The sequence below is a fragment of the Alligator mississippiensis genome, chromosome 2, assembly GCF_030867095.1.
Source record: "Alligator mississippiensis isolate rAllMis1 chromosome 2, rAllMis1, whole genome shotgun sequence".
NCBI lineage: Eukaryota > Metazoa > Chordata > Crocodylia > Alligatoridae > Alligator > Alligator mississippiensis.
The window spans coordinates 83,478,227-83,752,612 of NC_081825.1; the positions used below are offsets into that span (position 1 = coordinate 83,478,227).

The 274,386-nt window shown below is 41.2% G+C and overlaps 1 protein-coding gene and 1 long non-coding RNA gene across 6 annotated transcripts; one reads left to right on the forward strand and one right to left on the reverse strand.

Moving 5' to 3' along the window:
* Positions 1-24,905: 24,905 nt before the first annotated feature.
* PALLD (palladin, cytoskeletal associated protein) lies at positions 24,906-223,141 on the reverse strand. Of its 2 annotated transcripts, none has more exons than XM_019481413.2 (19): positions 223,058-223,141; positions 218,296-218,362; positions 216,533-216,638; positions 215,274-215,348; positions 212,743-212,884; positions 212,369-212,395; positions 202,049-202,168; positions 199,048-199,393; positions 79,378-80,076; positions 68,368-68,503; positions 65,006-65,107; positions 61,990-62,211; positions 48,464-48,613; positions 41,404-41,498; positions 32,965-33,097; positions 30,502-30,709; positions 29,147-29,312; positions 28,296-28,429; positions 24,906-27,136 (listed from the first exon to the last, which is right to left on the reverse strand). In XM_019481413.2, exons 2-19 carry the CDS (start codon positions 218,301-218,303, stop codon positions 26,964-26,966), a joined length of 3,042 nt encoding a protein of 1,013 aa, XP_019336958.1. In that variant the 5' UTR covers positions 218,304-218,362; positions 223,058-223,141; the 3' UTR covers positions 24,906-26,963. The 2 variants fall into 2 exon arrangements, with proteins under 2 accessions (XP_019336958.1, XP_014449556.1); XM_014594070.3 differs by lacking the exon at positions 223,058-223,141 and adding an exon at positions 222,739-222,825.
* LOC109281631 (uncharacterized) lies at positions 123,259-238,759 on the forward strand. 4 transcript variants are annotated; one of them, XR_002088336.2, is made up of 8 exons: positions 123,259-123,465; positions 170,941-171,019; positions 171,598-171,641; positions 210,197-210,257; positions 222,635-222,796; positions 223,076-223,338; positions 226,255-226,324; positions 235,788-238,759. It is a non-coding gene; the product is annotated as an uncharacterized LOC109281631 (long non-coding RNA). The 4 variants fall into 4 exon arrangements; XR_009459799.1 differs by lacking the exon at positions 235,788-238,759 and adding an exon at positions 232,307-233,383 and having other exon boundaries at positions 223,076-223,430; XR_009459800.1 differs by lacking the exon at positions 235,788-238,759 and adding an exon at positions 232,307-233,383 and having other exon boundaries at positions 123,259-123,374; positions 223,076-223,430.
* Positions 238,760-274,386: the final 35,627 nt, after the last annotated feature.

Sequence of the window (274,386 nt, forward strand, 5' to 3'; positions counted from 1 at the left end):
TGCCTATATACTAATGCTAGGAGCATGGGGAACAAGCAGGATGAACTAGCGCTCCTGCTTGCACTAAACACCTATGACTTAGTGGGGCTAACAGAGACCTGGTGGGATTCATCCCATGACTGGGCGGTACATATTGAGGGCTATAGATTGTACAGAAAGGACAGGTCGGGGAAGAAAGGGGGGGGGTTGCACTTTATGTCAGTGAGCAATATACATCAACCCTCATCAAGACAGAATCTGAGGCTGAGGAAGTAGAAGGATTGTGGGTTAGGTTACATGGGGGGCAAGGAGAAAGGGATTTGGTGGTAGGGGTCTGTTACAGACCCCCACACCAAGGGGAAGAAATAGATGCGGGCTTCCTGAGGCAACTCTCGGAGACCATAAAAGCTAAAGAGGCGGTAGTCATGGGGGACCTAAACTACCCAGACATCTGCTGGGAGACGCAGACAGCAAGGTCCCATCGCTCACGCAGGTTTCTAACTTGTGTACAGGACCTCCACCTGACACAGGAGGTGTATGGTCCCACTAGGGGGAATGCCATACTGGATCTGGTATTGGCAACGGGAGATGACATGATAGGGGACCTCCAGATCGGTAGCTATCTGGGAGACAGTGATCACCTTATGATAGAATTCAACATAAGGCGGCGAGTGGGTAAGGTAACTAGTAGGGTGAAAGTGCTAGACTTTAGAAAAGCTGATCTCATTGCACTCAGGCGATTAGTCAAGGAAGCACTGCAGAGTAGGAGTCTTGATGAGATGGGTGCCCAAGAAGGGTGGCTGTGCCTAAAGGAAACGATCCTTTGGGCACAAAGCAAGACGATCCCCGAGCGAGGCAAAAGAGGGAAAGGGGCCAGGAGGCTTCCATGGCTGACCAGAGAAATCCAGGGCAGCCTAAGGGCCAAAAGGGGAGCACATAAAAAATGGAAACAGGGTGAGATCACTAAAGATGAATATACCTCCTCTGCTCGTGCTTGTAGGGAGACAGTTAGGCGGGCCAAAGCTACCATGGAGCTGAGGATGGCATCCCAAGTAAAAGACAACAAGAAATTGTTTTTTAGATACATAGGGAGTAAAAGGAAGGCCCAGGGAGGAATAGGACCCCTGCTAAATGGGCAGAAGCAATTGGTGACAGATAGAGGGGACAAGGCTGAACTCCTCAACGAGTTCTTTGCCTCAGTGTTCCTAAGCGAGGGGCATGACAAATCTCTCACTGGGGTTGTAGAGAGGCAGCAGCAAGGCGCCAGACTTCCATGCGTAGATCCTGAGGTGGTGCAGAGTCACTTGGAAGAACTGGATGCCTTTAAGTCGGCAGGCCCGGATGGGCTCCATCCGAGGGTGCTGAAGGCACTGGCCGACGTCATTGCAGAGCCACTGGTGGGAATATTTGAATGCTCGTGGCGCACGGGCCAAGTCCCGGAGGACTGGAAAAGGGCTAACGTGGTCCCCATTTTCAAAAAGGGGAGGAAGGAGGACCCAGGCAACTATAGGCCGGTCAGTCTCACCTCCATCCTTGGTAAAGTATTTGAAAAAATTATCAAGGCTCACATTTGTGAGAGCCCGGCAGGACAAATTATGCTGAGGGGAAACCAGCATGGGTTTGTGGCGGGCAGATCGTGCCTGACCAACCTAGTCTCTTTCTATGACCAGGTTACGAAACGCCTGGACACAGGAAGAGGGGTGGATGTCGTATACCTGGACTTCAGGAAGGCCTTCGATACGGTATCCCATCCCATACTGGTGAACAAATTAAGAGGCTGTGATGTGGATGACTGCACAGTCCGGTGGGTGGCGAATTGGCTAGAGGGTCGCACCCAAAGAATCGTGGTAGATGGGTCGGTCTCGACCTGGAAGGGTGTGGGCAGTGGGGTCCCGCAGGGTTCGGTCCTTGGACCGATACTCTTTAATGTCTTCATCAGCGACTTGGATGTGGGAGTGAAATGTACTCTGTCCAAGTTTGCAGATGACACAAAGCTATGGGGAGAAGTGGACACGCCGGAGGGCAGGGAACAGCTGCAGGCAGACCTGGATAGGCTGGACAAGTGGGCAGAAAACAACAGGATGCAGTTCAACAAGGAGAAATGCAAAGTGCTGCACCTAGGGAGGAAAAATGTCCAGCACACCTACAGCCTAGGGAATGACCTGCTGGGTGGCACAGAGGTGGAAAGGGATCTTGGAGTCCTAGTGGACTCCAAGTTGAACATGAGCCGGCAGTGTGACGAAGCCATCAGAAAAGCCAATGGCACTTTATCGTGCATCAGCAGATGCATGACAAATAGGTCCAGGGAGGTGATACTTCCCCTCTATAGGGCGCTGGTCAGACCGCAGTTGGAGTACTGCGTGCAATTCTGGGCGCCACACTTCAAGAAGGATGCGGATAACCTGGAGAGGGTACAGCAAAGGACAACTCGTATGGTCAAGGGCCTGCAGACCAAGCCCTACGAGGAGAGACTAGAGAAACTGGACCTTTTCAGTCTCCGCAAGAGAAGGTTGAGAGGCGACCTTGTGGCTGCCTATAAGTTCATCACGGGGGCACAGAAGGGAATTGGTGAGGATTTATTCACCAAGGCGCCCCCGGGGGTTACAAGAAACAATGGCCACAAGCTAGCAGAGAGCAGATTTAGACTGGACATTAGGAAGAACTTCTTCACAGTTCGAGTGGCCAAGGTCTGGAACGGGCTCCCAAGGGAGGTGGTGCTCTCCCCTACCCTGGGGGTCTTCAAGAGGAGGTTGGACGGGTATCTGGCTGGGGTCATTTAGACCCAGCACTCTTTCCTGCTTATGCGGGGGATCGGACTTGATGATCTGTTGAGGTCCCTTCCGACCCTAACATCTATGAATCTAACATCTATGAATCTATGAATCTAGATTGGTCAGGCACGATCTGCCTGCCACGAACCCGTGCTGGTTTCCCCTCCACATAATTTGTCCTGCCGGGCTCTCACAAATGTGAGCCTTGATAATTTTTTCAAAGACTTTGCCAAGGATGGAGGCGAGACTGACTGGCCTGTAGTTGCCCGGGTCCTCCTTCCTCCCCTTTTTGAAAATGGGGACCACGTTAGCCCTTTTCCAGTCCTCCGGGACTTGGCCCGTGCGCCACGAGCGTTCGAATATTCCCGCCAGTGGCTCTTCAGTGATGTCAGCCAGTGCCTTCAGCACCCTCGGATGGAGCTCATCCGGGCCTGCCGACTTAAAGGCATCCAGTTGTTCCAAGTGACTCTGCACCATTTCAGGGTCTACGCATGGAAGTCTGGTGCCTTGCTGCTGCCTCTCTACAACCCCAGTGAGAGACTTGTCGTGCCCCTTGCTTAGGAACACTGAGGCAAAGAACTCGTTGAGGAGTTCAGCCTTGTCCCCCCTGTCCATCACCAATTGTTTCTGCCCATTTAGCAGGGGTCCTATTCCTCCCTGGGCCTTCCTTTTACTCCCTATATGTCTAAAAAACAATTTCTTGTTGTCTTTTACTTGGGTTGCCATCCTCAGCTCCATGGTAGCTTTGGCCCGTCTAACTGCCTCCCTACAAGCACGAGCAGAGGAGGTATATTCATCTTTGGTGATCTCTCCCTGTTTCCACTTTTTATGTGCTCCCCTTTTGGCCCTTAGGCTGCCCTGGATTTCTCTGGTCAGCCAGGGAAGCCTCCTGGCCCCTTTCCCTCTTTTGCTTCGCTCGGGGATCGTCTTGCTTTGTGCCTGAAGGATCGTTTCCTTAAGGCACAGCCACCCTTCCTGGGCTCCCATCCCTTCAAAACTCCTACTCTGCAGTGCGTCCTTGACTAATCGCCTGAGTTCATTGAGATTAGCTTTCCTAAAGTCTAGCACTTTCACCCCACTAGTTACCTTACCCACTCGACGTCTTATGGTGAATTCTATTATTAGGTGATCACTTTCCCCCAGATGGCTACTGATCTGGAGGTCCCCTACCATGTCATGCCCCGTTGCCAATACCAGATCCAGTATGACATTCCCCATAGTGGGACCGTGTACCTCCTGTGTCAGGTGGAGGTCCTGTACACAGGTTAGAAACCTGCGTGAGCGGTGGGACTTTGCTGTCTGTGACTCCCAGCAGATGTCCGGGTAGTTTAGGTCCTCCATGACTACCACCTCTTTAGGTTTTATGGTCTCCGAGAGTTGCCTCAGTTGTTGACCCTAACCTGGAGCAATTTGCTCCTTGTCAGCCCAGGCTGCAGGGGCCCACTGCTTCCTGGCTAAGCCCCGATATCCGCAGAGCAGGGGAGAGCTGTCTTGGCTGCAGGACATCAATCTTCCAGCTGCGTGGTAATGGGGGCTGGCCCTGATCCCTGTGCCACTGGGAGGGAGTTGTCCTGCTGCTGCAACAGTACTCCCCCCCACCATGGAGATTGGGGGTGGTGCTGATTGCTGCCGACTAGGAGGGAGCTGCCCTACAACCCGGACAGTTTTCCTTGCCCCATGGGGATTGGGGTCAACCCCGATTGTTGCATCTCTGGTAGGCAGCTGTCCCCAGAGCCAGAACAGCTCTCCCTGCTCTGTGGAGATCAGGACTGTTCCTGATCTCTATGCGACTGGGAGGCAGCTGCCCTCGGAGCCAGGACTGCTTCTTCAATCACGCAGATAAGGACTGTCCCCTGTGCCTCCTGCCACCTTGGGACTGACACCCAGGGGAGCCTGGAGTCCTCCTCTGGCTGCTGTAGGGGGGCAGAGCTGGAGGAGCAGCCCTGGACTGAACTGATCCTGTTAGGAGCAAATTTGCTCTGTATGGGTGCACATTCAGATAAGTGCTTGGGTGTAGTTTAATGTGCTTGAATTTTTTGCAGACAATTTTTGTGCATAGAAGTGTCCAGTATTGAAAGCTGTGTTAAGTGCCATCCCTTGTCCTCCCATCAAGAAATCTAAACAGCATTAGTTTCTCCATACTGGGATGAATGGGTCAAAGGCAAGTGGCTTCACAATTGAATTTTCTGTCATAAATCAGTGAGGCTGAGTGAAGGTTGCGGATTGTCATAGAATCATAGAAGTAGGGTCGGAAGGGACCTTGTAGATCTTCAAGTCCAACCTCCTGCCTGGGCAGGAGAGAAACTGGGCTCAAGTGAGCCCAGTCAGGTAGTCATCAAGCCACTTCTTAAAGACCCCCAGGGTAGGAGCCAGCACCACTTCCCGTGGAAGTTGGTTCCAGATCCTAGCCGCCCTAACTGTGAAGTAGTTCCTACGGATGTCTAATTTGAACCTACTCTCCAACAACTTGTGGCCGTTATTTCTTGTTATTCCGGGGGGTGCTGGGGGGAAACAAGGTCTCCTCCAAACCCTTCTGGTCCCCCCTAGTGAGTTTATAGACGGTCACAAGGTCCCCCCTCAGCCTTCTCTTGTGAAAGCTGAACAGGTTCAGGTCCCGTAGCCTCTCATTGTAGGGTCTGCCCTGCTGTCCCAAGATCATGAGGGTGGCCCTCCTCTGGACCCTCTCAATGTTTTCCACATCCCTCTTGAAGTGGGGCGCCCAGAACTGGACACAGTATTCCAGCTGTGGCCTGACCAGTGTTGCGTAGAGGGGGAGGATCACCTCCTTGGCCCTACTTGAGATGCACCTGTGGATGCATGATAGGGTCCGGTTAGCCCTGCCGACCGTGACCTCGCATTGTCGGCCCATGTTCATCTTGGAGTCAATGATGACTCCAAGATCCCTTTCTGCCTCCGTGCTCTCAAGAAGGCAGTTTCCCAACTTATAAATGTGTTGCCGGTTACTACTGCCCAAGTGCAGCACCCTGCACTTGTCCGTATTGAAACGCATCCTGTTTTTGTTAGCCCACCCTTGCAACCTATCCAGGTCTTTCTGCAGTCTTTCCCTCCCTACTAGCATGCCCACCTCACCCCAGATTTTGGTATCATCAGCGAATTTGAACAGGTTGCTTTTCACCCCATCGTCCAAATGGCTGATAAAGAAATTGAACAGTGCGGGCCCAAGGACCGAGCCCTGGGGGACTCCGCTGCCCACTTCCCCCCAGGTCGAATGTGACGCGTCCACCACCACCCTCTGAGTATGACCCTTCAGCCAATTAGCAATCCGTCTGACCATGTAGGCATCGATGCCACAGTTACCTAGTTTTTTAACGAGGATGGGGTGAGAGACAGTATCGAAGGCCTTGCTGAAATCCAGAAAGACTACATCCACGGCGACACCTGCATCCAGTGCTTTTGTGACCTGATCGTAAAAGGCAATCAGGTTAGTCTGACATGACCTGCCCCCAATGAAACCGTGCTGGTTGCCCCTCAGCATCACCCCTGATGCCGGCCCATCACAGATGTGCTCCTTGATGATCTTCTCAAAGAGTTTCCCCAGGATTGAGGTAAGACTGACGGGCCTATAGTTGCCCGGGTCCTCCCTCCTCCCTTTCTTAAAGATGGGGACCACATTGGCTATCTTCCAGTCATCTGGTACCTGGCCCGAGCACCACGAGCGCTCGTAAAGCCGTGCCAAGGGCCCTGCAATAACCCCTGCTAGCTCCCTCAACACCCTGGGGTGGAGAGCATCCGGACCTGCTGACTTGAACACGTCCAGCCCCTCCAGAAGCACTCTAACCCGGTCCTCCTCAACCTTAGGTCTTGGGGCGTTCTCCTTGAGTCCATCTTGAATCACGGTGGGGGAGTCCCAGTCCCTGCACAAGAAAACAGAGGTGAAGAATTTGTTAAAGATGTCTGCCTTCTCTTCTGGTGCGACCACCAGATTGCCCGGTGTAATTTGCAGGGGCCCCACATTTCCCGGCACCTTCTTCATCCTCCCTATATATTTGAAAAAGGACTTTTTATTATCCTTGATCTTGGACGCTAGTCCTAGCTCTATGTCCGCCTTAGCTTTCCTAACAGCCCCCCTACAGGCCCGAGCAGTGGAGGTATACTCTTCTTTGGAGATAGTTTCCCCCCCCTCCCACCGGGTGTACGCCGCCTTTTTGGCAACCAGGCATTCCCGGACTTCCTTAGTGAGCCAGGGAGGCTTTTGGGCACTCTTGTCCCCCTTGCTTCTTGTTGGGATTGTCACCCCTTGGGCCCTGAGTATCGTCTCCTTAAGGAACAACCACTCATCTTAGGCACTGAGTTCCCTTGCCCTCGAGAACCCCAGCGCCTCTCCCACCAATCTCAACTCGTTGAAGTTGGCCCTCTTGAAGTCTCGGGCTACCGCCTTGCTGTAGGCCCTTGGCACCCTGCGCTGGATGATGAATTCCAGCAAGCGATGATCGCTATCACCCAGGTGGTCCAGGACCTGGAGCCCCCTTACCAGATCATCGCCTGTGGCCAGGACCAGGTCCAACAGGGCATTTCCTCTGGTGGGACTGTGTACCTCCTGGGTTAAATGGAGGTCCTGTATCTCAGCCAGGAACCTCCTAGAACGGTCCGACCTGGCTGACTGCTTCTCCCAGCAGATGTCCGGGTAATTTAGATGACCCATGACAACTACATCCCTTGCCTTAAGTGCCTCTGCAAGCTGACCCGACAATTCCCGGTCCATTGTCGTTTTTAGTAGTGAAGGATGATGTATAAATTTAGCTTAACTCTACCTGTACTAAGAATCTCACATTCAAATTAGGTTGTGTGATGCATTCCAGTTCCCTTTTTCTTCTGGTGACTAAAATATTCAATGTATGTGAGCTATGGACCTAATTATTAGCCATTATTTCACAAAACATGGGAGCTTTTTCCTGTTGATTAATTTAGTTTATTAGCATTAGAAGCAGTAGTTTATTTTACAGCTTTTGCTAAAATTATAAAATGGAATTAATAATAAAATCAGATATTATATAATAACAAAATTACATGATTTGTGGTTATTGGTAAAAAGCATACAATAAAATTACATATTCTAATAATTTAAACAAAAATACAAACAATATATGATGATACAAAACCAAAATTAACCAATAAAAATAGTAGAATAAAAAATTAAGAACAGAGAATTCTATTTGATTTTGGCCCTTATTATTTATACAAATAGTGCAAATATACCTATGGAGTATAGGATAGACTGTAAGCTGTTAGAAAGGAGACATTTTTACCCCTAATTAGCCAATTTTTCATATATTCATAGGTGCTAGGGTCGGAAGGGACCACAGCAGATCATCGAGTCGACCCCCTGCCTGGGCAGGGAAGTGCTGAGGTCAGATGACTCCAGCCAGATGCCTATTCAGCCTTCACTTAAAGACCTCCAAGGTAGGGGAGAGCACCACCTCCCTCGGAAGCCCATTCCAAATTTCGGCCACCCTTACCGTGAGGAAGTTTTTCCTGATATCTAGCCTAAATCTACTCTCTATCAGTTTGTGACCATTGTTCCTTGTTACTCCAAGAGGTGTCCTGGGATTTCAAATAGGAATCCATAGCGTTAAAAACATTCTGACCTGTTTTGGTCTGAGTTCTTTGTAAAAGATGAACTGCTCTTGTTATTTTTCTGTAGTCAAGAATCAAGTGAAAACTAAAAGCTGACGTTTTCCAGGGGGTGTCTTGAGTCAAAAAAAGGTTGAGAACCACTGCTTTACAAAGACACTTTCTTCTGTGAGAAAGTTTTCTAGTTGTTGAACAACAGTTTCATATTGGACAATTGCTTTTTGAGCTTCTTTTTCTTTAAGAATGCAACGTGAGTGGCCTGAGATAGTATCTTTGAACAGAACAACACATTTCTCTCTAAACTTATCATTCTCTTATTGATTCCTTCTAAACCAAAAGATCAGTCCCACCTAGAGGTAAAGTGATTTGCTTTTCCTTAGGACCTAGTTAATCTCTTGAGTCCACAGATACATGAGTAAAATGGTCACTAGTAGGAGCTGAAATCCTCAGCTGTCTAATACTCTGCCTTTGCAAAGTAAGGAATATCTTTAATTTCTGTCTTAAGAGGGCAGTTGGGCTGTCTCCATTTCTATTGGATGCCTCTTTCATGGAGGAATATCTAGCTGATTCTCCTAAGCACTGTAGCTGCATATATAAATAATATTGCTTTCCAGTAGTTGAAGGGAAGTGGTAAATCTTTTAGCTAAAAAACATGCAAGTATCTTTCAGACTAAAAATTCCCTTTTTGTGTGGATAAAATTTGAAAAATAAAATAGTTTGCTTTCTTAATCTGTCTTGTTCCTATCTCTAATGGAACTATGGTTTAAAATAGAGGAAGAAGTTTTTTGGTTGGTCAGCAACTGACTGCCAGTTCATCAATTGTAATAAAGTCCTCACTATTCAGAATTTTGTATTTATTAGACCTATTCTTTCACATGTCTTTGCTTATCAATTTTCTTTTGGTTACATTTAATAAATTATTGTGAAATTTTAGGTGAGATTGTACATCACAGATTAATTGATTAATTTCTTGACTGCTGTTCATTCATTTAGAAGTAAAATACTTCTTTCTTCATTTCCTTCAATCAGCAACAATTGAGGACATGAGAGGTACTTTGGGACTTCAATATACTTTGGGGATTTGATAATCTGAGGCACCCTTACTGCCTTCATTTTCCTATTGTAGGGCTGTTTCATGTATCCAGGACTTGTCTGTGGGAAAGAGACAGCAGGCAGCAAATTTACATTCCAGTTAAATTCATGGGTGAGGGATAATTGTGGATTTGATAAATCTATGTTAACATTTTCTTTTTCCCACAGTCCCTATTGTTGGTGATGTGGTAGAAAGTAAGTTTTCTTTTCTATTGATCTTTTCTCCCGATGTCTCAAATTGTCTAAATTGTACCACTAGTCTTATTAGGTTCTTTTTAGGCCTTTCTTAACAATAAATGTAATTTTCTACAGTGTAGAGAGACTTCTATTTACTGGCAGCAAAGGCTTAGAAACAAGGGGTGCTCTCATTATGAGTGGATTAGTGATCACTGATCATATTTACAATGGTCAGGGTTCCCAGTTGTAAACTTATTACCCAGACCAAGGGATTCATTTCCTAAGTGCACTGAATTCTAATAAGTACTGTTGAAAAGACCAGCTACTGCCCAATAAAATAATACTGTAACTGGAGTTTACCTAAATCAAGCAACATATAAAGACAGACCATATCAAACAGAATTAAAATAGTTCAGGCTTACAAAGTGGCCAGTACCTTTTGGATGCCACCTAGGGCAGAGGCAGTTCATATAGCAGGGAGCTTGTAGCTCACTCATGTGGAGGTGATTCCACTAACGATCTCTGCTGGGCTCCTGCCTCCAGCTCCACAGTCTTTATGCTGGGACTTGTTAGTATTTTCTGCTAACAAGTCCCAGTTCTTTTATGTGAACAAAGGTTTAATGGTCCCATTTTGGTTAATGATGGACTTTGTTGCATTTTTATAGTCAACTCTTCTGTCTGATTGCTCACTGTCTTCTATTTCATTCATGTAGCTGCTAGATACTCTGTAGAACGTGATGAATTTAGCAAGGGCAAGTGCAAAGTCCTGCACTTGGGATGGAATAACTGCACGCACAAATACAGACTAGGCAATGGCTAGGCTGCCATACTGCAGAGAAGGACCTATTGGTTACAGTGGACCAGAAGCTGAACATGAGCTAGCAGTGAGCTCTCGTTGCAAAAAATGACAACAGCATATTGGATGGTATGAACAGGAGTGTCTCTTGCAAATCAAGGTAAATGATTCTTCTGCTCTATTTAGCACTGGTGAAGCCTCACCTGAAATACTGTGCTGGAGTACTATGTCCAGATTTGGGCCCTACGCTTCAAGAAAAATGTGGACAGATTCGAGTTCAGAGGAGAGGAATAAAATTATTAGAGGCCTGAGAAGCATGATTTATCAGGAAAAGCTTGAATATTTAGCTTTATTTAGTCTGGAGAAGAGAAGACCTGAAGCAGGGGGATTTGATAACAATCTTCTTATACCAGAAAGGCTATTACAAAGACTATGGAGATACACTTTTCTCTGTGGCTGTTGGGGACAGGGCTAGGAGCAATGGCTTCAAATTGCAACAAAGGAAATTTTAACTTTATTAGAAAGAAATTTCTGACTAAGAGTTAAGCTGTGTGTTGGGTGGTTGCAAATCAGCTACCTAGACAAGTTGTCAAATCTCTATCCCTGGAAATGCTCAAGAACAGGTTAAAAATCACTAAAGCTCAGGTTAAAGCTCATCTTGCCTTGGGCAGGAGGTTGGACTAAATGATCTTCTGAGGGCTCTTTCAGCCCTGTTTTTCTATGATCCTTGTTTAACCCTCATCCATTCTCATAAAATCGTAACTGTTGTTTTCATGGGGTAACTTGTTTTCGAACCCAAATATTATTTAACTAGGACTATGAACAAAATTTAAACTTTTTTTAGAGTTTCAAAGCGTGAATGATCAATTACTAAGTCTGCAGTTAACAGTTTTCAAACTAACAATCACTTCCAAAAGCATTTCCTAACTGTTTTAACTAAATATTGCATTTCTCACAAAGCATTAGTGATGTACTGCGGTGTACACAAGCACATCGCTTACAACCTTCTCATTGTTTCCAGGTTTTGCGGTCGTCTGTCCTTGGACAAAAAGCACAATGTCCATTCATGCTTGCAGAAGGTTCTACTAGGGTGTGTTGTGGCAATTTGTAGTTTAGGGCAGTCATACCAGACTTGATGGACTTAGATTACATGTATCCATCATTCTTTATTTTATTTGTCCATTGCTCAACTGTTCTCCAAGCTCCTGCAAAAAAAAAAAAGCACCGTCGTCTTAAATGTGATCTTTGTTTCCAGTTTCCATTGTGACCTATCCAAATGAGGAGGCTGGCAATGGCAGCCACATCCAGCATATTGAAAAGTAGTGTCATTGACCACTTCTTGATTTTCTGTCTGCAGGTGGTCTAACAGATTAAGTGGTCAAGGTTATCCACCTCACCCTTGTTTTTATTGTGGTCATGGATGATATCCAGTTTTCTTTGTTCTCTACCCACTGACAGGTCATGGTGCGTGCTTGACAGCAACAGCACAACTTGGGACTTTTTTGGAACATAGGAAACTAGGGCGAGTTTCCCATCAAAAGCAAAAATGGATGAAAAAGTTTCTCTTCTTCAATTTGCTTGCATTTTGTTTGGGATATTGGCCTTGTTTTTCCAAATTATACCCACATAGGTCAAGTCATGCTGTAGCAGTCTTTCTGCCAGGTCAGTGCTTGTGAAGAAATTGTCACCCACAATATTCCTTCCCGTCTTGTACCAGGGATGATCCAGTCTTCAACGACCTGGGTACCAAGGTTACCTTGGCATGGAGCTTCTGGTTGCTTGCCCAGGTAGATGTCTCCAGACAGGGGGAATGATGTTGCTGCATCACAGCACCACCGAATTTTCAAGCCATATTTGGCAGGCTTGCTGGGCATATACTGTCTGAAGGGACAGTGACCCCTGAACTCAGTGAGCTGCTCATCAACCGTCTGGTTTATTCCTGGAATATACCATTTCCTGAGCTCTCCACAAATTGTGTCCAAATATCTCTGAAGGCAGCAAGCTTGTCCACAGCTTTCCTTTCCTCATGTGTCAGTTTGTTGTCAAATCTCAGGTAGCTGGTGATTTAACAGATTTGTTTTAAACTCATGGTGGCATGGAAGCAAGGATGCCCAGTGTGTTGCTCCCACAACTCCAGTGCCTCGTGACCACCGTGGTGTAGAACACTGAGCAGTAGGAGGCCAGCGTAGGCTTTCAGCTCTGTTTCATCCAGCTTTTTCCACTCCTTTCTATTTTCAGGACGGCTATCATTCCACTCCATGAATCTTCTTTCTGCCTCTCTGTTTCTCTTATGATAACAGTCAGGATATCTTGAGAGAAACAAGTGAAATGTTTCCACCACTGTGTCTTTATTACTTTATCTTGTTGGCCCAGTACTTTCATGGACCGTGTCCTTGGCTGTTTTCCATTGATGCATTAGCTGTGTATTTTTTTCCCATGCTCTGCCATTCCTTCCTTTAAAGGTGTCATCATCTGCAATGTTTTCAGGGGGTGGTGTCAGTGGTTCTGCTCCACATTCTACTGTAGCTCTCCTCGGTCTTCCACGGCGGCCCCACGCTGGTCCTCTTCCCTTTCCCACTGGAAGTGTTGGCATTGCTTCTGCTTGTGGCACCAACTCTTCCTCATCTGAGCTGGATGAAGCGTCCATAGACACATGGTCTTCTTGCTCTGAACAATCTCCCATGTCAGGAACAAAGTCAGCATCCTCACTACCTTGGGATAAGATTTCATCAGTGGATGTGTCACTGTCATCCCTGGTTACCTGTGCAAGATGCTTCAGCACTGAATATGCTCTGTCTTCTCATCCTGAACTGCAGAAAAATAAAAAATTGATTACCGCTGAATGCATATAAATAACAATCAAAGACAAGCCTGTCCACCTATGCTGTCATAGAAGCAATTCTGCCTTACCCTATGGTAGCACAGGTAGCACCCTCTCGTCCTGGGCACAGAAGCCGGAGACCAGCATCCACCCTTTGCAGGCAAGCCAAATGTGGGTGTATGCTGTTTGGAAACCACACATGCAGGGGCTTATTGAGAGAAGGTAAAAGGTGCAAGGGGGTGTCAAGCCCTTATCGTTGAAGGGAACTCCATAGTGTACGCTGTATTGCAGTATGATGTTCTATTTCTTCTCTGTTGTCCCTTTGCTCCTTGTCCTCACTTCCAATAAAGGCAGGGCAAACAATGTTGTATGTAATGAAAGGGGCAGATGAGGCAGAGTTTTGCTGTCAGAAAAGAGAGCAGAGGTGGATTTGGGTGTGACAGGCTTGTTTTTGTGTTTTTTGGCAAAGGGCAGGGTGTTTTGATGACCTTGCAGCCTGCAAAAAAGTGGTTAGCAACAGGGATTACCACATCTGCAAAAGCAGAGTGGAGGATTGCCATTCATTAGTTACTAGGGATACCTGAAATGGACATGAATGAGGTATGAATGAATGCTGACCTTGCAGATGCATCCACCCAAAGTGGCCAAACAGGCCTTTCATTTATACAGAAATTGCATTGGGGTAACAAGTTACTCCAATATGTTAACATGGGCTTGGGGTAAGATTTTACCCCATATAGAAAAACATGTTACCTTGAGCAGTTTTTCATCCACAGAGAGCAAACCATTCATGTAAGCTGGCTATTGTTTGGGGATGTTGTGCACTCCAGTGCCAGTGACAATGTCCTATAAAGAACATTTTTTTAGAATTAATTAACTTTAAGATACTGCATGAAATATGCATCTGGGGTAGGAAATTACCCCATAGGAACATATGAAGGTTAAGAATACTTTTATTTTTTAATGACAATTTAGAACCTTAAAACATGATTTAAAAAAAAATAATTTATCTCCCAGTTTTAGAACTTAGGCTTGTTTTTTGCATTGTGGTATTTACCAACTTATAAAGGGCCGTTGGCCTGTGAGGGACCTCTAAGCTACCTAGTCCAATCCCTAGCAGTTGCAGGTACCTGTGTTAATAGATGTCAAGTCCAAAGTGGTTCACAAGAACATCTTTTTTGTTTCATTCTTTCTTTTCCTTAGTACAACACAAGCTACAAAACACTCTTAAACATTTTATAATACATTTGCTGTAACACCAATGACCAACCCCCCCTGCCCAAAGTGCAGTGCACTGCAGGAAGGGAATAGGAGAGATCAATAGTGCTACCAATGCCCAAGGTTCTGCAATGGCAGGAAATTCAGGTGAAATACGTTCATCCTAAGAAGTGAGCCACTCTCCTAATTTGCAGGGGAAGGAGGGAGGAATGCCTTCCTGATACTGTACCTGATGAGCATTTCAAACCTGCATTTGTGCAAGATCTACCAGCCAGGCACTGGAGAGGTTTCCTGGTATTACTGGCAGCAATATCCTGCCTGTTGCTGTGGCCAGTTTCTGCTGTGCAGAAGGCAAGCACCATCCGGCAGTCACGGTATGCAGTAAGGGGAAAAATTCCTCCCTGACCTCTACTGGTGATCACTAGAAGCCTAGAAGTTTGGGATTAATTAATTACAATATAAATATGGTGCAACAAGTATATTGAGAGGTCAAGGGGAAAGGAATGAACAGGGAGGGAACTTAATCCATAAAGGGCTATCACAGATACTGGGCCTGACCTTCCTTAACTTGTACATACGCGCTGCAGAATTGTTTATTGTTTAGACTAAAGCATTTTCTCAAAAGTATTATCAGACCCCTGAAAACCGCTCCTGTGGCAAAATGCTCCAATACACAACCTCCTCCTGTTACCATGGGACAGATCTTGCTGAAGTAGTTTTTCTGTCTTCAGTCTTGTGCGGGATCATGTCACACTCCCCAGAGCCTTTCTCTACCTCCATTTGGTTCTTAAACTATGTGGGCCAATTTAGGCTCAGAGCGTATGTATTCCTCAATCTGGCCATCTTTTCTTTTTTTCAAATAACCATGTAGTAGTTCTACAATAAATATTGGTTGCTTTTGGCAGCATAGCACAATTCATATTCCTTTACTAGGTGCTTCAATTAGAAATATATATTGTACTTTTTGGTGTTGCAACTGCAGGGATGGCAGCAGGGACGTAATTCTTGAAAGTTCACTTCACAGTGTGGAAAACATATTCTCGGGTTAAATATGGGTGAAGATGCAGCTGAGTGCACAATAAGTGGTCTCCTATGAAGCAATGCTTTTTTTGCCTCTTGAGGGCAGTATAACCCAAGGTATAACTGAGGGGCTTGATTTGTGACATTTAAGATTTTGTATGACTCCAGGAAGGGGATGCCTGTTGTCTAAAAAGTTGATTATGCGTGTACCTGCCACATTTTCTTTTAAACATGCTTGGTGATTTACATTTTTGGTTTCATGCTAGAATTTTGGAAGAGGCTGAAGTGAGTTAGATGTTGACGTCTTATTGATTTTTAATAGTAATTGGGTACCTCGCTCTGTTAGGCACTAGAAAATGCCTGATCTCTAGTCTCGAGGAGAATCCTATGAGGACAAACAAGAATCTCTCTTCACTATAGAATCCTGTGGCTTTGTGCATTTACATGGCTCCTGGCAGACTTCTCTCCTGTTTTGTCCAAGACGGTCTGAGTTCTGTTGACCACTCTACCAATCATCAGATAAGCACTTGACTAATAATATCTTTTCCTCATATGGATGACTGCAGATCCAGATGGCCTGCAAAAGAATGCCGCTTTACACTCAACCTCCCACAGTGACATTGATTAAACATGGCTCCATTTGCAAGTTTCGGGGAGTGCACTTAGGCTGTCTATAAGTTCAAGGCATGAAGTACTAGAAAATTCTTTTCCCCATATTAATGTACTGCAACTCCTGCAATCAGATTGGCTCCTGAAGTCTTTTTACTACTGCTGACCAGGAGCTCAGATAGGCAACATTATTACAGGCCATTTTGGCTCAGAGCCCTGGTGCAGCTGCCCACATAGCCAGTGTGTTCTTTTCTTTACTCTGCCAGAATTCAGAAACAATCACTTTGCCCAGGCTTCACACATTTTCAACAGTTTGTAAATTGGTTTGCTAAATGGAGTTCTAATGGAACTTGTGAACGCGCCCTTCCCTTCCTCCCCTTTTCTAAGGACTCTCCACCATTGCATCCTTAAAATAGTCATCTTTGTAGCTATCAATTTGGTCAGGAGTGACATCTATACAGGAACAGCACACTCCGTTCTTTCTGCTGTCTGTGGATTAAGATTTTGCTGAGACCTCACTCAGAGTTCCTCACTATGTCCTTAGTTGATTTTTCACTTCACCAATGGTGACGTTTAGGGGGTGCACGTGCATCCTCTGACTAGCCACACTTACTGCTAAGGCGATGGGTTGGTAGGGAGGCGGGAGCGCTGGTGCCCACCCTGCAAATGCCGGCCAATCACTGCAGCCACTTCCAGCCTTCATGGGATTGTCTGTGGTCCCCCCCGGTTGGTGGGACTGGTCGTAGGGGGGGGGGCACATGTTCCCCCTGACTAAGGCAGCACCAGTTGCCCATGCACTTCACCTATCAACCTGCTCATTTTCATATCTGAGGGAACCCTATCGTATACTTTATATGATTTCTTTATTCTTAAAAAGCTATTTAGGAAATCACCCTGCTTATTTGTTGTGGTAGTAGTGAAGGTTGTAGAAGTTAAGCCCACCTTCTCAAAGACATTATCCAAGTGAACCTTTGCAACTGCATTACAATTTGTTCCCAGCCAGCTCATGTGCCCCTTCTCTTAGGTACTGGGGCTTACTAATCATGCTCAGCATGCCTAGGAAATATTTCTGTATCATAGGGACCCACCTAATTTGCGGCAGCTGTCTCCAGGTTTTGTGGTTCCAGCATGGCACAGTCCCATTTTGTGGCAGTGTGGCAGGTTCCTTCACACTTCTGATTGATTAGCTGAGGGGCCCTGGAAGTCCCACCCTTCCTCAGAGATTGACAGATGGCCATGTGTCAATCTCTGGGGAGGGGTGGGACTTCTGGGGCTCCTCAGCCAAAAGCATGGGAAGCCCACTGTTCTCTACCATGAAAATCTTTCCCCCTCCCCTCTCTCTCTCCCTCTTTCCACCCACTTTTTCGTGGGATCAGGACTTTTTCACAGGCAGCCTACCAAATTTGCAGTTTCCATGAAGATTGTGAAATAGTGAATTTGGTGGATCCTTAATCATAGATCCAGAGGGCAGCCACATAAAGATCAGGTCATAATTTTACCAAACATTATATGCTTTTACTAACTATATCATATGCCAAATTTAGAAGAGTGGTTCTGTAATCCTTATTTAGCTAACTGTAGTTTGAGCTTCTAAAATCTGGAAACTTATCTTTAGCCATCATAAATGGAATCCACATGGAAAAAGAGAGGTTTTCCTTATAGTAACTGTTTTGCCAAGATGCTTTTTTTCATGTGGCTCCCACAACCTATCCTCTACTTTTCATTTTTTTGAAGTCCATCTTTACTTGGATTCTGAATGAGTGAGGAACTGAGAGGCAGTTGGGGCAACTCTGCTGTTTATGTCCTTGAGGAGGTAGACAGGACACAATGACATGTAAAGTTCAGTCATGTTTCCACTGGATATTGCCAGTCAAAAGTTTCTGATTTCATATGTATGTGGACAAAATGTTTTGAAGATCATAGTTACTTAAAAATAATTTCTCTTCCTTGGGGACAAGTCCTCCTCGAACATCTGAGATACAGGGGCTTTGTAGACGATGTTGCATAATGAAGTGAATGTGGACTAAACATTGACGATTTGTCACGCTTATTTCACATGCAAGAAACGATGTTTGCTGTTAGTAATCAGAAAAAAGCATGTGAATGTATTATGATTCATTGTGGACTCTCTATCACTGTAGGTGTTCAAGAGGAAGTTGGACAGCCACTGGTGATGGATGTAGCTATGCCTGTGCTCTGCTGTGGACATTTCTCATGCTTCTGGGCTTTGCTGGCTGCTGCATGGGGCTGGGAAGGAACTCCCCCTCTTCCCCACCTCTGCTTCTTGCATGCCTACTATATCGGGGTTTTTTTTAAGCCCTCCTCAGAGGCATCGGGTGTTGGCTGCAGCCAAGACTGGGGATTGGGACTGAGGTGTGCAGTGCTCCTGCTGGGATATAAACCTGGAGGTTCCCGGCTAGACAGTCTTGCCCCTCTGTTCAGGGTCAGAGCAATTGCCATATTTGGGGTCAGGAAGGAATTTTACCCCATGGTCAGATTGGTATTGACTGTTGGGCTTTTTGTCTTCCTCTGTAGTGAGGAGTGTGGCCCTCTTCCTGGGATTTCTTGAGCGTACATTGACAACCTTTATAGCTGTAGAACATTGGCTGCCATAGCCCCCCGCTTTACTTGTGGCAGATGAGGGTGTTAATGGCATGTGGGCATATGGCATATGTTGTGTCAGGGTTGACTCATTTTGCTAAGAGGTTAGGCAGTAGATTTGTATAGGATGGTTTTGATAGGGTGAGCCTGCCTTAGGCAGGGGGTTGGTCCTTTTGAGGTCCATTTGAGGTCCTTTCCAGCCCTACCTCGCTCTGATTCTGTGATTCCACTCCTACTAAGCTTGTCCGTAAGCAGGTTTGTTGCCCTTGAACTTATTAAACTGAGAAGTTGTTTTGTTTGAGTATGCCAGTCCAGTTCCCTTGGTATATCCCTTGATATTCATTAAAATAGCTTCATGGTCTGTCAGACTTGTCTTAGCTATATTATATGCTCTGCATAATTACATTTGAGGGAAACAGTTGACAGAATAGAATAGTAATATTACATATACCCATTTTGTATTTACTTAGAAATCTACCTTCTGTACCTGCCTTCATTACCAGTTCTTTTAGATGAAATTTTGCGAACAGTTTTTCATACTCCAGTTCGTCAGGGAATTGCCCTTGCTATATACACGAATATGACAAATATCTGTATGCTGCATAGAATTTAATAGCTGTTGTTAAATGCCTTTTATTATTGGAGATATTACTGTTATGTAATTTCATTCAAGGTTCTACTTAATAAAAGAAATTACATGTTTCTGGTCGTACTGGAATATGTAAACTAGTACCTGACCAGAGACTGAGTAGCAGACAGAAATATAGAATTTATAGAAGTTATGACATTTCCTATAATCAGTTTAAAAAGTTTCTCAAATTAATTTGAGGAGCTCTATAATGAAATGTTCGATTATCACGTGTGGCAGGTATTTATTAATGGTATACGAAAGGGACCATAGTTAAGAATCTGTGGATTTCAACTATGGCTCCCCTATAATAGTAATCTAGAAGAAAATCCCTGAATCATCTGGAAAAGAGTAAGTGACTATATTGTCTGTCAAGAGTAGAGATACCTTTTTAGGATACAAATGCTACATGCAGCTCCCTTGTAAACACTGCAGATAGTGTTTAGAGCAGTTGAATAATGGAAATGAGGTCATACCAGTCCCCCTTGTAGCTTTACTTTGAGGCATTCTTTGCTAATTCTAGGCCAACAGTTGACCGAAGTGCTTTTAACAGAATGGTTAGTGATGCTATCTTTTTCTTTTTTCTTTTTGTAATATGTGCTGGCAATAATCTAACCTATTCAGTGTGATGAGATTTTTTTTATGGCTTCTGCTGTAAATGATCTAATCAGTCTGAGTAGTGGCCATGTTCTATTTTTTCCTATCTCTCTCTCACTCTGCAGCTGTTTCTGGCTTAGTTATGCTACTGCAGAACTAGAAAGTGAGGTCAGTAAGTAAGGTCTGGCCATTCCCCAGTGTTATAAAATGACTGCAGTGCCATATATAACACAATCTTCTATTTATTTCCTGGAGTCATTGGATCCAAGTTAGTTCTTACTCTTCTTTATGGCATCTGAGATCATTGCCCTGCAGGTACTGCTGCCTTTTGGTCTGGATTATCTCTTTGCGTAGGGGTTGACAGATTTTGTATTTTAGAATAAGGCTTTTATTGAGAAAAATAATGCAAGGCAAGATAATTTAATCAACTTTGCTTGTTTGTTTCTGGAGCTAGTCCTAGCTAGATTCCAAAAGCTGAGAAAAACCGACTGTGTTCCATGGAGGATATGTGAATTTAGCCATATCACTTTTGCTGCTGTGAATGGGGGTCCCCATCCCCATCAGTCTCTTTTAGATTTTATTTCAAAATGTGGTTGTATCTAGTTTTGAATTGCTTTGTAAATATGCTTTAATTGATAAGGTTTCCCAATCATTTTAAAGATCAGTGAATACTTAGCTACAGACACTTTACAGGACGGCAGAGAAGTCTGTGCCATCAGTTACACCAGAATCGTGTTATATAAATCTTGGTTGAATGTAGTTTGTCAAGAAATTTCTTTTCCCTTCATAAAGTAATCTCTCTATAAAGTAATCTTGATGATCCAATGAGCTTCTAATTCATTTCTAAATTTTTGGACAGCACAAATGTATCTTTATGTTTGTGCCACACAAATTTCTATCTCTGTATATGTAAGCCCACAACAACATCCTCAGTAGCTAAGTAACAGCACAGTGGATTGTTGTTTATAGTTACAGAAAATAACAGCCTCGAGTCTTAGTTAAAGTTTCATATATGATTTACTATTTTTGTATGTCTATGTACATATGTAAAGTGAAAGTAAAGTAGGGAGATTTCTTCTACCAAATGGCCACGTCTACACATGCACTTTACTGTGGAGTAGACTAATTAGCTGTGGAGTAAAGCGTCACTGTCAACATGTGCAATGGTGTTGACTGGGTATCAATTGCACCTGGTCAGCCCAGCCAGCTACCTGCTGTCGAGACTCCTACCTGCTGTCTAGTCACACAACTTTATTTTCAGCACCCCCCTGCCCCACTCGGCCCCTCTACTATGACCTGGAGCCTGGGACTGACCCTCTCACACCCCATGTCCCCCGACAGGCTGGATCTGCTCCACCCTGGTTCAAATTGCTGCTGTCCCAGGTGCACGTGTAGACACTGGAACCGGGGCGTAGTTTATGCAGGCTCAGACTGCTCCGAAGTTTATTTCTTCACATTAATGGCATGTGTAGATGCACCCACTAAGGAGCTAAATGTATAGATGATTAGTTAGAAGGATCTATTTGTCTATTGCTTTTTGTGTATATTATATCAGAGACACAAGCTACTGAATAAATCACGCATTCCAGATGCCTTTATTTTATCTGGCTCTCAAAACCTGTCATCGATTTATACTTACTATGCCAAATTCAGATCTAGTGTAAACAGGTGCAGCTCCACTGGCATTGCTGGCAGTGCAACCATTTATTCTAGGACTGAATTTGGCTTATTCTCTTTTATAGGGTGAGTTGTGATTTGATTAATACTTTTCTGATTAGTGGTAACTTGCATCTCTTTATGGATGGCATAGGGTTCATAGATTCATAGATGTTAGGGTTGGAAGGGACCTCAAAAGATCATCGAGTCCGACCCCTTGCATAAGCAGGAAAGAGTGCTGGGTCTAGATGACCCCAGCTAGATGCCTATCTAACCTCCTCTTGAAGACCCCCAGGGTAGGGGAGAGCACCACCTCCCTTGGGAGCCCGTTCCAGACCTTGGCCACTCGAACTGTGAAGAAGTTCTTCCTAATGTCCAATCTAAATCTGCTCTCTGCTAGCTTGTGGCCATTATTTCTTGTAACCCCCGGGGGCGCCTTGGTGAATAAATACTCACCTATTCCCTTCTGTGCCCCTGTCATGAACTTATAGGCAGCCACAAGGTCGCCTCTCAACCTTCTCTTGCGGAGGCTGAAAAGGTCCAGTTTCTCTAGTCTCTCCTCGTAGGGCTTGGTCTGCAGGCCCTTGACCATACGAGTTGCCCTTCGCTGTACCCTCTCCAGGTTATCCGCATCCTTCTTGAAGTGTGGCGCCCAGAATTGCACGCAGTACTCCAACTGTGGTCTGACCAACGCCCTATAGAGGGGAAGTATCACCTCCCTGGACCTATTTGTCATGCATCTGCTGATGCACGATAAAGTGCCATTGGCTTTTCTGATGGCTTCGTCACACTGCTGACTCATGTTCATCTTGGAGTCCACTAGGACTCCAAGATCCCTTTCCACTTCCGTGCCACCCAGCAGGTCATTTCCTAGGCTGTAGGTGTGCTGGATATTTTTCCTCCCTAGGTGCAGCACTTTGCATTTCTCCTTGTTGAACTGCATTCTGTTGTTTTCTGTCCACTTGTCCAACCTGTCCAGGTCTGCCTGCAGCTGTTCCCTGCCCTCCGGCGTGTCCACTTCTCCCCATAGCTTTGTGTCATCTGCAAACTTGGACAGAGTACATTTCACTCCCTCGTCCAAGTCACTGATGAAGACATTAAAGAGTATCGGTCCAAGGACCGAGCTCTGCGGGACCCCACTGCCCACACCCTTCCAGGTCGAAATCAACCCATCTACCACAACTCTCTGGGTGTGACCCTCCAGCCAATTCACCACCCACCGGACTATGTAGTCATCCAAGTCACAGCCTCTTAACTTGTTCACCAGTATGGGGTGGGATACTGTATCGAAGGCCTTCCTGAAGTCTAAGTATACGACATCCACCCCTCCTCCTGTGTCCAGGCGTTTCGTAACCTGGTCATAAAAAGAGACTAGATTGGTCAGGCACGATCTGCCTGCCACGAACCCGTGCTGGTTTCCCCCTCCGCATAATTTGTCCTGCCGGGCTCTCACAAATGTGAGCCTTGATAATTTTTTCAAAGACTTTGCCAAGGATGGAGGCGAGACTGACTGGCCTATAGTTGCCCGGGTCCTCCTTCCTCCCCTTCTTGAAAATGGGGACCGCATTGGCCCTTTTCCAGTCATCTGGGACTTGGCCCGTGTGCCACAAGCGTTCAAATATTCCCGCCAGTGGCTCTGCAATGATGTCGGCCAGTGCCTTCAGCACCCTCGGATGGAGCTCATCCGGGCCTGCCGACTTAAAAGCATCCAGTTCTTCCAAATGACTCTGCACCATCTCAGGAGCTACGTATGGAAGTCTGGCACTTTGCTGCTGCCTCTCTACAACCCCAGTGAGAGACTTGTCGTGCCCCTCGCTTAGGAACACTGAGGCAAAGAACTCGTTGAGGAGTTCAGCCTTGTCCCCCCTGTTCGTCACCAATTGTTTCTGCCCATTTAGCAGGGGTCCTATTCCTCCCTGGGCCGTCCTTTTACTCCCTATATATCTGAAAAACAATTTCTTGTTGTCTTTTACTTGGGTTGCCATCCTCAGCTCCATGGTAGCTTTGGCCCGTCTAACTGCCTCCCTACAAGCACGAACAGAGGAGGTGTATTCGTCTTTGGTGATCTCTCCGTTTCCACTTTTTATGTGCTCCCCTTTTGGCCCTTAGGCTGCCCTGGATTTCTCTGGTCAGCCAGGGAAGCCTCCTGGCCCCTTTCCCTCTTTTACCTCGCACGGGGATCGTCTTGCTTTGTGCCCGAAGGATCGTTTCCTTAAGGCACAGCCACCCTTCTTGGGCTCCCATCACTTCAAAACGCCTACTCTGCAGTGCGTCTTTGACTAATCGCCTGAGTTCATTGAGATCAGCTTTCCTAAAGTCTAGCACTTTCACCCCACTAGTTACCTTACCCACTCGACGTCTTATGGTGAATTCTATTATTAGGTGATCACTGTCCCCCAGATGGCTACCGATCTGAAGGTCCCCTACCATGTCATGCCCCGTTGCCAATACCAGATCCAGTATGGCATTCCCCCTAGTGGGACTGTGTGCCTCCTGTGTCAGGTGGAGGTCCTGTACACAGGTTAGAAACCTGCGTGAGCGGTGGGACTTTGCTGTCTGTGACTCCCAACAGATGTCCGGGTAGTTTAGGTCCCCCATGACTACCGCCTCTTTAGCTTTTATGGTCTCTGAGAGTTGCCTCAGGAGCCCTGAATCTTTCTTCCCCTTGATGTGGGTGTCTGTAGCAGACCCCTACCACCAAATCCCTTTCTCCTTGCCCCCCATGTAGCCTGACCCACAGTCCTTCTACTTCCTCATCCTTGGATTCCGTCTTGATGAGGGTTGATGTATATTGCTCATTGATGTAGAGCGCAACCCCTCCCCCTTTTTTCCCCGACCTGTCCTTTCTGTACAATCTATAGCCCTCAATATGTACTGCCCAGTCTTGGGATGAATCCCACCAGGTTTCTGTTAGCCCCACTAAGTCATAGTGGAAGGGTTCAGAATTTAACTTTAAGAACCCTGAGTTCAATACTGTCATGATTTATTTTGTAAGAACAAAAATAATCAAAACAACCTATTCAAGTACCAGTCAATCATGGCATGGCTTCCATGAAAACATTCAGACTTCGTCTCTGTTAGGTAGTGGGGGTCTGGATATTGAAGACGGTCTAGGTTGCTGCAACAGTACATGCGAATGAATCACAAAATATAAAAAATTGAATACAATTCTACAGTTTTACAATGGTGGCTCTTGAGTGTTATTCCTTGGACCAGATAAAATTCTGCAAACCAGCTGTCTTTAGAAACTTTAAAGAACCTGTCCTTATTCACAGCTCAAAGCTCTAACCTTTTATGTGAATCCTCATATAGAAACAGATGTGAACATCTTACCTCAGAAAATGACAATTTTCTATTGGTGTAATATTTATTGATATTAAACCCACATGTCAGCACATCAATCCAAAATAATATGAATAGTACATTTTTTATAAATACAAATAAAGGTGGCAAAATAATGCTAGTGAAGCTAAACAAATGGTAAATTAGCATGTCACAGTCAAAACATCTGGCAAATGATACAACATAATTTTCCTAAATATAGGTAGATTTTTTCCATATGACAGACTGTGTATGACATTAATTTAGATTAGCAATGCCTATGGGTGTGGCCATAGTCGGCACCAATCTGCATAGAATAGAACTATCGTATGTGCTTAAGTTTATTAACCGCTAAAAACTTGGTTTGTGTACTTACACAGAAGTACAAAGCAATACATGTATAGCAGTAATGCATATATATGGTGTGGTACACAATTACAAAATAAAAAATAAAAAAACTAAGTACTGGACTTGAATAACTGAACTGAGATAAAAGATTTCAACACTTTTATTATAAATAATGAAAGATACCATATATGTGCTTCATATAAGGAATACAGTGTTTTCCTTTCATAGCAAAGTACGCTCGTACCATCAAAACCTCATTCTCCCCCATCAGGCCTAATCAAATTCTTACACCCCAACCCACCCCTTCAATTAAAATTAATTGGTTGTGAATCAAAACTGCCTAATATAGTTTGACTAGGTAGAGTCTAGTTTGGTGTAGAATTGCTTTACATTCTGAAAGTAGCCCTTCTAACATTTTTGCCTACTGTACACACACCCTAGCCTTGGTAGGGTTATTGTGTTATCCTACAGTAGGAAAGAGAACAAATAATACCATCCACCACATACACATGCTTTGTTAAAAATATTATGGCACAAAATGTGTTGGGTTTTTTGTCCATCTTCATTCTTTGCTTCCCTCAGATCTACTAATCTATCCCCTATTGTGTATACTTGTCATTTCAACCCATATAGCAAACTCAACCCATATTCCACTTGCTATACACTTCTAGAATCCTCAGACTTACTACACAAGCTCTAAACAATCAGAAATGTCCAGTACTTACACTCTCCTGTGTTCAATTGAACTTAGGATTTCAGATATGTGAATGGCAGTGCTCTTATGATTGCAGACTGTTTTCAAAGAACCCATAAAAAAGGTCCAGTCTTTTTGCCCTATTTGCCCCTGTTTGCTAACCTAATGAAGTAAAACTAAACTGTTGGCATTTTTCTTTCTCCCACACATGCCTCTCACCTAGGTGATGGGATTTATAGTCTGTAGTGGAGCATTATTACACCTCAGCTTTTATTCTTCGAGATGAACAGGTTAAATTATTTATGCTTAAATTAGCCTTGCAGTATGTAAATAAGCCTCCTGCTAGGTGGCACAAAAAAAAAATGGATATAAAAAAATCCAGAACTAAGGTGTTGACTTTGCTATATAGAATTGCCAATGCTAATTAATAACATTTTAGGCACGTAGTTGTTTTTCACCGTAGAACAGAAATCAGCTTGCAGAAATAAGGCATTTACTTAAATTTCTCTTCCTTCTCCCTTCCTGTTTTATTTTTACAATATTGCACTTATTCACTGTAGCTATCAGAATACATTGCCATTTGAGAATTGCAAAAAGATAACCATACATTCTGTTTTTTTGTTTGCGGTCTAATGGCCTCAAATGAAATGCCTTGCACCACTGATGATCGTGTAGCAAATATATCTTGCTTATGAAAGCACTTGGTGACAAACAGTGTGCTTACTTCTAAAAACTCTGGTTTGCTTTAGTATTTTGGCTTTATGAAAATGGTTATTCACAGGAGTTGAAGCAACCTAGATAGGAGTTGATGGTGATCGTGATTTTTTTTTTCTGTGCAATGTATACATTTCTATTAATAATCAGCTACTTATTTTCCTAATTTGGTATAATGAATAAGAAATATATGGTTAAGGTGTTCTTTATGTCTTGTACTTGAAGGTGTTTGCCTCTTACATAAAGTGACATAGAAGTATCATTGATCAAGGCAACAGTTTTCAGTGTTTCTGCGTTGAAAGAAAAAAGATGGGTACGGCAGCTCAGGTTTACAGGTCATCGCTCTCTACCAAGCCAGACTGTAATGTCAGATGAACTGGGTTTGCTTCAGGCTGGAACGCTGCCCTGATGTCTAGTCCTTGGTCAGAAAGTGCTGCATATCGACTGGCTGAGGGACGTACCTTCTTTGGCTTGGTGGTCTGAGGGTGTTGTTGCCACTGAGCTACAGATTTAAGAACAGGAAGAAATTCAGCTGGTTTTGTTCATGTAACAGGAATACTGCACTTATGTAAGGTCCTATAGATGAATGAGTGATCTGCTCTTGAAAAGCAGAGAAATATTATCTCAAAGCCTTTTTTTTTACTTTCTTGTTTTTGTGCTTATTTACATAACAGCTGTATTTTGTTGTTACTGCTGCTGTGGTAAGAACATAGCACAGGTTAAGACTGGAAATTGTCATCCAGCTTGTTATTCTGCCTTTAGCCACCACTTCTCTCCCTCAAGCATCCCCCTTCCTCTATCTCCTTGAATTCTTCTTAGGGCTGTATGTTGTCATGACTTCCTTACTGGCCAAGTACAGTTGGACTTGACGGCCTCCAGTTTTCCAGATGGATCACTGCAATCACACCCCCCTTCCCCTCAGTGAATAAAGATACCAGGCTAGATTCGAACACCACCCCCCACCCATATAATTCTATTCCTCTTCATTGGGGTTGTCCCTGACTGATATCAGTGGGAGCCAGCTGGTCATCATCATTGCCCTGTGCAACCTGGAGAAGGACAAACCTATGTAGAGTTTAATTTGGATTTTCTACCTTGCAACAAATTACAGCATTGCAACCAAATCATAACATGAATAACTATTTCACTCAGTTATGGTGTTGGTCAGAAATCTAATCAGTTATTTAATTTAGATTTAAGATCAATTCACAACAGAGGAGCTATATTTAACTATATTAGCTAATTAAGCAGCAAGCCACAAGACCAGAATTTCTTGCCTGCTGGTATTTGTTTTGGGTGCATTTTAGACAAGTTTGGAAAATCATACAAAAGGTTAAAAACTAGTGCTAGCACAGCATTGTAATAAGAACCCAAAGAATTAATGCAGTCATGCCATTTACTGTTACTGCTAAGGATGCTGGGGTGAATAAGCCAGATGCAACTAGAATCGCACATGCTCATTTTGCTTTAAGTATTTGAAAGGTGATAAAATGTACTTCAACAGAGTATTTGCTGTCTTGATATGGCTCGCTATTACTGTGGAGAAACTATAAATAAAAGAGAGACCAACATAAACCTTCTGTATACAAGTTCATTAGAACTGCTGTTTTGGGAGAGGTAGGTTTTATTTGACTGCATTTTTAAGAATAGGAATCACTTACTATACACATCCAGCCTGGCAGTGCAGGACACTATTCCAGCCTCATTCTTAGCTGACACAGTATACCAACCGGCATCATCTTTTGTAGCTCCCTGAATAAGCAGGCAGATGTAGCCATGATTATCCTGGTGCATACTGAAAAGAGAAAGAGGTGATTAAAACTCCATACGGAATGGTGGCTGCAGGACAAAGAATGTTGTTTAGGAACATAACCTTACAGGGAGAATTTTAAAAAGCAAGTTTATAAATAATGTGATGTTCCCATCTAAATAAGCACATAATACCCACCAAAGTGAGAGAGAGATGTACATACCAAGTGAAAAATGAATATCAGCTATTTAAACAAAATTAATATGTAAAGATAAGAGGAGAAGCAGACTTTTAGGTGCTGAGTGAGCTTCAGTGGTGAAAATGCAGGGGGCCTCTGTGGCATCTGCTGAGTAGGGACTCTGGGAATCTAAATGGTATACTTGGTTTCTAGCCTTTTTGTGTTTTTTTTTTTTCTTTAAAAAAGACAATACACTTTTGTTTGCTTAAACTGTGGAGGCAAACGTAGTTGTCTGAACACAGGATTCGGAAGCAACTAATATGTTTTAATCCTGGCTGAGTCATTGGCTCGGCTCTGAACTTAAAAAGCACGTTTCCTATGTGATTCTTGTTCTCCAGCTGTAAAATGGAGACAATAATACTTACATACCTCATAGGGTTCCTGTGAGTAATAATTCTTATTAGATGCTGTAAATGCTAAGTATTCTTCCAACTTCATATTCCTTTGATTGTATTAGGCTATTTCAGTTGTGGTTTGTTTTGGTTTTTAATCAGATTAATTGTAGAATATTAAACTGGCCTGACCTCACTCTGTCAGTGTTATAGGTGAGCGACTCATTCTCTTTCTTCCAAAATATCTGAGGAGGTGGCACTCCATAGACGCGGCACTCCAGTCGCACTGGGTATCCCTCAGCCACTCCCGTGTTCTGTAGCTTCTCTATAAACACTGGTGGCTTGTGTACTTCCTTAGCTGTAAAAAACAGAGATGTCAGTAATGTTTACAGTGCTGATATTGTTTAACTGTTGTCCCTGGAAGTACACAGCTAAATAGAAGATTTTAGACCATTCCTTCTGTGATGGTTAGTACAGCACTACCTGATGCTGGATCAGCGGAAGTAAATTATGTCCTGATTCTGACCCGAATAGCAGACAGGTGGCTTGGAATAGAGCCAAATGAAATGTTTTCTCTGTTCAACTAGATTTGCCACACTCAAAACTCACACTGCAATTGCTTCAGTGTGCCCTATAAAAGCTTTCCTAAACCTGGTGGCCTATCCATCTCCTGACAGGATGAGCCTTTAGTTCTTATGGTCTCTACTATTTTAGGATTCAACCAGGATGAAGTGACTTCATACTGGGATGTGTGTAATGTGTCATTCATTTCCATATACATTGCTAATCTAACAGGATCAGGTGCAGACAAATTGCCTTAACAAGAGAAATTTAATTCTGGCATATAGAAATCAGCATTGCCTTGAATATGCTATAAGATTAAGTAACAGCCTCCTTTATACCATTTAGCTGACTGGGAACACAGGATGAGTTGGGGAGCATATTTCTCCCTGGCCCTGAGTTAATGACCAGCTTGTTTTGAAGCTGGCATTCATCAACTATGCATTTCTCAAGAAAAAAATATTTAGCCCTGCCTCTCTTTTTTTAGGGTCTTCCTGGGGAATAATTAACATAGAGTAGTGCTCCATTTTGTTCCCCTCTCCCAGGCAGATCAATGAAAGGCATTATCTGTGTCTTATGGGCATGGCAGAGTAATGTCAGAGATAGTTCTTGAAACATATGGACTTTGATTCCGCACTACTGTACCATGTGTGTCTAGCTACTAATTCCTCTTAAAACTATTTAATATTGTTGAGAAACAGGTTAATTTAAACCTAAAGCGAAGTAGAACTAACCCATCCTAATACTAATGATTAAGAGTTGATCTCATCCAGGTGTGTGGCAGGTATGCCATTTTGCAGCCATGGTGGTGAAAAGGAACTGATTGTCAGTTAAGACTGCTCCAGCCCTTAATGCTCATAGCTCACTAGAGTGAAAGGGTGCAAGCACAGGCACAAGAGATGCTGTTGTTCAAAAACATTACATTTCAGATTTTTACGTACAACTTGAACAACCTCCAATGGAGAGTCTCAGCACAAGGATGTTACCTGCAACAATGAGCTCCAGGCTGAATGTATTCTGACCAGCTTTGTTGCTGGCAATGCATGTGTAGATTCCAGCATCTCTAGCTGTGACTGGCTCTATGATCAGGGAGTGCACACCATTCTCACGCACCAGCATTTTGTGAGAACTGTCAGGACGAATTGGTCTTCCATTGAGTTGCCAGCTTAGATCCGGAGTTGGTAACCCACTGACCTTAAATATGAAAACAATGGGAAGGAGCTTTAGTGTTTCTCTGTTTTGTATTGCTTATTTTTTACTTCAAGAGGAAAGAAGGAATTTGTTTGTGTAGGAGAGTTTAGGGATAGCACACAGTACAATGGACAAGCTACATCCTAATGTATACAGAATTGTACTGTCATGCCTTATGCAGCTCATTTGATTGCTGTGCTGCTTCATGGGTGTAACTGGCTAGATCAGTTTAAACCTATTCTGAGTCTAATAAAAAAAATTACATTGTGAAACAAAGTTTGGGTGACACCTGTCTGGCTTTTTTCAGTTTGCCTTTGTTTCTGAATGAAACCTGTAGACAAACCATGTCAGCTAAACAGATATGAGCTCCAGATTCCATTCTAGTTATGCATCATTCATTATCGTCAGTGCTGCCTACAGTACCTGTGTATCCAAATAATTTGAAGCAATCTCAGACTGTTGTAAGAGATGTATCATCATTGGAAAGGTACTTCCTGGGAAAGAAGGTTTATGCTATTATGAGAAAGTAGTTATATTCTATAGTAAACATGGCAAATCTGAATTTTAATTGTCTTCTACAAAGTCACTAATGCCTCTACCAGGAAACATGTTGGTCTCACCTTTGTAATGTTTCAGATGGATCAAATAGATTAAAAGGATTAGAGATGAGAAGCAATCATTTTGCTTTCCATCTCACCTATTTTCACATGGACATACCTGTCCAGTTCATACTGCTGAGTTTTAAAAATCAATCTCTCTTAAATAGAAAGCTTATTCTTCCCCATTCACAATCTGCAGCCATTTTTGGAGCAAAAATATTTTTCTTTTATTGATACAGACATCTGCATCAGTGTAGAAATGAACTGTCTCTTAATATTGTAAACAAATTACATCAGAGGGCCAAAAATTGCTTCAAAACAGTAGGCAGAAAGAAAATGTTGAGATGGGTGGGTTAAAAGGGTAATTTTGCAGTGCTTTACTGGTAGGTAAAATTACCTGCCTTAATATGAAGTCTGCCTTAGAATGAGCCTATTCACTTAAACCTGTCCAACTGGACAAGAAATGTTTTTAAGGAAAGAATGATGGAAATAATCCTGAGTTACAGTGGTCCAAATATTGTAAAGCCTAAGATCTTCAGGATGACCAGCACTACAGAAAGAATGAATTACAAAATAAAAACCAAACCAAAAAAAAAATGGGCTGCCTAGCAGCAGTTCCATCTCCTAGCTGTTCTATTAAGTGAACTTGGAACCATATTTTTAATAGTTCAGTTGACCTCTACAGGCACGCTCACTCTCTTTCTACTCGCATAGAACTGTAGGATGTTCTCATATGTTTGACACTTCCAGTTAAAAGAGTAAGTAATTTAGGGAAGTATTTGACATACAAAATATATCATGTGGTGGATAATATCTCCTGAATAGTATGCTTTCACTAGTTCACCAGTTTCTCTCTGACTCAGATATTATCATAATTTCTGGTGGTGGGTTCAACCATACTACCCATCTCCTGGTGACTGAACAGCTCAGCAGGTTTCTCAAACTTGCTGCTCCCCAAGTCTGTATCTCTAGCAGGGCCTAACCCAATAACATGCCTAACTCAGAACATGCCTAACTATTTGGGCCAACACAGAAGAGAACAAAGGATGAGCAGATTGGGATCTGGCTGGTTGATATATATGGTCCAGCTTTACTCACCTGTCAGATTACTCTGGGAGAAATCTCTCTGAGACACCTCACCAGAGGTCTTAATTGTTGCTGATCATAAGGCTAGGTTCACTTGTTCATTGGGTAAGAGGCAGCTTATGCCCTGAGCATAGGGCTGTTGAACAGCTATGAACTAAATAGGTCTCATGCAATAAACCAATATTTAGTCATGGTTTTTGTGGACTCTAAGGCCAAGTCTTAGCTGCTACAGGCTCTAAATCTCTTTCATCTTTAAGGCAAATCAAATGCAAACTTTTAAATGCTGAGTTTAGCAGGAAGTCCCATCATGATTATTCTAAGGGGCTAGAAAATTAATATTTTATTGACAAGGAAAGAAATATATTCTTCTTTTTCTAGTCCCCTGAAGAATGGGTCATCAGTCACAAGCTTATTGGTATCAAAGGCCAAGTCTCACTGTTGGGTTTAATTCTTTATGTATCTAGAATTCCCACTTACGAGGCAGTTTTAGATGGATAAATATTCTAAGATCCAACCAAATTTGAACCAAGGAGCCTGCTGCTCAACACAAATTAAAACAGACTTGATACTTGCCTTGCAGTCCATTCTGCAGAGTTTTCCTTCTTGAACAGTCAGGTCTCCAGGAGCCTGCAGGAAGTGAGGTCTGAAGAATCGTTCCTGAATTGGTTCGTTTTCATCACCGCTGTCCCTTGATCGAGATCGGGGTCTTAAAAATCACATGTATAATAAAGTTGCTTGAAAAGAACTTAAGACCAAAATTCAGATGTCAAACTGGCATAAATCTGGATTCATTTCTGTGACCCCTTCCCTGCCCCCCACTCCCTTCCCAAGTGCAATAGCTCTGAATTTGTGCTAGCATAACAGAGCAGAATTTGGCAAAGCATCGATTAAATAGGACATTTTGCATTTACGTTACTTTAATCTAGATTGTGGCAAATACGCGATGTAGAAAGTGATCTCATTCGGCACGAGTCACTTACCTATAAAGGCAATTTGTTTATACATTTATAGTGTTTTTAGTTTACTTTTATCCTGTTGCTTAATCAATGGTAGAGATTTTTATATAGCTGATCACCTTTTTATTACTTGATTATGCCAGAAAATAACAGTAAAATAACAGTAACAGCAATAAATGTGTTTATTTAAAAAAAACAAAACAGCACCAACTAAAAATTGGCTACCACCTCAGTTGAGGGCATACAGTTTCCACAAAATATTCTTTTTTCACTTGTTCTTTGATACTAACGGTCATATATGAATAGAGGATGATTATGGTTTAAATTTAGTTAATCTGATCTTGAAGTTTACTTTTCACTCTTTCCATTTTCAGTTTGTGATATTTATCATCATTCCCAAACCCACTCAGTTGTGGTGTCCCAAGAATGAGAACTTAGCACAGAGGCAACAGAAACAAAAGAGCCAGAGCTCTTGTTTAAAAAAAAACACACTCATGGAAAATAAAATGCAAAAATATGACTATTCTGCAGTTCCCTCCACCCCAAACAGCATCAGCAGTTCTTGCCCATTAATTTAATTTATTGAAAACTTTTTTCTGGTTCCTTTTCAATTCAAACTGACATTTTTTTCCATGGTGTATATAATTTATTTAGCACTAAAATGTTCTTTTTGCCATCTCTGTAAATTCTTAGTTTATTTAGCAAATTAAAAAAATATGTAATTGAGAAAAGAAATTGGCCCTCAAATCTTATTTCACTTAACCCCAAAGAATGCCAGTGAATTCAATTCTAGGGCCAAACTCTGCCCACAGTAACACTCTGTTGCAATGCAGGGTTGCACAGATGTAATTGAAGACAGATTCAGCCCGCAACATTTGCCTGGCTTTTTCTGAGAGCGCGCGCGATGGTGATGCCTGTTACTGGCCATAGGAGGTGCCTATGCTACTTCTTTCTCTTTCCTCTGCATTTATCTCCTGGCTCTCTACTTGCCTGGTTTCTGAGGCTCCCTCTCTCTGGGTTTTATAGATGTGCCCTGGGAGTGGGGTATGAGGGCATTACGCCTGGAGTGTTAGTGTATCAGCGTCTGTGTGCTGAAAAATGGCAGCAGGGGTGCTTTAACTAAAGCTCACTAAAACAAGCTTTAGTTAAAGCTCCCCCACCACCATTTTTCAGTGTGGGGATGCTGATGCACATGATGTTGCAGTCTGGTAATTGCCATGCCCCAGCAGACTCGACTGACTGAGTCTGTTCTAACATGTTGTAATTACAGCATGTCAGAGCAGCCTTGCTGCATGTGTATATGCGTCCAGTTCCACCCAGGCATTGCTTGGGCAACATGGGTTTTCTAAATCAAAACTGAGGATTCCACTGATACCTAGGGTTAGGGACAGAAGTTACACATAAACTAATTGAAGTGAGCAGAAACTGGTTTAAACCTGTAACAGAACAGAAGCTCAGTGCACATAAACCGTTTTCAAAATGACTAAAACTGATTTAAGACAACCCTGGCTGAATGTAGCATCAGACTTGACTGATTTGGGTCAAACTGGTTTATGGAACTTCTGTCCCAGACTTCTTCCTGGTTCAAGTCAACTCACAGTCCTCCAGCATCCCAGCATGCATTCCAGCCCTGGGCTGTGCTGTGCTGTGCTGTCTGCTCCAGCAGAGAAGGGTTGTGTGTGGGGTTGGGGGGAGGCAGGGAAAGACCCACTCCCAGGAAACCCTGGCTGGGATCTGGGGCCAGGGCACTAGGGGGAGGGGTTTAAATGTCTTTTCCCCCAAGTACAGAGCTGCCCTGCAATGCCAAAAACTTACTGCTGGGTGCGACTGTGGACTACAAATGCCAGAGGCACTTGGAATCAGGAGGAGGAAGTGATGAGCAACCCTGCAGAATCCTGCTCCTGCTTCTGCGATTTGCGATTTGTGGACTTCAAATCCCAGAGGCCTCAGGGGCAGCAGGAGGAGGAAGCAAACATACAGCCCATGCTGGCTACATGCCAGAGAGCTGTGCTGTAGCACCCCCCCAGCTTCTGGCCTGAGCCATTGCAGGCATGTGGCTGCATTTCCTGAATCAGAAGTGAATGTGTCCAGTTGTTTTGCAGTTTAATCTCTGCAGCGTAGATGCCTTGGGCTTTTTGACTGCCTGTATTTAGCCCAGGTGTGAGATGCTGCTGTGCAAAGTGCCTCTGAAACTCTAGCGCAGGGGTAGGCAACCCTTGGCCCAGGTGCCAGAGTATGGCACTTGAAGGCATTTTGCTTCGCATGTGTGCTCTGGGTGGATGGTGGGGAAGGGGCTGGGGCTACATGGCAACAACAATCATGGCTCCCTTGTCATCTGCTCCTGGCACACTAACATCTTACAAGTTGAAGCTGCGGGTGTTTTTGGCACTCGGCCCAAAAATGTTGCTGACCCCTGCTCTAGCTCAACTGTTTTCTATGAAGTAACTATGAAGTATGAATTTTAGGAAATTGCTTTAAAGAGAAAGATATACTTAGTCATGTTAGTCTGAAGTCAGGCAGAAAGCAGATTCACCCATTGCATCTGACAAAGTAGGCTGTTGCTTAAAAATAAATCATGTCTTTCTGAATGAATTTAGTCTCTAAGGTGCCCTTCCCCACTTTCATTTTAAGAAAGAAATGGCAGAACAAGCTAACAGTCTCTTAAAAGTGTAAAAAAAATTATTAAAAACGAAAGCCAGGCATGCTTTACATTAAGCTGGAGTGGACTAGTAAAGATAACAAAAACAAAAAAACTGTTTCTTTGCCAAGATCACACTAAGAGAAATTTAAAATACGTTAAAATGTCTAACAGCAATGAAACAAAGTATGAAGTGCACTAGGCTAATAAAATATGAAGTGCACTGATGTTTCTGTTGCCTTGAGCAAGTCCCCCTTCCCCCGCAACTTCTCCAAACCTAAGTACATGAGAAAATGCCTTAGTGGGAGAGAAAAACCATCAATTAGCAAAATTCATAAAGCAAACTCCCAGTAAGCAGGAAGAGCTGCATGTTAGTAAGGTGATAAGGAACCTGTCTCTTAAGAGGGTGTTGCACGTTCTGAGATCTCATCAAGTTCAGCGGGAGATGTGGAAGTACAGACACTTATAGGATTTGCCTAGCTCTCAGCAGGATTGAGCTTTTAATGGGAAACCACAGCAGAGGGGAGGTGGAGTCATAACTCAAGATTTTGCACACCCAGGGTAACCTGCTCCTGCAGGGATTAATACCACAGGAATGTAGTGGTATTAATGCAGAGTGGTGCTTGAAAAGTCAAAACTCAGTAGTGAAAAAGGATAAAAAACGGTTATCTTGGGCACACTGGCATTCCCCCCCGCCCCCACACAGCAGCAGCTTTCCCTGGAAGTGAGGTTTTTGTCAGTCTAACCCAATGGCTGCTCCTCTGCCCTGGCTGCTGGAGCGGTGGCAGGGAAGGTAAAGAGTGCAGGGCCAGGAGGGAGGGGGTAGTCACCCCCCTTGCCTTCATTCTGGCACCACCTATTAGGCAGGGCCTGGGCTCATGCCCTGCTGGCCCACTCATAGCTATGCTACTGGGGTGAGGACTTCAAAACAAGTGATTATAAAGGGAAGAAGAGGACTAAGGAAAATACTCATTTCAATTAAAATGCTAATGTAATTGTAAGTCTCCTCTATGTTGTACTATTACTCTATCATGTGCACATTCAGTACTTTATGTGATTGCTATAGTGCTGACAGCAGCTAGAAAATAGATAAGGTGTCAGCTGTTAGCACAACTTTCATTTCAATTTGAACAGGCTCAAAAAGCAAATAAACAGGATTCTCTTGAGCAGCAGAGCTAGATAGACCACTGTGTACCTTAGCAAACTACAGAATGCCCACCCTCTACTTTGCAGGGAGATGCAGAACTATTAGTTGTCTAGTTATTTTTTGTTGAATCTTTTTTCTATTTTATTTCCCTCTTATCTTTGTTTTCCCCTCTTCCTTCTCTCCTTCAAACTTGTTAAAGTCCCTCCCCTAAAGGCTCTTAAATTGTCTTGTTTAACAACTAGTAACTTTGCAGAACTACACCAGGATTCCCAAAGGCAGCTCTTGCTGTCACAAATCAACAAGAGTTTTATAGTTGCAAAACTGCCAGTCCCATTAAAATGGGGGTATTGAATGCTGACTTCCTGAAGAATTGGTGAATGTGGAAGGTATAGTTCCTTCACTTCACAAAATATGCTCAGTGGCTGTACCATAGCAATGTTGCAACAGAATGCTGCATGAAGGGTTTACATTTAGACAAGTTTGGCTCCTGCCATTGTTCCATAACCTGGAATATTATGGAAATGATTTGTGTAGTCCTAACTGAGGCTGGTGTTTTTTAACGCTTGCATGATCCTGTTTGATCAACTCAGTAGCTGGTGAGATTCATAAAATGCACCTAATTCTTCCCTGCAGTAATTTTATTATACGTACTTGGGTTGCTAACTGTTCTTGGGAACATCTGAATCCATTTATTTCACCTGACTGTAGTTATTATTAGATCTGTCATTACATGTGTTGCAGTTGCCAGCTGCTGCCCAGATCCTACAATGCATGTAATTAATAAGCAGAACATCAAAAGAGCAGAAATATGAACTGAAACGTTTATGATCCACAGACAGAAGCTCTATTTGGTTAACCCAACCACACTGCCTTTTTGTTGGTTGAATATGTAGGAGCTGTGCTATGTAGGTCTTGGCTCTGTCTAATAACTAGCTACTCTAATAACTAGAAAGGGAAAGAATAAAATGGGCCAAAGTCTAGAGATAAACATAAACCAAAACCCCACATCTGAATACTTACAAACTTCAGAAAAATGCAGAGCTAGATGTTATACTTTATTTCTGGTTCCTCCCTCCACGAATGCCTAAATTAAAACAATCAGCATCCCCAAACTTTCAAACACTTCAGACCTGGATCCAAACCTTGTGGTCTGGAGCCATCTCTATGACATTTTTGTCTTACTACTTATTTAGCATTGCAGTAGCATCTACAAGTCCCATCCAGATTTGAATCCCAATTAGGCTGGTGCTTTAAGGAAGCATCAGTAGTAAGCATCAGGTCTACAAAGGCCTTGTAGTGGAAAGTAAAACAAGATGAAACGAGAGAATGTGGAAGTGCGGAAAAGACTGAGAATGTGGAAGAAGCTAAACTACTCAGTTCCTTTTTTATCTCAAATCTCCATAGGTGAGGTCAGCTCCCAGACTAGTGGCCCAGCAGCACGGTTTGGGGAGGAAATGAGCAGCCAACAGTGATGAAAGAACAGGTTAGGAACTACTTAGAAAAGCTGGACATGTACAGGTCCATGGAGCTGGAGGTGACACACCTGAGGTGCTGAGGGAGTTGGCTGATGTGATTGCAGAGCTGCTGGTCATTTTCTGTGAAAACTCATGGTGGCTGGAGAAGTCCCTGATGATTGGAAAAGGGCAAATATAGTGCCCATCTTTAATAAAAGGAAGATCCAGGAAACTACAGACTGGGCAGCCTCACCTCAGTTCCTGGAAAAATCATGGAGCAGGTCCTCAAGGAATACATTTTTAAACACTTGGATGTGAAGAAGGTAATAAGGAACAGTTAACATGGCAAGTCAGGCCTGACCAACCTGATTGCCTTCTACAATAAGATGACTGGCTCTGTGGATGCAGAGAGATCAATGGATGTGACATACCTTCACTTTAGCAAGATTTATGATATAGTTTCCCACAACATTCTTGCAAGCAAACTAAGGAAGTATGGGTTGGATGAATGGACTATAAAGTAGATAGAAAACTGGCTGGATTATTGGGCTCAGAGAGTAGTAATCAATATCTAGTTGGCAGCTGGTGTTAAGTGGAGTGCCCCAGGAGTCGGTCCTGGGTCCGGCTTTATTCAATATCTTCATCAGTGACCTGGAAGATGGGATGGAGTGATCCCTCAGCAAGTCTGCAGATGACACCAAGCTGAGGGGGAGTAGTAAATACACTGGAGGGTAGGACTAAAATTCAGAGAGACCTAGATGAATTAGAGGACTGGACAAAAGAAATTTCACAAAGTTCAAAAAGGACAAGTGCAAAGTCCTGCACTTTGGATGGAACAGTCCCATGTACCAGTACAGGCTGGGAACTGACTGGCTGGCCAGCAGCTTTGCAGAAAAGGAAATGGGGGTTATACTGGACAGTAAGCTGAGCATGAGCCCACAGTGTGCACTTACTGGTAAGAATAATGACATCCTGGGCTGCACTGGTAGGTGTGTTGCCAGCAGATTGAGGGAAGCCATTATTCCCCTCTATTCAGTACTGGTGAGATCACATCTGGAGTACTGTGTCCAGTTTTGGGCCCCCCACTACAGACTAATTGGAGAGAGCTGGGGCATGTGACTCATGAGGAGAAGCTGAGGGAACTGGGCTTACTTAGTTTGGAGAAGAGAAGACAGAGGGGATTTCATAACAGCCTTTAACTACCTAAAGGGTGGTTACAGAGAGGATGGAGCCAGACTGTTCTTAGTGGTGGCAGATGACAGAACAAGGAGCAATGGTCTCAAGTTGCAGCAAGGGAAGTTTAGTTTAGATATTAGGAAAATCATCCTCACTAGGAGGGTAGTAAAACACTGGAACAGGTTACCCAGAGAGGTTGTGGACGCTCAATCCTTGGAGGTTTTTAAGACCCAGCTAAACAGAACCTTGGCTGGGATGATCTAGCTGGGGATTCTCCTGCTTTGAGCAGGGGGTTGGACTAGATGACCTCCTCTTACAACCTTAATTTTCCATGATTCTATGATTCTAATGTGATAAACAAGGAGAAAAGGGAGGATAAGGGTTATAAAACAAAGGCTATGAACAGATATCTATTGCAGAGCTGAAAATTTCTGGGAAATCTGCAGAACTAGGAAAACATGGTGAGAAAGGGGGTATATAGGCATTCCAGCCCTTGGCTGAAGACCTACAAAGTCAGCTCAAAGTTGAGGTCTCTAGCTAGCTAGCAGTAGCTGCTCCTTGGGTCCCTCCCCCCCCAACTCCACCTCCCTCAGGGGAGCCTGACAATTGACAGCCTGCCCCCTCCCTTTGACAAGCAGGTTGTATCTGCTGAAAAGCAGCACCTGACAAGGATAGCCCCCTGGCCTGCAGGGATGGCAGGAGCAAGGAGAACTGTCCCCTTGACCTCCACAACCCAGCAGTACTAGTGCTGGAGGCTCACCTCTTGGCAGGGCTCCTGCATTTGCAATGGGAATTCCCTCACCCTTACTCTAACACTATTCCTGTAGTGAGAGAAGTTATAATTTTAAGTTCCTTTAACTAAGGAAACTGAGCTGATAATTGGGAGATGGTCCCTCAGATCAGTAGCTAGCCAGACAGTGTTGTTCTCATTCACTGTATACCTGTGTTTATGGAACCCAGTGATCACAACAACCCTCTCAACCCTGTGCCTGCCTGCTCCACCAGTTCTGCTGCTAGATGGAGCAGGGAGATGGGAAGGGGGGGTGAAGATTAGGGTGAGAAAATTCCCAGAGAAAGCAGAGGCTGTTTAAGGAGCCCATGACAGCAGGGTCCATGCAGGGCCCTGTGACTGCTCACAATTGGGATGGCTATCAGAGACCCAGCCATTCTCTCTGCCTCCTTTCCTCTCTCTCCCCTGCCACCCTTTGGCAGGGGGAAAGGAGGGATGAGGACTGCAAGATGCTGAGGAACCTTGGGATTCGCATTGCTGTGTGAGACTGAACAGATGTTACATGTGGTGCTACAAAACATTGCTCTCTGGCAAAGTTGCTGCTGAAAAGAGCTAACAGATTGTAGCAGAATCAATATTTATTTTTCTGCCACAACCTCAGTTTTTGTGCTGGGAAAAGGGTGTATTTCTCTACACAAAGGTAAGGCTCATTCATGGCCAAAGGCAGTGCAGTTGAGTAGTTTGTCTTTTGTTCATCTGATGGTCCAATGATCATAGAGAGTTTCTGACACAAGAGAAGATGGGGCTTCTTTCTGCTTTAGGACTTACGCTTTCCTCCCAATCTTTTTAACCCTGCCAGCCCCCTTATACCAAATATGTACAGCAGCTGCAGTAATACACTTATATAGTACCTTCTGACATGAGGCTGGCCAGGAGGTGTCCGAGGACTGCGGCCTCTTTGATTGACAGCTTGGACCATCAGCCTTCCAGTACAGCTTATTCTGCCCTGTTACAAACATTGGGAGACAATAATAAAGATATTATATGATTAAAATTAACAGTTCTAATGGAATTGATTTTTCCAAAACACTAAACAAACATTAATTTAATGTCCGGAGCTTGAAATTCCCTTGCTCTTGCCAATCTTTTTCATTCTCCATCTCATGCAATCTTTTCTTCCACAAAAAGTCAATTCCCAGTAACATTAGTCAAGGTATTGCCTGCCAACAATGTTTTCCTTATATTTTAAGTTTCCAATCCAATTCTAAACATAGTGAAGCAACTTTGGTTACGACCAGGTCTCCATGAAAACATTACAAGGTCCTGTTTGCAAAATACTAGTAATTCTAAAACTAGTAATTCTAGTTTGCTAGTAACAAGTTACTTTGTAAGTTTGAGTAATTCTAAAACTTTTAACTCATTTGAATAATGATGTGGAAAAGATAGAGAGGGTCAAGATGTAGGTGGCAAAAATGATAAAGGTCTTGGAAGACAAGTCTTACAAGGAGAAGTTGAAATAAATTGGCATGTTCAGTTTTCAGAAAAGGCACTTAAGAGGGGACATGACAGCAGTCTTCAGATACTTGAAGGGCTATCATAAAGAAGTGGGAAAACACCTTTTCTCTTGCTGCAGAGTGGAGACAGGGAGGATGTAGACCAATGGCTTGAAGTTATAGTGAAGCAGGTTTAGACTGGATATCAGGAAAAAACTTCTTCACTGTTAGAACAGTGAGGCAGTAGAATAGACTGCTAAGGGAAATTGTCAAGGGACTCTCCATCACTGGAGGTGTTCAAAAAGAGATTGGACAGCCACTGATCAGGGATGATCTATGTGTAGTTATGCCTAATTTCTACTATAGGTATTTCTCACACTTCTGGTCTTTGCTGGTTGCCACATGAGGCTGGGAGGGGATTTCCCTGCCCTGACCTGCTACATGTGTCAGGGTTTTTTTTATAAGCCTTCTGCAGAGGCATTGGGTATTGACTGCAGCCAAGGCTAGGGACTCTGCCTGGGATGTGCCAATCCTCCTGCTGGGAGTCAAACCCATAGGTTTCTAGCTAGAGCATCTTGCCTCTCTGTTCAGGGTCAGGCTGATGCCAATATTTGGGTCCAGAAGAAATGTTACCCTATGGTCAGACTGGTACGGACTGTGGTGATTTTTGCCTTCCTCTGTAGTGGGGGGCCATTGTCCTCTTCCTGGGATTTATTGAGGATATTTTAACAACTCTTTCAGCAGTAGGATGTTGACTACCATGGTCCCCCTGCTTTACCTATGGCAGATTAGGGCATTATACTTGTGCTGTGTCAGGGTTGACTGTGGAATTTGCTAAGAGGTTAGACAATGGATTTGTATAGGATGGTTTGGCTAGGGATGATCCTGCCTCAAGCAGGGGGTCAGACTAAGTAGGGGGTTCTCTATGACTCCAAGTCTCAAAGGCTTGTTTTGTTTTCTTAAGTGCCTGAACTACTCAGCAAAACCTACTTTCAATAGAAATCGGTTTAATCTAAACAAGAAGCAAGTTCCTATCTTTAGAGCTGCAGTGAGGTATAGTCAGAGCAAGGCCGTAGAGAGGTATAGTCAGAAGTCAGCAGGTATACAACTTGAAGCTGCAAAACAAATCTATTTTGGAGAAGTAAATTGCTTAGATGGATCTGAACCACAAAGTATGGATCAGAGATTGCTAGATTACAAACCTCTCCTCAGTGAATCAAAATTATGTAGATTATCCTAGTGGCCCTTTGAGCTTTGTATCTCCAAAAATTTGGCTATGTTTATGAATAGGATCTGGTTTCTGCCCCTGGTACAAATGCAAAACATTGTTGGTGCTGTTAAATTGTATTGAGATCATCTGTCTTCATGCACAGTGAAGGATATACTATTTCTTAAAGTCATCTTCCCTGTTTTAATTCTGAAATATTTACACTTTTGGGTCTAACCTAAGTGTCCCTAAAAACCTGGTATTTTCCATGAACAAAATGGAACATTTTTGCCTAGTTATTTTTTCCCATGGATTTTTTCAAACAAAACAAGTCAAGAGTTTTCAATTCCAGTAAGAGTTCAGTTCCTCTCCCTTCTATTCCTCTTTTTTCCTTACTATTTTCAAACGGGAAAATGGTGAAAAAGGAGAAAAGCAGAACTAAAATAAATCAGCCAAGCAGTAGATTCAAATCAAAACAAATTGAAAATGTTTGTTCAATTTAACTAAATATTTTTTTAAAAAATGAAGGAAACATTTCTGGTGAAAATAACTATTTCCTTCAACAAGCCATTACTTAGAGGGAAAGGAGTTTATACTGCAATTTGAAGTGTTCTTTTTAAAGTTTTATACATTTTGAAATGTGTTATACATTAGGTAATTGTGAAACATCCATGCTACTTTGGATGATCCTAATGTAGGAAGCCGGGTTGAAGATGATGCACATGTTAATGTAGGTTGAACAACCCTAGAGACTGACGTTATCTTTATCTATTTAAAAACTACCATGTGAGCAGCAGTAGTGCCATCATCTAGTATACCTCAGTCCTAAACTTTGGTATTCACAATCATGTCTCTTCTAATATAGGCATCAGAGTTACTAAATATGATGTAATGTGGGCAGCCATTCATTAGGAACTAGCCTGAGTTCACTAACAAAATTTCATACCGGTTACAAATAACTTTCAAAGGGCAATGAACTTCTAGTTACTGCATATTTTGGCAATAATCATAATTGGAGATGTAGAGGTGAAAGTCTCTGTATCCTGTTACCAATCCCCTGACCCATTTAGGTCACAAGACAAATACTAGTGTTAAAATAAGTTACTGCCCATGGCCTGCACACTATTTCTTATGTGAAAACCTTTTGAGTTATAGATCATTAAGAACATCTGGAACCTGTAAACCCCTATTTTAGGCACCTTTATACATTAACCATTAGCTGGAAGGTGATGCATTAACTTGTTTCAAACTAAGTTTACTGACTTTAGATGCAAGAATGCATCCAGAAAGGGCAATGTGAAGGACTAGAAAGGATCTAGAATGAAAGGCACCAGTAGTAAGAAAAAGAAACTGGACAACTGATGAAACTAGGAGAGGAAGAAAGAGTAAGGCATGATCTTGTGAAGAAAGACCAAGCTGAACTAAGAACTGACAGGGAGTAGTAGAAGGCGGCCTGGGCAGAGGGCGTTACAAAGACATGAAAGCGAGAGAAAAGATAAAGGAGGAAAGCAAAAAACTAGAAGGGAGAAGATAAGGATACATACCTGTGTATACTCAGACTTGCTGGTATTAGTAGGAGGTTAGTCGCCAATGTTTGTAAAGCAGAATTGAAAAGGATAAAACATGCACCGTCAAATTTTTAAAGAGTTCACCAAAGGCTGCTTCTGGGTTAAGATGTTATATGCTAGGTTTTACTGTGAACCCAAATTTCTATACAATCCAAATACCTAGGGTCTATATTATGAATGCTGACACAATAGTAACTACTGTCTCTAATGTGTAAAGACTGAATACTTCCCTTCTTTCCTCCAAAGACCAGCTGGGAAGTCCCTTTCCATGTGTAAATTTCGCAGTATTGGTTCTCATCCTGAGCTGGTAAAAAACTGGCAAAGCTCCTTTACTTCAGTGAACAAAATCCATTTATTTCAGCTGGGGATTTGCTTCATTGTTTTTATTTTTCAATGAATTTGATGCTCATGAAAGAAGCTGCTAAGAGCACTGGCAACATTGTTTTACCTGTACTAGTACAATTTTGCCCATCTACCAGAATTCTGACTTAAGATTCTCATTTTAAAGCATCAGTTGTTATTACCTCAGGTAATATTCTATTCCAATTGAGGAGCTGGCGATTTTGCCTAAGTTAGTGGTAGCTTCAAGATATGGACAGACGTCCATTAGCATTTAGGAGAACAAGCCAAACTCATTTCCACTTGATGACTTAACAGGATTGGAATCCAGGTTTTTTGGTGTGAAAAGGCTAGCACATTAATTCACTGCTGTTCTTTGCCTCCGCTGTGCTGTTAAATGCATAGTAGAAATAAGCTAATCATTATGTTTACTTGGGAATTATACTGGAAAAGAGGAATATAAAGGGCAGGGTGAACTGTTCAAATGCTTTTCTGTGTTGTGTAATAAAATATATTTTTTCCAAGTTTGCATCCAGGAGATCCAGAGGAGGATGCTTCTGGTTCTTGTCCAAAAGAAAGAAAGTACAAGCATAGCATTTTCTCATCAGTTCACATAGCCATTTTCTCAACTCCCAGAAGAGGTAATAAAGCAGAAACTATTCACTTTATTAAAAAATTAGCACTAGTAAATGTAATTTGATTGCCATGGAGATAGAACAGATCATTTATCTATTATCAAATGGTCTCTTGCTAATAGCAAAATAGATAGATGTTAAAAAAGTCAGTAATATATCAATTTATAAATCTAATCTAGGGATTGATTCCAAACAAACAAACAAACAAACAAAAAAAGCCATGTGAGCCTCAGTCAATGGGAATTTTTCCATTTAGTTCAATGGGTTTTAGATCAAGTCGCAAACACTAAAGCCAAGACATATCAAGACCAACCTTCTATATATGGCAATAGTGTGTTTTCTATTCCAAACAAACATGTTATGGATTGGCACTATTTATTATTGAAACAGTTCCATATTCATTCAAATCGAAGACAACCCTGAATTTAAGAAACTATCTCCCCAAAATTAGATTCTATATATGGAAAAATGATCAATTTATTATAATTTTGCAGGTATAGAAGCTAATTATCAGAGGTTTGTCTTGAATTCATTCCCTTCCCACTGCTACAGCAGGGAAAACAGGGGCTGGGAGAAGGTCCTGGTGCAAATTACTGTTGGCACCTACAAGCTTAGCTCATCCAGAATTGATGCATGTTACCTTTTTTTTGGAGAAGTAAACTTTGGAAAGTTTCAGCAGAGATACTCCATAAACACACTTTTAAGCAGCACATTTGTACCTACTTATACACAGTACATACTGTTCATGATATTAGTGCAAAACCAAAAGGCTAATGATTTATCACACATGCTAGGCCCCAGCATAGTCAACATTGTTTTAAGGCATGGTGACCCGAAAGCCCAGCGCTGCTCAGTATGTGTGTGTACTCCAGATACCCACCACAAAGGATCAATGCATTAATTAACCCCCTACTTGTGACTGGCACTGGGTGTTCTTGTCATGAGCCTTGGGACCCTTCAAAAATATATATGTAGATGAGGCATGGGGCTGTCTGGTCCTGCCCTCTTATGGAGGGCAAGGCCACACTAATCACATGTGATGGGCAGAGAGAAGGGGTGACAGAGCTTCTCATCTACATAGACATTTGATGTTGTTTGCCAGGTAGTTAAGACTGATGAAGAAACAGGAATCATTGAAAATGGGAAAGAATGGCACTGCTCAACTGTGACAGTAAAAGAGGAAGTAAAAATGTATTTGATGTAGTGGTTCACCATGAAGAGTGGGTGCTGAGGGGAACTGAGTGCAATGGGCACCATAGCTTATTCAGGTGGGCTTCACTAACCTAACCTTGTGGTAAAATCTCAACAGTATGTTTCCCCAATATGGGCCATGTATTTTACAGGCATTCTCAGTGTAGGCTCCATTCAATCAGCTTGATAGTTGGTTTCTATTACTGAGCACATATGACTTTTGGCAGCAGTTTAATGACAGACAATGTATTAATGAGGAGGTTTTCCTGTATGCAAATATAAGATGAGATGCTTTCCCCATATGCTGAGTGTGGAAAAAATTCCATCTTATAGATGGGTAAATATGGTAGTTATAGTACAATGCTTATTCTATGAAAGATGTTTCCAACTTACAAAGATTATTCAAGGCCTTGAATTATTTGGATAATGTACTATTTATAAAAGGTGAAAATAACATTTATATTTTCTAGTTTTATCCAATATGATTTGAAGTATCAAGATCGAGTTTAGAACTGCCATTTGTATATATATTGCAACATGAGGAGGTATGACAGCTAAAGAGCAATGCAAAAATGGAAGAGTTATGCTAAGTAGCCTAGCAACGTGCATAACAGAGCACAACACTCCTGTTTGGATTAAGTTATGTCTTAATGATAGAATTTGTTATTTTGTAGCACAAGCCTATTTGTGATTCTGGTCTTGGCAAGGTTTTTGTGCTACAGAACATAATAATCCATTATTTCACTAAGTTATTTCTTCATGGGATGTCATGAACAGAATTATACAAGCATTTCCTTTAGTTTTCAGTAGGAAAAGTGGATTGACTTCCAGTGTGCATAGTTTGTTACTTTGTAAGCAGAATGTCCACTGTGTTACTGCAATAGGTTTCTATTATATACCATACCTCCTGCCTATTAGCTACTGCATATATAAAGAACAAACCTTCCCACAAGCCAATAATATGTTATCTGTTTCAGAAAAACATACAGTGAATACCACAAGATCTTTTTCTACACATCATGCTTCCCAGTTATTGACCTGCAATATAATGGTTTGTTTTTATGAAATGATGTTTTCGCTTTAATGTTGTTTTTAGCCCTGATTAAAAAACTGTTACTTATGTTGAACAGTACTGCAGGCTTTCATAGTCCCATTACTATCAGTCAGACTACTTGTCTCAAGAAGTGGTATCAGCGGAAGTATCACCAAGAGCTCAGATGTACTGGGTTATTTATGTTGGGAACCAGGCCTATCTTGCCCTGTACAATATCAACACAATGCACCCTTAGTGAACACATGGAGATGGTGCCAGCTAAAAGCAAAGAAATGACAAATGAAAAATAAACACAGATACTGTATCCATTTAACAGCATTTTTTCCTAAGTTTGGAGATAGAGTGGTCCCACCCTACTGAAGTTTCAGTTTTTCATCCTTTAAGATGAGTTCATCTTTAATTATGTTGCATAACTGACAGATGAGCTGGTTTTTAAAAAAACTGTGTGCAAAGGCAAGCTTGTTTTACAGCTGAAACCATTTACCTGTGGGTTGGCAGCCATGACAGTGTAATTCCCATCATCATCCAGGGTGGAGGCAACAGTGTGGAGAGAGCAGGTCCCATCAGGTTCTCTTTGAATTCTGTAGTGATCACTTCTCTTAGAGATTTGCTTCCCATCTTTGAACCAGTAAATCTGTAACAGAAAACAAAGTGCAGGTGATAAAAGTTGAGTGGTTATAATCAGAATTTCTCAAGTAACAGAGCCACTAGCACGACTGTTTGAGCACTTGTGGTGCTCAGGTGAGGTCCCAGAGGACTGGAAAAGGGCCAGTGTGGTCCCTATTTTCAAGAAGGGGAGGAAGGAGGATCTGGGTAACTATATACCAATTAGTCTCACCTCTATCCTTGAGAAAACCCTTGAAAAAATTATCAAGGATCACATTTGTAGGAGTCTAGCGGGTAATATAATGCTGAAGGGCAACCAGCATGGGTTCATAGCACGTAGATCTTTCCTGACTAACCTTGTTTCTTTCTATGACCAGGTCACTAAATGCTTAGATGCAGCGGTCAAGGTAGATGTCATCTACTTGGACTTTAAGAAGGCCTTTGACACGGTATCCCACCCTATTCTCATAAACAAATTGAACGGCTGTGCCATAGACAATTACAAAGTCATGTGGGTGGCAAATTGGCTTAAGGGTCATATCCAGAGAGTGGTGGTGGATGGGTCAGTATCAACCTGGACAGATCTGAGCAGTGGGGTCCCCCAAGGCTCAGTCCTTGGGCCGGTGCTGTTCAATGTCTTCATCGGCAACCTGGATGAAGGCGTGGAAAGCACTCCGTTCAAGTTTGCAGATGACACCAAACTATGGGGTGAAGTAAACACACTGATGGGAAGAAACTGAATCCAGGCAGACCTGGACAGGTTAGAGAAGTGAGCAGAGAACAATAGTATGCCGTTGGACAAGGACAAGTACAAGATGCTGCACCTAGGGAGAGGGAATCACCAGCACACCTATAGGCTGGAGGATGACCTTCTCAGCAGCACAGTGGCGGAAAGAGATCTCAGACCCATTGTTGACTCGAAGATGAATATGAGTCGTCAATGTGATGAAATAATTAGCAGAGCTAACTGCACTTTGTCATGTATTAGAAGGTGCATCACAAACAGGTCCAGGGAGGTGATGCTTCCCCTCTATGTGGTACTGGTCAGGCCACAGCTGGAGTACTGCATCCAGTTCTGGGCACCGCAATTCAAGAGGGATGTTGACAACCTTAAGAGGGTCCAAAGGAGGGCCACTCGTATGGTTAGAGGCCTGCAGGGAAGGCCCTACGAGGAAAGGCTGAGGGACCTGGACCTTTTCAGCCTCCGCAAGAGAATACTGAAGGGGAATCTTGTGGCAGTATACAAATTCACTTTGGGGGGTGGAGGGGGAGCAGGGAATAGGAGACGCTCTGTTTACCAGTGTACCCCTTGGAATAACCAGGTACAATGACCACAAGCTGATAAGAGAGTAGATTTAGGTTGGACATCAGAAAGAACTTCTTCAGGGTAATGGTTTCCAGAATCTAGAACGGGCTTCCAAGAAAGGTGGTGCTCTCCCCTAGCTTGGGGGTCTTCAAGAAGAGACTGGACAAGCCCCTGGCTGGGGTCACATGACACCAGCACTTTTTCCTGCCATGAGCAGGTGGTCGGATTCAATGATACCTTGTGGTCCCTTCTAACCCTAGCATCTATGAATCTATGAATCTAACAAGTCTCAACTGTTGAAAACCTTGTTGGTACGTATTAAAATAAAACCACTTTTGTTTCACCGCTAAAAAGAGTGCTGAATCTTGTAACAAAAGAAATGCTGCAGTGTTGCAGCCTGTCTAAGAGAAAGGCCAGAAGACAACATTTACAGAAGAAATTGAATATAAGAATTATATTAACTTTCCAAATGCAAGTGAGAACTGAACAATCAAAGAAATCAACAACAAATTTATCCATAAAGAAAAGTTCCAGATCAAATGAGGTTTTTAATTTACTTAAATCTGAAGAAGTTAAGAATTTTTAATAGATTAATTTTTTATTCTAGAAAACAAAAACCCAAAACAATAATTATAAGATAATTAATAATAAGTTGGATAATATGTTTTCCTAGATGTCCACTATGCAATAGGACCAAATAACTAGAAAGAGCCACTATACTTACGCATTCATATTCACTAGTTCAAGATGTAAAATGACTTTCCCTTAATTTTTACTTGTTGAAGAACATGTTGAATCATATTAAAGGGATACAAATTAGCATAAGTAATATGTAGTTACTAACAGGCATTATTAAAATGACATAGGCTTCCACAAAAATATTTTAAAAACTACAGAATGTGAAAGAAAATACCACAATTTCAACTCAATGTATAGAAGTTTAAATAGTTATATAGAAAGTTTCCCAGAATGGTTAACTTGTCTGACTAGTAGGGGTCCCTTCTGCTGCCTCACCTGAATTAAAAAAACAGATGGAACCAGAACAAAAAAACCCTTACAGTAATGCATATTCTTTTATATATTTTATAAAACCAGTTTACAGTAGGCTCCAGCACAAGAGGGAGAAATGGAGATTTAAGCTAAGTCTTTATTTTTATTTATTTTGAACTGGTATAACATTTTCTGAATTGCCTAAGATGCAGTGAGAGTAACGGGACACAGGTGCTTAAGTCATCTACGTGCTCTTAAAAATTTCAGTGTAGATGGCTACATTTGGGCATATATTTAAGAACCCAAGTACATGACATACAGTTCACAATGAAGTCAGTGAATGCTCTGCAATTTTGAAACAAAGATCTTTGTTTAGCAGCTTAAATATGAGCTTAATAGCACAACTTCAAGGCATGCTTTTTCAATAAATGTTCTAGTAACTCTTACAAAATGATATACAACTGCATTTCTAAATGAAATCAGGCTTCCCATCCTCATGAGCAATGTATGATGTTACATTTAGTAGACATGTCATTCATGACGTGTGCAGTGGATTCCAAAGAGAAGCTCATTCCACAATCCATCCTTTATGACCTCAGCTGAACTAACAGCAACCAATTAGAGATTTGTGTTAGTGCTGCATTTGCATTAGCATTACAATTATAATGTAAAATGTACACATGCACCCACACACTTTATAGCAATTTTATGCTATAGCAATCACTGATTTTTACTAGAGTAAATTCTTTCCTTTGGAACCAGCTGGAGCACAAATCTTCATTTACAGTAAAGACAAAGGACACGAGTGGAAGTCTATTTATGCCTTTAAGTGCTCTTGATGCCCCACTCATTAAGAAAAACTGGACACTCCAGAAACTAACTCTTCTTACTTCAAGTTCCCCTGAATAGTGAGTTGCAACATCATCTGCCAGCCAGGAAAGGAGTGAAGCCTGGTAATGGAGGGGAATTTCTCCCTCTAATCTCTATTTAACTTATCAGTCATTCTCCATTTTCTTTCTGTGACCAACAGGCTTTTGGTATCACCTGGATGATGCCTCAAAATCCTGCCATAGCTTGCCCAATAGTATCCCTTGAATTAAGTTCCATCAAGCCAGAAAAAGGCATTGAGTGAAACACTATTAGCTGGGATAGCTGAAATCATTTATGTGCATACCTTACATAGGAGTGAATCAGGAAGGCTATGTGGACCAAAAACTGGTGTAGGGAGCTCTGGAGAAAGGAGCTACACTGTATGATCTATGCTATCGAATTTACTGGTTGTAAAAGTACACAAATGAAATGTAGCCCCACGTTTGTGAAGATGGTGTCAATTTGGATTTAGTCAGAACTTTGTGATAAAACCTACCTATAAAAGATGATTTATGTTCAGAGCCAAACCTCAGATGAACTCCCCACTTTATTGTTCCTTTCCCAGTCTTGGCAAACAGGTCTTATTTCCATTTAAATAATGTTTGCAATTTGATATTAGAAAAAAAGTAGATCTCTGACTAAAAATCCCTTAACAGTGTTATCATTGCCTAAGAGATGAAAAGAAAAGGCTACATTTACTTTCTACCATGGCTGTCCGAAGCTTTAGTCACTGATTCGATTCAGTGGACATTTGGCCCAATTCAGTGGCCAAATCTCCAAATCAAATCAGGAGACCCTTTAATTTCCCTGAATCAAATTGGAAACCTCCTAATCGATTTGGAGAGATTCAGAAAGATTTGACGATTTGGACTTAGACACAGCTTTAAATGTTTTTTCTACATACCTCAAGGTACCAGGCAGCTCATGAATTCTGAGATGGTGAGACAGATGGCGCATCCCACAGGAGCACGGGGTGGTCCCCAGCATGCTCAGCAGTGGATCTGGAAGTGGACCAGAAGCACTTCCGATCCACTTCCAGGTCTGCCAGGGAGCACGCAGGGGCCCCCCTGCATCTCTCTGACTCAGGAACTGGTGCCTCCTGGGTTGGGGGGGCACCCAGGGTCCCCCTGCGGCCGGCTGCCAAGTTGGGGGGGGCAAGGGGGCCCCCTGCGTGCTTGGCGGAGAACCTGGAAGTGGACCGGAGCTACTTCCGGTCCACTTCCAGGTTCTCCGCTGAGCACACAGTGCAGGCCCGGCGCTCCTGTGGGATGCTCCATCTGCCCCACCACTGCAGCATTCATGAGCTGTGTCTGGTACCTCAAGGTATGTAGGAAAAACATTTAAAGCTATGTCTATGGCTGAATTGCTGATTCTCTGAATCAGCATCGAATCTTCAGATTAGGATTTGGTCGAATTGAATTGGGGACAGTGATCTGAATCAACGAATCGAGTAACTGTCCCTGATTCAGTCTGAATTCAAATCGAATATGGCCCATTTCGCACACCCCTACTTACTACATGTGGAGTGAAAATATTAAAACAATAAATTAAGAAGGATATACTTCTGGAAGTACAACACAAGGTGAAACTGTGTTTTCTCTAGTCACATAGCCAATGGGATTATTAGCATAAGTAAAGCAAAGAGTATTTTCCAGAATTTAATTTCTAAAATGAAAATGTAAGTCATTTACTAAAGAATATGTGTCAGGAAGATTTCCAACAAAAGTTCAGTGACAAAGCAGAACAAAGTTCCAGTTAGATTACATTCTTCCAGGTTCTCTATAAATGCCAACATTTCAAAGCTCTGAATTCATTCATTTGAAGAGTGAATTAAGGACATAGTTTTAAAATTTCATTGAAATATGGTGGGTTGTGAGAAAGTTTTGCAGGGACTGAATGGAAATTTCCTTTAAAAATTGTTACCATGTATGGTACTTATACAGACGGGCATTACATGTCACTTTAATGATTTCATTTCCTCTATAGCTTGTTATACTTGTTTTCCATTTTGTCTGTCAGCAGACAAAGAAAATTTATGGTGTTAACAAAAGATTCGGTAATGTCTTTTCATTTGCTGACAGTGCTTTTAGTGGAAACACAAAAAGATATTTGATCATTTATAAACATATGCTAATGATTTTTAGCAAGGGCCTAGTTAAAAAAATGTGTTTCAACTTGTGTGCTTTACGTGTTCATAATATTATTTGACAGCTGTTGCATTAAGTGGTAATTATGTTAGAACCCACATCTCTTTTTAGAGAATCAGGAGCCTTGCCAGGGGTTATTACATAGAAATATAGACAAATATTAACCATACCTGGTATCTATCTGAATGTGACAAATCAGTTGCTTACTACTCATTTCCACCAAGTAGAAAAATATTCCCTTCTGTACATTGACGTTTATCTATTGGTACTATCGATGTTTCCATAGGAAAGACTGACCACTGTTGTGGTAAGGAAATCTTTTAATCATCCTATATTATATTTGGACCTTGTAAATTTTCTAATAGATTTTCAGAAAATAATATGAGATGATAATTAAATTGAACACATGATAGAAGTAGAGACATTTGGGTCTAGTATCACAGATTCAGTCATTTAATCATTGTAAGTGAGATTTACTCCTATTGGTCTCACTTAACCTGAGGTGACTTTTTATTGGTACAGAATCATTGTAACTGTACACAAATATCCTGTAAAAAGCATTCAACCACACTTCTGCTAATACACATAACTTCCCACTTCAAGCAGGAAACAATCTTGACATGATACGATGTATGATGAAAGCAGGTTTAGATTTTAAAAGTTATATCTATAACAACATTTGCACATCAGTGTGCAATTTGTATGGTGTGTTCCAAAAAACCCCCAAAAAGAATCAAACCAATAGCCTTTCTTAGAAAGATCCCTTGTAACGAATACCAGATTTTAGGTATAGTCCAGTCCTTCCCAAATCCGTTCTTTGGCACAGTTACTCAGGGTATTTGGGAAGGAGAAGCCTCATGTTTAATGAAGAATTCCCAGTCTTTCATTTGTCAAAGAATTTAATTTATTCAGGGGCAGCATTTCCAGGATCAGAAAATGACAGCGTAAGGTTTCCTCTCAACCATAAGGTATTTCAAAATTGCCACCCTGGCGTGCCCAGGCAGACCAGGGAAGAAAATCTTTTCATTATTCCAATGATTCAAACACAGTGGAAGTTTTTCCACTCCAGGCAATTGGGCACATCATAAACAACACATCTCCAAGTAAATGTAATAAAAGGTCATAGCCTCTGAGAACAGATTAATTTCTAATTGACATATTTTAACATAGTGGAGAAATAGGGCAATCAGAGCACATTCACAGCAAATAAAACTAATGCACAACATCATGTTTTCAGGAAACAACTAATGAAAAGCTCTCAAAACAGAGAAATGATCAGAGTTGACCAGACTTCACTGTGGCACATTTACAGTGGGTCACCTAACATCCGACTCAAGCCTTGAGCAAGAAACACACCACTCCATCACACTACCCTAATAACAGGACACTAACTTGGTTGGAAAAATCTTCTATCATGACTTGGGATATTTTCTTCCTTATGCAGGACTCATCACAGTCAACAGGAATTGGATCAGGGCCTAACAGCCAAATCCTATTTCACTTTTACCTGCTTAAGGGATGCTTATGTAGCTGTGCAACTGTGATTTTTGGCACACATGCACAGCCTGGATTTGATTTCTTTGTATGGTAGAATCAGATTTCGCCATGTGCATACCTGTCAGAATTTAAATGAAAGAGGACCGTTTTAGCCTGATAGTCTAATGGTTAAGGCACCTGCCTAGGGAGTGGGAAACGCAAGTTGTAGGCCCACTCACCCTGTTTTTAGCAAAGTATGCTAGTTACCAGACCACAGGCTATGCATTGCCCAGAGCAGTTGCCAGCCCGCTCTTGTAGGTAGTCCTCTGCACCCTATAGTCAATATTTATTGGACAAAATGGATATGCAGCAGTGAGAAAGTTTCTGTGCTGTCAAGAGCAGCACCTCAGGGACCCTTCTTTCCAGACATCATCTTCTAAATGGCATTCCTGACCTACCTTTCTGATGGTTAGAAAATGATATTTAGAGATTTGATTTTAGGAATTAACTTGTAGGTAGAATAAATATTGCATTAGAAAAATGGTCCGGGGAACAGCAAGGGTTAATTGGTTTCTAAATGTCTGTTTGTGACAAAGTTTCATGTGTTCAGCCTTTGAGATGGACAGTGTCTGGAGCTAACAGACAAGCAAGCACATACATCATAGGAAATTGAAAACATGAGCGCAATAGATAAGAAAGATAAGGGACCCTGCAGGATTGGCATTAGGTGACAGTGACCAGCTGCAAAGGCCCTGGGATTTCTGGTTCTGGTTTCATAGTTTCATAGTAGCTAGGGTCAGGAGGGACCTGAACAGATCATCTAGCTTGACCCCCTGCCACAGGCAGGAATGAATGCTGGGTTCACAAGACCCCAGACAAGTGATCATCCAACCTCCTCTTGAATTTGCCCAAGGTAGGGGCGAGGACCACTTCCCTGGGAAGTTGGTTCCAGATTTTGGCCACCCTAACTGTAAAATATTGCCTTCTGATCTCCAACCTAAACCTATTCTCCATCAACTTATTACCATTGTTCCTTGTCACCCAGGTGGTGCTGGGGAGAAAAGGGCTCTGCCTATTTGCTGTTGATCTCCCCTGATGAGCTTGTAGGAAGCCACCAGGTGCCCCCTCAGCCTCCTCTTGCTGAGGCTGAACAGGTTCAGGTCCCTCAGTCTCTCCTTGTAGGGCCTGTCCTGCTGTCCTCTCACCAAGCGGGTGGCCCTCCTCTGAACCCTCTCCAGGCTGGCCACATCCCTTTTGAAGTGTGGTGCCCAGTACTGGACGCAGTACTCAAACTGCGGTCTGACCAAAGTCGCATAGAGGGAGAGTATCACCTCTCTGGACCGGCTTGAGATGCACCTTTGGATGCATGACAAGGTATGGCTGGCCTTGCTGGCTGCAGTCTGGCATTGGCAGCTCATGTTCATCTTGGAGTCAATAATGACTCTGAGATCCCTTTCCACCTCTGTGCTTTCAAGAAGGAACTCCCCAGCCTATATGTATGCTGTGGATTCCTTCTCCCAAGGTGCAGCACCCTGCATTTGTCTATGTTGAACCCCATCCTATTCTCGTCTGCCCACTTTTGTAGTCTGTCTAAATCTATTTGCAGCCTCTCTCTCCCTTCAAGTGTGTCCACCTCGCCCCACATCTTAGTGTCATCAGCAAACTTGGACAGCGTGCTTTCTACCCCCTCGTCCAAGTCGCTGATGAAGATGTTAAAGAGTGCGGGCCTTAGGACCAAGCCCTGGGGTACCCCACTGCTCACATCTCACCAGTTTGAATACAACCCGTCCACCACTACTCTCTGGGTGTGCCCCACCAGCCAATTTTTTACCCATCCAACTGTGTAGGCATCAATGCCGCAGTCACTTAATTTATTGATGAGGATGGGGTGAGAGACAGTGTCAAAGGCCTTCTTAAAGTCTAGAAAGACTATGTCCACAGCGACACCATCATCCAAGGATTTAGTTACTTGGTCATAAAAGGCAATCAGGTTGGTCGGGCAGGATGAACCCATGCTGATTGCCCCTGAGTATGATCTCCCCTGCTGGCCCCCCACAGATATGCTCCTTGATGATTCTCTCCAAGATCTCCCCGAGCACCGAAGTGAGGCTTACGGGCCTATAGTTACTTGGGTCCTCCTTCCTCCCTTTCTTGAAAATTGGGACCGCATTAGCCAGTTTCCAATCCCCCGGCACCTGGCCAGATGACCACGAATGCTCATACAGCGAGGCCAAGGGCTCTGTGATGACCCCTGCCAGCTCCCTCAACACCCTTGGGTGGAGAACATCTGGACCTGCAGATTTAAAAATGTCTAGGCCTTCCAGAAGATCCCTAACTACATCTGCACTGACTGAAGGCCTGACAGAGCTATCCCCAAGATTGTCCCTACCTCTGGTAGGTGGGATATCCCAGTCCCTGTTCAAGAAAATGGATGGATGGATCAAATTAGGATGCTGGGGATGCCCACGTTAAGACACCAGTAAATGACCAAATTAAGATGTATGCATGTGATATGTTTGAGAAACAGAGGGATATACTGACAGAACAGAACATGGACAATATGACGACCACAGAGAGACCAATCAATGGTACCCAGAAAGGAATAGTCTTCAGGAGGAATAGAATACAAAGGGAGAGATTTTTAGAGCAGCAAGGGAGGATCCCAAGGCCACCATGGGCAAAGGGTACACCACTGAGTCATCTTGACCACCCCACTGGGAGGGGAAGGCATCGGCCCTCAACCTCCAGGATGTCTGATGTTCAAGCAAAGAAGGACAGGGTGGTGCTTGTGTACTGCCCAGACATACCATCCCTCTTTGAGAACCCTGGAACTGGTTGATAAATAGGACTGGGGGTGTTATTTTGTTTGCTTGCCTGCTCTTATCTGCTATCACTGTGTATCAATAACATTTGCATATTATAGAATGGAAGAAGTCATGGTCAGTCTGAGGGTTTGGGTCTGCCCAGAACAAGGTATCAGGACTGGGTCATAAATCTAGTGCCAACACCTTCCTCTAGTTTGCTCTTCTCCTTGTCCCATATAGGTTCCCCTCCTAGATGTCCAGTAGATCATCTTCAAGAGGAAAACTAAGGTGTGCTATGGGCTAGGTCTGGCCTGCGATTACAGCACTCTGCTGGAAAGTGGGAGATGCAGGTTCAAACCCCCCTGTATGAGGGGAGCCTACAAGATGGGTCTCCCACTTCGTGGCTTGGTAGATTATTGGATTAAAAGATAGGAGAACTCTCCTCCAAGACCGCTGATCATGCCTTTTTCCATGACTAAAACTTTGCGACTCGCCCAGTTTTGTGTGTGCCTGCTCAGATGCCTATGAAGTCAGAGTGAACCCTGCAGGTTATGCTCAGAAGGCAAGCACAGGTTAAGTGTAGCACCACAGAATCTAAAATTTTGTAGTTACTGCAACAGTGCAGTTACATGGCTAAGGAAATGTCAGGCATGTAAAAATGAAATAGGAGCCCTTAGGTTATTTGATACTTCAAATTCAATTCTTAGCTCCTTAAATTTTGGCTCCTTGAAGGTCCATTCCATCAACACACAGATTTTTGCAAATTTGAGTTGGCAAACAGTAAGATTTTCTCAATATGACCTGCGGTTCATTAGAATTCATCTCTGATACCTTCCACAGAGTAACCACATACTTGTTCTCCTGCTTCCTGTGTTTCCTTTGCTCCTTATTCTATACAAAAAAGCACACACCAGCCTGGATACACTCTTCCATAACCATAAGCAGCATCAATGAAAAATTAAGTTGGGGGACACTAATTCTAAACACTACTTACAGTCTAAATAAATCCATAGATTAGACAAAAGTGAAATGATAGGGTATTATTTTCGTTAACACAAAACAACAATCCTAAAACATCAGTTTTCTTGATTCAGCAGTCCTAAAGTCCATCTGCTAATAAAAAGTATACCAGATTGTATAGGTACTGTAGGGGCAGGGGAGAATGAAAGACTGATTTTTAAAATGGAGGGTATCCTTTTAAAAATGCCTATTGTGTGTATCTCATGCCCTGGTGGGCCGGTTCTTGAGATGCATTGATATAGTTTCCTCAGAATTTACATTTTTTTTCCTTAAGTGCTCAGATTGGCTTTCATGTCAAAGGAAATACCATTGGCAACATGGTTTTGAACTGCTCTCTAACAGCCAACTTGTATTCCACATATTAAGCCTCTAAGTGGACTTAGGCACCTAAGTGCAATTCCATTCTATTCAAGTCCTCAAAATCTGTTCATCTACTTTTGTAATACACCACCATCTGCCCCTTAAGACTGAGTCCAAAAAAAACAGGAAGGAAGAGGAGGATCCCTCACCATTTTCATTAACTTTTTCAGGGACTCAAGTAGGACGCAATAGGATTGCACTAATGTGCCCAATAAATGGAATAGAATCTGGCTCTAAAGTTTTAGCTGTGGTAGCTATAAAGGAAACCATTGTACTTTGTCATTCTTAACTTACAGTCTGAGAGCCTGGATCAGAAGCTCAGAGCTACCACCACATTTTCAGTGGGTATTGACTCCAAAGACTAATGATGTCAGCTGTTATCCCTAACGCAGCAATCCAATGTGGGTTGCATTTAATCATTGCAACAGTTTCCTCAGTTAGATACATATCAGAGATGGAAACAATTTTAGGTTTGCTGTAACCATTGGTTGCTATAACTAATCTCTGTAGCAGTTTACTAGTTAGAACTGGTAATCTAACAGATAGGAAAAACATGGATGTAAGGCAAGCAGAAGTTTTTCAGGAGCAGGCCAGGAAAACTTTTGTAAAGCAACATAAAGAGGTCTGCTTTTTGTATGAGTCTCCCTGAAGAATTTATGTTTTAGCAGATCTTTTCTCTATTTGATCTCTGGAAGAATGAAAATCCCCACAGAATTGCCTGGCAGATTTAAACTGTTTCCAGAATGTTTGTAGCCATCTCAGCAATAAGGTAGGACATCAAAAAGTTGGTTTCAGGGAAGCTGTGCCAGTTTTCCCAGTGATACTCCATCCTCTGTAGTGTGCAAACTGTATTTGGCCTTTTTATAATTTCTGTATAGCTCCATATGCTCAAAGAACTCTATAAACACATTTTAAAGCCCCGTGTATTTATGAGTGACTAAAACTCAAGCACATACATTATATACATTATTTTAATAAATAATACATTAAGTAAAGCTCTTGGGTGCCTGGCAATTTGCCAGTATAGCCCTTGCTGCTTTGAAGGTTGGGCCTTAGGTGAATAATCTATTTCAAGTGAAAAACAGTATGTGGCCACAAGAGGCCACTGTAGCGGCCTGCTCTACATAAGTGTTTTTCTACCATCTTCCCATTTCAGGACAATCATGAAGAAGCTGCTTTATAGATAAAGCTTATGATGTTTTTCTGGCTTTCAGGTTACCTAATGGCTTAATGGATTAGTACTTAATCATTAAAATTATCCAATGAGGCTAGGATATCCTCCTGAGATTAATTACACAATGTCAACTGAGGTTTTACAGTTTCTCAGAGGAAACACATCCCAAGCCTGGTGCCCACTCCTTCCATATCTCTCTGCATCACACCTGGAGATCCCACACTGTTACTTTCTGAGCTTTAAAATCCTAAAACTCAAAGTCTAAATATGTCTAGTAGATATGCTGGTAAGTACCACCCTTAAAGAAATCCTTGGCTTTTTCAAGCCAATTTCTTTTAACAAATCTCTACTAAAAAAAGCATGGTGTCTAGGGACAGCTTGAGACAAACTTGTGTCTTAAAAACATGAGAATCATAGCAGCAAGAGGAGTGTCATAATGACATATACCAGGGGTGTCAAATATAAGGCCTGTGGGCCAGATCAGCCCACAGAACCATTTCTTCTGGTCCAAAAGTAGTCCAGTGGACTACTGGGAGTTGCAGGGCATGGACTGCTGTATAATTTGGAGTTCCTGGATCCCAAAGGACATGGCCATCAATGGTATACCCAAGCTCTGTGTTGCCACCTAAATGCAGCCTGCCACCTCCACTCGCCTCGAGACCCACACTGCTGCCAAGACACAGACTTATGCTGCCACACATCTCCTGCCCCCCCATTGCAGCATGCCCCCAGCTCCATGTGGCAACCTGGTCAGAGCCCCATACTACTGCCTGAACGTGGTCCACTGCCTGCACCAGATCTGCACTGACACCCAAACACATCCCCACTAAGTCACTGCTAGCTTTGCGGATCTGGCTTGGGAGGAGTTCCTGTAGACTGGATTTGGTGCGGGGCCTAGGATGAGTTTGACACCCTTGATGTAGAAGAAACCTATAGTCAAATTTCCCAGTCTCATTTCCAAAAGTGCCTTAATCCCAATTACTTCCCTAAAACCCACGTTTACAAATGTTATTCCTAGACTTAATGGTTGAACTGATTGGATTGGAGAACTGTGCACTCGTAGAGGTGAGCTTCAAGAAGCAGTTCCTTGGCTGGTGTGACCTGTAATAGCTCCATTGGCTTCAAACAAGATGCCAGCTGAGAAACTTCCCCCAAAAGAGAAATACAGTTCTTGTAATACACAGGGTACTTGTTATTACAGAGATAACAAATGCATGACCTAGTTCAACAGTAAAAGAAATGTACTCTCTTTCTTACCTTTGGATTTGGGTTCCCAGCCACTTTGCATGTAAATGTCACTGGCATTCCTTCAAAGATCTTGTAATGTTTCAGCTTCATCTCAAAGTAGGGGGCTGCACCATTCTCAACAGGATCATCTCCATGTTGTACCTCATCATCTGATTCTTCCACAGGAGATCTTTCCAGCCGGTACTCAATCTCACTGATCAGTCTTTGCTCAAAGCTGGAGACCTTGTACTCCTAACAAGCAAGGGATAATCATGTTAGCATTTGTTTTCATGTACTGCATAGCATGATGTCTTTCTAATGAATTTTATTCTACAACTCTTCGCCAATCCATTAGGATTTCACATATAGAAGGAAATTGTACTATACAGAAGAAAAGCATAACAATCTGTGCCCCAAATGAATTCCTTATAAAACAAAGAAAACATCTGGCACTAGGCATACATTGTATTTCAAATTGTCCAAGGGTATAAATTTATAAGAAAAAAAAGTCACTGGTTGCTTTTCTTCCATGTTTAGAATAGCATATAGTAATAATAGTATTCTTAAGCAGTTCATAAAAACTGAAAAAAACAATCATTTTTTTTCCTTGAGGGTACAGACAGATTTAGGGTAGGTTTTTCTCTTCAAATGGCCAGGAGACCACATGGCTCACATCTGGAATTTGTGCAAAACCCTTACTGCAAGCTGCAATAGAAAGCTACATTGTGTTGTTTGTGATTATATTTTCCTAGAACAGTGAGAAAGTGGCAACATTAGCAAGTCATGATAAAGGCTCCCCAACCCAGCAGCAATAACCACCCCAAATTGCTCTTTCTTTAAAAGAGAATTTGGGAAAAATATAGCAAAACATTAAAAAGTCAGGGAAATATAATTTACAGAATCAGAAAAATAGTGCTGGAGGGGACTTTGAGAAGTCAGCTAGTCCAGTTTCTGGCTCAAGCTGGATCATCTTTGTTTACATCATCCCAGGCAAATGTTTATTTAACCTGCACTTAAAAATGATGGAGATGCCACAGTCTCTCTAGCTTCACCACCCTTATAGATAGAAACTTTTTCCTAATATCCAACCTAAATCCCCCTTGTTGCAATTTAAGCCCATCGCTACTTGTCCTCATCCTTATGGTTGCAGAGAACAATTGATCACCATTCTTTTTATAATACCCTTTAAAAATTGTATTTGAACACTCTTACCAGATCTCCCTCAGGCTTCTTTTCTCTAGTCAAAACAAACTCTCCCCTCACATGTCCTCTGAGTTGTTTCCATTTTTTTCACCTACTTCTGGAAGCAGCACTCAAGGTGAGGCAACAACCAGCATTGAACAGAGTCAAAGAATTACTTCCTGCACCTTGGATATGATGCCCTATTAATATATCCCAGTGTGCCTCTAGCTTTTTTACAACAATATTACATTGTTGACTCATATTCAGTTTGTGATTCTTCATAACTCCCGGGTCCTTTTCTGCAATACCACAGCCTAGACAAGGGGTTGACAACATTTTTGGGCAGTGTCAAAAACACCTACAAACCTTGACCACAGCCTCAGCCCCTTCCCTGCCGTTTGCCCTGAGGCATGTGTTCCAAGTAAAATGCCTTCACGTTGTCATGCTCTGGCACCCATGTCTGGGGTTGCCTACCCTTGGCTTTCACAGTCATTTACCATTTTTGTTTGTGCAGTTTATTGCCCGTTTCAACTGAGGGAATAATTGGTATAAAATACAAGTATTTGTCCAAATTAAATTATAATGTAGAGAAATATTATTCTGGCACCTGCAGTAGTTTCTACCTTCAACTACTCCATTTATACATTCATACACAAATGAATATTCAGAAATACATTTATCTATTAATATGTTCTCATAAGAAGGTGATTTACATCTTAGAGATAGCTCCCTCATTGCAGGCAAATTTGATCAGAGGATAAGATTTAGCATCTTCTCTCTACCCTTAATTTGGTTCTGAAAATAACATGACCAGTATGTGCAGGAACAAATGAGTGGCAAGGTAGGTATTTTTTAATTACAAACACTTTCCCTATTTTTTAGCATATTTCACCATGACATTTTATCTGATTAGTCATCTAAGAAACATAGATTATTACTTAACAAGAGAAGCTGATACAGGGTGCAAAGCACTTTGTCAGGAGGTGTTAGAATTACTGGGGAAAGAGGTGGATACCCCTACCACAGCAGTATTGTTGGAGTAAAATAGTCTGCATTTATTTACTATAGTGCAAATTTAACACAAGGAGAGTAAGTGCACCCCCCCCCCCGGGCACTTACTACAATGTCTGGCCAATGTGTTGCTTCTTGTTGAGAAAAGAGAAGGTGAAAGGTACAGAAAACAACAAAAAGTCAATGCACATAAAAAAAAAAATGAGAAAGAAAGAAAGAAAGCTGAAAACTTTAACCTTTTGAATATCCACAGGACTCATTACAGAAGCATCAAGAGAGCGAGCTCCCTGTAAGGGCAGAAAAAAAGATGAAGACTGGCAGTAAAAGGATCAAGAAGAATCCACTACAGTTTTGGGGAGTTCTTTCAGTAGAACTGACTGCACATGTTGACATAAGCAACTGAATGTCTATGGTATATTCAACAGCAATGTTGACTGCTGAACAAGCACCAGGGAATGGTTTTACTAGGCCTACTTAAAAGGTTTTGCTGCACTTCTGGTTTGGCTTTATCCAAAAACTACAAATTACATGAATAAATGACAAAATGGTCTCAAAAGGGCAGAGGATGCATTTTTGCCTTGAGAGACAGAAAGGTCAGGATAGGACAGAACAAACAGAGAAGCTTAAAGTGGAAAGCAGACATTCAAGAGCTCTTTCACCTTATTCAGTGTGGAAAAACTGAGCTATAACTATATTTTCCACTTTATTGTGTTTATGCATACCACAAGAATTTTTAGTCAACCCCCTCCTTTTTCTTTTATGTACCAGTCCTCCCGCATGCAGACTTCTTGGAGAATATTGCCTAAAAGTAACAATGGTAAGAAAAAGGTTACTTTTCTCTGAGCAATGGCACCTGTGTAGTGGGTTCTTCCTCTGGTTCTTGTAAATTAAAGACAGTGGCAGCACTATCTGCACCCAGTAGCCGACGAGCCATCTTTTCCTCATATGTTAACCTCTGCACCAAAACAAAACAAAACAAAAACAAAAATAAGCAAACAAACCCCCCCCAAAAAGCATGAGGTGAGAACAGGAAGGCAAAGCAAAATTCTTATTTCCTATTTAAAAGCATAGGTCATGTTGGGAGTAATTAATGTCTGCATCAGGAACTACAAGCAGTTTATGAATAAATGAGCTGTGTCACACTTTCAGTATTGCTCAGAGTACCTGGACATAGGATCTTTAATTCTTAACAATTCATCTTGTGTTAGCGCTTTACCCCATTTCCTGAAATCAATAATCTATTTGTAGCATCAAAATAATTTCCACAATACATAAGCAGATTATGATTTCAGAGGAGAAATGAGAAGGAAAGCAGATAAAATTATTAAGCAACGAAGAACCAATTTCATGCCAATGTTCTTATTAAGTAAGAACAATACAAAAGATAGTCTGAAAAGATATGGCATAATCCAACCACACAAGAATACTCTATAAGGAATAGGAAGTAGCTTCATTTTAGGCCTTCTTTGAAAGAGGTAAAGAAGTTTTAACTTGGCTTTAAATAAAGTTAACAAAACAATGTCAAGATAATCAAAATAGAAAACTTTAGCTACCCTGTGGGTGCATCTAGATGAGACATTTACTGCAGAGTTGACTAATCAGCTCCACAATAAACATCTTGGCATCTACTCGTGCAGAGCAATTAAGTTGGAGTAAACGGATTAACTCCTTGGCAGGATAGTACTTGTAAAAATACAAGTACTATCCTGCTGCGGAGTTAATCCGTTTACTTCAACCTAATTGCTCTGCACAAATAGATGCCAAGATGTTTATTGTGGAGCTAATTAGTCAACTAGTAAACTCCGCAGCAGGATAGTACTTGTATTTTTACAAGTACTATCCTGCCATGGAGTTAATTAGTTTACTCCGCAGTGCTGCATGTGTAGATGCTGGCATGGCTGGCCTGGGGCATGAGGGTGCTTTGGTGTGGGGGCTGACTGCCAGCTGGCCACACACTGGAGCACCCTTGTGCCCCCGCCAACTCCTCTGCAGCATGCTGAGCCAGGGGGAGCAACCCTGGGTTGGCAGGCTGACCCTCAGGGCCCCCTGCCAGCCAGGGCTGCTCTTATCCAGCTCAACGTGCTGCAGTCCCAGGCGCACATTCAAACAGCATGCCTGGGAGTAATAAATTCCAGAACAATAAACTCCACAATTTATTGCTTTGCATTAATTGCATATATAGATGCACCCTGTTGATACTAGAAATCCTCACTTCTACTGGCACTGTGATTGACTTCTTAGACTTTCCTCTGCTGCCTATAGTTTCTACATTAGAACCACAAGTGACAGGATCTTCAGCCGAGGATACCAAGAAGAGATTGTTCTATATTTTCAAAGAAAGTGAAGACAAATTTGTATAAAATATCTTTCTGTAGAGTTTGGATTTTCTGTTTCTCTTTACACTTCTTTATAATAAGGAGACAACTCAGAAGATACTGTCAGCTAGCTGAGATGAAGACACTGATTTGTTACATATATATTCATTAATCAGTAGAGATTTGCTTTATTTTTCCTTCTAATATGAATATAAATTATTGCTTCACATTTAAACATTTTCTTGCAAGCCAAATATTGCAGAATAATATTTGCACATTAAAGTGATACTAATTGTAAACAAAACCCCCCAAAACTTCTCATTTAAGGAAAAAGTTAGCTCTGTTTCATTCTTTCAGCTTTGGGAAGCTAAACCAAACATGTAGGGCCAAAGCCCCACCTAAGGTCATTTGGGATTCACAAACTGGGTGTCCCCATGCTAGTGGATGTGATTATGTACAACAGCTTAGCGCTTTGATCACTCAACCAGGTGGATGAAGATCTGGATTGTAGACCTGTAGGGGACTGAGATCATCTCTTATGAGAATGCTCTACTAGTCTATACAATAGACTAATAGTAGAATAAGCAGGAGTGAATAAGAGAGGCACTAACCCTGGACACCAAGTTAGGAGGGGCGCTGGAATCGCCCCTCAACCCCACAGAGTTTGAGCCCAGGCAGCAAGAGCAGCCTCATGGCTTACTCTGCTGGGAACTCCAAAACAGTCCCTGGCTGCTGCTGCTGATTTAAGAGTAGTTTGTCCATATTATGTTTAAAGAAATCCTGGAAACTGCCCCCAGTGCTGCTGGAGGCAGAGGCAGAAGGGTAGGGGTGGGGGCACAGCCCAGCACAGAGGTGGAGGGGCATGATACACCAGGTAGGCAGGCAGGTAGGCACTGCTGAAGCAGGCCCCACCCCACCCACACGTGCCTGGCTTGGCTCCTCCTGAGCAGTGGTTGGAAGTAGGGGTGTGGGGAGTGCAGGGGGCTGGGCTAGGCACTGCTTCAGTTTGCCTAGTTTACTCCCACACAGAAGCAGCAGTGCCTGCCTGCCCGGACTGCCTGCCCAATTGCGTGGCACACTATGCCACTTTGCTTCCCCACCGGACACCACCCTGCGCCCCTCAATTCCAGGACTTTTGATTCAATTTTCACCAACTGGCTGGGAGGCTGGGACAGCCTACGAAACCTGGGACTGTCTCGGCCAAACTAGGATGTATGGTTACTCTATTTTAGAGCAACAGCTGACATGGGCAGAGTACCTAATGGTGGCAGCAGCAACAGCTCAGTCAAGGACTTTTAGGAGTTCCTGGCATGGATAAGATTGCAGCATCTCCCCACTCCCAGTCTGAGAACTACATGCCCTACCCCCTGCCTTGGAACCTGTGCGCTCTCTCCCCTTGGTTTTGATCCTTGATATTTAGCTTGTTTCTGTTTTTAATCAAAGACTATTGAATGTCAAATAAATAAATACTTATTAACTATATATACAGTGTGTGTGTGTGTATAATAACATATATGACTCCAATAATAATAAAACAACATGGGCGCGTCTACATGTCACCCTACATCATCATAGTGATGCACTATCACCATACGGCACGCTACAGCCACATAGTGATCACGTAAGTCTACATGTGATTAGCCGCTACTTTGCTATAGTTGCGTGCCCCCCATTTTAGTGCACTGCTACAGCGAAGTAGTAGTGAAATCTAACCGTGCACAATGCGCATGGAGCAGTACAGGCAGTTACTGTGCTGTGCTTTAGTACTTCTAAAAGGAAGTACTAAAGCATGGTGCCATAGCAACATCACTGTACAGTGACATGTAGACCCAATAAACATGAACATGAATTATGAGAGAAACAAAGTGTAATGCCCCCATTGTATTTTATATTTAAATACCGGTTGGCCATTGTTCAGAAGATCTTCTTTGAAGCGAAGTTTTCTTTCTAGGTCTTGTATGACAGCATCTTTTGTCCCTTGAATCTCCTCATCAGATGCTATCCTAGAAGTTCTGCCTGTTTTCTTTGGAAATCCCCTGCAAAACAATACAAGAAAGGACCATGCTTTTTATGAACAATTAACATTTGAGAACTGCTGAATGAAATCCTACTGTTAATGAAATCAGTGGGTGTTTTGCCAATAACCCTACCAGGACCAAGATCTCACCTTTCCTGCCCAAACCCATGAAATTCAAGCTGAGAACCTGTATTGTTATATTTTATTTTTCTTATAATGTAATAGAGTTGTATGTTATTAATATATGAACACACATGCGCACACACACAATTTTTTTCCATCTCCAAGTCTGCACCTACTAAATTATCAGTAAGTATGCAGAAGTCTAGCTGAAGTCATTCAGTCCTGTTAACTCATTTTACTGAGATCTGTAGGTCAGTTTAGGGGCAATAATTCATTTTTTTAACTTAAGCATTACTTACAGTAGATTGAGGTACTGCTGTAGTGGCTCAATAGTGAAACTGGGGATAGCACTGGCAATGCATCCAATGGGGATGCAGTGATCCCCAAAGGAGAAGGCATGACTTGTGGAGCAAGCCAGGGGAAGCTGAAAATGTACTGTGAACACAGTAGCAGATGGGGAACTACATCCTAGTTATTAGTAAATTATTTAATAAAATTGACTCATGCTGCAGTTTTTGAATAGCATAAAATGTCAGAGCAACTTAAATTCACTCTTTATATCTTCAAATTTGGAAGCACGTAAACGGTAATAAGACAATAAATTATAGCCAATGTAGATTTGTCAAGAACATATTATGTCCAGCTAATCCAATTTCCTTCTTTGACAAGGTAACTGCCTTAGGAATGGAGAAAGAAGTAGATGTGATATACCTTGGCTGTAAGGCTTTGGACATAATTCCATTCCATGCTTATAAGAAAACTAGGGAACATTAGTCTAGATGGATGCACAACTTGTTGAAAGGAATACTAATGAATAGTTTGCTGTCAATTTAAGAGAATATGCTGAGTTCCATACCATTATAATTTTAATTAGCAAAGAGTACTCTTATAACATTTGTGGATTACACCAAACCTGGAGGAGTTCCAAGCAGTTTTGAAGACAGGATTAGAATTCAAAATGGTCTTAGAAAATGGAAAATGGTCTGATGTTAACAAGATGAAATTCAATAAAAGGCAAGCACGAGTCACTACATTTATGAAAGAAAAGTGAAAAGGAGAAATAATTTATTATGGCAGCAGTACCATAGAAAAGGACCTAGGGATTATCATGGACCACAACTGAATATGAGTATACAATGTGATGCAGCTGCAAAAAGGGCTCCTCTCATTCCTGGATAGATTAACAGGAGTCTCATACACATATCTGTAGATAAAATTATGGTCTATTCAGTTCTGGCTATATCCCAGTTGAAATCCTGTGTCCAGTTTTGGGAAACATACTTTAGAAAAGGTGTAGACAAACTGGAGACTGTATGATGGAGGGCAAACAATAAAGTTTAGGAATCTTGACTTACAAAAAAAGGCTGAAGTAACTGGGTTTGTTTAGTCTAGAACAGTGGTTCTCAACCCTTTTCCTACAGGGACCCATTGCCAAGATCAATGGCTTGTCCTGACCCACACCCCTCTGGCCCTGCCAGTGTGCAACCCACAGTCCCTGCCCTGCCACAATCCCTGCCCTGCCACAATCTCAGAACCTGGCCACCTTCCCCCTACCTTCATCTGCTGCTGGGGCTGCTCCCACAACCCTGCCTGGCTGCATCCTGGCCATGCCCCCAGCAGCCACTTGCAGGCTGGAACACTGCAAAAGCCCACGTTTGCCTTTGCAGGCTGGAACGCTTCTAGCCTGTAAAGGGAAACCTGCGCTTTCGTACATTTTTCTTGGACAGGCTTGCAACCCTTAGAAATATTCTTGCAACCCACTTTTGGGTTGTGACCCACAGGTTGAGAAATGCTAGAAAATGAAGACTGATGGGTGACAATGATAACAGTCCTCAAATATGTATGGGTTTATTTTATATGTTCAGCTGTTCTTCATGTCCCACAAAAGTAAGACCAGAAGTAATTATCTTAATTTTCATCATGAAAGATTCAGGTTAGCTATTAGGAAAAACAATTTAGACTATAGCTAAACACTGGATCAGATTACTTAGGGAGGCTGTGATATCCCTGTCATGGGAGATTTTTGTGAATAAGTTAGGCAGATAAGTGTCAGGAATGGTCTAGGTATCTTTGGTACCACTTCAGAACAGAGGGATAGACTAGATCAGTGGCATGCAATGTTTTGGCCCCTTGGGCCACATGAGTGGTGTAGGGTGGGGGGGAGGGGAAGCAGCTGGAGCACAAAGCCGGCAGCACGCAGTAACCCCACAGAGTGGTGGCGCCCTTGGGGCATGTACAGCACTGTCTGTGGGGCCCGGGGCAGTTGCCCCAATTGAGCTCCCCCCTCTGCCCCAAAGGGATGACCCCGGGTACAATCACCCAAGCCCATATACTGTGTGAAGCTAAAAGGGCTGAAAAGGACTACAAGGGTCATCTAGTCCAGGGATGCTTAACCCCTAGCTCACAGGCCAGATCCAGCTCTGGTGCCATGTTATCTGGAACATGCGGCTTCTCATGGGTCCACTGGGAGCCCTACAGGCTATGGCCCTACACACTAGATTGGGTGCACACGGCAGCATGGGGCCTAGTACTGGCACGTGGGGCAGGGTTGGGGTGGCACAGGGCCTAATCATAGCAAACATGGCTTGTGAGGCCAAGTGGTGATGGTGTGGAGCCCTGAGGCCCCATCCTGGCACATGGGGCTGGAAAGAGCCAGTACGGGGTCCAATGCACATACAGGCTTGATCCTGACGCACAGGGTCTCATCCAACCCCCAGTCCAGCCCTACACCACTCATCTGGCCCAAGGGGCCAAAACGTTGCAGGGTCTGTGAGGTGAGGGGGGCGGGGGGGCTGTGAGGTGTTCATTTTTCTTGGGAGTAAGAACTGACAATATGTGCTTCCAACTTATTCATGTAAATAATGTCCATTTTTGTCTAATTGATTTTCTGGGTCCAATGGGAAGGCCAAGACTTGTGTGACACAAGGAACAATTGAAATATAGATGCACTTAAACCTGCACATGAAACTGTATCCCCAAAATTCCCATTAACTTTAAAACCAGTTGCTGAAATGATGTTATAGCCATGATGGTCCAGGAAATATGGAAAAGACAAGAGTTTTTGTGGGTGATATCATTTACTGGATCAAATGCTTGGTTGGGATAGACAGAGAGAAACTTTCTGATATCCTTCCTTGAGTCTCTGGGAGAGAAGCAGACACAGCAGTGCTAAACACAGCAGATGGAACAAAGGCTTTTGTAAAACTCCATACATAAATACAAACAGGATACAAAATAAATTGTCAGGTAGCCAACAGAGAAGAGAAAGGTAGTAAAAGCCTGATAAGTGGGAGCAGGATTCTTCAGGAAGGTTGTTATCACCTGTGAAGTTCAGAGATTAGCAAGAGTCTGCAGAGTATAATGGATTGACTACCTCTGAAAATGAGATCATTTACTTAAATGCTTGGACATGAATTTGGATGCCTAACTTCAAAAGCTTGTCCACTGGATTTCTTTTTGCCAGGAAGGGCACAGGGAAGCTGGCTATATGCACTCCACATATTTTAGTGTAATTCACATACAGCAATTTTTTACAGCAAAGAATTTTGGAACTTTCACTTGACTCTAGGCAGGATTGAATACTTGGCATAAGATGTATTTACAATGCATGCCAATTCAGCAACACTTTTCATGCTTTAATTACAAAGAGCGTGCCTTGGATAAGATTCTTTGCACTCTTCCTTCCCACAGTGTAAACAAGGGCAATAGGCTGGTTGCTGTTATACTTCCAAGAATATATTATTTTCTGCCATCAGTATGGCTCAGTTTCACAGAAATCAAAATCAGTTCTCTGGTACTAAGGTAATGAACAGTAATTTGATTCTCCTTTTATAACTAAAGCCTTAAAAAAAGTCTGCCCAGGCTTCCGGCATACAGCAAATTCCCATCCATTTAATGTATTTTCAATTACTTTAAGCTCAAAATTACTGTAAGCTTTGAAGCTGCAGCTGCACATTGAGAACAAATGTTTTTAGTTTGATCTTGTCATACATAGTATGAGGTCTTAAGACACTAGAATTCAACTCTGCTCCATAGTGCTAATTAAATGCACTTGATTTAATGGAGAACTGCCTGGGGCAGTCTTGATTAAGGGATGTTTCCAACAATTTGAAACAAAAAGTGATAAAGTTCACCTATTAACCCCAACAAAGTACCTCAGCAAGAAAAAAGCAAGAGACTAAGTGAAAATAAAACACGTTTTGCCTAGGCTTTGGCTGTGATCAAAGCTATCATATGTAATACATATTTCCCCAACATGCTTGATTGTTTTTGAGAGGTTGGAAAACAGCCATTTACCTAAAGCTGAAGAATCATCACTCTCCAGCCATATAAATGCATTTTTATCTAATGAAAAGCACAGTCAGTCTTTTTATTTCCCTGTCCAACTCATTGCACTTGGGAATATTTCTGCTATAAATTAGCATAATGGTACTGATTACTATAATTAGCTAAATATCTTCTGGCTGTCAGACTGGAGATAGTGTCATATCCATTGTAAGCTGTTTTTCAAGGACATGCACGTGTGTTTGATTTCAGTTTTAAAACTCCAGTCCATTCGGAAGCTCTGGTTATCCAGGTGAGACAAATCTTATCCTTTACTATGATTATTTTATATGTAGTGGAACTGAAAGTCATGAAGAAGATGAATTATTAAAGCACTGGCTGGAGTCAGCTGCCCAGAGAGAGTGGATGAATTGCAAGCTTCTCTACACAGCACAGCTCAAGGATCCTAGTCCTGGTCTGAAACATCTAATCTGTTGTATTCCTGTGTCTGCCTTGACAGGGAGATTGACAATCGTGCCAAAAGCGTGTGACTACATAAGATTCAATAGGGACTGAGCAGAGTTCAAGCTCAATTTTATTTGTGATTTACCTGGAAGACTAACCTGTCCCTGGTTGCTGAAGAGCTAGTGTATGAGGACACTCCAGCCAACAATCCTTCTTTTATTTACTTATTTTTTACATGAAAAATCAATAAACATCTGAGTAAAAAGAGGAACTCTAAGTATGAATTATAGATATACCTTCATAAATTATCCGTGTACATTTAAAAAAAAATCTGTGCTAGGGCCCAGAACGACAACATGCCTAGGACACCAGCCAGGCTGGTAGGCCAAAAAGCAACAAAAAATGGCTCAGGCCTTACTGCATAACTTTCAGTAAATAAATCAGTACACAAACACTCTCTCTCTCCAACAGAGTGCACGTGCATCACTGGCTTGTTCTGCAAATGCTGACAGTAAGTCACTTGCCATTTTAAAACCTTTTTCGTACATCTGCAGCAATCATTTGGAAAAAGAAATAGATAAAAAACATCTGGAAAATAAAGCCTTCCAGATGCAACCACTGTCAAGACACAGTAGGTCAGGTTTTTGGCTATCGCTCTAACCCTGAGTGTCCTTCCCATTTGTGTACTTCCTCTTGAGTGACTTGCAACAACATTTGGTTTATAAGTGTGACTTGGGGGCATGACTTGGAATTCAGAGGTCAGATGCTGAGATACATGGGGGCTATGTTTATTCATCCTATTTTAAGAAGAATAAAAAGGATGCATATTTTGTGATAACTTGTTAAGAGTACACGTTTCTTAAAATTTAAAAGTTCTGTGTGAACTACAACCTGAATGCTTCATACCACAGCTGAGGAAAATCTCTTCATACCCTTGATAACCATACTGGTCCTGGCCTCCTTTATCTTGGGTGCATCTGGTGCCCAAGATGAAGCACACATGGAAAACAGCAAAGCAGTAAACTTTAAGCTAGGGGCAGCACTATCGTGTAATGCAGGGGTTTTCAACCTTTTTTAGTCTAAGTGCCCCCAGTGACTGGACACTGAGCGGGGGTGGGAAGGTTGTGCATGGCGGGATGCCAAGAGGGGACTGGCATGTGGCTGTATGCCACGAAGGGGGGTGGCACGTGGCTGAATGCTGAGCAGAGAGGCGGGGATGGCGTGCAGAGGGGCGTTGCTGCCCTCACCCTGGCTCGGCCTTGCTCCTGGGAGGTGACAGTGCTCTGTCCCCGCCCACCTGCATGTACCCCCTACGACCAGTTCAAGTACCCGCAGGGGTACATGTACCCCCGGTTGACAACCTCTGGTGTAATGAAAAGACAAGAGACTAAAGCATTAAACCTATTTCTGCCAGTGAGTTCCTCTGTGTGATTTCATACCTGGTTTTTAATCTCTACATGACTATTTTCCCTCCCCCACTTTGCCCAGTCCAGTGGTGTTCAATCTTTTGGCCCTGCATGTGAGATGAGTGGGGTGGGCTTGGTCTGTGGGCCAGACTGGGCCCCGTGAGCTAGGATTGGGTCCTGTGCCACCCTGCATGAAATTTGGCAGCAATGGAGCAGCAATTAATGCTGCCACCACTTCCCAGTCACCAATTTTTCAGATTACACTGCTCTAAGGACTGGAGCGGGCCCGTGGGCTGCAAGTTGAGCACCCCTGGCATAGTATATTTAGACTGCAAGAATTTCAAGTGATTGTCTCTCTCAGTGTGTCTGCCCACTATACACAATAGGGACGCAACTTTAGTTTGGCCCTTCTACCCTTGCTGTAATGCCAAAATAACAACAAGGGGATTCCTTTTTTTATCTTTTCCTTACCCTCTGACAATTCCCAAGACTAGAATCTGGAAGTATCCATTGCTTGTGGGGAGAGAATGGGGCTGGATAATAAAAAACAACCCTTACTGTTAGCTGGAATCCAGCTTCTCTTCAGATACATTTTCATGATCCAAAGGGATAAGTTTGGTATGGTGATCTCTTTCAGAGGAAGAGAAGCCATCTTAACCTTTTCCCTCAATTCTGTGATGGAATTTTTTAAAAGGAGCTCCCAGAAGTCCAAATAGACATATAGATCTTTTAGCATAAAGCATATCACCTACAACTTCAGTTTCTGCAACTGTGACAAGAATGATTAATAATAACAGGGAAATAAAAGCCAGATTTATATAGGACAGTAATAAATTGTGCCCTAAAGTAAATGATGGCCTTTGCAATAAGAGGCCACTGAGAGTTATATTCTGACAATATGGAGATGCCTGGCTTTCCCTCGTGATGCTAACAACCATTGCTGACAGGCTGAAGGAATCTGAAGGCTAGTAAAACATTTGGCATCACAATGCCAAATGATGCTGAGTTTAATATGGAGAACAAGTCTAAAAGAGCAGACCAGCTGTTTTGGCTCAAGCAAAGGCAAAAACCACTGTACTGCTCCTTGTCCCTCCCTGCCATAATTCCCACAGATCTCTGAGATTTGATTTAAGTTTTTGAAGACCATGGAAACAGTAATTAAATTTAGTATCAGCAATGATGGAAAAAAAAAACAGATTATGTTAATTATACAAGAGAGTGTAAACAGGATCCATTCCAAAGTAATCTTTTCTTTTCTGTTTAAAAGGCTTGGTTAACTTAGTGCTTGCTGTTTCTATTCCTGTCTACAGTCTTGGCCTTTCAACAGCTTGCCACATTTTGATATTTTCTGTTAGTGACCAAGGCAACGGTACTGAAGAACAGGACTACTCAAAGGAAAGAGCTGCTAACACAAGTTCCTTTCAAAAGCCATACCCAAAGCTAAAAATGCATGTTTATTCTACATTAAAAGGGATTCCATTTCTTCCTGTGGATGACTAACATGCCTTCTTTTTAATGGTTTTACATGCTACATTTAAAGACTCTCTCTCTCTCTCTGGTGATCTGCTTTACACCCATACCAACTTGATGATATATATAAGTTTGTGTCGCTGCAAAAGAAAGAATTTATATCTTTAATTTTTTGCCATAATAACTGATAGAAGCTTGGGCTTGCTTCCATAGATTTAGGTTAGTAAGCAAAATGGGCTGGCTTTGGTTACATGGGCATAACTTTTCCTAACTTTTAAATTAGTAAGGGGTTACTCTACTACACATGGGTAGATCCAGAATTTTGTAAAGGGGGTTCAGGACCAGCAGCTGGCACTGCAGGGCTGACTGAACCTTGCTTTCAGTTTCCCCCACCCACCAGGACAGGCAGACCACACTGCAGGAACAGCAGCCAAGGAGTATATTAAATCCTTGAATTCGGTAATAATCTCTCCCACTTTTTCTTGGCTTCCTCTCCCTTTCACTCCTGCTCAACAGTACCTCCTTCCCTCTCCCTCCCCTTACCCTTTATACTTATTCCTCTGGGCTCATAAAGGGAAGACTCACCTGTCATCACCACTACTATTGTCCCTGGCTGAGCCTGGCTCCGGCTGGAGTGGGACAGGAGCAGTTCTGGAGCTCCCCCTGCCCCTGAGTCAGCCAGGGGTAGCAGCTGATAGGGAAAGTGGGGAATGGGAGGGGAAGTGCTGCTGAGCATGGAGCAGAAAGGAGAGGGTGCTGAGACAGGGATTTCTTACCTGCTTTGGGGACCTTAAAAAATGTCCCTGGCTGCTACTGTCATAGTGTGGTCCAAAAGGGAGGATGTGACTGAGCCACTGCATCCCCTCTGGATCCACCTCTAACTAGTGCCATACCTAGACTCCTGGTGGCCCCAGGCGAACTTTTAGTATTGGGCCCCCCTTCGCCAGAGATAATGATAATAATAAACTGGACAACAGAAAAAAAATTACCATTTTTGGGTCCAGGCCCCAGGCGGCTGCCCGGTTCACCCATGCCTATGTCTAGCCCTGCGTCTACCCATGCTTGGAGCTGAACTCAGAAAATCTACTCATCTCTATACTGTTCTTTAGATTAGATGAAGAATAAAAGGGGTCCACCATCAGTTTCCTGGACAAATTCTACCGAAATAAACAAGCAATATTTATAACCACTCAAAAAGTTTGAATTGGCTACAGAGCTCTTTTTGAGCATGGAGAGATAAATGCAGATACCCAACTTATATCATTTTTGTACACTGATGCTAATTACACTGGGATCAAGAACAGAGAAATAATAGGGTTATACTGTAGTAGCTCATATGGAAGTCTACTGTACTTCATGGCTAGACAGTGGGGACTGTGTAGTAGTAGCCTTTCTGCCTCTAGCTAACAGCCATCCTCCACGATGGACTCAAACCGATGGAATTTAAACCATGTGGATTGATGTAGCTTATGTTGGCAGAATGTTATGCCTGATTCTTTCAGGGGAAGAAACAGAGTGAGAAGAGTGTTCAACATTAAAGAAAAACAAAACAAAGGGGGAAGCAGACACTCCAAGAAACAAACAAAGGAACGGTATAACTTATGTAATAAGAAAAAGATGGGGGAAAAGAAGAAAAGATGATATATCAGGGAGGGAGAAGGATTTTTTTTTAATTATGCCATATATCTTTTAACATCTTTGAATGTAATAACTAACATTACAAATGCTTTTCTTACTCTACAAATACAGTCAATAACATCCCCGAGTGGGTGACAGGAGTGCTGTAAGAAGCACCTTTGCAAACAGAGGGCCACACAGAGTGCTAGTAAACAAAGGATAGCTTCAGACATTTGTGGGAGGCCATATCTGCCAAACTATTTTGAATGAATACTCAAAATAGTAAGGTAATGTGCTGCTAGAACTAGATATCACTAAAGGAACTGAGCCAGTGGAAAGAAGGAGACAGGAAGGCAGGAAACCACTACTAAAGTGACTACAAGAGTGAATGATACTATTCATTTTCTCCTCAATTCTGTTTACTTTGTAGCCCAAGTTTATAATGAGCTAGAGGACAGAAGTCTAGATAAATGCTATTTTTAAAGCCTATGCCTGATTTACTACTCTGATAGCTGGTCTTCTGTCACATACCTTGGATTGAAATAACAGAAGTTCCTACTGCAACAAATCTGCACCTGAGCAAGTCACCTAGATACTATAGATATGGTTAGAAAACCTTTTAGACAAAGTTATAAATAAGTCTACTATTCATCTATTCTCATTTTTGTTCTTTAGCATTTCACTTTGTTCTCCGATGGAATGAGAGACTAGTGCCAGTGGAAAGACAAACTGAACTATGCTGGGCTTTTGGCATGCTTCAAACAATATTTTAGCTTGGAGGAAAGACAAAAGGGGGGAGTAAATATATGAAGCTGATGTTATTTTCTTTTTTTCTCTACACACTGTTCATCCGTACCCCCAGCACCAAGCCCTTTTTTTCTACAGATCCTTAGAAAGGTGCTAACCAGAACCTGACAACTTTGTTTTCTACTTTTAAGCCTTAAAAATCAAGAAAGATTTGCAAGTGGAACATAGTTTCAGGATTTCTGACCAATGGTTATTACACTGACTCTTCTCCATGCACAGAAGTAACAGGAGTTGGAGACTATTATTTTATGAAAGTGATTATAATTCTGGCTAAAAGGATATTTCTTTGCAATTCTTTGCACTGATTATATAAGCACACAGAACCAGAAGGGACTTTCTGGATCGTAAGGTTCTGTCCTCCGATATCACATGCAGTCCTATCATATAATTCTTTTCATAAACTTATCAAACTCCATGTTAAAGCAAGTTAAGTTTCTTGCCCTTATTCTTATTAGAAGAGATGTTCCAGAGCCTACTTCCTGTGATGGTTAAAAACCTTCATCTCCTATCTAGTCAAGAGTCATTCATGTTTATACACATTTGTTCCTGTGCCAACATTCTTTTAGCTTAAATAGCTCATTTCCCTGCCCTGTGTTTACAGTTTTATGAATTAGTCTATTCCCTCAAACAGTAGATAACAAGAGGACACGGGACCTGCGAGGGTCTAAAAATGAAAGAGAAGCAACATACTTCATTAACAATAAAATAAAATGTAAGGAGGTCATCGGCTGTGTATACTTACGGAGGTGTGACACCTTTTGGAAGTCCTAGTGCGTTGACAGGGACAGGTGGTGGCTGGGATGGTAGCATGGAGCTGAGGAAGGCTGCTGGAGACTGGTTGGAGTTAGAGAATCTAGCTGTTGGAGAGAGGCTGTGGGAAGGTGAGGAAACCAAACAAGGGAGAGGAGGGGGTGGAGGAGGAGGAAGCGGAAAGGAATCAGAAACTGCAAATGTTGCAGTTGGACTAAAGACTGGTGGAGGTGGTGGCGGGGGAGAGGGAGATGAAGGAGACCAGGGGTACTCCCCTTCTGGGGCAAACTGCTGGGAGAAAGGGGGAACAGGTGCTCGGCCAAATTGTTTCTGAGAGGTGGTTGGAGAAATTGGAGATGGAAGACTGGATGTGGATGATCCAGATGAAGGGGTCACATAACCTGAGGCAGGACTGATGTTCTGAGCAGCAATGAATTGTTTAGGCCGGGCATAGTTGAAGGAGCTGGATGACTGCATGTTGGGAGAAGTGTGGGAGTTGAGAACGCTCATTTGCACAGGGGAAGTGACAGACTGACTGGACTCAAGCTCCTGGAATGACGGGGGAGGAGGAAAAGAAGGAGAAGAGGGAGGATTTGGATGGGCACCAAGTTGCTGTTGATGATGATACCGCTGGCCACCTTCTTGTTCCAGACGAATTTGGTTCTGTAGTTGCTTTAGCTTTAGGGGGTCTCTGTATAAGAAGAAAGAATAATTATTGATCAGAGATTTGGTGCTGCAGGGGGAAAAGATAAAAACAAAAAGACAGTCTCAGATACTGAATATTTTATAGGTATTTTAGAAACCAAAGTTGAAATTTGGGAGGACCTGCATGTCTGATTCTGAAGCCCATCTCATTGCTGGTAAAGTCTCTAATAGAACACACATTTGATATCAAGCTGACACAACCCTTGGCTAGAACTGAAAGACCATTTGTAAACTGTATCTTTAATTATGCCATGAATCATTGCTAATGAGAATGGAAAATCTAAATGAAGTTAGGCGATTTAATTGGATGCTCATTTAAAGCTTTTCACAATGGATCCAAACCTTTTGGCTAAGTACAGCCAGTCAAAAAGCCTGAGGCTGAATCAATTAAGTCTTTGAAGGTTAGTTTAAGCTGCAGAGTTTAAACTGAAAAGCAAATGAACTTTTGATTCAGGAGATGCAGCCACATGCCTGCAGTGGCTCAGGCAGGTGCTAGAGCACATCTCCCAGCTTGCTAGCCACTGCCAAAAGGAAGGGAAGAGAGAAGCCCTTCAAGACTTTTCCCCCGTCTGTGCTTGAGCAGAGGGGGCATGGCTAGGCCCCAGCCCGGGGCCAGCACAGCTGAGGCCAGGGGGAGGGGCGCTTTAAACCTCCCACCACGGCCCGCATGAGACTCCAGCCTGGGTACCAAAGCATCAGCTGTCCAGGTACTAGTCCGCTCCCCAATCCACCACCTCTGTTCTTCCCCCTTCACCTGCAAGCAAATGACTGCTGCTAGCCACTGCAGTGCTAAATCCTGCACCCAAACTCTCGCGACCTTTCGGCTGAAGAGGGAAGTGTAAAGAAGGTCATTTTTGGTTTACTCCTGGGTGTGCCAAGCCAGCCAGGCTCAGCCTCTGTCCCATCAGCGCTGCTTTATCAGTCTGGTAGCTGTGGGCATGAAGGGCTCATCCTGTGTGGCCACTCTGGCCGCTAAGGTGCCTGCTCACAGCTGCATTGCTTCTGTGCCGCTGCCCAGCCAGCCACCGCCCGTGCATGCCAGGGCTCCCAGGACCCTCAGGGCACATGCCTTGCTTGGCCTCTTCAGCCTTGCTGCGGAGCTGCTTCACGCATAGGCTGCCCCATGCTGCCTCCCTGGCCAGTTGCAGGTTCCTCATGCTGTTGGCCGGGCATGGGGCTTGCTCCCGCTCTTAGGTCGCCACTGCTACCCCTGCCCCCAGCCAGGCACACACATAATCCCCCTCCTCCCACCCGCCTGGATGAGCAGACGGACCCAGCTCTAGAAATACTGCTGACTGACAAAGCACTTTATGTACCTTCTCAGAAAGATGAGAGGAGGAAAAAATTTAATTGAAACCAGAGTAGAAATTGGAACCTCAAAAAGATTGGAATTTTTGGTGCATTTTAGGACAATTCCTAATTTGAACTATGCTTAATAGGTTAATGGTGAAAATCCTTAATATTATAGCCCATTCTGTTAAAAGGACCATATCTCTGTTTTCCTTTATCATGGTATTCGGATATCTACCAAACTGTAACCACAATGATACTGTCAGATACATGGATGTCATAATTTGTGTCTGCTATTAGTTATATATGCTAAGGAGCCATAACTACTTAGTGCCATGCCCCTTAGGTCAGTGTTTCTCAACCTTTTAAGCAGCAAGTATCCCCTAACTTCTGAAAATTTGAATAAGTATCCCAACACTCAATTTTCCAGGGGAAGCTGGAACTGTTAAGTAAACAGAACCCCAGAAGTCAACCTGAACCTTTTACACTAGATGCTGATGAAATTCATGTCCTGTATATATTTTTTGCTTACTGAACTGTTGCTTGAATGATAATCAATGTTGTTGCTTTCCTCTTAATTGTTCCTTTGATATTCATGTGTACAAAAATACTGAGAGTGAGGAGCTAAGGTAGTTTGTCAATCTGCAATATAACAGCCATTCATTCTGCTGTTAAAGCACTACAAGTCCATACAGAATGTCATCTGTTATATATTTTAAGTCAGTATTTAGAGAGAGATTTTAGTGCAAAGTCTACCAAATGTAGGACATCTGAATGTGTGTTTCTGACACAGTAATGAACTAATGGGTACTTAACTTTTGCTTGGTATTAACATAATTTAAATAGAAATGTTGTAGGTATATTTCTAACTTACCATGAGCTACAATTTAAATTTTGTTGCTCTGACTCCCCACAGGTACTACAGTTGTGTTAATGTTGTGGTGTGAGCAGACTAACAAGCCCAGCACTCTCTACTTGAATATTAATGAATACTGACTGTAATTAGTTAAACACAATAAGACAAAGAGACTATGACATAAAAAAAAATACACATAGAAATTCTTTAGGCCAGGTAGATATACAATGACTAGAGATTAACCTAAAACTACCATAACACAGACTAACACTAGGGAGAAGCAGGAAACAGAAGTGGGAGTCAGAAGATCTCGGTTCAATTCCCAGCTCTACTAATGCCTACTGATAAATAAATGTTATATAAGAGCTAGATGTTATTACTGCATTATATTAGTGAATGGTGCACAGTGCTCTATCTGCAACAGCGCCAGGAATTTTACTTTGCCCTCATGCCCAGGAAAAGAATATTTGCTGATCCTACTATAACTGTGTTCCTTTGTCTGATGCAGTGTGGACCTGCTGGAAGGTACACGTGTGTGCCAAACTTGTGACTTTTAACAGTCATGTCTGTCAGGGCTGAATATGCATTTTGTGCTTCTGTGTGACACATATATACGAGAGTGGCTGTGACCTTCCTTCAGCTGCTCCCCCAATTAAAAATCTTCTGAAGATGGAAGACAGGTTGTTGAATCTACACTGATTACAATATACTGAGAAACTACGATTGCTACAAAGTACTGATATTTCTTCTTCCAGCACACGTCACCATAGATTCCCTCAGAAGGCTGGGGCAAGGTGTTCCAGTTGCATCCGTCAAAGAGGAATTTAGGACTGTATTCCCAGGTTTGGCATCTACCTTAGTAGCTAATATTTAAGCTACTCCATCTGACTGCCTTACGGAATGTTAGACGCTGGCTCATTCCTGAAGTAAGTGGAGGATATGGATTAAGCCCTGATGTTAAGAAGTGGAAGAACTCCAGTCAGATGGTAAAACTAAGTGATATACTATGTTATCCACTTTGGTATTCTTTCTCATTAAATTGTGTGACCTTTATGAAGGCCAGATATAACCAGAAATAAATAGGGAGTCTATCTGAATGCCTTGGTCCTGCCGCTGTAATAAAGCAAAGCTCTGGAAATGCCCAGAATATGTAGCCTCTACTTTACTATTACAGAATGGGAATTGGGGAAAGGACCCATAGGGTGAACAACTGATTTGGATGAAATTCTGAGACCATCTTAGGAAAGCACTTCAGGCAAGGTTTCAGCAGTGCCTTATCATTAAGGAATGTTGTGTAGGATATTTCAGCAACAAGTGCCTGGAGCTCACTGATTCTGCTGGCTTAAGTGATAACATCTAAGAGGACAATCCTTAGAATGAGACCATGTTAGGAGCATTCAAGAGAGGATCAATCAGAGGTTCCTTAGGCCTAAAATTGACTATATTTAGATTCCACATAGGAATAGGGTCTTTGACTTGTGGGCAAGTTGGTAAATGGCCCTTTAATAGCTGCAAAATATAACTGCATGAGAAAAGATTGAGCATGACTGCACAGAGAGATTACAGCAGCCTTCTGTAAAGAGGACCTTGGTAGAACTGAACAAAAGACTTGCCTGTGTAATAAGCAGTCAAGTATATTAAGTACTGAGGTCGGCTAGTACTTTATATACTCTTGGACTTTTGGTGAGTATATTTTCGTGATTAATATCCTGCCTGTTCTGTACCAGGCTACTTTGATCTTGACTAGTGCAGGATGCTGCGATCTGCGCTAATCAACTCTGATATGTAAACCAGGATGCTGTGAAAACAGAGACATGTAGTTTGGGAGCGAGAAAGGTAGTTGATTGGATGAAAACTGGCTTAACCTGAGTAGAACTGAGCAATTAGGTGGAAGATGAGGATTTCGTAAAGTTTTCTTTCTCTGGGTACTCAGGCTGTCAACCCCAGAGTCATGCTGTTGGAGAGGGTTGGGGAGACTGGGTCCTCTCTTAAAGTTGGTACTTGTATGATTCTCTATAGAGAGCTGGTCTACAAACAATCCTTTGATTCTTTAAAGGAATGGAGCCCTTCATCAGGTGTTTGGTCTTAGAGCTGTTGCCTGAAGAGTTCCATCTCCCCAGAAGGTCTGATTCTCTTTGGGGAGCTTGAACCTCTGACCAGATATGCAATTGTATGTGACCTGAAGGTATAAACTTGAGCTGGGCACCTCTGGATTTACTGTTTCTGAGGGAGAATAGCTCACACATGCAATATCTATCTGGGAAGTAAATCTCTCTAGGACAGAAAAGTCATTGATTATGCTTTACTTCCTTGGTAGGATTTGAACCTGAACAATATGGTATCTGCTATCTGGGTCAGTTATTGCAAAGTGCCTTTGATAATTTTCTTATTTTTGGAGAGGAAATTAGCTATTTGGAGAAAAGAGAGTGTAAAGTTGCATATTTTTCATAGAAGTTAATTGTAAAACAAAACTGAAGTTCTAAGGACGGTACATGGTTGGATATTTATGGGTTTCCATTTTCCTGTCATTAATGGCACTAGGGAAATGAGGGAATATTGTGGCCATTCTACCCCTTATGCTTTTGAGGAAGAGAACAAAGAGACCTGCAGTGAACACTGATGAACACTGTTATTCAGAGGACTATACCAATAATTTAACCCACTCTATTATGGTATTCATCGTGACAGAGATTTGAGAAAGTGACTAAATATATGGAAATATACTAAGCATCAGTTTACCCTTTGCTCAACATATTCTATGTAAGAATAGCTGAAAAATTTACAGAACATTTTAAAATATGAGGTATGTCAAAGTCAACCTCTACAGATACAAGCCTTGCCTGTATATAAATTTATTTTTGCTGTACCTTACATTTGTAATTTAGTTTCCCTAGTTTTGTCCCCCTTAACACCCTCTGCTCATTGGTCTTCAAGCCCTGAACATATTGTTTTGAACACTATGATACATGCCATACAGGACTAAATCGATAACTTACCTTAATTAAGTTCAGGAACTTATTTTAAATAGATTCCCAAACAACTGGAAAAAACACCTGAAATAGGCCTATGTTAGCTGTCTTAAATACAGATTTGAGATTGAAATGTCAGAACAGATTTAAAAAAATTCTAAAATACACCACTAATTAGAGTCAGTAGTAAGAATCAGTCAGTTTTCTAGATTGATAACTAATCAATGCTAGAAGAAATGGATTTGTATTTCAGGGTAATATCTGCTCATTTATGCAGGCAGTCTGATAGGTCTTCACTTAAAAGAGACTTTGTGCTATGTTGATCACCATTAGTTACAGATATCACTGGCATTCACCTTAGCAACTATCCCATGTTTATATCTGGTCATAAATTCTTATGAAATATTTTTCAGCAGTATTTTCCAAATAATTTCAATAAAATTATTTCAATAAAAAAGAACTTTTGCGATTGTATTTTGATTTGGATAAAATGCAGATGGAGTCATTTTGTTGTCAGCTTTGTCACCTGGTTCTTGTGCAACTGCATGCTTCCAGGCTGACAGGTTCCTTGCAGCTCACCTGGTTTCATAGATTCATAGATGTTAGGGTTGGAAAGGACCTCAATAGATCATCGAGTCTGACCCCCTGCACAGGCAGGAAAGAGTGCTGGGTCTAGATGACCCCAGCTAGTTGCATATCCAAACTCCTCTTGATGACCCCAGCTAGATGCATATCCAACCTCCTCTTGAAGACCTCCTCTTGAAGACCCCCCGGTTGGCTGATGAGGAACTGAAAGTCCCGGAAATCCTGTGGATTTCTTGCCAGCTCAGATTCCCAATATTCCTAAGCATGAGGCTCTTTATCAGTCCACTTGCAAACTTTTAGGAGCATTGTTTCTTGGCAGCCCAGGCTACCAGGGTCTGGTGTGCCATTGAGCAGGGACTCCAGGGTTTCCAGTGTCCACAGCTCTAGGGCAGTCTGCTAAGCAGACTGCCTCAGAGCCAGGCAAGATTTTGTCATTTTAATTTTGGCTCCAAAAAAGAAGGAAACAAAATTTTGAAATATGTGCATCACTTGCAAATTGTATTTCCTTTCTCTGCCCAGGTGCCTGTACACTGGGTGCCTGTAGATATGCAGGACACCTGCTCTGATGCGCTCGGATTACAGCATGTTATAAGATGGGAAACTCCCTTCTTGAGGGCACGGAGGCAGAAAGGGATCTTGGAGTCATTATTGACTCCAAGATGAACATGGGCCGACAATGTGAGGTCATGGTCGGCAGGGCCAACTGGACCCTATTGTGCATCCACAGGTGCATCTCAAGAAGGGCCAAGGAGGTGATCCTCTCCCTCTACGCGACACTGGAAAAGTGAAAAACTCTAGGAAAAGTGAAGTTTAGAGAGACAGCTTAGAATAAGCTTTGTTTGACCATTTTTGCATTACTAATAAAGAAAAGGGGATAGGTTTGTTACATATGGTGGGTATATATTGTGTTCAAATAACTTTGCCTTCTTTTACTGATAAGGCAGCTTGTATTTTGTTGGTTAAGTGGCACTATTGAGAACAGTTTGCCTAACAATTAAAATGTAAGGATTCTGCACACAGTTGAGAATTCAGGCTAAACCGTAGTGAGGCTAGACATGGCTAACAGTGTTCTGTAACAGAGTTAATATTTGCAAAGATATGCAAATAAAATCTTAAGATTTTCACCAGTTTTATCAATGACATCATAATTCTTCTTTTCAACTGGAATAACCACTGCTTTTCATTGAGGATGAGCAAACAGCAGTCCTTAGTATAATGCCAAGACTGCACGCAATTCCCCTTCACAAAGTTGATAAGTATTTTCACGTTTTTCAAAAAAGATGTGTAGATATATAAAGAGTTTACATATATGGTAAAGAAGCTTAAGGGAAAGAAAGGGGGAAGATTTAAAACAGTGGGGGCCAACCTTTTGACAGGATTGCCACAAATTAGCTCTGCACCTTCTCTGAGTGCTACGCCAATCCTTTCCCCTGCCTGCTTTATTTCTCTGCTTTCTTCTCCCAGCCCTATCTGCCACCGTGCTGCCTGTCTCCTCTCTGACCTACTGTGTGCCCTATATGGAGGCTGCCCACGCCACTTGTGGTTTGGCCACCTCTGGTTTAAAACATTAGTAAAATAATATGTGATATGTGACAGTTCCCAAACTGTGACATGTCAATGCAGACAGAGTCCTCAGGTTATATTAGTGTAAATTGTTTTTACAGTGAAGCATCGAGACCCTAGATGCTGAATTTTACACTGAATTCCAAGAAACAACCATAGCTTATTTAAATTTCCTTGGAAGTTTTTTTATTCATGTAAATTTTGTATTATGCGTAAAAGATCAGAAACAATTAACATGCTAAGAAGAGAATATCCAAGGCTAAATCCAAGGCTAATATCTGTTCCTATGTACAGATATTGGAAAGGATATAGGGGCATAATCAAGTGTAAAATTTGATCCTCATGCTGGATAACTAGGAACTATCTCCATAAGTATAGCTTTCTAATGTTTTCATCACCCTAGTCTCTTCAACATATAACATTTGTTGGTAAAATTTTCAATTGTAGATTGGCTGCAAAAATATTCTCCAAAACGTTTTATTAATTTTAATAACAACTAATTCAATCAAAAGATACATATAGGGGAAGGAGGCTTAGGTAGGCAATCTACTCAAAAGAAGCTAAAAGTCCATTAAAGCTAACACAATGTATTGCACACTGAGAATACTATGAAAGTAAGTTGATTTTTCACTGGAAAAGCCTCATCAGTAAGGCAAAGAATATGAAATATCTCATTGTAGTTGCATTGTTTGTAACCTCTCTCATAAGGAAATCCTGCTGTAATTTGGCTGTTAGGAACCTTCCTGTCTATCCTAAAGAATGGCAGTTGTATCCATGCCCATTTTCCACTTTTGTTTGGTTATCTGTCAAAAGGCATCGAGGTAATTTCTGTCCTAAGGAAACCAGCAACGGTGATATTGCCAATATTTGGTGAATACAAAAATGGCTCCACACGTTTTTTTCACAGACAGGAAAAATTATTCATATCTCTATAACACTGTGAGGACATTTTTCAAAACATGCACTGGTGAGATAACAAATGCAGCCTGGGTACAGAAAGAGAGGAAATTGTGCTCTTGTGTGTATTCATTGTTTAAAAAGTCATATAGACACAATACAACTTTAGTAATAAGGCTACCCTTAACGCCTGCACTGGGGTTGGAGCAGGTTTCAGTTTGTTACCCTGCACTGCTAGTTGGATTACAATCTCTAGTGTGTCATCTAAGCATTGATATCTACCATGAACATGTAATGATGGACATATAGGGAGAAAAATTGAGCAAGAGACACTAGGTTCTACTATCAAGTTATACTGAGGTAGGTTAGTATCACGGCGTTGTTATCAATTACATTTGTAGCTAGACTGAAAAAAGGGAATCTTGTACCAACAGAAAAAATAATTAATAGGTTTTCATAATATTGATGTGGTGCTGTTGCCACGATAGTCCAGGAAATATGCAAGAGGCAAGGATTTATGTGAATTTATGTGTACAGTTAATCCAATAAAAGATAAAATTTATCTTTTATTGGATTAACTGTATGATTAGGATAGACATGGGCAAGCTTTTGGGCATTAGAGCACCCTTCCTCAGGCCTAGTAGTGCAAGTTACGCAGCCTATACTGGGGAGTCCAGCAGAGCATTGATCTCTTGTTCCTCATGGTATTGCCCCTTCCTTTTGTTTAGTTGGTCTTCAGCATTGCACTTTAAAGGCTTGTGCTACTAGGCCTGAGGAAGGGTACTGTGATACCCAAAAGCTTGCCTATGTCTATTGTAACCATGGAGTTGGTCCAAAAGATATCACCCATAAAGATTCTTGCCTCTCTAACAGGTCATCTGCATTGTTAAAGGCTGTACCTTTTAGAACATATGTTGAACTGCATTTTCATGAATACTAAGTAGGGCCAGATGTGAAACTGCTTTCTTCAATGTTTAAATGCATAAATTACTTTTTAATTAAAAATAAGGCTTTTAAATATTGTAAGTTCATAAAAATAATATTATATATAAAAAGAGAAGAAAGATAGAGGCCAAGCATGGCTGCTACTTTTCCTAAATCATACAGGGTCAAATTCAATTCCGCCTATTAGACACACAAGTGAATTTGGGCGCCTAAGTATGATTCTACTCTGTCCTACATGAGACCTTAAAAAAGTTACTAAAGGTGTGTGGGGTCTTTTGTGACTCAGTCTTAAGGACAGGAGGTTGGTGTTTTACAAAAATAGTGGCATTCATGGATTTTCAGGATTTGAACAGGGAGGAGCAGAAATGCACGTAGGTGCCTAAATCTAAAACAGGTGTTTTGCAATGTTCCATATAGGTATGTGCTAATTAAAGAAGTTGGTTGTTTTTTCATTTTCTTCCCTTTAGCTCAGCAGCAGTGATGGATCTGAATTAGACTTTTCCTCTCATTCTGTTTTAATTTTTGAATTTTGCTTGGCTATGCTATGCTTACAGCACCTAGGGTTCCAGGGTGGTCCATCTCAAAGTATTAGTCAGGCCCGTGACTGGTTACGTTCCAAGATCAATCATGATTCAGACCAGCATGGCCACAAGATGATTGGTGATTATTAGGGGTGTGCAAAACTTTGGTCACTGATTTGATTTGGAGAAGATTTGGCCCGATTCGGAGAACGAATCACTGAATCCAAATTGAATTGGGAGACAAAAAATCCCCTCCGAATCGATTTGGAAAAGATTGAGAAATTTGGCAATTTGGAAGGCAGTCTTGCAGGGAAACAGAAACTAAGAAGAGGGAGGTGGAGTGGGGGGGGCGGGGGAGGGGAAAGACTGACATCTGTAGCTGGCCAGGGACTGTGATCTTTCCCAAAGTCCCCTTCCAATCACAGTGCTCTGGGGGAGGGACATAGAAATAGCACATAAGCCTCTGTCTGCAGCCTTTCTGTCCCTTTTGTGTGTTGTTTCTGCCTGAGCACTGGGAAGGCCCCCTGTTACAGGCTACCATCCCTGCTGTTTTCATCCCGCTGTGCCTTAACATACGCAAAATCACACATCACAAGTTTTGCTTTGAACAGTTTTAGGTGCAGTTTCCCAGAAACCCCTGCACCTGGCTCCTTGAAACTTGGCAGGCTTCATGCCCTCAGAAGGAGCTACCATCCCTGCTCTTTTCATCCAAATCTGCCTTAACACATACACATGACAAGAGGTTTGCTTTCAGCAGTTTGAGGTGCCATTTCCCAGAAACCCCTGCACCTATCTCCTTGAAACTTGGCAGGCTTCATGCCCTGCTGTTTACATCCAAATCTGACAAAAAATGACAAAGTTATAGGTATTTCACTGATACATTATTATAGTCTATGGCTGAATCACTAAATCTCTCTGAATCAGCGCCAAACCTTCCGAAGCTGATTTGCCCGAATCGATCAAGACAGTGATTCGAATCTCCGAATTGAATCACTGTCCTCTGAATTGGCCGAATCCAAATCGAATACTTCCCTATTCACACAGGCCTAGTGATTATCTCAATTCAAATGTCTTTATCTTTAAAAGGAAAAACTTGCAAAAGTCAACTCAAGAGATACATCTAACAATTAAGCAGCTTCTGAACACAGGATGTTCAGTTCTATAAATACATACTATTCCTGTAAGTTTACATCAGAAACAATATTTAGCTAACTAAAAAAAAAATTAGAAGATTAATTTTAAAGTTAGGCTCCTAGATTTTGCTTTTTTGTGTAAAAGCATGGTATGTCATTATCTGGGTACCAGCCAGTTGTCATTCAGAAACCAAGGCAGCTCTGAAGCACTTCGATTTGTAGAGAAGCCTTATACAAGTCTCAAATATTTGACCAGCTGTCAGGTTGTTAATACTTTAGTCTCTGGAACATTTTATAACAGCAAAGATATTCTCTCCTTACAGTAACATATATAAACAAGTCTCTGCACATGAAATTAATGTAAACAAGTTTGGACAGAGTTATAACAAGCAAACATATGCTATTGTGGTTTCCCTGTTCAAGAAAATTTCACCTTATTCACACTGGTGTCACAACCACTAAGTTCACCCTGAGTTAACTTAACTCTGAGAGAGAGAGAGAGCATCTTTTATAAATATAAGAATGACCCCAGCAAGAGAAGGGAAGGAGAGAATAAGAACACAAAGAGATAACAATGATAGTCTAGACTCCAAAGAAAATATAAGTTTTCAGTTTTACTCTTCAGAACACTTGGGCCTCATACAGGTATTCAGTTTCTCCTGGGAGAGTCACTCTCTCCCAGAAGAAACAACGAGAGTACAGATGTTCACACTTTTTCTCCCTGGGTAAAAAAAAGACTGCTCCAGGAGAAAAACAACCTGGGAACAACCAATGTTAAATGTCTTCCAGGAGAGTTTCTCCTGGGACAGCGAATGTCTGTATATGGCTTGGCATCTCTCAGAAGAAAACATAGTCCTCCAGCTTCTCTCCACTGTCCCCCAGGAAGACTGTGTCATTCACTGGATGCTCCTTGGACGTGTTTATGTAGCCTTGATCTTTCAGCCCTGATGCCATTAACTCCATTGTTCTACTTATTATCATTTATGACATTTATTTATACAAACTAAATTTTAACTTGACCAAATTTTGCTCCTGTGTTATATCTCAGTGAGGGGCTTGTCCCATCATGTAATCTCACTGCCCAAGGTTCAGCTGATCTTAAGGGGAGCTGGGGTTGCTGCAGAAGGGTTGGACTCATAAGCGCTTAGGAAATTCACTGGAGAAAGGAGCAGGACGTAATGCAGTCCTTTAAGCTCATGGGCCTCTCAACTGAAACTTGAAGCTTATTTGCAGACTGGTGCTATCTTGCTGACATTTTGTCAGGATCTTCTTGGGAGCAATGTCTCCCCCAGATTCCAACCTGCAGTCTTCAGTGCGCATTTGTTGTTTCCCTCAGTTCTCTACAGGGAAAGCTGTCTCGCACAGGAAGTTAGAGAAGTATTGCACAGTTCCACTGCTTCCTTTGCATTTTTTTCAGTAGAAAAGGAATGTGTTATTCTATAGGGGTACATATGTGCCTCTTAAGGTAAATAGATTTCCACAGCCATAATGTCTGACTGAATTTTATACTACAATAGACTGCACAATTATTTCAGATAGATTGCTAGCTAACAAAATCGAAATACATGTCAGCAGTATTTCTTGCTACAGACGAAGAGCAAAGCTAATAGATAGATAGCTACACTGCTAGCAAAACAATTCACATTCAGAAGAAGCCCTACTTTTGAATAGTACTTCCTGCATAATTCACTGCTTACAAAGGTAAATACCACAGACTGAAATGATATGCATATGATATGGGTACTCAGAACAACTTAATTTCTTTCTAATGCATGCCACAAATAATTTAAAATGGTATTTCCATGATAGCTAAATAAAGGTATTTGCAATACCTGTTTTTTCCTAATCACCAATTGTACTGTCTCTTCACCATATTAAGAAAATGTAAATGGAACATTTTGCCTATAGTATTCAGGAATAAGAGAGTTATATTTTATACTAGTAATTAAGAGTAAAATCACATCTAGTACAGATGATCTATCCAAAAGTACTGTCATTAGAAAAAAAAAGCCTTTGCATGTTCTGATTAAGAAACCCTACACATATAACAAAAATATGTCTGTTAAGTACAGCATTTTGTCTGTGGCATTCCAAGATGATGAAGGAACAACCTTACAAAGAGCAGAGGTAGGTAACGGAAGAACTTTATTAACAGTTCTTTTCTAACCAACCCACAAGTTCATATCGAAAAGGCAATTTCAGCTTTCTAGGTTACTGAAGCAAAGGCAAAAGGAATTCTGTGCCAGAATCGGGGTCAATGTGAATTACAGCACTGTTCTTCATGTATATCGAAGCAAAGCATGAGCTCGCTGACTGCCTCTCCCAACAGCACTCTAACATTCTAAGATCTGAGAAGGTACCTTGCAATTGGCTGGTGCTGCTATTTTTCTTTCCTATCTCATCTACCCACTGGTTGTCAAACCTTAATACACATTTGGTCTGTTTTCCCCAACGAATATGGATTAGTGGGATTCCACTCTACAATTGCTTGATAAAACATTCGCTGGTTTTAATCAGCTGTGTTTTTCATATACATTCCAAAATACATCATTTATTAATCTATAATGGATGTCCTCATCAGTGTGACTAGAACACTTTAAACTATGCATACACTTATAGGGTATGGAAACAATCTGTTTGACTTTAGTTGTATCTCAGCAACCAAACAAGCATATGTAATGGTTTCAACCAACAACAGTTTAAATCAAGAAAATACGATATAATTCACTTTCTGGGAAATAAGAACCAGCTAGGGATGTATTAACTTGAACGGGCATCCAAAAATCTGGAAACCTATTATATCAGAAATGTATCTGAACTTCTTTCATGAAGAATCTGGCTAGATATCACGTAAGACTGGGTTCTGATGAGATTTGCAAGATTTTCTCATTTCAATCTCTTTGTAAATATCAGTATGAAGACAGGATTATATTTCTGCAATGTAATGAGCCTTATTATTATGGAAAACAGATAAGTGCTATGCAGATCAGATCCGCCTCTGGAATTCTGGTTTTCAGTTGCAGAAAGACAGATCTCCGTCATCTGAACTAAAAGAGATTACCTCTGGGCCAGAGAAGTGGTACCCTGATCTGTGTGGGCTAGACGTTAAGAGGCAGTACTACATGTATACAGAGTCAGTACTTTATACTAACCATGCTCAGCACCTGTAGGACCTGCCTAAATGTTTTATTTCAAGAGAAGACCAGGAAGTTGAACTATTAACTTCAGAAGTTAGTTGGACTTATTTGAAACAAAAAAAGGCTTTGGAGGCAGAATGGTTTGAGATTTAAGCAAAACTAAAACTTAGGACAGTTTAAAAGTGGTTTATCTATCCCACTATATTGCGGTATTTGATATTTTTTAGATATAATAGGAGAAATAAAATGAAAAACAAAATGCAAGAAAGGTCACATACAGGGAAATTTGGAGCTAGGGAGATGTAAGGCATTATGCACCAACGGTATGACTGACAACTGACTGAATACTTTCAGCTGGGCAGAATAGATTCTTTTAAACTTTTGCTTCATCAGAGCTCAAAATTAGGAAAGACAAAGAAACATTGCTATCCACAAAAATTAGTTTTTTGTACATTGTGAAACATTTGGACATCTCACTTTGATGACAGATTGAGCTGATAAGTATTTTGGTTTGGCTGCAAAACTGTTTATTTTTCCACACTTTTATTTTGTATGCCAGGATTCTAATGGGTCCTTAGGCTTAGCACATTATCTGTATTCTCACAGCCCAAATACATTTATATTGGAGGCTATACTTTTTTAGACCGATCTGAAAACACAGGGGACTAAAGATTTATAGATTTATTTCAAGACTTCTACCAGAATATTAAAATGTTTTATATTAAAACTAATTAAACTGAGAAATAAACTATGCTAAACACAGAACAACAGTACATCATTCTCACTGTACACTATCCAGGCAATACTTCACAGATTAGTTATGTCTGCTGTTTTATCCTGGGGGAGATATTTTGTCCTCTGGAAATTGGAACAAGGGAAATTTTTTAACACCCACTTTCTCTTACAGTTTAATTTTGGTATTTGAAATAAATTTACTAAAAGGAAAGTCCAGTTTGATTAAAATACTTCATGACTAAAGGAAATGTTGTTTTGACACGCAGTTGAGCTAAACTCTTCTCTCATCATTATTTAGCATTATGATCCACTTCCCTAATGAATCACTCAGAATGACTGAATGGGAAAAGATCTACAACACACTTGGAAATGGTTTTAGTACCTTGCTATCACTTGGAACACCTCGTATGTACATTAAGTAGCTCTATATTTCTAAAACAGCTGTCAGATGCAATAAGGGCATGCACCTTGATTTCCAGCAATTCTTTGCCTTTTTCTTGTTTGCTCTGTCCTACATAGGTTTTGCTCCCATGTTGCCTGACTTCTGACTGTAGAATGACATATATGAGGTACCTTTCTCATGAACTGCTGCCATGAAGTATGCACCTTACAATGACTAACAGAGGGATATTCAAAGAGCTATACATCCTTCCCCTAGAACCCAGATGTACTGTCTCAGACAGCCAAACCTCACTGACCCACATCTGAGAGAAAAAAAAAATCACTTGGTGGCCCTGAACCAATTCCTTACTTCATGGCTTCACAATTATACTGGACTGATTAGGCAAGTCAGATAATTGATTAAATTAGATGTATCAGTAAAAAGCGGCCATGTATCTACCCTATGTAAGTAACTGATGTGAATGCTATTATGTATCACACAATTAACTATCATTTCCTCCATGCAACTAACCACTAGCTACATCAGCTGGGAATAGTCCTCTGGCGGGATGAGTGTCAGGGAGGGTCCATAGTTTCAACATTACCCCACCCAGCTACAGTCACTGCGTGGGAGTGAAATTATTAGAAAAGGTCAAGTTGTTCAACAGCAGCATATAGTAACACTGTTACAGTCAGGAAGATAATCTTGTGATAATTTATCAAATTTGTTAAACAGAATACAAAAAACTGCCACAAAACTAAGAAAAAAAATGAGATGGCTCATTAGGAGGAAGACTTCAGTAATCCTACCAAATCCCAGAGAAGGTGATCACTCAGTGGGCAATTCCATATTATTCTATATTGATTGTATACATCAGCAAACAGCATAGTTCTACATAATATAAAATATGTAAGTATACACACAAATTCTTCAGATTAGGTTACTTTCTATTAAGGTGTATAGCTGAGGTTTCAAGTTAGTCATACAGGAAATTTGAATTACATTTCTTGTAGTCCAAAAAGATTCAGACCCATCCATGTTGCTTTGCTAGCTGCCATTTAAAATCAGTAAAATAACTTTGTTAGTGTGTTAATCTTAAACAGTACTTTTCTATAAGGGATGTATATGTCACAAGTAAAACTGCTTTCCTTAATACAGCTGATAAAAGATACCTTTGAGTACTTTGGTATATCAAGAGCATGTTTTATAATTTTGAGTCTGTACTTTCACACTAGTTCAACCTGCTTTATTTCAAGATGTCCAAAAATCTTTTAAAAATTATTTCCATTGAATATAAACACTATGGCTTGGTATTACTGAGCTAGCCTGGCTAAATATAGCAAGGAGCACTCATGTTTTGTGGGGTATTTTTCTCTGGTATGCAGCTAATATAAATAAAATGAGTGGAGCGAAGCTGGCTGTGTTCCACTGCCATTACATCACTCTTCCTTAATAGGAAACCATTCTCCAACTTAACATCTTGCTTTAAACACTCAAAGGTGTCCGTTTAGTTTTTAGTGAGGATCATCATATAAGGGTGATGGCTAAATTAGAAAAGGAATAGAAAACAGTACGGACCTGCTATTCCCTTATTAGTAAACTCTGGGTACATTGAATAAATCAAATTAAATACAATATTCTCTTTAAAGCGTGCACGAATTATGGCAGAGCAAGAGAGAGGCTGCAGAAGCCTCGGTCCTTTCTTTAAGAAACAATTCTTTTAAAAACTGAGCAGGAACTCCTGAACCTATTAAGGATTTCACTTCACTGGGTTAAAGATTTCCCTCCAGAGATAGTCTGAGTAAACCAGAGGACAGAGGCATGGTCTACTGCACTGGGGGCCACCTTTTCTGCCATGTGCACCACAAATTAGCATCACACCCTCCTCAAGTACCACTTCATTCCTATTTCCCTGGCTGCTCTGCTGCTCTACTTTCTGTTCCACATGGTGGTGGCAGAGGCGGGGTGTGGGCAGTGGCTCACACAGCTGGAGGAGCAGAGGGAGAAGGCTTATGCTGCTCACACAGCAGTTGGGGGCAGGGGTTTGTCTGCACCATGGTAGCAGAAGGGGGGCTTGTGTGGCTGTGGGCAGGGAAGGAAATCACCCACCAGGTGGCGGTGATGGACATGTTTTTGTGCTGCTTGTTCAGCCATGGCAGTTGGGGCATTGCCAGAGTGATAGTAACAGTGAGGGGAGGCGCACACTGCTTGCATGGGGGCAGGGGCTGCACATAGTGGGAGTCCCAGGCTACTGCGACCCATGGCATGCAGCTCACATGGTATATGACCCTGGGCTCATGACCTGTGCAATATGTGGCCCCTGGCCACTCCTAAGTTGGACAGCCTTGCTTTAAATAATATAAAAGGGATATTATTCTATTTACCATATCTAAAATGTACATTACTGTAAAGCAGTCAAAATGGCCTTTTCAAGTTTGCATGCTGTAATTCATTTGTTTGTGTAACATTTCACTTGAGGGTGGACACTTATCTAGGCACCGTTTATAAAAATAACGAACTACCAAAGTATAAAAAGACAGAGAGGGCATTTAACCCGTGACATTGTTTGAACAGTCTTGACAGAATTTCACTGAACAACTCCCAATGACGTCAAATGTAAGGCTTTGAAAGCCAGGTCTTCAAGGACATTTGGGAAAACTAATGAAATCAACTAAATGTGTGATGTCCATGTGTGTAAGCCAGTGATTCTCAACATTTCAGACTCCAGGCACCCCTCATTAGACTTAAGGCATCTCTCCATAACTTTCCTGATTTGAGTGGCATCCATTTCACAAACTAATTTATTTATTATAGTGGTTGCAAAAGGGTTGGGCTGTAGGGGCCAGGGAGTAGCCAGGGAGGAAAAACCTGAGCCTATCCCTATTTGCTTATCCCCTCAAACCTCACTTATCTCCTCAGCCCCTCAAAGGATCTCATGGCACCCCGGGTTGTTGCAGCACCCTGATTGAGAATAATTAGCACGAAACAAAGGGTATTAAAAATTATGTGTATCCCTTAATTTACAAATAGTGGTACTGATTTCCTGGAAATGCAGATTAAGCTATAGTGAAATTAGGGCACTTCATTCCTCAGTGAGAAAATCCAGTGTTTTACATGTGCTGCCTTCATACCGGATTTGCATTTATTTTTGTTGAGTGTATTCATGCAATGGAGCCTAGAGCTGAAGCACATAGGGATAAAGTGATTTTAAATTAGGTGAAATGTATAGCCATAAAGTGCAAGCACCTTTCCTTTTTGTCACGAGTCCTGCCTAAAAACTAAATGTAGAATGTTTAATACGTACTGGGCACATCTTCACATTCATGAATGTGCTTTTGTTACTGTGCATTAAATTTAGTACCTCTAATGTGAGGTACTAAATAAATATGCATTAGGCTGCCCTAATATGCAGTAGCAAAAACACATGCTTTTTTAGTAATGCTTAATGCACATTAGCCTATTTTTACTGCGCATTAGTGTATTAGCATTGTTTTTGATGTGATGCTTTAATGCACAGTAAAATAGGCCACTATGTATTAAACTGCACATGTAGACATGCCCACTCAGTACTATCCCCACCCCCATCCCACCACACACACAATCCATACTCATTGTCCAGTTCAATTTAATGGAAACTGAAGATATTTGACGTAACTTGAAGCTCAGCTATCTGAGTAACAAAGCCATAAAAAACAACATTCACCAGGCCAGCTTCATCCTTGGTAACTCTAATGAGGGATGAATTGGCTTAGTAGTAAAATAATAAAAATAAATAAATAAATGAAAAAAAAATCCATATTCTTCCTTCCAAATTATTTGTCTCAGCTTATGCTTATTTTTTAAAAGACCACTTTTGCAATGTTCACGATTTCCAAGAAAGTTTAGGGAATAAAAAGAAGAAAAGTTTGAACCCCCAAAAAGGTTTGAATAATAGCGCAATTGTGTTTATCAAACATAAATCAAAGGTAAGGTACACTAAAAGTTGACTTAAAAGCCTGGTGATCACTGGATGACACAATTGCTGCTTAGTAAGTTGTTGTTTTAGTTCTCTCTTGTGTTTTGAGTGTTGTCCCATGTTACACTGTCATTGTGAAAACAGAGAAAACATCTGTTAAAATAAACTTGAATGGAAAAAATTCAGTAGACAGTCTCTTTCTAGCTCATCTATTTTAGCAGTCTATTATGAAAGCAAGCTAGCCTATTCTATACAGCAGCTAGAAAAGGAACTCTCATTTGAACTATATTCTAGAGCTGTGGTTCTCAACCAAGGTGCTATGGCACCCCAATATGCCTTGAGAAACCTTTTAAGGGTTTCATACAATATTAAGTGTTCAAATATTGACATCTGAGTCACAAGATCATCCTAGAGATTTCAAATGGGAATCCTTATTGTCAAAAACATTCTGGCCTATTGCCATCTTTCTGAATTCTTTGCAACTGAATTATTCTATTATTTTTCCATAGTCAAGAAACATGTGAAAGCTAAGAGCCTGAATTTTTCAAGGGGTGCCTGAACTCCAACGAGGGGTGTCTTGAGTCTAAAAATGTTGAGAACTGCTTTAGAGGTTTTCTATACCTAGATGGGAAAGCTGGTTAGGAAGCACACTTGGGATGGGATGGGATGGAAAGTTAGCTCTCACAGGCAATGGGCACGGATTTGGGAGTAGTTGGGGTGGAATGGAATTTTTGTTTTGAGCCTTTCTGGGGAGGTGAGATATACATCTAAGTAGTAATCAAAACAACAACAACTGCATATGGACAGATCCCTGGGCAGATCTAGGAATTTGAAAAGTGGAGTTGCAGATGATGTGGCACATCACACACACAACACATTTTTCTACAGTTAAAGAGAAACTAGAAGCTTTACTAATGTGCTAGAGGGCTAAGACTATATCATTCAGTTTAAGATCAAAACAAAACAAATATAACTATTGGCATGTGCACTGATTTGCTGGATTATATATAAAGTTTTCAAAAACACAACTAGGCAAAAAATAATCAAAACAGTCAAAAGATATTGTCATTAGTCCTGTAGTCATTATAATTAAATTGTATGTCTCTTATTCATAGTCATAAAACAAAAATTAGCTTGCTTGAGCATCTTAACAGTATTTTCAAAACTTCACTGTCAGCCATTTCTACACTTGTGTTAATGTTATCACAGCAGAGTTAAGTTTTTAGCTAGAGCTAAAACAGTCTGCAGGGCTGTGAAACAGCCATTCCTGGTAATGTCTCTCTTCTGAGAGACAGCAAAATTGCAGAAGAAGGGATAGTTTGAATAGTGGAACATCCAGACCTTTAAAAGGAATAGAGGGGCATCAATACTTGTGGAGTAGAAAAAGATCAGTAGGAATCAGGGAGATGATAATGAGCCACAAAGACAAGTGACACTCAGTACTGCTGGAATAGAAATGCTATTACCATACCCAGGCAGTTGGTTTTAAAGTTTTGAGTGGAGCAGGAAAAAAGGGTGGGGGATGCAACTGTACCACTCCATGCCCTTCCTGGATCCACCCTTGGAGTTATCCCAACATTTTTCAAACTTGCAAAACTTAAGCTAGGCACCTAAATCAGTAATTTAGTAAGTCAGTAATTCCTGAAGTTAACAATAGCAATGGGTAATTATCATTTCTGAAAATCAGGCTGTTCATAGATATGTCTAACTTCCTTCACCCAGGTTTGAAAGATAATGTATTTTAAGAATCTCTCTCAGATTTCAGTTGTTGGTTTTGGAATAAGACTTAAAATATCCTGTAAACTTGTGATTACTGAAAGGTTGGCACAGCACATTAGTAACGGGATGTAGAATATTTTACCTCTAGATCACCAATTTAAAATTAGCTAGTAATGATGAAAGTGGCAAATCTGTTGAGCATTTGGTAGCCTCAGTTCATCTCCCAGAAGTGCAGTCTCAACATTTCAAAATGCCACCACTCCTGTAACCCCTGTTAGCAAGCTCAGCAAAGAAGTTACAGACATGTCACTCTTAAATCTCTCCATGAGAAAGTTGAGGAACAACTCAGTGTGGGAAATTTTCTGTAGATAGGCTATTTTGGTTTCCCTGGCATCACTGTAGCATCTTTCCAAAGCTTTAAATTCATGTATAAATTTGAATGAGAGCTTGTAGTTATATACCATTTCAGGTAGCTTAAATGACATATCTCAAACATATGAAAGAGAAAGAAATAATCTCATACCTATCAAAGGAAACAGCAAAATTAACTGCTCTGTTCATGAGAAGCAAGAATAAGCTGCTAGTAATATATGTGGACAAAATGTAGTATAAATATACTACCTCTCATAAAAGAAACCCTCTAGCATTAATTTTGAAGGCATAAAACATCAAATTTATTTTTGTAGTAGATGCACAGATTGGGTTTTTGTCCAACTGATGACATCTTTTTTGCATTTATAGCATTGTAGTAAAAAAGGATAATTTTCTAAAAGCAAATAAACTGCATAATCCCTCTCAACTGTTGAAGGCAATGCTTCATCCATTACCTCAGGAACAAAGTGATAACATGATCTAATAGTTCCAGATTCATCTTTCATCAACACCTTAGGCATAAGATAAAATAGAGCCTCTGCACATTAGCAGGGGTTGCTCATCATCCTGCCATCCAGAAAAAAGGTTGGGATTATGCCAACCTTGTTCAACAAACCTGAATTTGATATTCTCTTACAGTCCTTATTCTAAGGTACTACCCTAATATCTCCAATTTCTTCTACCAAAGCCTCTTGGGGTGCTGTGAAGTCTTTAAGGGTGTTGCAGGGTGCTGCACAATATTAGTACTATTAGGGATGTCTTGAATCAAAAAAGGTTGAGAACTGCTGCTTTATGGCCTTCAATCACTTTGCTTAAAAAAAACCAAGTCGTGTGTATTTCCACTGGCTAGCAGAAAGATCATGATGTGTTTAACTGAATTCTATAAGAACATTTCTACAATCTATAACATTCAAAGATGAGAGTATGCTTACAAAAGTAATATTTCATTTTCACTGTAACATTAAAATACCTCTGGTTCCCTTCATAGTACACACTGCCTGAACTTCTCATTTTATTACTGTTATCCAATGGTTTGAGTGTGTGATGTTAAGGAGAAAAAAACATTTTAAAAGACAGTAAAAACCTCTAAGTATGGAAGACTAGAGAAATAAAGTAAAATGAATATTTTTAGGTTTAAATGTTCAGTTTTACTTTACAACATTAGTATAGAGTAGGCTGAGGGCCAAAATAAACAAAAAGTTCCTGAGAAAAAGATAAGACATTGAAGTGTCGACAGAAATTTTATCATTAAAAAAAGAACTATGGTTAACACTGTTACCATATATTGCTATCATTCATAAAACAGAAATGCTATAGATTCTGGGGAAAATCAAATCATTTTCTCTCAAAAGGATGCTCTGTGATCCTACATGGCTCAACTGTTGTCACTGTTAATTTTCATTACTGGATCAATATTGCCTGTTCAGAAATGTTCACTGTTTCAACAGCTATTTTAGACAAGGAGACTTCTGTTGTCAGAACCATTTTGATTTGTCTAGAAGGCGAATTACTGTATTTTCTCACATACAGTGCACACCTTTTCCCCAAAAACCAACTGGTGGAAATTTATGTATATGTAAGAAATGCAGCAAGAGCAGGTGCTGCCACTTACTAGCAAAAACCAAAAGTAAAATATGTAGTAATCTACAAGGAGCAGAACAATGAGCAGGTTCATCTCTCTAGCTGCTGCTACTCAGTTACTTACTATAAGGAAAGATCTTTTTTTCTTCATTCTACCTTTCAAAAACAGTATTATATTCTGGAACATGTTGTATGTGAGAAAATATGGTATTCTGGAATAGCTATTCCTGACTGACTTCCTGGAGGCTCTTATTCCAGAAAAAAGGCATCTACACAAGTAGTCAAGAATAGCTATTCTGCTTCAAAAATTACTTTACACCATAATCCTTGAGTGAGCAAGGACCTCAAACATTTTAAAATAACTTCTGACATTTTCCACTATTAGCTGAATTAAAACAGATAAACAGCTGTGTAGTAAATTTCATGTGCACACAACAACTCTTATTTGATCATATGCTCCTCAGTTTTTGGAGCCAATCTGTTATTTGGTTAGTGACGGTAAACTATTTGATTTACAGAGATCTCATATTTGAATTGTACCTCAAGGGGTTGAGACAAGAGTGTGATTGAATAAAGTCATGGATTCCTGAGATTCTGCATTAATTTGTGATAAAATATTCTAATCAGTACAACAAAACCTCTGAATACCAATGTGCAACATCATCTAAATGACAGGAAACTGTACACTTGAAAGTGGATAAGGAGAGAGTAGTGAATTCAGAAATCCATACTACAACTGTTCAATCTAGACCAGAAATTAGACAGCACCCGAAGGGTAACACTGAAGCACAAGCTATATTTCTCAGGCCAAATGAGAAAACTATAGTGTTTCTGTGTATCTGGTGTTCCCCAAAAATCCCTAAATCAAACGTAGCACTCAACAACACTTCCATGTCCTTTCACAGAATGCTGCAATAACCTCTACCAACTACTAAAAGAGAAGAAAAACTTAAAACTCATGCAACAAATTTAGCAAGAGCTCTCTGTTACAACAAACACTAGTCTGTTCACTGAAAAATTTATAATACAATTTAAACCTCACCCTTTTCAGTAACTTATGTCAGTACTAATTTTCATCCAAAAGAATGGATATTCTATAATTAAAAGGGCAACACATTTTATAGTCCATAGAAGTACAACATAGTACTCAAATAATTAAGCAGAGGATAATCTTTTTCCATAAACTACCCCAGAAATTAATATCAGAGATTTTCAAAAAAGATTTAAGCACAACATTTGACAGTAGATTTCTATCATACTTTGCTATATAAAGGACCACCAGTGATGTGAGAGAAGCAGTTTTCCTCTAGGGCTATGGACAAAAATTACACATGAACTGGTATAAATGATCAAAAACTGGTTCAAATCTGTAACACAACATAAGTTAAGTGCACAGAAACTGCTTTCAAAATGACCAAAACTAGTATAAGATAAACCTGGATGGCTGTTGTATCAGAGTTAACTGACTTAGGTTAAATTGGTTTATTGAACTTCTGTCACAGATCCCCTCCAAATCCCAGTTAACTCTCAGTTCCCTGGCATCCCATGATGCTTTGCACCTCCCCTGTAAACCCCCCCCCTCCCCCTTGCAGGGTGGGCACGCTAGCCTTTGCCCAAGCTGTCTGCTCCAGCTAAGCAGGGAGGTTTTGAACTTCAGCTCAGTCCCCGAGTAATCAGGGCATTATGACTACCTGCCCTTCTCAGTTCAGCCAAACAGAAGTATCGCGGCTCTATCCATAGTACACCAGAGGAAGGAGCATTGAAGAGGGAAGCCCGGCATAAAAAGTATTGAGTCCCAATGCATTAGCATTATCCTGTTGTATTTGGTTTCTAACACATTTTTTTAAATAAACACTTTTGATTGATGAAACAAAATTTTATTCAAAGGTCTTACCAGATAAAACTTACATTTTCATCTTCATTACAGACCCTCTTTAATTGACTCCATATAACCAACTTCACTTCCACACCACTAAAAAACTTCATAGAATGACAAAATATTTTCAAGAGAGACAGATGCCCTCCTATGATATTTCACATAAATAGTGATCACTTAGGCTTTTTAAAGAGCATTACTTTCATTTGACCCAGATCAGCTTTTTGCATACAGGTATTGTATTCTGCCCTACTATTCATCGATGAAAGTGTTTAAATAGTATCATGTGCAAACATGTAGTTTCTTTACTAGAGGACATGCCAGATTTCACTTAGTAAACAGGGTATGCCTTTTCCCTTTGTTGGTATTAATACTCAAAGGACCATCTGCTTAATCCAAAAAAGGACTTAATGTGCTCTGTGAGTCTTATTTGCAAATGATCTTCAGCCCAGTTGGCAAGATATTGCTCTTCTGTAATCTATTATAACCCAGTTATCCCTCAGTGGTTCTTTACTATCCTAGATACAATCTGTCCAAAAAGGGAAGTCCAAAGTTTGCACCCAGAAAGAATCATATCACAAGACTCTAACAATACTGTAGCAAATATGTGTTTGAAGTGGCAGTTATGATAATAGCATTTCTTAGTTTCTGGGGAAAAGCAGCAGATGTGAAGAAGTGAGCTTCGGTAACATGAACACAGAACTGTTTTGCTGAAGCTCTAAAAGCAATATTACTCTTTAACAGCGGCATAACTGGCAAGTTTTGTGCCCTGGATAAAACCCTGCCAGTGGGGGTGAGGGATTGCTGAGCCCTGGGCAAAACCTTGTTGGGGGAGGCACCAGTGTGAGGTTGGGGCAGTCTTACCTGCTGTGGGGACTCAAACTATACAGCAACAGCAGTGTCCTTGCACTCAGTTGCTGTGCTATAAACACGGCACAGGACTGCTGCTGCTGCAGTACCACAGACTCCCTGGAGAGCTGCTATTCTGGCACTCCTCTAAGTGTTGGCTACGGGCTGGTGCCCCATTTTCCCACCCAACGTTACACTATTGCTCAGTCTCCACTACTGCTTTTGCTGTTGTATCTCCTCTCAAGGCAATGGCAGAAAATACTGTACACAGTGCAAAAACAGAGAGGCTAGCAAAAAGTATTTTGTATTTCTATCCATGTTTTCCCTTTTTCAACAAGAAAGTAAGTCCAACTTCAGTGACTTAAGCCTCCCATTACCTGTTCTTAAACTAGACAATATTATGTGCTCTGTCAAATACTGGTTACATATGTCTGATCTATGGGCATAAGAAAAGTCAGTTAATAATTAAAAAAAAAAACAAAAACCCAAACACACATTTTTTTCTACAACAAAATATTTATCACTTTGACTTTCCTCCTAATATCAACAGCTGTGTCCACAGATTATAATGATCAAATCCTCATGAAAAAAAATACTACTGAGATGACTCAGATCAGATTAGACAACAGAACTCATTTGTACAATGGGTTCATAAGCACTTGGCTTATTACTTCACTCCGTAACAAACAGAACCTTCAACTATCTGGGGAGCCACAATCCTGCATGGATCTATTTTCTGTCTTTAACTTCCTTCACTCTTTTTCTCCAAATCTGCAGAAGTACTCAGACCATTCAACAGTAATTATGGTAACTGCAGTTAAGTGTTACAGGATCTTTGGGTAAGATGCAGAACAAAGAAGGGTATACTTAAAACCCAGGTCTTTAAAATGTCATCTTATATGCTAGAAAGTGTTTATTTTGTTTTTTACTACAGGGACCCAGAGTCTAGCTGAGGTCCTTGATCCAGTGTTAGCTGTGACTGTATGTGGTCCGAGTTGCATGTCACTGTCCTAAGAATGTGTCTACCAGGAGGCTGTATTTCTTATAGACTGATTGGATTGGATTACCATGTTACCATTAGACATGCCGTTCTGATATCAAAATTGGCTTACTGCAGCATGTGGTACTACAGGTTACAGAAAAGGTTGCTCTGTTGCCTGCAGCTGGTACTGAAAGAGTCCATACAGATGTTTGCAGGCTGGATTGCTCAACCTCTGACCTGCAGGCCAAATGTGACTGATAAAGACATGGCAGCCAGCCTCTGGGGTTCCCCACGGGTTGGTAAATTTGGCAGCAGGGGAGCAGTGACAATTAATACAGCCACCCTCCCCTTCTGCTAAATTCCTAAATCCCAGTTTCCACAATTGGTCAGAGCCAGGCCATACCCTCTTCCCTCTGCACAGTGCCCCCTCTCCCCACCCTCATCCTGTGGGGCTGGATCAAACCCCTTCCCCCACCCCATGGGGCTGGGTTGAGGCCAGGCTGACTCCTGCCCCACTCCATGTGGCTGCACAGGGCCCTACTGTGCCCACCTCTTGGTACTGAATCGGGACCACCAGCTGGATCTGGCCTGCAGACAGACTGGGCACTACTCATTGGGCCCACTAGGCAAAGAGGTTGAGCACCACTGGGCTAGAGGAACAGGGTAGAGGAGATCCTGGACTGGACTGGTCTGCAGCTTCAGGTTTTCTACAGAAGTGGATTCAAGGAAAAATACTGGCACTAACTGTTTGAAAGTATCACTGGACAGGACTCCTGTTACATTGTTGACCTCTATCTTGTTGCCCTCTTTCTAGCTACCAAAGCTAAGTTCAGAAGGGATGGAGGTACAAGAAAAACTAGCACACTTTAGAAGCAGGAGGGATATTATTTTTATATTTGTTTCTCAAGTCCCAGAAATACTGTGGGATGTTCTCTCCTGTTGCTTATGGACAACCAGAGAACTAACCTCATAATAACAGTTGAATGTCTTTTTTTTTGTTTCAGAATACTTTGATGTGGCATTTTGGTTTATATGATATGCATTGTTTTTAATCTTGTATGTGGACAAATATGCATGCACTACTCCCATTTAACTTAGTATTTTCACATTTTCAAAAGTAGAATCTAGCTCTATGTCTTTTTTTATAAGGTGGCCTAGAATTGACTTTAAGATAATACATTCCAATATAGCTTGTAATAAAATATATATTTTCTTTTGTTTTTAGGAAAAAGTTATAATAAGTAGCAGCAGAAGATGTAAGCAGGCATTTGTCAGAAATTCCTGATGAGCCTCTAAAAAAAGTTGAGTTAGTGACCTCAAAAGTTCTAGCAGAAATACCATAAAGAGTGGGAACCACTGGCAACATACTACAGACTCACAGGACAAGAAAACACACTTTTATTATATTTTGAACTTTTACTGTATCTTTTAATAACAGATTACAATGATTTTTTGAATGGATAGAGAAGTTGTACCTCTTTTTATTTTATATACAGGTCTGCAATTTTTTACACAGCTATAAAAAAATATTTTTCGAAGGAAATAATCTTTCATAGTGTATCATTTGATCTTTGTACAGGGCCAAAGAGCATGGCTAGATTATTTAGCATCTTTAGATAGGAATATTATATTTGAGAGAAGCAGCATGGTGTTTTGGTTAAGAAAATGGATTGGGGCTTAAGGAAACATGGGCCCTAGCTTTTCTACAGACTTTGTACGTGCCTTTGGACAGGTCATTTGAATATTTTGGTCAAAGAATCTATTGACTTTGGTGCCTTTTTGATGTCCACCTTATGACACCTTGGAACTAATTTTCAACTTCACTGGGAGTTATGACCCTGATCCCTTGCATCTCAGTTTCCCCTTCTATAAGGTGGTGAAATTCCTACATCATAGGGCTATAGAAAGGATTAGAGTCTGAGACACCATGAAAAGTAGTATAACAGCAAAGATTACTGTTTTAATCATTAGGATATTAATTTGATATTATCAACATTTATGCTGAACAGATGACAATTTTTCTTTTCTTTTTTAAGTAAGGTTAAGGGAACTTATACCACAAATACATATACCAAAGCAAACAGCCACTGCCATCATTCCCACCAACCCTCATGCCCCACGCTGGATCTTACCCATGAAAAAGGCTGGATCTGGCCTAGGACACGGTGTCTAATGCACTAAGCCACTAAGACCTCTGGCAACTACTGGGTTTGTCTACAGGCTTACTGAACTTTATTAAAAAATGTTTTAAACATTTAAGACGTGCGCTGGGAAGAGTGCTGCACTGGTACCCTTTTGCAAATAACTGATCTCTCAGTCCGCAGTAAGTGAGCATTCAAGATCTTGATTTATTACTTGATCCCTTAAAAACAAGTACAGGAAGCATCTCTCTCCCTTACACACATAAAGACTGCATGGAAAAATCTCATCCACAAAATATGACGACCACCTCTGAGTTTTTCGAAGTACCACATGTACTGGAAAATTCACCACATCTTTGGTTGCTATAGTACAGCCATAAATCCAGGTGCCCTTCTGAAACCTTTAGACACTGAAAACAAAGGCTTTGTATTTTAGTGCCAAAATAAGTACAGTGAGGTGGGTTGGAAGAAATACAGCACCACTGGGTTTCTTTGTCAAGAAATACTCTTTCAGTTTTTCAAAACATTTTATGTTGCCTGGGTGAATCTGCTCTGATAGCCAAAGTTGGACTCATTAAAAATGTTTTGTATGTAAATAAACTGATTTAAACATCATCCTTATGGATGAGTACACCTCTTCACTAAAACTTTATATATGGCATGCATGCATGCATGCATGCATGCGCGCGTGTGTGTGTGTGTGTGTATAATTACACACACACAAGCATGTACAGATGTAATTTAATCTCTTCTCTCTAAAGAGAGAAAATGAAATATACTACCAGCTATACTATGTACATACATAATTATATACATGTAATATAAATTGCATTTTTGGATTTTTATACAACTAAACCATTTTATCTCAGGACAAAATGCTATCATTCAGATATTGAGGTCCTTTGTCCTGGTATAAATACTAAAAAAAGTCCACACGATAACAAGGACTAGCAGTTTACCCTGGAACATTGTGAAGTATGTCTGAATGGTTACCCCAGGATTGCATCATTGAACCAATGGCAGAAAAGTGGCAGTTATACTCAGCCACTCAAAAAACCCTGATTGGAAGGGAGATGCATATACACATCAATTCTGGGACATTTCTGTGCTGGGACAGACAAAGGCATAAATTTTCCAAATGTTGCATTCCAAATGCAATGTCTGTTCCTAGCTAAAGTTTCTCATTGGGCAGGCCTGATTTAAGGCATCCTGGGATGCTGGGGGACTGTGAACTAGCTTGAGTCAGGAGGGGATCTGGAGCAGAAGCTCAATAGAATGGTCTAACCTAAACTGATTAAATCTGATATTTAATCCATCCAGGTCCATCTTAAATCAGATTCTGCCATTCTGAAATCTGCCTATGTGCACTGAACTTCTGTTCTGTTACAGGTTTAGACCAGTTTCCAATCACCTATACTGGTTTATGTGTAATTTCTGTCCCTAGCCCCGCTAATTTAAACTAGATGAATGTATGCAGAGTGGCTAAAAAAATTGGGATCATACTTCATGCGATTCTAAAGTACAAGAATCAAAAAGTTTGTTTTGTAACAATTTTCTGTTTTCCAGAGGTTGTTCAATAATTCATTATGACATTTCCCTGGACAGGTGGAGGCCAACTTTCTTGGCAGGCATGCCACAAATTTGGCCCCCACACTCTGAGTGCCACTCCAATTCCCTGACTGATTTGCTGCTCTTTCTCCTTTCTGCCCTGTGCTCACTACCCAATCTGTTGCTCTGCTTTCTTCTCTATATGCCACTGTGCTCCTTGCTCCTTTCTTGATCTGACATATACCACATGCAGAGGCTGTCTGTGCCACCTGTGGTTAGCCATGTGTGTTTTAGTCCACTACATGTTGCCAAAGCATATTTCTTGATCTTTGAAATACATCCTTCAAATGGCTTATTTTTAAAGTGCAATTGAAAAATTTAGTCCATTGGACAAAATCTAAATATTACATGTAATACCTTTAATGACAAAATCATTCAGGTGTAAATAATGGAATCAAAACAATTCTAGAAACCATGTTTCAGTTACATGCATCTTATTTTATATTTATATTATGTTTATATTATGAATTAAGAAAAGCAGGGACATTTGAAAAAAACATTTATGTTCTGTCCTCATCTCCCCTAATATTTAATTATTTAGAGGACTCTCAGATCCTGTCCTATGATGGCCTTTGTTGTCAGTATCAATATTAGCATTACTTAAACAGATTTTTTTATGTTAATCTATTTTTACATTTCTGTCTGGAAAAAATGCAAGGCCTTTGCCAATGAAAACCAAAAACTTTTCCTGTACATTTCTGCTGGCTGACACATCATGTCTGCAAATGACTGCCTTTTTCTAGATGTTTTCATCAAACAAAATCTTCAGGAATAATGAAACATATACCTCTTTGTGAATATTTACCAGAGGTTGGTTACCAATGTGGCACTACATTGGCAACATTGTAGAGTAGGGCTTGACAGACAAACTTGTGTTCCAGAATAGCTTTTTAATTAAGACTGGGGTTTGTATTGTAAGCTTCACATAGCCTTTTCTTGATTGAGATCTTCCAAAAGGAACCAGCAAGTAGAGGTCTAGCCTTCCCAATACTAATGAGAAGAAAATATACAATAAAAAGTCCATTCTGGAAAAAATAATGGGCACAATTCTGGGCATACTACTGCTGTTTCATGCTGTTCCACTGACACAAAAGAGTTTGATAGCCGTCTTAAGCAGTTAACTTGTGCTTGCTTCCCCCAGAGCAGGAAGAATTCCCAGGTGGCTTACAGCTAGGACTGCATAACCAGTAGTGCTCCAGCATAAAGGGCACGGTGGCAATAGAGTTGCCCATTTTGGGCCACTGCAACTAGGAATTAGTTTAGAGCTGTTTTTTTTATATAAACTATATTAAATTTGCTAAGGCAAACTGGCCCCTAAACACCTTTACACTTGGGGAATTGCAATCAGCTCCTTTCTGTCCTTGCTTTGTGTTTCACCAGTCAGAAGTGGTTACAGCTATAAATTATGGAAAAGGAAAGCTTTTCAATGTGCTGCATACAATACAATAAATACAATTGTGCTGTGACCCAATAAAGGAAATGCAAACTTCCTGTCTTTGCAGAGCTTGGAGTGCATCAAGTAGGTACAGGAGTGACTATATGAAGTGCCTAGACAGCAAAGTGGAAGACAGTATTTCCTAGAAAATGTCAGTCTTGTGGTAATCTATAAACTATTTTTTTTGGATGCTTGATAAGTAGTTTCTTTAAGTCCTCATTGTTCTGTATTCATATTGATGGAAAATGTGATAAAATATAAAAGTTTTAATTTAATAAAATACTAATTTTTAGATAAGATGTAAAACTAAGATCTTGACATTTGAGCTTGTGAAACATGCCCTTGGACTTTCTGCACTGCAAAAGTGGTAGCCTAAGTAAGTTGGACATATTTTAACTTAATTATCTACATGTCTACCCAGGTTCTCTCCATTGTTTCAAGTGGATATAGCGTTCTTTATTTTATGGACATAAAATCATTTAATACTGATAGTACAGCTATTATGAAGTAATAACTGCATTCCAAAAATGGTATTACAATCATGGATAACTACTCTCTCACTGAAACACTATCTGTAAAGATTATGTAGGGAAGTTTTAAGAAGGAAAATGATTTGAGAATTTAGAGTTGCATAAAGATATTTTGATTAGAGTGTGTTATATGCAGCCAACTATTAGATTATCAAATAATACCCTATTTTTGTCATACATTAAAACAATTAAATATATTTGGAGTATTAACCCCCTCTCAACAGCTCATTGCCTCTCAAAATCCTGTAATTCCATCATTACTAAGTATTTAACATAGTTCAGAAAGAAATACACCACAAATATGATTTTTCTACCAAAAAATGAAAAAAGTGAAAAAGAATGAGCACAAGTGACATTATGTTTAACACAATGTTAGTTTTGTGATAGTTGATAGTTTCCTGATAATTTCTTCAAGTTAAAAATCTGAATTTAAAACAGTGAGCTACAGCATCATAGTCACATTTTGAGAATAATTTTAACCACCTTGCTTCTGTTTTATTTTTCTACTCTAGACTCCCTTTCCTCTTTTGCCCTTCATTCTCCCCAAGCCATATGGCATTATCATTGTCTTAATTTCTCTTCTCCTCATCAATTTTAGTCTATTTCTATAAAACCCACCATGTCTGGAACTTCAGTCTGCCTAATCTCTACTTTTTCTTTCAAGACTGAAAATTTATTTTTAAGTGTTAGGTTATAAGAGCCACTCTCCTTTGAGGGAAAATATATAATATATATAATTAAGTTCCTTTAGGGAATTGGCGAGCTGAAACATTAGCAGCCTCTACCCAAAGCAAGAGGACATGTGAAGCACTTGTATACAGGGTTGTCCCAGGATATGTTTTAGGAGAAGGGTAGGGTCTGTGTGGACGCATCTACATATGCGCATTTACTGTGCAGTACAGGCGTGCATCTACATGCACAGACCCGTACTGCATAGTAAGTAAGTCGAACTATGCCAACTTGGCTCTGGCTTCTGGATTCCTGGGGTATGCAATGCAGGTATCAAATTTATGCCCGATTAGTTACTGTGCAGTAACACACGCATAGACACCTTACTGCACAGTAAAACTGTATGTGTGGACTGACTTGGGACTAACTTTAGTTCCAAGTCAGTCCACAAACAGCATTAATGCATTTTAACACCTGCACATGTAGATGTCAGCCTATTCCTGCTTACTGTGCAGTAAATGTAAGCCAGCATCAATGCACTTGTAGACATGCCCAGAATATGTGTGGGTGGGAGGAGGGGATGGGTGAGAGGGTGCGTCTACACATGCATTAACATACTGTAGGTACTGTGCATTAAGTTTAGTACCTGTAATATCAGGTACAAACTCAATGTGCAGTAATCAGCACTCTTACGCAGTAGCGTTGGTGCACGCCTATTTAGCGACCCTAATGCACCATAGCCTAATTCTACTGCTCATTAGTGTATTAGCACAGCTTTTACCATGACATGCTAATATGCAGAATTAGTTTACTGCACATTTAGCAGCTCGTGTAGCACCGAAAGAGAGAGAGAAAGAGAGAGAGAGAGAGCACGAGCGAGCAGTGTAAACCCAAGGATGAAGCTTGAACAAACCTGGGTGTGTAAACCTAAGGAAAAGTCTACATAGGATGCTTTCCTGGAATCCAAAAGATCAAAAAATCTTGATCACTCCTTCATGAAGGTACAAGAAACGCAAGAGCATAAAAAAAATCTCATACTGAAATTGTGCAACTACAATCCTTTTCATATATAAATAGACTGATTTTTGGTATGAATAAAATCACAAGAAATACAATAAATTCAGAATAACTTCAGAATGGTGTTGGTTGGATACTCATTTGTTGTTTGAAGAATAGGTAGGTTTTCCTTCAATTTCCAGTATTTCATCAGCTCTAATCTTGAATGAGGCTGGTCACTGATCTAGCCACTATACTCTCTGTTAGTAGGTTGCCTAACTGCAATATAGTTAATGGTGTCTGCATCATCATTACTCCACCATAACAGACTTTATTTTGTTGAGTCCCTGCATGCCCTCTAAAAGAGGGTGTAAAATAAATTGTCAAAATATCTAATGCCTCACTCCCTTGTCTTCTCTGCTGTTTGCTAATATGCTCATAGGTTCACGTACAGTGTAAAATGCAAACCTGGATCACTTTAGTTACTGTTAGTATATAAAACTAAATAAATTACAGACAGGAATTACTTATTCAGAAAAATCCTACGTCCATGAAGAGATCCAACAAAGCCCAAAAACTTATATCTAGAGGTGTCTTGTACCACTCTAGTGGGCCATAGAATTACATGTATTGAAGTATGATGACAAGCCAATACCATACCAAAATCTTGCCTATGACTTCAAAGGCAAGTACTCTCTTAAGCAGGTGAAAAAATATCTTTACTTGTTTGCATGTGTTTATAGGAAGATTTTCAAAATGGGCACACGATAAAGGAAATATATATACTTGTGAATTCTGTCTGAAGTAATGACGGCTGAATGCATCTTAATCATACAAACAACTTCAATTATGATTGTAATACTGATCTGCTTTCTCTGCTGCATTTACGGGGTGACACAGAGCTAACAATGGGCATGGGACATTGTGGGAGGACAGCTGAGTGGAAATTTCTCCTATTCAAATAGAAAAAAATTTTGAACAAAGAACATGACTAAATTAAGAAAACTGGTTCTATCTATTGGGCAATTAGTTAGGTAATGGATCCCCTTTTGGGTGAACACTTGATGAGGTTTTTCAGAGGGTCATATCGCAGAGGGAAGAATACAACATAATGAAAGAAGTACTATTGCCAGCTGTTTTAGAGAGGAAGAGAAGAAACCAAAGATGGAAAGACGGAAAGCAAATGTGTACAAAAAAAGAAGGAAGAGGATCCTGAACATACTAAATGACTCTGACCTAAGCTCAAAACTGAGTGAAGAATCTGTGGCATAGAGGAGCACATAGATGTTTCACTATTTTGTCTAGAGCTGCAGATGTCTTGTGCCTTTTAAAATAGTTAGTCATGTGTTTTATCATATTCCAGGAGAAGTAAACTGCAAACCAAAGTGTCCACAAGGAGTCAAGGACAGAGCTCTGGAAGCAGGGGCTGTTTATAGAAGTTACAATTTTCTAGGTTTAATCCAGACTACAGCTGTTATGATATACGCGTGGATATCTGTAGTCTGAATGAAAATTAGCTCCAGTCCAAATGAACTAATCCTCATTGAATGAGAATTAAAGTTAATGAAGTCCGAATTAGGCAATTTAAACTGTATTAACACACACACACACACACACAAACACACAAGTCCTTAGGATAAGCATTGCAAATATCAATCCCTGCAAGGGAAACTCAATTGGGTTGGTGAATACTACAGACAGCCATTGATACCACAGGGTGCCTATATGCATGCAGTGAGGCAGCTCCAATGTGCTGTAATTTGCAAGATTGAGTCTGCTGAAGTATGGTAATTACCTCGCTCCAGCAAACACCAGTGTCACGTGTCAGTGTCCCTATGCTGAAAAATTGTGATGGGGGTGCTTTAACTAAAGTTTGTGTGAAGAACTTTAGTTAAAGTGTCCCCACTGTCATTTTTCAGTGTGGGGACACTAATACATCTTACGCTCTGGATAATTTATTTAGAGTGACTCCCAGAGCGCCTATAGATATGCCTAAAGCATCCACAAGACCAAGGGTAGCTGGACTATAGGGTTCCATTTCTGTGAAGAGTCTTTGCACAGGAAGCATGCCAGAGGCCTAGACCAAGCATATAGGTCTTCTGTGTGGGACCCAAACACAACACTCTAGTGAAGGTCCATCAAGAGAAACTTGGCCAAGTCCTAACCAATACCCAATTCCACTTTAACAAAATAAGAGATGCTATACTGGGGTGTTTTACATAGATTTCACACTTCCTATATTGTAGTTATATTGATTCTTAGTCATCAGATTTCTGATTCAGTAAATATTCGGTGACCTGTTAATCAGGGAATACAAAATGCATTTTTCTAATAAAGCGTTTTTTGTTATTAGTTGATTCCTAAAGCTGCTTAATATCCAGTTAAAAGGTTGTTTACTCTGTATGGGATATTTCACCCAAACAAATACCTTGGATATAAAGCTACAGCTAAAAGTCACTCAAATATTTGCAGATTGTTAATACCGACTTCCCATTCTGTACATCACTCGAACTTGATGTAATGTCTGATTGTGATGCATGGCAACTTGGCAAACACTTTTTCAGATTTAATTTCTTCTATCACTCTTAGGGATGAGTGAAAGGTTTATGTCCCTTTGTCCAGCCAGGACACCAACCAAAGTTAAACTGAATATTTCCAGAGGTTCACAAAAGTTGTGACAACTTTTAAGAACCCTAGACATTTTCTCACCAGCCCAACTCCCTCAGCTTCTGGTTCTAGCTAGGGCTGAGTACAGATGTTCAGTATCTAATGAGAGAATCATCGTTCTTCCAGTAGAAACCAAAAGTGTGCAGACATTCAGGCCTGCTTCTTCCTCTGCCTCTGGCAGTTTTGAGTAGAGGCAGAGAGCTTTTTGCCAGCTCCTGCTGGCTTCTCTTTGGTGTCCCCACCACCCAGCTGAGCAGGGAAGCAGTGATTTAAAAGCCAGGCCAGGGCAGGGCTCAGGGACTCTTTCCAGCTGCTGGCTTTTAAATAGCTGCCTTGCCACTCAGCTGGACAGCAGGGTGACAAGGCCGTGTGAGGAGTCAAGAGCTGGACTGGGAAGCTGGCTTATAAAATATGGCTCCCACTGCTCAGCTGAGTGATTGTAGGTAGGGGAAGGGGAAGCTGGGGGGTCTAAGAACTGGGTGCACATTGGCTTTCCTTAGCTGGCTCCTGGCCCCTCCAGCTTCCTCTTGTCACCCAGCTGCCCTAGAGCAGTGCTGGGTGAGGCAGGGTGCTGTGCCACAGTAGTAAACCTTGGGAGCCTTGCCACTGCAGCAAAATGTCTCCAGCTTGTCCTGCAGTGCTCTAGGTCAGCCTGGAGCAGGGGGGGTAAGGCAGGCTGTCATGCCGCTACCTCACCCCATGCCTAAGTGTCCCCACTCCCCTGTGCAAGGAGATGGATTTATTTTCTGTGGGGGAGAACTGGGAAGGTATCCACCATGTGAGAATGTCCCCCTTCTGCCAATCAGCTCATTGGCAGGACTGGAGGGATTCTCCCAAGGCGTGAACCCTCTTTAGCTGTCTGTAGCAGTTGCTTCTTTTCAGCAGCCGCTAACTGCCGTTTGACATCCTCCCCCTTTCCCAGGCAGGGGAGAGGACAGGCTGTCAATTAATGGGCAGGGGCAGCCCAGGGAACAGCTCTCTACTGCCCCAACTGGAAAGCTTGCCTGCCAGTCCAGCTCTTAGGTTATTTTTTCTATCAGAAGAAATTTCTTGTGGTAGAAATGGACATCTGGAATGCCGTTTGAAAGACAAGTAATATTTGTTGCCCAACCAAAAAGTAGGAGGTGACAAAATTCTATTCTCATAACTTTTTCCCCACTTTTACAGACTCAAGTAGTGAGCAGAAGATTAAGGGTGCTGTTCAGATGAATCAAACTGACTCAAACTGCTGAGCTTTTCATGGTTTGTCCATTTTTCCTAGTATCAGTTAGATATCTTAATCCTTCCATGTCTGGTATTTGTACTGTGAATCATAGCTTAGTTCTGTGTTCCCAGAGGCTACTGGGATTCAGTAAGAGCAACATGCATTTTCTTTCCATACTAGTGCTTCACAGGAGTTTGCTGTGTCCAGACTTGAGAGTGAACACAATACTTTTCAGGTGACAGTTCAACCAGCACATCCCACAAAGTCCATACCAGAAAAACATGTGTGAAATTTGCTACTTGGGGGCCAGTGGATGCAGTTCAGTACAACCCACAAAATATTAAGAAAAATGGCTCCTTGACTTCAATATCTAATAAAATATGAGATATGTCTATTCCTATTTTTAGATGAGCCATATTCCTTAATCTAAGGCTGATCCAAATGTTCCAACAGCAGATATTGGTTTCCTTTGATAGCCAATGCATATCTCTGCTTTCCAAGTTTCTGTAAACACATCATTATAAGGAAGGCAAGTCTTACTTTTCCCAGCATTCTTTCTAATTATGTCCCCGCTGCCAGGAAACTTTCACGTACTTTTGCCTTTGCTACTAAAATTTAAGCAAATGTCTGCTACAGCTTATAAAAAAACACAAGCAGTTCCAAAGATTTTTCTGTTATACCTTACAAAGTTATTAGGTAATGCTTAAATTTCTCTCATCTCTCAATTAAGAATATTTAAGAAAAATAATTAACAAGAGAGTACATAAATGATGGATCCCCAAATGCTAGTATACCACCTACCAAATTCCACAGTGTTCAAAGTTTTTGATGTTTGTAACAAACTAGCATTGTGAGTGACAAGCTTTCTAATGTGTACAGAGTCTTCTGCCTGTGGCCAATTCTGTTCTAACCCAAGAATTACTTTCTGGTTCTGAGAAAAGTCTCTGTCAAAGGAAGGCTGCAAGTATCCTCACGATTTATAGCTCTGTCATACATACTAACAATTGGTTCATCCCAGTTTGAGTAAAAGAGAGGGGAAAAGGCACAGATATGCACAGCTGCTGCTGCCCACATTATCATCACAACTACACTTGGAAAAACTAATATGATACTAGAGACTGCAAATAAAGTGCATTATCTGAGCTTGGCTGTAATTGCAAAGTGGTTAACACTGTAAAAGGGTTAGTAAATAGTAACAAAAAAATCTACTTGCAAGAGATGCAACCCAGAAGCTTACATTACAAAAAGTCGTCATTATGAAGCCAGGTCCTTTCACTCTCCATCACTTAGTTTTTGTCATGCATTTACATAATCAAAAAAGCACACAGCATATAAACAAACATTGCAGTATCTTCTGACCTTACCTTTTCAACCTCTACGTGGTCTATTATAACAAAGCCAGAGCATAACTTTTTCAGATGAAGAAAGAGACGGACTGTTGTAGCAGTAAAGCCAGCACTTTGGGACTGAAGCAGGTACTCAATAATATATACAGATTAGTCAGAGAAGAGAACACCAACTTCATGACTCAGTGATTCTTCACTAAAGCTTTCTAACTCCCAGCAACTTCATAATAAGAGTCCCTCAGAGTTACTGTGGATTCCTCAATGTGCTTAAAAAAAGAAGGCATTACTAGATATCTGAAAACTACAGTCAAGTTTGATGTGTTATGCCTATGCCGTATCACCTTTGTTTTTCAGGATCCATTTCTCAATTAGTACAGTTTGCTGAGTTTGAGTTACACTCCTTCGAGCTGCAAGAGTTTGTAATTCTTGTTTCCCCCACTTTTTGACAAAAAGGCATTTGCTGTATGTTAACATGCTGCCCAGTGTTTTTGCATCTGTTTCCATTACAAACAATAGAGAAATTTCTAATAAATCAAATACAAAATGCATATGAAAGGAAAGAAAACATTCTGTGGAATTAACATAATTCTGACAGCAGCAGACAGAAATTTTGCAAAAATAGCTGCTGCTAACCTTCCAATACACATGAAGGTTGTTTATATTTCCTAGACTTCCACATCACTTTCATCCACAGTGAAAAACGACAAAGTAGGACATTCATACTTTTCAATAAAAACTTAGATGAATTTATTTTGGAGTTGATTTTTTTTCCTTTAAAAAAAAAAATCTTTTCTTTTGGTATTTTCCCCATTTCTAATAAATGATTATATTTTTCCTTTGGAGTTGAGAAGCATTCCACATTTTCATGCCCAGATTAGTAATTGTTCATGATTTTTCAGATTAGAATTGAACTCAAAGTTCTCTTCAGAAAATCTATACCACTGTTTTCTTCCTGGCTGTGCTTTTTTTAACCAATCAGAGGATGCTGTCAGAGTTTGCATGATGTTGCATGTTGCAAGAAGCATATTATTATTTTATTTAATTACGTTTCATCATCTGAAGTGATGAATATATTCTAAATGTATATTCTAAATGTATTCCAATAAATACATGAATTGGATGCAGATGCTTGTTTCCATGAAGAAATGAAAAAGGAGTAAAGAATGGAGGCTATTTATTCCCAGAGCCTTCCCTGCTCACACCTTTACATTACTCTGCTCAGTTTGGCTGGATCAAATGTTTTCCTTCTGCTGACATAGAAACTTACTTCAATTTTGTAAATAAATACAGAACATATTTAAATTTTCAGAAACACATCTATATAAACATAGGTATGCAAACTCAAAATTCAAGTTAGGAACTTTCATTTCCAAACCCATGCCTGGTCCACAAACATTTGGTTTCAAGTGGATATTGTTATTAAAGTTAGCATTTAGTTTATTCCAGGTAAATAAACCATATAGATGTCACACAATATTGGAAGCACATAGGTAGCCTGAATATGAAACAGCCTGCTCTCCCAAACGAAATTCCTACTTTAAACAAAAAAGGAACTCTTAGGCTAAGACCAAACAGTCAAAAAGCTCAAGGTTGAATTGATTCAGTCTTTGCAGGTTAGTCTAAAATGCATAGATTGAACTGATAAGCAAGTAAACAAACATTCACTTTTGATTCCAGAAACGCAGCCACATACCTTCAGTGGCCCAGCCCAGAAGCCAGGAGGTGCTAAAGCTCACCTTCCTACTTGGCTACAGCAGACAGCTTGGGCCAAGGCTAGTCTACCCACCTTGTGATGGAGGGAAGTGGGGCAGGTTTGTGGAGAAGGTACAAAGCATCCTGGGATGCTGGGGACTGAGTGAACCTGAATCTGAAGGGGACCTGGGACATAAGTTCAATAAACTGATTTAACCTAAATCAGTTAAGTCTGATACAACTTCCATCCAGGTTTATTTTAAACCAGTTTTGGCCATTTTGAAAGTGGTTTATGTCCACTGAACTTCCGCTGTGTTACAGATTTGAACTGGTTTCTGATCACTTACACTGGTTTATGTATAATTTTTGTCCCTAGCCTTACTGTAACACATGCCACTTTCTGTATAACTCACCTTAGAGATAAAACTCACCTGTGTAACTGCCCTGAGGTGTAACTTGCCTCAACCTAGAGACATGCAGTTAACTGAACAAATTAAGAGTGGAGGACAATAAATGGAGTTCACTAACCATTGTTTTCTTAAATGAGTACACTTGTAAGGCCTGAAGAATTTTGGAACAGCTCTTCAAGAAAAGAAAAAGGTGCCATTTTATGGGTCTGGAAGACAAATTAAAAAAAATAGGGGCTGGTGTGGCTATCTTGAGAGACTTTCCCAGCTGTAATGCTACTTACATAAATGAGCACAGGCAGTGACAATGAACCTCAACCACGCAAAGCCCAAATGTGGGACAAAATATATGGCAAAGATGTAAAAGGGAGGGATACAAAAATAATTTATATAGCAAATGTAGATGCCGTGACATTTCTCCCTCTAGTGTAAATGACACTTTCCATCATCCAACTTCTATAATTCTTTGTTTCTGGTAATAAGACATTTCCAATAATAAAAGTGACGATTTCCTAATATATGTGGAATATTGCTACCTCTGGTACTAAAGAAAGGGAAACATGAAAAATGAATAAGTAAGTGAAGCACTTAATTTGTACCCCCACTACACTGGTGACAAGAATTATGTCAATGTGCTAGTAGTTATGACAGCAGAGGTCCTGGAATGACACAGCAAAGAATGAGACAGAATCAGGAAATAATTTCCATTGATCACTGGATAACAGCTAGCACTAGGAAGCTGATGGAAATTACTCTTTTAGTAAAGAGTACTCTTTTACTTTTAAAATGAAAACTCAACTAATACTTAAATCAGTTTGGATAGTTGAAGACTGTATTGTACGTATTACTGTAGTACTGTTCTCTGCACCAACCACTGTTTTCCCCCCTTATGCCCTCAAATGCTGCAAATAGCAGTGTTTCACTGAGAAACACAACGTTTTGAGATCCTTAGTGATGACATTTTCCATATAAATGAAAAACGGTATGACATTTTACAATGTGCAGTTTCTGATTAAGGTGATTAAGTCTAGCTATATTTCTTGAAATCTTTCAATCACGACTGTGTCTTCAAAAGATATGCTGTAACTCAAATCATGGATTTAAGGCAGAAATAACAGAGTAATAACCTGTTTTATGTAGGCGGGAATACTAAAATAAATATAAATTATACTTCTTCCCTTAAAAATCTATGAATCCTCCATTTGAAAAAAACTGAAGGTCAGTTCAAGATTATAAAACTAGTTGTAAATTGGCCCAACCAGTTTTAAACAGGCAACAATGGAAACTGTACCATGTCATAATTCCAATAGGTTAAACTCAAACAGAAATGTTAACAGTGCAGCAATCATACAGGAGTAGGGATGGGTATCTAAAGAGTTTGTCGGCATTCAAGGTGATACACACACAATTGGCTAGGAATACACTTAAGTCAAGAGCTTATTTCATTTCTCTCTCACATAAAAAAGCCATGCATGCACCATCACTGTAAGATGCGCAAAATCAGGCTAGCAATGCCTACAGCCTTCTCCCCCACACTGCTTTAACAACTACTTCCTCTCTAGAAAACTGATTCTCCTGTGCAGTACTGTACCTAAACGTCAAAATATTTGAATAGGGACAATTGGGAAGAGGATAAAGACACACTGAACTCACTGAAATGAACTGGAGTTGGAGTTCTTTTTGGAATGCTGCAGTCACAAAGTGATGTTTTGCTAAACCAAAAGGCATTAAAATGTCCTAAATGAATCAGCTGGTATTTGAATCAGCTGTATTCCTCCTCCTACGAATTCATAGGGCTATCTGAAGTAGGGGGTCTACTGAATTCGAGGCAGCTGCCAGCTGATTTAGAGTCCATATTGTGGGGCTAGCAACCATTTTCATGGGCCAAGAACAGCAGCCTCCCCGCCATGCCTCTGATTGGCTGAGGGGGCCCAGTGGCTCTGCCCCTCACTGCTGACAGGCTATGAGGGCTGTCCATCATATGGCCCTGCCCCTTGCTGCTGATTGGCTGTGAGGGCTGTCCATCATGAGGCTTACCTCTTGCCGCCAATTGGTGGAGAGGGGCAGGGTCATATGATGGACAGTCCTCATATCCAATCAGCTGTGAGGGGCAGGTGTGGCAGCCATCTTGCCATGTCAACAGCCCTTCTTCCCCCACTCTTGCCCTAGCAGGTTGCACAGCTGGGCTGCAGCAGCTGCAAGGACTGCTAGATCTGCAGAGGGAGCCAGCATTTTATTTTTGGTAAGATTTTTTTTTTCAGGGAGCTCATGCTTTTTCATGGAGCCCACCTGAAATTGCAGCTTCTGTGAAAAATTGCAAAGTCGCGATTTTGGTAAGTGCATGCTCATCGGAATATGTTGAAACTTACGAGTACAGGTAGCCTGCTCTAGGCAGCTTCTGCTGCAGGATTCTGAAAATGTACTGTAAAATGTGTTATTCTGTATCACTTCCTGTTGTTGTAATCCAAAGTGACAGAATCATTAGTCATTTTTTTTTAAGTATTGGAGAATCAATCATAGGCTTCTAAAGAGACAAAATATTTATGCATATAATAACTTAACACATTTCTACAGCACTTGGCCAGAACCAAAGATCTCCAAATGCTATGCATTTTGTATACAGGCAGTTATGCTATGTATACTAAGTATTTATGTAATATCCTTTATAATGAGGGAAAGCCAACTAGCTTCAGCCCAGGAATACAAATCATGATTTCAAGTGCCTGCTCTACTGGAATGTGATAAAAAAGAACTGTCAGAATAGCCTTTTTCTGGCTATTTGAAACAGTTTAAAAAAGAAAATTAAAAAAATTAAAAGTTGTTTTCCTTGGACAAGAGTTGCAACTTTTTATAAAATAGATAGGTGACCACCATTTAAAATAAATTGCTCAAGATTAAGCTGACACGCAGGAACATATATAGGCTGTGAAGCAAAGGCCAAGTGACTGATGCTACAGTCTTCTACGTTGAATTAACTACTTTACTTTTGGTAACAGCAGGAAAGACTTGGTCATAGAACTATTAAAATTAGATGATAGGACTTTGCTGCCACTACTATGGTGATGAGACCACAGAGAAAAGCCACCTGTGATTTTAGCTTTCTGAGGTACATATGCAGGGTCTTAGAGGGTTTGGATTCAATCACTATCACAAGAGGGAAAAGAATCACAGAACTTAAATAAAAGGAAAATCTCTGAAAGTTTCTTGATGGACATTTCTGCCATGTTTCAACTGGGAGGAAAGAAGAGAAAGTGGAGAGTGTTAGGTCCTACGCAATGGCTTGGTCACAAAGCAAGTGGATCATCAAGGTAGTGGGGACAGAAGAAGGACTGAGCCAAACACATCCCTGGGCAAGAATTAGGAAAAGCACGATGGAGCAACAGTGGTGTGGCCAAATCGGGCTTGCTGATTCCTTGTACATTCCCCTTCCCTCACTAACATCATTAGATCCCAGGAATGTCAACAGACTGCTTTCAACTGTTTAAACTCTGGATATTCCTCACGGTCTGCTTCTCCAAAATGTCTCCTGCTCCTTAGCTGCCAACAGTGTAACATGCTGTTTATGTCATGGAAAGCCACAATAGTATAATTTGGGGGGGGCGGGGGGGGAAGAGGAAGGGGTTAGAAGTGACCAGGACACCAACCCTGTTGGACGGGGGTATAAAAATAGCAGCAGCTATGCTGTTGGCCTGACTGCCACCACTGCTGGCAGTATAGCTCCTAATGCTGCCCCGTGTACCTCTGCCAATGAGAGCTCTTCAGTGTCCAATTTGCCATCTCTTTCATTAGTGGCTTGTTTAGATGGGGGATGTTAGACTACCACAATTTCTACCAAAGGGACTACTCCATTAGCTCAGTTGGTAGAGGCCTGAGTTTTGTTACTGTTGTAGCCGTGTTGGTCTAAGGACATAGGCAGGCAAGGTTCTTTGGGTAGATGTGATCTCTTTTATTAGACCAACTGAGTAGTTGGAAAAAAGTTACTAAAGACTCAATTTCACCCTTCCTAATACTGAAGGTAGGATTACAATATGTAGTCTTTTCAGTTTATTTCTCTCCTCAGTTTCTCTCCCTCTCGTATTGTCCCTCTTTATGCCTGTCCTACTCCCATCTTCTTTCTTGCATTTGCTCACTCTTTCCAGCTATTTCCCCTCATCCACCACTCTTAAATTCCACTATATTTACTTTGAGTGACTATATAAAGGCAATTGTGTTATAGTCTGCATCAATCAGCATTCCAGGACCAGAAGAGAAACCACACTGCAGCTATCTTGCTATAGATTAGTCTATTTGTCTTCAAAGTATCCTTTTTGTTTCTTTTTTACTGTTGGTTAAAAAAATAAAATAAAATAATAAAAAAACAACTTTAGTGCTCTTAAGCAGTGGAACTCAAAAAACATTAACAAGCTTCTCAAAACCCCCCTAAGATGGGCAGGCGTACTTAGGTGACTCCGTCATAATTTCTGATTGAGACAGGAATATAAGCCCCAAATCTCAATTCCTATGTTCTGGCACTAATCAGTGCACTTTGCTCCCTGTTTTAACACCCATCATATGGCATGCATGTTATACAATTCAATTAGTTATAAAGAAGCTGCTTGTTCTGAGTCAAACTTCATCCCCTGTACATCACAAATTTAAAAACATTTCCCAGTAGATCAGATCAGATAAAGGAGAAACTTCTTTCCTTTCATCAGGAAGCAATGTTAATGGTTTATTGTAAAAATGGCTGCAAATTTGTTGTAAACTAGAACAAGCCTGCAGGACAATATTTTAATGTTACTGCTAGTGTCCATAGCCATTCAGTTTTTTAGCTTTGGAGGGCCTCTGTCTGGATCAGATCTCCTTTTCCATCTGAATAAAGATTTACTGTATAGCCTCTTGTATGTCTTAGGGCTCCTACAGTGTGTGTTTAGGGATGTTAGGGGAAAGATTAATGTATCTGTAACTTTTCATAGGTAGTATGTAGTTTTCAGCTCAAATAATTTATTGTAAATGCCAAATAAGCACCAAGCAAAGTTAAAATGCCCCTGGGAATGGATTGGCACAATTCAAAAATCTGTATCTGGTCGAAAAACAGCTCTAGCTCATTTTTGATATCCAGGAACATTTTCTAACTAACTTCACTTTTAGAATTACAATATTTTCAATTAGGCTATTTTAGGGGTTTGGTTAAATTATTAAAAAGGAGCAATGTACAGTCATCCTCTCTCCCCACTGAAATGCTCCCCATGTCCCTCCACAAAAGTTTAAATTTTTCAGTGGTATCAATATCTTTATATATGAAATCAGTTTAACTTTATTTTTGTTTTAACTGAGAATTAGTAGTACAGCACTTCACAATTTTCCATAACCTCTGCAATTTCACCATGATCTTTTTGACAGTGGAGGACAAATAACTTGTCTTTTTTTGGATGGCTGTTTTTTCAAAAACAGAGATTTACAAAGAGATCTCAAAAACAAGAGAAAGTGTGACAAATCCAGCTTGAGTTCTTTAGCTTTGCTGACAGAGGATTAAAGGAGGGTAAGGACAGATTCTTGAGTACTTCATTCCCTGCATTTGCCATCCCTCCTATTAAAAAAGAAAGTGGTTTCCGGCATAAGTACTTATTCCTTTCCCCCAAGCTTTCTTAAAACCTCAGAACTGCTTCTATTCTGAAATACTCCAGCTCTCACTTCCTTATTTGGTTGCTGGAACTGTTCTTTGTCTTGTTCAAACATTCTGGTAAAGCTGCACGCCTCCCCTCCATCCACATGCCCTCCCCCAGTTCTATATACAGAGTCTGGCTTCAGCAGGTCACCCTGACTCAGCCTCCTTTGTAGTTCACTAACCAATCACACATCAGTTATGCCCATTTAAGGAGTACCTTTCCTTTTGGATATCATCAAGGCAACAGGGAGTTTTCAGCTGTTTGGAAAGTTTGTTCTCTGCATACACTGAAGTCAGCACAAAACAGGGATTTCACAATTTTTTTTTTTTTTTTTTTTACTCAGAAACCAAGAATTGCTGCAGAACATTTGCACATGTTTAAAAAGCCCCTCATTGTAGTGTGGAAACTAGTCTTGAATTTTTTCTATCTTAACCGTGTACTTTTTTTAAATGAATAAAAAAATGTTACTAATCTGTAGCCTTAGGTGAGAATTAAATGCAAGATAGAAATGGGAAATCAAACTCTAGATTTTTGATTTAAAATACTCAGAATAAAAAGTTTGTGAACACTGTACTCCGGGACTGAAATAAATCAGGATTTAAGTTTGTAGTCATTAAAAGATTTACTTGTTTATGTAAAGAACAACTCTGATAGGTAATGCTATCTGAGAAAAAAGAAAGCAGTGACCAAAATGTTATACTAGATCAGGGGTGTCAAACTCACCCTGCCCCCAGCTGGATCCAAACCATGGGTCTCCTTATAGGTTAGATCGGGAGGTGGTTATTCCAGCCATCACTCATCTTCCCTCTCCAGATCTGGTGGCAAGCCCCACTTTTGTTTGACCTATCCCTCTTTTCCCTGCTCCCTCTACTAGTCCCATGGGTCAAACAACACAGCTCCATGGGCTGCATCTGTAGCCTCAGCCCCAGAAACTGTATTCTAAGAAATAATTCCTCTCTACTAAATGCTGGATTAGATAAATTGGCTGAGAATTTCATTCTTCTTATTCTTGCTTCTAACCAGATTTACATAGTGCTAACAGCATGATAGCTAAATAAAAGTTTAATAGGAAGAAGTGGTACATTGTAAATTCTACCATGCCAGCTGCATGACAGAGAATGGTGGGGAAGCAGCCAGCTAGTAAAAGAGTTTAGGTGAACACAAGTCTTGCTAGCCCCACACAATTTGTTCAGGTACTTTCTTTTTTCTGAGTGGAATATCAAGAACGATGGGCCTTTGGCTCCGTCTACAAATACACATGAAGGGATTCTTCCATGATGAAAACACGCTTAAGTTTTTTTCCTAAAATGAAATATAGAATTAGTATTTTGTATTATGCAGGTAGGCTTGTGTGTGTGATATATATGCTACACATTCTACTAAATGCAAGCTGAAACAAATCATCCAAATGCGTATGTTCAAGAAAAGTATCTAGTTTGCTAGCTTTTCAAGAGCCATGATTCCTCAGCAGGGAATACCTTATATTATTTTGCAATTCACAAATGGTAAAGATCATGTTAAACAGGGCCTTGGATAATAGCATTCCAGAGAATCTAACCATCTTGTAAACCACTACATCTTGTGAAAAAGTGAAGAAATGTTTAACTAGCTCCATATTTTCAAGGGCAAAATAAGGAACAAAATATAAGGAGGTAGAATCACATTAGGAAGTCAGTAGGCAAATTCTTAGTTCTCAGTAAGGTTCCCTTGATATCAAGTTAAGCAAAGAGGGGCTAGAGAAAATTCTTCCACTTCGGGCAGTTCCTGGAGAACGAAAGTTAGGTGCTGAATGACCAGAGGAGCAACATACTGGGCTAAAGGAGACTGAGCAATATGGCCAGCACAAATTGAAAGCTCTGCTGCCTGAAAGATCAGTCAGGGCAAACAGAAAGGTGATTTGGGGCATGTCTATCCCACCTGGGGAGCAGAGGAGGAAATGCTGCAGTGAACTACGGCAAAACATCTATGCACAATATAGCCCCAAATGACTGTAAAGTCATCGTAGAACAGCATTGGACATATACCAACAAGAACATCCAAGACGGAGAGCTCATGGGGACCTCCAACTGGTGCTCTAAAGCAACTATGTTACATCCGCTTTGCAGTTTAACATGCAAAGGACTGAATGCTATATGTTTCACTGCTGTGTTCCTTTGCTTGGGTCAGAGGCAGATTAGACCAGCTCTAAGAGCCATTTTCTCACACCTCTTCCTGCCTACCTCATTCCTGCCCCCCACCCCCAAGTCAGTGTCATGCCAAGCATTTTTTTAGTAAAACTGAAGATCTGGCCCTATGATTTATATCATATTTCTGTTTCCTGTTGTTACTTTGTAAGGACCCTCCCCTAAAAAAGGGGAAAGTAAAGGAATAGCTGAGTTAGAGTAATACAGACTGCATTATAGTTTACATAACCTATTTATGTGCACTTAATGTTTTGTCTCCCCTGGAAGAAAGCCATTGGAAAGTCTGTAGCAAAAGGAAAATAAGATAAGATTATTTACCTATGTAATAAAACATTTAACTAGTATCATTTGGTTTTTTTGGTTTTGTTTTTAGAAAACAAATCACACATTTATATTGCCCCCTTTTTAAGACATTTCAAATAAAATAACCATGAGTGACAAACAATCCCTAGATCAATCCAAAATAAAACGTGGAGTGAATTCATAAGCAACAATCCATACATTATACAAATTACCCGTTGATAATTCAGCAGAATGACATTTTGTCATCAGTTACTAATTAGGAATAGAATGAGCTAGCTATGACAACTTCAGATTATCACATTTCACTCTCTTCATTAGTACAGGCTAGTAGAGCAACAGCAGTAATCTATTTAAGTGTATTTCCATCATCTCAACCAGGTGTTCAGATTGCTGGCATATATCTCATTGTTGGCTCTGTGGACACTTTACTGTTTATTCCATGTCACCTGGCAGCCTCATTTCTGAATGGAATAAATGACATCATAATGGATATCAAGCAGACAAAAAAGCACATGCTCTGAATTTGAGGTAATGTATTTTATTTTTTGCTGTTATATGTCATAATACTTCACACATACACAACCCATTATTATTCTGCCATTCTTCCCTCCCATCAAGAATCAAGCAATTGCTGTCTGCAGTATATTCTATTGGGGAGGTTTTACAATTAGTAGTACCTTTACCACAACCAAACACTGGAGTTACTGGAGACTCATTTACCAAATCAAAAGGAACATACATACTCCTATTGAAGTGACTCCCTGGGGCATATGATATCTTTAATCCTGTCTTGTCTCCGATACACAGCAGGGTTGAACTGAGTTACTTGGTTCAACAATGTTCAGTGGATGACCATATTGGCATGAAGTCTAAGAGAAATTAAGACTTGGTATAACTAGCTACAAGTCAATTAAGTCTAAGGAATTTATTCTGCCTTTGCAAGAACTTCCTCCTCACCCCCCAATGGGAATTTAACCCATGTGTAATGAGGTTAGGCATGTGTCTGTCTAAATGGCTGAATCAGGAGATTGCTATACTCCTGATGTGATGTAGCTATATAAAACTTTCAACTATATCATTCTTTTGGGAAGATTGGGAATTATCTCCCAGATGTCTGAAAGTCACCATGCACCAGATGGATTGGAGAAACAATTCCAAACCCCTCTCAAGCCTTTCTTTTGATCAGAAATGCATTGAGAGTGATTTTTAAAAATGCATTTTCCTGAATACTCTCATTGTTCGTCCCATGGCTGTGACTAGATTACAAAAAGTTATCTTAGTTGCAATGTTTCTGCAAGTAAAGAGTCCTTGTTCCCAAGCCAACTCCTTACCTCAGTTTATAGGTGGGGCTGCCAGTTTGTTCACATACAGTTTAATCCATCACACCTCCTTTCTCAATATAGCCATTGTCTCTCAAAGTAACCACCCCATTATATACAGTAACTCAGTAGATCCAATTAGATAAAGAAACTTAGCAATGCATTACTCAAAGGCTTGTTGGCAATAACACCTGAAATGCTGCCTGCAGCAACTGTGTACTGTGAAATATACTTAAATATATCTGTGACAGAGTGTGTTCATGCTATGCTGACTGATTCAAGTTTTATAGCACAGCTTTGTGTGGCATATAAATAACAGGTTCCAAAGGGACACACTGACATGGTGCCAGGATGGATTATCTCATTAAACAGAAGTAGTTATATCCCATCAATCTGAAAATGTCATGTGATAATACAGGACCACCAATCAAATCTAAAGCACTGGCACTAATAATTTTGGCCCAATATTAGGAAACATTACATATAAATAACCACAAAAATGCCTACTATTATTATTAAGGAGAAAAAATCAGGGCAACACAGCAGGCATCACTTCTGCAAATTAGAACTGTATTTCTGTGCCATGATGTCCAGAAATACAGAAGGAGCAATATATTATAAGCATTACTATACCAGCTAGTAATGTATGATCAGACCATGGACAATCACATGGCTCTAAACACAAGTGGCCTGTCATGATGTATATATACAATGAGTCACACAAGTGTAAGACAAACTGTACACAGATGCTTTCTTCAACATCATAGAAAAACTTTGTTTCTCCCTGACATGTGGTTCCCCAAATGGCCCTTAGTACTTTTTTGAACATTTCTGGTACTATTGGACTAGTTAATTTTCTTCTTGATTAGAATCAGGTTATGGGAATTCAATTCAGGGCTTATTTCAGCATTCTGGGAATGCATGTAGAGAAAAAGTCATTGTCCATGTTGCTGTGCATAAAGGGAATTTAAAGTTTAGGGTGTGGAGTTCCCAAGAAAATTTCCTGACAGTCTCCCAAAATAGGCAGTGAATCTAGTTTGAAAAAGGGCAGAAGAAATTCCAGGTCACCACTAGCATTTTGATTCAAAAAGAGAGAAACCTGCACTGATTTTGCTTGAAAGTGTGCATAGTTGCTGACATTCCAAAATGGAGTTAGTGACAGCAAAACACTGGGAGACTACCTGCTTTGGTGACCTGCCAAACAGCTTTACAGCCTTTAATTTACTATGCTGTGGTATATTAAATATATGCGTCCACAAACACACACATGTGTATGTTTACAGACATACAATGTGGGATTATGATTCACTTGAAAATGAACCTCCAATTGCTTTTAACACCTAGTATTAGAAAAGAGTTCATTACACAGAAAATGTAGATAAGCCCCATGTTCCCTGTTGACAGTTACAAAACATCCCTTATAGATCTCTACTGAAGCTTTCCTGGAGACTAGATTTATAACTCTAATATACACTAGACTACAACACAGCAACCATCAGATTTTTATTTTGCACCAATTTCTATTCAATCAGCATAATCTATACTAGCTAATAAATTCCTTTGCCTACCCAGACAGTGGCCATATTGGAGACGCATTCAATTAGTCCTGATCTACTGTGTAGACTGAAAATATCTATATACAGCATAGCTGTCCATCCAACTGGTGGCCTGCAGGCTACCGCAGCCTCATCCCACAGCTGTACACTGGGAGAGGGCCTAGGGCTGATGGTAGGGGAAGGAAGGTTGGGTCACAGGCTACCTGTATAGCCTATGTGATGGCTGAGGGGCTGCGTGTTGCCTGTGCGGCCATGTAGCGGGGGGGGCATGTACTGCCAGTACTGCCCATGCAGCTCCAGAGGGGCACTCTTGGGGTGCACACTGCTGGTACTTCCCACACAATGGAAAAAGGGTGGTAGCATATGGCTACATATGCAGCATATAGCTGGTGTGGTACATAAGCCCTGGCTGTGGGGAAGTGGAACAGCCTTGGTATAGAGCACAAATGCATATGGAGAAACCAAATTTCCAACCAAAATAATATAATTGAGACTAGTTAAGGGGACCTTGGTGCAAGTTTTCCCAGAGGTTTCATGGAAGGATGAGAGCCATAGACTACAAAAGTTCTTGCTATACATGGACTGGCTGGCCAGGTAGGTAACCAAATGGGAGGCAGATAAAGAATAATATCTTCCTCATTAAAGCTCAGCTCAGTAGCTGTGGGTGACAAAAATGTTTGGATGTTTTACTTAAGAAAGATGAACTGGTATCACATAACAACTCTTAATTTAACTTCATAAAGTATATCTGAATTAAACCAAAAGAAGGTACAGAGACGGATTGTTTTGTTATTATTTTCCTTTTGCCACTTCAAGCTGAGTTGGCTGGAGGTGGGAAAGGCAGCTTTGTATCATTACATACATGTGCCTACATTTTATAATAGAATATTGAACATTCAGGTATGATTGTGAGGAATTTTAATATGGAGTAATTACCATGCCATTTTTCAAAGACAGTTATTTTTCACTATTAATTTGAAGCCATTTGTGAACAGATCTATAACCAGGTTGAAAAAAAAAAAAGATCATTGCCACATGCTGATTAAAAGAAATGATGCTTTTCTAGTATGTGAAGGGACCTGGAAATATCTATATCTATTTCAATTAGGATACTTTTGAAGCAGACTCTCTCTCTCTCTCTTTCTCTGTTTGGTCAATAATATTTCAACACTATGGATCACTATATTGTTTGAGATGAATTCTCATTTAATCCTAACGCATGCTTTTCTGATTACAAAGCCACATAAGTAACATGATTCTTGTGAGTTTGAATGAAAACCATGTGCGTTATGACAAAAAGTACTGCCAGAAATTCAGTGCAGAAAGGCTAAAAATAATCCCCAAACCATACCTGGGGAAAACCTGGAAAGTAGTAATTCTGAAGTAGAGGCATAATAGCAAATTTTGCGTTGGAGGAGGAAGGCAGGGGAGGAATGCTGAGTGCTAGAAAGCCAGAGGGAAAGGCAAGGTGGTCAGTTTTACTTGCCTTTGGGGACTCAAAGACTGTGGATGCTGCTGCAACAGAATAGGACTGTTACCACTTGGTTGCTGTCGTGCAGTATGGACTTCTGTTGTTGGGCAAAGGCTTCTTGGGGAGAGGGGGAGCCGGCCACTCACCCACCCCAAGTAATGCTAGTGTTCTGAAATACATTGCAGTAATGGGTGGTAGTGAGCCATACATTAGACATAGATTTACAATGGTAGCCAAAGAGAAAGCTAGTATAATATACATCAGTGCACATGGACCTTACCTCATGAAGAGAAATAGGAATGCTCTCTATGTATGTGGTGCAAATGCCCCTTCAATACTGTATTCAATTCTGGAAACTTATTTATGAAAAAAAAATGTCAAAATGGGCAGAACTTGCAGAAAAGCAATATCATCAGGAAGTAGGAAAGGCTGACTTGCAAGACAGCTTAAGAGATAAATATGTAGTGCACTATGGATCAGTAAATTGTTTGAGAAGAGACCAGAAAAATGAAGATATAACCACCTAATATTACTTGAAGTATGTAAACTGTAGGGAAGGAGAAGAACTATATAGGGTAGTAAAAAAAAAAACTGTAGAGAGAAATAGTGAGATGAAATTTAAAAAATGTTGAATATTAGGAAAAAGTCTCTAACATAAGCACATATTAGACTGTAATAGTTTGCTGAGGAAAGCAGTAGAATCTCTAGAAACAAAAATTTAAAACTAGAATGAAAATGACTGCCTGAATGAACTAACTTACCTCTTCTGTATCCTGTCCTCTAGGTCTGGGTGCACTAGTAAAATTCTCTCTAGTAGGTTAGGAGAAATACCTTTTCACCTTGATTGCTCACAGTCGGTGTATAGCTTTTTTTGGAATTTAAGAGATCAAAAATTAATGTGAAGCAAGTCAAAACAAAACAATTTTGCAAAGCCTTTTAGGAACCATATTTCTTCAGCCCAGATATTTAACATTAAACAAATGACTGATTGCCATGGTCAGCAGCAGCAACTTCAAAAAAATTAACTAGTCCTGTGCTTAAGATACCATATTGAGAATTCAGAACTATTCTAGACAACTGAGACTCAAGGGAAACACTTCTTTGTTATATTTACGTTCTCTGGGGAGCTCATGAGAAACAGCTTGAAACATACTGTAAGTGATATACTACACAGGAAATGTGGAGGATGACTAGACTTCTTGGGAAAGACCCAACTGAACACTGGTGGCAAAGCATTGGTTTTGAAAAAAAAAGAGAATGTAAGTTATTATTATCCATATTACATCCTATAACACAGAAGTATCAATCTTTTGTTCATCTTTTCTCCTTATTCAGTGTCTCATTAACTTCAGTGCTGCATAATGTATAAGATTCATAGGTACCATCTAATACTTCAGAGCTCCTTCAGACTTCCCACATATTTTCTTAAGAATAATGTTGCACAAAAGAATGTCACTGGTTTATCCAAAGAACCTTGTTTACCAGAAATGTGATATCTTTTATTAGACCAACTAAATAGTTGGAAAAATTGTTCTTTGCATGCTTTCGGGTACTAACATGCTTCTTCGCACAGAGGGAGAGTCTGCAGTTGTTTTGTGCTCTCTTGGATGATACACCTGGTTTCTGGTGACATGTATATAGGACAACCGTAGTGACATGGTAGCGTAACCACTGTGGGGTTGACTGTTTTTCTGCAAACCACATCATTCAAGACACGGATCATAGGGGCACAGTAGTAATTCTTAGACTCACAGACTCAGGGCACGCCTACACATTCATTAATGAGGTTTACTACTGCAAATTTAGTTTAGTACCTCGAATATGAAGTACTAGATAAAGGTGCAGTAGCAAAGGTGATTTTTTTTTGTGATGCTTAATGCGCAGTAGACTAATTCTACTGCGCATTAGCATGGTTTTTGCCATGACACTCTAGTGCGCAACTGAACAGTCCATTGTGCCTTAAGATGTCTTGTGTAGATGCACTATAGGAAGGGACCTCTAGTCCCATCTTCTGCCCAAAGGCAGGATTTCCTATTCTTAAGCCCAGAGGCAACCCGAGCAGCGTGCAGGGTCCAGGGCAAATCAGCCTATGTGGGGCCCCACCCCTGGATGCGAGAAAGCTGGTGGTGGATTCAGTGGTGTGGGGGGAGGGATGTCAAGTGGCTGGATGTGAAGTCAGCAGGAGCGTGGAGTTGTCTCAGCCACTGTGCCCGGCTCTGCGGGGCCCCCCAAAGTGTAGTCGCCACGATTCACCCCTCCTCCCCAGGGATGGCCCTGCTTAAGCCACCCCAGAGAGATGTCTGTCTCCTAGAAAACTTCCTCCAAATATAGAAATTCTACAACTTCCCTGGGTAGACTTTTTATTTTCCTACTCTTTATACAGTTTGAAATTTTTTCTGAAATTTTATCTTAATCTGCTTCGCATCAGTTTAGATCCATTGCCACATGTCCTGACTGCTGTGTTGCAGGAGAACAACAATTGTTTATTTTCTTGGCTAGGGACAGACATTACACATAAGTCAGTTTAAGTGATCAGAAATTGGTTTAAACCTGTAACAGAACAGATGTTCAGTGCACATAAACCAGTTTGAAAATGGCCAAAACTGGTATAAAATAAACCTGATCAAATATAGGATCAGACTGATTTGGGTCAAACCGGTTTATTCAATGTCTGTCCCAGACCCCTTCCTGGTTTAAGTTAAACCACAGTCCCCCAGCATCCCAGATGCTTTGCAACCCTGGATAGGGCTTTGCTCTAGCCTAGCAGGGCTGGCCCCTCCCCTCTGCTCCCTAGACATTGCTCCAGCAGAGACTGCAGATACACCAGCGTCTGCCTAGCTTCCCCTTGCTCCCCCCATCCCCTCTCACCACTCCATGCTTAAGCAGGGATTTCACCTGTCCTTTCTGCCCTACCTCTCAGCATTAGATAGCATAGCACATGCTGGCTATGGTCTGTGCTGTGGGAGACAGGACAAAGGCAGACAGGACAGTGTCAGCTGAGGGCTTTTTGGAGCTAATCAACAGGTAGCTGGTAATGTTTCCCCAGTTCCTTCCTTGGAAAAAGCTGTTTAAGAAAAGCTTGAACTAATGGGAGAGGCTGTTGTTTTGTTGACAGGATGATAAATGCTAACAACTCCCTGTGTAATTCCCTGCTGTGTAACTAAATGCTCTTTTACCAATAGCAAGGGGGAGGGGGGAACTACTCCCTAATCAGAGCATCCTGCCAGGGTGTGGGCCCCCCCCTGCAGCTCAACACTGTAGAAGGGAAGGGAGGGCTGCTCTAGCACCTCCTGGCTTCTAGCCTGAGCCACTGCAGGCATGTGCCTGCATTTCTTCAGTCCAAAGAAAATGTCTGTCCAGTTACAAACTGGTTCAGCTTAGCCAGGTTAGACTAACCTGCAAAGATTGAATCAATTCAGGCTCAGGCTTTTTGAATACCTGTACCTAGCCCTTATGGCATTTTTTCAAATATGTGAAAACTGTTATAACACTTTAACCTCCTTTTGCCAAACTAATATATCTTTAGCCATTCCTAATAAAGCTTGTTTTCCAACCCCTTCATCATCTTGATCACTCACCTTTAGATCCTCTCCGGGTTCTCTATTTCCTTCTTATAGTAAGGTACCCAAGACAGGAAGTAGCACTCCAGTTCAGGCCTACCAGGGCTGAGCATACTGATACTACCACTTCCTCTATCTTGCATACACACTTTTCTTAATGCATCCCCAAAACTGCATTTGCTTTTCTTGTGGCTGCATGATATTGCTAACTCATGTTGTTTGTGACTGTTTGTTTTTCTCTAACAATTCTTCTACTTTGATGCTGAGTCTTAAGTCATAGAATTGTAGAAAAATACCACCAACACAGTTATCTCACATTCTTTTTTTTATGTATTTGTCTTCTCTTCCCAGTGTGCAGCACAATATATGTGTCTTCATTGAATGTCATTTTGTTGTCTCTTGCCCAGTTCTCCAATTTATCCAGATTCTTTTGAATTTTTATTTTATCCTCCAAAGTGTTTGTGGTCCCTTCCAGTTTTGCGTTATCTTCAGATATGATCAGAATACTCTCTATCCCTGCATCCAAGTGAAGTTAGATGGGAATTAGGCAGCATGGGGTGGGTAAACATTTTAACTGAATTGTTTCTGGTCATGATCAGAAGCCTTGGTTTGGACATCCAGGGAACTTTGCAGTCCAAAATGGAGGGGTCTTATGTGTTTTGTGGCTGCTGGCATAGGGCCACTTTGAATCATTCTTTGGGACTTATGCAGCTAAAATCCCTACAATTATGTACCAAAGGAATTGCTTTGAATCCTGTCTGAAGCCTCATTTGTCAGAATTTGTGCAAATCTGAGTAAGCATTTTTATAGATCAGAATAGGAGTCTGTTTCTAGCTGGGAAGAAACACCATTGAAGACGCACATTTTTCATTAGCATATTTATGCAAGCTCTATGACCAAAACAGGAGTATTAAGAACAAGTTAGACTCTTTCTTCAGCAATCGGATGGATGCCAATAAAGAATGACTGATGACTGTATATTTTCTCTAAAAATTCTTCTACTTGGATTAAACTGAAAACAAAATATATGCAGGCTAAGGATTTTGCCACAGTGGTAACACACATGGTTTATACTTGAAAAGATGCAACACCTTTAATTAAAAGACAGTCCCTATAGCTTAACATGCTTCTAATTCCATATTATATATTTATTACCTAAACAGGGGTCAGCAACCCCCGGCACACATGCCGAGCATGGCACGCAAGGCCATTTTGCTTGGCACACCTCCACCAGCCCGGGCTCTAAGCAGCTGCTGCTAGCCACGGAGCCCAGGCTGCTCCCATCAGGTGGCTGGGAGGCTGCAAGCAGACCAGGCTCCATGGGCTGCCTGCACCAGGGACCACTCCTTATCCGTCAAGAAAGAAACCTTTGGGATCAGTTTCTGTGAGCATGTGAGTGCATGGAGGCACCCAACAGGTAGAATAAAATCTGCCCCTTATTATGTATGCACTAGAGGAGGATACGATGACAAAAAACATGAAACAAAACCCTGCTAATGATCTAAATGAGGCTTGAGGTGAAGGTGAAAGCATGCGAGTGCACCATACCTTCCCTCCCTAAAGGAAGGCTCTAAATGAGAACGTACTGAAAGACTAAACATTAAAATGTGTTGCATTAGAACTATGTTTTGATTGGAAAGTTTTGGAAGAATTAAACTACAGTACAATATTTGACAGCACACAATTAAGGAGAGAATTGGAACTGCAAGTCTATACTGGGTAAATACAACCTTTCTGTGGAAGACAGGTAATTGTAAAATGAGGGGACAACAAACTAGATTGAATGTGAATAATAGATCCCACAATGGGCTGAACACATCCAATAACTCTGTAGAGAGTTGTAGGCACTCGGTGCACTCACTGCAAGAAGGTCAGCGTCTTGTAAAACTTAGGCTAAACTTACATAAACTTCAGTTAAAATACTTACGGAATATTTCTAAGGATGGGTATCAGGGTTACTGGTAAGCTGCACCACTGTCGTCCCTTGGGCAGCCCAACATCCCTGGCTGCTTTCCCAGGTGTCAGGACTCAGGCCCTTCTCTCTTCTAGCATGGAATCCCAAAATTCACCCATTCCTAGACCAGGACTTGGGACATAGGTCCTGGGGTACCACTCACTACTAATTCATCAGGTCCAACTGGGATCAGACACTGTATGAGGTTTTTCCCCATGCCTGTTACAGCATCTACTTCTGGGGCCGCATAAACAGCTCTTTAAATAAAAAATACTACTTATTTTGCCAAAAGCTAAATCATAACTAGACAAGTGGTTTTAAACAACAAAGTTGCTTGGGTATATTCTCTTACTTAAGTTCATCTTCTATATTTATAGTTCAGGAGGGTTGGGCTTATTAATAGATTCATAGATGTTAGGGGCTGGAAAGGACCTCATGAGATCATCGGGTCCAGTCCCCTGCACTTGGGCAGGAAAGACTGCCAGGTGTGTGTCACGTTGTTTTTGAAAGATCTCCAGGGTAGGTGATTGTACCACGTCTGGGGGGAGTCTGTTCCAGAACCTAGGCCCCCATCTCTGAGTTGGGAGTACAGCTTGTCTACAGGACCTTCTATATATACAACTCCCCAGCTTGTAAGCCCTCCTTATTGATGGTTCTTGAGGCAGTGTATCCTAGCTCACCTAACCCTGGCCCTTAATACGGTCTTTAAGGCTTTAGGTCTCCTTTGGATACAGGCATAACCCTGGAAAGGACAACCATTCTAGTTGGGATGTGGCCAGCTAGGTAACTTCTCTCCTCTCTTAACTCCTTTAAAGCAGTGTACCTGAAGCTTACTTATCTACATCATTGTTTTATTCCCTGTTCAGTTCCTTAACAATTCCTTTACAGCCTTCTTTCACTAACCATGCATTCAGGCAGGCAGCAATACACAAGCAAGAAAACAGAGCCACACATAGTATTCATGTTAGATAAAACAGGTATTTTCTCACTTTATATTATCCCTAATATGACCTAATAAGACACGGCAGAACAATAAGAAAAGCATGCTGTGAATAATACAGATAGCAAAGCAGTATGATTGGCAAATTTTATGACATCAAGTTGTAATATATTCAGACAGACTGAAACAGGGCAGATATATCTGATAACCTTAAAATAGTTGCTTCTTGTACTACATTATTTAACTTATCAAATACTGCCTGGATTCAGTCTTGCATACAAAGCAATGAGATGTAAAACAAGATAAAAATAAAGATTTGATTAAAAAAATCTGAGTAATTAGCAGGGATCCTGGTTTTCTCTGTTTTAAAAAAAATCCCCAATTTTCAGATATAACCCCCCAATCCACATTTTTTCCACGATTAAAATGAAATAGTGGTGTTTCATTTTAATTATGGAAAAATGTGGGTGTTGGGGGGTGGGAGGGTTTAATATCTGGAAATGTGTGTGAGCGGGGGGTGGGGGTTGTCAGAAAAAAACAGCATCCTGGTAATTAGTAATATTTACAGGGAAAGCAACCCTCTTCCCCCTACCCCCCCCCCCCCCCAAAAAAAAACCAAAACCACCAAACAAAACAATCATTAGGATCAAAGCTGAATCAGTTCAGGCAACAAACTACAAAAACAAAAAGAAAAGAACCTGAAAGCCTGCAAGAACCACATGGCTCCAGGCCAGGCAATGTTAATGGAATGCATATTAGCTGAAAAGAAATGGGATGAGTTTCCAGCAGCTACAGAAATCCTTTAAGATAAATATATGTCATGTAGAAAGAACAAGCTCTGTTGAATAGTGTTCAAGGGGACAGATCCTCCATTGTTTTTTACATACCAAATTTCCCTAAATATCACAGGAACTTAGGGTGCTTGCCAGAATTGCACAACTAAGCTTATGTCTAAACAGATCAATCCATGGTGGCCCTTAACAGGAAAATGTATACTCAGAGCAGGGGAAATCCCACTTCCCCCCAGCGATGTGCAAACATATAGCTGAATTAAAATAAAGCCTTTTTAAAGGGAAGGTAGTATCAGATGAGACTGAAGGTGAGGCTCATTTCTAATTCCTTTTCACAGAACTAAACTAGACAATATTAAGAAGGCAATTAAGAGTTAAGGGATGAACTTGGAAAAGTTAAACAGGGTTGTCAAATAGCTGAAATATTTAAGAAACATTTCCTAAAGTACTTTGAAAGGGAGTACACTAACCAAATGGTATCTGATTCTGGCTACGTGCCCATCACTTTAGTTGACTTTGGGGTCAATAAGGCAAAGGACAGACATCAGCTAGAATAGCTGAAAATCAATATAATAGGCTCAGCACAGAAGAGATTTATCACAGGACAGTCAGAAATGCAAAGAGCAAAAATCAGTATATCAATGTTGGCTTTAACTTTGGAAAATATTCTCAAATATGAAAATGTTTTAGAAAACTAATGACTTAAAGTTAAGCCATATAGATCTATGCTAAAGAAAACATAATAACCCTAAGCTGAAAGGATGGTGTAATGTTCCCATAGGTTTAGGAACACGTTACACTACTAGGGATATGTCCTTATTTGGACTTATTTCACACACAGATTGATAACTCCCATTTCCTCATGTGGTAACCACACTAAACTTTAATTGCCTTTTACATTCTTGATGACATCCAAAAATTGGATGGAATATGTAGTTCTATGACCTAAACAGAACAGGACAATTGAACTGTTTAATTCCTTCCCTTCCTGTATGTATTTTGGATTACCTTTTTCAGGTAACATTATCTGTATGTACTGTGAAAAGTTAAAAAAAAATCTGAAAAAGCCTTTGATGAGCCAATTGTTATTCTTGAAGAATTAAAGTCAGAAACAATAGAATAAAAGGTTATTTATAAAGTGTTTCTAGCTGATAGTTTCTTTTACAAATAGTTTTTCTGAAACAATAATGGGGGGGAGTGGTTAACCAAATCTCACAAGGTTTCATTTCAGACATTGTCATCTCTAAAATTATATACACAACAGAGAAATTCCAAAACAAAGGGGATGTGAAAAGTGTGACAATAGTATCGCCCACATGGACTAGAATGTAAATGTACTTGACACTACTGTGTTTATAATTAAGGCACACATGGGACATGAGATGCAGAAATATCAGGTATTATGCAGGTTCTTTGTTAAAACACTGTACAAATAAAGTGCTATGAAAATATCTAAAAACAAATTGGAAAAGAAGTAGGTTAGGATGCAATAGCAAATTGGAACTCTTTTGCTTAGAGTTTTAGGCTAGGAACAAAGTTATACATAAACCTATTTAAGTGATCAGAAACTGGTTTAAACCTGTAACAGAACAGAAATTCAGTGCACATAAACCAGTTTCAAAATGGCTGAAACTGGTTTAAGATAAACCTGATTGAATATAGTATCAGACTTAACTGATTTAGGTCAAACCGGTTTATGAAACTTCTGTCCCAGACCCCATCCTGGTTCAAGTCCCGCAGCATCCCAGCATGCTTTTCATCCCTGGGCTGGGCTGTACTGTCTGCTCCAGAAAGCAGGGCCAGCCCCACCTCTCTGTTCCCTAGCTGGAGCAGTGAGGGCTGGCTGACAAAGGGTGGGGGAAGGGGGGTAAGCTCAGCTGGGGATGCAGCCTAGTCTATGGGGGAAGGGGAGGACTGCCCCCCCGGCAAACCCCAGCTGGGGTCTGGGGTCAGGGAGGAGGGTTAAACACCCCTTCCCACGCTCAAACTTACTGTTGGCTGCAACTTCCAGAGGCATCTGGAAACAGGAAGAGGAAGTAATGAGCAACCCTGCAGAGTCCTGTTACTGTAATTCTAGGATGCAAGTCCCAGAGCCCTTGGGGGCAGCAGGAAAAGGAAGTGAACACACAGCCAGAGAGCCATGCTCTAGCACCCCCAGGCCTCTGGCCTGAGCCACTGCAGACATATAGCTGCATTTCCTGAATCAAAGGTAAATGTCTGTTCACTTATATTTCAGTTTCATCTGTGCAGTTTACTAATCTGCAAAGACTGAATCAATTGAGCCTCGGGCTTTTTGACTGTCCGTACCTAGCCTTAAACTACAGTTAAGACAACTTTACTCCTATCATTCTATCAATGAATGAGAGCATGCACATCATGATTTAAAGTGCTCTATGTTGTACCTTTGCACCTTCAGTTAATTTGCCTTACCTTTTCTTAGCGTCTCTTTTCAGCTCATCAAGGGAAACTTGTTTTGGAAAGGCAGAATTAATTTAAAAAAAGGTTTTCCAGTCTTCCCTGACACAGCATGGCATGGCTCAATGTGCTCAGGTGCATGTGTCACCCACCCTCTCCTTCCAGTTTGGCACTGGCTGCGACAGGGTTAAGGCTTGAACTTTGGAGCTGGAAGAAGAGTGTAAGTAACACTGGGTGTATCTACACATGCCATTATTGCACAGCATAAACTGTGGAGTTTATTGCTCTGTAATTTATTGCTGCTGGGAAGCTCCTGGCATGCAGTTAACACATGCACCCAGACTACAACACAGTGAGCCAGGCTGGAGCAGTCCTGGCTGGCAGGGGACCCCGGGGGTTCAGCCTACCAGTCTAGGGCTGCTCTGATCATGCCCAGTGTGCTGCAAAGATACTGGCTTGGGCACAAGGGCTAGTGCAGAGCTAGCCAGCAGGCAGCCCCCACACTGAAGGACCCTTGTGCCCCAGCCAGCCCCATCAGCGTTGTTATATGTGCTGTCACACACAATAAAATTCTGCAGCAGAGTAGTACTTATATTCGCAAGTACTACTCTGCTGCAGAGTTTAGTTTTGTGCACCCTACTAGGGGTGCATGTGGAGATGCTGAGACATTTACTGCGCAGTTAATTAGTCATCTGTGCAGTAAACATCTTGTGTAGATGCACCAACTGAGAAGCAGACTCTAACCCTCCTGCATGGGCCTGGGAATGCAACATGAACTCTGGCAGCCATTACAGCAACCCCATGCGTCCAGTGTATATAATATGAAAGCAAACAGAGTGTGTATTGGAAGGAATCCTTCATAAACAGCTAATAAAGAAAGAACTGAATGACTAGAATGTTTAACTTCTGGCATGTTGGGCTATACAGTGGAAATGAAGCATAGTCCCTTATACAAAGGTTGAATCATTTTTTATTATTGCTAGAAAAGGGAAAAAATAACAACTATGTAAAATATACATGAACTACTTCCTTTTCCTCTGATTTCATTGTGTGTGTGTGTGTGCACACACACACACACACACACCCCCTCCACTTCTAGTTTATAAAACTAGGAAAATGCTGTAAATTAAGGAATGCTAACTGGCTTAGTCCACTATAGTATCTCATCCATTCTCCCTGCTGTAGTCTATCAATGGCAGTTACCTAGGAAACACAAAGAACAACCAAAACACACCATACACACATTAAAACAAAGAAATATGCTGTCTCATGTACATGTTTGTACATAAATTATGTTGATGTTGGTAAGCAACTAAACAAGAACTGTGAAGAGAAAATGGCATGTTAAAATTATGATTAATTCCTATCTGTAAAGGGATTTGAAGATATGAATTTAAGTATTAAAGATTCTTTACAGACTGTAACCATACAGCGCCACCCTGGAGGAGGGCAGGTCAGGGACATGATAGGTACCAGATGGTGACTTGGTAATAATCTTGTTCCTGCTACCCATTGCTTTAGTAGGAAATATTTTGCACCAACTTTTTCACTAGCCAAGATGACTTCTCCATGTGTATTGGTTGCAGTGCATGGCTGTACCTATTAGCTATTATTGGTAAAGAGGGTACCCATCTGCAGAGGAAGGGAATAGCAGCCTGGCTATGGCTGTTTTCTATACCCTGGGCAAGACTCTAGGACTGTACACAGTCCATACTAAAGACATAAGGGATCTACTTAGTCCCCTATGTGCTCCTGTATCACAGTTAGGCCATAACATGTTTATATTTCTATTATATGTATCAATTAATCAGTTAACCACACTCTCGCATGTTTTTGGAAATTGTCATGACAACATGAAAAATACAATTCAGGGCCTTGCTACATGTTGCACTTTGAGCTGTTGATCAGTGTTAGTGATAGCTCAATTTTGGAGTAGTCACACCTTAAGACTAAAAACCTTTGACTGCCCCCACAGTTGATTTGTCACTAGAGGGCTGGTGAGCAGGGTCCTAACTAGGAGCTACAGTTGCGAGTTGCCGCTAGGGCATGGAGACCTGATCTGGACCCTACCTTGTTCCCTCCCCTCCTCTACCCCCACCCCAGACCCCACTCCTGCCATTTGACTAGCTGTCATATGTTTTGCAGGCAGTTTACATACGGTTGAACCCTTGAGGTAGGAAGGTCAAATCCATGGGGGTGGGAGGAGGAGTTGGCTTGGTGCCCCCCCACGCAGTAGAGTTCAGAGGGGAGAAAATGTTTGTCCATACAGGAGGGTGGGGAAGGGGACACTGCATCCTGGGATGCTGGAGAACTTCAACTTGGGTGGTTCATTTGTGGGAAGTGGTAGCACATTAATGGAAGATAAGTTCGATAACATGGATCAGAGTTAAACCTATCCTGGATTAGTGTAATTAAGCCGCCTAAAAAGTGTGCTTAAAACTAGTATCAGGTATTAACACATGGACAATCTAGGTGGTAAGAGTTTCAGAAACCACCTAAAACAGATGTGTAACAAAGCCCTCACTTGTACAATGAAAATTATTTTTTTCTTACTTGGGTTCAACTGGCTAAAATCTAAACCACATTCACTTAAAACTTCAAGTCACTGGAGCAGGAGACCCAAGAAGCAGCCTGTATGAGTCTTGCAAGTTGCATGTCCTTATGGAAATAAAACTTAAAAGATGATAATTGGGGCCTCCCAAGCTCTTCCAGGTGCTTGACAATTAAACCTCTTAGGACAAACTTAAATTAAGCTATCAAGCTAGGTGATTCCAAAAGTAATGCTGCCCACAAATATTTTCAGGGATAGTGCTTCATATTTCATCCACAATGTAGATTTATGTGATGCCATCCTCAAATACTTATGGGCATTGTTAAACATTTTAGACAACTTCATTTCTCCTTTTGCTTTTTGGGTTCTCCTTAAGTGCTTTAAACCAGGGTTGTTAAATTCACCTGGCCCCATGAGTCAGATGAGTGGCTTAGGACCAGTCCACAGCTGAATCAGGCCCATGGACCTCATCCCACATGCTTGATCCAACACTCTTAGTGGTACTCTTGCTGGCCTGAGACTAAAATATACATAGCACCCTCTCTGGCCAGATTGGGATGTGAGCTACACACAGTACCCACTCCACGTGGTTTGATGCAGATGCCATGCACAGATCCCAGACTGGCTGGAGCAGGTGCCATGTACTGCACAGCCCTGGCCTGACCAGCGCACGTTCCAGATCTAGCAAGCTGGGGACCCATTAAGCATCGCCCCAAACACAGGCTGGATCTAGTACCTACCCTGCCTGGTCTGCGATTGTGCTGCATGTGGTGCCTGCTCCAGAATCTGCCCTGCAAGGAGCATCCACCCAAGCTGGACAAAATGTTTGTCCACATAGGAGGGTGAGGAAGGGGATACTTGGTTCACTAGGTGCCTCATGAGGCTCACATCCTGTATTAGTTCGAGCGGGCACCTATGCAGTGCAGTCCCAGACTGGTCAGGGCAGGTGACACAGGCATTAGATCTGGCATGTAGTTGGGGGTCATGGACTAGCTCCTATGTGGGGCCAGCACCAGGGGTGGATGATGTGGCTCCATGGGCCAGATTTGGCCTGCAGGCCATATTTTTAACACACACAACTGCTTTAAAACCATGGCTTCCAATTCTTTCCTGCCTGATGCAACCTGAAACTATGGCATAGGCTGAACTGCACAGGTAGAAATTCCTTGGCTCACTGCAGTATTAAAAAAGATTTTAAATGACCGTTATGCACAAGTGGAGAAGTACCTGAACCAAAGGCCCACACCCGAGTCTGAAAGAATTCAGATTTCTGCTTGACAGGTTGTGCCCATTTCTAATTGCAATAGAGAGAACAGGGTAAATGTAAAAAGGTGCATCTACATGTACAATTAGTACGCATAGAAAACTCAAGAGCTTATTGCTCTGGAGTTATTTGCTCCCAGATGCACTGTTGAATGTGTGCCTGGGAGTAATTAACTCAGGAGCAATCAGCTCTGGAGTTTATTCATGCACAGCATGTGGAGCCTGGTCAGAGCAGCTGCAGTTGGAAGGGAGCCTGCGAGGGGGTAGCCTGCCAGCCTGGGGTGCTCTGGCTGGGCTCAATGTGCTGCAGAGAGGCTGGCTGGGGGACACGGGTGCTTCAGCACAAGGCTAGCTGGTAGGTAGTCCCTGCACTGAAGCACCCTTGTGCCCCATCCAGCTGGCTTGGTGTCTATATGTGCACTACTGTGCACAAAAATAAAACACAACAGCAGGGTAGTACTTGTAAATACCTGTGGAGTTTATTAGTTTTGTGTGTCCTAATAGGGGTGCATGTGTAGATGCTGAGATGTTTACTGCACAGTTAATTAGATTAACTGCACAGTAAATATCTCATGTAGATGCACCCAAAGAGAAGTATAATGAGGACAGTGATGAAACTAACAAAACACTACTTGTGGTGTAAAAAACCCTGCAGCCACTCAGGAAAACTAACGCTGGAGAGAGGGAGCACCTGGGAATAGCCAAAAATTATGCCGTTGTTTAGAACTACTCACTCTTGGAGCAATTCGGCTGAAGATTTAAGTTTGTGATAAACTGTCAAGTCAAAACCTGGAGGGAGTTCTAAAGAGTTATTTATATTCTTTATCTTTCCATCATTTCCTGTTACAAAATATCTCCTCCCCACCATAAAAAAAGCATTTTATTAACTTTTGTAGTTGTATTTAGCACTGAAAAAAAGTGAGTGATCCTGTGTACCAAGATGAACTGAATAAAGTTTGAGTCAGGTTCCTTGAAAGCCTTCCTACATGCCTGTTAGTATCCTTCACTCCTGCCAGAAATATTTCTGCCATATGAGGTGTAAATATCTGTGCTTCTGCGATGTATGCAAACATTCACTATGGAACAGGCCTGCGGGCACAAGAGTCATTTACACTTGGAGGCTAAGCCAGAAAAATTAGAAAGTAAATCTGGAGATATACAAAAACAAGAGTTGTGAAACTGGCAATTTAGCAGTTTTTTCTCCTTCTCACAATCAAAGGAAAAGGGATGGATTGGTGTACTGACAGGATATATTCCTAGATCCTGATTCTGCAATTGAAAGAATGTGCACTACAGGATTTCCCTCATTACCAGTTGGCTGCAGAAAGATAAATTGATTAATTATATGAACATTTCTGGCTCTTGATATAATTGATTTTAGGACAAGCAATTCAGAACTATGCTGTAAAGAGTCTAGTGCTAGAATTTTTTTTTTCAGGGCAGTCAGAGCTTTGAGTGCCCTAGCTAAGAACTCTCCAAAAAAACAGTGAGCATCAGTCCCCAAGGAATCAAGGAAAAAGGAAAGTATTGTATTTACTCAATTTCAAGGTATGTTTTCTTTCCATTTAAGATGGGGGAAAAAAGACCCACTTCTTGGAATCAAGTGCCAGACAGCTAGGGAGCCAGCAGTTACTGTAGTTCTGGCCCCAACCCCAGGGGTTGGGGCTGGAGCTGGAGCTGCCTGCCTCCCACTGTTTCTACCTGCCCTCTCTCCCCTCCCTCCCTACAGCCTTGGTGCCTCGTCCTCATCTCCTTTTCCCCACCACAGTCTCTAGATTCCCCTCTGCCACCCCCAGACCCTCACTTACCCAAGCTCTGCGATGCCAGGCTCCATCACTGCGGCAGCCCAGGGCATGGAACATGGCCCCAGCCAGGCCCCATAGCAAGCTGGAGAGCAAATGGAGCCTGCAGGAACAGAGCAAGGGTAAGCAGTAGGGGTATGGGGGCCGGGGAGGTGGGCCAAGGCTATGAGGGTGCAGGCACAAGGGGGTAAATGGTGATGAGGGACAGACAGCATCAGACAAGCTGCCTGCCCCTACCATTGCCTGTCCCCTGACCACCAACCCCCTACTTGCTTGTTCTCTCACAACCTGCCCTACTGCCTGCTCCAGTCACTGTCTGGCTCCCCAAGGTATCTCCCAATGCTTGCCCCTCCATTGCCTCTCCTACCATCTGCCCCCTACCACTTGTCCCCCACTGCTCCCTGCACTGCATGCCCTACTGTCTGCCCCTCCACTGCCTCCATCACATGCCCCCTTATTTGCACCCTACTGTCTGTCCCCACCCAGAACCTTCCCCCACTCTTTTCCCCACTGCAGTTGTGGTGGGGACACATTTTAGATGATCCTACAGCAATTAGATATTATACATGACAATAATTAGATTCTATACACACAATTATAACACATTTTCTATGTATAGAATCTAATTATGGGGGTTATCTTAAATTCAGAGTCATTTTGGATTTGTATAAATATGGTAAAGAGAACACCACAGAGATCTGGTGTTCATCTGTGTAACTGACTACAAGTCAATTTTATTCCTGAGAAAAATAGCTAATGTCTGTGAGACTACACAGAGATGATTTTGTCTCTTCAGAAAGTGAGAGCTAAAAACTCCTTTGTTTGGCTCTTCTGATGGATGTTTCCATGCACATACATATATACTCAATATGATTTTTAAAAGATCTCACTGGTAATCTTTAACATTTTAGATTTTTAAGAATAACGCTATTTTGTTTAAAAGTATTCCCAGATGTCCTTGATTTGTACTTGCTTTCTGATTTTCACAAACTGGCCCATATGTATACACTTAAGCAAAGCCATAGAAACGATGATGCCAATATGATTTAAACAATCTGGAAAGATCAAGATGCTTCCCTAAGTAGCTAAATTCAGTCAACTTCAATTTGCCAATATTAGCAGATATTGTACTGTGTGTACACAATACTAAATTAATGTTAATGAGATATATGCCTCATTACAGTTTTTGCTTATAGTATTAAGACATGCATTTAGTGTACAACAGCATTTTAATGCAAAGGAATTCACTATGAAGTTGGCCGCTGTATCCACTAATAGTGTTGTAAATTACTGCAGCCAATATAACTTGCAAAGGGCACTTAAAAAAGATCTCTCACTCTTTAATACAGGCAATGGACGGAATAGGGGCAATCATTCTTAAGTTACCTGATATTTGGGGCTGTAAAGTCAGATCAACATTTTTATATGTACAGTATTATTTTATGGTGAATGATTTGACAAGAAAAGCATAAAGAAAAAAAGTACTTTCTTGAACCAGAAAGGTTGTGTTTTAGCTATCTGGATACATGGGAATCTTCCTTTGTTGCTATCTTTGTGCCAACTTTTAGAAGATCAAATGCACCCTTATATTTTGTCACTGTTTGTATAAATATTTTGAAGTGACATTCCAACTAATTTTAATATTCCCTAAATTCAATTTTCTACTGAGTTGACAAATTTCTCTTTTAATCCAAATCAGCAGGTAAAGTTTTACACCGTGTTATTTTGTTACTCGTACGGCAATGATCAACAGCACTTGTACTTCCAGACTATCCTTTGACAGCCTGTACAAAACAAGTTTTACTGGCAACGTGCTCAGCATTAACACCACTCAACTAATAATATGTATTTTTCCAAGGTTTAACTTCTCATATACTCCGATAGATAGACAAAACTTGCAACACAATCATAATTATGGCCTCTGGTGATGCTAACGAAGTCACACTGCTCGCACCAATTTAGTCACAAATAAAGCCATAATATCTGAAGTATTGCAACAGAAGAAATAAATAGAAACAAATCTTTTCAGGCAATAATGTAAAGTTCTCCTGCAGTTTCAAGAATTGCATAACCTAATTTATTCAGAATTATATTTGTGTTTAGGAATAGATCACTAACAATTTTGGATTTGAGAGGTACATCTACACATGCCATTAATGGGCAGCAATAAAGTGTGGAGTTTATTGCTCCACAGTTTATTGCTCCTGCGAAACTCTTGAGTGCACTGTTTACATGTGTGCCCAGACTGCAGCACATTGAGCAAGGTCGCAGCAGCCCCAGCTGGCAGAAGGACTGGGAGGTCTTCAGGGGCTGTTCCAACTGGTGTCAGTGTGCTGTGGAGGGGCTGGCTGGGGCAGGAGGTTGCTTCAATTTGGGGCTAGCTGGCAAGTAGTTGCTGCACTGAAGCACCAGGTGCCAGTCAGGCTGATGCCTACATGTGCGCTGCTGCATACAAAAAACTTGTATTTACAAGTACTACCCTGCTGAGGAGTTTATTAGCTTTGTGCACCCTAATAGGGGTGCATGTATAGATGCTGAGACATTTACTCCAGTTACTTAATCAACTGAGCAGTAAACACCTTGCGTAGATGTGTCCAATGTGTATTATATGCGAACTATAGACTTTAACGGACAACAATGAAAGAACTGATTTGATTGAGAAGAAATCAGGCCACAATCTCAAGAAAGAGTAGGTTTTTGTGTTCCTTTAGCTACTAAATATTTTCTTCTACCCAGCTACTTGCAAAAGTTTTGCTTTAATTTTGTAAGCATTTAGGCTTGCAGGCTTGAACATTTCAGCAATCTGATTAAGTTTAAAAAGCTCCATGGGTGGTCAGGAGGATAATAGAACTGATTGTTAAGAAATTACACAGAAGTATGGACTTCCTGAATTACTTCCCTTTGGGAGATTAAAATAGGATACAGGGAATTATAACCTTTATCATTAAATGGGAGTTTGGAATTTTAACTAAGGAGAAAAAAACTAATACTTTACAGTGTGTGCAAGTGAGTAGGAAGAAAAACCTTTAAACCCTTCTTTTCAGTTTACAATAAAATGGTTACAAGCTGCCTTAGTATACGTAATATATTTTCTTTGTATAAAAAAACCAACCATTCAGACTCTTCTCTAAAAGGCAATGCTTAAAATGTTTCTCAGCCTGTTTCTAAGCAGACTGATAAATACATGCAAACAGATACATGCCCACAGGGAGAAGATTCTGGTTCAGCAAGTTTGTCTGATTCATTCCAAACTGAATGAATGTTCCAGTCAAAATAAAGCATGTTCCTCATATACAAGTGAATAATCTGTATTCCCTCTCATCCCTCATCACTTTCATACAAGGCAGCTATTGGAACAAAATATGCAATGTCACAGTTCATGTAAATTAAAACACTGACATAATGGCTCTAGTGTTAAGTGTAGAAATGTACAAAAACAGCGGCAACATACAATTAACGTAATTGTACCTGGATGCATAATGTAGCTGCCCACAAATATCCAACTGATATGTCCCAATATAATATGCATGGCTGTTTAAAGCAGCTGTTCATATAAGGAAGATATGCAGTTACACACATTTCTGAAATCTGGCTCTTAATAACCAGAATAGTGACCAGAGATAACAGACGATCACAAGTTTGTGATTGAAATATTTGACTCATGAGGACAGGCTGTTTCATCAGATTTCTGAATCCAGGCTGAACTGGGAGAAAAAAGGATATCCAAACCATTCCTACACATACAAAAGGATTTTTTTTATTTTTGCTCCTATTTTATGTAAACTAATTTACCACCCTTTTCTAACTGTAAGAATAACACAGTTAAAATGAACATACAACATTTAAAATAAGGATTTAAGTATTATACTCATAGTAACCTGGGTGCCACTTTGACAATTATTTGGGAGGGTGATACACTTAGTTTCCTTTAATAACCATTAGAAATTTGATCTAATGCGCATTACTGGATTAAATTCCTGTTTTTCATTTTAGCATATGTCCAATGTAGTAAAGGTTTGCTGTAATGGGAAAAACTTTAATAAAATATTTTGTGATAGGTGTCTAGTATTATGATTATATCCTTTGAAGTTATTGCAGTAACATTAATCTATGAGAAGTCTTACTATGTTACTAGAGTGAGCAGATTCTCATGCAAGTGGTCGTGTTTTAACGGTATCCAATAGCACTGTTAACTAGATTGGCTCATTGTGGGTGGAATCAGACCACACAATTTTTCCTGTGTCACTAAACCACCAAAGAATCTAGCAATAGGTATGGTTGCCCGCAAAGAAACCTTTATTTTCTATATTTATTTTCTAATTGTGGGCTTGGTAATGGTTCTAAATAAGCAAGCACAAAGTGCAGAAATGGGGGTGCATCAGAGGAGAGGCCACTACTTTAAAGAACCAGGTGCCAGTTACTTACACCTGTCTATGGAAAAGGCAGACAATGAGTTGGACTAGTAAAACCTAAAGGAGCTGTGCTGTTGTCCTATCACCTACATGCATGTTTGGGAGATAAATACTAACACTTGGGTCCTGTAGAGTTCTCTACAAACTATCTCTCTCCCTAAGCAATAACTTTCTGAAGTTTTGTTTGGGAGAAGAGTGTAAAATTTCAACGTAGGAGCATAAACCAGTCTCAAAAGTAGTTGCTTCTTTAGAATCTGATTTTATAATGATTTTTGTCCTGAACAGCCTTCAGCTGTCAGACTCCAAAAAACTGTAATTTCAAAATAAGGAGCAAGTAAACAAGCTAAAGGATCAAATAAACTCATGCATCAAAACTCTGAGCTGGATTTTGCCTCTTTATGCTACTCTGGCAGTTCAAACAAGCCTGAAAGGGCCCCAAACTAGCCCATTAAGCAAAGTCCCTGATCACGGGCCCTCTTTAGGTGGTGTACAGTGATACAAGGGGTTTAAACCAACTCTGCTCATAGCCTCTAATTTAATGTGCATAATAAAAGCAGACTGAAACCAAAAAAGGATGTACCTGGAACACATATTGCTAAAATTCTTTGCTTCTGAGAGTCAGAAGGGAGAAATAAGCAGTAGTTGTGAGATACAAAAGCCTTTAAGCCTGATAGGTTCCTAGTAGCATATGAATACAGGGATTATAAGAGGTGATTTAAAACCATTTTTCTCTTCTCTTCGTGTTCCAAGAGCAAGGTCTCCTCCAGTCAAACTACTGCTAGTACTAAAAAGCTAAGGGAAGAACAAAACTATATATATGGTGTACAGTTAGAACTACCTTTAATCAGAATGTTTTTTTAAGTTTTTGATGAGGTTTCAGCAGGTCATTAGGTTATTATAACCACCCACTAAGAATTCTGACTTCTAGTGTGTGTGTTGGTGGTTTTCAAACTGTGTTCCATGAAACCCTAGGGTTCCACAAAGAGGTTGGGGATAAGGACAGAGGCTGGTTGGGAGGTAGGGGTCTGCCATTGCTGAGCTGGGTTGCCTGGCTTTGTGTTAGCTTACAAGGCCCATGGGGCCAAGGGGTAGAGGCTCTGTGGCATAAGATGTGATATGAAAGGGTTCTATGACATTAGGAAGTTTGAAAACAACCAGATTGTGTAATGGGTCAAGAAGCAACTACTATTTTCAATTCCCTCTGAATATCTTTAAAGACATTTTGTTTTGCTTTCATAGATTACGTTAAATTGACTGTCAAAGTTGTACAAAACAGTTTTGAAGAAACAATTTTATTTTTTATCAGAAATATCCACTGGCATTCTGTGAAAATGAATAAGTATTAAGCCAAGATAGCACCTAAATCTATAGCTAATTATTTTGGTCAGGAATGTTTCCATATGAAACTGACTGCCACAGAGTGATTTGGGAGGCATCTGACTGGAAAGTAAATTGAGCATAACTCAGTTTCATCTGGAAATCTACAAATGCAATCTTATGATTTTGGGGGTGTTGGTTACCAGTTTATATACCAACATCCCACACCAGGATGGCATCCAAGCCTGCCTTACGTATTGACAAGAGCAAGATTACCACAGACCTAAAGATATTACTGAATTTATACAATTCATCCTTACACACAACAACTTCACTTTCAATAACCAACACTTCCTCCAGACCATGGGCACTATAGGCACCAAAATGGCTCCACAATATGCCAACCTTTGAATGGTCCACCTGGCAGAAGAATTCCTTAAGAAATGCACCATCAAACCCATGCTATACCTTAGATATATAGATTACATCATCATCATTTGGACAGAAAACCTGCAATCTCTGATCGATTTCCATCACAAATTCGATAATCATCACCCCTCCATTAGACTCTCTTGAATACTCCAGCACAAACATTTCCTTTTAGACACTATGATCATTATCCAGAATGGTAAAATACAAACTGCCACATACAAGAAACCCACAGACCAACATACATATCTACAGAGAACCAATAATCACCCTAAACACACCAAGAAAACTGTAATATACAGCCAACCCCTCCAATACCACTGGATTTGCACTGAGAACACCTGTGATTGTCACCTTGCAAATCTCAAAAAGGCTTTCACCCAACAAGGACACTCCTCCAGAGAGACAGACTGCACTTTTGAAAGAGCCACCCAGATACCACGTGAAGAATTGCTGCAGTACAAAAAGAAAATCCCCATGAATCGCACACTATTAGTTATGACATACCATCCTTCCCTAAAGCCTATACAGAAAACCCTCAAACAACTGCAACCCATACTAGAAGATCGAATTCTTAAAAAGATCTTTCCAGAATTGCCCAGCTTAGCTTTTAAACATGCACCAAACCTCGCCAACCTCATCACCAGAACTTTGGGCAAACTTCCTATGACCCAAAACACACTGAATGGATCCAGACTATTCTGTGGCAGGAAATGTAAAACCTGCCAACACATCTCCACCACTCCCACAATAAGTACATCCCACAACAGAACCATCACCATTCCAGGATCTTATACCTGCACCTCCAGAAATACAATATATCTCATCCAGTGCATTAAATGCCCTGATGGAAAATAAGTAGGAGAAACCAAACAACAACTGTGTACCAGAATAAACGCATACCAAAAATCTATCAAAGACAAAATACTCAATTACCTGAGGGTGCACACTTCTCACAAGACAACCACTTTTTCTCCAGTCTCTCAGAACCTTGTCTGCCTTTATCCTTTTGACACCTCTGTAGAAAATTAAACTGAATTATACCGTAAACCAAATCTTAGGAAGCTAGAAGTTTTAAGTGACTGGTAATAGAAATGAAGCCTTTACTTCTATGTCACTGGATCAAATTCAGCCTACAGCAGGGTAGGCTGAATTTTGTCATGACCCAAAGGTCTGATTTTGTGTGTGCTTCAGCACTAGAATTATTCCCGTGGGATTACAGCTTCATTGCACGGTGGAGTTTTGCTGCACAGAAAACCCGCGTGCAAGGGAGAGAGTTCCTGCCACTTTGCAGCTGTCTTTGCAGGGTGCATTTTCTTTGCAACACAGAAATGCACGGTGCAAAGAGTTCCTGCTCTTCGAATGCAAATTTGTTCCCCGCTATTGGCTAGTGCTAAATTATTCCCACGTGGCAGCTAGCGATTGGCCTGCTAGCCGTATAAGAGGCTTGAGCAGTTTCCGCCCAAGCCGAAGAGGACTCCACATCCATCTCGTGGGGACTCTGGGTGCGCGGCAGGGTCATAGAAGCCCTGTGTGTTACTCAGAGGAGTTTGGCGGCCTGATCCACCACCCACCTCTTCCCGTCTTCGAGCAGTAACCTTTCATAAGACGTATCGAGGAGTTTTGAGGCGCGCTTGTCCTGGACATCCGGAGTTCTGTCTACGTGGAGCCTAGCAAACTCCACGTGATTGTTCGTGTTGTTTTGTGTTTGTAACCGCAACTCAAGCAAGTTTTCAGCCTGCACCACGACCATCTCGGTGTAAGTAAACAATCTTAAAATCAACCGTTACGTGTCTGTGCCTAATTCTAGCTCAGTGCCCACCCTCTCTGACCCAGCGTGCCCGGGCTGCTGGCCACAGCCCGCATGCAGCGCAACAAAGGGCCCGGGTTTGCACCCGGCCCGCACAAATTTCAGCTAACAACAAAGTATGTGCTACCAGAGAGTATAAGGCACTTGTCCAGATGAAAGGAATCAGTAGTATCAATTTCCTAGTACGTGTGCTCATGACAAAATCAGCAACAATTAGAAACACGTTTGCTGGGCATTATCTCAGAGAGAGAGAGATAAAGTCAAGAGTCTGAAATATTCTCATCCTGTGAGGAAATCCTTCCAGTTCAGATTGGAGACACATTGCTGCAGTTGTACAAGCAAATTTGTATTGAAGTTGCTTATGGTGTATATGTTCAAATGACTACATCAGGGGCCACTGTTTTCAGGACTGCCCATTCAGCATATCCCTCCGACAATGGAATTGCTTAACATGCACTTTTCCAAATACCAAAAAAAATTAAACAAAAAAAGAGAGTAATTCCAAACTATCACATACCTATGGCAGTCATCATCACATGACCATTATGAGGTAGAAAAACAGATGTTTCAAGCATACTATTAAAACATTTTAAAGCAAGAAAGGATATTTATTTTCATTTTAAACAAATTATTTTTCCTTAGTGTCCTACTCTAGACCTAAGAATCTTAGATTTCAGGTTTTAGGTGTTTATAATGAATGTTTTAATAAATCTACTCTTTCTAAATTCTAAAATATCTGTGGACTATCATAACGTCAAGAATTGGAGAGGAATGTATTAGGAGCCCTTTAGACATCCTGACAGGACCTGATGTGTGATCCACAAAATTGGGCCTCCTGCCATACTACACATGGATGGTAGGAGTCATGTTTGTGGGATCCAGCATCAGATGCTATCATGCCTTATTGTCAGTATAGGGGGAGCCTGGGATTGCCATCTCGTCTCGGCCCCCCAGCACAGGCAAGTAGCAAGCTCCTGTAGCTGTGAGTCCCATAGCTGACTCTCAGTCTCAGCAGCCATGATGCTGCCAGAACCAACAGTCCTGCCAGCTGTGGGACTGTCCATCCAAGCAGCTGTGGGTTACTGCCGGGGCTAAGGGCCCCCTCAGCTGACAGGGCTGCCAGCCACGGGGGGAGACCCTTTCACACATGCAAATTAGAGCTAAATAGGAACCAGCTATAAAGTTATCACACATTTTCCAGCTCCAACTTTATAGCTAGTCGAGCCTCTTAATAGGATAATAGTTACTTTGAATGTGTACCTGGTCTAAATTACTTGTACAATTTACCAGTTAATTGCATAATACATGTAACCGCGGGGGGGGGGGGGGGTTACAGAAAGATGCTTAGAAGAGATGGAATGATTACTGTATTGGGAAAAAAAAACTTGGGCTGCAAATGGTCAGCAAATGCTTAGAAGAGATTAAATGATTACTATAGTGAAAAAAATCCCTCTCTTTGGTTTTTTGGCTAACATTTATAGCTCTTTTCAAAGGGATGTGTAACAGTGTAACTTTTCTAACCAGAAAAAGAAAGAGATTCAATGGTATCAAAGCAAGAACAAAACCAATCTGAATTTTTGGTTAAAACAAAGTAGGATAATGCTTATTCTTATGATTGCTTTAAAAAAAAGTAACATACATAGATGGAATTAACTGGATATTTAGGGAAAGCCACAGAAAATGAGTACTCAGGATATTGCAACTCAAAGTAGAAGTCTGAAAGGCCAACTCTCAGCTATTTTTTAAATTAAAAAATGACAGATTACTAAAACGGCCCTTAACAACAGTATCTTGCCTATAAAAGACTGTCATTTATCAGATTTATGCCTGCATTTTGAGCAAAGATATAGTATTCTGTGCATTTTAGGTTCATCATAATTTTTTCTCCTAGCTTTGTTGCAGAGCATTCTGAAGTTCATTAAATGTTTCTCTAGTCGCTGGGAAAGAAAACTAATCTGGTTTCAAACACAAATTAAAGAAGTTTGATACTTAGACCATCAACAAACAGTTGTTTTCATAACTAAATTAAGTCCTTTGACAATTCCTAAAAATAGACACTGATTTATGGAGGTCATTACATGGTATTAAAACAGTAAATAGAAACTTGATGAAAAATTTTAAAAACACAAATTCCAGTGTTCTAAGCATGAAAAAATGGGCACAGAAAACTAGTAAAGAAGTTGATATGTTATTTTCCTTGCAGTTTACAGCTAAAATAAATGACAAACATAAAAAGCAGGTTTCTTTTACTTACTGTGACTTACTGAGACACCATAAAAATTTTAATAATGCTACACTTCATTTTTCCTTGGCAAAGAGATGTTATAGGTGCCTAATATTTTTTCTGAACCATTCCATGGTTATGAACCAAAGATTTAGAACTGGATATGCAGCAAGTGAGGTATAAGCTTTAGAAACAGCTGTTCAATATTTTCTTACTAAAGTTAGATTTAAGTTATTTCCCAAAACATATTCATTGTTTGCATGTAATATAGCACTGATCTTTTATTACGTTCCAGCACCACAGGAAGGCTCCCAGAATCCTTTGCAGACCCTGTTTAACAAAGTCCACTGTGTTTTAAATATGTCTGACATATAGGAGGTTATACTTTCCTGATTCAAACAAGAAGCATAGTAATTTAGGGTCATTTCACCACTATTTTTAAGTCAGTGAGCATTTTACTAATGATTTTAGCAGTATGTGTATATGTATTCATAAGTTATCTGTACATACATGGCTAAGCCAGGAAGTTGTAGGGTTTTTCTCCTGGAATTTAGGTGGTTTGCCAAAAAGGTAAGACACAAATACACTGGAAAAGAACCTACATCAGTAGCTGTTTACAGCCAAACCGCGCCCCCCCCAACCAAACCATGCTACCTCCTGAGCAGATATGCCTCCAAAATTGCCTCTCTCAGCTAATTACATCTGCCCCTCAGCAGAAGTAACTGACCTGCCTGCAACATTGCACCAATGCAGCTGCACTACTTCTGGAAATGGTGTATAGGCACTTTCCAGTTCTGAGAGGAGAGCATTTGCAGCATTAGGAACCCCAACCCAGATTTTGCAAAGGTTAGTCACTTTACATGGCACTGAACTATTTGGCAGACACTTTCTTGGTGAAGCATTCCAATTAGCTGCTCTTACCTAGGCTAAAAAAATTCACTTTCAAAGTAGCAGAAGGTTCATCTCAGTAACAGGCTTCCACCCAGGAAACTCATCCTTTTTCATGATTTATAAGGCTTGTGGTCCACAAGATCCTTTTCACAGCCAAAGTAATTTATATGGAGTGGATGCAGAGCTTTCTTTTTTTAGCTTTGTTTTTTGTTTAAGGAAACCTTAAATTTATTTTATTTTTTTATCATCAAGTCAATTTGAATAAAAACATCAGCACTAAAGTTTTAAGATCTTGTTTAATATTTTATTTTCATAAGAAATTTAAGACATTCAACTGAAAAACTTAAAGCATTGTGTATAGTTATATACAATCCTTCACCAAACAGAGTAAGTAATCAATTGAACCTTATTATCCTGGACCCTGAGATGGGTCAACTGTGGCTTCAGGCTTCCTTTTCCAGGTCTGTCCTCCTCCTAGCTCAGAGGTTCCCTACCTATGGTGCTTCTTCTTCACTTTCCCCCTGTACTTCTGCTAACTGGGCTTTTTTTGAGTCCCAGTGCCATGCCCTCATTAGCCTTCACACAGCTGCAGCCCTTCGATTTAACTATCTTAGCTGCTTTCTCTTAAGTAGACAGGCGACCCTGTTGCAGACAGTTACCATGTATTGAAATCAGTGATTTTCCAAACGGACAGCATATATACTCCCCATTGGTAGGAGATGTCCAAGTTCTGAGACTTGTGGACATAGGCTCAGCCCAAACCATTGTGCAAGAATAGCTGCCCAATGTTCAGTTCGTGTGTGACCTGTATATATGGAGATACCCAGCCCTATCCTATTGCCAAGTTGCAGTTGGTGACTGGGGCCCAGACAGCCAGTTTGACAACAGTGGTAGCCTGCCATCTTTTCCACCTGGTGATAGTGGGACCCACTAACCAAGCTTTTGCACTGAGTAGCAAAGAGCAGATCAGATAAGGAACCACAAACTCTTCTCCAGCACTGACTCAGGCACAAATCCCCCTTCAATCCCAAGACCTTCAGAACCCAAGCCCTCCCGTGCTAAGAATGGCAAAGGACCCAGAAAAAAGCCCTCACAATAGAAAGGGGGTCAGGTAAGAGGTCCAGAAAGGGAGCTGAGGTCCAATGCAAGCTCAGTGGACTTGAGGAAAATGTAGAGGATGCAGGCTCCTCCCAAAATAAACCCTTCCCCCAACTTAGGAGAGAGTACCTGTTGGAGGAGGACCTGATTTTGTTCAGAGCCAGAGAGAACACCCAGTATTTGCTTCTTGTTTCTATGGTCAACTGGCCACAGTGAATGGGAAAGATGCTCAGAATCCCCGCTTTGAACTACATAAAGAGGTCCTAGTAAGGGTCATTAAGGACTAGGCTACTACAACCTGGAAACCCCAGTTGTTGACACTCAAGTCGACCAAACCAAGTCCTATATTTAGCACACAAAGTATGTTGGGTGGGCCACCTGGAAGTAAAGAAGACCCAGGAGAGGGTGCTTGCCTGGTTATTCTGGCTAGGGATCCATGAAGAAATTCAGAGGTACTGTCAATCCTATCCAGATTGTCAGTTGGTAGCCCCAGACAACAGGCCTCCCTAGTACCTCTACCTCTGGTTGGAACCCACTTTAAACTTGCGACAGTAGATATTGTAGGTCCTTTGGAACAGAGCACCAGAGGCTGCCACTTCATCATGGTCCTGGTAGACTATGTGACCTGCTATCTGGAGGCTGTAGCCCTTCAGAATACCTTAGCCCAGAGAGTGACAACAGAATTGTTGAAGATATACTCCCAGGTAGGGCTGCTATGAGAAATACTCACAAACCAAGGCACCATTTTTGTGTCTCAGCTGCTAGAGGAGGTGTGGTCCCTCCTGAGAGTTCACTCACTCCAAACCTCAGTTTCTACTCGCAGATGGATGGGTTAGTGGAATGGTTCAATCAGACTCTAAAGGGGATGTTCAAAAAGTTTGTGGGGCAGAATCCCGGAAGTGGGATACATTGTTACCATATTTACTTTGGCGATTCAAGAAGTTCCCTCCTCCTTAACACATTTCGCCATTCAAATTTTTGTATGGAAGATAACCCAGGGGCACACTAGAAATCCTCTGGAAGGCCTGGAAAACACAGGGGCTGCAAGCACAAAATGCTGTTCAATATATTCTTTGATTCTGGGAATGGCTGGACCTGGTAGGAACATTCATACAGGAAAATCTCTGCAATGCACAACAAGCCCAGAAACGACATTACAACTGAAATGCCTGACTCCAAGTATATCAAGCCAAAAATGGGGTCCTGTTGTTAGTCCCACTGGAGGAGAACAAGCTGATGGCCAAATGTCAGGGGCCCTATAATGTTGTAAGGTGAGTTGCAGAGATGGATTATGAGGTTTGCCTGACAGGGAGATGATGGGGAACCCAGTTATATTAAGGAAACCTTCTGACAACAACAGAAACAGGGGAGGGGACAGATACTCCTCAAAACCCAAACAGTAGTGTTGTCCTGGGAGAAAACCTGTTCAATGATCAGCTAACAGGGGAAAATCTGATTCTGTACAGACTTTTGGAAACTGAATGAGGTGTCAAAATTCGATACTTACCCGATGCCTCAAAGTGATGAATTACTGTGGTTTCATAGTTGTTAGGGCCTGGAAGAGACCTTACAGATAATCGAGTCCAGCCCCCCTGCACTTGGGCAGGAAAGACTGCTGGGATCAGATGAGCCCAGCAAGATGGGTGTCAAGACACTTTTTGAAAATCGCCAGCGGAAGGCAAAAAAAATAATAACATTATGATTTAATGAAACAGTACCGGCAGATTCCTCTAACCCCAGAATCCTGGGAGCTAATGGCATGTGCAACATCTTGGGGGCTCTATCAACTCCAGACTCTTCTTTTCCACAGTGCCCTAACCCCCTTCCAAAGGCTAGTGGATAAAGTGTTGCAACCACATAGTCAGTACACCGCTGCATATCTTGATGATGTACTTATACTCATGAGCACCTGGGGGGAACATCTCCAACAAGTCAGGGTGGTACTACACTCACTATGAACCACATGCCTTACAGCCAACCCAGCAAAATGCAGACTTAGCTATAAGCTACACTTTGGGCAATAGGCAAATCAAGCCCCTTATTAACAAGGTGAGGGCCTTTAATGAAAACCCCTGGTTTCCAAGACAAAAAAGCAGTTGAACTCCTTTCTTGCACTAGCTAGTTGTTACTGATGATTTATTCCTTGTTTCTCTGCTATATCTGTCCCTCTGATCAACAAAATACACAACAGTACACCTTGGGTGATACAGTGGACCAGGTGTGCGAGAGACATTTGGAGAGATTAAAAGGAAACTATGCATAGTGCTTGTACTGGGCAGCTTGGATTTTGAATACTAGTGCACTGTACAGACAAATGCCTCAGAGAGAGGTCTTGGAGCCATTCTGTCTTAGAACTTCAAGCATGGTGAACATCTAATCTTGTATATAACCCAAAAGCTCCCACCCCAAGAGCAGAAGTATTCAGTAAACGAAAAAGAATGCCTTGCTATTAAGTGGGCAGTTGAGGCTCTATGTAATTACCTCCTAGGAGCCCCCTTTACACTGGTGACAGATCATGCACCTCTATCCCAGTTGAAGACAACGTGGAATACCAACTCCAAGCTTGCGCCTTCATTCTTGGCTTTGCAGTCATATGCATTTGAGATCATTTCAAGATGACAACAAAGTTTTTTTTATCAGTATTCTTCCTTGGAGATTAAGCAATGTTTTTAATGAAAGAAGTGCATCTTGATCACTCAAACCTGTTTAGAGCTCTGTGTTATCTTTATCTCTGTTTGAAAACAGTGAAATCATTTACTTAAGGTCTTGAGTCAGTTTAGATTGCTTGGGGCCTCACTTGTAGTCAGTTACTTGATTATACAGGTTACATAAGGTTACTTTTGAAAATAAGAGTTACCTTTAGCTTGCTATAGTCTCTGCCAGATTTCAGAGGTTTGTTTGGAAAAGGATTTGACATGCATGCTCTTTCCTGCTCAGAACTGGCAGAGCAAACCTAATATCACAAGCGTGCTACATCAAAGGCTGTGTGGCCTTATCCCTTTTTTGGTGGAGGAGAGGGGGATATTTTTTAAGATTCTCTTCCTATCCTGTGAACATGCTTGATGAAGCAAAACCTGTAAAATATAGGTATATAACATTACTCACAGATCTACACAGGCAATATATGCCAAACATCAATCTGCTTGTTTGTTTTTCTTTTAAATACCCATGCTAATTTTCAAAAGTGTCTTTCATGCCTTCAATTTCAAATTGCAGATGGGTTGGATTTATATGTGGTTGAATTAATTATCACAAAAGCAAGGCACCCATGGAATGAAAATTGTAGAATTCTGATTTATGTGTCATAGGGTCCATAATACTTATTTTACTTCTCACTGAGCGCATCTACACAAGATGTTTACCACACAGTTGACTAATTAACTGTGCAGTAAACATCTCAGCGTCTACACGTGTGCCCTTACTGGGGTGCATGAAACTAAAAAACTCCGGAGCATGGTAGTCTTATAGGATAGGGACAGAAATTACACATAAACCAGTATAAGTGATCAAAAAATAGTTCAAATCTGTAACACAACAGAAGTTCAGTGAACATACACTGCTTTCAAAATGGTCAAAGTCATTTTAAGGTAAACCTGAATGGATGTAGTATCAGACTTAAGCAATTTAGGTTAAATCGGTTTATTGAACTTTTGTCCCATATCCCCTCCAGTTTCAAGATACCTCACAGCTCCCCAGCATCCCAGGATGCTTTGCGCCTTCCCCACAGACCCCTCACAGGGTAGGCAGGCTAGGCTTGGCCCAAGCTGTCTGCTCCAGCTCAGCAGGGAGGCATGCTGTAGCACCCTCCGGCTTCTGACCCGGACCGCTGCAGGCATGGTGGCTGCGTTTCTAGAATCAAAAGTGAGTGTCTGTTCATTTGCTCATTGGTTCAATTTCTGCAGTTTAGATTAACCTGCAAAGAATGAATTAATTCAGCCTCAGGCTTTCTGACTGTCTGCACTTAGCCATAAAATACAAGTAACTATCCTGCTGGGGACTTTTTTCATGCACAGCAGTGCATGTGTAGATGTTGCTCTGGCTGGCTAGGGCATGGGGTACTTCAGTGCAGGGCTAGCCGGCAGGCAGCCCTGGTGCTGAAGCACCCTCATGCCCCAGCCAGCCCTGCCCCCGCCTCCTTCCCACCGCCCTACAGTGCACATGGAGCCCCACTGGAGCAGCCCTGGGTTGGCTGCTAGGACAGGGCTCCATCTATTGCGGATGGGGGGGGGGCTGGGAGGGGAGCTGGCTAGAGCACAAGGGTGCTTCAGCACGAGGGCTGCTTCCAGCTAACCCCACACTAAAGCACCCTCATGCCCCAGTCGGGCCCTTCGTAGCATATGGAGCCAGAGATGTGGGTTTTCCAGAAAAATGCCCTAGAGTGTGATCTGATTTAGCATGTTTATTTGACTTATATTTACTAAACAAAATTAAAAAAGTACCCCCATGTTAATTTTATGTCCCAACAGCCACAAGTATTTGAACTGAAATATTTTATTAGGAAAAAAATTAAATACAGCACTCTTAATGTGGTTTAAATGTTACATTCAAACACATTTAAAGCTTTATGTGGAAATAAATTATTTTTATTGGAATACTTATAACAATTTAAAGACAATACACAATAGCATGTACCCTTACAATGTTCCCTTACATTGTTTGTTTAAATTTAAGAAAAAAACCGAAGGCACTGAAAACTGTTGACACTAATTTTAGCATACCCAAAGAACTGTGCATTATATGCCATGGTTATCCGCTCATCTACTTCAACAGAGTTTAACTCTTTTCCACTGAGGTCATTGCGGCACCTCCAGTTTCACTGCCACTATCTGTAGAACCACTTGCACTATTTATTAGCTCCATTTCAGAATCAGATTGAGGCAAATCTGATTCAGAACTACTTGAAACACATTCTCTTTTGCTAAAGGATGGTTTTACCAATGAGTCTATGGGCAAGGGCAACTAACTTATCATCGCACTGCATCTTCTTCACTAATTGTGCTTCTGACTGATTCTACAGAAGCAAGAGATTTTGACAAATAGAAACAAGCTTAGCGGTACATTCATTTTTTAGTCTATTCCTTTTTTTGTCTTTATTGAGCTGAAAGCCTTCCAGTTCTGTTCACAAGAAGCTGCTGTTGGTGGAATGCTTAGGATCCTTAGAGCAATCCTTGACAACACTTGGGTGGTATAGCATCCCTTCTACTACGTGAGAGGAGACATATTCTCTTCTGCCTGCCAAATGATGTCTTTGCTCCAAAGTTTTTCTTTTGCATGGTACTTGGCAATGTCTGTCATCATGGCTATTTTGTTAATGTTGGGGACATTCTTAGCTACTTTCATAATTGTATCAAGAGCAGTAGATAATTCATCTTCTGATAAATATTGTCCTCTGTGTTGAGGATCCAAAAGGTTTGCTGCCAGATGAACTGGATGAAAGCAAAACTCAGATCTCTTAGTAAACAGTTTTAATTCTTTTTTGGATAGAGGTGAAGGCAGCAAAAGCTCAATTAGATTTTCATTCAGTTGTCTGGATATCTATGGACTATTTGAAAGGCTTAGTGCATCTCCTTCACGTTTCTTGACAGCCACTGAAACTGGTAGTAGCAAATTGAATGCTCCTTGAACTCAAACCCAGCACACACTGTTGTCACGAACCTGCTTCCGAATGTGCATGGGAATAATCTGGCATATTGTGTCATCTATTGAAACACACTGCAAACAGTTCTTTGTGCACAGCAAACTGTGTAAACACTTTGTAGCCGAGCCCCATCTAGTTCAAGCTAATGTCTCATCTGCTTTTCTTGATCTTCTCTTGACATTTTGTCCACAAAGCTTGATAAAAAGTTTGACTATCTTGAACAGCTGCTCATGGTGGATCTCGTACCTGGTGACAGTGAACTTGAAAGCGAGGATCCTGCTTCTTCTTCCCCCAGGCCTGGCAGCTCAATGTTTTCATTTTCCATTTTTTGCAAATCTGCTATTTCACTTGAGCTACCAAGTTCCTGTGACAAAAGGGGGAAACAATGTTTATTTCAGCCTATTCTAGTCTGGCCTCATCCATCAGATGGAGAAGGAGAAGTGGCAGGGAGCTTGCTTCCCTCCTCCCTGCCAGAAAGAACACTGTGCTGCTCAAATTGCCACTCAGTTGCCCTGGGACTGAAAAGCCAAATTCATAGATTCATAGATTTTAGGATCGGAAGGGACCTCAATAGATCATCGAGTCTGACCCTCTGCATAAGCAGGAAAGAATGCTGGGTCTAGATGACCCCAGCTAGATGCTCATCTAACCTCCTCTTGAAGACCCCCAGGGTAGGGGAGAGCACCACCTCCCTTGGGAGCCCGTTCCAGACCTTGGCCACTCGAACTGTGAAGAAGTTCTTCCTAATGTCCAATCTAAGTCTGCTCTCTGCTAGCTTGTGGCCATTATTTCTTGTAACCCCCGGGGGTGCCTTGGTGAATAAATACTCACCAATTCCCTTCTGTGCCCTTGTGATGAACTTATAGGCGGCCACAAGGTCGCCTCTCAACCTTCTCTTGCGGAGGCTGAAAAGGTCCAGTTTCTCTAGTCTCTCCTCGTAGGGTGTGGACTGCAGGCCCTTAACCATACGAGTGGCCCTTCTCTGGACCCTCTCCAGGTTATCCGCATCCCTCTTGAATTGCGGTGCCCAGAATTGCACGCAGTACTCCAACTGCAGTCTGACCAGCGCCCGATAGAGGGGGGAAGTATCACCTCCTTGGACCTATTTGTCATGCATCTGCTGATGCACGATAAAGTGCCATTGGCTTTTTTGATGGCTTCGTCACACTGCTGACTCATGTTCATCTTGGAGTCCACTAGGACTCCAAGATCCCTTTCCACTTCTGTGCCACCCAGCAGATCATTCCCTAGGCTGTAGGTGTGCTGGACATTTTTCCTCCCTAGGTGCAGCACTTTGCATTTCTCCTTGTTGAACTGCATTCTGTTGTTTTCTGCCCACTTGTCCAACCTGTCCAGATCTGCTTGCAGCTGTTCCCTGCCCTCCGGCATGTCCACTTCTCCCCATAGCTTTGTGTCATCTGCAAACTTGGACAGAGTACATTTGACTCCCTCGTCCAAGTCACTGATGAAGACATTAAAGAGTATCGGTCCAAGGACCGAACCCTGCGGGACCCCACTGCCCACACCCTTCCAGGTCGAAACCGACCCATCCACCACGACTCTCTGGGTGCGACCCTCCAGCCAATTCGCCACCCACTGGACTGTGTAGTCATCCAAGTCACAGCCTCTTTACTTGTTCACCAGTATGGGGTGGGATACCGCATCGAAGGCCTTCCTGAAGTCTAAGTATACGACATCCACCCCTCCTCCTGTGTCCAGGCGTTTCGTAACCTGGTCATAGAAAGAAACGAGATTGGTCAGGCACGATCTGCCTGCCACAAACCCGTGCTGATTTCCCCTCAGCATAATTTGTCCTGCCGGGCTCTCACAAATGTGAGCCTTGATAATTTTTTCAAAGACTGTGCCAAGGATGGAGGTGAGACTGACTGGCCTATAGTTGCCTGGGTCCTCCTTCCTCCCCTTTTTGAAAATGGGGACCACGTTGGCCCTTTTCTAGTCCTCCAGGACTTGGCCCGTGCGCCACGAGCGTTCAAATATTCCCACCAGTGGCTCTGCAATGATGTCGGCCAGTGCCTTCAGCACCCTCGGATGGAGCTCATCCGGGCCTGCCGACTTAAAGGCATCCAGTTCTTCTAAGTGACTCTGCACCGTCTCAGGGTCTACGCATGGAAGTCTGGCACCTTGCTGCTGCCTCTCTACAACCCCAGTGAGAGACTTGTCATGCCCCTCACTTAGGAACACTGAGGCAAACAACTCGTTGAGGAGTTCAGCCTTGTCCCCCCTGTCTGTCACCAATTGTTTCTGCCAAAGGGAAGTATAGTCTGGTCTCTGCCATCAACCAGAGGACTAAGCTCACTCTGCTGGGTTGAAATAATTAACTATTTATCTATTATGTAATTAAAAAAAAAATTAAGCCAAAGCAACTTTGGGTGCTTAGTGTGAGCAGAAAAGCAGGAGACAAATATTTTAAATAAATAAAGTAGGCCTCGCTGTCACCTCATCTCCTGGCCCTGGATCATGAGGGTGGAGTCCAGGACATGGCTCTTCTGCCTGCCGTCGATATGCAGGGAGATGCACTTGGTGACGGTGAAGCACAGGCCCATCCACCTGGGTGCCTCTGGCCCCTTGGTCCTCTGCCACCTGGGCTGCTCTGACCGGGCTCTATGTGCTGAGAATGAAAACTCTGGAGCAATAGTTTTTTGCTCCTAGGAACACATTCTAATGGTGTGCCCAGGGGCAAAAAACTCCAGAGCAATAAGCTCTGGAGTTTATTTGTGAGCATTAACTGCATGTGTAGATTGCTCCACTATGGCCAGCAGGGGCAAACAACATGCTGGCATGCATCAACCGACACAACTCGTGTAAAACTAAGGAAGCGATACTCCCACTGTACTCAGCACTGGTGAGAACACAGTTGGAGTACCGCATCCAGTTCTGGGTGCTGCACTTCAATAAGGATGTGGAAAAACTTGAGAGGGTCCAGAGAAGAGCCACCTGTATGATCATGGACTTGCAAGGCACGACATACAAGGAAAGGCTGAGGGACTTAAGCCTCTTTAGCCTAAAGAAGAGAAGGTTGAGAGGGGACTTGATAGCAGCTTACCACTATATCAAAGGAGTGCATCAGGAGCTCGGTGAACAACTGTTCACTAGGGCATGCCTGGGGAAGACCAGGACCAATAGATATAAACTGGAAGGTCACTTCAGGCTTAATACCAGTAAAAACTCCTTCACAGTCAGGGTGACTGTGGAATAAATTCCCTCCAAATGTGATGCAGTCACCTACCCTGGAGGTTTTCAAAAGGAGGCTAGACAGTCACCTTGCTGGGGTCACTTAACCCCAGTTGTCTTCCTGCCTAGAGCGGGGGGGGGGGGGGAGCTGGACCCAATGATCTGCAAGGTCCCTTCCAGCCCCAAACAATCTATGAATCTATGAAACAATGTTTGGAAACATTATTGACAACTTGTCTTCATATGTCCCTTCTTGATATCAAGCAATAACAGGATAGCTCTTTTCCAGCACAGCAGGATGGAGACTTTAGCTGTTGGCTCCCTTCTCTAAACTACAGGAACTGGCCATAATTTTTTTTTAACGTCAGACTTATGGCCCCTCGTAAAAGCAGTTCTTCAGGTATTGGAGAACAGCCTGCATATTTAACTTGTTAGAAATCAGAATAACAGACTGTTATGTTCCTACAGTTACATAACAATTGCCTTCTCTACACAGTTCATAGCAGGAAGCCTTAAATGTGTTAATAACCCACAGTAAAAAGAGTCCTTGATAAGAATCAGCTAGAGCTAAAAAGTGTTCTTGAGTGTCTAGTTAGGAGGTGTAATTCTACCTAGTTCTCATGTCAGTCACTTTGATAAATTTGTATCCCATCTTTTTCTTATAATCTTACCATTCTATTTTAATGAAATTAACTAGGTAATATATACGTATTTGTGTACATAAGCATAGATTGAAAATAATATGGTATTATATGAATGTCTCTTTTGCTGTTTCAGTCTGCCATTCATTTGTTCTCTCTTCTTCACATGCACCAGTTCATCAAAAGATTTTTACAAAACTATTTTCTATACAGTACCAAAACTTTATACTGTGTTCTCATTAAATGTGTAAACTTGTATCATGAAAGCAGAGTTACAGTAAGTTACAATGCATAAGCAAAACTGATTAGGTAATTCTTGGGAAAGTATTGGCAGTAAAAACTACAAAAGAATACTTAACCCTTTTTGCACCCCAAAATAATATTTTTCATTTTCTTTCAGATGGAACCTGTTGTTAGGTCTTGTCAAGCAAACCACCAACTATAAAAACAACAATCAAACCAACTGTAATCTTGAACAAGTAAGTGTTCTAATGTAAAACGTTGGTTGATAGCATCACGATTTTCAGAGTTAAAAGCAAAAATTGATATAGGAGTAGTTGTTTTTTTCCCCCAATGAAACACAGGAACCATTGGCTTCTAAGCGTAGTGAAAAACAGAAATTTAGGACATCTTAGTTAATTAACTGATGACGATATAGCAATACCTGCAACACAAATACTTCAGCTATTGGTACCATTACAAGGAACAGAAGTGAAAGAACAGATCTGAATGAAGTATAAATCTGATTCAGCATATCTTTCAGCAATACTGTAAGAAATAATAAATGCAGACTAGCCACTGAGAGATAATACAATGAAAAAATAAAGCTCCTGATGGCATTCATCAACTATACTGACTTCACCCATTCTGGTGTTTATCTAGAACAAATATTCAATGAGAAAACATTTTCCAATCTGGGTACCCACACAATATCAAGCTATTCTGGAGGTATTAGGAGATTAGAAATGGGAACATTTCTGAAAAGGAATTTCCTATGTATTTTCAAAATACCATAACATATAACACCACCTTTTCTGATTTTTTTCCAATTTTCCAGAAAACTCACATGATGGGAGATGTGTCATACATCACTTCAAGGAGGTCTGTTAATTCGTTGTAAATTTAAGTGTGGAATTAAAATGAGGATTATAATGGGAAATTAATATCAATCTTATATGCTGTTAGTGACACATAATTACTGTAACTGTAGCCATTCATAAAATCTTGTATTTAGTAGTATAAAAAGTCTAGTAATACTCCTTTGCTTCTATTGCCTTTATTCTCTATTAATAATCCCAAAAGAGAAGTAATTTGGCTAAAGAAAGAGAATGGTATTCAGAATTAGCAACTGAACTGATGAGTTTATTGGGTTATCTTTCTGTTATTGAATTAGCTGACTGATCTTTGAACTTCAGTCTACCCATGTGCAGAAAAGTTGTACTACACTTACCCACTTCTCAGGAAGATTATGAACCTGTGTATTTTGTGGCATGCTGACATTCTTAGATAATGCAATGCTGGTTTAATCCTGATGTCAGTGTAGTCAAAACCTCACTGATATCAGCTTCCTTGCCTCCCAAGGTCATCAGTTAATATGCCTATTTTGCTTCAGATGATGTCAACTGGAGAAAAATTAAGCCTGTTAGTTGATGGTCTAGGAAGGCAAGGTATGGAAATTAATAACAAAGTAAAATATTTAAATCTACTGACTGTTTTCTGCTATACAAGATCTACAAATATGTTGTGTAGATAACTACTTCCACACCTGCAATTTATAATAGATTTGTAAAATTATTAATTTACAAGCATTGTATTCCTTTCTAATCTCAGGGGATGATCTGACTAAGTGTCACTTAGATTAGAAGTCTTTACCTGAAAAGCAAGTCTGCAATGTCACTCAGGATCTACTCCAGACAATGAGGGAGATAAACAAACAAACAAACAAGGGGACAGTTAACCATTCTACTGCAGATCTTTGTTTAATTAGCATTGTTCATCTTGAATTAGTTAAAACCTGAAAACTCTACTGTACTCATTTGGGGACTAAATATCTCAAACTGTGTTCAACTCAAATTTCTAATTTAACAGATTGTTTTGGAAAAGTTCACCAACAAAACCTACATGATTCTTATCCACATCATAAATTTTTAAATAGATGAACTGTAAACAGAATTTATCATATGATGTATATGATATGACATATTTGGAAGATATTTCACTTAGATATGAACTTTAAATGTTACCTATTATTTTCTGTGAAATGACAAGTTGAAAATTATAGATATTTAAAATTTGAAGATAAAAAAAACAAAAAAAATCTTTGGAATAATCACTCTCTGGAAGATAAAAATGTTTATTTCCAATAATATAAGTAATGAGCATTTAATAATAAAATAAAAAGCATTTGATTTGATTAAAGTGGATCACTGAATGAAGAAAAGGAAAATGTTGAGTGGAGAAAAAAGCTGTGCATACTTTCTTTTTTAAAAGTAGAAACCCTGTGAACAGGCAGATTAATTTGTTATTCATTAAGCATTGCTTGTGGTATATCAGTGGAAGTCCATGTTGCTTTACTTGGCTTCTTAGATTTGATGTTATTGCTCAAGCTCAACTACCTTAATAACTGCATGACTTCAAAAAACCAAAAGTAACGAACTAGCATACCGCAGCTAATATATCTCAGCACTATGCTACCTGAGCTCTTTTGGCACATGCCACTTCCCAATATTCCTCTACCTCATATACCATTGCAGCCCATATTCTACCTCACTGATCTAATAATGGTCAGAGTATTGTTGTCGAAGCACATGAAGTCCCTAAATCTACAATGAGTAGAAACAGAACTCTATTCCTGAACTTTGGAAGGATTACGAATAGGGACAGGCTTCTGCCAACAAAAATGCTAAAGCAGAGTCAGAGACCTCAAAAAGTGCCAGGTGCTGCTCAAAACGTAGCCTTTTACAGGCCATGCAGAATACTGCAGTAGGTTCCTACTGTTTGCTTCTTTGACCATCCTCTTTCATATGGAGGAATGTGTTAGGACTGCAGCTGCCAAGTCAGCAGGGAAAGAATGTTAATTATTTTTCCCATTGTTCTCCACTGTTACTGCTAAATAACACCACCCCCCCACCCCAAAAATAAAAACCTCAAGCCAAACAAGTCCTAAATTAAGAAAATGGATACAGACAAGACTATGAAAAAAAACCCTGCAAAAGGACTTGGACAGCAGATGTACTGCATGAGATGGACACAGATACAACCCAAGTGATTCCTGTTAATCTTTCCAAATATACCTCATGCATATTAGATTATCAGATAGTCATTCCTTTCAGGCCCCTGACCAGACTTTAGCAGAAATAAAGAAAGTGAAGATAATCAAGAATCTAGAGAAGGTACCTTACTGAGACCAGTACACGAAAGAACATGGATGGATCTAGAATTTTGAAAAGAGGGGTGTAGATGGTGCAGTGCATCATCACATATAAAACAATAGTTAAAAATAAACCAGAAGCTTTACTAATAATGCTAGGGGCCTAGAGCTGTATTATTCAGTTTAAGACTGAAGCAGAAACAAATATAACTTCATTGGAATGAGTTGAAAACAATCTACAGGGCTGTGAAATAGGAGCTTCATTACCAGGAGCAGCTAAGAAACAGAAGAACTGCAGAACAAAGGATTGGTGGAACCTCAAGACCATTAAAAGGAAAAGGATCATTAACACTTGTGGAATGAAGAGTTTAGAAGGGATCAGGTAGATTCTAATAAGACAAAATCAGTTGTCTCCTTCAGCACTCTCTCAGCAGCTGCCACTGCCAGGCACTTGGTTTCAAACTTTGGGAGCAGCAGAAATCAAAGGGGGAGAGGTACCAGAGCACCCCCACTGGATCCACCCCGAGCAAGAATAGTGTATACTATTTTATAACTGATTTTCATAATCAGGTTAATCATAATCATTTATTGTACTGCAATCTCTCCTAAAATATTAGGCATATGCACAGGACTATAATACACAATAACTAAATTTTGAGATGTTAGATAAAGACAAGTTTTCTTCAGTTCATTATTTGTACTGGAGTTTCCACTGGATGTGCTCAAAATGAGAAACAGTTGTTTTAGTAGCAATAAGAAAATTCCTCCTGTTTGATATCTAGTGAAATTATAATTGATTCACTTTTGTAGACATGCCTAACACTGGAGCTCTAGTCCTGCACAGGCTGTGTAAACTTCTGCATTTATACAAGTCCTCTTCAGGAAGACATAGATTTCATAGACATTAAGGCTGGAAGGGACCTCGGAAGATCACTGAGTCAAGGCCCCGTGCCCAAGGGGCAGGAAGTCAGCTGGGGTCATAGGATCCCAGCAAGATAAACATCCAAATTTCTCTTGAAGGTGTTCAATGTAGGTGCTTGAACCACCCCTGGTGGCAGGATATTCCAGACCTTGGGGGCTCAGACAGTAGGCTATTCCAGACCTCGGAGGACATGGAAAATCAGGCATAGATTTGCATCCTTGTCACTGGTTACTCAAGCTGAAAAATGTTAAATGATCTAGTTTAGATCAGAAATTACTGAAGATAAAAATATCTGTACTACAGAATCACAGAATAATAGAAAATTAGGGTTGGAAGGGACCTCAGGAGGTCTAGTCCAAACCCTTGCTCAAAGCAGGACCATCCCCAACTAGATCATCCCAGCTAAGGCTTTGTCTAGCCGGGTCTTAAAAACAGCAAAGGATGGAGATTCCACCACCTCTCTAGGTAACCCATTCCAGTACTTTACCACCCCTCTAGTGAGAAAATTCTTCCTAATATCCAACATAAACTTCCCTTGTTGCAACTCAAGACCCTTGCTCCTTCTTCTGTCATCTGCCATCACTGAGAACAGTCTAGCTCAGGGGAAAGCAAGATACAGCCTGCAGGCCACATCCACCCCGCCAAGCACTTTCATCCAGCCTGCAGCATTCACTAACAAATTGTACCCTGCCCAGCCCTTCCACACACAAGGGTGGGAGCGAGGCACCCACATATACACAGCCCCAGCCAACATACCCTACTGTGGGTGGAAGGGCCTGGCCTAGCCAGCACGCAGCTTCCGGGTAGGGCTGCTGCTGCCACTGCTGCAGCTGCCAGGGGAATGTGCTCGAATTCCCCAGTGTCCCACTTGCTCTGGGCACCAGGTAGGGAAGCAGCGAGGGTGGGAGGCAGAGCTACAGCTGGGTGGGAGTGCGGAGCATGGGGCTGGGGCTAGCGGCAGTACAGAGTCTGTACCCAGGGAGGCGGCAACAGCGTGGAGCTCAGGTGGGCAGGGTGTGGGTGTGAGGGAGATTGAGGGTGTGTGGAGACCCCCCCACCCCCTCCAGTCCATCCATTGTGCACAGCCCTGTCAGGCAGCAGCAACAGAAGGTGGGGGTGCTGAATATTGGGATGGTTTGTTCCTGCACTCTCAGTAAGGTTTCTTTAAAATACAGCTAGCTCTCATGGACTTGTTTCCCTCTCAGGCTGGCCTCCCAGGGGATCCTGCGCATAATGTCTCTAAGTAAGTTGAAGCCTGCTTTTCTGAAGTCCAAGGTCTGTATTCTGCTGCTCTCTTTACTTCCTTTCCTCAGGATCCTGAACTCAATCATCTTACGGTTGCTGGTTCCTCAAGTTGCCATCCATTGCTACATTCTCCACAAATACTTCCCTGTTTGTGAGCAGCAGGTCAAGAAGAGCTTGGCCCCTAGTTGGCCTCTCCAGCACTTGCACCAGCAAGTTGTCCCCAACACTCTCCAAAAACTTCCTGAATTACCTGGTCTATGGTCCAAATTTTTTTAAAGAAATATTCCAGCAAGCCCTGAAGCTGGTACAGGAAAGGTCATGCATGCTCCATGAAGCAAAGGGTACTGGCATGGGTCATGTGCTGATGTGGCAATCCACAAGACCAGCCTTTTGTGCTGGTCTGCATGGCCTGATCCAAACCAGCTTTGGTGTCAGTGCACAGAGCCAATCCAGAAGGGCGCAACATGCAGCCCCACATCCCAGACTGACTCCCTGTGCTGTGTGCAAGATGCATGGTGCCAGGTTCAGCCCACACACCACACAGCAAGCACAGCTGAGCCCAGTGGGTGGCGTCAGTTTAGTGACCCACAGGCCAGGTCCACAGCTTGGATCTAGCCCCTCGATCGTATGTTTGACACCCCTGATCTAGAGAAATTAAAAATAAGGGCAATAATAGAAAATCTAAAACCACCCCAAGAACAGCATATAAAACAAAGCAAAAAGAACAGATTTAGGAAAGAAATGAGTTAAGGACAAGAGTAATATAAAAAGTACATTATACAAATCACCATAAGAATATCCCTTAAAATCTCAAAATTATACAAAATAAGTTTTCAGGTATGCTCAGTCATGGCTGAGAAATCATGAATACGACCAGTTCAAGATCATTATACTAATAGGGTGGATTTAAAAAAAACCCAAACATTGCCAGGCTCTTGAGGACTTAATCCACTGGTTCCCTTCCTTGTTTGTCTTCTGTAAATTCTTGCCACTCTGAAATATTTATTTGTATTGGGAAAAACAATCTTTCCTTTGTTCCTGTCCTTGTCCCTTGGTCTCTCACTTGCTGTGAACTTACCTATGTCTGTCTGTATTTTACATATCTATGAGCATCATTCAAACATTTGATTTCCCAATATGGGAAAATGGAAAACCATGGATAGATTGTACCCCACAGCTTCTGGAAAAGAGAAGGCGATTCATGAAGAACTATAGTAGTATTATAGCACTGATAATGGAAAATAAACTCTCAATATTTATTAGACTTCACTATTAATATTTGGGGCCTAATAAGAAAATTAATTCCTTCATCTATTAGCACAGTTACCGCAAAACATTTCTGATGTTGCATTTTGAAAGTGACGAACAGAACTAATGGTTCACTGAAGGGCTTTTACACACAAATGAAAAAAATCTCAGTTTTGAAAGATTCTAGGATACCGCAATTAAATGAAGTTAGTTTTCTCTACTGTAACTAAATGCTATGTATACATGTGACTCACTGACATAGAAAATAAATGAAGGTCACTGTAAAAGCAACTTTTGCAGGTTTTTCACTTTTTCCTGAATGGCCTTTCTTTGCTCAGGAGATTAATATGTTTGAACAGTCTAGGCTTTCCATTACAGCAGAATAGAGAAGCAAAAGAGCTACCTCATGTTTTAGTTATTCTAAGTAATTTTTTTAAAAATAAGATAGATAGAAGACAACTATTTCTACAAAAAAAAATCTCTTACAGAGATAGGGAGGAATCCTTTCCAGGGATTTTTTCACTTGTTCATAAGCCAAAAGTGCTGCTCATCAGGCAGTTAAGATAAACAAGAATATTTTTTTTCTAGATTGTCACTGCTATGATTGGTATTTCTTCCATTTTTGGTCTTCCAAAAATATGTCTACAGATACAACAGGAACAGAATAAACTGCCATCCAGAGATTGATTTGGCTTTGTTGAAATGAATAACCCTGGGAGTAGAGCACTAAAATTGACATAGAATCAAACAATATAGGGTGAAAGTAATCAAGCCCATATTATTTTTTCATTTTTCTTTAGAAAAAAAATCTCGGTTAGAAAAAGGTCACTTACGTCAATATATTATTTTCTGCAAACTGATTTGTACAGTTTTTTAATACAGATACTAATTAAACAGCACTATAAGATGGAAAACAGATGTCATTGAAAATGCTAAACAGATTTTAATGGCCACTAGCCCATTTTCTTAAGCTCATTTTCAGTTGCTGCTATCGCCCTTTGTACTTATATTCATGAGCTGTAATAATGGGATGATTTACATCAATTGAAACTGGCCAAAGAATATCTACACAATACGATACACAACTGGGAATAAACCAAGGAGTATCTTGAATACGCTTTCAGATTCCTTGTCTCTTTCTTCTTCTTTGTTAATGTCCAGTAATTTTACTGGTAATCTTGCACTTGATTGTGAACCTTGAAACCATCCATTTGGCAACAAAAGCCCCAAAACACTGCACTGATGAGCAACAAACTAGAAGAGACAGAAGAAGAGCAACAGCCACAAACTAGAAGAGCTACAAGAAAATATTCAGAATTAACTAATATTATATGGTCTCATCACCATAATAATTTTTGATAGTCTCCTTTTCCCTCTTCTCTAGTGCGTGTGACCCCCAGAAGTACTTTTAATTATAATGTAAACTGAGAAGTCTAGGGTCTCAAACCGAGAAGTCTGTAATTCAAACTGAAAAGTCTAGGGTCTTCCATCCTACAGATGGAATAGGATGTCTAACTATAGATGTCTAATCAAGATCTTAGCATGCTCTGCTTAAGTCCATGAAAAACCATTAATGCAAAAGATATTTTTGGATTAATAGAACCTCTTCCTCCTTGGATTAAGATAAAAGCTGTTACAAAAAGAAGATGTGTTAATGGTTTGTCAGGGACTAGAATAGGGTCCTTAAAGACCTACATGCCTAGGCCCACTAAGAGATGCCTAACAAGTGGAATAGGGTCTAACAGTACCCAAATAATACAAAACATAGGTTATCTTAGGGTTAGAGTTCAAAATAACCTTCCTGATAAGTATTCTGTGTGGACTTCATTCTTTTTTCTCTCTCACTTGACTAAAACATTTACTTGCTTTTTGTTTCATTTCCTGGTGCTCAGTGTCCATGAGGTAAGCTTCAAACTCAAAAAAGCAAGGAGTTACATAAGTGTATTATTAGACATTTTGCCCACTAACAAGTTGAGAAACCCAAAACAGAAGGTATATTTAAGTTTACCTTCCAAAGAGGTTTCTGCCAAATCTCTGTATAAAGTAACAGCTGCTTGTCAAGAAATAAGCAACTGGGCATACCCAACTAAACAGAGGAAACTCTAGAAATCAATATATTTTTTAAAAAGTACATTATAAACATCTTACTTCTCAGGGCCTTGATGAAATGTTAATATTTTACAATTTTCAATGCATTTAAAGATTCCATTTAATATAGCAGGGGTTATCATAATACTATGCTATTGAATGTGCTTAATGAAAAACATAGAAAAGGTCAATAAACTCTGAGTTATGAATAGGAAACTAAAAAAGCTCCAAAAAAGTGAGGTCATTTTTGTTCATTCAATATATATCATATTTTAATCACTATCAGGTCACATATTTGGAACCTCGTATAAATAAATCACTCATGCTACTTTCTTAGAAAAGTGTTCTTCTGTGAGTGTATGATTTTTCCTAAGTTTTATCTAACTAAATTATTTTTGTATAGCAGAATATGGGAGAATACACCTTGGGGTAAGTAAGCATACAACAAGAGAACAAATCTCATTAAATTATTTATGCTTTGCATTTTCCGAGCTCTAGTTTTACTGAACAAAGTTTTCCAAATTAAATGTTTTTTATTAAAGATGCAATTTTGTCCTTATCCATTAATTGTCAAGCAGTATGTTTGCAAGATCTCTAAACAGCTGAGTGTGCTCTTAAACTGTCAGCAGTTAGTAAGAGTGAGTGTGTGTGGATCATTGTCATCTATGGGGAGATGGAAATTAGTCTACTGAAGTAAAATCAAAGTGGTAACGAAATCCCAGCTTTGACTAACATATGACTCCCTGCTTTAAGATGTGTATTCCAAAGCAGTTAAGCAAGACCTGGATGAGTATGCAAGGCTCACTGCTAACATAAATCTGGCTACAGATTCAAGAATGAATTACAATAGAACTGGCTGTACAACTCTCGGGTTGAATGTCAGAATCTCCAAGTAATTTGGGAAGGCGTGTAAAAGGCAGTGCTAAGTACAGGTAAAGATAGGTAGGGTTACAGGCTCAGCAGTGCTACACTTACTAGCACCACAACCAAAAGAGAGCTGGGGGTCTTGATAGATCATAGAATGAATATGAGCCACCAATGCAATGATGGCAAAGCAAACAAAACGCTTGCATGCATCTCAAACAAGACTAAAGATGTCATCCTCCTGCTTTACTTAGCCTTGGTGAGGTTGCAGCTGAAGTACTGCATCTGGTTACGGGCACCACACTTCAGAAACGATGTGTAGAAGCTTGAGAGAGTCCAAAGAAGAGCTATGCACAGAGACTATCTGAGCAGAGCGCGGGGCCCCAACCCCGGATGCAAGGAGGCTGGCAGCAGATTCGGCAGCAAGGCGGCGGGGGGTGGCTGCTGAGCGGCTGGACCTGAAGCCAATAGCAGCATGGAGTTGCCGTGTCTCCTCTACCTGGCTCTGTGGGGCCCCCCAAAGTGCGGGGCTCAGGGCAGTCGCCCTGAGTTGCACCCCATAGGGACAGCCCTGGCCATGCTTATGGTTAGAGGTATGAAGAGCAGGCCATACAATGAGAGGTTGAGAGACATGGTTCTGTTCAGCCTGGAGAAGAGAAGACTCAGAGGGGACTTGGTGGCAGCCTATAAGTATATAAGGGGCGTATATCAGGGACTGGGAGAACATCCGTTCACTAGGGCTCCCCAAGGGAAAACTAGGACTAATCGTAGGCCACGGAATGGGGTGGGCCACCCAGGCCATGGCCCAACTAACTTTTAGCATGTTACTTTAGCTAGTTTTGCAGTTAAAAAAATAGCTATACAGTTTTAACCGGAATGACAATTGTGCATTTGTGGGTTATATAAATTAACGTGCTAAAAGTTGGTAGGGCCATGGCCCGTGTGGCCCACCTTGTTCCATGGCCTAGGGGACTAATGATCATAAATTGCTAGAAGACCACTTTAGATTAGACATAAGGAAAAATGTCTTTACAACTCAAGTGTCTAGGGTCTGGCACAGACTCCCCCCAGAGGTGGTATAGTCACTTACTCTGGATATTCTATATACACAAAGGGCTTAATCTGTCTGTCTGTATATGTCTGTCTGTCTGTAATGCTCTTGGGGGCGTGGTTCCCAGCAGGGTATGGCTTCAGCCAGTGCTGCATGCAGGACAAATTGCCCATCAATAATGATAGCAGGGATGGAGTGGGGGGAGTGATGCAGAGTGGAGGGGGGAAGAATGACAGTGGGAATAGATTGCCACCATGATTTTGAGGATGGAGGGTGGGGGGTGAGGCCTGTATGCTCCTTGGAGGCGGTGGTGGTGTGGGGTGGTGGCAGAGGGGGACGGCGGGGATGGTGGAGTGCCACCATGACAGCGGGAATGGAGTGGGGGGGCGAAGCCAGTACAGCTGGCCTTGCTCCCCCTGGCCCTGCTCCTTGGAAGTGGTGGCAGCATGGGGTGGTGGCAGCGCAGAGCTGGCCTGGCCCCCCCCCGTCTGTTCCCACCGTCATTCTTGATGGGGAATTCGCTAGTCTTCAATAAACTTCTGGACACTCACGTTGCTGGGGTCATCTGACCCCAACAGTCTTTGGCGGTGTGGGGGGGTGGGGGATGGACCTGATGATCTTGAGAGGTCCCTTCCAGCCCCTAACATCTATGAATCCATGAAAAAAAGGATGGAGTAAGTGGGGAATTAGTGAACTGAGAAACAAAAAGTCTAGAGTTTTCAAAGACATAATGTCACAAGGGATGAATCAGAAGATATTATAAAATGCATTTAAGAACAACTGCAAAAGAGATCCTGAGAGAATGTTAAATGGCCATAAGTACTTGTATTTATATTAAATAAATAACCACAGAAATTGTGATTATGGCTATACTTATTTTGGTTGGTATATCATTATAATTAGTAAATCTCATTACAGTCAAGCTATCAAATTCATATATTATTCAAAACAGAAACAAACGGCCACCTCCAAGGAAGTGGGCAAATGAATTTTGTAAGGCTGCTCTAGGTATATAGATGGAACTAAAAAGATTTTAAATGGAAAAATAAAGTTCTGTACATAAGGGAAGCAGGTGAGCTAAAGATCTGGGTTGACCCAACAGGCCATGGTATAAGGGAGGAACTGAAGCAGAATTCTTGGAGTAAATTTGCCTTGCTTCCAAGGTAGCATAAATAGCCAAGAGTTCACATAAGGTTGTGATTAATATCTAGGAACCTGTCAGATGAAGATAACAAGGAGGAAGAGTCTTGAGGGACATTTATGATCAGGCTTCATTTTAGTCTAAGTCCATCCCAGGGTCTACTAATCACGTATGACTTACATTTTGAAGTAAAAGCAGAATAGAGATGTATTGGCAGGAGGAGACCAGCTGATGTTCACGTTACATATATAAAATGTGGCTAAAAGGATAACAGTTCATCTTCTAAGGAAAAGTATACAAGCCTAAAATATGCATATTAAAACCCAGATCTCCTCTATGCCTCTGAACTACAGATATCTGACTAGTCACTGCTTTGGCCCAATTCTAATGTTCTTGACATTAGAAAAACTAAATACTTGAAAAGAAGATGGAGTTCTGAAGCATACCCTATATCAGGCTGCCCTACTTCTCACAGTCCCCTTGGTTACACAACATGTAGGCCACATGTGACTTGAGCTGCATGCTGCATGTTGTGCTGCCCTCCCTAGCCTGGCATCTGCCTGCTGCATCATGCCCTTGATCCCCCTGAGTCCCTCAACTGCAGGATCTTTTGGCTTTGTGGCCAGGGATGAAGGGGAGTCCAGAGCCTATAGACATGGCAACAGAAGAATGATAGCAGGAGCAACACATAGGCTGGGAGCCTAGGAGCTATAGTTTACCACTTCAAGGGCTTTATCAGCCCATGGGCTACTATTTGGTCAGCTGTGCTCTACATCTGTCTTGCAAAACTGTAACAAAATGCATCAGATCTGGAAAAAACCTGGATGCCTGCCCACAACACCGGAAGGACTTATTATATTAAAAACTGTTATGCATCACTCCATAAATAAAAATATACACATTACCAGATGAAGGCAAAAAAGTAGGGAAGTTGTTAAAATACAGAAAAAGCAAGGGAAGAATTCAATTATGATAAAAACCAGCAGTATACATCACATATAGAGATTAAAAAAACAACTCTCTCTCCCTAGTTGCTCAGCGTTAAGAAATTTCCTCAGCAGATGATTCTGCAGCTTCATAAGGATTAACTAGCCTTGTGAACAAGCCCACTACCATAGATTGGTAATGTCTGAGGATCACAGAAGCCTTTTAAGGTGCAGACAGAAGTGACAATTTTCACCTGATCTGGCCCCTGAAAGTGCTTTACAGCCGTGACCTAACACAAGTGCATGGCTCCAGAGCACTTTAAAAGGGCCTGATCCCATGAGGGTTCAGATGAATGTGCTCCAAAGTGGAGTGCCTTCATTAACTTGTATCTGTGTGCATTGAGCAGGACAAAGAGCCCAACCTTGCTTCAGGTGCTGTTTTCAGAAGGGGAAGGGGGAAAGGGAGTGGAGGGAGCTCATTCTGGGAGTTGCCCAGCCGGTGCTGGAGGGTTAGGTAGGTGGATTGGAGCCCACCTTCACCTCGGGGAGCCCCCCATAGAAGGCCATGAGTTACAGTGGGGAGTTGTACTTTTGTCTGCACCTATAGGTGTTTCGTTGTTGGGTCTAGGTACCACAAGCCAGAGGCAAGTCAAAGCTACAGCCAAAGTTTACATATTCTAGACTTTGATAAGTTCCCATAAACACTCATGGGCTTCAAATTCCATGCGGTTATCTTATTGGAGGGAGTGTATGGTGGGTCCCCACACTCCCCTTTCCCCCACCCTCCCTCACACCCGCACCCTGCACACCTGAGCTCCGCGCTCATGCTGCCCCCCTGGGCACAGGCTCTGCGCTGCCACCAGCCCCACAATCCCTGCCCCCACCCAGCTACAGTTCCCCGCTGCCCCCACTCCCGCTGCTTCCCTACCTGCTGCCCAGAGTGAGCGGGACACTGAGGAAGCCGAGCAAGTCCCCCTGGGTGGCTGTAGCAGTGGCAGCAGCAGCCTCGCACAGAAGTTGTTGCTGCCCTTCTGCCCAGGAGGGAGGGAGCCAGGCACAATAAGGTATGTTGGGGTGTGTGTGTATACTTGATCACCTTGCTCCCACCCTCATGGGCAGAAGGCCTGGGCGGGGTACAATTCATTGGTGGGTGCCCATGGGCTACATGAAAGTGCCTCATGGGCTGGATCCAGCCTGTGGGACATATTTTGCTTGCCCCTGGACTACAGTGTCTTGGCTAGCAAATCTGCCCAAGAAATTCTAAATTTCCAGTGGCATGCTGAAAGAAGCATGTGTCCAGGCAGGTAAAAAGTTGCCTTGTCTGATGGCTAGTAGCACTGTGTGAAACAGCATCGTTTCATTTCAACTTTTGTTTCACCATTTCAAAGGGACTGTGTTTTGTTTTATTGTTTTGTTTTGAAGCAGCGTTCCATTTTGTTTAGTTGAAACTGTTTCACTGTTTCGACATATTTTGACGTTCCGCCCATAGATTATAATGGGAAATCATGAAAATGCCTATGACTTTGTAATTTCCCTGATTTGGATGAAAAGTACAGGGATGGTAGCCCCTTCTGAGGGCATGAAGCCTGCCAAGTTTCAATAGGTGCAGGGGTTTCTGGGAAACTGCATCTCAAGCTGCTGACAAGCAAAACCCATTTCCGGCTGTGCCAGACTCCTCCTGGTAGCGTGGGTTCCCAGATCTGTGCTCAGGATGACAGGAGGCTGCTGCTACCACCTGGGACTGGTGCTGAGCACCAGGACTGGCACTGGGAAGACTGGTGCTGCCACTGGCCCCAGGCAGCAGCAGCAGCCTCCTGTCATCCTGCAAGCAGATCTGGGGGCCTGCGCCCCTGGGACGAGTCCAGTAGTGCTGAAAGCGTAGGTTGAGCTCCATGTGGCTGGCAGAGCTGCTGGGAGTGCAGCCCTGGCTCTCCCCATCTCCTGCTGCCAGGCTGAACTCCAAGCGGCTCCGCCAGCCCCACAGAGCTCAGACCAGTGGCAGGAGAGCCAGTGGCAGAGACGCTCAGAGCACAGCCCTAGCCCATGGCTCTCCCCTGCCTCCTGCTGCCAGGCTCAGCTCCATGGGGCTGGAGGAGTCACTTGGAGTGCAGCTCTGTGGTGGGAGGTGGGGGAGCGCCAGGGCTGCGCGCCAAGCTGCTCTGCCAGCCCCGCAGAGCTCAGTCTGGTGGCATGAGGCAGAGCGCAGCCCTGGCTCTCCCCTGCCTCCTGCCACTGGGCTGCTTTTGAAATGTTTCAAGTGCCCTCATTTCATTTCGAAACTGTTTTGAACCCTTTTGTTTCATTTTGATTTCGCTGTTTCAAGCTCAAAATGCATCAAAACAGTTTCAAAACGAAACATTCATTGAAATTTTGCACAGCCCTAATGGCTAGTGTTACTGCAATAAAAGGTGAACTTTTCAAATTACAAGACATAACACTGTTATGAAAAGCACAGCTATTCTGATGTGAAGAGGCATACAGAAAGAGTAACAATGGATTTTGGATTATATCTCTTTACCAGAACCTAGGCATATAATACAACTGCAATTTAAAAATTAACTTTAGTTATTAAAGTACAATAATTACTTCTGTCAACTGTAGAGCTGTATAGTGAAAGACAATGCAATTTGTTTTAATTAATTTTAAGAATAGCTTTAAGATCTATTATCATCTGAAGTTCTAAGTGCTTATAAACATTTGAACCTGACAATAAAATAATATCAACCAAACTGAATGGAAGTGGCTTACATCCTTTTTGAGAGATCTGAGGGTAGTAAAGGTTCAGTGGTCCCCAGTGAGCAGTTTTTTCATAGTAGCTGCAAAAATAAGTCTCAACACTCAACAGTTTTCTACTTACAAACTACTGGCTTTCACAGTTTCCCATGACACATATAGGTTATGGTACTGGAAATGCATTCTATTTTCTAATGCTTGGTGAAAATTGAACAGTACTATGTTTTGCCAAACATTTAACACAAGAATGGATCCCAAAACTCAGTTACCTCAGTCAGAGTTATGTGCATCTGCAGGAACAACCAGGTCCACAGGAAACATTTTTTCTTTCTTTTGCTAAGTCATATTTTCTGAAATGTCTACCTTTTGGCACCTATAAACCCCTTCATTTTTTGATATACTAGGAATCTCCTGCTCTCAACATAAGATATATAAAGCCCTTTATAGAAGCAACTTACCCAGTGAATTAGCTGTTCACTAACCTATCCTCTTATAAGAACCTTCTCATTATGTTTCTTGATAGCTGGACCTATAACTGTGAAAGAGAAGCATTCATGGTACAAAGAGGGCCACTCTGCAATTGCCTACTTAAAATTATTTACCACTCTCAGTGAATCTATTTCCTATTCTATTTTTGTTGGTTTCCTTTCATTTCAAAGAACATGGTACATATTACACCCAAAACCTTATCTTTAGTTTATTTCAAGGTTCTGTAGGTCACATATATTAAATATAAAGCTATTTTTTCAGTGCTTGATTTCAAAGTAAAGAGATTCATTTTTAATTCTTTATTCTCAAGGACATCCTCTTTTATAAAATAACTAAACATTAAATACAACTAATGCATAAATGGATGTCTTACTAAAAGGCATGCTGTTGCACAAACGCAAGTTGTAGCCTTCATACAGAAATTGGTAGGTGAGGTTTTATGGTCTGAACTCAAAGACTAGGTACAGAACTTACACATAAACCAGTTTAAGTAATCAGAAACTGGTTTAAACCTGTAACAGAACAGAAGTTCAGTGCACATAAACCAGTTTAAAAATGGCTGAAACTGGTTTAAGATATGCCTGGTTGAATGTAGCACCAGACTTAACTGATTTGGGTCAAACTGGCTTATGAAACTTCTGTCCCAGACCCCTTCCTAGTTTAAGTTAAGTCCCCCAGCATCCCAGCATGCTTTCCAGACCTGAGCTGAGCTGTGCTGCCTGCTCTAGCAGAGAAGGGCTAGGGGTTCGGGGGAGGGATTGCCCTCCTACCTGTCCAGGCAAACCCTGGCTGGGGTCTGGGGCCAGGGAAGGGGGTTCTCCCTATTAAACCCCCCTTACCCTGCTGCCTTGCCCTGCTAAATTTACTAAAAGTTACTGCTGGCTGCAACTGTGCAGGACAAATCCCAGAGGCACCTAGAAGCAGGAAGAGGAAGTGATAAACAACCCTGCAGAGCCTGGCTTCTGTGATTCTGGACTACAAATCCCAGAGACCTCAGGGGCAGCAGGAAGAGGAAGTGAACACACATCCCATGCTGGCTATGTGCCAGACAGCTGTGCTCTAGTGCCTTCTGTCTTCCTGCTTGAGCCACTGCAGGCATGTGGCTGCATTTTGTGAATCAAAGGTAAATGTGTGTCCAGTTGTTTCTCCGTTTAATCTCTGCAGCTTAGGCTAACCTGCAAAGACTGAATCAATTCAGCCTTGGGCTTTCTAACTGTCTGTACTTAGTCAAACAAGACAAGAGGAAATAATGGCCCATTCTCTCCTTAAAATATCTGAGCGTGTTTATTCTCTCTTCTGTAAACAATTAATTAAACATGCTTCAATTTGTTATACTTCAAGAACTGTTGCTCTTGTTCCCTCTTCCTATTCTTCACTCTTTCACATTCTGCTATGCTCAGAACACAGCTGGCAACACTAGAATGAGGGTACCTATTTTCAGAGGATACACTTGCTGCTGTCAGAGATCTCTGCTGAATAAACCTACCAACTTTTTAGGCATGACAGTTTACCATATGCTTTAGCTCTTCTGCAAAGTTGGCCAGTTTCTTTCTTGGCTTCCTAGATTCAAGTTTAATATGATTAGTCTTTCATCCTAAGGCATTTTTGATCATTTTTATAGTTAAGAATATGGTCCTGCCAAAAAGTTTCGCAACAATCTACACCAGACTGTGTACAAGAGGTATGCGGTGAGAAGTCTCCTGTTTTGAAAGAAACTGTAATATAAACTGACTTCAATATGAAATTGAATTTAATCCTAACATTTTTTTGGCCTGAATTCATAGTAGAAATCAGATATATGCAACTTGCCACTCATATTATTCAGTTCTATGACGTGTGTGTAACACAATAAATTACTGAATAAAAGCAAAGTTTTCTGGAAAGTGGAGATAACACCAAAATGACTAAAGTAATAGATATTACTGTATTATTTCTAATGATAAAGTAGATGACTCTGAGCTGCAATTATAAAGTAGAGCTACAATTTTGGTACCAAACAGAGATCTGTTTTATGTATGCTTACTCTACAAATGTTATAAAAGCACTTAGTAAGCATGTCTTTAAAAAAATCTGCGCAAGCTAAAAACTATTTCCCCAAGTTTCACTTAGTACTGCAGACAATACTGTACCTATCCATTCATCTACAGTTGCCCATGTCTGATTTACAAAAGAGACTTCAAACCTGAAAACAATTGCTCAAATGGAGGCAGTGTGTAAGATTCTTTTCTGTTCAAAATTAAACATTTGTTTGGCTTCTCCTAAGAATTTTAATGGGAAAAGAAACCATACTGACAGCTTGGGAAATTGATGTACTTCAATTATGCTCAGAATGAATATGTCAGTGTAAGAGCAGTGCAAACTCCCATTATGTCAACTAGCACATCTCAGTCTGGAGCTGGAAGGACTGTCTTTAGGAGATAGAGGAAGAAGAGATTTCTAAGTTTTTTGGTTTGGTTTCCACAGTGTTTCTCATTCCTACAAGTTATCTATATGAAACCTTGGGTAGGTGGACCTACTTCTAAACTTCACCATCTATCTTTTGTACCCATATTTTCTGATGCTGCCCCAGTGAGCCATGCTCACCCCATAATGGATTTATTGCCTACTTTGTGAGCAGAGGCATCTGGGAAATGAAAATCACTTCCTCATCTCTCAAAAAAGTAATTTTTTTTGTATTCCAAATTGCATACATGTTAGGCAGTAATAGAGGCCAAGGATAAAGGAATACTATAGTAAATCTGATTACAGGAAATGTATTGGGCAGAAGATAAGGCAGGGTGGCACATTAGACTGCATCCAGATGAGCAGGGGCATGTGCTTGCAGTGGCACAAGTAGTAGCAGCACAAATTTGTACCACTACTTTGTGCTGAAGTGCATGCCCCTGCACATGGGCAAACTAACCTTGCCCAGCTCCTCCTGGCTCTTCAACCTGCTTCACTGGAAGCTATGAATAGAGTCATATGCTCTACTTTGTTAAATACCATGACTCAGTCAAAAGGTTTTGTTTCATCATTTTTAAATTGGACACTGTAATTTATAATTTGGATATCAAATGTTGTTACTAAATTTATTTCAATTTAAGCTAAAAATACTAAACTAAAAATGCAACATTTTCCCTAATATTCAGGGAACTGAGCAATTTTTCAGTTCACTAACCAAATAGGTAACTATTTTTACCCTTCTACACTATTAATGTGAGAAAACTGACTCTCAGCCTAAATGTGTGTTTTATGCTATAATACTTTGCCCTGTTATCTGGACCCTATAAAGTGTTCAGCACTTTTGGCACCAACAAATTAATGAGACATCCCTGTTCCCAGGACTTTACCAACATTTTACCAGATCCACCCCTTACTTTCCCCTTTTAGATAAAAAGCATTTACTGGTCCCCTGCAAGGTAAGGGAGAAGTCAGTATTCTGATGTACATATTCAAATTGTGTATAAAAATGCAAAAATCCCAACCCCCAAAACTCCTCATTTCCTACTTACCCCTGCACATATTACACTGAAAGCTTTTCCTATTTGGTAAAAAAATAAATCCAATGTCTGTGAAAATCTTGATAGAAATGAATCAGGAAACTTGGCAGTGTTTGTTCAAAGGGCACTAAAAATCTGCCTTTATAAATTCAAAGTATAAATGCAGCAACCATAGTCTAAGTATACTGCACATGTGCATGTTTTATTACTGAGACAGAGAATGTGGATGTTTGACTTTTCCTGTCAAATTACTGATTAGTTTTATTTAAGCTCTTATGTAAGCAGGATGTACAGTTGGTTCTCTTCACCTATTAAAGGTCAGAAAATAGACAACATTCATTGCCAAGAGAGAAAGCAAAGCATTAGAAGTACATTTCTTGCTTACATTTAACCTTTATGTTTGTAGATATCCATTGTTTCAAAGAGATACAGACTTCTGCAGCTGCAGATTTTAGATTTAAAGTTCAGTGACACTATTTATAAGGGCGTAGGGAAGAGGAAACCTCTCAGCCCTATTGTAGTACCTATAGATTATGCTATTCCTTACTAGTGAGTGTTAAATTATAAATTCACTGAATTACTTAACATTTTATAAAAGCCTGACTAGTATTTTTGATTAATTGTTATAATTAGGTTCATAATATTTGCTCTTAGGTTTTCACTTAAAGCAGCTTTTGAAGAAATGGGAGGAAACCAGAAACTTATCTGAATAGTCCAAAAGCTCACTGCCTGCTTTATGCAGATACTTATTTAATAATAAAATTATTTTCCCTTGTTTGGGAGATTGTGAAAGAACCCATTGAGAGGTTTCTGAAAGTAAAATGCAACCTAAAAGCTGCTTGTAAGAATAATTAAAACAAATAAAGGGGCTAACTGTACTGCCAGTGAAGTCAACAGGAATGGAACTGAGCTAAAAGATTAATTTAAAAGAACATGAAGAAATACTTTCTCAATAAGCAGCATCAGATCCACCTGTCTGTTTGACATTACTATAAAACAGAAAGATTAAGGCCAATGAGACAGGATAAAATAGTTTCAGAATACTTCTTGTCTTTTCAAAGTTGATAGAAATGAACTATAAAATGTCCTACATGCAGCATTATATTGAAATCACATGGAACGTTTACTTGAAGACTAGTATATTTAAACGTTAATTAAGAAATCTAAATCATTAAAATTATCTCTATATGGTTATGTACTTACATGAAGGAAGGCATCTAAAGTTATCTGGCAGTTCTCCAGATAAGAGATTTCTTTGCACAGCTAACAGACTTTAGATCTTTTGAGACTTAGTGACCTGAATAAACAGTACACATACTTTCAGCTATTTTGTTTCAACATACCAAATACCACAAGATTCAGAAAGCTTATTCCACTAATCTTTGTTTCTCTATAAAGAATTATGCACACCTTCATAACTATAGACACTGTCATGCAGGTAAGAATTTCCAAACATTCTTATAGCACATGCCACAAATTACCCCATTTGACACTGACATGCTAACACAGCTTTTCATGGTGATCTGTAATAACAAGAAAGTCAGCTAGTCTCTTCCTTCAAAGTCATACCAATATACTGGCACACCTGCCCCAAGTACTCCATTAATACACTTTTTGACATGCCACTCTCAATGACAATAATATTAGTTCAGGAGACAGTTTAATAGGTTTCATTTTCTTGATAATTCTGTTAGCTGACAGAATGTGACAAGTATTTTCTGTGAAATATGAACCTACTACATGTGCAACTGATATACATTGATTAGCAACTAGTACAACAGAAATTGTGCATATTTTCATATGGAATTATTGCAGAAGTTTGTCTCTATTTTTAGTAAAAATCATCAGTGTAGAAAACAAAAACAAGGTAAATGCAAAAATCAACCTGGTAACGTAAAATGGACATTGAAGTGAATATAGCATGTATTGTAAACAGACAAAGTAATCATATTTGTGTGCTAATTATTTTGCCTCCCATTTTAGCTCTCATTACTATTACTGAATATATATGCTACAATAGAATCTACAAGTTAAGAGGATCAGGGCCTACTGTGATTGGGCAGTAACAATACAAAAATCACTGAGCGTTCCTGCCCCCCAAAAAGCTTGCAGCTGAAATAAAAACAAGTTGTTACAGGTAGAGGAGACAAACAACTGAGTCAGAATGAAACAATGGTCATGGCAAATGAAGCGTTATACCCAAAGGTCAGTGTTTCCATTAAACACACACATTGAGCATTTCACCCACAAAAATACCACGTCTGTCACTGTGGCCAATCCATTACTGAGAAAAAAAATCATAAATACTTACAATTTTGATTTTTGTTCAACATAGTGGAAGAGGGACTTGAGTTACACAAGGTTTTACACTATGTGATATTAGAAAGTATTGCAGGCTTTATCTAAACAGTACATACTAGCCATGATCTTATTTTCAGTATTCACTTTGCTATCCTTATGGACTTTTAAACTACTAATAGTTTAATAAGAAATATTTGTTGTAAATTTTCATTAAAGAGAGGTGGTTAGCTGTGTTAGTCTGAAGGTGGGCAGAATGTAGAACAAGAAGGGCAACAACCTAGTCCATCAGATGCTATGCTTTTATAGATGTCACCCTGCCCTACCTTCTGCCTCATTAAAGAAAGTGAAGGATAGTTTTTGCATATTCTGCTCAAAATAAAACCTTTTTTGACAAATAAAACATCTTAAATATATAACTATACAAAAACACATACACAGGTATAGCACAGGTGTCAAGAACAATGGAGTAAAATCCAAATTGGCCAGTTGACTGTGTGTAACTTAGCACCCTTTAACATCAGAATCCTAGAACTGGAAGAGACCTCAAGGTTCAATCCTTTGCAGAGGCAGGATAAGTTATTCCTAAACTAAGCACCTGGCCCACGGTGAGTGATTCAAAGAAATAAGGCTAGAAATCTAAACTCTATATAGTCAATAGGGAGAATTAAGGTATGTCTCTACAGTTCTATTATAGCAACAGCCATCTCTGTAATGAAAAATGCCATGTCCACTATCTCTGGAACCCAGAGTACTAGTGCTTTAATGAATGCACACCAAGTTTTAGCTTTAGCAATAGGCAGATCCTACTGACATATGTGCAGCACCATGCTAAGGCAACTATGTTTTTTTTGGTTTGGTGGGTAGTGTGCCCAGAGCAGTCATGGCAGGTCTCAGAATGGTAATGCTAAAATTGAGCTGCATATGCATAGAGGCATCTCTAGAGCCCAGACACTGAGCAGTGAGCCACTGAAGAAAGCCAATATCGAACACAGAGAAGTATATGAGCTCCTGCCTCTCTGTAGACATTAGACGCTGGAATTCATATTGACACATTCCATACTGCTGTCCTCCCAAGATTCAGAGCCTAACTGTACACGGCAAATATGACAGTGAAAATAGTATCCATCTTTCTATAATAACCTAGTGCACAGGCACAGAAAGTAGAAAGCAATAGTCACAGCATTCAGGAGTGACAGGAAAGCAGTGCAATGAGAAACCTGCTACTCACAGATGTCCAAGCTAGCAAATGGCTAAGTAATTCATAAAGGCAATAAGAACTAGTATTATCCTAGTGAGAACTCTTGAAACATATGACTAGTTTCTTTCGTATCACTGAGTTATTGCAATTAATAGAACCACTGAATGCAAATTAGCTGTAAAGGAAGACACTGATTGCTAGTTACCCATCTGTCAAAATGGCCACCTTTAATAGTGAATCTGTCTGTAACCAACAGAGTAGCGATGAGAGAAAATAAACTACCTTAATTGCAATCTGATACTTCAAAAATAGTCTGTACATAAGATTCGAATTAATGTTAACTGTTAACTTAGCCTGACGAAGGGTTTTTGAACCTGAAAGCTTGCTTAATAGCTATTCTCCAACCATTTGGGTTGGTCTAATAAAAGATATCAAATTCACCCAAGGAACCCTGTTCTGTTCAGAAATTCTGAAATGTTCACATGTTTCTACTAAGATTCTTTGGGACAGGGAAGAGACTGACACACAGAGATACTTAATTTTGCAGGGGGCACAGTTCTTAATGTAATATTAACTTGTAAATATATATACATTCTGTGAGCAATGAGACTGAACCCTTGTTACAAGTGCACAACCCAACTTTCACTATGCTATTGCAACCAATATACACGTAATTTTTGCATGAAAATGGCACATGTATCCAATACTGATTTATGACAGTTATGACAGTTTGAGTTTGAAGCAAAAGTTGGCAGAAGTTAGAGAATTACTGTAGTCACCCTTGTACAGAAGGAAGTTTTAAAAACCCCACAATATTCTTGACATATGGCTATTGAGACTAAATAATGTAATCCTTATGAGTAATGATGATAGTTATTGACTTGGTCTGGTGCCAAATGCATTTAGAATTGAGCTTAATGCAACCAAATACACATATATCACTGCAGGAAAAACTGTCAGTGCAGAATATGTTACATATGTATTCCTAAATACATGTGTTATTTTATTATGTTGGAAGCAAGAAATCAGAATAATATGCAAAACAGAGACAGTAGTGCCAAACTGTGAATAAAGCACTGGCTCTTGTGATTCTAGTCTGTGCCTCTGCCACTGATATTGTGAATTTGAGATATGTATTTGTTTAGGGTAGAGATTTTAGGATGGATGAGGATAAATTAACCTCTAGCCAGCTTGCCCATCAAAGGTGCCAACCACCTTCAAATCCATGACAGCTACAGGTACTCAGCACCTCTGAAAATTGTGCTAGTTTTTAAAGTGACCAAGAGGATGGACTCATGTACATTTCAGCAGCAAGTGATGTGTAAGAGTTGACAATAGGGGGCACAACTCTGTGCTGCTGCCTCTGCCCCACTACTACTGGGCACTGGCTCTGGGGACTGCAGCCCCACACCTCACAGTCAGTGCAGAAATCTGGGAGTGCATATGCCCTCCATGCTTCCCCCATGCGTCGCCTATGATTTCAGCTGCTTCAAAAGAAGAAGAACTGGTGCTTGAAAGTGTGCATTAGCTGTTATGCTACAACTGTTACATCTACAGGATCCTATAGCAATACAAATTAGCTACAGTGCCTCAACCTGGACCTGAAAAGCAGAATTAAAGAGTGATGCTGGGGCACCTGCATGGCATGCAGCCTAGGGGACCTGGGGCTTGTATCAGTGTGGCCAGCAGGGAGTGTGCCACCAGGGCATGTGGCACCTGGCTGCTTAGAAGTTGGATATTTTTTGATATTTAAGTTCAACTTTAACTCCGCATTTCCTGATTTGTAACATTTGCCTTTTGGATAATTAGAATATCCTTTTATTCTTTGAACATGTCATTACTACATAATCTTAAATTCATCTTCATAATGCATTTTGAACCTAAATATATACAGTGGGTTTATAAAGGGTGAAATTTGTGAAAAATATAAATATAATGAAACTAGATAAATAATAATCCTGTGAGCTTTTACTTAATCATTCTATTGAATGAACTTGATTATTATAGTGGCATGCTATAGAAAGAAGGGACCAACTCATTTGAATTAACGAAACTGGGCATTGATTTAGGAAAAAAAGTTTATTTCTTCTCACTGCTGTCTATTAAATAATCTTCTGCATTTCTCATGTTGCTGTGGTATTTAGTTCCTCCCCAGTGACATGGATTTTGAATAAATATACCACCTGACCAAAACAATCATTTAGATGTGATTACTGCAGGATTTGACCAATCAACCATGCTTTTTAGTGTCAGATTACCTAATTAGCCGTTGTTTTTTGAATTTCTGGATTTTAATTATAGCCCACATTGCTACTAACCTAAATATTATGTTTTTTAATGGTCTGGTAATGGAGAGGAGGGGAGAAAGGTGTAAAAAGGCTCAGGCGAGTCCACTACCAGAAGCAATTCATCTTTAGTGAGCAGTGCAGGAGAGTAGAAATAATCTCGTTGGGTGATGGTGCTGCTCTTGCAGGCCAGGTACAGATATCCCTTTACATGTGGCTGCTACTGATCAACCTCAGACTTTGTATGTAGGTCAGGAAGCAAGGAAGTGGTGGCAACAGTTGAACACCCACAGAAAGGTTGCATCTGGTGGAAGTAGGTCTCCTCCTGCTATATTTCCCTACCCCAGCAAGGAAATTCTCATATTTTACCTTTTCTTTTAGCTCACAGAATACCAATATAATTTACCTCATTGCTCTGTTTGCATTTTGTCTATTACACTGTATCACATTTCTGCAGGATATTTTTATTGTAATCATTTGTTTATGAGGGCACATCTTGACCAGGACTCCAGCCCGGCAGACTGACCTGAAGTGTTATAATGAGGCTCTAAAAAGTCCAAATCCAGTTTATAGAGAATATTTCCAGTGAAGACTGATTCAGACAGCAGCAATCTGCTTCAGGAAGGCCCCCTTTAACTTGGGTAAAAGGAAAGTGCTAAGATTCAAGGAGTGTAGCTGCAGCATGAAGGCTAGGAGAAATTCTAGGTACAGTACAATGCAGCACTAAGACAGCAAGTGATAGGTTGCTGCCTTAACACGTACAATCCTGTTTTGATTTTGCTAGGATCCACCTAGCCTCTAGAGCAGAATAGAACTGACAGGGAATACAGGTGGCTTAAGCTTTCTTTAACTCTTCATCTCCTCCTCCTCTCAAAAATACAGCCCACAATTTCACCTCAAGATTTTAATACAATTGCACATGTTCTCACAGCAGAGGCGCATTTAGATTTAAGTGATTGAGCAAGTTTCCTCTTGGACAGGTAGAATCTAATTGCTTAATATGCACAGATTTTGCAGTTAACTGAAATTAGGTTTGCTTCACTAGTTTATAACTTTATGCTTGTGCAAGGATAGCAAATGTTGGGTTCCTTTCAGCAGGGACAGAAATGTTGGGAGGATAAAACAGATCAGAAGCTAATTTACTACAAAAGAAAAGGGAAGTGGGATTTACAAGGAGGTCCAAACTCTCATAACTAGGCTCAACTCATTTCTAATTCTGATTATTTTATATACCTGGATTTTGTTCTTAGAGTTCTGCACCTAGAGCATACCCTCTCCTGAAAAACCCAACCAACAAGAATTAGAGAATAAATAATAATAATAATAATAATAATAATAATAATACTTCCCAGTTCTGTACCTGAGCTCTGTGCTGAAAGTCTGACTCAAAAAGAACTAATGATGTCAGTTTAAAAACTTGTGCCTTAGCCACTCATCCACTTTTTCATTAACCACAAAACTGTTCTGTCTGTTTTTCACAGACATGCTGAAAAATGTAGGAAGATTATATTTTTAATTTACTCATGATAGTTCTGATCAAGAACTTAAAATTGAAGGGTTTTGAACTTCAAAGCAAAAGAAGCTGTTGTAGCCTGTTAATCCCTCCTGATTCAGCTTCTCTGACTTCATGTTAATCTGAATACTGTTTGAACACAATATTTTTATTTAAACAACTACATTTAATGATTTTGAATATGATTGAAGCAAGACATCCCTAAGTCCAAAGTCAGGCTTTTTAGCTGTCGTTTTTATAATGAATGTTGTTTCTGTTACCTAAATTACTAGTCTTATAGACTTCTGAATATGAACATAGCCAGAAGTTACTCAACTGATTCTACTGGTGGTTCTCAACTTCACGATTGTACTAGATTACCCTTTTTTTAAAACAACATGTTGATACAGGTTATGGTTCAGAATGTATATAAATATTTTGGTTTGGATCACTTATAAAGAAGCACCATACTCACTGTACTGAAAGAACATGAATCAATCCTGGGATGCACCTCATGGTGTGACTAACAGAAACAGACAAATAATTAAGAAAACTAGGGACAAATCTGGCAGCACTTGCCCTGGAAGCCTCACAATGACATCAGTAAAACATTAATGAGAGTTCTCCAGGAGTCGGAGGTGTAGAATTTGGTCTAAATATTGCATTGAATTACAAAAGATGGAATAAGTTTAGCACGAGAAAAATCAATTAAAAAATGTATGCCTTCTGGATAATACATCAATATATGGAATTTTTTGGGCAATGGAGGAAAGATGCTCTTTTCTCTGCCTTTCTTTAGCCCCATTTAAAAACAACAGAACAAAAACAAACAAAAAAATCCTATTCCTTTTTCCAAAAATGGATTTGGTCCATTATAAACGTACTACTCTGATCTGATAATTTCAACCAGCCCTTCTGATATAGTAATTCCTGGTAACAATGAGCAAAGATACAGATAAGAAAACGATAGAAATTATTTTAGTCTGTCCTCCTGACTGGACAAGTCTTTAGTAGGGCTGGAAAAAGGAGTCTCTGTGCAGTCTTCAAGCACGTCTACGTGCCAAAATGCACTGCTGTACAGATACTTAAGACATAATCTATTACCCCCCCCCCCCCCCCAAAGCCAAGCTGAAATCTATCATGTAATATAAATTGTAATGTAACAGGCACCAGGCCAAAAATGTATGGTTTTTTTATTTGTTGTAATTTCTGTATCCCTCTTCCCCCCATCATATGCTACTTCATATCTTATTATAGTGGCTCAGAACCATTATGAATAGGATGTCAATGAAAGGAGCTTATGCATATTGTATTATCCTAATATAATAAAATAAATTAAATTGTATATATCATGTGTATTACAAGTGGTTGAATAAAGGACATTAGCATCCATTAATATGTATTGCTTTTGTTTTGTGGTTTTATGCTACAATATTAATATTAGTATGCTTAATATACTTTTATATGCTATCATCATAAATTAAAGTTTGCTGATTTTTCTTGCATTCAGCTGTTTGGGATTTCATCCACTCTAACAAGAAAGGCATTAATCAAGAAACAGTCACAGTTTTGGCCATTATTTGTCAAGGAGACAATGTTTAGGGTAGAAGGTTTGCTTTCAACAGCTAGCAAATTTAGGAAAAGGAGAATTAAAACACCATGCAGAAATACTCACAGCTTTGGTTTGGCAAGCACTGGTGGCGGCTCCTTGGTGGGTGAAAGCAAGACAGCTGGAGATGGGGTAGATTTATCACTGTTAGTTTTGCCATTAATCACACCATTTACTCCATGACTGGGATGGATGCCATTAGGTTTCTTCTCAGAAGAGTTTAGCTGTAACTGAAGAGCTGCTACACTGGGTCTACGTTCAGTGTTGTTCACCTGGTGGCTCTCTGTGTGCTTCTTTGGAGGAAGCTCAAGAGAACTAACCTCAAGCATTGGAGGGGGAGGTGGGAAATGCTGGAAATCATCACAGTTGGATTCTCTCGCTGACAATTCATGGCAAGAGCTTTCCGAGTTGGCTAAAACAAAAAAGGAGATAATTCCTGTGCAACAAGTCATATTCAGTCGTCATAACAGATACTTCACAACACATGTATGCAGTGTGCTTTTAGCTTATTAAAAAGGTGAGATCACTACATTTTCATTATGAATAGTTCCTATGCCAATTGGATATTTTTTCTGGAGCTCTCAAAAATATTCACGCCAGATTAGATATGCTACTGACTATTCATTTTCCATCTCTGCCCAGGATGGAGGTAGCACTTGTTGCCAGTTAAGAACAGCAAGTAGTTTATATATATTTAAGAATGGCTGGATGAATAAAATCTCTGCACTGGAATCTCGTTAAAGTTCACTACACAAAGTCAGCAACAACATCAAGTTGCACATTACAGAACTAAGCAGTCAGCATTTCTGTTTTAAATTTTACACAGAACATAAGAATTTTATTTTCCATCTTCGCTAGTATAACTTCATCTATTTTCATTTTGCCTCTACTGCCATCTAGCCCCAGAAGCATGACGTTAAAGAATCTGTCAGGCTTCATTAGATTATTTTTTTCAAATGTTCTTTGCATAAATGAAAACATACGATTAGTAAACTTACAACAAATACTCATTGTTGGCACTTACATGGTTGTATTACAGCTAAGGATAGCAACACACTTTATATAAATCTTCAAATAGCTTCATCTTCAAGACAGGTAAATATTTTTCTCCATTCTGAAGATGAAACAAGTGATGCTCTGATAGACAAGTGACTAGTTCAAAGTCATACTGGTCATCAGTGAAAGAGCTGGGAACAGGACACAGGTTTTCTAGCATACAAATCTTGCCACTTCATTGCAACAAATGCTGCTCTACAGAAGCAACTAAAAAGGGTACTCGAATTGACAGCAACAAAGGCAGTAAGAATTAGAGCTGTGTGAAGCTTTGGTCGCTGATTCGATTTGGCGGAGATCCAGCCTGATTCGGCGGCCGAATCTCCAAATCTGACTCAAATCAGGAGACCCTTTAATCTTTCCAAATTGAATCGGAACCCTCTGAATCAATTTGGAGAGATTCTTTGATTTTTACATAGACACAGCTTTAAATGTTTTTTCTACATACCTTAAAGTACCAGGCGGCTCGTGAACACTGAGATGGTGGGGCAGATGGAGCGTCCCACGGGAGCGCGGGGTGGGGGGGGGTGGGTCCCCAGCGTGCTTGGCAGTGGACCCAGAAGTGGGCCAGAAGCACTTCCGGTCCACTTCTGGGTCAGCTATGGAGTGCATGGGGACCCCCTCAGGGTCCCCCTGTGGCCAATCACTGAGCTGGGAGGGTGCAGGGGGTGGCCCCCCACGTGCTCAGCAGCGGACCTGGAAGTGGACCAGAAGTACTTCCAGTCTACTTCCGGGTCTGCTGCCGAGCACATGGGGGGCCCCCACCATGCTCCTCTGGGATGCTCCATCTGCCCCATCATCTCAGCATTCACAAGCCATGCCTGGTACCTCGAGGTACGTAGAAAAAACATTTAAAGCTGTATCTATGGCTAAATCACTGCTTTTCCAAATCAGTATTTTCAGATTCGGATTCACCTGAATTGAATCGGGACAGTGATCCAAATCAATGAATCAAATCACTGTCCCCCAAATCGGGCTGAAACTGAATCAAATATGGCCCACTTTGGATACCCCTAGTAAGAATGCATTTCTGGTCTCCAGTCTGCCTTAGCAACCTGTTTGTCTTACTGGCATTAGCACTAACAAGTGGTCAACAGCATTCAACTTGGATTTCTTAATGTTTTTTTCTTGAGCCAAATCTGGGAGACCCATATCTTTAAGAACGCAAAATAGTTGAGGGTGCATTGGACTGATTTTTGATTCTCTACACGAGACACTAACTGCGCAGTAGCCTAATACTACTATGCAGTAGTGTGTCACAGCAAAAACTGCTAATATGCTACTGCACAGTAATATTAGACTACTGTGCAGTTAGTGTCACTAAAAAGCCATGCACCGGTGCTACTGCGCAGTAGTGCCAGTTACTGTGCATTGATTAATGCGCAGTAACTATGGCACATTAATGAATGTGTAGATGTGTCCAGTTTCTCTTCAGTAATTTATTCTTTAGGATACTACTGCTACAATGTTCTTCACAGAGTACTGGTTCTTTTTCTATATTTGTATTACTTTGTGAACCAACCTAATGAACACGTTAGCTGCTTAGTGAGCAGCTTTTCGGTTGTTATTTTTTTTCCGCTGCTTTTGGTCTCAGTAAAACAAATTGTCTGAACAGCTCTGTTGCTCCAGGAAGAGACAACACTGATTCAGCTGTTGCTGCTTGATAGTATTTGACCCTTTCAATTAGCAGCTGGATTTCTGGAAGATATTTACGGGGATCCATATGGTTCCTTTTTAATGTCTTTTGAAGATAAATGCATTAGCCTTCCCCATGTCCACCAGAAGCAGTTCCCAGACTTGGAGAGAGCAGATTCAGGCAGTGATGGGGGATGTGAAACTACTCTCAGAAAGACTGAATTGGAGGTACAGCAAGGAGGTGCCCAGCAAAGTTTCTGTGTCCTGAAACAGCTGCTTTCTGCAAAGAAAGTTCCTAGATAAACTTCACAGATTTCTCATGAATATAGCAACTTATTAAGTCCTGCAACGTAAAATCCTCCTTCCCTTTGTTGCATACCTGAGCAGACTGTCAGCTGTGCGCTGCTCGTTGCTGACCCGTACTCATTTTCTGCTGTGCATGTGAAGGTTCCGGAATCTTCAGGAAAAGTCTCTGCAATGACCAGGGTACAGATCTCCTCTGGAAACGAGCAGAGAGGAGCAAACCAATGATCAGCTACTTAGGGTACTATGTTTTCAAAGGGGGCTAAAGGTTTTTCCCAACCATTTTTTTTTTAAATATGCAAACAGTGATTTTTTTTGGAGCAGAAGCTTTACTGACACGTGCAAGTAATCAATTAACTGGTTTCCACATGCAAGTGTTGCTTGCACAGCTTTACTGAACTCTGGGCAAGCACATAGGGCATAGATACGAACAATTCTGAATGCCAAGTAGAGCATTCAAAAAGAAATGTTTGGGGCATTTATAGATGTACTCCAGAAGGCTGAGGAGGGGGGTGGAAAAGGAAAGGTGCTTTAATTAACCCAACTCCAAGAGCCGCACTAATTAAAGCGTCTGAAGCCTCATGTGTATCAGCATCCCTGTGCTGAAAAATGGCGGCATAACACTTTAAACTACAACTCGCTAAACAAGCTTTAGTTTAAACCACCCCACCACCATTTTTCAGTGCAGGGGCGCTGATATACATAATACTGTAATCTGCTGGAGCACAATGATTAATTAAGTCTGCTCTAACACACTGTAATTACAGCATGTCAGAGCAGCCTCCCTGCATGTGTATATATGCCCTGAGTGTTTAGGAAGAAAGGGTATTAAATAGTGTCATTCTTTAAAGGTATTGGTTGTAGTCGTGTTGATCTAAGGACACAGACAGACAAAGTTCTTTGGGTAAATCTGATATCTTTTATTAGACCAATCTTTTATTAGTTGGTCTAATAAAAGATATTGGATTTACCCAAAGAACCCTGTCATTCTTTAAAGAACTAACCATTAAAAACCAGATACACTTAAAAAAAAAAACTTAGCGAAAGTTAGTTTGGATTAAACGTTTAGCTTGATCTTTTACTCCCTGCTTTTTCCATATACTTTTACACCTCTGATGACCTTTAACAGGCAAGAGTCAGTTAAGTCAATAGGACTTGTGACACAACTTTAGAGACCAAATTATGTCCCTCCCTGACTTAAATGCAGTAGGACCTAAACTGGAAATCTTGTATTAGAGTCTAAACCTACCAAAAGTTTGGGACTGGTCATATCACAGTTTGATCTTTATCAAAGGCTTCATGTTCTTACTTTCATCATTTTCAGGTACTGGAATAGTAATGATGTTGATTAACTGAGCTATAGTTCCAGTTTTTCCTATACAAACTCCCTAATATTATCTAATTTTGGAACTGCATAGGATACTAGATACTAAAAAAAGATATCAACATATTGATAGTTCTACTGGAATGCTACAGGAATTTTCAAAGCAGATTTAAACAATCCCACTTGTATATAGCTATCCTGGATACTTTAAGTTCAAGGTTTCTTTAGGCAATTAGAAACCACCTTTCAAAACACAGGTTATATAAGCTATATATAGGCATCTCCCAAGCTTTACACTTGAAATTTGTGACTAAACTTGTACCACACTTTTGGTAGAAAAAAAATAGAAACATTTTGTGCTTTCTTGTAGATCTTTACATATTCATTTGATTTTTAACATATTAAAAATAGCAAGGAGCAGAACTGGAGAAGTAAGCTGAATATTTCAGAACCCACCAGTTTTCATGAGAGAATTACTCTGCAAAGGACTGTAGTAAGGCTAGGTTTTATTTCTCTTAGATTAAATAATGAGATGCCGGGAGTAGTTCTTAAAGTTTCTTTGAGGGGCAGCAAGCTGATGTCTCAATTAAAGTTAAAGGATTTTTCCTCTTTCAAATTGCTGTATATCCAAAGACTTCCTGTGTTGGAGACAGGCTGAAAAGGAATGACTAATTAAAGATCTGGCATGATTTTTTTTTTTCAGACAGTAGAACATATTTTTTGGCAGCTCAGAGTAGTCATTCTGTGTAACTGCAAAAGGATGTCTGGTAGTACTGTAGCACGTTGGAACTTATCTGACCCAGATGAAGATTAATGAGTCATGAAAAGTCTTAACAGGCTTGTAATAGGTAACACAAACTAGTTTTTCAACTAAAAAGGTCAAACTTCTTAGCATTGCTGTGTTTTAGGTACTGTATTAAGTAGCTATGTTATCTTGTTAAATGCACATGAGTCTTCCTGGATTCAACAATTCCTTGGAATGTAATTTGATACAGAAACCATATTAATTTCCTGTTAAAGGAACAGCAAAGTTCTAAATGATGAGTATTTCAGAACCACAAATGGGAATTGCAACCAACATAATAAATTTATCAGTCACATTGTGTTGTGATGGAACAAAGGTGTTATCCAGTGGCGTCATCATATTTTTACAACTGTATATGAAAAAAGACAGAACATAAGGGTGTATATAATATAATGTAATAATTCACACAGAATTATCAAGAGATGATAATATATCTTTCAATAATTAAAGACTTGTTTAATTAAAATATATTCTACCATGATCATTTTTACTTATAAACTAATGTTGAATGGCAAACCTGTATTAATAATAAATTTTATACATCAATAGTAAAATAAACTGCATTGACAGGCTGACTTTTTGACCTAAACTGTTGGACAGTCAGATTGCCTAGTACAGTGGAGTCGCATCTTACGTGGAGGTTAGGGTCTGAAGTCAGCGCACAAGGTGAAAATCGCGTAAGGTGAATATCGATGACTATACGCGGGGTGGGAAGTGGGGCAGGGCTTGAGTTTGCACGTGTACTTAGAGCTGTGCAGCCGGTGGCAGCGGTGCAGCGCAGGGTGGTGTGGATGGCTGCATGCCACCGGCAGTCGGCCACACAGCTCTGGGAATGGCTCCATGGTAACAGCAGGAGGTTTTGGACGCTGTGGCCGTAACCGCCATAATGGGCCTCCAAGTAAGCGGCAGCACCGCATGCAAACTCAAGCCCCCCCGTGTATAGTTGAATTTGCCTAAGTTAAATGCGCGTATGATGCGACTGACCTGTATATATGTGATACTCTATGATGGCAACACTGGCTGAAGCAAGGAGTAGCTTTAGAAATCCTTTGTAAGCATCTCACTAATCAAAGAATGCATCAAAGAACACAAGATGCTTTACTGAGCATTAGACTAATATAATGTGTGGTTAAGCATCAGCATCTGCACATGTGCAGGACTTACTGCGCAGTAACTTAGGCTAACATGTCATTTGCTAGTATCAACAAATACAGGTACTAAATTAACAGCACATGAATACTGTGCAGTAGTGCACATATAGACACCGACCAGAAGCAATTTGCTTCTGATCAGCCTAGGCAGCATGGAGCCACAGCAGGCAGTGGGAGGGAGCTGTTTGTGGCTCTGGCACAGCTCAGCTCCCAGCTCCGCCCCCCTGCCCCCCGAAGCCAGGGGCTGAGCAGTGCTGTGACAGGGGAGCTGTTTGTCCTCAGTCCTGGCGCTGCTCAACTCCTGGTTAACCCCCAGGCACAGAAGAGGAGCAGGAGCTGACTAGGGTGTGTGCTACACAGGCAGCAGTAAGGCTATGGGGACAGAGAGATCCCCTATCCTCTCAAACCTGCCGCTGCCCATGGAATACATGCTCCTGTCAGCTCCTGCCCCTCACCCATTACTGGGGGGAGCTGGGAGCTGAACAGTACAGAGACTGGGGGGGAGACATGGAGGAAAAGCAGCACCTGGACCAAGGGGAGATGTGAGGGGAAGCTCTTCCCCCACTGCTGCTTCTCCCCTGTGCTGCCCCCCTCCCCCCCCCCCCCAGTCCTGGCACTGCCTCCTCTCTACATCTCCCCCTGGTCTTGGTGCTACTTACTCCCACAGTTGGACATAGGGCATTGCCCCAAGCCAGTGCTGCTGAGCTGGGCTGCAATCCCAAGCTCTGTGCAGCTGGAAGCTGTCCCCTGCTCCTGGACAGCTTTCCCCTGCCCTCTGGAGCCCAGGCCTGACCCTCAGTGCTAGCACCCAGGGGAGCCTGGAGCTCCCCCTGGCTGCTGCAGGAGGGCAGGGGCATCCCTAGACTGAACTGCTCCCATTGGTTGCTCCATGTAGATGTGCACCCAGAAATGCTTTCATGAGATTGAATTTTCTTCACAGAAAGTTCAGGCACATTAGTTCCACTTACAGATGTGCCCAAAAGATATCTGGAGCAAAATTCAACCCTGGTATAAGCAAAAATGACTGCTATTGCCTTCAGATGATTTGTTGCCCCAAACCAATGCTATCTTTATCCCATGCAGAATCCTAGTTAAAGGACTTATTAGCAAGCATCTGTAGAAAGTACTGGAGAAAATACTGGTTCAGTACATGTGGGAATCAGCTAAAGAACTTCTTTCTTAGGAGCTGGATGCCTATTTTTTCTGGGTATTTGGTTAAGTCTTAAGATACTGATCATATATACTTATTTCTCTTGTTTTGTTGTGCTAAATACAGTCTGATGGTTGAAGTAAATAATATCTGTACTAATTGAGATGACAAGTCATTTAATCACAGAAATGTGTTCCAGAAAGAAACTCTGAACAAATTTGACACTTGACTAAATAGATACAAAAGCATTTTGCTAAGTGAAACATGTAAAATGCTGACGCATACTAGCACTTTATTTTTTCAGTTGGCTAGAAGGAAACATTATGTTTTAGAGGCTGATCTTTTTCATTCATTCCTTGACAGTCAGAATCACCTTAAGGGAGAACTATATCTAGCTAAAAAAACTTCACTCCCAGTCTGCTATACCTTAAAATTGTAGTTATGTTATTAGATGTGTAGGAAAATTGCTCTACTTCTGGCCATTTTGATTAGCATTCTAGTTCTGAAACATTTAACTAATTTCTTTGTTGAAAAAGACTGCAATGGACTGCATTTATTTCCCAGAACGTTTGTGTGCATCACACTGAAATTAAAGCTTTTCTTTGATCTACAGCTTTGATTTTCAACTTTGATCTTTAACTTCCTCCATTGTAATACATGAATAATCCTGGAACACAAATAGCTTTTCTTTAGTTTTTAATCATGATGCAATACATAGAGATGTTGCTCCATACACATACACAGTTCCAAAGCCACAACAAAGTTTCTGCCATAAAAGAAAGAGTGAGTTTGACATCTCTGGTCTATAGCATGTACACTCACTGACCAAGAAGAGTTTGTACTACACGTTTTTCCAACTCTCAGGATGAGAAAGCTGAATTTTAGGTTACTTTTGTAGTGTGTTTTCAGTTTCAATATAATATTTTCAGCCTCCAAAATTTATGCAGAAAATGTTAGGAATTTTCTAGGAGACTCTTAGACCTAGAACATGAAAAACATGAAAACTAGAAAGTCTGATCCAAGATCCAGGATCACTGTGTTCTGATCAACAAATGCAGCATTATATGCTTTGATGAATTTTATATTTTATTGCAGCATTTCCCTGGCAAAGCAAAAAATATGATTTTATGATTTTATATAGCTTTCTTCTTACATGCCATTAGACAATTGTTTTACAGTAATTCAATACAGTTTGTGGCTGCCTCCAGACAGCTGAGTAATGGCCAAAGCATCAACAGCTGGCAAATGATTCTTTGGGATTTTTTTCATCCCCAAGCAGACTATTCTTTGAAGGATTCAATCAGCATAAAGTCAAAATGTCAAAGAAAGAAGCAGGTAAACTGTGACAAACTGTGATGTTGGCCTTAGGTAATCTGACTAGCTATTAATTCACAAAGCAGTCTGAAGAGATTTGTGATGCAAGCTGAATTCTGTCTAGACAGGGAGAGGAGTGTAAAACACATTAGCCAGATAGAACATAACAGTGACAAGAAAAAGCTGTTCTACAGTCTTTCAGCTGTATTAATTCATGGAGTATCTCTTCTTTAAAATTATTACTAGTGATCTAGTCAGTAGAGCTCACTGGATTTGCCTTGTAAGATTTTTAGTAACACTTGGACAAAAGCTGACAGCTACTAAAGCTGTTCTACAACATATTAGGACAAATATAGCATCTCACTGGAAAGTAGTTAAATGAATTTCTGAAACTCAGTGCAGCTCAAATGCGAGTGTAACACTGGCACCATAGTGGCCAGTGTTCTTATACTCCGTCTTTGTTAATGTGTTCACTGTCTGCATTCAGTAGTAGTTGAAATACCTGTTTGCTCACAAGCCACTTCTTTTACATGTATTATCTTACCTCTTTTCCAAGGATCTGCATTGCAACATACAGCAACACCATGTATTGATGGTCTTTCTGGAACCAACTTAATTGTTCATTGTAAAGATTCTGTACTATTTCTAATGGCAATCCAAGAGTTGTTATTTCAATCTAAAATTTTCTCCACAGATTGGACAAAATTATCTTTTTTCCTGTTTTGACAAGTCCTACTGTATTGAGACTTATTTTTGTAAGAACATAGGAATGTAAGAATAAGGAGCACCATGCTGGGTCAGAACAATGGTCCATCTAGCCCAGTATCCAGTTTCTGACAATGGCAGGACTGGATGCTTTAGAGCGAGAAGATATGAACAGAGCAGAGATATTTAACTGGTGGCCCATGGGTTGCAAGCAGCTTGTAAGTGGTTAAGATACGGCCTGTGAGCTCTTGCCCGGCTGCCACTCTGCCCACTGCTCTTGCTGCTGTGGTGCCTGGAGTCCCTGGGCTCCCCCTCCCACCTATGGCTTCTGATTCCTGTCTGTACTTCTGGGAGCAGGGTGATACAACAGTAGAGGGCCAGGCTGCCCACGCTGTGCAGGAGGCAGGGGAGGAACCTGGGCTGTGGGTGCTGCATGATGCACAAAGGAGAGAGCCAAGCTGCTCATGTATTTGTGTATTGTGCATGTCTGGGAGGTCAAGGGTGCTAAATGCACGGTGGGGGGAATTCAGACTCCCTGTTTTGCAGGGCAGGGGGCAGGGAGGAGAGGCTGGGCTGTGCACATGGCAAGGGGGAGCTGGACTGTGTGCACAGCAAGGGAGGGAGACCAGAGGGGCAGCCTCCACTATGTGCAACCCCTAGGTCTGTGACCAGCCCCCTAGCACTGGGAAATTGGACATCCCTGATCTAAAGGGGTCTGTCCAAATCCTCTTCTATCAGTTAGGTATCTAAATAGCAACTTGGCAGCATTTAAGCCAATATATATATGATTTAGGAACAAGTTAAGTCTCTGAACACATGGACTGATTCTTTAGTGCAACCTTGGTCCCCTAAGAAGGCAGGAAGGATGCCATACTTACCCTCTGGTACTAGTTTGTGAGTTTGCCAGAGTTGGGAGAAAGATGCAAGTGACCCAAGCAAGTAACAGTAAAGTACAGGGGTCTTCAACCCCTGGGGCCACAGCCCAGAACTGGCCTGTGGAACCGTGTTATCTAGCCCACAGAGCTTCCCACAGGTCCAAAAAATTGGAGGTGGTGCAGAGCCAGGCTGAGGTGCCACAGGACCCAATCTGGCTGCATGGGGAGTAATCCAGTTACGCAGGCTGCATGGGGCCCAATCCAGCCTCATGGAGCCCAATGCAGGTGCTGATCTTGCACAGGATACAGCCCACAGACCGGCCCAGAACCACTAATACAGTCCATGGGGACAAAAGTTTGAGCACCACTGGCACAGTATAAGCAAGAGAGCTGGGAAAGGGATTGGGTCTCTTCAGTCAGAATCACTCTTATTGTTTATACATTTCATTTACCACCACTATTAGTAGAACCCCCCATCCCACTTCCTAGCTCTGCCCTTGATTTTAGCTGGCACCACCATCACCATTGTTAAGCTCTGCCACAGTTCTCAAAGCACTTAACCTTAAAGAAGGTTAATAGCTATTTATTGGGAAGCTGAGGCACCAGAAAGGCAACTTACATCATAGAATAAGAAAGACTAGAGCCAAAAATTGAGCCCAGGCCTCCTGAATCCCAGTGTTCAATTCATTAGGACACAATACCTTCTAAATATAAAATACTTAGCTCATAGGAACATACATCTTCATTGGGCAGGTAAAGGTTGCTAAAAATAGCTAAAGATTTAAAGCACATAGGCTTGATAAAATGGTTTTAACTAGAAATGAAAAAAGCAAAGGGGAGAGTTACTGGTAAAGTACAGACTGCCTAAACTCTTCTTCTCTTAATTTTTACTCATTTCAGAAACTTTCCAACTTGCTGAAGAGGAAATGGGATAAAAGTCATAGTAGGAGACACAAGCCAGGTAATTTGGTAGTTGAGAAATTGCTGTTAATATTGATATAGACACTAGATAAGGGTACTGTTTTCACAGTGTCTGGTGGGTTAGATGTGGGAAAACAGAACATAAACTGTTCCTGACTTGAAGAGAAAATTAATTCATTTTTTCCAAAGGATCTAATTTCTCTGGTCTGCTTTGTTTCATAATGTCTAAAAAGCAGTAACTTGGGCAGACTCAATTTACTAAGTAGCAAGCCATCTATTATGGAGAAAACTTTCAAAAGTGATGTAGAAATTTAGGAGTACAAATCTTTTGCACTCACCAAATTTCAATAGGATTTGCATTTCTAAATCCCTTTTGAAAAGCCATTTTTGAAATTTTTCCTATTATGAACCAAAATAGCTAAATATCAGTCATATTCTACAACAAAAGAATATGCCACATTACTCCCTAGATATCCAAAGGCTTCAAATATTCTGAAACAAACTGGGTACTGTAATTTATAATCCTAAACCAGGGACATTAGTTAAAGATTACATACTAGGGTGGCCTATATTTGTTGTTATGTAGTTGTATTTGTAATCCTTTAAAGTCAGGGTGTGAAATGTATGGCTGTGTCATCTGGCCTATGGGGTTTGTTGAGGGGTAAGGCAAGTGGGAGCAGGGTTCACCACCAAAGTCTGGGGCACACAGCTTCACTGGGGATGCATATCAGTGTCAGGAGAGCATGAGACATGGCTGAGGTAATCCCTGCTGCTGTTGCTTGCCCCACTACTACATCCAGTTCTGGACCACGAGGATTCCCATGGTCCAGATCCAACTTAGAGGGTAGAGTGAGTTTGACACCCTGGTCTAGAGGGACTGGTCTGATGAAACATGCTGAATTCCAACATTCTTTTAATTCCATTGTGTCTCATGATCCACATTTCAGGCCTCTTTAAATCAAGGCATGCAGAAGAACCATAGAAAATGAGTATACTTATTTTACGATACCATCTGTCACTCAAATAAGTGGTGGGGTTGTATGTTGTAATTGTACACACTCCCTTCTTCTACCCTCATAATTAATAGTATTTTTCTGGTCCAAAAAAAAAAAGAGAGAATTAAAAAAAAGAAAATACCATGGGCAAGTGTTCTGCTGAAGACTAAGATAGACTGGTGAAAAAGTGAGAAAAAGAACACAATTACCTCTCCATTTCCTTTCCCTTCTGTGAAAGGCCTAGTGAGAGAAGACTGTACCCATCCCTGTGTAAGCCCTCACTCTTTCAGAAAACCCACTTCTTCTCTATCTTACTTGTTACTCACTAACCCATCTTCTGCTCTTCTGGTTTAACTTAGGAAAGCAGTAGCAGCAAGAAGCACATGAAAACACCCTATACTCTGCTTGGTGATACTGAATAGAAGTAGACTTGCTCTGCAACCTCTCTCAAGACCAATACACTGTAGTCTCTATGGGTTGAAAAATATCCAGTCACACCAGAAGCACCCCCATAGACAGTAGGTGACCATACACACTGAACTACATTTCACTATATAAGCACTAAATGAACCACACTTCACTACAAAGTTGTGATATTAGTGGTAGCATTTAGTTTAAAAGGATGAAAAGAGGCAGTAAAGAAAAAAAAATGTACACAGAAGTGTTTGTGCCTAATGAGTTCTAAGAACTTTACCTTGTGAATATGCTTTAAAGTTTCACTGGAATGAGGAATGCTTGTGTGAGCCAACTCTGCTTACATTTAGGACAGCTCACAGCTGACAAGCTCAATTGGGGAAACTAGCATTTAGCGGTCTAGTATTACAAAACTATGCCAGTAGAATTTGGGTGATGGAATTTTGTGGGAGTGGTTTTTTCCTCATTAGCTTGCAAATTGCTCATGTTTTGAGAATAACACTGGCTTAAGGATTTAGTCAGTGAGGCCCTCCACATTGGTCTGAATGGAATTTACTGTTTAACTAATAAAAGAATTGATGTCTAGTACAGTGTAGAGGATGAAGCCTGTGATAAAGAATAGGTTGTCTTTAAGGGAGTTTCATATTACCAATACTTTGCAGAAACATTGTTCTATTTATGGCTTCAATGCAAACACAGAGAGTTAGTGAATCAAAAGATTATTTTTTCATACATCTCTTACCAGGTTCTGCTGCAGATCGTGGCTCTGCTTATCACATCATGCAGGGGGGAAATAAACAAGAAAAATGCATTAGAAAAAGGTTATGTTAATAAGAAAAGAAGTTTAATTTTGAAATACTGCAGGAAATATACTGTCTCTGGCAATGGTATCACCAGAAAAAAAAAAAGTCAAAATGTCCATGCTGTCTGTATTCTACAGTTATTCTCTTTGGTCTTCATTACGATAACTCAAATGAGTAGATAAGAGATTTTCTTTACTTAACATTCAATTCTGATGGCGGAGAATGATAACTTTCCCTGGCTGAGTTCAGTTCCATGCTGTTTTTTGGATAGTACCAATATTAACTTTGGACTTGCAAGGGGTCTGTGTCTTACTTTTCTGGAGAATTCTGAAATCTGGAGAATCTTGGATTTTCATGTCTTGCCGAAACCACTTGACATGCACAGGAGGTGTTCCCCTGACTCTACACTCTAGTACAACCACCTGCCCTTCAGATGCTGTGGAGTTTTGCAGCTCCTGGAATATGATAAATATGATTTAAATTAACCAAAGACACTTCCCCCCCTCCCATACTTCAAAAACAGTCATATCAAACTTCCCTTCCTCACCCATTCCCACTTTATTTTGTTGAGTCTTAGCAGTTTGGTAATTTTCTTTTTCTGCATACTGTTTTCTCATTCAGAAGGTACTTAAATACAGTGGTTATGTTATTTGAATACATTTTTCATGTTGCCAGAGTGGATGAAGTGCACCACTGGTTACAGAAAGGTGTTCCTCTGAAACCATCATGCAACTTAACTTCTCTCAGCACTGACAGAAGTAAATGCTCCTGGATGATCTTCTAGTTTTTACTTCAGGTGTGAAATGAAGGGATTGGAGCCAGCCTATACTTTTTAAGGAGATGGTTTTATATATTGGCTAAGTTGGTCATTTTGGAGTGATTATACTACTTTCAGGTAGACAGCTAGAATGTGAAAATGTTATTCTGGAACATGTGAAGCAGTCGAAGCAGGATGAGAGTGCAAACATGGTTATTCAATATATGTGTGTGCAGCCAAGTCAGAAAACAAAGTATAGCCTGCAAGTTTACAATGGAATAGAAATAATGTGTGCACTTGAACTGCTACATATTGGGTGCATCTACACATCCAATTAGCAGTTTGAGCTGGGGCAGAGTAGCCCCAGGTTGGTAGCAGGCTCGCGGGGTCATCCCTGCACTCTGGGTCATGGCATTGGGTGGCTGGGGGCAGGGAGGAGGAGAGAGGGGGCCTGGCTGGGGCACAAGAGCGCTCAAAGAGCAGAGCCATATGGTGAGGTGGCAGGCAGGGGTCTGGCCTCTAGCTGCTTGGGCTGACTGGGCACAACTTACGCCTGGGTCAGTGTTTACAGATGTGTTTAGGCGCAAGTTATTTTCACTGCCATAAGACAGTACTGTTCCTGATGGTACTACTTTATGGTGGTGAAAATTAGTTGCTGTGGTCTAATAGTGTTGCATGTGTAAACTGTGATGCTTTACACCACAGCAAGTTAATCTACTGCACAGTTAAGTGCATGTGTAGATGCACCCAATGAAGATGAAACCTCAGGCTTAAGGAAGAGGTGAGTAGGAAGATTACAATTGCCATGTATAGTTCTCTGTTGCCCATATTAAGATTATGGAGCAAAATAAGAGACTAATTTCTTGCTGTCTGTCTCTCTGCTTCAGTCCTTTATTTTACTTGTGGAAGGCAGGGCAGGGTAACATCTTAGAGAACTTATTCAGAGAAGCTTTTGTAGGTGATAACTTGCTTTGTCAGCTGCTATGAAGCTTCTGAAATCATCAAACAGGAACCTGTGGAAAATAGTTAACTCCTCACTATTAGAGGATTAGAGCCAGCTTATATTTTTCAAGAATTAGGTCTTATATATGGGTTATGCGGTAGTCATGCTGGAGTAATTATACTGTTTTCAAATTGGAATCTAGATTGGGAAATAGTCATAGAATATGATATAATAGGCTGTCACCTATCAAACTTTATGCCTCTCTGAACTAATCTCTAATGCCACCCTGTCTTGCCTTCTGCCTGACTTCAGACTAATATGACTAACTACTTCTCTCTTTTTCTGTAAAAGTTATGCTTTTAGAATGGATCCTGATCCAGGAAAGCACTTAGGCTTAAAAGTATGGAAGGAGTCTTTTCATTGAATACTCACACACTTAAAGATATTTAAAGGTATTTAAGACTGAAGTTTAAAACTTGAGTTGGCAATTCATTGCTGTAGTTTGTATAAAAGAGGGGGGAAAGCATGAGCAAACTCATGCTAGGGGAAGGATGGATAGATAGTACAGGTTACTTATTGCTGAAAGCTGTTTTGGAAAGCAAAGAGACTTCTTCATATAGCTGCTATGTTGGCTTATTTACTTCTACCGTATATATCCTGAACTTTGATTTAGGGTGAATACAGGATCAAATACTAATTTAAACTACAAGTAACCTCAGATTTTCAATAACCCCTGGCAGGATTTTCACCAGCATTTCATTGCTGACAATGAAGTGTTTTACAACTTCATATTAAAAAATAAATATATGTAGTTATGAAAAATGCGATGTTTGAAATTTTGGTATAAGTACACAATGGGCGGTTTTGTTTCTAAAATAACTTAAAAACCATCAGATTTTAGTTTTAGGGGACACGTTAATAGTAATGGATCTTTCTATTATCACGTGTTCACAAATGTTTTGTTTTTAATGTTTGTAATAATTCCCAAATTGTTTAAGTAGCTAATAATACCCACATAGAAATCTACCCAAGAAATATTTTAATATTATTAAAAGGTTCATACGTTAGGGATATGTTGTACTGATATTAGAAACTGGAACAGAAAAAAATACAGGAATGGAGGATCATGATTGAGAACACAGACCTTTGTAAAAATGGGTGCACAGCAGTCTGGCTTGGATCCATCTAGACGGTATAGACATGAAGTAGGACTTTGGACCTAGAAAACAAGGCTGGAATTGCTTGAAATGCTAAAGACACTAGTATTTGCAAAGTTTCAATAAGTTATTATCAACACAAATCTATCCATCTGATGCAGTTTCTTAAGTACATAGCTCTGCTATGGTGTTCTCATTATAGTACACTCAGTCTGTGACCTCATGATTTCACATCTGTTATACCTCTGAAATGGAAATACAAGATTTAAAGACTTCTATGCACCCCTGGGGAACAGTGCACCCAACTGTCATTATCTTAATAGGCTTTGTGCGTTTGATTCCTGTGAATATCTTTAAAATATCTCTCGAACACTAAGTACTTTTACATCTCTGGATATATACCATACAATGTTGGAGGAGTTCAACAATGGAAAAATTTTAAAGATCAGATTAGATGAACACGTGTCTAGAATAGTTTAAGACAGGGACAATCCTGTTTTAGGCAGGGGCTTGTACTATATGGCCTCCGGAGGTCCTTCCTAGCTTTACTTTTCTACAATTTTCTGGAACAAAACTATGGACAGAAGTTTGAATTAGTTTAACCAACCAAAGGAGAAAAGATAAATAATTTCAATTATAGTAATATTGAGGGGAAAAAGGGATTTTCTACAGCCTAACATGAATTATATATATAGAAAAAGATACTTTGCAACTTTTGCAAGACTAATTTGCAATATGTGATGCACAAGATAGCACACTAACTGTCCTTGAACTACATACCAAAACCATAATGGAGTAATTTAAATTAATCACAGATATAAAGATTGAAGACTTTTGTTATTCAATATTTCTATTAAAAACCATGTGCGCCTGAAGTTTTCTTACATGCATTCTTTTTACACTCTTTTGGTACTATCCACTAGTCATATTAGCATGATGTCCTGTGTAATATTTATTATATTACCAGTATTCTCACATCCTTAGATACCATGCTAATGAACTTCGCAAAAGCAGCTATGTAGAACAAAACATCTGTTGATGTCATAAGACCCAAACTGAATGGGCTATAAAAGTAAATAGTATTATAACACACTTTTTATATATTTATATGTCTTCATATGGTAACAAAATGTTAAGCTTTTAAGTTGAATTATGCAAAAAATGACCCTCATCTCTTAGCAGTATTGAACTCTTGAGATGCAAGTTTAGCAAATTTTATTGACTGAACAGCATGATGTCTGATTACCTGCTGACTGGGCACAGAAATAGGCTGAATTACAGCTGTGGTGACTCCAGCCTTTGGAGCAGAAGATCCTATTGTTAAGGAAACAGAAGTAGTTTTCTTCTGAGCCCTGGACAAATGGGAGAAGCAAGCACTTTACTAGATTTTATATCAGTGACATTGAACATGGTGTATTACAAGCAACAAACTCAAAACCTAAATAGAATAGAGCTAAACCAAAGAGAATGATCCGATATTTTCTCTCTTCACTCCTCCCACGCTCCCATTGCTTTCCCTCTTGTCCTCTGTCTATCCTGTAGTCATAATGACTACCCTCTTTTTCTGTAAGTGGTCCTTTTTCTTCAGTGTAGTTAGAGCAAGTGTTGACAACTTTTTGCAACTGTGGGCAACTGCTTGGGACCCAGGTTCTGCCACAGGTTACACCACTGTAGCCTCTCAGTAACCAGCAAATCCTATGAAGGGAGCAAATAGAAGAAGCAGGCACTAGGACTCTGGAGATGCCTCTTCTGTTGCAGCAGCAAAAATAAACAATATGGTAGGCGAAAGGACCCTGGGGATGCCTCCTCTGCTGCTTAGGCTAGAGCATGCTGCTAATTCCCTGAGCAGACAGTCAGGATCCAGTCTCTTCACAGGCTGGCCTATGAGCTATAGGTTGCCAACCCCTGACTTAAAGCAAACATGACTAAGCAGGAGGAGTTTGGATATTAATGAAGTCCACATTTACAACCTTGTTCATTCTCTTTGCATCACAAACGAAGGAGATTAGACAGAAACAGGGCATGCAGTACACAGGCTGCTCTTGTGATAAGGTTTGAGTGAGATTATTTTCATGACATTCAAAAAATAATTATCTGAGCATCAGAAGTAGAAGATATTGATTTTTTCTTGCTTTCTAAAGTACCCTGTGAATTATAACCTTTAAATTGGGAAAAAAATATTTTTAATTTTTCCCAGTTGAAAAATGTGAGGTTTTTTTTATAGATGAGTTAAACAAGGATGTATGCCACTTGTTAATACAACTTTCAATATTCCTCTTCTTCTGCCCCATCCCCACAAATACTTCAACAACTGAGAGGTAAAGAAAGATACTGGAATCAGGCAGGCAAGGAGCAGCACTTCGCTTGGGGTAAATTGATAAATTTATTTTAATTTAATTTTTGATTTTTAAAATATTACCATTCTGAATTTCAATATGGAAAAATTCAGAATGGAGCTGTTTCATGGGGACATTTAAACTACCTTCATCCCCAAATGCTTATTGAAATCCAGTGTGACAAATAGATTTTTTCCCGCATTATAATTCTGGCTTTGTTCAATTACTAGGAAATTTACCCCTAAGAATTACCAGGAAATTTACCCCTTCTTCAGATATGAATATGATATTAATACATTATCATTTTTTCATCTATATTAAATCTTTCTTTCATAGACATTTGATTTTCTTTTCCTATAAGGCTTTCGGTGAGTAGTCTAGATGCCTGTGTTTTATGCAAGTGTTTTAATCCAACCTGTGTTTTAAACCAGTGTCCATTAGATTAAATTTATTTTCTATTTGGTTAGCTTTCAGCCTACAATAAAACCAGCACGTAAACAAGTATTAATGTCAAAGTCCAGTTTGGTACTTTTTATAATCTGATCACTGATTAACATTGGTTAACTGCTTTTGTTAGAGTAAGATCAGTGAAGACGGAGCATAACTTTTTTGCTATCATTCTTACATAGCTCTTTAGCAAACATGTATATCATTTGTGTTACTTTGCACTTACTGTGGCATAGCTCCAGATTTTGATTTGAAAACTGAATTTTCACTCTCAGAATCGGTTGAGCTGGCACCTAGAAAAGAAAGCATATTCAAAGCCTTTAATAACTCTTCTCTGACCTATACTATGCTTAACTTCAAAAAACAAATATGCTATTGCTTTGGAATTATAAAGCATTACTGTGAATAGACTTGTAGTATACAGCATAAATAAAATAATTTCAACTCAGAGTTGAGTTTTTTTTTTCTGAAAAATACCTTAGCTTTTCTTAATGCAATATGTCCTCAGAACTATGAACTTTATGCAGTATAGGAACCAATACTGTGTAGGTACACATTATCAGATTATTTATTTCTTTGGCTATTGTCTTTCCTGGGTTTTTAGCTGTATTAATACAAATTAGGCTAAAGTTGTAGGTGCCTAGATAAACATTTAAAAAATCTATTTTCTTTACAAAAAGAAGAATTAGTGTGGCATGTTCATTTTTGATTGCTCTAACTTTAGGAAATATAATTAGAATGAATTTGCTACAACTGAATTAATAATTTTAAGAAGCATATTTTTCAAAACAAGGGAGCCAGTGAATAAAGAACTCCAGTATACCAGGAGTGGCTTGTAGAGAGTGACCATGTCTATGTGAGATGCTCACTGTGCAGTAGCCCAATACTACTGCGCAGTAGTGTAGCGTGGCAAAAACTATGATGTGATGCTACTGCGCAGTAGTAGTAGGCTACTGTGCATTAGCATCGCATAAAAGTGTTCAGCGGTGTTACTGTGCAGTAACCTGGGTTACTGATCAACCATTTAGTACATGTTTATATAAGTACTTTAGAAAAAACAAGTGCTAAATGACTGCACAGTAACAAATGCACAGTCAGTGTCTCATGTAGACGCAACCAGTGAGTGTTAAAATAAGAGTGGAGAGAAAAAGATGTTAAACGGATAAGATATACAGGGTAGTTAAGTATGAACAAGGATTTTTTTCAGACAGCATTAAATCTGAGTATCCTAAACAATATTATAAAAAAATACACTGTTTTCAAAAAGTGTTTCAGAAGTCAACTTATTTTAAGATTCCCTATGTATCAGTAGATTATGGAATTATAAATTTATCATAATGCCTAGTTATGTCACCTTATTTCTGAACCTGTCATTCATTTCCCAGTTCATTAAGTAAGGTGCTCCACTAATAAGCAACAACAGATTTGTTATGACAATTGACAATGATATCATATGTCAATATCCAGATACTTGCTCATACTTGCTACAAAGTGGCAGACAGATTTATCCTTGTGTCTACTGCTGAACAGGAGTGGATTATACATTTACAGCCAAACTTTAACCTTAACTACAACTGTGGATAGCATAATATTTGCATGATAAACTGGCCACATTCTTCAGAGTTATACAAGCTCACTCAGGGCAGATGGTGGGGGGCAAAGTAAAATACTAACCACTGTACAACAGTGGGGTAGAGGGGAAGGGAAGTCTTACCTACCTGGGCTCTCTGCAAACCAAAGGCAGCTGCTACTGCTATTGCTACTGCTACTGTAGCCAACACTGGCTTCCCTGTGCAGAGAGCCCAGGCAGCAGCAGCAGACACATAGCAACCATACGGACAGACTCCCTGGGAGCCATCCCTGGATCCCCATTTGCTCTCCCCCTCCCCAGATATGCTACTAGGGTCAAGGCTGCACCTGCTGGGAAAAAAAAAACTCCCTGGAAGTTGGGGAGCACCAATCCACTCCCCCCCCTCTCCCTGCTCCCCCCCCCCCCCCCGATGCACTGCTGGGTGTGGGGCTGTCCGATGCATAGGCAGAGGCAGCACAGGGCTGCACTACTGTGTACAAACTCCTGGTGTGGAGCGGGGATTGTGGCACCCACTCACAGTCAGTGCCTGGGGCTACTGCCCTGCTTGTCCTACCCTAGTTACACTATTGCCATTCTTACCCACAGTTCAGAGGTAGGACTGAATTATACCTATTTCCAAACTGCAAACTGATACTGCAGAGCCTTTGAGAACGACATACTGTAATTCCCATTTACTTCCCATTTCTCATCTTAATGAATGACATACATAATCCTGCAAACATAGCAACTAGGGATTTTGTTCTTCCTTTAAACTTAACTTTGAAAGGAACTGAATCACTTTTCAAATTTTGATCCATAGTTCTGGTAAGTTTTTTATTTGTCATTTACCATACTCAAAATTAAAACCAGCATGTTCATTGTGAGCAAATATTTTAACACTAGCGAACTGCCCATCAAGAATGACGGGACAGGGAGTGCGGGGGAGGAAGCTTGCTAACCCTAACCCCCACCCCACTGCCACTGCCTCCCAGGAGCAGTGGGGGAAGTTTGCCCCCCATGCCCTGCATCAGCACCCTGTGCCACGGCTGTCTCTAAGGAACAGGGACAGCGGGGGTGGGGGGGAGGCCAGTGGTGCTGACCTCATCTCCACACTCCGTCCCCTCTGTCCACACCATCATGGTGGCACTCCACTGCGCCGCCACCTCCTGTCAGTAACGCTCTTGGAGCACTCTGATTGGTTGTTTCAGTAACCGATCAGAGTGCTCCAAGAGCGTTATGGACAGAGGGACAGACGGACTAAGCCCTTTATTATATTAGAATAATCTGTACAGATGGAAAAATCTTGAACTTGCTAAAATCTTTTTTTCACATCATTGTCTTTGACTTTATTAACAGCACCTAGTACTTCATTGGAAAAATATTCAACTTAGAGGGTGCGTCTACACATGCATTAAAGCGCTTTTCCTAATATGCATTAAATTTAGTGCCTCCAGTGTGAGGTAGTATGCATTAAGCTGCCTTAATGCGCAGTAATAAATGTACATGGTTAAGTAATACTTAATGCACAGTAGCCTATTTTACTGCTTATTGGATGCATTTATATGTGCAATTAATGTGACTGAATAAACTCCAGTGCAATATAAACCAGAGTAAACTAATCCGTGTCATTATCTACATGTGCATTTATGCATAGTAATTTACTTTGTAGTAATTTACAGCTAGTATCTGTGTCTGACAAGACTATACAATGGTAGTGTAAATTAGTTTATACTAGCCCAGTTGCCACACATGTGTGGACAGTGATGCTTTACTCTGCAGTTAATTAGTCTACTGTGCAGTAATGTACATATGTAGACATGCCCATTCTGTACCTGAAAGGGAAAGCATTAACATAAATATAAGAAATAAATTGCTAGCAAAGAACGTACAGACTATTTTCTTTTTAAAAAACCATTGACTTAAGCAGGGGTCAGCAAAATACAGTCCATGGAGCCACTGGATCTGGCTCTCAGAACTGAAGGGCTTTGCCTTTGCCCACACCCATGCCACAGCTGGGCAGTGAGGAGCTGTGCTGGGGCCAGGCAGCTGTATCGACACCACTGCTATTTTTCCCTGCCCTCCCAGCTCTGCTCTAACATGGTACCACATCCAAATAGTTACAAGGCAACTTTCACAAGCTTTGCAAAAATCCCATTAAGTTAACAAAATTCTGCATGGTGATAAGAATCCTGTACTCAGATCTCAGGACATAATCAATACAGATCTAACAGCAGCATTGCCTTTGAATTTATGGAGAAGATAAAGGATTTTCCTTTGTATTTAAGTGCCCAAAAGAGCACTGAAACTACAAGACATACACAATAATAAATGTTATTTGGGAATACATACTGAATATAAATTTCAGCTACAATTTACTAGTGGAAACTAGATTTTCTGTTGGACCTGTTAGAGCTACCTGTTCAAGTATATTAGTGTGCTGATATCCAAACAGATTTGTTATATTTATTTGTTTTTATATATTCAGCAGACACTTGAAACTGCCAAAGGAGCAAATTTCTCCACAAATGGCTATGAAAAAGTTGTTTAATTCAAGGAAAAAAATATCATTTAATTAACATAATAACTGTTTACATTAGGCTACTGTTAAAACATCCTTTGAATGATTTGCTATAGTCAATATATTAAAAATTGTAGTTTGTGAATCTGGTACATGACCTCTGGGCGATTTTAAATTCAAACAAAAATGAGAACACTGGCATTTGATTCCAGTCCTGATCATATTTTAATCTTCCATAAAGCCTTTACAAGAATAAATATCAGAATCTGGCCTAATTTATAACAAAGTAATTAGCGACTATATAAATTATCATGTTTGCTTGATGTTGAATATTAAGTCCTTAATTTCACAAACTACTACTCTCTGTTGTCTTCACACTCATCCAAACTACTCCTCTGTTGTCTTCATACTCATCATATCTATCACTAACACACTCATTCCTTCTTCACTGACAGTTGTTATTTCTTTTCTTTCTAGGTGATAAATCACTTCAATTGTTTATATTTTAAACTACACTGAGAGAATGGGCAGGGCTGAAAAGGAAACATTTTTTGCTGGAAAGTGGTAACAGCTGCCATCACCTCTGATCTGTGGAAAGAAGAGGCTGAAGACTCTGGGCCTGAGGATTAGATGTCAGAGGTCCATGCATTCCTTATTTTTCTTTATCAATTTTCTTTTAACAAAATCAATAGGCTTCTGCTCATCCTTGAAATACCTGAATTAATGGAACATGACATTCAAAAGCTATTGTGATACAAAGAGAGTTGAGTGGGTGTCAAAAATCCTGAAGTATCAAACTAATGCAGCATAATACAAAATCAGTTTCATTTTTATGTATTTATATTTTCTGTATGTTGTGTGCATTTATTTCATCCTTATCTCTTCCTCTTCCTTTTTTACCTTCAATGAATACTTCAGCTGACGTACTATCAGAGCCAATGGAATTTGAGGCCAGACAAGTGTAACGTCCAGTATCGTCCTCAAAGGCTTCTGCTATGATGAGTGAATGAAGGCCTCCACTTTCAGAACGGATCTGAATATCAGGAGTATTCTGGAGTTCTTTTCCTTCACAGAACCATCTGCGTAAAAACAAAAAACATTAAATGGATTCATATCTATCACTAACAAAAAAGCATGGAATTTTGCTACAAAATCAAAACACATTAAAAAAAAAAAACATGGTACAGTACATGTTTACACATTTTATGAGACTTGTTTGTATATAAGCTGCTTGACCAACAAGCAGCATGACACCCAAGAATGATCATTAAATGTATGTACCTATGACAAACTGTTAATAATTTTCTATATTTCTCTTCTGGTACCATTAGCATTTCATATAGTTTGTATATAGTAACCTGTATTAACAACTTTTAATCTTCTACTTCTATGTCTCAGGCAGCATATGGAGCAAGTACTACAGGTCCTCTCTCTAGAACATTTGATTTTTGTTTTCAATTTTGCCATCAACAAGGCAAATAGTGTTATTCTTCCCATGTGACTAATGTCTAAGGGTATATAAGCCTGCCTCAGATCAGTGACTACTTGAAACCTTACCAACTACATTTTTATATAATTTCTATTAAGATTTTTACTAGCAAGAGCACACGGCTCTGGGAGTTCCAATTCTGACATGAAGGGTGCATTTCATTCTTACTGGGCACACCTACACAAGATGCTGACTGCACAGTAGCTGAATAATACTGCGCAGTAGCATGTCACAGCATGCACAATCCTAATATGCTACTGCGCAGTATTATTAGGCTACCGCACAGTAACTCCGGTTACTGCACATTTATTTAGTACTTGTATAAGTAGTACTTGTATAAGTACTTAATAGTAGTACTTGTATAAGTACTAAATAAATGTGCAGTAACTTGTATAAGTACTAAATAAATATGCAGTAACCACTATGCAAAAGCATCACTTGTAGATGCACCTGATGTTAACACTGTCTTTTCCTAAACCAGCCAAAAATCTGGTGTGCCACACTCCAAGCTGAATTGTATACCAATACCACTGCTTGCTCTCTCCCCCAGACTAATTATTTTTCCTTATATAAACAACTATATGAATAAAGTGAAATCCTGATTTCCTTATAATTAAGAGACAAAAATGCAGGGGATTTGCCACTTTAGACTAACACAAGGTTCAAATACCTTTGACAATACTGTCCTGTTAGTCCTTAACCACTTCTTAGGGATATTTTACAATTCTAATCTTCCACTACATGCCTCATTCTTAAACTTGTTTTGCTAAGCTGGCATATTGTCCTGAATACAAAAACACTACAAACCACATCTGTTGCTTTTCAAAACATGTGACACAGGCTTAGAACACTGACCATTCCTATTTAAAAAGGGTACATGATGCTTTGTAGTAACAGATGTCAAATCAAGAATCTCTACAAACATACTAATTGGTTCCTATCTCATTCTAACCAAATTGATAGAATACATTTAAGTTTCCCTTTAATCTACAATTAGTGAAAGTGGAAAACTGAAAATGCCTCTAAAATATGGAATCTGTATGAAAAAACATGTATTTGTACTTTAAACTCTAAAGTAAGAATGGTCATTTTGCTGTTCAAGTCCAACAGATTTACACATGAAGCAACACCCATGACTTCTAATAAGAACTGTGCATACAAGTCTCCCAGGCAGCTGAAGAATAGGCCCAAAGTTCCTCAAGGCTAGGAAATGTTGATAATGGAACTAAAGCTCTATACCATTCAAATTTATAATTAAAGGACAACAAGGTCCTTTTGTGTATCCTATTGTGCCCAGAGGTCTACATACAAAGTATCACTTCTGCAAGGAACTAATAAACTTCCTTTTGTTTACTCAGTAGCCCCATTTGACCTACTTTTACAACTATTGGGCTTGAAGACAAATTCATTCTTTCAGCCCAGCTGCCAATATTAATATTTTTGTTCCCCCTCAGTCTCTCCCCTAATCTATGTGAGGAACATGGAATATTACTTCTACCAATTAGCCTTCCAGAACCACAGACTTTGTGGTTATAAACAGATGCATTTGTCCCAGAAGAAACCATTTTCTCCTGGGACAAAGTGTGATCATTCAGACATCCCTGTCTATTGTCCCAGGATAAACCCTAAAAAGGTTCATAGGATAAGAGGTGTTAACAGCTTGTCCCAGGATATCCCCAATTGTGTCTGAACATCTTTCCCGGAATTGAATCTCCGGCGGAAAAGCAGCAGTGCATTTAGTCACTCACTAAACCATGACTGGAAGGGCAATGTATGTAGATGTCAATCCCTGGACTTTTCTGTTTCAGGACAAATATAGGCACTACTTGTCTCAGGATAAATGTAATGTCTGTTCCTAGTCTGTGTGGCCCTTTCTGTAGGCTATGAATTTGGGCATGTGCATGAAGAAGATGCTGCCCTAAAATATCTGAATTGACAAGTGTAACAAAGATCCTATACGATAGGAAACAGGAAACCTAGCTAGCCACTCATCCCCCATGCTTTTCTTCTTTACAGAAACAGCCTTTAAGGGAAAACTCAGCCTAATTCCATTAATGGATTTGTTTTATTTAGTCTACAGAAGAGATGACTAAGGGGAGACATAATAGTCTCCATGACATATTGATATAAAGGCAAATGGTGATCATTCTTTATGGCCACTGGGGAAAGAAATCAACTTAAAAGCAAAAAAGACCAGTTGAAAATTAGGAAAAACCTACTAATTGTTAGGATGGTGAAACAAATGAACAAGTTACATAGGGAAGTTATGAAACATTGTTCACTTGAAGGTTTATGAACAGGTTAGACAAAGAACTGTTGGGAATGGTCTAAGTATACTTGATCATGTTTCAATGAATGATTTGAATTAAATGATCTCTTGAACTTGCTTTCAGCCCTAAATTTTTAGGACTCTAATTACTTTCTTATATTGGGTCCTGTTTTAGACTTATAAAAGTCCTTATTGCCTCCCAAGCACCTTCTGCCCTAAATATTTATGGTACTATGTTTTCTATGGTTATTGAAATTAATAAAAATATGTTGCTAATACAATTTGTACCTGTTAGATTTATCAGATGATGTTTAACTAAACACTATTTTTTTCCCTTAGGAGGATCAGTTTTATTTTCTTCGCTGGATGTATGGAATATGTATGTGGCTAACACCCAGTAAAGGCAACTGTGAGTAAAATCCTTATGTATCTTGTGACCTTTTGTTAAAATTGTGAATCACTGCACATACGTTAATCAAAGACTCGGTATTGGAAAGAAGTTCACAAACCTCAAACTGATACATGAGATGCTGTCTCTCTTCAGTAGATAATGTTATAAGAGGAAAACATATTAAATAAGCAATTAACTACAAAATTACCTCAACCACACTTAATGGAATGTATGATAGACAGGATACAGGCCTGATTTTTTACTGCATTTGTAACTGTATTAAGAATAGCTCATTTCCCCATTTCTGATTTCTGTAACCTGGACCATTTATATATTTTTTGAAATAGATTTAGTTGAATTTGCTGTGCATGTTTATTTCATTGCATCTTTCTTTGTTTGTCTAGGTTTTATGGCAGGAAGTTCAGGGCATTTAGTGTGAATTCCCCAGGGAAGAGGTGAAGGTTAGGTCTCTTGAGTTGAATGCCTGACTGAAATATTTATTTTCCTTGCAATGAACTTGCTAGTTGCCAGTTGAGCTCGCATGAGACAGCCCTAGCGTAATGGATCCATTAGCTCTCCAAAAGTATGGAAAAGGTGTTTTGCAGCTTATAAAACTGGATGAAGTGTTAATACATGCCAACACTCAGGGATGGAATTTAAGTTTATGCTTTTATATTGGACAGGCTATTCTAGGAGCAGTAAGTACTATCAATAGATCTGGTAACACTGGGCACCTATTCATGTGACGGAGCTCTGCTCCAATGCACATTAGAACATGTTGGAACAAACTCGATTAATCGAGTCTGCTGCGAGTCTGCTGGAGCATACTCATTAGCAGGGTCCTGGCAGCCTCTGCATCATGCATGTTCACTGGCCCCGAATTTCAAAATGGCAATAGGGACGCTTTAACTAAAGCTCATTGAATTAGCTTTAGTTAAAGCACACACTATCAGAGCCACTCTAATTAAAGTACCACCCCTACCCCTTCACCCCAGGGAGCACCTGTATAGACGCCCATAGCTTTACTGTCCCAAATTCTATTTGGCCTGGAGAGGTTAAAATGGAAGGAGCTTCTGTTCAAGTGACCCTAATGACTGCCAAGTGAAGGAAACGAGCCCTTGTGCTATCATTTTTTTTGTGTGTGTGAAGGACCATGGAAATGAGCTTCATACGACTACCACATGGTTTATGGCTCTATGAGATTAGTGAGGTCATGGTCCAACAGAAAAGGCCAGCTACATGAAACTTTCAGGAAAATTCCACTCCAAGTTTTTTCTAGCTGCTAGAGGTCGGCATTGACTCCTGTACAGTCTATTCCATGCTGTCTGCTCCCGTGGGGGAGGGGGATTATGACCCAGGTGTGGATGGAAAGGCAATGGCAATATTGTACCTGGGGGAGCTATTTACCAGAAGAGTAGCATGGAGGTAGTGGCTCCCTGAGGAGATGTTCTGAGTGCCACAGGATTTCTCTATGGGTACAAAATATAACTGTGTTCAGTACTTCACAGATCCCAAGCACTGTATAAACATTAACTAATCAGCCTTTATTTCAGCCCTTTGTTGTGGGTTTATATAATCTCAAATATTAAGACAAAAAATAAATGGAAGCAGAAAATCAAAATAGTTTGCTTTAAGACAACATAATGAATAAGTGCAGTTCTGTGATCAGAACACAGAAATTCAGCCCCTGCACAGCCACTCCATCCATGGCCTGATTTTTCACCCCAGTTCACCCCGTCCATATTCTTGCAACACCCACCACAGCCCATCTGTGGCACACAAGCTGAGAATCAATTCTCTACAAAGATTCATGGGTTCTTGCTCCTTCCGCAGAACTGCAAATATTCTATTTGTATCAATAAGAACTTGGCACAAAAACAAAAAAAAATGAACCATGCTGAGAACTTTCCCACTTCTGTTTCTTCTCTATATTTTGTTTTCCTAGACTCTTACCTATTTTTCTCTCTTTTTAGTGCATCTCTTTATAACTCCCATCACAGTTTTCTTTCTTTGCAACATTTCTACACACCTGGTTTTCACTTCCCAGTGTATGATAAATTAGCAGCAATGAATATTTAATACTGATAATAAAACATCAGCACTGGACTTCAAAGTTGAGGTTAATTTCCTGCAACAGTTTTAGATCTTGACCAATATTCTTCACTACTTAGTTTAAACAGTTGTGTAAAATTGCTTTGAATTAGTGAGTAGATTCTTGATTACAGAGATGTCTCTTTTCAGTAGGTGTTTTAACTGATCCCTGACGGCAGTTTTCATTTTAGTTCATTAACCTTCCTGAAGCTCTGCAATAAAACATGCTTGTGTGTGTCTGTGCGTGTGTGTGGATACATATGCACACACACTCACACATTACACACATAACATATATGTGTTTTTATGCACACATGACAGTAAACCACAGTTGGGCATGAAACTGATCAGGTATCTAAAAACTAAAAAAAGAATGGAAAGACTAAGTTGAAAAACGTTTAGGACACTTCATATGCCATGATAGTTATAATTGTTGTGAACACTTTGTTGCTGCAACGTGAGCCTATCCCGTCTTAATATGCTAGAATCTAGATATATCCAGCATATCACTGTACAATTAAAGTGCTGGCATAAAAGAAAAGAATGAGGGATACTAGCTGTGATTTTTTTTGCATATCCCAACATGAACTAGTCATTCATATCATTTGTCTCTTTTCCTCACTCTCATTTTCCTCATGCTTCTAATAGTCCTTCATGTATGGAAATGCATGTAAGAGTGTGTGTCTGGAACTTTAACAACCATGAACAAAATATAAATAGTGCACTAACTGACTGAATACCAAAGTCTTAAGAAAGAGTTCAAGGTTCTCTCTAATGCGTAATCCTGCTGTAACCTCTGTTTAGTGAAAGTCACTGAGGAATAAAGACAGTTTCCTTTCCACACACTCTTAAAAGTTAATTTAAAATGGCAGCTAAAGTGAAATTTAAAGACATAGCCTGAGGGAAAAATTAGAGTAGGGTACACTGACCACTATAAAATGTAGACAGAGAAAGAGATAAAGTGTTAATTAAAAAGTAATTTTATGCTTAGTGAAGTATGGCCAAAAATATTTTTTTTAATTAAATACTTTAGTGATAATTAATACTAATTGCTTTAGTTGTAGAGTCAGTGTTTCCATTATACTGTAAAAACCCCCAGTTTTTGTCATTTCTCCATAAAAATTAACCAGTCTGACCCTTCTAGACTGTAAAACATTTCCACTTCAGAAATTTTGGTTTATGATTTTAAGAAAATCAATTTCACTGCGTCAAAATTAGACAGCATTATAATAAAGACGTTCATTTATTTCAAGTTCCTCTCATGTGCCTGTGTAAATTATTTTTACTTAATTTGGTTAGTGATGATTTAATTTTATATTTGCAATCCACAATTGTATGTTATGAAATAGCTAAAAAAACCAAAACAAAACCCTATATATTTTATTTAAATACCCAGTTGGATATGTCCAAAAATGAATTAATGTCAAGTTAGTCCAAACAGTGCATTCCCAGATGTCAGAATACTACGTAATGTGTATCATTCATATAGCACTGATTTTTCAGGTAATATAACAATACCTTAAACTCTCACTGACCTCAGTGGGAGTTTCACAGTCAGTGGAATAACTGCAGGATTAGGTTCTAAGGGGCAATGCTGTCTCCCTAATAAGAGCATGTAAGGCTGCACTTACTGCTATGGGAAGAGGATTCCCTGAAATTTCCTTCCCTGAAATTAAACTTAAAGTATGTTATTTGGCAGGAGGATGAAAAAAGACAGGGGTGGGAGGAAATAAAAAATGTAGCAGTAGTTGATCTGGTTTCCCCAAGTAGAAGAGGTCTGGTGGGCCTTGACCTCTAAAAACACCTCTACAAAGGAATGCCAAAGATAAGTCTTCGCTGTCATATTTCTGTTTATAGGGAAGATTCTTTCCTTCAAACCCTTGGCACAGGCCCTCCAAATCTTTTAGTGTTAGCTGTATTTGTGTGAAAAGGACATGATCCATAATAACTATAGTGTATTTGAACTATGGACTGACTAGTCATAAAAGTTGATATGACATTAAATGTTTTGTGAAGATAGATTATTAACTGTTAATTGAGTCTAAGGTTTCGATTGTCCCAGACAAAATCCTCAGTTATAGGTGAGACACTTCTCTTACCTCATATAATTTTGTCTGGTTGCTGCAGACATTTCACAGCCTTATCCTCTCCACTACATACCTTGTGATAGCCAAGTATGATAGAAAAACAGCACAGGAAAACCTGAGCACTGATAGCAAAAAATCTATTTGTCCTGAAAATATCACAAGATTAGATAAAAATAAGATACTTAATGTACCTCAATTTAAAAGATTTTTTTAAGATACCTAATTTTTTTATTCATGTTTTATTTCCAGGCCCTTTTTCCCCTCAGAAACCTTGATATAGAAGGGTCATTAAAATAAAATTAAAAAGTAGAGACTCACAGGAGACAAGTTTATAAGGAAAAAACACAAAAGACATCTCTGAATATCAACTGTACCACCAAATTCTTACATGAACTCACCATTCAAATGCCCACTTCCTCTTAGTTAAGTGTCTTTCTACTCTAGTTGAACTTTTTGTGTTATATAAAATAGCTTTTTTTAGATATAGGGCCACAGTCAAAGCACTTAAATTCACAAAAAAAATCTCAAACTATTGCTTATTTATACCAGTTAAGGATCTCTCTCATGATACTAACAATAAAAGGACACCAATATATTTGGTCTAGGACAAAATACCTTTAAAGTGTCTTAACGAAACTCTAAAAGAAGTAATTGATATGCTTTTGTTCAGACAAATGTATTTCTCTGCAATCTTAATCCTAGAGCATTGGTGGAAGAAGAGTAGAGAGTAATGAAAAACAAAACTGGAACTATGTACCTTTTTAACTCAGCAAAACTTCAGTTTGTATTTGCTAAAAACTATTCTGAAGAAATCATCAGTAACAAGAGAGTTAAATAAGCAAGGCTGTTCCATTTTGGTAAAATTTCATATGTAAACAGGATCCCAAGAAATGATGAATTGTATGCCAGATGGCTTGTAGGTTTGTCCGCATGCCTATAAAATACAAACCTAGAAAATGTGTATGTATGATCTCACTCAGTAATGGAGTTTCTATGAATTCAAAGGCAAAAGTGAGGAGATTGGTTTCACTTTTCCAACCGTAACAAGTTAAATGCCTTACCATATGTTAATTTAGAAAAATAAATGAATGCTAGATCATTCATTATAGAAAGAGGGGAATATTCCATAAAGAAAAATGGCACTGATTAAATATGAATTATTTGTATTTTTAGTCAAGGCTATCTATAAATATTTATGCCATGCTGGGACAGATCATCTTGTCCAAGGGCTCAAGGTAACTCCTGCTGTGTAATCAGGCCATGCAAAACATAATTTTTTTTAGGTGATCTTGACTGTATATGTTGCTTTTCAAGATCTTTAGAATTATTATAAAAATATATATTCACCTACTTAAGAACTTTAACAGGAGGGCCATTTAGACTTTAACAATGAAAAGTATCTAGTGATTTTTCCCTTTGGTGAATCTATTTCCAGGTCTCATAGGAGCATTTATATCATGAGAAGGCTAAAGATAAGAACAGAGAAGTGACTCTTGTTGAAGCTGATCTTTTCACAGTACAGTGGCAAATGTTTTAGGTATCATACTTTAGGTAATCCAGTGTTAACAGTTATCATGCAGAACAGGAGGCAGCTGTGCAGTTGTTATTCATTTGGTAACAATAGGAGGCAGATCATCTTTTTCTCACTGGCAGGGAAAAAGGCCTGATTTCCTACCTCCTAATCCCCTTTCAAGCGGGGAAAATGGAGTGTTGTGGATAACTAGCCTTTTATGTCTGAGGACTAGAGGTTAAATTCTGCCTTACATTGCAAGTACTGACTGATTTTGTCCTTATTTGTCTCCATCATAAATCCACTGCACAGCTTACTACAACAGATCCCAATTGACACAGTCTGCTGAAAAGGTTAAGGACTGAAGAGTCGTAGCTGTGAATTAAAGAATATATTTTGGCAAAGCAACATGGGGAACCTTGTACAATGTCTTCTGTTCTATACCTGGATCAAGCCTGTGGCATATATCTTTCATTTGCATGAACAGTAATTTAATTGCAAATCACAAATATGTCTGGGCTAAATACTTCAAGTAAGTAGTATTTCCAAATATTAGTTGACATAAAAACAAGGCTCACCTTGCCAGTATTTGTGAGCCATTTTACTCAAGTAATCATGTGAAATTTTCTTCATGTAAATGTTCTCAGAGGGTGCCTCTACACAAGACACTTCACTGTGGAGCTAATTAATCAGCTCCACAGCAAAGTGTCATGATCTACACATTTGGTGCTATTAGGCTGCGGTAAATTAATTAAGTCCACTATAGTACTGGCTGACACAAGTGCTATCCTACAGCAGAGTAGTTACAAGAGGTGAAATGCACATATAGACAGTGATGGGGCTGGCTGAGACACGAGGGTGCTACAGTGTGGGTGCTGCCTGCTGGCTAGCCTCGTACCCTAGCACCCTCATGCCCCAGCTAGCCCCTCTGCAGCACACTGAGCTAAGTCAAAGCAACCCTAGGCTGGTGGACTAACCCCAGTACCCCACGTCAGCCAGGGCTATTCTGCCCCATCTCAATGTGCTGTGGTCCCAGGTGCCTGTGCAAACACTGTACCTGGAAGCAATAAACTCTGGCACAAACTGCACTGGAGTTTATTGCTATGTGCTAATTGTATGTTGTAGATGCACCCAGAAAGTTTCAAATTCTCATTCAAATATATATACGTGTATGGATATCTTTTCTCTGAGTATTAGTGTTTTATGTGGGCACCTACAGGGCCCTTGGCAGATGTGAGCTATCGTCAACCAAGGGAATAAAACCTGCAATTTAGTTACCACTTACGCAATAAACTGGAGTAAACTAATTTACTCCACAGCAGAATAGTACTTGTAAATATAGGCAAGCAGTGTTTCACCTATAATTTGTATATACAGGTACTGTTATGTTGGGAAGTAAAAAAGTCCATAGAAGCACATGTGTAGACTCTGCCCTGGCTGGCTGGAGCATGAGGGTGCTTCAGTGCAGGGGCTGCCTGCCAGGTAGACCTACACTGAAGCACCCTTGTGCCCCAGCCAGCCCCTCTGCAGCATGTTGAACTGAGGGGAGCAGCCCCAGGCTGGCAAGCTGACCCCGCCCAGGACAGGGTTGCTCCAACCTAGCTCAACATGCTGCTCTCCCAGGCGCACGCTCAAACCGCAATAAACTCCGGAGATTATTGCTTCACATTAATTGCAGATATAGATGCGCCTTCTAAATTGCAATTTGAATTGCGTAAGTGGTAACTAAATTGCATGGTTTTATTCCCTTGGTTGATGATAGCTCACATCTGCCAAGGGCCCTGTAGGTGCCCACATAAAGCACTAATGCTCAGAGAAAACATATCCAGCATGTTGAGCTAGGTTGGAGCAGCCCCGACCTGGAGGGGTCAGCCTGCCAGCCCAGGGCTGCTCCCCTCAGTTCAACATGCTGCAGAGGGGCTGGCTGGGGCACAAGGGTGCTTCAGTATAGGGCTACCTGGCAGGCAGCCCCTGCACTGAAGCACCCTCATGCCCCAGCCAGTAAGGGAAGAGTCTACACATGTGCTTCTGCGGACTTTTTTACTTCCCAGCATAACAGTACCTGTATTTACAAGTTATAGGTGAAACACTGCTTGCCTCTATTTACAAATACTATTCTGCTGTGGAGTAAGTTAGTTTACTCCAGTTTAACAGGACGCACTGAAAGGAGCCTCCTGCGTCATCTAGTCCAGGCACCTAGGGCACTTTTACATGTGGTCTGGGGATTGGGGGGGGAGAGGGGTGGGAATGGAGCTTTTATTAGAGCAGCTCTGAGAGCAGCTCTAATTTAAGCACCTGGAGCATCTCGTGCATCAGCATCCTCACATGTCAAAATGGTGGCAGGTGTCACAACCCAAGGGTGTGATTTTTGTTTGTGTGCGCTTCGGCACTGCTAAATTATTTCCCGCCACTCGGAGCTTTCTTTGCAGGGTGCATTTCTAGGTTGCAAAAGAGAAATGCACAGTGCAAGGAGTTCCTGCCATTCGCATGCAAATTTGTGTCCCACTATTGGCCAGTTCTAAATTATTCCCACATGGCGGCTAGCAATTGGCTTGCTAGCCGTATAAGAGGCTTGAGCGGTTTCCGCCCAAGTTGGAGGAGGAAAAGGAAAAAGAGAAAGAGGAGGGCTTCACATCTCGTGAAGATCTCTAAGCACTGCAGAGCCTATCGAACCCAGCGTATGCCTCAAGAAGGCTATAGGGGTCTGATCAACCGCTCGCCTCTCCCCGTCGCCACCTGATCCCTCGATGTACCCTTCCCTGCGCGCAAGTTCCACGGAGCCTAGCAAACTTCGTGTGAGTGTATCCAGAGCTCTGTCCAGGTTCGAGTCCTGCAGGTTTATCTTCCCGTCACCGAAAACCCCCTGCGACGTACTCTCGTGTTTTGCATCTTCCCGTCGCTGAAAACCCCCTGCGACGTACTCTCGTGTCCTGCAGGTTCGAGTTTTGTTTTGTTTTGTAACTGCAACTCAAGCAAGTTTTCCTGCCTGCACTGCGACCATCTTCGGTGTAAATAAAATAATCTTTAATCAACCACTAAGTGTCCGTGCCTAATTCTAGCGTGCCGCCTGCCTTCCCCGACCCGGCGTGTCCGGGCTGCTGGCCACAGCCCGCCGCGCGAAAAACCCCCAAGGGCCTCGGACCACTCCCGGCCCGCACAGCAGGGACACTTGAACTTAAGCTTGTTTAACGAGCTTTAGTTCAAGTGCCCCCGCTGATTTTGAAGTGAGGGCATACTGATACATGAGACACGGGAGGCTGTTGGAGCATGTTAATTACCATAATCCAGCAGAATTGATTGATTGAGTCTGCTCCAATGTGATGTAATTACAGTGCATCAGAGCAACCTCCACACTTGTGTATAGGCACCCCTAGGTCTCAGACAACCAATTGTCAAAAGTGTCTGCTCAGTAGACTTCTACTCTGACTCCTCTTGCATAACGTAAGTTTCAGGAAATTTATTAGGAGGCAATCTATAGTTACTTACTTAAAACAAACACTTTATCACAGACAAACCTAAGGAACTAAATGACTGAATTTGTGTGCATCACTTCTGAATAGGAGGCTAACCTCAGGTAAAAATTCAGTCCTGCACACAGATTTATATAAATAGATATATGGGTATATAAATAGGTGTATTTATATCTTTCTTTGTAAGACAGAGATTCTGAAAACTATGTAACTGTATGATTACTGGATAAAATCTATCACAGCGTTAGAGCTAGCTAAGAGCAATATGCTAACGTAATCTGTAAATGCTTTTAAATTCCTGCTGTCTTCTGTTTACATTACAGGACATTATTGGAAATGAAAAATGGATGACTAATAATTTTTGCAAGTGCTGGCATTCTACGATCATTTACAATTTTTGCAACAACTCTAAATTCCGGAACATTATCAGGCATCTTATGCCACCTAATTGTTTTATTTCTAGCATTCTCTATCTATAATAGGCTACATATATATTGGTCCAGTAGATTGGTTCTGAGTGCCTGATAAGTGTGTGTCTAAAACTGTAGTTAAGAGCTGAATTACCTGCTTTACTTAGATGTAAATTTAACTGAATGTAGGATGCTAAATTATCTTGTAGACCTTCATTAATGTAGTACATGACAAGCGTGTTTGAGACATGAGTTCAAGAGCAACTTTCTGATTATGGGATTATCAGACTCTTCTTAAATTAAGTGGCTGGACTCCAGGCAAGGGAAAAGAGTGACAGATTAATGGAGATGCTTTGGAAAGGTCTAAGAAGTCAAATTCTGTTCCCCATTAGAAGGTAAACTATGCTGCAGTGGGAATAAACTGGTAATGTACAAAAGGAACATTAGCATCTTTCCCAGATTACTCCTAAAGTACACAGCAGGACCTCTCTAAAAGCCTACACACATCCTCCTTTCTCCAAAAGTACTGCAACCTAAGAGACCAGCAAATCATAAGGATACTGTTGCAGGGAGAGACAAAAGGGAGGACCCAAAAGGGTAAGGGGGGAACCCCGGGAGCAGAAGTCTGGGGAAGAACGGAGAGAAAAAAGCAAAAATGAAAGCGAACTCTCACCTGTAGCGAGACCCGTGGAGAAGCGGGAACACTGGGAGGAACCCACACGAATCATCAGCCGCGCCTTCATACAGCTGCGGCCAGCCGGTGACGTCAGCGGCGATCACCGGTCAGCAGAAATAAAGAGGACGGCCAGCAAAGAGGCAGGGGAACAGACGCCGGCAGAAACCCCAGCCGGAGGGGGCTCCAGGAGGCTCTGAGTGGAGCGAGCGGGGCCAGAAATGGAGTTCCCCAGTGGGAGAGGATCTGACGCCTCACGCGGCGAGGCAGGAGCTGCTGACTGCGGAGAAGGCAACACCGCACTAGGAGCAGGAGCCCCCGTGTGAAGAAGAGAAGGACAGGGAGGCAGAGCCCAGAGAGACCCCAATCCAAGCGGTCACTGTGGAGAAGGGGGAGGTGCTGACCCACCATCCAGCCTCCGACCAGGTGGGACAGTGAAGGGTCTCAGGGGGCCCGAAGATATGCCCCAGGGAGAGCGGCATTGGCGAGAAGCCCCAGAGAGGGGACAGCTTCATTGAGAAGCTCCTGAGGAGAGGGCAGCATTATCAGGAGTCACAGAAGCGAGGGGGAGAAAGCCTGGGGAAAGCCCCAGGGTCCCATGACCACGCGGGGAACCTAAGATAAGCCCATAAAGGTCAGGGGGTGCTGGTAGTGTATGATTGGGCCTTAGGGGCTGGATGCGAGTACCGAGGGGTACTTCGGGGTGTGGTAGGAATACTCTTTTCTTTTGGAGATTTGTTGTAATATATTTTGTGTTTCCCACTTCTGGAGGGGTTGAGTATCAGGGAACGCGAGGAGAACTGGTGGTGGTTTGAGTCTCAGGATCGGAGTTAACAAGAAGGAACATCAGTGTGCCCAAAAACGAGGGAAACACTAGGAGCCCATCGTTCGGGAATTTGGCCACAGGAACAACAGTGGCCCACCAGGCTGGGTATAAGGGCAAGGTAGAGGGGAGGTGGAGCCTCGCAGAAGACCGCCAGAGAAACAGGGTGCCTGTGTGGGAATCTGAGTGGTCCTGAACCCCACACTGTATTAAGATTCAAAGTTGTGGCAGGCGAGACAGGGGAGGACCACATCAGGAGTAAACATCGACTCGAAGGGCCACCTGGGATAGCAAGGCAGACACCAGCATACATCCGGACCAACTGCCTGGGACAAGATGTTCGAGGCCAGGCGGGCACAGATACCTTATATAAGTAAGCACATGTAGCAGTGACTTTCTTAGGTTTGACCTGGGGAGAAAAAAAATCCAAGGCATACTTTTCTAGTGCTTGCAAGTTAGTCAAGTCAAAAGTAGTTTCCATCAGGAAAAAAGTTGCTATTAAACTATAATGAAGGCTTTAATTTTGCTCAAAGAAAAAAATATCAAATAGGTACAGACCTAAAAAAGGATGTTTCAGTAACTGAAAAAAGGAATGAAAATGGAAACAGGTAAGAATGCTTACCAATAAAGAGATACATCCTCTCCACAGCTGTGCCTGTAACAATCTTATTTTCCCACTTCTTATAATATTCTCCTATTTAAGAAATCATTCAGAAGGAACAACTGGAAATCTCCATTGGTTCTTTGCTCTTCTGTAGGTGCTCCTGGGGGAAATGCATTTCTTTGGTTCTCTAACCCATAAATACAGCCACAAAGTGATTTGATTTACCCATTTTGGTTTCAGTGAAACAATTATTGAAACTAGGTGCTCTGTCAAGGACTATTCAGTCACTACAAAAAGTTGGAGACATTTCTTAGTTCTTATGCAGTTCTAGGCCATCAAAAACATGATTCATGATGTCTGGCTAGTGAAAAATAAGCTGGAGAATACATGAAGAAAAACAGCCCTACAGTTTAGACGGTATTTATCTGGCATGTGGAATATTTTATATTGTAATCTCTAGATGCTATAGGTAAAAGATGAGAGGTATGAATGGAAATTCACTGTGTATACCTTAAAAAATAAAAGGTGTAGTTAACAAGATGTCCATCTATCATACTAGGCTCCACTTTTCTTGTACAGTGAGCTATGTTTGTTTCCCTAAACTTTCACAGATTCATAGATGTTAGGGCCGGAAGGGACCTCAATAGATCATCGAGTCCGACCCCCTGCATAGGCAGGAAAGAGTGCTGGGTCTAGATGACCCCAGCTAGATGCCTATCCAAACTCCTCTTGAAGACCCCCAGGGTAGGGGAGAGCACCACCTCCCTTGGGAGCCCGTTCCAGACCTTGGCCACTCGAACTGTGAAGAAGTTCTTCCTAATGTCCAATCTAAATCTGCTCTCTGCTAGCTTGTGGCCATTATTTCTTGTAACCCCTGGGGGCACCTTGGTGAATAAAACCTCACCAATTCCCTTCTTTGCCCCCGTGATGAACTTATAGGCAGCCACAAGGTCGCCTCTCAACCTTCTCTTGTGGAGGCTGAAAAGGTCCAGTTTCTCTAGTCTCTCCTCGTAGGGCTTGGTCTGCAGGCCCTTAACCATATGAGTGGCCCTTCTCTGGACCCTTTCCAGGTTATCCGCATCCCTCTTGAATTGCGGCGCCCAGAATAGCACACAGTACTCCAACTGCGGTCTGACCAGCGCCCAATAGAGGGGAAGTATCACCTCCTTGGACCTATTCATCATGCATCTGCTGATGCACGATAAAGTGCCATTGACTTTTCTGATGGCTTCGGCACACTGCCGACTCATGTTAATCTTGGAGTCCACTAGGGCTCCAAGATCCCTTTCCACTTCTGTGCCACCCAGCAGGTCATTCCCTAGGCTGTAGGTGTGCTGGACATTTTTCCTCCCTAAGTGCAGCACTTTGCATTTCTCCTTGTTGAACTGCATTCTATTGTTTTCTGCCCACTTGTGTAACCTGTCCAGGTCTGCTTGCAGCTGTTCCCTGCCCTCCGTCGTGTCCACTTCTCCCCATAGCTTTGTGTCATCTGCAAACTTGGACAGAGTACATTTCACTCCCTCGTCCGAGTCGCTGATGAAGACATTAAAGAGTATTGGTCCAAGGACTGAGCCCTGCGGGACCCCACTGCCCACACTCTCCCAGGTCGAAGCCAACCCATCCACCACGACTCTCTGGGTGCGACCCTCTAGCCAATTCATCACCCACCAGAGTGTGTAGTCATCCAAGTCACAGCCTCTTAACTTGTTCACCAGTATGGGGTGGGATACCGTATCGAAGGCCTTCCTGAAGTCTAAGTATACGACATCTACCCCTCCTCCTGTGTCCAGGCGTTTCGTAACCTGGTCATAAAAAGAGACTAGATTGGTCAGGCACGATCTGCCTGCCACGAACCCGTGCTGGTTTCCCCTCAGCATAATTTGTCCTGCCGGGCTCTCGCATATGTGAGCCCTGATAATTTTTTCAAAGACTTTGCCAAGGATGGAGGTGAGACTGAAACTACAAATTGTTTCATATTTGTAGACTTCATGGTCTTTGGAACACTTACGCTGGTTTAAAAGCACCTAACGCAATATGTTCATTACTGCAATCCAGACTGCAATACCGTGTTTCCCAGTTTCTAAGGTAAACAGCTGTGGCTTCGAAAGTATCAAAGTACACTACAAAGGCAAGAATGGTTTCTAGATGCTGGAAATGAGAAATTCTAGTAATAAAAACAGATGCAAGTGCACACACAGATCTTTTCAAACTGAGATGATTTTAGGTATTAGGTATTGCTTATTATTTAAACCTGAACTGCATCTAAGAATTAATAGCATGTATAATTCCTTCATGTTTCCAAAGGTAGGCTGCTTCCACACACAAACCGTGGTGCCACAAACCATACATGTTGCACATTAAACTGTGTGTAGCACTGCTAATTTGCAGTTCAGAGGCAAATATGCTACTGGGAATTCCCAGTAGCAGAAAAAAAAAAAAGCCCCAGGAAAACATTGAGGCAAAAGTATGTGAATATAGCATACACCAGAACAAATGCAGAGACGGGGGAGCAGGCATCCCTGGGCACATTGTACACCAGCCAGTGGAGACAGGGAAGCAGGAAGGCCAGGGCTGCCTGCTCTCCCCATCTCCATGTGCCACTCCCCAGCTGGCTGAGGTGCAGGGTGCCTCAGCACAGAGATGCCTGTCAGCTAGCCCCATGCTGAGGCACCCTGTGCCCCAGAGAGGCCCCTACCTGGGAGCCAGAAAGAGATGGGCACGGCCTGCAACAAAGGGCATGTTCAGGGGCACGTACTGTGGCACAAAGTCGCAGCACAAATCTGTGGCGCTACTATTTGTGCCACTGCAAGTGAATGCCCCGCTTGCTTTGGACCATAGAGTTTGGCCATAGAGTTCTAAGTTTCTATGCAATGATTATCACAGAACTGCGGAACAGTAGCTAAATAGTTTTGTACTACCATCCTCATGATGCTATAAGCAAAAGATGAGAGGTATGAATGGAAATTCACTGTGGGAAAAAGGGCAGCTGCTAAATACAGTATCTGCAGCTAACTAGAGTTTCTGCATGTAGAAGCCCCCCAAAGTTTTAAGTATGTGATTTCCTAGATTCAGAGCAGTAATTTTTTCCCTTTTGACAGGTAATTAAATTGAATGTTTTTCTACAACTTCCTCTGGGGGCTGGAACGTCTCACCTTGAAGTCAGTTTGGTAGACGTTATCTACAATTCAAATTGTTTCACTAATTTAGTTGTCAGCATGTCAAACATCCCCCTTTTGTTGGTCTCCGTTGTTCTGCCAACAGAACATGATTTATTGGCTGTTTTGTTACATAAAAGGATCAGGATGTCTCTTTAAATGGTTGGACTATTAGATTTCTAAACTGGAACTACGTCTCCTTTTTTTTTTTGTTCGCTTTGTTCGAAAGAACACCCTAATCCACACTGCAGTCTGAGCTATGCAGCCCTTCATTAACCAAAACAATAAAGATAATCCAAGAACTATAACCTACCTCATTCCCTATGGACTTTCTTAAAACATTCCTATAATGGACTTTCCATACAACATAAAGTGTGTTCGCAACCAGACTTGTCTCTCAAGAACCATTTAAAAAAGAAAAACCCAAAACAAATGGAGCTGTGGGTTAGGTCTGTCAGAGCTAGTACATGAATATGCTGTGGAAGAGATAGTACTCTCAAGATAAATGGCCTACATCAGTTGTCACCAACCACTGGATCTCGATCCACTGGTAGATCTCGGAGCTTCGTGGAGTCGATCCAAGGCTGGGGTTGGGGGGCTGAGTGCCCACGTACATGCATGCATGCGCTCCAGCCCAGCAGGTCATTCTGTGGGGGAGGGGAGGGGCAGGGCCAGATCAAGGCCCCCATGGTGAGGGACAGTGCTACAGAGGCAGAAGCAGGGATAAGTTGAGTGGGGGCCCCGGCTGGGTGGAACTTACCTGCTGGGGAGGCACGCCCCCAAATAATTTTTTCTTCCTCTGTCTCAATATACTACCCCTTTCCCTTGCCACAGACTTACCTGCTGGGCGGGGCAGAACCAGGGTGGGAGTGGCGGTGGTACACAGTAGATATTGGGTTGTTTTTAAATGCCAAAAGGTGATCTCCTGCTTAAAAAGGTTGGAGACCACTGGCCTACATACTCTATTTAGTTTTTGAGGCTAAGTACAGCTAGTCAAAAAAGCCCGAGGCTGAACTGATTCAATCTTTGCAGGTTAGTCTAAGTGAGGTGTGGGCAAAATGGTGGATCCAGCCAGTGGCTGGACTCCATTTCCCAGTGGCCCCTTCCTGTGTTGCTCTGGCTGGTTTCCATGAAGACCCCAGGAGTGGCAGGGCCATGACAGCATGGGGCCAGGGTTTCTATGGAGACTGGCCCAAGCAGTGCTGGCAGAGTGCACGGCTGGGTGGGGAGCTTCTCCGGGGCTGGGGCCAGGATTTTGCAGTGGTGACAGCACAAGGCAGAGCTGGGGCAGAGCCACGATCTGTTGCCTGCATGCCTCTATCCATGCAAGCAGTAGATCATGGCTCTGCCCCAGCTCCAACTTGCGCTGTCACTGCCACAAAATCCCGGGCCAGGACCTGGCCCCAGCCCTGACCCCAGAGCAGCTTCTGCCCAGCCATGCATCTTGCCAGTGCTGCTTGGGCCGATCTCCATGGAACCCCTGGCCCTGCGCTGTCAGTCCTGCTGCTCCTGGGATCTCCATGGAAACCTGCTAGAGCAATGCAGGCTGGGACTGCTGAGAAATAGAGTCCCTCTTGGGCCCGATCTGGTCTGTGGGACGGACTTTGCCCGCCCCTGTTCTAAACTGAGTAGACTGAATTGATAAGCAAGTGAACAGACATTCGACATTCAGGGTGCAGACAAAAGAGCAGCTTCCTGTTGCAACTCACAGCACTTTGCAAGAGTGCATAAGTTACAACGATACCCTGGACCCAACTGAAGTTTGCTGTTGGGCCCAGGGGTTGGGGATTCCAGCTGCTTGCTGGGAGTCTGCAGCCTAGCCTCCATAAGAACGCCACTCCCCACTCCCAGGCTGGATGTTGTTTTCAGAATGGGAGAGGGGAAAGGGAGCGCAGGGAGCTCGTTCTTGGGGTTCCCCAGCTGGCCCTGGAGGATGGGGTGGATAGGCTGGAGCCACCCCACCACAAGGGGGCTGCAGTCTACCCACCCCACCCTCCAGCGCCAACTGAAAAAAAACCAGACCAAACTCCCTCCACTCCCTTTCCCCTCTCCCATTCTGAAAACAGCAACAGGCTGGGAACTCCACAGACACAAGTTATAGAACACGCTCTGTTTTGGAGCATGTTCATCTGAACCCTAATGCACCAGGCCCTTTTAAAGCAGTCTGCAGCCATGCACTTCTGTTTGGTCATGGCTGTAAACTGCTGTCTGGGGCTAGATCACGAGAAAATTGTCACTTCTGTCTATGCCGTGAGAAAGTACTTCAGAAGTCCATTGTTTTTCCATATATAGATCTTTATCTAAATATAACATTCTATGGACCTGATTCATGCCTGTATTTCATCAATTTCAGCAGAAGTTAAGGTAGGGTTAGAGTGATATGGTAGCCGTGATGGTCCAGGAATTGTGAGGGGAAAGTATTTCTTTGGGTGATATGCTATTAGTTCACTAAAAGCTATGTACAAATATACTGTTGGTACAATAGAAGATATCACTCAAAGAAATACTTGCCCCTTGCAACAGAGGTTAATATTTTAATGGAGTTACACTGGTACTTAGACACAAAGCTTATCTAATACATTCATGGTCTGGGCTTTATGGTTTTTATATATCTTCTCTCTGTTATAGATCTTGTATACAGGACCACTTCTTTGGGCAAGAGGTTCCTAAGCATGTTGTAGAGAGCTGAATGTGTTGCATCAGCTCTTAACAGGTCATAAATATGAACTACAGAATTTTGTTCATGATCTCATTATCTCAATATTATAGCAATGTAACACAGAAATGTATACGTAGGCTCCTGACAGACATGCAATACATGGTAACATGCCACATGTTCAACCAATTTATCTAGGTGATAAAATGGCAAACCAGCTATAAAGATGGTCCACATTAATCTTCGTGTCTGGTTTGCACCACACTTTAATATTAATGTGTGACATGGAGCATACGCACATAAACATACTCTTTCCCCCTGAAAATCCTTTGTTTCTTCAGCAAATGAACACATTTCATCAAACTACCCTGCTTGCCAATCAAAACTTTAACTGATATTTTTTATTATTGCTATAGTCAAAATAAATTCAGGCAGGATTCAGACACTAACAGGTTGGAGAGGATGAGACAGAAGCTTACGGAATACATAAAAACAGGCAGAAAAAATTGTGCCAAGTATGAACTCTTGTTGAAGAGAAATAAGGTTCCCAAGTCTCACTATTCTTTTACTGTCACTAAATCTCTGTATAATCAACTAGTAAATCCTGATGACCTATGTGAGCACTAATATATGCCATGTGTTGAAATTTGTTCTGCTTTGTTTCCTTTAAACAAAACCTAGGAAATTACACTTGAAAAACTATGTTAAAAGGACATTATGATGATTGTAAAGTCAGCACTCAAATGTTCAGATTTGTAAGAATTAAGGTCACCTGTGCAATTTACATTTAGTCTTCTTGTGCTTATACATATGCCATTACCATACACACATTTTTCTCTACATAACTTGTATCTCTTTCAGTCGCAAGATGGACCTCCTTTGAGGAGAAAGCAGACTTGCATAATCAAAGGAAGCTATTTTTGTAGGACCATTACCTTCTTTGTGACAGGTACTAGGTGTGCAGCATATGAGGTGAGGAAATGCAAAAAAAAAAAAAAAAAAAAGAAAGAAACTCATAAATAAGGCAACTGCTTGCCTGACCTAAGGCTGGTTTCTGAGTGCGATATCTAGTAAGTGTGGTTTGTCCAGAAAGCTCAGCACACAGCATTTGTCAAGCTTCATGGGTACAGACAAAAGTGACAATTTTCACCCGATCTGGCCAAAAAATGCAGTTATTAGCTGTGACTAACCACAAGTACATGGCTGCAAACATTTTTTAAAATGGCTGATTGGGTGAAAATCTGCCCCCTCATTGCATGAGGTATCAGATAAAGATGTTATAAAATGTTTTGCCTTTTGTAACTTGTATCTGCAGAAGCTCCCAGCCTGTTGCTGTTTTCAGAATGGGTGGGGGGAAAGGGAGTAGAGGGAGTTCAATCTGGGGGGCTTTCAACACTCCCCCACCCCCAAGGGTGGGATAGCCATACTGCAGCTTCCCTTCCTCCCCAAGGTGGGAGGGGCTCTAATTCACCCACCCCATCCTTCAGCATCAGCTAGGGAGCCCCAAGAATGAGCTCCCTCTGCTGCCTTTCCCCCCCTCCCATTCTGAAAACAGCGAGCACTGGCAGAGAGCCCTGGCCACTGCTATAGGAACCTGGCTTTAGGCTTCCAGCCACAGCCAGATTTTCATCTTCCCTTGAACCAATAGTGAACTTCTGGTTGGTCTGGAGCAGTGTTGTAAGTCAGAATGCTCTGCAAAAATTGTTCTGAGTTACAGATGGCAGCTGCATTTCTGTCTGCACCTAATATGATCACCAGCTCATCAAATCTGGTGTCCTAGAATCTAATTGGGACCTAATACTTCGGAAGGAGATATCCCTCTTCCATTATGACAATTTTGCAGTGGTTTTCACAGAAGGGAATAGAATCAATTTCCAGACCCTGAGATATATGTTAAAGTAATCTTTGCTTCTATCATTGGTTCTGAAGCACTTTACAAACAAGTATTAATTAAGTCTCACTGATCCTGTAATTAACCTGTTTTTTTCAATTAAGAAATGGATGGTAAACAATTGGTACATAGTCACCTCTGTAATTTGTGGGAGAACCAGAATAGAACCCAGATTCCTGTACTTTAACCACAAGACCATTTCCTCTCCACTGATTATGCTCTGTAATGTAGTAATGCATAATGCAGATTCTATATACATATAACACTATATTATTGTGATATGTGTATATAGAATAATCATATATATCTTGCTATAAAGTTATTTAGCCCTTTTGAAAAGTAATCTCACTTGTATGAAGACTTCTGTCTGATGTGCAGGTTACTAGACTGCACTGCATAGCAATAAAGTAGGTGATTCCTGTTAGCACTGAGCAGTGTAAGTCACATAAATCACTTGTGCACTGACTAAGTTCATCCTATGATTTCTAACCAAATTCATTTCACAATTTACAGATGTTGGTATATTGGTTGATATAGACCTGGGCTTCTCTAATTCAGACATAAGTATTTTGCTACTGTTACCTAAATGGAAATTAGTCAAACTGGGAAGAAAGTTGGTGGGAAGCAAGTTGGAGAAAGACGGAAAAAAACAAAACACATGACAACAGCTACAAAGGTCTATAAAAATACTGAATATTTAATAATGAAGTGTGACCTACTGAATATTTTTTTCAGACCTAAAAGAACTGTTAAAATGTATGGGATTAGCATTATTATGCTCTCAATCGAGCTGAAAAATATATCCTGTGTAGTAAAAGTATGACTCAAGTTTAACATAGATGTTCATTATAATTTTACATTTTTTCAGCCACAGAAGGATTTTGAACTAGTGTTCTGCAACTGGGATTCTGCCCATTTAAAAAAAAAAAAAAAAAAAAAAAAAAAAGCTTTCATAGAACTGCCCAAAGGGATTTTCTACTGAAATGTTTTAGAGTTTTGGTGGATCGTTGCAGGATTTTGGAGTAATGAAAAATGTGGAAAAGTGGAGAGGATAGAGTTACATTCGTATAATGTTAAAAATTCCAAGCATAGCACAGATACAGTATAATCAGCTTAGTTAGTTGAGAGGCTTATGGCAGGCAATACAGATTTCAAAGGAGGAAGGACAAGTAATAGTTACTTTCAAAACTGAAGTTTAATTTAAAGGAGTCCAGTCTTGCAAAGTGCTTTTTAGTGCCTTCCATTGCCATTTAATTAAAAAAAAAGGAGGATGAATCTAAAAATATGGTCTGTTTCTATAGATCTGAGGTTGAAAGCCAGAGGAACAGTTAAGAAATTTTCTAGGTAGTAGTTCTACCAGGAAGCACAGCAAGTACGTCTAAGGATAATGCCTGCATTATGCTCATAGAAGAATTCACCAGTAACAAGTTGCATATGTGTTCTCAGCAAAGCCACTATGTGTTTTCATGCTGAATTAACTGAAATACCCTATGGTATGTGTTCAAGGCACAATACTGCTCTATTTATTATAATAGAGTTTCTTGCTTAGTGAAAAAAAAAAATTATATTTATTTAGCTATCAAGCCTGTATTGCCAACTGACAACTATATTGCAGTTCTCATGGTATTTGGTGTTTGTTTTGAAGGCTACCACTGCTGGAGCCACTATGAGACATTCTTAGCTTTCATTAAAAACAAAAGTTTTTTAGGCCTCACAGCTAAGGAGAAACACTTGAAAGCTTGAGCCTGTTTGAAGGCTTAAAAAACAAAGGCAAATAAAGAACCTAATATTCACGATTTCACAAGTATCACAATTTTTGAGCCAAACTTGTAGTTTAGGGCACTTGGGACTGGTGATACTGTGACTAGTATACTCCATACCTTGCAAGATTAGGTGTAAAATTTGGCAGCTAGTCCTGCAGACTTCAGAAAGGTACTTGGACACAGAAATTTAAAAGCTCAGCCCTGTACTGGCAGCTACAATTAATTATACTTCCAAGAGACAGATACCTGATTACACCTGCACTTCTATTAGCATCTGTAGCATTATGGTGCAAATATGGGAAACTAGGTTAAGAACAAGATATTCAGTGCAGTATCACCCTCTATGTTTAGTTCAGGGATACTCAACCCCAGGCCCAAATGTGGCCCACAGAAGCACTGTATCTGGCCTGTGGGGTTCCCCATGGGTCAGGAAATTTGGTGGCAGGGAAGTGGTGGTAATTAATAGTGCCACCCTCCTCCCTGCAAAATTCCCAAACCAGCATCCCAAACAAGCCCCACAAGGTGGGTTGAAGCTGGGCCAAGCCTCCTTTCCCCACTCTGCAGGGACAGGCATTTCCTCCTTCCCAATTTTCTTCCACTGTGCTCACAATTTTCTTTCTCCCTACTCCCCAGTAGCTGAATCAGGTCTAGACCACACCTCCTCCCACCCTGTGGCTGTACTGGGGCTGGGCCATGCCCTACCTCACCCCCTGTGGCTGGATCAGGGCCAGGCCATGCCCCCTCTCCTCCTCACTGCAGCTGCATTGGGGCCAGGCCATGCCCACTCCCCTCCCATGGCTGGATCAGGACTGGGCCACACATCCTCTCCCCCATGATGGGACTGGAGTTGGGCCATTCCCTCTCTGGCTCCCTTCATCCCATACGGCCAGGCTGGGGCTGAGTCAAGTCCCCTTTTCCTGTGCAGCCAAATTGGAGCCAGTTTGCCCCCTGACCCCCTCTGCATGGCCGAAGAAGCCCACTGCACCTACCCTGGGCAATGGATTGGTTCCACTGGCTGGATCCACCCTACAAATGGACTGGGCACTGCCCATCTGGCCCACTAGCCAAAAAGGTTGAGCACCACTGGTCTAGTGTAAAGCATCTGGTTACAGGGAAAAAAAAGTTGTGTTATACATGCTGTTATCTACCACCAGTTCTGTTAATGTTGACCATGATTTTCATTTGTTCAGTTACAAATCCCATACCATAAACTCAAATCTTTTCCCCCACAACATAGAATAATTTTTCCGTTGCTACTAGAGCTATAAGGGAAAGAAACAAACTGGCATACCTTAGTGTTAATGTTACCAAAATATATAAGAGTGGTAGTAAACAAGCTTCACTATACACATATATTTGCTAACTATTAGGAGTATTTCTGCATAAATACCAGTGAGATGCATAGCAGAAATGAACAGTGCAGCAAATAATTTGATATTTCAATTTTAGAAAGTGGAACAGGCTAGGGTGCCTTAACATGGGTGGTCCGCAGTGTGCAAAGACAGAGGAGCAGGCAGCCCTGGGATGCCTGCTCCCCCATCTCCATGCCTGTCTTGGTGTACACTACTTTGGCATGCTTTGTGCCACTTTTTTCTTCTGGGTTTTTTTTGCTACCGGAAAATCCTGGTAGCAAATTTTCCCCCGGCACTGCAAATTAGCAGCACTGAACATGAAACACGTGAAACTTCTGGTGCTGCAAAGAGGTTTGCAGTGCCTCATCTGCATGTGCCTGCACATCTGGATCCGGCCTAAGAAGCTAATCTTATTAGGTATAGGTAAATCCAATCCATAATTTACTTGTATGCACAATATTATATAGACTGAGATCTCCTTTCTCATCCAGTGCTAACTGGAGGTAGTCAGCTGTGTGAAACTGGATAGCAGCTTAATGACCATGAAGGAGCAGCCACCAAGAGATTTCTGGAAATTGAGAACTGCCTTGCTTTATTTGTCAGACAGATTTGAATCTCCAGCAGGTGTCTTTCTGTGTGTGTAAATTTGGTATTCACGACAGCGAGAAAATATATTTTTCATAATATGGAAGTTCTTAGAAGATACCATTGGAGATTAGAACTTCACTTGAATAGTCAGTCCCTATAACACAATGAAAAACTGGTCACTGCCCAAAAGGGCTGACTTATTCAGAATATTTCTGTCATAGGTTAAAGCCTTGCATGATTTAATCAGGTATGCAAACTTCCCACAGATAACAAAGGTTTCATGTGCCAATTGCTACTGTACCACTGCTAATCCAGCTCTGACTCCTCTTGATGAAAAAACATTCATGTTGAACATGAAGCAAAACGTTTGGCCTAAACAAACATCCGTTTGGGATTAGGATGCTTTCACCTGTGACTGATAAAAGATTTGAACGCACAACTCTAGAGGAGAAAGACAAGTTTGTTACTTAAGACACTTTCAGACATATTTAAGTGCCTAAAGACAGAAAATAGGCAAAATCCTATGATGTACTAAATTCCCATTGTTCCAGTGCTTTTGAAGATCCTCCTTGGCTCCTTTCAGCATCTCCAAGCACCTGAGGCCTTATGTGAAACCTGACAGTCCCCCACTGTTTTCTCCTTTAATGAATTAAAAATTCGAGCTGCTATTGCTACTAACAGATTGTGACAGCTTGTCAAATGGCTTGAAAACTTTTCTGCAGAAATGGGTAAAGGCCTCTGTGAGAATAGCGGCAGAAAATTCTGAGCACTCCAGCTTAATTTTGTTCATTAAGTAAAACATTTGTCTTTCCACACCCTGTATGATTTTTGGCTTCTACTTATCTTGGCTCTTTCTTCATGTTGCAGACTTACTAGAGGTCTGAAGTCACAGGAGTAATCATTACAGTGTCAAACACTGGTAATAGATATAATTTGCAATGTTTTTTAAAGTGACAGGATGAATGCATTTTGCCAAAATTTGCTCTCAACTGATGACTACGATACCTGGGAAGAAAACAGAAATCTATCCTCTTACCAACTGATTAATGCTATATCATATTGTGCTACTAATTTTTTACTACTTGTAGAATTATTTGTCAATTCAAAAAGGTCAACAGCATTAACTTCCTTTTTTCAAGTACAGAAAACACTTAAATATTTACAGTTGGAACTATTTCAGAAAAGACTGAATAAATGAAATGATCAATGGCTATGCTGATTTCACTTCTATAATTAGACTTAATTTCTAACTAACTGAATACCGTATTATATATATGTTTGGGCACGTCTACACAAGATGTTTAACTTCATATTAGCATAGTTTACTGTGAAGTAAGTATGTGCATCTGCACGTGCACATGCTTATTTCACATCAAACCTCCCTAATACCGAGTAAATTTGCTACCTGCAAATGCAAGTAGCAAATTTACTCGGCGTTAGTAATGGTGCCATAGCGCTCATGTAGATCCCTGACCAGGAGCAAAATATGCTCCCAGTCAGCTATGTACCAGGAGCTGCATGCTGCCAGGGTGGGCTCTGCCACAGAAGCCCGGGAGGGGACTATGTCCCCCTTCCCCAGCACCAACAAGCTCCAAGCCCCGCACTCTGAGATTGTGATCAGGGAGCGGGGGTTGGGAGATCCTTATCTCCCCTTACATTGTGGGTTTCCCTTCTGCCCCCTTAGTCTCTCCCAGGTCCTTCTGTCCTGGGGTTCTATCCAGTTAACTAACAGACCTTCAGGATTCCCCTCTGCCCTCCTGCTTACTTGTGGCTGCCTATGCTGTCTGCCCTGTAGGAGTAGGCAGGGAAGGGTTAAACTGCCTGCCCAGCCCCCAACCAAAATTACTGTGTAACAAGACCCTTAAAGGTTTCTGAATTAATTTGTATTGTTGATTAGAGAAACAGAAGATCAACCACATTGTTAATATCTTTCCGTTTATGATATAACTCATTACCAGAAATGTGTAGTCTGCAGACTATGATCAGGAGAGCAAAAGAGAATGAATTAGGAATACAAATAGGCTTTAAAAAAAATCATTCCTAGCTCAAGACTTAGTAGAATGACACTTTGTGCTTTTTGTAGTCAACAGCTCCCACCTATTTTAAAGTTGTTTATAAATAATTGTGCTTCCCCCAGAATGTAAGGAAATAGTTCGCCCATTCTGAAGATGGGTAAATTGAGAGGTACAATATAGAGTGACTTGCTTAAGACCAGAGTGTATCAGTAGGAGAACTGAGATTACAGTACAGGTATCTGAACTCATAGATCCAAATCCATCTCCCGGGCCCAAATTCACCTCCACTTTAGAAGAATAGGTAGCAGTTACAAGGCTGAAGTTAGCTGCCCAAGTAACAATTCAGGCCACTTACGTTGATTTTTAGATCCCATTCCCCCTGTGCTACTCACCTTTCTCTCGCAACCATGCTCAGGTCACTAAAGAGGTTATACGATGCCACTGTGCTAATGAGGTTGTATTCCTGCCTAAGACTATTTAAATCCCTCAAATATTTTTCACAGAAAAATCTCAACTGGCGACTGTTTGGAGAATGGTCCTCTCACACATTTTAGTCCAGCAGATTAATAGGAGTGGCCAGGGAATGGGAGACCTACGTTTTGGGTTGCCTTTACCCAGAAAGAATTTGCACATGCATTTTTCACTTCCCAGAAAAGTAACCATCCTGCTATGGTTAGCATTATAAAGAGTACCTTCCATCCTTCTTGTTGACGGTGGCTGACTAGGCAGTCAAGAGTGGATGATATGTGGGGCCACATCTTTCTGCTTACGATGTAAGGAAGCAGGACCCTGATTCCATAGCTCAGGGAAGGGAACTTCTGCACAAGAGGGTTTTTGTGCCTCTACTCCTGTTTGTCTGTTTTAAACAGAAGCAAGACACTTATTGCCACATTAAAGCTGAGACCCAGAGGAAAATTTAAGAGCAAAAGAACAAGTGGAGGGAGCACAAAGCAAAAGAGATCCAAAACTTTGCTGAAAGCCATGATATTCATAGTTTCTTTAGCACAGCCAAGCTATCTATGGGCCAAGCACATAAGCAGCCATCCCTCTGAGGTCCGAGAAAGCAACAACACTCTTTAAGGACAGCTCCACCAGCAATGCAAAGTAGAAAGAACAATTTCAAGAGCTTCTTAACCAAGATCCTAATTTTGAAGATTGAAGCCATTCCACAAAATCCCATTAAGGAGTACCGTACAGATCCACCAACCTATCAAACAGTCTTGAAAGTCACTGAGCAGATGAAGAACAAAGCATGTGGTCTTGATGAAATATCAGCTGGAATTTATAAGCATGATAGAAAAAAAGCTCTCTCAACAACTACATACCATTATTTTGAAAATTTGGAAACATGAATAGATTCCCTCTGACTTAAGAGATGCCAGGATTATAAGCATATTCAAAGAAGAAAACAGATCAGATTGCAGCAATTACCATGGCATTGCACTTGTATCCATAGCTGGGAAGATCCTTGCCTGTATTCTCTTCAATAGTCTTTCTCCACTTGCTGAGGAGATTTTACCTGAGCCCCAGTGTGGTTTCACACCACTTAGAGGTAAAATAGACATGATCTTTATTGCCAGATGCTTCAGAAGTGTTGTGAGCAACACCAAGATCTTTACCTGACCTTCACTGACTTGACTAAGGCCTCTGATTCAGTAAGCAAAGAGGCCTTATGGAAGATCCTGATAAAACTTGGATACCCACCAATTTGTTATCATCATCAGACTTCTTCATGATGACATGACAGTAACCATCCTAAGCATGGCTCAAAGGCAGATCCCTTCACTATTAGAACTGGAGTCAAGCAAGGATGCATAATTACACCAACACTCTTTTCCCTCTATATTGCAGCTATTCCACATTTCAATGCTGACAGACTTCCATCTGGAGTCAGCATACAGTATTGTGTGGACAGGAATCTAGTTAACATCACCAGAGCACCCCATGGGATGACAAGGTCAAATGGTCACAAACTTCTCCAAGACTGCTTCAGGCTGGATACAAGGAAGAACTTCTTTACAGTTCAAGCCCCTAAGACCTGGAACAGACTGCTGACAGAGATGATGCAAGTACCTACTCTGGATTCCTTTAAGAGTCAATTGGATGTTTATTTTGCTGGGATCCTGTGACCACAGCAGACTTTCTACCCCTGCGGCAGGGGGCTGGACTCGATGATCATCTGAGGTCCCTTCCAGCCCTAATGTCTATGAAATCTATGGAACTGGTTATGTTCCAAATCCAAGATAACCAAGACCTCTATTACTGATCTTCAATACGCTGATGATTGTGTTGTGTGTGTCCACTCAGTTGAAGAGCTCCAAATCATTCTACACTGCTTGTGTGAAGCGCATGAAATGCTCAAACTCTGTTAACTTCACTTTACCAACCTACTCCAAAACAAACCGGTTGCTCCCCCTACATATTACAATCAGAGGACTGTCCTTGGGAAAAGGTTGAGCATTTCCCCTACTTGGGTAGTCACCTTTCCCAAAAAGTAAACAAAGATGATACTCAACACCGAAAAAAATCTGCCAGTGCTGCATTTGGATGTTTCTGAAATCATGTCTTCAATGATCATGACAATAGGACCCAAACCAAACTTCTTGCCATCCCTATCCTGTTATATGAGTGTAAAACCTGGATGATAGCTCAGAAACACCTGAAAACCTTGGAATGTTAACATCAGCAATGTCTTCAGAAAATCCTCCATATCAACTGGAAGGACAGACAAACGAATGCCAGCAATCTGGCTCAAGAAGACACCACCAGCATCAAAACCATGTTTATATGGCACCAATTCCTTTGGACAAGACACATCATAAGGATGCCTGACAACCAGCTCCTGAAACAGGTCCTATACCCCCAACTTGCCAATGGTCACCACCCAAGACATAGGCAAAAGAATACTTTGAAGGCCAATCTGAAGAAATGTGATATCAGCATCAATACCTGGGAGACCTGAATGCTGAATGGTTTCCAGTGGTGCCATGGTGTACAAGGCAATGAACATTTTGAGAAAACTTGCCTCAGATGGAGGCAGACAGACTACAGAGACATAGGGAAAGAGCTGTGATGACTCCCACCTCTTTCTCCCAGAACAGTTTGCCATGTAATTGAACATACAGATCTCAGATTGGCCTCTTCAGTCATCTCTGGACTCACTGAAGACTTCCCTATTTACTGAAAGACTGTCATCTTTGTATTGAGGGACTGCCAACAAGGACTATGACTAACAACTGCAGTATGAAAAAACATTCTTGTGCAAGAGCAGGAGCCACAGAACAAGGCTCCCTCTGGTTTACTATCCTTTGGCCTCACATATCATCCACTCTTAACTGTCCAGAAGGACACCCTGAACAAAAGGGATACAGGGTGCTCGTGGCACATGGGAAGGGGTGTCAAACGCATCTGTTCCCATGGGGCTGGACTGAGCCTACAGATCAGCCCCACATGCCAGATCCAGCCCGCACCTCAGAGTTGCCCCACATAGTGTCCTGGACTAGCCACTCTGGGCCTTGGATGCCTATGTTGTCTGCTCTAGTCTGATCCACTCCATGCAAGATCCAGCATGTGTCCCAGAGCAGCCTGAGCAGGTGTTTTGTGAGGTGCAGTCTCAGAATGTCCACTTTGGGACCACGCTCCATGCCGTGTCCACTCTGACCACTCCAGGACCATGCTACATGCAGCACCTCCTCCAGCACCCATCTGCTCTTTGACAGATCCAGCGCACATCTCAGAGCAGACACTGTCTATGATGCCTGTCCTAGAACCCACTGTGGTGCCACACAGTGCACAGTGCCTGCTCTGGCCTCTCTGGGACATCTGGCATAGAGCGGACACACATTGAAGCGGGCACCACATGCAGTGCAGTCCTGAAGCAGCCATAGGGGAGTTTATACATGTGCTCCCATAAGCAGGAGAAGGTGCTTTACTTAGAGCAGCTCCGAAAGCTCTAATTAAAGTGCCAGAGTGTCACGTGTATCGGCATCCCTGTGCTGAAAAATGGCAGCAGGGGTGCTTTAACTAAGCTCATTCGATGAGCTTTGGTTAAGGCACCCCTGCCACCATTTTTCAGCATGGGGATGCTAATACACATGATGCTGGACTCTGCTGGAGCACAGTAATTAACACGTTCCAGCAGACTTGATGTAATTACAACACATCAGAGCAGCCTTGATGCACATGTATAGGTGCCCAGAGGGTGCTTCATGCAGCACGTGGAGCTGCATGTGGCACGTGAAGCCATCTGGTGTATCCTACATGCTGCCCAGGGATCCATTCAAGATCAATGGGCAGCACCAACATCAAGGGCCAGATGACAGGGCTTTGCCGGCTGGATCTGGCCTACGGGCATATCTTTGACAACCTCAGGGTAGGGGTTTGGGCACTTTTCTGGCCAGTAGGGGATGTGGGTTAAAATCCCCTCTGAATTAAGAATATGCCTAGAACCTGGGTGTCTCACCCCCTGGGCAAATGTCCTAAACAGTAGCTATTGTACTAAAAAGGTAGAAGAGTCTTCTGCATTGCTATATTTTGTGTGCAGTTAACACTGTATAGAGAGCTGCAAACAAGTCAACTCAGGTTGGTTTTATTAATATGCATTAATATAGTGAAATTGCGACTCTTGCAACAATAAAGTTTTAGATAAGGAAGTTTCAGAGTGTCTCAGGAGTACCTAACGCTTTAACTAATACTCAGTAAATATTCGGGATACTGATGAAATGCACAACAGCGACTCTAAGTTACTTTTACTAACTGCAATTAAACGTTAAGCACTGCAATACACTTTGCTCGTGACAGAGGTTAACTTCAGAAATTCTGGTTCATGGACTATGGTTAAAGTTCTTCTGTCTTCGATAAATTGAGAACAAAGTTTACCTCGGTCCTGAAGTCTATTAAAAAAAACTCAGTAAGAGAAAAACAAACATGCAAGCAAACATAATTTGGGCACTAGTATTTATAATAAAGTTACTTTCATATAGATCTGTGAGCAATACTTTGCTTCTCCCTCATAGTTTCGCTGTGGTATTAGTCAACCTATTTCACTATGCTTTAAGAAAGTAGAAAACAAACAAACCCCTCCCCCCAAAAATACCACCAGCAAGCTTTAATGTAACTTCTGTTCATTAGCTATTGGTTAGGGCAACATAACTTTTGTTTTGCTCCTAGCAGCACTCATCCTGTATACACTGAATTACCCTAAGAATTGTTCTTTATAGTTGATTTTCTTTCATCTTCCAGTGAGTCAGTCAACAAAACTTGTGCTAGAGGTAGTTTGCAATTTAATTATAATAGTTTTAAAACACAAACTGATTTACTATTTGTTCATAGCCCTTTTGACATCCTAAGGTGCTCTCTAAATTATAATCTAAGGACAGACCTGCAAAGCAATAGGGGTAAAATTTACTCCTTATATTTCAAACACTACAGTTAAAGCTTATATTCGTTTTTCAGGTAAGCAATGGCTTCATTGGTAGAAGACCCAGGGAGCTGGAGTAGGAAAGCTTCAATGAAAATGGCAGAGAACTAGGGGAGGGTTGGCTGAGGATTCTATTGAAGGGATTCTATTGTAAATTAGGAATATAAAGATTACAAAATGATACAAGTATAGTAGAAGCACTCAATGTGTAGCTGCTGATTTTATCATTGTATTAGAATAGTGTGTACTACTTCAGTTAGTTCCATTATAAATGATATCACTCAGCAGGATTAAAGGTGGTAGAAGCTGAAGAACAAGAGTTAGGTCATGAAAGGACTTTTAAATAAAAAATACGCTATCCTGAAAATCTATACTCTAAGGGTGCATCTACACTTGTGCTTTGTTGCAGAATAGACTAATTAGCTCCCCAGTAAAATGTCACAGTCTACACATGCACCATCATTAGGGGACAGTAGACTAATCAACTCTAACATAGGATAGCACTGTCCCCAACAGTACTGTTCTATGGCAGAGTAGTTTACTGTGCTAAAATGCATATGTAAACGTTGACCCAAGGTGTAAACTGAGTCCAGTCAGCCAAACCAGCAAGGGACCTGTTCCGCTCCAGCTCAAATTGAGGCTGTCCCCAGTGCACGTGTAGATGTTGTGCCCAGGAGCAGTTAACTCCAGCTCAAACAGCTCCACAGTTTATTGCATTGCATTCATTTCATGTGTAGATCCACCCTGCTACGGAAGGCTCTATTGTAGAGGACATGCTAGGGAATGCAGTTTGCAGAAAGATGAGCTCCAGGGCTCCAAGCAGCTAATAATTGGATTGAGAGCCCTGTTGCTGATTTGATACCTGGCAGCATGGAGTTAGGTGAGATGACTGGAAGGGGGAGTCAAGGACCATATAAGTTTGAGACTGCAGCTAAAGGCTCAGTCTGATACAGATCCTCATAAGTGCAGGAGCTCCATAGAAAGCTGTAAACAAAGACGATTAAGTTACATGTCTGGGTTTATGTTAACTGTGAAATCTGGGGTGGCTTAAAGGGGAGGAGGCCATGGGTGGGGTACCTGGGAGACACTCCATGTTATGAGGGGCTAAAGCCCAGATAAAGCCCTGCAAGGGTCTAGGACCTGCTGACCAGCTGGGAGCTAAAACCTGGGGATGGGGGCCCAGACCAGAGTGAGACAGGGCCAGAAGCCCACAGCACCAAGGCAGAGAGAAAGATCCCTGCTCAGGCTAGAGAGTGAGGACTGGGCAGACTGGCAGCCTGATGATGAACAGGGTACAGCAAGGCACCAAAGGCTGAACTCTGATTCTCTGAAGGCAGTCTCCTAAAATATATATTAAATCAAACGTCAAGGCATGGCAGGTGAGAGGGTGAGGCCAAACTGGGGGATGTTGTAATATGAGGATGGGTATAATGCAGCCACCAGGGTTTACCATAGCCACCCCTGTAGGTGCATCCATGAAAAGGATTAAGACTGGCATCTAGCATGAAAAGAGTAGCTTGAGCAAAGGGAAAGTATTCTGCCAAATAATTTAATAGTCACCATTAAATCAATACAATGAATTAATATAATGAATTCAAATTACAAATGGCTAACAAATAGTTACTGTCTCTCTCACATACTTGATCAACACCAGTAGAACACAATTAATTTGGCATCTATTATAGGTCATTATTATGTAAGGAGACAGCTATGGCATGAACATTTTAACACTTTTCAATTATCTAGCCATTTCATTCCTCTACAAAATAGCCAAAAATCACTGGCTTGAAGGACAGAACAATCCACTATACGTACACAGTCAGAGAGGACAACCTTCTTTCCAGTGATGGATGCCTTGTTGGGCAAGAACAATACTTAGTACATGGTGTTAGAGGGAGATTTCCTCTAGTCTAATGACTAGAAAATAAAATTACTGGGTTCTAGTTCTCCTGCTATGTCAAAAAGTTCCTATAACACTTTTCCTGAAGATGAGGAAAAATGCTTCTTTACATACTTCAAAGCAGCCTCCTCCTCTTTGTATATAAGGAGTCTTAAAAATTATTTGTTTTCAGCTTGACCTGATCTTTAAAGCCATTGTTACAACTCTCAGCCTCCAGGCAATTAAAAAGAAAAAAATAACCACATTTGAGTTAGTCCAGCCAACTATTTCCATGTTAAAAAAATACTGTGTGTTGGAGCCATGTGGTCTCAATAAGGCACTTAAGGGAGAACCCCCTCCCTCTGTATTTTCTAAATGTACATTGCAATGTGCCCATAACCTCTCTTAAATCATCTTTAATCAGATCTGAATCACTCTGGCCACAAATAATTTGGTGGCATTGGAATGTGCTTGAGTAGACTGAGAGTCGCTCTCAAATGGACTGTAGGGTATTTTCTAGTTCCAGAGTGTTAAGGGCCTTCTCCACAGCAAAAAATCCTTGAAGGTTAATAAAGCCTTGAAGACAGAAGGTGACATCATAGTTTAATCATTCAGGAAAAAAATGCAACTGCTGCAGAATAAGTCATTGCAATATACCACAAACTACACTGGGGAGATGAAGCTGAAGAACAGCTTTTTTAACTGAAGCGAACACAGATACCACAGACAGCTGGCACAGCATATTTAATTATATTCATAGAAATCTTTTGGATCCATCAAGCCAGGCATATTTGGAGCAATTGATACAGAATCTCAAACTAACCACACTTACAACAACAAAAGAAATCTGTTTTTACATTTAAACTGTGTGACAGCACTCCCTTTCTTCCACTTCAATATAGATTCAGATGTATCTGGTATTATCTTTAAAACTTATAAAGGAAGATGGGAACAATAATTCACTTCAGATGCATGAAAGTAAAGTTGAAGCAATTAATAATTAATTTTGTTAGGATAACCACTTAATAAACAAGTCCCCCAAACACCACATTCTTATTAAAAGTGCATCACTAGCTTGAACTAACTATTTTTCATAAACCATACTCACTTCAAAACATGTAGTCAAAGTTATGTGCCTTGATATTAACTTCTCCATAGGTCAAGGATGTCTGAAACCAGGATTTTTGGTTCAGGACCATCTCTAGTGTATAAGTGCTGAGCTCAACACTCATCGCCAAAATTCACAATCAGTACAAAGTATGTTTTAACATATCAAAGCAGGAAGCATAAAAATGTCAGGAATTTCTTTATATCAGTGAGAAAAAGAGATACTGTAGCACCTAAGGAAATTGTGAAACTGAAAGCATTGCTGATGAAATCTGACATGATGCCATCAGAGGGGGAGCACAACTCTGGAAAACACCATTCCAATTTTAGCTCTGAAAAGGAATCATTCCTATTTCAAGTGTCTGATTCCAACCTAGTGAATAATACCCTATAAATAGGCAAAACAACAGCATGCAAAAATGTGTAACCTTTTGCAATGTGGACAAAAACTATTCTCAAACATATCCCTAATAAAATAAATACCGAATGATGAGCTTGAACACTGGCTGCAGTCATCTGGGAATCAGGAGTTGAACAAACTGGTAGAACATGTATTCACCAATTTCCCCATGGAATGAATCTGTCCAAGCTGTCTATTCCCTCAAAAATGAATGAGGTAGGTTAACAGGATTGCTATTAGTTTTAAAACTGGAATATGAAAAGCTGAAGATATGGGGCAAGGAGGTAATTATGCCTACCATACTTTACACAATCACCCACTCACACCTGCAGCTGCCTGTTTGTGTGTACAACCTCTCCCTTTGCATGCAACTGAACTTATTTTCAAACAAGTAGTTAGCAAGTCAACACTATTTTGAGCACAGAAGCAGTCACCAGCATGGGAAGAGAAAATGTTCTCCCTCATGCTTACAATTCTGTTAATAACTCCTGCAATACAGTTGCACAGCAAATGCATTTGAAGTCCTGGCTTGTCTCCCCAACTTTTCAATGTAGTTGAACCACTGAATTTTGAAGACTTCCTTATCACTTTGCCAAGACAGATCACCTAACACATGTATATTGATTTCATCGCTTGTCAATAACTTAGAGACAATTGGGGCCCCTGTATTGGATCCCCTTTTTGACAGCTTACATGGCATCTCTGACAGTAAGGCAGTTGGATCAACAACCTGGAGTGCCCTGGAGTGAGGGGGGAGATTCCTAATAAATGCTGCAATAGATTCTTTTGTGCGAACAAATTTAAGAAACAGCCTGGGAGTTTTAAAACGGACAACAGCAACACATTGTCTCCTGAACAAAGTTACTTGCACAGCTCCTTGCCTCCCGGTGACAGACACACCCAAGAACACATTCCTCGTCACCCCATTGGCTTAATTTGTTTCTCCCCACACCCCCAAAACAATACTTGCTAATTGACTGCTCTGGGTTTAATGAGAAAAAGAGCTACATCTGCTCCTAGGATGAGCAAAAAAAGAAAGGGGGGGGGGGGATGCGTGTGTGTGAATGAATGGCAATGGCTTAAAACAGTGTTTCTCAACCCAAAAGCGGGTTGCAAGAGTCTATGAAAGGGTCCTGAACAAACTTTAAAAATGGATCAAGGATGTAGGTTGTAGCCGTGTTGGTCTAAGGACATAGGCAGACAAAGTAAATCCAATATCTTTTATTAGATCAACTCAAATAGTTGGAAAAATTCTTCTTTGCAAGCTTTTGGGTACAAGTGCCCTTTGTCAGGCTGAGGAAGTGTCTGCAGTTGGTCTGTGCTCTTCCTGGAGGGGACAATTATCTTGAATTCTTTAATCTAGACCAACTGCAGATGCTCTCTCAACCCAATGAAGGGTACATGTGCCCAAAAGCTGGCAAAAATGGATCAACAAAGTTTAAAAATGGATTCTCCTTTAAAAGAGAATCAGATGGGAAACCCTGGCTTTCCCTTGCAGGCTGTCAGGGTGCCAGCCTGCCAGGGGCTGCTTCCCCCCCCCCCCCACACACACACTGGGGGGACTGGGGGCAGTAGGTCAGGACTGGCCATAGGTGGTTACAGATGGGTCCTGGTCCAAAAAAAGTGGAGAGCCACTGGTTTCAAAGAACTCTAGTTCTCCTTTCTAGTTAGTCACCGCAGCACCTTCCTACTCCCAGAGGTGTATTTGGTAGCTGTGTTGGTCTGAGCCAAGAAGAAATGCCAAACTCTTGGTTGAGGGATGATCCCTTTTATTAGCCTAAGAAATGGCAAATATATATCTATATATCGATATATAGATATATCTATATATATATATATATATATATATCTTTCTTTGAAAGAAAAATAAGTTTCTTGCGAGGTCTTCGCTGGTCTAACCAAAGGGATCAGCTCTGCCCCAAGAGCTCTCGAGGTCTGCCCTCCCACCCCTGCGTGCCAGGGCGTCATGCCCCAGGCGGGAGCACCCCGCGAGGCTCCCCCGAAGCTGGCCCGAGGGCAGCCCCGCATTCCTCCGGGCTTTGTGGGACGGGGACGAGGCCGAGGGGGAGCCCAGCCCGCGCTGCAATGCAAGGGCCCCCGCACCTTATTTTGTCCCGTGCGCTCCGAGTCCGCGCCGGCACTTCCCGCGGCGTTACAGCCGGCTGCTGCCGTCCGGTGCCTGCTCTCTCCAGCCGCTCCGCGCCGAGCCCGGGGGGCAGCACCAGCACCAGCGCCGCCGAGGTGCCCCGCTCCCGCTCCCGGCCCAGCCGCTCTCCCGCGCCCGAGCGCTTCCAGGGAACAAAGCCCGCCGGCGCGGGGGGAGCGGGGCTGGCGTCCCCTGGCCGCGCTCCAGCTCCTGCTCTCGCCTCTGCCTCGGCCGACTGGAGAGTGGCTGCGCGCTGAGCGCGGGGGGGGGGGCGCGGGGGGAGCCAAGAATAACACTGAGGAGAGAACCGGGAGGTGGGTCTCCCCGCCGTCACGTGCGCCCGGCCCGGCGCGAGCCCAGGGAGCGGGACAGCCCATCCCGCCCGGAGAGGCCGGGGCCGGGGCGCCCCCGCTGCTGGGGTGGGCAGGGGGCAGCGTGTGTGTGTGTGGATGGGGGCTGGAGGGGGTATGCGCGTGTGTAGGGGTGGGCGTGTAGGTGCGTTTGTGGGTATGCGGGTGAGTGTGGATACGGGGGGTGGGGATGCATGCGTGAGTGGTGCCTGGGTGTGGTTATGCGTGTAGGTGTGTGTGTAGGTGTGCGGGGGGTATGCGTGGGTGTGGACAGGCGTGGGTGTTTGTAGTCATGCGTGTAGCTGTGTGGGTGGGTAGGTGTGTGTGTTTGTAGTTATGCGTGTGGTTATGTATGTAGGTGTGTGTGTGGGTATGCATGTGTATGTAGATGTGGGTGTTTGTAGTTATGCGTGTGTGGGTGGGTGTGTAGGTGCGTGTGTGGATATGCAGGTGGGAGTGGCGGGGTAGGTGTGGATGTTTGCAGGTATGTGTGTGTGAGTGGGCATGTGACTTTTGTGTGGGGGGAGTATGTGTGTGTGGGTGGGTATGTCTATGGGTGTGTGGGGCAGGGGTATGCGCATGCATGTATGAGTGTGTGTATGTGTATGGGAGGCTGTGAGGGGGTAAGTGTGGGTGGGTGGGTGGGTGGGTGGCTGCCTCACTGGGTATGTAGGTGTGGGTGTGTGTATGGGTGTGTGAGTAGGGGGTATGCATGTGAGTGGGTGCATGTGTGGGTGGGTGTGTGGGTGCATCTATGGGTACGTGTAGGTATGTGTGTGAGAGTGGGCGTATGTCGGTATGCGTGTGTGAGTGGGTGCATATATGTATGGGTGTGGGGGTGTGAGTATGGGGGTGTGCAAGGCTGTGAATGGGTAAGTCTGTATGAGTGTGGGTGTATGGGTGTGTATGTGTGTGAATGCGGGTGGGTATATGTATGTGTGGGGGACTGTATATGGATGTGTGTTGGTGTAGGTATGGATGTGAGTGTGTGTGTGGGTCTGTGTATAGATGTGTTATGGGGGGTGGGGGGGGTAAGTGTGTGTGTGATGCAGACACAAAGGAGATGTTGCTATTACACTACGAGTTTAGTCCATTTCGGAGTAATGCTGTAGTAGTTGCTTCTCAAATGGATCCCACTCTCTTATGTCTCCGGATACTATTTAATATTGATTTTGTTTTTTAAATTTCAACCACTAGGTTTTTGCTCACGGAGAAAAAAGGAGGGGGGGGGGGAGGAGGAGGAAGCATAATGGATCTGGGAGTGGGAATGTTCCCTGAAGTTATTTGGGTTGAAAGAAACAAATATCCTTACATATATCTGTGTTACTGCAACTTGTTTCACATTTACTGCCAGTGCACTCAATTATTCCATTGTTGAAAGGAGCTTGCTCTCTTACTACAAAGGAAATAAAAGGATACCCCCCAGGGTAACCACACAGATCCAAAACAGCAAAGAAAAAAGGGGTTTTTTTGCTATTTTTAGTTGGTCTAATAAAAGATATAACCTCTGAAGCAAGAGTTTTGTTGTTACAAGGGAACACACAGGAATATCAGTTCCAAAAGTAAATTTCTCTTTTAAAATCTTCAACATTTGCATCATTATTTGAACAACAATACAACTAAAAACATCAGGATGAGACCAATATTTGGGTATGACCCACTGCTCAACTGAAAGAAGCATTAAAATGACTAGCTGTAGTCCCCCACCCCCATTTTCATAGTTACTGGGATTTCTTCAACACTAAGCAATAATTAAGACTTTAGCTCTTTACTTTTGTAATAAAATTGCAAGCCTATAAAAATATACAAAAAGCAGACATCCTCCTTTTATATGCCAGATATTGAACTTAGCTGTGATACGTGCAAAATCATGCTACAGCCAAGCAGGGAGAGTTTGAAAACATCAGTATATAAGAAATACTACCAAAAACAGTTAACTTCTTAACTTTAAATTGTTTCCCCTGCACTTGTATGAGGTTGATCTCCAAGAATTCTTTCAGATAGCTCACTGAGCAGGAAGAATTTTTTGGACATGGCAATATAAGAAAGTGTCACAAAGTATTTTAAAATACATTTCTATATCACGCAGATGTAACCTGGTCAGAGAATACGAGTTTATAGAGGATACTGAGCATCTAGTATTATATCACAGAACACTGGTCATTCTAAGAGAAATAGGTCTGAGTCCCCATCTTTATGCCTACTATAGGGAAGGTAACCCCCCACCCTGCCAAAAAAAGTATCCTTTTTTCCATGTTCAAACCATTAGACTACAGATCAATCATCTGCCTGCGGGTAGATTTTTTTTTCCTTCAATAAAAGTAAAAACACAGAAGGGATCAAATCCCAGACACGCACAAATTCCTATCCAAGACAGGGACAGCCAATTCAAGATGAGTATTTTTCTAATACATTAGTGAAATGTGTTCAAATTATGACAAAATCTCACTGAAGTCCATAACTCCATGCACAAATGCAGACTAGGGAGTGACCAGCTAGGCTGTAGTACTACAGAAAAAGATCTGGGGATTACGGTAAATCATAAACTCTTATGTTTCGTAAATTGCTCTTGTTGCAAAAGAAGCCAACAGCATATTGGGTTGTATTAACAGGAGTTTTACTTGGAAGTCAAAGGAAGTGATTTTTTTTTTTTGCTTTAATCAGCCCTGGTTGGCCTCACGTGGAGTTCTCTGTCCAGTTTTGGGCCCTACACTTCAAGAAGCAGGTAGACCGGTTGGGAAGAGTCCTGCACAGAGTAACAAAAATTATTAGGGACTTGGGAGGCAAGACTTATGGGGAAAGGCTGAAAGCACTAAGGTTATTTAGTCTGGGGAAGAGAAGAGTGAAGGAGGATTTAATAACACTTTTCAAATACCTGAAGGGCAATTTCAGAGAGGATGGAGATGGGTTTTTCCTCTGTGGCCATACTGGGGACAGGGCTAGGAAATGCAATAAGGGAAATCTAGGTGGGAGATGAGGGGGAACTTTCTGATTATGCAGGTGGTCAAGCATTGGAACAGGCTACCTAGAGAAATTGTAGAATATCACTCCCTGGAAGGCAAGAGAAGGTTAGACAGGCACTTGGCTACGATTGTTGAGTCAGGGATAATCCGGCCTTGAGCAGGGGACTGGATTGATGATCTCATGATGTTGCTTCCAGCCCCACTTTCCTACGGTCCTATGATGTTTTTTTCCCCTCATTCTCTCCCTACCTTTACAACAAGAACTACAGAAATTTTCTTGAGCTGGCTGTGAAGAATTTTTGTTACAACTATAAATCTACAAATACAATCTATGTTGAATTAAAGGCTCACAAAACCATATAAACTATTTGGAATGAGAAGTCATCATGATTTAACTACTACCATATATTCACTAGAGACTGAACCTCAATACATCATGAAGCTCTAAAAAGTTTTAATAAACATTTATATCATCAATATGGTTTGTTAAGCCTCACCATAACACGCCTTTCTGAAGTACAGCTCTACTTCCTTTTCCCCTCTCCCTGGCAGCATTATGAATCTTGGCATTTTCCGTTGCAGTATTAAGGAGTGCCATTGTTACCCCAAATTTAACCTGGTAAATTTAGCACTCATGAAAGTCAAGGGCCAGTAAAATTAGCTGGGGCCTAAGGCAGTGCAGGCACACTTCTCCATTAACTCTGTCAATGTTCTTGCAGAGCAGTCCCTTCTTGAGCAGCAGTTGTATTGAATTTGTCAACTGGCTGATTATAGCTCTGCACCTTGTGGGAGGTAGGACCACATAAGGAGAAGGAAAATGATTCTGTCTTCACTTATGGGTGGATCTTAAAATGAGGGAGAAGCTACAGTCACACTGCAGAATTCACTGAGTCCTGGTTCTGATTTTTTAAACCAGTTGTAGTCGGTGCCACAGCAATGAAGTTTGGCACATGGGGCAAAGTCCACAGAAGCAGCCTACCCTCCCCCCACGCACAGATCCTGGGGGGGCACCCCCCCACCCCCATGCTTGCCCAAGGGTGCACATAGTGGTGAAATCTGCCCTTTCCCCAACCCCATATACCCCCAAACGAGCCACTCACAGCTCCGTCTCATGCCCTGCCCTGGCTGGGCAGCACCTGTTGGCATCCCTTCACTTTGGTGCTTGTGGTGGTCTCCCTGTTCACTCCCCCTTGCTATGGCACTGGTTGTAGTGGATATTATGCAAGAATATGTGACCAGAGGAATACTAATTCTGAGATAGGAGATGGATGAGGAACGAGGCCAGAGAAAACTGTTCCTCACCTGCCCCTGCTTCACCACAATTAAAGAATCATAGAATTGTGTAGAGCTGGAAGGGACCTGTAAGATCATCAAGTCCAGTACCCTTCCATGGGCAGGAAGGTATTGGGCTCAGATGAGCTCAACAAGGTGCCTGTCCAACCTCCTCTTGAACACCTCCAAGAATGATGACCGCACCACCTCTGCTGGGAGTGTGTTCCAGATTCTGGCAACCCTTGCAGAGAAGAAGTTCTTCCTTAAATCTAGCCTGAATTTATGCTGTATAAGCTTGTGTCCATTGGTCCTCATCCTGCCTTGAGGTGCCTTCCTGAAGAGTTGCTCATCTAAATCTTGGTGTTCACCCCTGATGTACTTGTAGGCAGCTATCAAGTCACCTCTCAGTCTTCTTTTACTGAAACTGAATTACTCAAAATTACTTAGTCCTGAGCATGCAGAAGAGCCTGGCAGAGATTGAAAGGGAGTGAAGGATATATCTCCTAACCTCCACTCCTCTCATTAAAAAAGACACTTTAACAGAAATGAAGATGTAGGATTTGAGATGTGTGGGTTTGAATCCCTTCAGGGTGAGGAAGGCTTGAACTTGTGCCTTGCACTTCTTGGGTAAATGCATTTGCCACTGGGATATTGGTCAGGAGGTGGGTGATACCACTACCACCATCTGTCAAGAGTGAATGGGAAACACTGTTAATCAGATATCCCAGTTCAGCTAGCTGTATCTTCTATGACTGTCCTGGATCTCATCATGATGGAAGCACTTCCCTTGCAGCCCTGAGGTAGGTGCAAGGGAAAGCGAATGAGTTAAGACACGCCCTTCCTTGACTATTTCCTCTTGGAAAGGTGTAAATGCTACCCACTTGAGCACCCAGGTTACCATGGTGTCTGGATACCCATGGAGAGAAACCTAGGTTTCTTTATGAATTGCACAGAAAGACTAAGAACCACCTTGTCTCTACAGATCACCCTCTTTGGGGAAGGTGTCTATATATTATTGCAACACTTAAGTGAGGCATTTTAGAGGTTGACAAAGTCCTGGCCAATGGTCGATAGACTCCAGCATCTCAGAAAACAGTCTCACGTGCTTCTAAGGATGAAATCTTAGAGAGAACAAACAATAATGAACTTCTATCCACTACAGATTACATAGGTGAGTGGTCTAATCTGTTATGGCAACTCCTAGGAAAATAAATAGGAGTGGTCAAGAGTTACAATTAAATTTAAGGCAATTAGAATAAATTTCAAATTAAGATTATCATCTAGCTTCTAACTGAACAACAACATAGTGGAAGCCAAAGCTTGACCTCTGGGGAAGATATGTGGGAATGTAGAAAAAGTTAAGCAACTTTCAGTGTTGGCCAAAAGACATTCAAGACCTGAACCTGAGAGTCTGGTCAGACAGTTTGTCTTCCTCTCTTTGGTCTAATGAATTTACTTATACAAAGTGAAACAACTCCAACAGGCAAGTTTGAGAGATTCATCCCTGAATAGCCAATAGCCTGGCAACTACAGCATGCATATGGAAAGCAGGAGACTGAGCTTCTTGTCCCTGGTCTGAATCGGGCAAAGCAGTACTCAAATTTAGAATTCCTCTTGCCTTGACTGGTGAGCTACTGGCTACATTATATGCAGTACCCTAAGCATGCTTCCCCTGTTACTTGTCATTAAAAGCTGTGAAAATTGTTGGATTTTTCCTAGGTTCCAAAAAAACCCAAACCATTTTTGACATCTTAAACATTTCTGTAGATGGGAAAACTATTTCCCTATACTGCTTTATTTGTAGGGGAGGTCACAAATTGTTCACCTCAGACAAAGCCATTATTATTAGATAGGTCAGTGCTAATAGATAATTTCTGCTATTTTTTAATGTTAAATACTCCTGTTTAGTCAAATATACCACCTTGAAACTAGAATTCAAAAAATATGTAAACAGCAAGTACAGATGTATTTACTCTATATATTCACAGCTTTGACTGACTTGGACTTGCAGATGGGGAAACATGTATTTAGGTATGCTTGCCAAAACACTCTCTCTCAAACTGTAGTTACAGTAGGACTGAGAACTCAAACATAATATGTGATAAAATATGCTTATTGAGCTCAATAACTGGCATTATGCAACATTTGTTATTATCAGTTTAACTATTAACAGTGTAGATTTTATTATCTAGTTACCATTGATGTATAAGGTATGTGTAACATAAAAATCAGATGCCTGGATTTATAAATACATATATAGTAATTTATAGAATAAATAAATAGACAAAAGGTGTAAAAACTCCTTAGTTTTTCAGAAACTTCAGCTGGACTAAACTCACTTGCATTATTACACTAATAACTTTTTGTTGCATAATTCAGATATAATTTCCTTAGAGAGGGAAGGATGGTTCATGTCTCACGCCCCACAAGTGTCCTCCAAGTGTGCGCTTTCTGATTTGCAACTGGCCTTCTCCTCTGCCTGCAAACCTGTCAGTAACTGGTTGTGGATTTTGATGGACATTTATCATTCTTAGCATGTTTCCCCAAACAGTTCTTATCTTTAGTTTAGTGGGAAACAAAATCTGTGGTTTCCCTTACCTATCAATCCTTATTTCTATTCCATTCACATGTGATTAGAGACAGGACAGGTGGGAGAAACACTGATGAGATATAATCAAACAGGTAAATATAGTGATTTCTGAGGAGTCAGAGAGATGGATCAGAAATTACAACCAGTAAGAATAATATGGATCTAATAAATTCCTTATGGGTGAACAAAGTATAATAATATCAGAGTTGAAAGAGGTACATAGCTGTGTTAGTCTGAAGACAGGCAGAAGTCATGGCAGGGTGCCACTACCAAAACTGGCTACTAGTAGCAGATTTTGAGAAGCAAGCATTTCTTGTTAAAACACGTTTGTGTGAGAAGCAAAGAGCAGCAAAACACATCCAGAGAGGCTGTCTTAGGCTCTTTTGGATTGTCTGCATGAGGAAGCTACTGGCTGACTTTCCTCAACTGGTGGAAAGCCACATTTATTATGGCTATAGCAAAGAAAATTCCATTCCCCCCAAGCCCCCGCCATCATCTGTGTTCATGTTTAATCACATCACATTTCTTGTATTCCAGAACACTAATGGAATGCAGAATCTTGTTCAACATTTGTTTCTTTTTTTAATTTTAACAGGATTCCCCCAAAGACTCAAGTGCCCGAGAGCAACTGGAAGAATTGTTACTCTCCAGGCTAGCAGCTACATCTGTTTTCAATGAACATTGGGTTCCTCCTTTTAAAGCATGCTTAGACCCAAGGGTGCCCATATAAGTCAAACAGATGAAGCATGAATTCATGAACTTAAAAGAATTGTCTATTTCTGCATGCTAAGATTTCAGAGATGAGTATATGAAGTTTTCTTTAGTTGATGTATAATATATACTTGTGGGTAAAATATTCACTCTTAAAAGTTTTGGGGGGTGGGAAGAAGAGGGGCAACATGAGATTTTACTTAAGTTTTTTCCGACTGGTGCTCTCACGCTGACTTCAATATTGTCCTTGGGAAATTTGTTCCATAATTTGCTTGAAAAGTTATATTAACAGTGCCTAAAAGGGTTGGCACAAGACAATTTAGGGAAGCTGGGAAATCTCTAGGAAGCAGGAAGAGGTTTATCATAACCAATTCATAGGGATTTTAAAAACCAAACACAAGACTAGCATATCAAAACAGGACTTCTTGTTGTAAGGACCTTCTCTCCTCTCTCTCTCTTGAACTAGTGACCCCAAGAATCCTAGCTGATCACTGCAGACATCTCTTAGTGAGACATAAAAGATTTCTACAAAGAAAACTAAATCCCTGGAAACTATTAAGATTATCTTTCCCTTCTTGAGGATTAAAGGCTCAGGTGGAATGCTAGAGGAAGCTACCTGGAAAGTTTCTTTGTCTTAGGAGAATGCTCAGTTTAAAGATCACACTACTAAATCTATTCAGTGTCTACATTTATTCAGCATCAACATTTAAAATCCCTAGTAAGAGTAGTTTTAGAACCACACCTAGCTGAAACCTTCCCAAATACCCTCAGAAACATGTGGTGTTTGCACCCCAAGGCTCTGAAGGAGTTCCAGACCAGACATTGTTCAGACACAAGCATGCAACTTCAGGTGTCTACAGCAGTGCTTCCCAAACTTTTCTTCAGTGAGACCATGTTTATGACCCCACTTCCTCAACATGACCCCATTTCCTCAGCATGGTCCCTCACTCTTGACCCACAGCCTCCTGGCCCTGCTGGTGCCCCTCACTCCCAACCCGCAGCCCCGCACTGTCCCCAGGTGCCCCAGGGCCCATAGTCCCCTATCTCCCCACCCCAGCAGCACTTGAGTCCTGGCTGCCGCCTGCAGGAAGCAGCAGCTGCTGAGGTTAGAGCGCGTAGCCCGGCTCTCTCCTGCTGTCCCCACTCCCACGGGCAGCATGGCCAGAGCGGAGGCCCTGGGGGTGGGGGGGAAGATGCAGGCTGCTAACTACGGGCCCTGCTACCCTCCCTCCAGGCCTCTGCAGCTCAGTGGGTGGGACCTGGTGATGGAGAGAGCGCTGTGCCGTGACCCCATCTGCTGATGTTGTGACCCCATTTGGGGTTGTGACCCACAGTTTGGGAACCATTGGTCTAGAGGTCATATAACCAGACAGCAAGAATGCCAGATAACAAGCTACTGAACAAGTTTATTTTGTGTAGAGATTAAATGTATTTGCCAGCCTCATCTACCAACACATTCCCAGACCTCTTAGCTCCTTCCTGACTGTCATTTCAGATTTTCATACAAGTTGCTACATCTTTACTTAAAAGAGAATAAAAGTGCAGATACTAAGGTAATAAAAGGTAATCACATGCTGACATGGAAGAAGTTCATAATGCAGAAGAAGCTCATCCATGGCCCAGTCTAAGAAGACACCCAATGATGATTTTCAGAAGACTACCCAATCAAGCTGCAAAATATTAGTTTCAAAACTCATATCTTCTATAACTCATTTTCCCCAATTATTTTGGGGAAATATTCTGCTAGTCTAAAAATCTGGAGAGGAAAAGATTACAAAGGAATGAATACCAGCTCATAGCAGTGCCTAGCTTGTTTTATATCGTTACTGTATGAGCAACTGAAGGCTCCCTGTGTTTTGGTTGAATAGCCAGTAAGCAGTTTATGACAAGAATTAGCAGTATAGCAAGAAGCTGATGGGGCCACCTTTGTAAACTGGGCCTAACATTGGCTCCTGGAATGCTGCATTAACAAAACTGTCTTCACCCCTGTCCTATTTCTCAACACTTACAAATATTTTTCAAAGTTAAGAAATCATTTTAAAATGATAGTTACCCTTCCCTCCCCAGTGAGACACTATCACAGTTTAGAACATGAAATGTAATCTTTATTTCTTATGTTCTTTTCTTGTTCTGTGCTCTCAGAAGAAATATTAGCTGGATGAAAAAAAGATTTGCTATATTTTGTTATACGGATAAAAAAAAGATCACAAGATCTTTTAAGATTAAAAAAGACAAATATGTTGCACAAAATTAAGTGCAGCCTAGCAATTATGAAAATCTATATTTATCACATAATAAGTACTTACTCTAAACGCAAGTCCTAAACTGGCAGCAAGGTAAAGTAAATAAAAACCTGTTATTTATTGAAATATGTCATGACAATAACTAAGATCACTTTAAATAACACCCCATTGTAATACATCTATCCTACTTACCCCACCAAACAGCAGGTTGAGAAAAAAAGGAAACAAAGAAATTAATTTAAGCCAAGTGACAGTGCTGCATTTTTCAAGATGTTTTTCTGAGACATTGAAGCATACAGAACAGCTGACAATTTATTGCTAGCATTTAAAACTGCTTGCAGAGAAAATACATAATTAAAACCAAAAGGAACAAAATCTTGTGTTTTAGACTATGGTGTAGAACTATTTTCCATATTATAGAAGTACTTTCATTTTGATCCTGGGATTTTTTTTAACAATATCTTTCCATCTGATTTGGCACTGAAACAACTGGTAAATTGTTGGCACATATTTTATGCCAGTCAGAGTAGATATTTAAAGAAGCCGAAAAAAGTTGCATACATTTGAAATACCATATTCACTACTGTTATATTTGCACTTGCTAGCAAACAGACAGTAGATATATCTACTTTTATGTAAGAAGAAATCCTATTCTCCTATCATTGTCAATGCTTTCTCTTGCAACTCTGTAAAGATTAGACTGCATTTAATAAATCCTTGTGTAAATAAGAGAAATCATAAGCCAAACTAAGGAAATCTCACTGAAAACGCACACAAAAATATTTTTTGCATAATTCCAATTTCTAGTGTATGTTTTGAGAGGCACTTGGGAAAGAAATGCTCATGTAAGTTTGTTCTTGATACAAAGTACTTGTGATTGTATTGTAGATAGCAAAAAATCAGTGGTTGTTACCCTGTGAATGAGAGGCGTCAATTTTTGAGAGCTTTCATATGAAATTAGGAGCCTCACTACTATTTTTAGAAATTTTAGTTATACAACTGTATAAATCATAATATGAACAGATACAAGATCCCGGCTCCAATTTAACTAAATACAGCATAACAAAATATCTTATTTAAAAAGATAAAGAGTGGGATCAACACAGCAAGTTTCATAGATTTTAAGGAGGGAACTGAAGAAAATGAACAGTGTGACTGTTTGCCATATGGGAAGTGAAGAGGTTCATAAAAAATAAAAAAGTAGAAATAAAAGACTTGTAAAAGGCATACTTGGGGTTTTTATTTAAAACATTCCATTTGTTTATATATGCTTTATAGCATTCTTCTTTGGAGAAAGCAATGTCAAACATAATGTGTGATGTCTGCAAGAATGATTTCCAGATAAGATATTTTTGGCATAAACACCATGAACTGGGTCAAATGGGGGGAAAAACTTCCCTATAGATCACCTAGTAGAGACTGCTGGCTTAACCATAGGGGATTCAGTTCACGCATCAGCAGCAGTGGGCCTCCCAAATACATCAATCAATTTTTTTATATAGACCCAAGGTTGCCTTGGCTGTTTGGATAGCTGCAGAGTGAGGGGTGAGCTTCAGCAGACTGCCTACCTAACCTATTTTTGGTACAAATCTCCTTTCATCATTTGAAAAAATCTTAAAAATGCCATTCAAGAGGATTAGTTGTGCAGCAGTAATTCTTAAAAGAAACTTGAGATAAACCATGCGTTTCTGTTGCTGATGTAGGAAAAAGTTAGTTCAGGAAATTACCTAGTACATAGTTATTATTTTAAAAAGTTTTGCTTTACACAGAGAACATTGTTCCTTCTAACACAAGGAGGGGTGTGCATGTGTGTACATGTACAGGCATGCTTACACCTTGCACAAGCTATTCTCTAGGTCTGGTTTTAGCCTACAGCAACTGAAGTTCTTCATGGCCACAATTTCCTTTTTTA

Excerpts from the sequence above, each read along its gene's own strand:
- PALLD (XM_019481413.2), bottom strand. Across the intron at positions 80,077-199,047 it reads GTGCTTGCCAAACCAAAGCT|AGACCCCCTAAAGCTAAAGC; the intron begins GTGAGTATTTCT and ends CTTCTTATACAG. Across the intron at positions 28,430-29,146 it reads TATAACACTGACAGAGTGAG|TATGCACCAGGATAATCATG; the intron begins GTCAGGCCAGTT and ends TTCTCTTTTCAG.